At 35.3% G+C, this 251,518-nt stretch overlaps 2 protein-coding genes across 2 annotated transcripts; one reads left to right on the forward strand and one right to left on the reverse strand.

Moving 5' to 3' along the window:
• The first annotated feature begins 7,516 nt into the window (after positions 1 to 7,516).
• On the forward strand, positions 7,517 to 36,775 carry LOC150099924 (ras-like protein family member 12). Its single transcript, XM_090403004.1, has 5 exons — positions 7,517 to 7,900; positions 24,832 to 24,888; positions 29,856 to 29,929; positions 35,770 to 35,954; positions 36,119 to 36,775. The coding sequence occupies exons 1-5, from the start codon at positions 7,738 to 7,740 to the stop codon at positions 36,471 to 36,473; spliced, it is 834 nt and encodes a 277-aa protein (XP_090259130.1). The 5' UTR covers positions 7,517 to 7,737; the 3' UTR covers positions 36,474 to 36,775.
• A 21,216-nt stretch (positions 36,776 to 57,991) lies between these two features.
• Positions 57,992 to 232,085, reverse strand: LOC150099925 (zinc finger RNA-binding protein-like). Its single transcript, XM_090403122.1, has 22 exons — positions 231,992 to 232,085; positions 199,977 to 200,154; positions 175,481 to 175,559; positions 168,597 to 168,794; positions 156,320 to 156,567; positions 144,678 to 144,854; positions 141,546 to 141,636; positions 137,926 to 137,994; positions 129,376 to 129,423; positions 127,939 to 128,078; positions 119,518 to 119,660; positions 116,323 to 116,506; positions 107,248 to 107,405; positions 106,484 to 106,549; positions 105,964 to 106,156; positions 99,990 to 100,224; positions 98,735 to 98,820; positions 75,357 to 75,452; positions 72,027 to 72,138; positions 65,862 to 65,959; positions 62,668 to 62,809; positions 57,992 to 59,314 (listed from the first exon to the last, which is right to left on the reverse strand). Exons 1-22 carry the CDS (start codon positions 232,069 to 232,071, stop codon positions 59,205 to 59,207), a joined length of 2,931 nt encoding a protein of 976 aa, XP_090259248.1. The 5' UTR covers positions 232,072 to 232,085; the 3' UTR covers positions 57,992 to 59,204.
• Positions 232,086 to 251,518: the final 19,433 nt, after the last annotated feature.

Consider the following 251,518-nt stretch of genomic DNA (forward strand, 5'->3'; position numbering starts at 1 on the left):
ATGAAACTCATGTACCATCTCGAGCTTCACTTCTAGATAATTTCGGCCAATTTTGATGATTTATTGGCTGCTGACTGAAGGATTATATCCGAAGCACATAACTGTCCCGCTAATGTGCAGGAGTGGGCGGATTTGAATGCTCTAGATATATATATATACACACACACACACACACACACACACACACACACACACACACACACACACACACACACACACACACACACACACACACCCATCCATGTAGTAGCCTGAACCTCACCAAGATTGATTTACTCCTAGTTAAGGCTGCATATCGTACAGCTTGGTTACATGAAAATTCATCGAAAAGGCGATTCATCGAATGAACAATTCGTCGAAAATGCAATTCATCGAATGAACAATTCGTCGAAAATGCAATTCATCGAATGAACAATTCGTCGAAAATGCAATTCATCGAATGAACAATTCGTCGAAAATGCAATTCATCTAAAAAACAATTCGTCGAAAATGCAATTCATCGAATGAACAATTCATCGAAAAGGCGATTCATCGAATGAACAATTCGTCGAAAATGCAATTCATCGAAAAAACAATTCGACGAAAATGCAATTCATCGAATGAACAATTCGTCGAAAATGCAATTCATCGAAAAAACAATTCGTCGAAAATGCAATTCATCGAATGAACAATTCGTCGAAAATGCAATTCATCGAAAAAACAATTCGTCGAAAATGCAATTCATCGAATGAACAATTCGTCGAAAATGCAATTCATCGAAAAAACAATTCGTCGAAAATGCAATTCATCGAATGAACAATTCATCGAAAAGGCGATTCATCGAATGAACAATTCGTCGAAAATGCAATTCATCGAAAAAACAATTCGTCGAAAATGCAATTCATCGAAAAAACAATTCACCGAAAATTTTAAATTTTCGATAATGTTATGGTAAAAGTGATCCATTTAGAACAAAAACTGAACCCCGCAGACAGCTTCTTGTACCGACAACTTCTACTAATTCTGCTAAGTCAGAGAGTTTTTGTAATACATCATTTGGACACGTGATTTCTTTGTTGCCCTGAATATAGCGGAACTGAAAACTGGAAAGGTTCGGCATTTTCTTGTAAAAGTTTCAAATAGCGAATCAGAGTAAACTTCATCCCATAATAATTGCTGTATTGAAGTTGCTTATCACTGCTAGCAACAATAATCATAATAACGGAGCCTGCGTAGTTCAGTCAGTATAAACGAAGCCGTTTAGTTAGAAAGACCTGGGTGGTTGGTCCCATTTCGACGCGCATAATTTTGATCGGTCCTGTTCAGCTAAAGGTAAGTTAGCAGGCATAATACGGAGATGGCTTTTCCTCCCGAAAAAGGCAAATCAGTCCCATGAACAGACATGAAACAGTTATCGGACAAGAAAGATTATAACAAACCATGTTATTCTATAATTTTTCCCTATTAAAGTAGCATTGCTTTCTCACTCTGCACGGTTCAGTATTTGTTCTAAATGGATCAATTTTTTCATAACATTTTAGAAATTTCAAAATTTTCGATGAATTGTTCATTCGATGAACTCTCTGGATACCGTACAACTTATCTTGACTCTCTTAAGAAGAGATGCAGTATCTTCTTCTTGCGATAGCATAATCAACGTACATAGCTTTCGATATCTACAGTCATCCCCCTATAAAATGTTGGTCGCTAGACAGTCACAACAACATTTTATAGATTAGTTTTGCTCCTCCTCTCTTCCGATCGTACATTGAAATAATCAAGATAGAACCTGGTCGCAACTAAGATTTTAAGCCAGAAATTACGATCAGAACACAATGCTATGGACTCATGTAAAAAAGATTTGTTTAGTGAAATTTCTTGAAGTTCTGTGTCTTATGTCATTTTAAACAATATGAACTATTGTTTAAAATGTAATGAGAAGCATTTACACAGTCCAACACAAGTTTTGCTGACTTTTATATGAGACTTGTTTTTTACTAATTTGGGTGCGCTGATTTCAAATATCAAACCCATTTTTCTCTATCACGTCAGGTTTTTCCTCTATGGCATTTTCTTTTTGCTAATTTGTAAGTTTTTGATATTTTTAAGGAGGCAGTACTATTTAGAGGATCAAAAAAAAAATCGATTTTTTAATATTATTTTCTGAAAGTATGTACTTTTAAAAATCTGTTCCTAACTTTTTATCAAGACATTCGAAAAATTCCCGAAGATATAGCCTATTATTCAAAGCGGTGCACAGATCAGAATCGGAGCGCTCACCTCTCTCGCTCGAAATTGACACAATTTCGAGTAGTAGACATGATGTATTTTATTCACTGCCGACTAACATGCAATTAACAAGACAAAAAAAACCAGAGACTTTATTGTAACATTATAAGCGCTCATCATACTTTCACGATCGATTAACGATTGACTGATTTCGATCGTTCTTTGTCCGCTATGACGCATATAGCATTCATTTGTTTTAGGCAGTTGTCATCGCCTACTTTTCATCACCTAAATGTATCAGGTTGGTTATCGGCCTCTCTCGCATTCAAAGCTCCAGTACGTGCCGTTGCAGGTTCTTACGCATTTATTCGTTTACTAACAAGCGAGAGCAATAAGATATATCTTAACCTTATCCTAAGATAGGCTATATCCCTAAGATATAGCCTATCTTAGGGAATTTTTCGAATTTCTTGATAAAAAGTTAGGAACAGATTTTTAAAAGTACATACTTTCAGAAAATAATATTAAAAAATCGATTTTTTTGATCCTCTAAATAGTACTGCCTCCTTAAAATTATCAAAAACTTACAAATTAGCAAAAAGAAAATGCCATAGAGGAAAAACCTGACGTGATAGAGAAAAATGGATTTGATATTTGAAATCAGCGCACCCAAATTAGTAAAAAACAAGTGTCGGATCATAATCAGGAGAAAAAAATTTTTTTTTGTTGGCCAGTGTTATACGCGTATTTCAAATTATTTTTTAGTGTGCGACTACAGACGCGAAACCCTCGACACTTCTGCGCATGTCAGAAGAAGACGAATCCATTCCGATAATAGGGTAATCAATGCATTTCATGCGATGAATGTTTATTATTATAGGTCGGTAAATTAGCTTTTCTTTTATGAAAATTCTAGTTTTTAAAGTGGGAACTATTTTGTTTGTACAATAGTTGAAAACTTTTACGTATAAAGCACGTGATTTCGAGTGTTAGTGACGAATTCGTACATCGCCTTATTCTTTTTTCCCCTTGAACATGAATTGACTTTTCTTGGCAAGTTGCAAGTTGTCTTGGATTTGTGGACGGACAGTAAATGAAATGTAGAAATTAATTCATTTGGCTTTATCAGACAAATGTGATTCGTTTGGAAATCAAGATCGACCAATACGAACATTAATTGTAATAAAACTACTTTTGCAACTGCATTTCTAGATTGGCAGCATTAAAAGACTGATTCACTTAATTTATTTTTAAAAAAATAATAAATTCTTATAAAAGATGGCTGTGCAGCCTAGCCTAATGAAACTTTTCCGCCTATCAACCAGTTTCTGCAACCCACAAATCTTCAACCTGTTCTCATAAGGTTCATTCCATAGACCTGCTATTATCTTGGTCACTCGCCTCTGGATCCTCTCCACCTCCTCCCCATCAAGAAGAAACCTAGGTGACCAAATCTGGGCACAGTAGGTTTCTTCTGTTAGCACAGTATTTTGCTAACAGAAAAGCAAGAAAAATAACATTTTAGAATGTTGAAGTTAAAGTTTTACTTCAAAAATAAACATAGCGCTTTAATTTATTTCCCTACACGTCGTTTTGACTCTTTTGTAGTATTTTTGATGTGTGGTGAGACGGGCGGAAAACTCAGGGACCACTCCTGGTGGCAAAAGCTCTAGCTACGCCACTGGCTAACTCGCATCACCTTCATTTGAAAAAGTTTATACAAAGATATCAATCGTTGTAACAACAATAATCCACAAACACAGAGATGCTATTATATTCAAATACAGACCTGTGTTATTTTCTGTTTGTAAAAAAGTTATGAAACTAGGACTCTGCTAAATCTAAAAATGCTTCGTAGTGAGTGCTGCCATCTATCGCGAAATGAAAACACTATTCTCAGATCGCTCAATCACCTGTATGTAATACATCATTGAATAGTAGTTGATAATTTATGGATGAGTCTTATAAATTACTCAAAGTAACTCATCAACAGACAGACAGCTTAGAGTGAATGGAGAAACATCGTCCTCTAAAATAATAACACGACAGTCTAATAATTATATACAATATATAAAACCACCAGTTATAAAAATATATAAAAGATAATTAAAAAAATAAATAAAACTACCAGACTATGGTACGGCAAATGGAAAAGAACCAACTCACCTCCACCTGGCCACTGGTCAAATATCTTCGAAACACTCATTCCTATGCCAACGGAAACTGAGACACACTAATGCAACGCTTCAAACAAATACTAGAAAATTGGCCGAAGTACAAACTACCGCATCTATTCAAATAGCTCCAGCATGCTCTGGCATGCAGTAAAAATTCTAACTCCTCCAAAAAAATTCATCAGAAACAATCGGAAATCTGCTTATGTATTCATATGGAATAAAATCAACTGGCTTTTATGTACTCAGCTCTACCTCTTCAGAAGGGAAGGCAGGGCTTAGTATCGGTTGACTACAAGATAACCATTCGTACTATGATCTTCCTTAAGCAACGTCACGAAAACCTGCATAAGCAGATCATAGAACACATCTTCTCTTCTTCAACCGAAGATCTTTCTATTGTTTTTAAGAATGACAGTAGTCCATGTGCAGATATATCTATCTTTTACAGCGATTCTCTTAAAAGGTGGAAAAGCCTAGACCTAAGACACACGGTGAAAGCCGCCCTCTTCCACAACAGCATCGAGAAGAAGTCCTACCACATACCACAAAGAGGAAGTTGTTCTTTCCTGCATAGGGTTGGCACGGCATGAGAGAGCTGTAGGAGACGTCTTATCCACAAACCTCAAATGGAGCTTCTCCCCTCCTAGCAACACTACAATATGAGAATCTCACTGAACAGACAGCCATTATCAAATCTGTGCTTCCGATGACCATGCGAGAAATCACATTTTGCAGGCCATCAACGAGACTTGATGACTACACATGTCTTGCAAACCATTAGTATTACTACCACTATGGTGGCACATCCTAATCCAACGGACTCAGCAAATAGCTTCACCAGAGAACCCTTCATCATCTTAGCAAACGCTCTTTAAGTGGGATTAACCGGAGTAGAGCCACTAAATCCAACGTGAACATACAATGGAGGATGTGGCACAATGCACTCCTTATCCCTGCCAAACTACATAAATTTAACGGATTTACAAGAAAATTTTCTCTTCTGCTATAGAACCGGAACAGTCTCCCAGGTTTACTTGGTGTGCCCTTAACAGCCAATGATCGATATTCTCGGGAAACTGTAGTCCTGACTTGCTGCCAGCCACATTCTAAAGAACATGTCAACTTTGTACTGAGAGCTAAGAAACCACTGTCTGCAACCATCTCCTCATCACTGTGTTAGCAATGATATGCAACTTTTATCTTCAGCACAACACCTTCCCAGAGAGAGGCAACTGACAGCCTACTTTCAGTCTTCAAACAAAAGGTGAGAACAGTTTTCTCAATGAGCATCTCCGTCACAGGGAGAACAACATTCTTAATCTCTTCTACCAGGACTGGAAAGAATTTCTGGTTGAGCAGGGTAACAGAATTACAGTCCACTTTTCAAGCTAGCAGCAGCATTCCCCCCTCAAAAAAAGAGATCTTCCTGCTTGTATAATATGGACTAGCATACACCTTCTGTCCAAAAAAGAAACCGAACTTTTCGAAAATAGAAGAAACTAGCGGCGCCACCTGTTGAATCTTTTTATTGTTGAAAGCTGCAGCCTCCATTAGTGTTGTGTCAACTGTTTATGACATTTGTTACATTAGAAGCCGAGTTATAGTGCCAAAAGTGACAGTGTATTTTAACACGGTCGGTCGTCACGACCGTACGCGACGAATTCTCGCTATCAATCGCTTCAAAACTTCGAGATAACACTCACCATTGACCGTTTGGACAGGCGGAACGAATTCTTTGTGGATAATGCCCTTGGAATCGTAGAAACAAATCAGCATTGTCTTTACTTTTGATTTCTCCAAGCGACTGTTTTTCGGATGTCCCTCTTCTGGTGGTCTCCATTCAGCATTCTGGGGGATTTGTTTCGGGCTCATAATCTTCATCAGTAACGATCGTTTCAAGGAAGTTTGAGTCCTTACGAGCGGTTTTAATGAGGTCCTTGCAGTGTTCAATTCGAAACATTGTTTTGATCGTCGGTCAACTTGTGGGGAACAAATCGCGAATTCAATTTACAAAGGCCCAAACTCTCGGTCAAAATGTTGTTCGCAGTTGATTTTGGAATCCCCAATTCATCTTCAATCAATCTCATGGACGATTTCGGGTTTTCTTTGATGAAATCACGCACTTTTTGGATGGTAACTTCGCTCATTCCAGTTTTTGGACGGCCCGGTTTTCGTTGTCCTCAAGTGTCTCACGACCACTTTGAAATCGCTTAAACTACTCGTAAACTTGAGTACGGGATAAGCATTCATCACCATATGCATTTTGAAGCATTTGATGCGTTTCGGTAAAACTTTTACCAAGTTTAACAAAAAAGTGAATCGCAGCTTTCTGTTTGAAACTCATTTTCCGACCGTTCGTCAAAACACACTGTCACTCTTAGCACTATAACTCGGCTTCTAATGAAACAAATGTCATAAACAGTTGACACAAAATGAAGGTTGCCGCTTTCGACAACAAAATGGTACAAGAGATGGCGCCACTAGTTTCTTCTATTTGCGAAAAGTTCGGTTTCTTTTTGGACAGGGGATATATATTTTAAAAACTGAACAATGACCCTAAAACGGACTTTTTTTTTCAATAGTGTAATTAATTAATCTCAGCAATCAATGAGTATGTCAATTCTCTTGCTGAATTCAGAGAAATCCTTATAATTTAATGCCTGTTGATCTTTTGTGTCAGAGAGGGAAAAACACAGAGAGAGAGAGAGAGAGAGAGAGAGAGAGAGAGAGAGAGAGAGAGAGAGAGAGAGACTGTTTTCTTTATAATATTTCTTCAAACCAGTAACATTTACTTATTTATTAACTAACCTTTAGAAAACGAATATCGCTTACCTTAAATCGTTATTGACAAGAAATCAATCGTTACAAGGAAGCAAATAACGTGCTAAACGTTATCTGAAGAAAAACCCAATGGAATGTTTATTTTTTAACTCATCTGGGAAATATCCCAATCCTTCCACAGGAATGTTCGCCAATAACTATCAAAACATTCCTCTTCCGAGTTCTTCAGTTCGTATATAACCCCAAACATTTTCCGTCTCTCTCTCTCTCTCTCTCTCTCTCTGTCTCTCATTAGCCATTTAGCCTCCCAAGTGTTTGACGTCATCTGAATATAAATAGCCACATGTGATTCCAAACCTTCCCTTGTGCTTCTGTATTCCTCGGTAAGCTACGAAGTCTTTCAGTGCACCCATCGCTTATGAGTGTGTGTGTGTGTTCCGTTTTTCTCTTTCGATGTCCACGGTTTTGACTTCTGCAGATCGCGTACGGTGAGCCCTACTGCGAACCTTTCCCCTCCTCACGAAAAACTTATTTGTGTGTTTAAAGGAGTGGAACGCAAAGTCTCTTTTCGATGACATTGGGATCCGGTATCGAGAACTGTGGAGCTACGGCCTCGGCTATCGGAATTCCCATCCGGAGGTTGACAGCGGGACAGAGTCTGGCCAATTCTCATGCTTCATCTCTGCCCGAGATCAACGTAGCCCTGGTGGGAAGTTTAGGCGTTGGAAAGTCAGGTAAGTGAACACTATCGAAATTATTATTCTCTATATTGCTTCACATGCGCCTGACGAATTTTATCTTAATCACACTGAGTGTACTCTTTCTTTCTTTCTTTTTTTTTGTATATGTGGGTGCGCGCGCGTGTACGTGCGTCTTTATCAGCAGATAACAAACAGGACAACTGCATAAGGCATTTAAAAAAATAAAAAAAAAATTAAATACTCAAATAGAACAGCCTTCCTATCAGAGGCGCGGCGACAATGTCATTCATCGAAGTCAGAGGACAAGTCTGCTCATCCTACGCTATGTGTGTTCTTTTTTTTTCAGTAAAAAAAAAAAAAAAACTTTAATAATAATAAAGAACCAAATAATTTTTTTTTTGCTGTCGACGTATGTATCCATTGTCAATATTATATTTTGATTTTTTTCTAGTACTGAATATGCTCTATGACTTTACTGTCCAACCTACGACATACTTGACTGATATTCACTTGATCCAAAACAAGAAACGTTGAACTATAAAGTGGTAGATGCATTCAATACCAAAAGCAGCAGGATAGGAAAATAAAAATAATCATAAAATAAGTTAACTTTAGACAAGGGCAGCCCAAGCTCAGTAACAATGTTTCCCTTCAGCTTCGAAGACCAGAGTTCAACTTCCGCCTAGGAGGAGAAGAATTGTTATAAGGGCTTTTCAACTGAAGGATGAGTTAGCCAGTCTCATGCAGAGGAGGTGGACTTTGCTTATGGCAACGCGAGTTCTTCATCGCGCAAACCAGATAAACCATAACAGACTATGCAAACTGAACTTATTTCTAAGAAATAAACTAAAACTCTTGACAACTGCTGTATTCATTTTACACAAAAAGCTATATTCATTTTTTTTCAAGACATTTATTTATGCTATAAATTTAGTAATAAATCATTACATAAACAAATCACAATGTGTGTGCATATGAAAGATATTCATGCTGCCAACGCGTGCATCATTGGCGCCAGCGATTCTCAGCACGTGATTCTCTAAGTTCTCAGCTAACGCCTTTTTATTCCCATATAGAGAGTAGGCGAGGCCATTTTAGCCTTATCTAACTTTTGGAGACTGAGTGGGCAGTTCAATCTCCACTGGCACCCCATCAGAGATAGCTAGCCCAAGGCTATCACTAATTAAGCGGCACGCAGTGAAGAGAGCCAGCTCAACAAGTGTCGCCATCTCGTGGTCCCTAACACTCGATGTCTGAAATAATGTGGGTTCTACGGTCGATTTTCTTGAGTTTACGGGAGAAAAAAACTAATTCTAGATTCTCTAAATTATGTCCTGATAATTGATTATAACAGGTAATTACATGTTTCTTTGAAAAACATGACTATGCAATTACGTGTTTCGGTCTGTATTATATTCAACTGACATTTTTTTTTTTTGCTGGTAATCACAAATGCTGGTCTCTTCCTGGTTGTTCTTACTGTATCCCAGTCATTTTTCTCCATGTATGCTTGTGAATGATGTATGACGTTAGGAGGCGTGGCTTTACGTGACGTCATTGCTATATACTGTCCGGAAAAACATCTGAAAATTGAACTTATGAACTATTATTGAACTGAAGGAGTCTCAAAATGAATGAAACTTTTCAGCTGAAGGATGTTATTTGTAGAAGCGTCAGTTAGAAGAAAAACAGTACTTTGTGGAAGTTTTTGAAATGCTATTTTGGTCTCAATGATTGTTTAAATAAAACTAGTCAATGCCTCACTATATTACTGTACAGTACTTGGTTTTGAAGTTACTGCTGCAATTGTTGATAAACTATTTACAACATACAAACACGCATGCAAAAAAAAAATAATAAATAATAAATAATAACAATAAAATAAAAACGCAAATTGAAACTCCCACGTAATTGCATACTGAGGTAACAAGAGTTTCCTTCTTAAGTATTAATATTGTTTATGGTAGTCACTTTATTCATCTTTGTTTTGCTCTATTTGTTTATTCATAGTTCTTTAAAAATATGATATCACCGGTTTTCTCATTTTACCATTAGTACTGTCCTTCTTCCATCAGTTACTTAAGATTGACCCAAAATAAAAATAAAAACTGAACCTGCAATTCGACATTCAACTACTCGTTCGCCTTCAACAATCTCCCTTCCTAATAACAATTTCAGTGGAGTTGTTCGGCTCCGTGTACACCTTCATTACCAAAACTAATTTCTCCTTGTCTTTACATCCGACTATATTTGCAGATCAGAATCTTGTCTCTACGAATCCTGATTCTATTTAAAACTTAATGTCCAGAAAGAGTTGAAAAGAAGAAGAAGAAAAAAAGAGGGGAAGATATAGAAGATAAAGGATTTTACGATGAGAAAGTATTTTAATCAAAAAATCATTGGGGAGGAAACTGTACATCCACCTTGCCAAATACACAAAGAAGACTTCAATGTTGAAATTGTTGAGATTGCTAGTCTAGACATGTTGCCTTGGATACGCCAGAGACAAAGTCTGTACTTTTCTGAAGATTTTCTCTTTGTGTGAGACAATCCATACTAGTGACCTTCGATTGGACGAAAGACTCCAAGTTGCACAATAGATGACCTCAACATACATTTCTGTATTTGGGAAGCATTGCAGGGAGACCAAACAGTTGCTAATTAGATGGTAGATTTCTTTTCTTTTTTGAAAGGGAAAAAGGAATGAATAAAGCAAATTTTCAAGATACTGAAGATATTGTCAGCAGCAAATTGTCATGGTGGCCACCTTAAGATGTAGGACCTCCTTTCTGCGATGATGGAAACAATCTTACGGGGCATACTTTCCATAAACCTACAATAGCGGTTAATATGCATTTTGGACCATTCTTCTGTAGACATGTAATTAGGTCCTGGATTGTTATGTCCTGAGGCTTTGGTTCATCCCCCAGATGTTCAATAGGCCAATCAAGCGTAGTGACGTACATGTCCATAAACCACGCAGTTAAAGTAAGAGCCTCACGATGCATTGTCTTGCTGAAAGAGACAATGGTCAGTTCTGTAGAAACACCAACAAAGTAGGAAGCATCGCATTGTTCAGAATATTCAGATAACTCTCAGAGTTTAATGTTCGTGGCCACAAACAGAGGTCCAAGGCCAAATCAGGACCATGGCATCACACCGCTACCTTCGAATTTCATATTTGGGGTTACTTGGGGTAAAAGACGTTCACCGGGCATCCGCCACACTCGTCGATCTGTTCTGTAGAGGGTGTAGAGTGGTTCGTCGCTGCATAACATATAGCTTTCCAAGCTTTCACGTGCCACTGTATAGGCTCTTGGCACCACTGAAGACGAAGATGCATGTTGGTTCGGGTAATGTGGGGCTTGCATATTGCGGCGTACCATAGAAACCCATGCTGTGAACCTCCGTTCTGAATGGTATTGTGCAGATTCGTGTTCTAGTCTATGCTCAGAACTCCGCATTCAACGCGTCGGTAATGATAATATGTAACAAATGATAATATGTAAAACCCACCGACAATGGCGGTTTTTCCATATCATTCGTATCACCTTATGGTCATGTTCGGTGAGTCTTCCGCTGGGGTAGCACTTGCAGTTGACTCCCTGCACTTCCATCTCAGTATGGTATCACTGATTGTTGACCTCGGATGGCCCAATTGGTCAACATTTTGCCGAACAGATAGGCTTGCAACATGGCATCTTATCACAACGCCTCCTTCAAACTCCATCAGGTCTCTTCTCGTAACCATTTCATCCGGACACAGATGCACCGATTTGGGAGCATCATATTCCTCCGATGTATACATGCTAGAAACACGTGGCTCGTTATATGGCATCAACGGTGTCCGTTGATTCTTTTTCAAGCAGTGTAGTAGGAAAGGTTAAAGTTGTGTGAAGGCTAAGGAGTTGTTGACGATCACGGGTCTTAACACAAATGTTTGGTCACCCTAGATAGCATTGAGACCAATGACTTTTTGTATCTCCGTGTCTCAAAATTTTTGTGCTCAAATTTTTCCTTGAAGAGTTTGAGGAAACTGAAATGGTCTAATTTGTCTTCTGAGGGATGTTGCTGGAGAACTGTTTCTTTTAAGATGGGTGGCGTTCATGGTTTTTAACGAGTGATAAGAAAAGGTTTAGAATCACAGCGGAAGCAACAACGAAGGCTATAAAGTCAATGATTTATGCCTTAATTGCGTGTGTGTGTGTGTGTGTGTGTGTGTGTGTGTGTGTGTGTGTGTGTGTGTGTGTGTGTGTGTGTGTGCGCGCTCAGTTTATTAGATTCAAAACCTAGGTTTCCTGGAGAAATCATCCTGTCACTTCTTATGAAGTCTTCAATTGAGAGGAGCATCTGGATTCGAACCCAGGTCTTTTCAAACAAGGCATCGTTGTTATCGACTGAGAACAAGAAATAACTGTTATTTACACAAAAGGAAAAAAAAAATTTTCGTTTTCTTAATCGATTTGGATTTGATGTTTGACAGTAACAACAGCATGCTTTACTGTTGTTACTGTCTTCACACGTTTTATTGGAGAATCGCTACATAGGGGGAAAAGAGAAAAAGAATTCGAACAAATTGAAGAGAGAAGTCTCATCAAAAGAATGTTGGGAGAGAGTAGAGGTGAGATTATTTGAAATCCCGGTGAGTACACAGGATGTCTGGTTAAAATTGTGATTGCAGTAAATACTTCAAGATCCTTTCCGCCTGGATTGGTGGAAGTGAAGAAAAGTGTATCCGTGAAATTTCGAAGATAAGATCTGAGAGGAATGATTTAACTGTTTGGACTGCACAAGATCACCATTTAAGGGAAAGAAATTATAAAAGTGTGGTGAGTAAATAACATCTCTACTCTGCTGGTCGGTAATGATTCTTGTGAATTTCTTCAGGTGACAGATAATTTTTATCTCCTGGTTTTATTAGCGTCCAACGGATGGGAGGGTCATAAAAATTAATATAAGAGTTTTTTTTTATCAAAAAAGAGCCAAAAGGCTTCACTTCGGCGATGCAAAATTATATATAAATGAAGTGAATATTAAATCCAGCATTATTTCAAAGCCGAATACAGAAACTAAAAGTTGCGTACGAAATTTGACCAGAAAGCTTAAACACTCGCCAGACATTTAAGAGTGGTTTGTTAAAGTAGCAATGGGTACAATAAATGGTCAGCACAGAATGTAAGGAAAGTCTGAACACAAATAATACTTTAAAGAGATGAAAGACAAGACAGTGGTTGTTCAGGAAGCTGACAAATAGACTTAATCAGGAAAAGTAGGCATAATTTATGGGGATTAAAAGGAAAAAGAAAGCTTCTTGGTATTTGATGTAATCCACCTATTTATGCGAACGGGGTAAGGCTATTTTTTTTTTTTGTTTCTATTCGTAAGGTTTTTTTTCCGTTTTGTCATTTTTAATAACAAAATATGAAGATTGAAAGAGGTTAAACTTGTTGCCCACATAATGCATAAAAGAAAACACGCAGGTGCTTAACTAGAGTCTGATACACAGATGTGTAATCAGTCTCATATGAAGATGGGAAGTTCCCTCCCTCCCTCCCTCCCCAAACAGAAAACCTCTCCAGAAGAATCCATGCAAATAAACACATAATACACATCGATTACCAATTGTAGAAAGCAACTCCAAGTCTCTAGTAAGTTTTGCGGTGATCTCACACCGAATGAAGAAACTCATCTCCCATTCCAAAACATACATCAGGGCAAGTTTACGGAACTACCGTAATGACTTAAACTTGAGTGCGAAATGCGGGATCCCCATCCCATGGGAAGAAAACGAAAGCGGGCTCTTCAGTATTAATTATTCCATTCTCCATATAAATGAACCAACCTTTTTAATGTAAACAGATACTGCTATTTATTTGCATGCTCGCTTTAAATATTTTCCTCCCAACTGACATATTTTCAAAAACGTATTCCGAAAGCGGCAACGATGTCAGATGGGTGTGCGAAGAAGTGAACAAAAGAATGCAGGAACACCAGAGATATAAAGAGCAGACAGGACTAACAGCGCTAAGAGATCTGAGGGAATTTCATTCTCTGGATCTTTTGCGCGTGTTTTTGCATTATTTAAAGGAAAAGATGCAAAAGCAACAGCGATGTAAGACCAAAGTTTTCAAAACTGTCAAATCCACAAATCTGTTTAAGTTTCAATAAAGTAATAACATCATCCCGACCGCAGGTGACTTTGTAGGCATTGGCCACAAAGTATTCGTGGTGAGATTTTTACAGGGTAGTTCACCATTGCTTTCCCCAACCCCCAAGTTTATATAATGATTAATCTTTGCATAGTTTATAAAAAAAAAAGGATTTTTTTTCTTCAAATGTGTATAAAATCAATTTTTCTTTATTCTGTTACATTTTCGCGAAAATATATTGCACGCCAATCCGTTACGCACTGATGCATGTGGAAGTTGCCAATTCCTCATCTGCCAATGATGTCGAAATGAGCGAGCTTCCATTTACATTGGCATAATAAATCCTGGCACACTCCACGGTAATAAAGCCGTTACTGACACAGTAATAAAGAGGTGTTATTTATAGATCTGATTCGCCCTTTTAAAATTAAAATTGACAACATTTGATACTGTTTGTTGTTACTTCTTTCAATGAATGTACCCTACGTTGAACGACTTGCCGTTCACACGTGGTCTATACACATAAAACAAATAAATTTACTCTTAGAGTCGATGGTACATCTGTATATTGTCAATGGCACATGGAAAATTCATTAGATTCTAAAAAAAAATATGTTACACGACGTCATATCAGCCACCTATCCGTTCTGGACACTAAAGCTCCTGGAATCAACTGCGAATAAAATATCCTAATGAAAATGTAAAGATACCTCTTCAGCAAGAAACTTGGAGGAAGACTCAGAAGGTTAACAACAAATGACCAAAGGAAGTTGGGAAGAAACCCGTTTACTCTCTTGTGGAAAATATCATTCAAGAATCTACAGTGGTTCAGGATAGTTGTGGTAGCAGCTCAGAGAAGTTAAAACACAAGTCTGTTTCTTTTGAAGATTTCTTTTTATTAAACCAAACATCAACCATTGCAATGAACAGCGCAGTCTACACTGGATTACGTGAGGTGCATTGTAAGTGGCCTGTAGGGTACTGTAAGTCAATATTATACAGCTGCTAATCAAGCTATATCCTTTTATGATCAATTTAACAAGGTCTTTCTGAAGCATAGGGTGCTAGAGAAACACTTTATGCTTGAGTGCATCATCCCAACTGCAAAGTTTAGTGGGAGAGGTGCAAATTTTCAAGATAGTGTATAAACGAAATTATCCTATATAGTTATGCAGATGGTTCAAAGTTTTAGATTAATACTATTGACAGATTGTTAGTGGTTGATTTTCGGGCCTTTACATATTATTTTAGGGCAAAATCAAAAGATCTTGCACAAGGATGATGGGTGATTTGCGCGCAAGTCACCCATCATCCTTGTGGGTGACTTGCGCGCATCCATGCCTATTAACTAACTGATGCAATTTCAAGCGCAAATTATTTTAACGAATTGCCGTGAACTTTGAAGCGGTAATTTGCGTAATTCCCAAGATATATTCATTTGACAAGATGCCATGAAGAAACGAAAGCATTTCGCCAACTATAAATTGCCGTTTGCGACTAAAAGGACATCGCATTGGAGTTGTTTATTTACACATTCATCCCCCCCCAACGCCAGACTCTGCGACAAGCCGGTTGGGGTTTCCTACAGTCGCATAATCATAGCGGATCCTGCACCAAGCAGAATAAAAGCACTATAAAGAGGAAGAAGAAGAAAATTTACACATTTGTGGCTGCAATTTAAATCAACTGGACGTGCAAAAGTAGATACAGCCTATCCGATAGTTCCACCACAGTAAATAAATAAATACCAAAAATATGAAATTAATAAAAATAGAAAAAAGTTTAGCCCACTAATATACGTGGGTGGGGGCTTAATTTAAAAAGAAAAAAAAAAGTACAGCTCTCGATGCTGGTCCACTCACATACAGGGAAAGCAAGTTTTGACTTGCTCGGTCTCTGACCTCGTCTGTTGCTGCTCGCTATTCTCTAGTTTCTTATCTACCATCTCCCTCTCTCTCTCTCTCTCTATCTCTCTCTCTCTTATTTCCTTATCCTATGTGTGATACAAGTAAATATCGTCATTTATCAGAACAGATAATTACATTTATCCTTCTATTTATTTCAGTAGAGTTCAGAAAGTGAAGTACTGACTGCTACTCTCTCAGGTAGAACACAGCAACCGATACATCATAATACTTTATCTTCTTCTTCGGCACTACAGCCTCAGGTAGGACCTTGGCATCCCATCTTTGAGTTTCATAACCCATTACGAGGTGGGGTCGTTACCCCCCACGCTCAAATATCTGTAATTGTCTGTGAAGCGTTGTGTTCTTAAGACCAATTTGCCTGATTTGCGGGAGGAAAAACCTCAGATAAACTGGGGAGAAACACCCTGCAGTCCACGCCCAAAAAGGCTAACTTGGCTATGGCTGAGAAAAATCCATAGCTCCTCACGTCAGCGACGAGAATCGAACGCAGGGCACTCCTTTCCCAGGCATTATGGTCGCGAAGCGCGTAACCATTCGGACTCATAATACTTAGGGTTACCAAGTAATTTTATAAGCTTGGTTATTTAACTCCTAATCCCAAGTATGCAAACAATTAAGTTTGCGCCTGAAACATAGTTCAAGTCTAAAGATATTACAACACCAGGGCAACTCATTGTAAAGGTGGGTAAAGTTCTGATCACTGTTCTTATTATTTTCCCATAATATAAAGCACATCTCACTAAAAGGTGTATACTGCAATACATTATGGGTGGGGTCACTACCCAAAACGGTTTCAACCTTTTTTGATGTCTCCTCAGTGAGTAGCTAGACCCTAAATACCAAGGTTGACAATTGACATTTATGTCTTTAGGGGTGAAGCAAGATGCTTTTCATATTCCCCGCTATCTGTTTTGGTTACAGTGAGGGTAAAAGTTATGAGCAGTTTGCTCGCCCTGAATGGGCATGGAGATTATGCATCGCTATGGGATGCTAATATAGCTTTTTATTTGAATATGTCCGTTGGATCGTATGCTGCAGCTTGCTGAACCAAATCGTTGGGATGTGTGGACGTCTTTAGGGAAAACTTGGTTGCTAAGAATTGTTGAAATCAGAAAATATAGGGAATATTTGTGTCTCTGTGGAGTTGATTGTGTCTAACATACCACGGGGCATTCAGAATCATTCTCAAGCACTTGTTCTGCACTCGCTGTATTTTGATAATGGTAGCATTAGAGGTGTGTGGCTCCAGGCCGGAGAGGCATAGGTGATTATAGGACGAATTATAATCTGGTATAATTGCAATTTGATTCTGTTGCTGAGCTTGCTATTGCTATTAAGTAGCGGATGGATCTGAGCTATGTCTCTTTAGATGCCTTTGTGCACGGAGACTTGGTGTGCTGATTGAAAGATAGCTTTTTGTCGAGAATTACACCCAGGTAATTTGTTTCTGTCTGCTAGGGAATTTTAGTACTGAATAGCAACACATCTCCTACAGGAGACATTGGCCTTTTTGAGAAAAGAACGGCTGAGCTTTTCTGGGCGTTGACTTCCAATCTCCATTTGGAGAACCAACCCTCCAGCTTTAGAAGGTTTTCTTGAAGCTTTCTGGTAATGAAATGGGGTCTGAGAGATCTGGTTAGTATCGCCGTATCGTCCGCATACAGGGCCAAAATGGAAGTCATTGGATTGTTTGGGATGTCTGACATGTATACAGAAAACAGCAATGGAGCCAATAGAGATCCCCGCGGCACTCCAGCAAAGATGTGGCGCTGGGAGGATGTAGAACCGTTGACTTTTACTTGCATTGATCTATTCTGAAGATATGAATGGATTAAATGAACCATTTTTAGTGAAGTACCGGCTGAGATAAGTTTGTGCAGGAGTCCAAAATGCCAGATTTTGTCAAATGCTTTGGATAAGTCTAGGAAAACAGCGCCTGTGCACTGGTGCCAGTTGTAGCTGGTGATGTATTCGACAATTCTGTGGATTTGCTGGGTAGTACTATGGTGTTACCTAAAACTGTTCTTTAGGGAGGATGTTTAGGTCATTTACTGAGGTTCAGAGTCGTGAGAGGATGACCTTCTCTGCCTGGCTTATGTATAGGAATTACGTCAGCCAGTTTCCAGGTGGAAGGAAAATAGTAAAATCTTAAAATTGCATTTATTATACCGGTCAGGTGCACTGCTGCTTTTCGGGACAGAAGTTTAATCACCCGATTAGTAATGCCATCTGGCCCAGGAGCTTTTTTGTTCTTTAATTTTTTATTAATGTCATATAACTCAGCAGGTGATGTTGGTGCAATATGGTCAGTGCTGGTGATAGGAAGTTTGAGTGAGTGTCTGACCTTGCTGTGAATCTTATATATGTGGTCAAAGTCAAGGTTTCCATACGAAGGCCTGCATTGCTCCTCTAAGTTGTATGCTATAACTTCTGCTTTGTCTACATCTGTGTGAGCAAGGCCCTGGTCAGAGAATACTGGGGGAAGGGATCTGTCTTTGTTTTTGATATTTTTCAGTAGTCCCCAGATGAAGTGATCAGTAGGTGAAATGGAGGATAACTTTTCACCCCATACTTGGTCTCTATGAGCTTTGAGTGCATCTCTTACTGTCCCATTTAATCTGTTTAGATTTATTTTATCTTGTGGTGCATACGTGTTCCGGAATCTTTTCCTAGCTCTGTTTTTGTCTCTAATCAAGTTCATGATGTCTTCAGGCAAACGATCTGGCTTGCAGGCAGATTTGTGGGAGGAAGCTACCTTTATAGCAGAATTAATTTGTTGTGTGAGATTTGTAACTGCAGTTTCTACTTCTTCTTTTGTGCGTATGTGAGGAACAGGTCCAATATAATCCTTGAGTGCTGCTGACAGTCTTTCCCATGCAATGCAGGAGTGAGGAGGACACAGGTATTCTTTATTTCCCAGCTGTAGTAGAATTGGATTGTGATCGGATGATAGTTCATCCATAGATATGATGCTGTACTGAAGTTTAATATCCTGCAGGAAGCTATATCCAGGATGTCAGCAGTGCCGAACGTACTGAGATGAGTTGGTTCGGTGGGGCCTACCACAACAGCGTTGGTTGATCCTAAGTAATTGGAAAGGATGCAACCGTTCTTGTTTGTGGTTGTACAATTCCACGCAGGATGCTTGGAATTCAGATCCCCGGCAATAATGGTGGGCTCTCTGATGCATAAGATGGCATTTAGGTCAGAGTGAAGTAGATATTTTTGGGGAGGATTGTAAGCTGAGTAGATTTTCAGTTTGCCAATGGAGCTGGTGACTACTTTCACTCCTGTGATCTCAAGGTTAGTGGTTGAAGGATTGCTCACAGAGTGGTGCTTAATGTAGTTTTTAATGAAGATGGCAGTGCCGCCGCCTCTATAGAGTAGTCTGTCATTTCTGTATAGGCGATAACCCCTTATGGTAGGATTGTCTGAGGGTCTAGTGGTTGAAGGATTGCTCACAGAGTGGTGCTTAATGTAGTTTTTAATGAAGATGGCAGTGCCGCCGCCTCTATAGAGTAGTCTGTCATTTCTGTATAGGCGATAACCCCTTATGGTAGGATTGTCTGAGGGTCTTAAATGAGTTTCACTGATTAAAATAACATCTGGTTGATACCTATATGTGAAATCTCGGAGTTCCAGAATTTTGTTTTTGAGGCCATTTGCGTTCCAAGCAACTGTCTGAAGAGATGCTGGAGTGAGTTTGTTACTATTCATTTATGAGAGCTGTGAGGATGACCTGTGTTTCAAAGAAATCTTTTAGTGGAGGTTTCAGTAGGGTTTGATAGGCTGAAATTTTGTAGCATGTTTGCTAGTGAGGCCGTAATAACAGCTGTCAGGTTTTTAGGTGCTGTTGGTTGATTTTGTTCTGGAATTGGTCTAATTGTACGGGTCACATCGGCATAACTTCTTGTTTGCTTTTGGGTGTCTCTATTATTGGAGGTCTCCGACTGTGGCCGCTGAGTCTCCGGTTTTGATGTCTGGGCCTCTGGTGTTCTTGTGCTGTAGGAGGAGGGCTGTTTGACTGCCTCCATCCGTCTATTCTTTGGGTGCTGAGTAGATCCTTTGTAGTTCGCAGGATGAGGGCCACTGCAGTTGGCACATTTGGCTGAGGTGGTCCTCGGCTTTGTGCAGGTATTGGTTGGGTGGCTGTCTCCACATTTTAAACAACTACAGTATATATATATATATATATATACATATATATATATATATATATATACAGTATATATATATATTAATTTATTTTAATATAATTTTTAATATATATATATATATATACATATATATATTAAAAATTATTAATTAAATTATTAAAAAATTAAAAATATATATTCAAAAAAACTACTTAACTTGCTATTGTCTTCATTTATTTGTGAACGCGCGCATTTGGCATTTATTTGTATTTATTGTACATGGCGAAATGTACAATAAATACAATGGATTGCCATAGTAAAGTGTGGAAACAAATATTTGTACAATTATTTGCAAATAATAAAAAAAAAACACCGCTAACTCCTTTGAATCCCTTACAAGGAGTAAGGGATTCTTGTGTAGAGGCTTAAGTGCTGTGAGGACATTATGTTGGAGGTTTAATGGATTTTTTACAACACTCAAAAAGAATTAAAATAGAATTTAATACTTCCTATATTTCGTCCTAGTCACTAGGACATCTACGGGGATTACAAAGACAATTAATGTAACATGCACACAAAAACTTACAATACTAAGCCCAACCACGTGGGTGACAATAAAGTCCTATCTAGGTGGAGCGCCCTCTAAGGGCAGTAGTAGGTGGCCTGGAATGTAAGGTGAGACCTCTGGTGATGACTGTTTCCCAAATCTTCGGAAGCTTAATGCAACCGTATTTGTTAAGATTTAGTTGGTTTCTGAGAGCTGCTGCTGCTGCTTCTAAGAAAAGTCTCTCTTTCTTGAATTTGCTGTGGTGGAGCATGGTGGTTTTCTTCCATGATACTCTGTGGGTGGTGTCCAAAACATGGTCAGCCAAGCCTGAATGGCCATAGTTGTGTTTAACGATGTACGACTTGTGTTCCTCCAGGCGGATGGATGCTGATCTGCCTGTCTGTCCAAAGTACGCAAGCTTACAGGAACAGGGTACTTTGTAAACTCCAGGCAGAGAGAGAGGAGGGAGCTGATCTTTCGTAAAACGGATAAGGGTAGCCAGTTTGCGGTGGGGCTTATATGCTGTGTGTAGGTTATACTTTTTTAGTATCTTGGCTATTTTTTCCGAAGTGCCACGGATGTAGGGTATGGTGATGGCATTTTTAAATTCTTGCTGAAGAGAGGGACGGGGAATGGGGGAGGAATTGATTATTTTTTTGATGCTGTGTTCGCTGTAGCCATTGGAGAGGAAAGTTCTGTGTATGTGGTTAAGCTCAGTAGTGAGGGCGGTTCCACTGGAACAAAGATTGTGGGCTCTCTTGGTAAGGGTTTTAATGATGCCATATTGTTGTGAGGGGTGGTGGTGGGAGAGTTTGTGAATGTATCTGCCTGTGTGTGTGGGTTTTCTGTATACAGTGAAGGCAAGTGTATCATTAGGCAGGCGCGTGACTAAGGTGTCTAGGAAGGGTAAACAATTGTTCTTTTCCTTTTCCATAGTAAACTGGATTCTTGGATGTAGGCTATTGAGATGACTGAGGAAGGAGTCTAACGTGTCTGGGCCATGAGGCCAAATAGAGAACACATCATCTACATATCTTAGCCAGATAGAAGGTTTGAGTGGGGCTGAGTCTATGGCTCGTTTTTCGAAATCTTCCATATAGAAATTGGCAAGGGGGGGTGAGAGGGGGGAGCCCATGGCGGTTCCCTCTATCTGCTTGTAGATTTTGTTATTCCAAGCGAAATACCCAGAGTTGATGGCGAAGGAAAAGAGATCTAAGATGTCAGAGGGAAAAACGTTTTCTAAGAGAGATAAAGTGTCAGTTAAGGGAATATTGGTAAACAAGGAGGAGATATCAAAGCTTACTAATATGTCTGTATTATTCAAGGTTAAATTTTCTGTGAGGGCTTTAAAGTGGGTCGAGTTTTTTATATAGGAAGCTGAATTTCCGGTGAGGGGGGGACAGAGAGTTGGCCAGCTGTTTAGACAGTCTGTAACAAGGTGCATTGGTGGCATCTACTATAGGCCTGAGTGGGGAATTAGGTTTGTGGATTTTTGGTAAACCGTATATTCGGGGGGGACGGGAGCGGAAAGGTTTAAGTTTTTTCGTGACGTCGGGGGGCCAGGAGGTTACTTTTTTAAGTAACATTTTTAATTTCTTAACTTGCGTTTTTGTGGGGTCGTGTTCTAGCGGGATGTAGGTAGCGCGATCGCGGAGGATAATGTTCATTTTACGATTGTATTCGCTGGTATTAAGGATTTGGGAAACAGTCATCACCAGAGGTCCCACCTTACATTCCAGGCCACCTACTACTGCCCTTAGAGGGCGCTCCACCTAGATAGGACTTTATTGTCACCCACGTGGTTGGGCTTAGTATTGTAAGTTTTTGTGTGCTTGTTACATTAATTGTCTTTGTAATCCCCGTAGATGTCCTAGTGACTAGGACGAAATATAGGAAGTATTAAATTCTATTTTAATTCTTTTTGAGTGTTGTAAAAAATCCATTAAACCTCCAACATAATAATAAGGAGTAAGGGAGGCCGTTTTAGCAATAACTTTTTGGAGACTGAGGGGACAGTTCAATCTCCACCGAAGGCCAATTAGATACAGCTGGTCCAAGACTATCACTGCCAATATCCGGCATCCGGTGAAGAGAGACGGCTGACAAGTGCCGCCATCTCGTGGTACAAACATATATATTTATTATCTGAGATAGTGTGGATTCTACGGTCGATTTTCTTAAGTTTCCGGGATCAAAAAACCGCTTGCCTGTGCCAGAGATTGACTAACTAGGAACCGGTCGAAGAAAGGCTTAGAAAATGTTCCTCTAGTCGGCGAGTAGATTTGAAACTTAGTCTTCCTTCTGGTGGTCAAGCACAGTGGAGTGCAAACGCCACTTCCACTAAGCTACACAGGCCATTTTTTTTTTTCCAAATATAAATAAGTTCATATTCCCTTCATTTGAATATTTCACAAGAAGGGTGGAATTAAGCTCCCTTTTAAGAAGAACGAAATGTAGATGGAGTCATTTGAGTTTTTTAATTCTTAATTTCTCCCTTTGAAATACTTGTGATACACTCACATTGAAATGAGCCTTTGACTTTATCTAGAAGAGAGGTCTACTTACCAAACTACCAGCTTAAGATCTGCCTTCATCATCTTGCAACCGGCAAAATTTTACCTCAACCATAAAAAAAGTTTTTTTTTTATTTACATATTTTCTTGAATTCAGAGACGTCGTATACCATAAGAACGGTCCTATCCAAGGCTCTAGACTTTCATCCTCATTTCTTATATACGTTAATGACTTTCTCTCACTAACCTCAAATCATGTCCATAGTTTACCGATGCAAACACGCTCCATTTCACTGCTTCATTTTCAGTAAACTTTGTAATACTCAAGCGATTCAAGCTTCAAGATGTACAACAACCAATTTCCTAAACACCGATTTCTTGCAGTCCTGCAATGGGGTGAGGATAATCAAGTGAGCTTCAATGCCACCTAAACAGTCCTATTTTATTGCTCATTTTCCCTTACCTTTAATAATGCTCAGATCTCTGTGTAACATTAGATTTATTTTCTTGAGCTGATTGTATAACATTTTAGCCAAAGTTTCTGAAAACTTGGTGTAATTTTCTGTTCAAATCACTACTTTTCACCATGTACAATAAATGCCAAATCCGCCCGACCTTAGAATACTGTTCTCACATTTGGAGTGGTGGAGACTTAATGCTTGCACTATCCAGAAGAGGGAAATGTACTTAACAGACGATCTCTCTCTCCTCAATTATAATTTTATATTTTTAAAAATAATTTAAGTTATTTTTATTATAATTTCAATGTGTTAAGCAGCAGAATCGTGTTTAGTTTTGTTGGAGGAACGAAAGTGCAATGGACGTCAAACACTACTGAGAAGCTTCAGTTTAAACGATTGTTTCGATGCCTTTATTGGTGGAACTTTTCATATTCTTATTTTCCCAGAAATTTGAAATTGATATTGGAAATACAATGCGATTCTTATACTCGATATACAAAAACTTTTAGTTTTAAAACTCTTAAGGAACAAATATATTCATAAATGAGTTTATGAGCTCATATGAATAAAATCAAATTTTTCCGTTTCCTAAATTAAAACATTTATTAAAAGGACGGATTTCAGAATGTCTCGATTTTACGGATTAGATCGTCTGCCTCCGGCACCGTCCATGAAAATGACTTAAATTTTTTAGATGTCCCTTTTGGTTTGTAGTTTACTGATAGCTGCACACAAATTCACAAATTATATACACAAATTCAAACAATGAATGTTTTCAAAGTTACGGAAAAGTTTCAAAGTTTTGAGCATGCGCTAAGCCAGTTGAATAAAAATATTGGTCTGCAGAACAAAACTGTAGTCAGTAATTTTATAACACAATTTACTGATATATTTATTTTTAAATATTTATTTTATCCTTGTTACTACTAATATAAAGAGCACAATAAAATTTTAGTAAAGTATATTCCTTTATTTGTTCAGACTGGATTATTATTATTATTATTAGTTAAGTTTGGAAACATTTGAAACGCACTTCTAAGTATTTTTAAATATTTTGACAAGGAATTCTAACCTCATAACTTTTACTGAATAGAAACATCGCTTTCACATAATGGTGTATCACGAAGTAGCGCTTTAACTCTGAAGGAGTGACTAACTGCCTCGAGATTATTCATGCTTTTCAGCTAACTACTTTCTTTTTTTCTTTTTTTTTGTTTTGTTTCTCTACAGCTCTGACAGTGAAGTATATCACCCGTCGCTTCATCAGCGAGTACGATCCAGAACTAGGTGAGTACTGAGGTCAAGTACCCCACTAATCCTTTTGACCCTTGGGGTTGGGTATTTTTAGATAATTATTGCAACCGCAAGTGAGCTCTCTCTTTCTCTCTCTCTCTCCGCCCGTGTGGATTGTTTGCTCAGAGAACGCCAATGGAATTTTCTAATAAGGCGCGCGCGCTCTTTGCTCCCACGGCATGCGTCTGGTATATTTCGCCCTCATCTAGACCTCGCGAAACAAATGGTGTCACGCGAATTTGGGAACAGTTTGGCATCTCTGTAGTCACCTATATTTTCAACGAGATTTGTGACGATGGGGGATAAATCAATCGGCACTCTCATCTAATTTAGATGCCACAGCACTTCTTACCTTCTGTTTGGGTTATCGGAGGAATGAGTTCGAGAATACTGTCACACATTGATTATGTGAGGCTAACGTAGAACACTGTGTAACAGACGGCCTAGTTTAGGCATGGGTTGATCACCAGAAGGCTTATTTTTGTGTGAAACAACAGAAATAAGAAACCTCGTTTTTTTTTTTTTTTTTTTTTAGGGGGAAACTTTAGTTTATTTTTGCTTAGTTAAGAAGTGCATTTTATGTTCTTCTTGAACAAGATTCATCTCCGAGCAGGCAATTCATACCCATGAAATAACTCATGTTCTGAAGAAGCTGGAGACAGCGTAGTGATGAGAGAAAAAGGCCTTCCTTTAACGCATAGGAATCCTACACATACACACACGGAGGATGTTATAAATATAGGAAGCCGTGGGTGTGTTTCACTCGCTAATCACCGCAGTGTTCTCTCTCTAGCACCTCATTTCTCTGAATGGTGATGATCGTTTGTATGTTCCGTGGTCACTACCCGAGTCTAAGTGCATACTTTTGGTTCTTAACGCTATTTAGACTCGTTAATTATCAAATACAATTTCCGTTTTGATGATGAATCTTGGTTGGAATGGCCTTGGTTCGAACCCCGTCTGTCAGGGGATACAACAGTCGGTGAGTTCGCCGTTCTCATTCAGCAAAAAAGGCTATAATACAGTTGACAGACGTGATATGCTATGCAAATAGGACTGGCCGCCCTATCGGGGCATTAAGTTTTGAAGAAACACAATTTACGAGCGAATAAAAAAAAAGATAAAAAATAAATAAAAAACTTTTTAAACTACGTTTATCTGTGAGACAAATTTTTTCAGGGTTTCCTAGTATATGTACCCTGAAGTTGTGCTCTCCACAGACTAAAATAACTTTGTAGTGCGTTTGTGTCGCGCACAGAATCTCCTCCTCCACACTCGGTTTCAACAGTTCATCAAGTAGCCCCCCTCTCCTCCCCTCCTCGTGCACAGAGATTAAGAGGTAAAAATAAACACACCACGGAGGAACACAAGTTACGCCACGTGAGGAATGACCTTGGAGCGGCCGCCAGACCGAGTTATTTCGTACTCTTCAGTGATCCTGATTGTAAGTTGGCATTGAATGATTCAGGTAAGCACGAGCTCAGTGTTATCCCCCCCCCTCAGGCCGCCTCACTTTTTAAGAATTGAAAAATATTTGAAGTAGAAAAGGAAATTTTTTTTTTTTAGTCTCTACGTACGGCGTACCACAACAACATGACGCAACAAGGTCAGCGCTATCAAGTATTCCTTTGACGTCATTTCCTGTGTGGAAGGGTTTCAATGCTTGAATACCACACTGATGTAAGCGGCATATGCAAAAGATTTCTTAATGATTCATAAATCGCTGTTGTACCACAGGTGGCAAAACAGAATCATTTACTGTAATACTTAAATAACTTTTTGGCCAAAGGTTATTATGGTAACACAGCCTCGCCTGAAAAAACACCGCTTCGAGTTACTTGTAATGTCGTGTTCTACATCCCACCTTTGCTAATTTCAAGACGGTTTAAACAAACTTTCAGAATTCTATTCAACTCCAGCTGGAGAGACAGAGAGAGAAAGAAAGAGAGAGCAGGGAGAACAATCGTGTACATCGCTATATCTCTTTCCTCAACAGACAACGAAGTACTATCCAGAATAAATGCTAATTTATTCTGGATGATTTCGTAGTCTGATGTGTGTGTAATTTCAGCTCTTAATTCTATGGAGGGAAAAAATACGGAGCCATACATGTTAGTTTTTTTTTTAATTTTTTTAATTGCAGAATATTATGCAATACTGGATTGAGAGGAGCAAAAAATGCATACCGAGTTTCTTGAAGAAAAATAAGTATTGTATGTATCTAGTTATTGTTTTGTTATTGTATCATGAACTGCTTCTAAGTTTTCCTATGGTTTAAACAAGTCCATCAACAACCCACAAGGATCCTTGTTTTCATTTATGCCCATCCGAGAAACGTTTTTTTTTTTACTTCTTGGCACACCAAAGAAACCTGTCTGACTTTCTGATAATTATAATGTAATTTAATAATTTTTCCCCACTGAATAATAATTGCAATAAATGTATCTCGTAAGCAAAAAGGCTGCTAATACTTGGGACGTCTGAGATGTAAATGTTGAAGAGTAGTGACGATAGAAGGGAGCCTTGCGGGCACCTGCTGTGATTCTTCTTGCAGAAGATCTGAGGCCACGCAGTTTGACTTGAAATTTTCGGTCTGTCAGATAAGATTCTATGATTTTGGTGAGGTTTAGTGAGTATTTTGCAGTTACTAGTTCGTGGATGAGGCCTTTGTGCCACACTTTATCGAAGGCTTTCGCCACGTCCAGGAAGATTGCACTTGTGTGTTGTTTCCAGTTGAATCCGGTAGTTATGAATTCTATAAGTCTGTGAACCTGTTGAGTTGTGCAGTGGCCTGTGCGCAATCCAAATTATTCTTTTGGGATTAGGTCTAGTTTGTTCGTTTCGTCTTGTAGGCGTTTTAATATTACTTTTTCTGCAATTTTCCCCAGGCCTGACAAGAGGCTGATAGGTCTGTAATTCTGGGGAATTGAGGTGCTTTCCCTGGTTTGCGGATGAAGATTATGTCTGCCTGCTTCCAGCGAGTGGGGAAATAGTTGAGTCTTAGCATCGCATTGACGATAGCCACTAGATGTATTATTGTTTTGTGAGGAAGTGCTTTTATGATTTTGTCTGAAATCTGATCATGACCTGGTGCTTTTCTGTTGTTGAGATTCTTGATGATTTGGTATATTTCCTTTGGCGTAGTATAGCTTGCGTTGTCTCGCAAGCTATACTACCCCAAAATACTGTGCACTCCATGGGATGATGGAGTGCACAGCGTATGCCTGTGGATTTTTTCAATGAACAATCGTTACCACAATTGTTAATGTCAAATTGTAATATTACGATACAAAAGAATTAAAAAAAGGTATTTACTACGTTTAAAAATTTTATAAAATATTTTAAATTATTTAGAATATCGAGAAATCATTTTGAACTCAAATATAAGTTACGCTATTATTTCTAACAAAAATGAAACAAAGTTTGGCCGCATGAGGTGATGCGTGCACAAACATTCATACGGAGGTATGAGGTTTTTTTTCACCAAGAAACTCGGTTCTCCCCCTCCCCCCAGAACAGGCAAACCGACCCCGTGAACACACACGGATTACAATCAGAAATACCTAAGTCCAGTCATAAGCCTGAGTCGTCAGCTATGCCGGTCCAGAGCCGGGATAAAATTAGGGAAGGGGGGGGGGGGGCGTGGAATTGAGATGGTGCCGTACTTCCCTGTAAAAAGGGCCTCACGGCCGTTTTTACACGGGCTTACTTATCATCATACGTTAAATAATAAGTGCACAAACACTGAATCAATTTAAGACGAAGTATGATAAACGTCATCTCTGTTTGAATGCATCTTACTATGCCTCCCTTGAGTCTTTACTCCAGGAGGGTTTTGTATAATAATAATTACGCGCTAAACTGTATAATTTTATATTCTTATTTGTGTTTAGAATAAAACTTATTTGTGTATATATAAAAGAGAATAATAAAATATATAATGAATGTTATTTTCGCAATTCCAACAATGAGGTAGAAACAAAACGGATTTTTTTTTTCTAAATTAAAAAAAAAAAAAAAAAAAAAAAAAAAACCTCTTACTCTTGAGTGACTTATTCGGATTTTCGATAGTTAGCCTTGAGTTGTGAAGAAACAATCTTTACATCTCCTCTCTTCTTTCTTTCTGAATACATGTAGAGCGTCCCGAGTCGAGAATAACAGGTTCTGGCCGGGAAAATGGAACTCACCTCAGCTGTTCAAACTTCCTATTTCTGTCTGTATATTTATAGCGTTCCTTCTAAGTTCTGCAACTCCTTCGTCTGTTTTTCCCGTAGTCTTCCTTCCCTTTTCTTCCCTCCCTGATCCGGTGGCATTTGTTTTGCTGCGAGCTGTAAGCGACTCCGTCCAACACCTGTTCCTAATGAGAATGATAACCGTACTTGCCGCTTTATTTTCTGCACTTCCAACTTAATGCCTTTCACAGAGAAACTGGTGAAAAATAACTGTTTTATTGCTTTTTTCGCAACTTCTTATTTTCCTTCTGGATGGGGGCTTATTCATGTTCGGTGTCTAGGATATTTCTAAAAGTTGTCGAGTTATCTCCATCTAGGTTTAAATCAGATTATATAAAATAATTCAGTCCAATTAGAAACGATAAAATTATACGTTACAAATGACAATAAATAAATTATTAGCATATGAGGAAACAAGTATGAAAAGGGCCCAAGATAATCATAAACACGTATGGAAAAGGAGCATAAAAAAGGTATGATGTTCAATTGAACATCATACCTTTTTTTGACTTATTCTCTACAGATATGATTTTGTTGTCTAATTTTGCCATCAAAGAGATTTTGTTGAAAACAAAACTGAAATCGCTAGATAAATTTTAAGAGGTCCTAAATACCAAATTTCATTAAATTCTGTCAATCCACAATTTTGCATTTTTAAAGCAAGCAATGATTGTTGTTTCCTAGTTATCTGTAACAAATAATCATTTTTTTTTTCTTCTCGTTCCTCAGAAGACACGTACAGCAAGATAGAAATGGTTGACCAACAGGAAGTTATACTCCGAATCATGGACACGTGCGACAAGGTGAGTACTTCGCATCTGTCTGAGATGTCCTCTTTCCCCCGCAAATGCTGTGCGTGAATTCGCGTCAACTGTTTCGCGGACGTGCTGTCTCTGTTGTGCAAGCAAATTCTGCCAAAAGTGCTCCACCCACCACCACATTCATTTATTTCGCAATCAGACTAACTAGCGTAAATAAAGTTTATAATGTGATCGAAGTATTATTAAAAATAAAAATAGTAAAAAACAAAACAAAAACAGTTGTTTGTTGTTGACTGGTTTATACTGAAATCACGAATAGAGAACTTAATGGTTTCACGCTACTTCCGATACTCCAATTATAAACTATGAAAGTGAACATTAATTCAGTGATGATACTTTTATCAGTGGTATTAAGATAGTAGGTGGCTTTTAATGATTTAAAACACTCGTGAATTTTCAAGATCGTTTTGCTGACCATTACACAGATATCAATAATGTAAAACCCCCGTTTCTAGATGAGCACACCCTTCAACCTTTGTATGATAGCGACGACTTCTATCAAGTTAATATCGGTAATCCAGATAAAGCACATAGTTCAGAAAAGATACACTATTGAGGAAACAGACTACAATTTACTAACCAGTTATTATTATTATTTTAATTTTAGCAATTCCACCGAAGAAAGGTAATAAACGTATAGCATATTAGTACTGGCGAAGTGCTAACACTTGGTAATCACAAACGAAACTTTTTTTCAGTGCTACCTCAGATTTTCAAATAAGAAGGACGGAGTCACATCGGGAGATGAAAATCATCTATCTAAAGAAATTACACATACATGTTAGAGTGGATTTGAACCAGAGCCTATAAGAGGGGAGGCGCTATCCTCGTTTATTTAGACTGCAAAACTTTATTTAAATGTGATAACTGGTTGGAATTATAGCTGAAGTCACTGAAAGTACGAGGCCAGCATATGTTTAAATTGCGTGCTTTTCCAGTGATGAAGAACTTTTCCACAACCGTATGAGACCGGCCAACTCACCTTCAGCTGAAAAGTCCTTAGAAATGTTGTTCTCGTCCTACACGGAAGAACTGGCGTTTGTGGAAACAAATGATGCGACATCTATCCTCGCGACTGCTCTACGGAGGCACCGTGAAAACGGGATCAAGGATTAGAGTTAGTTTGAAAATACGATATAGACCATTGCTTAATCATCTCTTTAATCTCTTAGTTTCATGTGATCTTCGAGGATTGTTTGTTTTTTGTAGAAAAAAAAATCTTCAAACTTCCTAAGACTGGTTAACTGAGCCTGTGCTGAAAAATGTTTCCATTTCTCCATTCTCATTATACAATTTTTCGCACGAAAATTCTAGCGACATATTTTTTATTCTGATTATAAAAAAATAGACAAAAGAAAACGGAGTTTTTAGGTAAGTATCTATGAGATTCGTGTTGCCCTGACGCCATGTCTGTGCTCATAAAAACTTTTCACTTCGAAGGAACTGATTCTGATGAAATATATTTGCAATCTTAAAAAAATAATAATAATGATATGCCGAGCCAGTCAATTGTGGTTTAAATTGGACCATTTGAAGATGGGAGAAAAAAATCAAAATTCAAAATTATCCATACTAACAAAGCAACACGAAATTTAGTAAAATTTATTATTTAGGATCTGTACCGCAATTACAATATACAAATACACTATAGAACCCTGAATGACAAATTGAGAAGGGAAACAGAGAGAAGTAGAGAGGATTGGCTTAAAAAACAATGTGAAGAAATGAAAAATTATGAGAGAGTGGGAAGGTATGATCTTTTGTATGAAAATCAAAGAAGCATAAATCACAAGAGAAATGGATTTCGAGCTAGAGGCATAGAAAATAAGAATGGAGAAATCATAACTGAAGAAGATAAAATCCTAATGAGATGGAAGGAATACATTGGAGATCTATATGACACGGAAAATAGACCAAATGAGTTGTCATTAGAAGACATAAAGAAGATAAATGAAGATGATCTAGGCCCAGAGATTTTGAAGACAGAAGTAGAAATGGCCATTAAAGAACTAAAATGTGGAAAGGCAGAAGGAATAGATGAAATACCTGCAGAATTCCTGAAACAACTTCAGAAGAAAGGAACTGAAGAAATAACCAAAATAATAAATTTAATTTATAACAAAGGAGAATTATCAAAATATTTTATGATCTTAATATTTATACCTATGCCAAAGAAAAGTAATGCAGTGAACTGCAAGGATTTTAGAACAATAAGTCTCATTTCCCATAGATCAAAAATACTTATGAGAATCTTAACACGAAGAATTGCATCTAAGGTGGAAGAATTTCTTGGAGAAGATCAGTTTGGTTTCAGGAAGGAACAAGAGATGCGATTGGACTGTTACGAATAGTAAGTGAAAGAAGTCTGGAAGTGAATAAAGAAGTTAATATCTGTTATGTAGATTTTGAAAAAGGTTTTTACTTTGTAAAATGGGATAAGATGGTGAAAGTAATGGAAAAGATTGGTATAGATTGGAAAGACAGAAGGCTAATCATATCACTATATATATGGGACAAACGGCGGTGAGAGATAACAAGGCTGTTATCTCTGTCACCAATTTTGTTTAACATGTATTCCGAAGCAACGTTAAAAGAAGCACTGGAGAATTCGGAGGAAGGAATAAAGATTGGAGGTAGACAGATATTTGCAATAAGATATGCAGAACAAGGCATTATTATCAAATACTGAAACAGGACCACAACGTCTGTTGAACAGATTACTGAAATCCTGTATTAAATATGGAATGAAAATTAACATAAGAAAAACAAAGGTAATGAAAATAGCAGGGGGGGGCAAATATGGATATCAGAATAAATGGGGGAAAATTGAATCAAGTAAAGATATTTAAATATCTAGGAAGAGTGATTAGTAGAAGATGTAAAAGTGACATAAAAGCAAGAATAGCGATGGGAAGAGATGCCTTTAATAGAAAATGGAATTTATTCAGAAGTAAAATGGATAGAAACCTAAAGAAAAGACTAATAAAATGTTATGTGTGGAGTGTTGCCCTCTATGCATCTGAAATTTGGACATTGAAGAAAGAAGAAATTAAGATTTTGGAAAGCTTTGAAATGTGGATTTGGAGGAGGATGGAAAAAATCAAATGGACAGATAAAATAATTAATGAAGAGGTCTTAAAAAGAGTAGAAGAAGAAGAAAGAAGTCTGTAAGGAGGATAAAAAGAAGCAAGGGAAACCGGATCGGACATATTCTGAGAGGGAATGGAATCATCAGAGATGCAATCGAAGGAAAAATAGACTTGAAAAAGACCCAGAGAAAGAGTAAGGAAAACAATGTTAGGTGACATGCTGAATGGAGACAGGTACACAACCTTAAAAGAGAAGGTTCTGAACAGAAGAGAGTGGAAGGAAAGTTTTTGCTACTAAGAGAAGAACCTGCTCATTTGTAGAATAAGCAGGTTCTTCTTATTAAAATGTTTGATTTAAATGAAAACATTGAGGATCAAAAGCAATCAAAATGGCTCAACTGTTGAATAATGATAACGACACTCCACAAAAAAGTTACTGCGTCAAACTTTTTTTAACGATTTCTCCGAACATTTGCATATTTGTTGTAATTAGAATCTACTTCAAAATATCCAATTTCTCTCAGCTGTCGCGTAATAAATAAATAAAGTAAAATAAAAAAAAAAATAGCAGAGTAAATTAACGAACTAATTAGGATCTCCATTAATGTTGCCGACAGACTGACCCTAAAGGCGGCCAGGTTATGTAATCGCACAACGCGCAGAGAACATCCATCCATACACGATAATTAAAGCAAATAGTTGTGCCTAAAGCATAACAGCGTGCGTCCAATGTTTCATTAATTTTAGATTATCCCTTGAAATTTAATTATTTAGCAGTTTCCTGTCAAACTAGTTCTCTGAAAACTATTTAAATTTTTTTAAAATAGTTTTGAGTTTCAGAGCTGCAATCGAGTGATCGTGCAGCTCTGAAACTTATTGTAGTTTGGCAAACATAATAGAACTACGGAAGTTTTGACATAATGGTAGAATGTGGCTCCTCGGACTCTCTCTACGATCTCTTCGTCCAAAGGTCACAACTCATAATAACTGTCCTCTTCCCTGCACTTCCAGGTTCCGGTTTAGTGATGTACGTACCTGAAATCTAGTAGTGAAATTCGCAAAACTGCAGGGGGTTCGGGAAACATGTCGGCCTTCAACTTGGATTTAAAAAAAATAAAAAAAAAACCTCTCGTAACCAATTCATTACTGAATTCACAAACTCAGCGCACCGCTGGGGGTGTCTTTAAGGGAAATTAAAGCACCCCAACCCGTGTGTGGAATTGCTCGACTACTTGGCAGCCTCCAAATATACATTTTATTTAAAAGCCGCGCAGTTGATTGAGATGAAAGAAAGGGCTGTTCGCACGCACGCGGGTGGCACACTTAGTCCGACAGTCGTTAGTGTAACGTCTGTAAGGAGCGTTGAAATTTACGCCCCCGAACTAAAGAATGCGGGAAGTGGTGGCCACTAATGGGCATCTCATTAAAAACGAGAACACAGAAGAAAAAATAAAATAAAATAAAAATAACAATAATAAAAATAAAAATAAAAAAACGGCGACGTCAGGCGAACGTGATTTGTTTAAACCTGTCGCCGTACAGTAACGGAATGATTAATCGGTGCTGTTGAAACTCAAGTACTTACATCTCGTGTAGTTACGCAACTCCTCCACTTCTTTCACGGCAGTTTTGCTGCTGGAATGGCTTCAATATTTCGACTGGTGTTTTCATTTTGCTCATCATCTGGTTTTAACACGGTATCTCCCATCTCTGCCCCGTTGGGTCCCTGTTTATTTAGACGTATTTTAACAAGACCGAGGGATACATCGCTCTTCTAAATTTCTCATTTGCGCACAACGTGGTATTCTTTGCGATGCGTAGTTCCGCTACTACAGGTTCACTCGTAGAACAAGTTATGGCAGAACTGTCAGACAGCGTTGGCACGTAGCAATCCATTGACAACAAAACTTGTAAATGCATTATTTAGGGTATTATATTATATATATATAGAAACTTGCACAGCTTTTCTAAAAGTGGATATTACAGTTCACGTAATGCGGCTTTAGAATGAAGAATTTTATCTCGAATCTCTCATTAAAAATGGCAAATCCTAAAGTAAACATTCAGTATGTATATAAAAGCAGACGATGAGAACTGCTACAAGCGCAATACATCATAGCTTCCTCACTAGCGCCATCTCAATCTTGTAAACAATAAATAAATTACTAAACAGGAATAAACATATTTCAGCATTGGAGCTTTGTATAAAGTGGTTGAGCAAAACTGAAGTCCGTCATAAATATCAGTAAATATCTTCAATAGGAAAATTCGTTTGGTGCCATCCACAAATAAAAATGTGCAGTTAATCGGAAAAGAGATTAATTCAAAAAAGAAAAAATATATTGCCTATAAATATATTATCTATAGAATGATAAGAATGACAACAATCGAATCGGTTTTAGTTCAAGCATGCTTTATCATTCCTATTATATTAAACAAGCAATACCAATTAGGGCAGAATTGATCAGGATGAAAAAATAAAATTAAATTAAACTGCAGTATGTAGATTTTATAATATGAGATTGAGTTTTCAACATGTTTGCTGAGATATCAACATAGCCATGGCTAATATCAACATGACTATATTGATATTAGCCATGATTTTTGAACGTTGATATAGATTTTTCCATCATGTAAATTATGCAACATTTTATGGTTAAACAGTGTGAAATGCTTACTTGATATTTTATTAAATTTTGACGAGTATTTTTTTTTGTTTGTTTGTTTTTGTAGGAAGGAAAGGATCCAGATCGTTATTTGAAATGGGCAGATGCCATCATTGTAGTGTACAGCATCACCAATCGAGTCAGCTTCGAACAAGCACAGCAGTACCTGGAGATGATAGCCCAACACGACAGGGCCGCAGCAGAATGCCCTGTGGTGCTGCTAGGAAACAAAGTAGATATGGAACGATACAGGTGAGTGAAATGATGACACCATCATTTGACAAGTAAAACGAGATAATAAAACGTTTTTTTATTACGTTGTGCTACATATGTTGAAAAAGACATTATCTTTAGTGAAAACTGGAGGTGAATTTCGCAAATGTTTATGATCTAATATTTTCTTCTTCTCTGTATAGGCAGGTCAGCAAGTTAGAAGGCACATCATGCGCTACAAAATACGAAGCAAATTTCTTTGAGACAACAGCTGCAGAAGAATACGAAGAAGTTGAAAAGGTATTCCAGGAAGTTGCTCGACTTGTACTCCGTGAGCAAGACAGATATCTTCCCCTTAAACCTCTTTTTATCAGCGAAGACAAGGTAACAACTAATACTAATAGATTAAATCAAAGACCTCATAAAGTCAATATAGCTCCTTCGAGGACTGGAACATTACCCAGAGAGAGAAAAATGGATGATAAGACATTGGCTCTGGCGGAACGTAATCCTAAGTTCAGACTCTTCAACAGAGGCTTCAAAATATTCCAGTCTTAAATTGATCACAAATGGTCATTCGAAGAGCCGTAGCCTGTATATGGGTCCATATGAGTGTTGTAGTTGGAGTGTCTCTGACTGACCCGACATCTCGAGCATCAACCAAATGAAAATAGGACTCAGGGGAGAAGGGATTCAGGTTTCAATCTATTGGCAGTTGAACCCGGGATTTGTAGGCGCGTCATGTGTGGAGTAGTTTTGAATCAGTTGTCCAAGATGAGAAAACAGTATCTTCAATGTGTAAATACTTCTTGTCATGCATTAATAAAAGTATATTTGGAAAATAAAAGTTCTTTTCGTAATATATAGTTACTAACTGGAGCATTCCAAACATTTCATCTGCATAAGTCACAATGGGTTTAAACATGTCATAACTTTTTTTTTTATTCTAATGAAAGACAGAACCCGAAGATCCGTTATTATGAAAAACCACGTCACATAAATGCGTTTCTACTTAATGTTCTATGACAGCTCTTAATGTTTATGGCTGTGGCGGCCTAATTTCTGCACGAATGTTTTCTCCTTCGGCTGTTGAAGTTTTTTCTGGGCTTATTCGCATACACCATTTTCTTCAGGTAACCCTATAGAAAGAAGGTGAGAGCTGTCAGATCTGAAGAACGTGATGGCTAGTTAATTGTAGATCTCAATATTATTTGCTCGTCAAAAATGTGCCTTAGGAATTCCATTGTAGTTCTAGAGGTGTGGCAGTGAAAAAATCTCCAAAATAAAATTTAAAAAGAATCTCCAGGTTCTGTATTTCATTACAAAAAGAAAAACAATAATAATAATAATAATCTTCTTCTTCTTCTGCAGCTTCTCCCACTTAAGTGGGGTCACTGTTTGTTATGAGTCTCCTCCACACCTTCCTGTCTTGAGCTGTCACCACATCCAAGTTCTTCATCTTCAAGTCCTCTTCTACCAGCTCCCTCCATCTCTTCTTTGGCCGCCCACGCTTCCGCCTTCCTTGCACATCCATCTGCATGACCCTTCTTCCTACATATTCGTCCTCCCTCCTCATCACATGACCAAACCATCTCAACCTTGCCTCCTGTATTTTCGCTTCTAAGTTCGTAACTTTCACTGTTCCCCTGACATAGTCATTTCTCAGATGATCCTTTCTGGTCACACCGCACATCCACCTAAGCATTCTCATCTCTGCTACTTCCATCCTGCTAATGTTATTTTTCCTCAGGGCCACAGTTTCTATAGCATATGTCATAGCTGGCCTCACTACTGTCCTATAAATTTTGCCTTTCAGATTGATCGGCACCCTCTTATCGCATAACACTCCAGCCATCTCCCTCCAGTTCCTCCAACCTGCTTGTATCCTGCATCCCACTTCCTTCTCAGCTCCTCCATCTTCTTCCACTGTTGAACCTAAGTATCTAAAGTCTCTCACCTTCCTGATGACATTTCCTTCCAGCTCCAGATCTGTCTCCTGGCCACCGCCCACTGCGCAACACATATACTCTGTCTTACTTCTGCTCAGTCTCATACCTCTCTCTTCCAGTACTTTTCTCCATCTTTCCAGTTTAGTTTCCGCTTCTTCTCTTGAATCTACACACAGCAAGATGTCATCTGCATACAACATTGTCCATGGTGCATCTTCTCTCACCTCCTCTGTTACCACCTCCATCACAATATTAAACAGAAACGGACTTAATGCTGACCCTTGATGCAAGCCAACTGTTACTTGAAAACTTTCTGTCTGTCCCAAACAGGTCCGAACACTTGTCTTCACATTTCTGTACATTTCCTGCACCAACCTGACATATTTCTCCGGCACCTTCTTCTCCCTCAGACACCTCCAGACTTCTTGCCTTGGCACTCTATCGTATGCTTTCTCCAGATCAATAAATACCAGATGTAGCTCCCTTTGTTTCTCTCGATATTTTTCCATCATCTGTCGTAACCCAAAGATAGCATCTGTTGTTGATCTACCAGACATGAAGCCAAATTGTTCCTTTGCAATCTCCACCTCCTCCCTCAATCTACCATCAAGAACCCTTTCTAGGATCTTCATTTTGTGGGACATCAACTTTATTCCTCTGTAATTTTTACAGTCTTGTGCATCCACTTTACCCTTGTAGATGGGAACAAGAGTACTCTCCCTCCATTCCTCGGGTATATTTTCCTGTTGGCAAACTTTCATGAACAGGTCCCACAGCAGGTCAATTCCCTCTTCCCCCAGTGCCTTCCATGCCTCCACTGGAATTCTGTCGGGGCCCACATAATAATAATAATAATAATAATAATAATAATAATAATAAAAAGTATAATTAATAAGTATTAAATGTTTAAACCCTTCGTGACTTATGGTCCATCTTGTATTACGAGAAGTAAGAATCTTTTTATAGCCAATCATAAACACGACACGTTTCATAATTACATTCTTGTAATGCTGGCCGCACATTAGTACTCGAAGCTAGAGCCATTTTTCGCATACGCACCATTGGCATGTTTTTGCACTTAACATGGTCTAATTCAAACACAAAGAAAGTGACTGAACAAATTTTACTAGTTTCTAAGTAGTAAATATCAGTAAATTCTGCCAAACCAGCGTAGAACTTAATACTATCATTTTTGATCCTTAAAATTAAAACTGAACTGAAACCTTTACAATTTCAATTTTATCAGCTTACATCCAGGTCTGTGTAGCGCTGTGGAAATGATTGCATCCATGGTGCTGGGCCGCCCAAAGAAAGCGTTGTAAGTTCGATTCTGGTTGCCAACTTGAGGAACTTTTCTCTTCTAGACCTGTTCTCACATTTATTCGATCTTTGCTAAGGGCAAGAGGATTTTTCTCCTGAAAATTCGACGTAAAGTTTACACTATTTCAGACGGTATATTGTGCTGGGGACCATGAGATGGCGGCACTTATCTGCCATACTCTCTTCACCGTTTAAAATTAATGATAATCTAACTAGCTATCTCTGATCTGACGAGTGGAGAGTATCATCCCCTTGTCTCTAAAAGTTAGATAGGGCTCAAACAGCATTAAGAGAATTAAATTTTATTATTTTACATCCAACCAGAACAAAGTTATATACGAGTATGTAGTTTTATAAAAATCCAAAATATCTTCCTAAATTTTTTTCTCCTAAAATAATTCAATAAAACTGAAAATTAAAATATCCCCCCCACACACACACAAAAAAAAAAATCCAGTTAGCCAGAGCCGAGAAACGAATGTTGCGTTTCTACGGAACTGACCCTCTTTCAGCAAAACTATGCACCGTGTCATAAAGCTGCTGCTGCAACTGCGTACTTTGTGGACATGAACGTCACCACAGAGCCCTGATCTCAACCCTATTGAACATCTGTGGGATGAACTGGAGCGTCGAGTTAAGTCAAGGGACGTCTGCCCATAACAGTCCAGGACCTCATTACATGCCTATGGGAAGAATGGTCCAAAATTCACATTAACCGCTATCGTACGTTTGTGGAAAGTGTGCCCCGTAAGACTACAATCATCGCAGAAAGGAGGTCCTACATCTTAAGGTGGGCACCATAACAGTTTGTTGCTCACACTACGGTGACTGTTGACTTCTTTCCAAAGCGGTGTATATGAAACTAGCTCTTCAAAATATTATAAATTCATAAGCATTTGTGAACCTATAGCATACCACTAAGATGCAAACATTAATCAGGAACTCATCTCCAAGATCTAAACTTTTATTCACTGCAGAATAATAATTAAAAAATACATCTATGCGGTGAAATTCAAACTCACAACTTGTCTGCAATTAAAATGTATATGTTGATCCAGTATTCTGTACATCATTATTCGTTGCTTCGTAGTAGGGTACTCCTCCGATCCAATGATATGAAAATTTCCGATGCAAGATCAGAGCTGTGCAATAAGCAAATTTACTACATTTACAAATATAGGCAACAGCTGATCGAGCATGCTACAGCATGCTCGATCAGCATTCCCACTTGTTCCAGTTAAAATCCAAAGCAGGGTAGCTCACCCTTATAATCCCAAATCATTGCGATGATTTTCTTTACTGATAAGTTTACTGTGAATTTTTTGACAGTAGGTGTTTCCAAGCCATGGTCATCTCGCAACTGGTGGTATGCCCATATGTTGGTGTGGACATGTACGTGATGGTATCCCGTGTTAATAAGGAAAGTGAAGCAAACACTTTTTGAAATTACTATATGTCACACTTCCAAGGGCTGACGAGGGAATGCTCCACGCCACAACACACCGTCTTCACTAATTAATTCACCAGCTACACACAACGGCATTTACCAGCCACCACCGATCGTTTTTTTTTGGGGGGGGGGGGGGAAGGGGTCTGCAAATCACCATTTCCCTACTATTAGATTAAAAATGACAAAGTTGAAATCCTGTCGTGACGAGAGGGATTTCCAATAGAAGTGTAACGTACTGCCGTTCTTTCAGTTACAGTAAGGAGGCGCTTAAAGCACATTCGTAAATTTTGTTTAGAGACTACAAGATGGCAGCAGATGTTTGCCATCCTCTCTTCATTAGATGCAGTTCAAAATCAGTTTGGTCAAAGATGGAGACTGATCCACTCCTATCTCCAAAAGTTAGCGGATTTTTTTTATTTTCGTTATCACCGTACAGACATCAGACAGTCCAAGTGAAACCTTCGAACTGAAACAACTTCAAAGCTCTTTGAAGGAAAAGTGGTAGACAGCAGCAGTAACTTTCTTATCGATGAGAAGTAACTGCGATAAATTCTTCTCAATTTTGTCGAAAAAAATCTTTTTCTTGCTTTCATGTTCAATGTCTTCGCGGATACAATATATATACACTACCAATCATGCTAGAACAGGAGTAGAACATGGACTGAGATGAGAATGTGCGTTTTTCTATTACTTTGCAAGCGTATCTTTGTGGCCATTTAATGCCCCCCCCCCCCCTCCCAGCACCATCACAAGGGCTTTCGTCATGTGAGTTGACAAATACTGCGAATAACCAAAATCTCAAGAAATTAGATAATTGTTGCTTTGTGCTGATACAAAATTAATGTTTAAGAAAAATAATTACCACTCTCCCATATTTGCTTGTTACTGTCACATGCCACACCACTCATTATCCTAAAAATAATAATAAAATAAATAACAATCTAACGCTTTTTTTAAAAAAAATGAAGTTTCAATTTTTGAAAGGCATTTTCTGCCGAAGGGATAAATATATAAAAATGCTTTACAGCCTCCTGTCAAGAGAATTTCCCATAAAAGTTTAATTTGAGCCACGAGAACTTTTATTAGCATCAAAATCTGCGAATTTTAATTTTTGTTTTCCCAATTTTGAGAATTTTTCACACACACAAAATAACTTGATCAAGGTGATTTAGGGCACGTATGTTCCACTACACGTATACACAAAACTTGTGGTTTCATCCTATGGCCTACAGGGTAGAGTATAAAATGGGAGGGGGAGGTTTCTTATTTGCATCTGAAATACAAATAAAAAATCAGATGTACACACACAAACATTAACACGGCGAGGAGAAAAAACAAACAAACAAACTACAAATAAGTTCCGATTAATTTGAAAACCTTTCAAAATTGCAAGTTCTGTATAACCGGTTGAATAAAAATGGCGGCATAATAGGATTATACTTGGGTGGAGGAGGAGTAGAGAAATTAAAATATTTCCTTCCATTTAAATGGAAGGAAATATTTTAATTTTGATAGTTATTAGGATAACCAAATAACTATCAAAATGTTTCATAAGAATCTCATCCATACTGCTGAGTGTAATAGAATCAGCTCACTGCTAGCTCAATACGTGTTAAGGATCATCCCACATTAACAAGTTTTCTCCCTAAAATGCCGTTTATAACTCCCATCCCAGCTTTTGTCGTAAAGTGGGCTTAAAACCATTCCTGCCACTCAGCAATTCAATCCTCAATTCAAAACATTACAAATGATTTATGTATTATATTGATCAAAAGAACACGTTCCTAGTTGTGCAGATGTTTATTATGATTATTTAATAAAATACATAAAAAGTCAAATTTGAGAAGTTTTGGGTTACCCTTGTATATCTCCAGGTATTTCGTTTTCACCTAAACGAAAGTTTAGGTGAACGAAATACGAAACGGTGAATTCACTTTTCATCAAATGAAGAAACTCTGGTGTATGAAGAGGCGGTATTAGAGCTGTTGTACAAACTGATGGGGATATCAGCACAGATGCTAAAAGAGTGTTCAGCTGAAAAGTTGATTATAAAAAGGAGGATGTTATTTGGTATGGTGACTCTATCATGAAACAAGCCACTATTGATGAGCAGGTTAAAACGTTAAGTTTCCCCAGAGCAAAAATTAAAAACATAACGCAAGCAATTATTATTATTATTGGCACCTCCAGGTAGTCCTAGGACTCATCTTGGGAGGACAAACTACTCTATTTCGCTAAATACATCTCATCCTCTCAACTACTACTTAATTCTCCAACTACCAAAACTATCAATCGCCCATCATCATCGCCACTACTAGTATTTTTTTCTCTGTAAATTGCGTGAGTCCTAAAGGCCGATTTGTCCATACGCGGGATGAAAAACCCGAGTTTCAGGGATTAAAAAAATCCTGCTTCCACCGTATGAGATCGGCTAACTCACCTTCAACTGAAAAAGCCCATATAAAGATTACCCTCGTCAGACGAAGATCGAATCCAGGTCTTTTCCAATCGAAGGGAGCAATGTTCCGCTATTATTCCAATTGCGCTATGGCGGCTTATTAATTAAAAAACAGAAAAAGCAAAAGAGGTTGTAATTCTTGTGAGTACCAATGATTTAACTACCGATAAATTCAGTATGAGAGATGATATGAAAAGATTGTTGGAAGGAGTGAGAAAAATAAAATCATTAGTATAATACGATATGATGGAAATGAATTACGAAGCAGGACTATGATGCTAAATGATTTAATGTGTAGAAGGAATGGATGCAAGTATTTGGATGTGTGGTGTGAGTTTCAGGGAAGATTGAATTTTTATATGAGGGACGGCCTACACTTGAATGCGTTTGGCATCAGGAGTCTTGAAAAATTACTAATAGATATAAGACTGAAATCAAGAAAACTGAATTCTGATGGAACTGTGAGAATCTTTGTGTAAGAGTAACAATGTTAGATAACTGTGTTAATGATGGGAATGGTTATTATTATGTAAATGATCATGAAGAGAGAACGATTCTGTGTTCGTCCAGTTTGGATCAAGCATGTGTAACGATGTCTTGATAAGTAAGGAATTAGATAAGAACAGAGATCTGCAAGTTGCCAAACTGTCATGCAGACCGCAGACAAGTGCATACAAAAGAGCATGAAGATAGTTATGTCTGTACACGAATGCTAAGAGTATCAGAAACAAGAGGAGGTTGTTGCCTTGTATATTCGGACCTCATATTGAAGGCATTAGTGAAACCTGGTTATCAGAACAGACATATTAACTGGTATCGAGTGCAAAGGATAGAGTACTTTTACTAAGGATAGGAAAGAAGCGAACGTACTGAATTTGATATGATTCGAATCCAGTTATAGTTGGGACCTATGGGTGCAATACTAGTAAGCTTTTCATGTGGCAGTGAGTTTGAAGCCATCTGGTGTGAGGTGGAGTCTAACTAGTGACTAAGAAATGCATCACCAAATAAATATGGGTACAAAAAGAGTAATCATAATGGAGAACCTTAATTACCAAAACATTGGGTAGCTATTAAATCGCATGAGAAGAACGAAACAATTTATTGAGCTGTTGCGAGACAATTTCAAACAGCATGACACAGGGAACTCGTTGTCAGACTATTAGATCTGATTATAGTGGCAGAGGTTTCAGAATTAGTAACTATTCTGCCTCCGATTGGTGAGTGATCAAACGGAACTCACTTGGGAAGTGATTAAGTTTATGAATGTTGCATTCAGAAAAGGCTGAACTACACAGCAGGAAATTATGACCAACTGATGAGTATATGGAGTTCAGTGGAATGGGATCGGTTGCTGGATGGGAAGCATATCAGAACTCGAAGTCAGTGTCAGATTTGATTATCAGAAGGCGTTTTAGTTAAAGATGTAACTATTCTGCCTCCGGTTGGTGAGAGTGATCATGCGATACTCACGAAGTGACTAAGTTAATGAATGTTCCATTCAGGAAAGGTTACATGCTGAACCACAAACCAGGAAATCATGACCACCTGAGGGGTATGCCGGTTCTGTACTATGGTATGAGTTATTGGATGTCAACAGTGCGTGGGAAGTGTTCAAAAAACACTTAAATGATGCATTATCAGAATATGTCCCTAGAGTTAAATGGATGTGTAATCTAATTAAGCAAGAGATTCATAAGAAAACGATGTGGAAGGAATATTGTGTGCATAACGATGATGCCAGTTATAATTATCAGCAGCAGGCTAGAAGAGTCACAAGTGTTGCACGGAAAGCTAAGTCCAAGTATGAAAAGAAACTATCTCTGAGTTAAAGACAACCCAAAATAATTCTGTCATTAGGCTGCAAATAAAAGGTATGAATTTGAAAGAATAATTGTACTAAATGCAGATAGTATGTGGGTTACTGATGCAGGTGTGATGTTCAACTAATGAGCAGCCATTTTGTTAAAAGCTCCCAATTTGGTATAAGTTCATCACTGCTACCTATTTCACTTTTCACTGAATGAAGAAACTCTGGTGTATGAAGAGGAGGTATTAAAGCTGTTGTACAAACTGATAGGATATCAGCACAGATGCTAAAAGAGTATTCAGTTGAACTGGCCATTCTTTTACCAGACTGTTTAATATGAGTTTCAGAACAGGAAGATTCCATTGGAGTGGAAAGAATGTATGTATCAAACTATTGAGTAATCAGTATACCAGGAGTGGTGATTTTTTGGAATTTTGGTTAGAGCTCACATTCTAAAATGGCTTGAGAGAGAATATACTTTGCAACAAACAGCATGGATTTACTAAAGGAAGGTCATGTTTTAGTAAGTTGCTCACATTCTATCATAATCTTACCACTAAGTTAGATGCATGGAAGACTTCCATAAATTGGATTGGATTATAAACTATTTGCACGAATAAGAGGATGTCTGACGCATATCAAAATTAAAAAGTTGTATATATGAAGGGGGTGGTTGGAATCTGCAAGATTTAAGGTAACTAGTGGTGTGCCTCAAGAATCATTCCTTGGATTTTTTTTGTTATTCAACCTACAAATTAATGACATTGGGAAGGATTTGACAGGCGAACATACAGCAATTTGCTGATGATGCAAAGATAGGTAGGGTAATCAGGAATGTTGCTGATATGCAGTACTTGAACAGGCTGTCATTTCAATGTTCGGTCATGCACCTTGGGGTGATTAGATATCCAATGTCGTATTACATTGGTGGGATTATACTTGAACTGATTGAGGTTAGGGATCTTCGACGTTTAGTAGATAAGATGTTGAAGTTCAAGGGTCATATACGAGAGTGGGCTGAAAAGTTCTCTGCCTCGACCAGAGATGGCAACACTATCGTCAAGGATTTTTTTTTTTCAAAGTTGGTACATCTGTCATAAGTACCCATTCGAAATTGGAACGAATTAAACAAGCAGTATGACGGTGTGAATAGTATGGTCACCCTTGATGCGTTCCTGAATCCCTCGAGATCTCTTAATATTCTAGTTACTTTTTAAATCTAATAGTTGTGGCAGGACTGGAAAATATTTCTGCAATGTTCAAATACCTCACTTTTGAAGAGTATATCACAATATTGTGGTTTCTGCCATTAATCTGGGTAACATTATTCAGTATTTACACAACATAATGAAAGTGGCAAAGTTATACCATTTGTATTTTCCTTGTGTTTGGCTGTAACAATTTGTTAAGGATAGGGTATCTTGCACATTTTCTATAGCAGTCTGCTTATTTCTCTTGTTGGATGAAAATTCTTTTCACCTGCATATGAGACTAGCAAACTCACCTCCAGCTGAAAGGTCCTTAAAGATTTATGTCACAAACGAGATTCGAATAATTTTTTTTTCAACACTTTTTGTATTGTATCACTTTCACACACAGCTTCCTGAATTAGATTTACAATATGTAAAAACATATTTGTTGGTAACTAAACAGCAATCAGGTAATGAGCCAGAATAGCCTGTTTTCTGAATAAGTGCATGCTGTTAAACTTGAATAAAAATAGTTATCATGTATATATAGCTTTATTTTTTAATCAAGTCTACAATTAAATTCATCTTTTCTGAAGACTGGTAATTTTTTCTCCTGCTCCAAGGATCAGGCTGAAAACCACAAACTGTGGCAACTGAGTTAGAAAACTCAATTCTAAAATGACTCAAAATCTGTCAATGAAATTCTTTTCAAGGTTGACGCTTAGATCCCTATAATCAGAGGATACTTGAAGATAAAGACTTCCATGTTTTTCAAAATGTAGAGGTAGCACCATAGATGAAAAATTGGTCTGAACTTGAACATATTGTCAATGGCCCGTTATAATATAATACCGAAGACTTACACATACCATGTTATATAATGTAATGCTTCAAATTCAAATTTAATGTAAATTACTAGAACAATTAATAATGTACAATGTCATGAAAATGCTTATCCTCTAAAGCGAGGGTGGCCAAACTTTTAGACGTTAGGGCTACTTACCTGGTGAAAATATCTCTGCGGGCGACTATAGATGCGATTGAAAATTGTGGAATATTTTCGAGATTTTTAAAAGTTTATAAGGCAATAAAATAACAAAAAAAAAGAAAGAAAATTTATTGTTCATAACTTTATTTAAAAAAATAATAAAAAATACAAAAAAACTAAATAAAATTATACAAATAAAATTTAATATTTTAATTTAATTGAACGATACCTGACATTGAATCGATGCAGCTAAGCCATCATAATCTGGATTGTACGAACTTAAAATCTTCGTAAACATGCAGATGTTGATCACTTACTGCGATCTATGCATCGTCTTAATAGCATTCATACATGAGAATGCCGATTCGCAAAAATAATTTTATCCAAAAAATGCATTAAAATAAGCGGCGATTCTCCAAATATTTGGATATTTACTTTAGTGGATCAACTTCCAAAAATTATTATTTGAAGCAATTGATTTGAGGTGGATATCGCATTTCATATTTATAATTTCATCTTCCAAATCTACTGTGTCGAGAAAAAATTCAATTTTGAAGCTGTATTCTCAACATTAATATTTTCATTGAAGGGATATGATAAAAAAAAGGTAGCGATATCGAGTTTACTTATTCTTACAAATCTTACCTCAAAGTCGTTCATTGTCTTATGCTTTCAGCGTGTTTATTGAAGGTGACGTTTTGTATATCCCTTGACTGGTCGGCCAAATTTTTAAAATGTTTCAATTCGCACCGCTTTAATTGTATTTTTAAAATATATATTGAAATGATATTTAGGAGCTTATCATGTCAATGATTGTTTTATTTTTCCCTTGTAATTCTAAGTTTAGGTTATTTAGTTTTTCTGTAATGTCACAGAAAAGGCGAGGCCAAGTAGCCATTCTTTATCATTTAATTCTGGATGTGAATGATGTTTTTCAAAAACGAATTTGTGGAAGAAGTTCTCTGAATCTTGCTAAAAATGTGGCGGGGCTTAACCATCTTATGTCAGTATGTAACAATACTTCACTATGCTCATTCTCGCATTCTTTTAGCGAAGCCCGAAATTGACGACGCAGTAAGCTATTGGAACTTATTGAATTAACAATTTTGAAAGCAACATTCATAACATGATTGAATTTCAGTACTTTTGAACACAAGGCCTGCTGATGGATGATAGTCCACAAAACTTGGTATGTCTTCATTGTTTTTTTACAGTGACGAAACCGATTTTATTACCTACCGTTGTAGGCGCTCCATTCATAGTTATTGACACTAACTTATGAATTGGAAAACTTGTACGTACAATGTAATTCTTAAATAAATCAGATATCTTTACCTCTTGTTCGTCCTTGAATTGGAATAATGGTCGATAATTCTTGGGGCAGACATATCCTCAAAAACCATTCGAATAAAAATACATAATTGTGCAGTACCAGCGTAAGCAGTAGATTCGTCACTGTAGTGACAAAAAATTCCACTTGTTTATGTTTTCATGCAGAATCTCTTCAAGATTCTGACTGGTTTCTTCTGCTCTACGCATGATTGTGTTTCGTGATAATGACATATTGTTAATAGCAGTTATTTCTGATTTATTCTTAAAATTTTGAAATAATTTCACCAACTTTGATGAAGGCTTCTTTCCATATTCTCCATCTTGAAACGGCTTATTACGTTTAATTAAAGTTTCAGCAACTTTGAATGACGCAATTGTAGCAGCCTTTGCGCCTGTATTGTACTTGACGAAAATATTTTGTTGTGCTGTCAGTAGGCTTAATTTGCTGTACCTTTGCTTAAGGCAGTGCCCTGTGGATAATCTTCTTCGTAGTTTTTATGAACAGTTCAATAGTGTCTTTTAACGTTTGCTTTTTTCAGTAAAGCCACACTCGCGTTGCAAATTATACATATACGCATTTGTCTTTCATCATAATAAAGAAAAAAAATCTTCCCATTCTTTGACAGTGATTTTTTTTTTCCACACTTGTTCTTGGCTCACTTATCATTTTTTTTAATATTTAATACTAATTGCATTCACTTGCTTAATTTAAAATAATACACGCTAAAGATCGATAAACGGAAAACGATTTCATGGGATTACTCGGTACTAAAATACTGGATAATTGGGGCACTTTGGCTGCAAGAGTCTTGATCAAGAACAATACACAGGTGGACTGTCACGTGCCAGTGTACACGTCGTCAAACGTGTTACCATTGAGACGTTCAGAACCGTCAAGCGAATGTTTCTGGACGAAGCGAATCATGTGACTGCTATAAAGAGATGGCTTCGTTGTTAACCGCTAAATTATAAACTTTACATCAGATTAGAAATAAATTAGTTTGACAATTTTTTTATCAATTAATAATTCTGATTATCATTTATCTATTCATTCGTTTAATTTGCTACATTCAGGTGCCTTGCGGTCGACGTCTTGTATGGAAGAGCGTTTTCATTTTAAGGATCCAACTGTGCACCATATTCACTTGCTGCCCCATTCAAGCACAAAAAGGTTTTCAAAAACTTTCCAGGGTTGTCGTCATAGGTAAGATTGGCTAGTTCTGATATGGATCAATAGACAGAAATGACCATCTTTAGTATTTTTTTAATGACTAATTTTGCTTTTGGATTTGGCTGAATAGTTTTTTTTTTTTTTTTTTTGTTGTTGTTCCATGCTGTAGGACACATACTAAATGGGCATAAACAATTATTAGGATAATCAAGGAGGAATGAATGTTAACACAGAACACAATGATGGTGTGAGGGGCCCTCAGGACTAGAAGATTCACTGTCCAAGCAACGTTTCTATCTTATAAACCTCTCCCTCCTCTGGTGTAAAAACCAATTTTTGTAACCAACAAACCTTCAATTTACCATAATAAATAGAACACCAAAGTCAAAGAACTCCCTTGTGCCAACTTGTTTTCCAACATCCAAATGATTCTGTGCTATTTTGTTCACTATTGCAATGTTCTCTGAACTTCAAATTCTTGTCTGTTTTGTATATCATTTATCGTTGGCTTTATCAATTTCTAGCAGTACGGTCACACCTTATTTTAATTGATAAATTTAATTTTAAAAAGTTATCCGGTGGTCTTCTTATGATAATTCTTTTCTACATAGCCAGTTCCATATGTTATTAAAAAGTTTCCAGCATCCATCTTTTTCATGAAGATTTGGTAAGAGCTTCATAAGAAAAAGCAGACACAATGCATACTATTTTGGCTGTTGCTCATACTTGATACACATCACTTAATGAAGGAGATAAACTGGATATCAAAGTGAGAGATAATAATCTCAGATCGACTTTGTACAAATGAAGTTATATACACTTATATAAATCTATCTAGTGCTTCTTAACTGCTATAACAAATTTAGTATTATTAAAAACAGCAATGCTAGCACAAATCAGAATAGGGAAATGTGCAACGAGACATTATCATTGTGTTCACCACAGGTTCTAAGAAAACATGGAGAAATTTTTGGGATCATTAGAGAAAGTAGCCATCAAAGTGAAAGTTGGCCATGCTTGGCTATTTAAGCAGCAGAACAGGAAAAGTTAAGAAAAATTGTGGAAGAGAAGCTTGGGGAAAAAGCTGGATCCACACCAAACAGAGGTTGTCAAGATCAGATTTTCCCTTTCAGAGTTTAGAAATCATGATCTGCATTTAAGTTTTGCAGTTCTGGAAAAAGCATGCCAAAGTGTAAATGAGACATTCATTAGATCTACCAATATATAGTCAATATTTGAGTTGAAAGTCAGCAGGTAAAATTGAAAGTAGTTACAGAAGATATTTTAAGGATACTTGTGACATAAAGCACATAAACAAAAGAAAGATATTTAATTAGCCAAATATTTCGGTCTGATAATTGCAGACCATCGTCAGTGGCACTACAAGAACGTGTGTTGTGCGTGTGTGTGTGGGGGGGGGGGGGGTGTCGTAACATAAAAACTATTAGTTTGGGCATCTGAGGTAGAGTGCAGCTGTTGAGATCACTAGCTGAAGTGCCATTAGGAATAGTCTGGTTTGATTGATTATATAGGTGGTGGTGCATATCATTCATATTTTGCTGTTAAGACTAAATATTGGGAAAAGTGGATAAACTAATTTTTAAAGGGACCGGATGAGGAGAACGTCTAAAAATGATAACTGGTTGTTTTCTTCCCATTTCCATAGTAAACTTTACACGATGTAAGGATAAGGAATTGATACTGTTTAAAAAAGAAGGTAAGAAGTCTTTGTTGTGAGGCCATATAGTAAAGATGTCATCTATATATCTTACCGAAAAGGATGGTTGAGGGAAAATAGATGAGAACTTTTTCTAGATGTTCTAAATAAAAGTTGGCTAAAGCAGGAGAAAGAGGACGTCCCTTCTTAGTTTACAGGAAACCAACGTTCACAGGTCGTTATATTCTTAAAGAATCAGCCCATCATCCTTGTCAAAAAACAGGAATCATAAAATGTCTAATCAGAAGAGCTAAAACTAGTCTATTTCTAATTTTCTACTATCCAACAGCACATGAAACTCAATGGCTTTTCCGAAAAGAGTACACATCTTCTCGATTCTTATAATCCACCACTAAACAACAAAGATTCAATACGAGTTCCAATTCCATTCTCCGGGATTTAAGAACCTATCTCAAGAAATATGAGTTAACAGCTACGTATTCACCTATTAACAAATTATCTTTCCATTTTCCTTCTCCTAAAGACAAACGCTCAACTATGTCTCTTCCTGGAGTTTATCAAATTCCCTGCAACTGTGATCTCTCCCATTTTGGACAAACTGGACGCTCTCTTGAAAAAAGAATCCAAGAACATCAATCCTCCATCACAACAAACCTGAAAAATCTGGATTGGCTAAGCATGGGATTGAAATTAACATCCTTTGGTCAAAATCTTGCCTCTTACATAGATCCCGGTATAAATTTGAACGTTTATTCAAAGAAAGCGTAGAGGCATTACTCCATCCTAACCTGAATCGGAATGACTGTATATCTGTATCAAAAATCTGGGAGTCTAATCAGGATAACTCATATTAATTAATAATAATATGAATTAATATCTTTATTTCAATCATGTCTCTGCTTAACATCACGTGGCTTGTTCTATTTATAAACGATCTGTTGTTAGTATTCCACCTTGTATTTTTTAAAACTATTCTTGTAGTGCCAATGAAGATGGTCTGCAATTTTCAGACTGAAATATTTGGCTAATTAAATATCTGTGTTTACGTGCTTATATTATTCAGTTACAGATGGTTTGATGGTAAATTAGGTGTGGGACAAATATGCACATTATGAAGGAAAGTGATTAAACTCAATATCAAAATTCGAGATACTAATATCAGCTCTTTACTTGATGCAGCTGATATACACCTAAATAAATCCAGTACAAGGTTGCAGGATTCCCCAACTAACTGCTATAATATATCTGGTACAGGTAGGTATTCAAAAATCCGGCAACCTCCAGACCTGAAGGGCGCCGGATTTCGGATGGTTATATATGCTGTATATTTTTTTTTAACAGAAAATGACTGCCTGTACAGTCCTTTAAAGAAAGAAAATTAAACACTAAATGAAAAGCTTATGAAATTTTAATGTTCACCAACTAAATATAACGGTTCTATAGAATTTCAGTTCAACTGAATTTTTTTTCCTCAGAATTTTAATTAATAAAATGTTGATGGTAGTGACAGCACATCTGGTTGACTTGAAGTTAATGGCAGTGGATTATCACGTGTTGACACCCCATGAAACTGTAAGCCATATCGTGACTTGAAACGATGCGGCCAACCTTCTGAATATTCACTTGTGTTGCAATCCCAGTTCTTCATGAAACATTTTGGCTTGTTCCTTTAATAAATCACCAGAAATTTTCACACCTTCACTTACACGAAAATTAAACCAGGTTATGAGAACTTGGTCCAATTCCGAACTTTTTCCCTCCATCAGACTTCCTTACAAACATTTGCTTTTTTAATACACTGTCAGAAAAGAACTTGAACAGTTTTTTTTTTAAATCATACACTGATGAAGGACCAATGTCGTATGTTTCACAAATGGTTCGCACAGACACGCCACTATCAAGTTTTTTTAGCACTTCCACTCCGATCGACAACGCACGATGTTTACGTTTTACGCCACCTCTTTTCTGGGCTGAATCCATAATGGGGCTATACAGCAGCAAATAAATAATAAAATGAGAAGGAATAAACAGGTTATCGCAATGCTTATCGATTACAGCGCCATCAAAACTAAACAGTGGCGCGACAACACGGTAAATTTGAAAATGCGCGCTCCGAAATCCATGCCAGAGATCTGAAGGAACCGGATTATCGGAAATAGGCACAAACATTCACATCCTGAATGGAAAACCTGAGGTGCAACATTTTAGGGCACAATTTTTTGAAGATGGCAAATTAAATACGGAAATAAAGAATGGAATTAGTAAAGATAGTATGGTAGGAAGTCAGCTGAATAAATTTATACAGAATAAGAAAGAAATTATTCAAAACACCAAATTAGCAGTATAAAAGTGTTCACAAACCAATTTTAACTTATGGATCTGGGTTAGAAATAAACACTTGATCAAATACTGGAGACCACAGATATGAGACTTCTAAGAAACATTAGGGGGAGTAAACAGATATATAAGCATACTATGCCTACACACATGAAACTGTCACATTACAGGTGTTGAAATCTTTACTGTTATCTATATGGATTATATTATTATAGTGACAATATACCTGATATAAAAACTGGAGATGTTAACCACAAATCTTTGTCATAAAATAGTCAAAATTACTCCTCATGAAAACTTTGACTGGGAGAATTAAAAAATTTCAACTATTTAAGCACATTTTTTTTAGTGAGGACCAATTAAATATGAAAATAGACAAAGCTGCCATCATAAGGAGCCGAGTAAATTTATGCGGAATACTATATTAACCATACCATAATTAGTTAAGATTGTATCTTAACTTATGGATCTGTGGGTCAGGTCAGAAATAAAAGACCAGTAGAATCTGCTTATTGTGATCAGATTATAAAACCAGTGTCCCAAAACACACCATTTCTATCTATTATAATCAAAGTTCCTGATAATGTTATCAAAATCCTCAAATGTTTAGCCTTTTACATTTCAGAATTAAGAACTTTTAAAGATTAATCAGGAGAAAATTTAAACCGAACATTTGTAGAAATCCAACTTTTGTGTTAATCCCCTTTTAATTTCATTCTTCTGTAAATCTTATATCTTCCAGGCAAATGCAGGTGGGCATTAATACAGTCGGATTGTGATTTTTCAAGTTTATTTTCATGCTCTTTCAGTAAGTGAATTTAACTTTAAATGCTAGTTAGAACACCCTTAGCATTAGCAAGTAAAAAATGTAAAGATTTATCTTTTCCAGAAAAGCAAAGAATTTTGGAGTGCTAATAAGCTGTCCAAAATGATTCTGTGTAGTGTGACTGTATATTTAAAAATTTCACAACTTGCATAAGATCTTAAAAAAAAAAAAAATTCAAACTTCAGCTCTTATTAATGAGAACATGGATTGGAAGACAAGAGAGCCCGATCCGGTAAGGATACTCTTGTTGAATTAGCATTAAAATTTAGTAATGTTCATGAAAAGAATGACTAAATTAATGCACCTTTGATGCATTAAAAAACAACTTGCAATACAATGGGCAAAAAAAATCAACTGATGGATAGTTTAATAGGGTGGGGAAAAAAAATTGTATACTAGCATATTCAAGGTGAATAAAAAAGTGCAGTTTTTTTTTATATCAGCTGATGCGTGGATTAAGACCGAGTGGCCAAAAATTGCTGAATATTCTCCCAGGGATATTTACAATGCAATGCTATTTTGTGATGCCTGAGCATACTTGTTTAAAAATGAAAGTAATAAAGGATTTAAATCTTCAAAACAGCAAGTGCCAGTTCTTTGTGCTAATATGAAAGGTAAGAAACGAGAGCAAACGTAAAAATCCCGTGTTTTAAAGGTGTCAAAAGCTTGCCTGTTGACTACTATTATGCTCGGATGACTAATGGCATTTTCAACAATTGGTTAGTTAAGTGGGATCTTAAAGCGAAAAATTGTCTTGTTAGTAGACAACTGCACTGCACACACAAACAATTTATCATTAAAGAACATCCAAGTAATTTTTTTGCTTTCGAACACTACACTTTAATTCAATAACGTGACCAAGGCATCATATGAGTTTTTAAAGCTTATTATCGCAGGGAAGTTTGTGCAAGAAAAAGACCAATCTGATGCAATTGCAAAAAATATTTCCCTTCTTGATGCATTGCATTTCGTAGCAATGTCTTGGAAGGTCTGAGAGAAGACTATTGAAAACTAATTCCAAAAAGGAACAAACTCTGAAACCCTTTCCAATGAATTTGAATAACTTACAAATGAAATTTTTAATAAAATCCCAGATGGTAAGTCGAAATTGGTTGGATATTGATAAGATTTAAGTGGTGGTTACAATGACAGTGTCAAAAGTTGCTTCCAATGAGAACTTTAAACTAGCAGAAGAAACTGAACATAATAAAAGTATAGAAGAACAAATTTTAGAAGCTCCTCCAATCAATGCCCAGATGCAAGAAGCTCTACGAATATTTCGTCAGAGTGTGCAACATAGAGCAAAAAAACTTCAAAAGGCCTAAAAGAAGACCTTGGTCTTCTTTTAGGCCTTTTTAAGAGCTACCCATGCTAGATATTAAAAAAATAACAGATCTGGGGAAAAAAAATTGTTGATGGGAAGCTAGTGATGAGTTACTCTTTATGCAGTACTATAATAGTATAATTTGCACACTTTGAAGATTCACATCAAGAAATAAGTTAATGTCTGCATGGTACAACAGTACATTATCGCTGTCATTATTAATGAAAGAATCATACTTTTCCAAATAGTCCCCCATCCTTTTTTATTTTCACAATACAGAAATCTTATATCTTGCCTGAGATGAGAAGCAAATAAGGAATCTCCTGTCAACATCCAAAAGTCTTCAATTTTTATAAGAACAATTTTCATTTTTTGAAATATACAAAATATTATTTACTTTAGTTTTTCTGCTGTTGCCTTTTATTCGACTTCTTGACATGGCCTTTTGCTTCAACAAAATTAATATTGGTTAAGCTATGTCTTTTGAGTATATTTCAAAATACAACAACTGAATGCCATGTAGCTAATTTCTACCACAACACAATTGATGTCTCCAGCTCTGATGAAATACAAACATATTTCACTTGCTTGAAGAATTAAACGAATACACTACTGAAGTTTGCCTTCATATAAAAGTAGGTGATTTGAATAATTTTAATGCAAGTAATTTCTTATTGGGCAGAAATCATATAGCCATTGAAAGTTTTGTTTAATTTATTAAACAAAAATTTCAATGGCTTCATTGAAACCATTTGTCATGTAGATTGATTTGATGTAATGTAATTCTTTACATTACATCAAATCTATAGAACAATTCATGGGCACATTAAGGTTTTGATGGGCCCAATTTTTTGACAAAGCCTTTCACAACTAGAGGTTTCTCTTTTCCACTCAAGAAATTATCTAAATTCAATTATTCTAGTTGAGGGAAATCTTGTCATATCAGAAAAATATCCACCTGTCTTCATCAAAATACAAGCTTCAACCAGATCCCTTGCTCTTGTCTTAAAAATCTGCCTGTCGATCATGAGGAACAAAAATTTTATATAAAGCATCTTGAGTCTGCCTTGCTGAACATTCTCTTTTGAGTAGTCTTCTGGAATAAGGAATATTACACTACATAAGAGCAGATTACTTTTTCAACCAGCTAACCTTTCCTATTTTTTATTTATTTTCTAAATTTGGAATTCATTGACTGCTTGTTACCTTAAAGCTGTTTTAGAATACATCATGAATAAATCTGTTTTAGAATCTTTGTTAATTGTATATTAATGTTCCATTTTTTGGTGCTAATGAAGATGCTTAGGTGAAAATTCTACCATTAAGAATTACTCTACATAACTGTTTATTTATTTTTTTTTTTATTTCTAATATTATGCTTATTCACGTTCTTCCAATTATAAAACAGGCTCTGGACATAAAAGTGGGAGACAAGGGCTCAACAGATATGTGTATTAGGTATGAAGAATATAAGGGATCACTGAAGGTGGTATATTCAATGTGCTATTTCACTGGATGAAATGGTAACTATGGAGCCTAAAGATAATGTGACTATTACATTTGGTTTTCAGCAGTTTGTAACACAATGAAATATCCAAACATTCCCCCAGTCACCAGTACACTAAGACAACTTATAATCATATGAACTTATGCTATAAGTGAACCTTTTTTCTTTTCTTTATATGACATGCTCAGGGATTGTTTTATTTGGCTTTGATAGGTCGACAATTGTTGATCAATGACCATCACAGCCAATTAAATTTATTAAAACCTTAATGCTATGATAATAATCATGTCTAGGCTGTATATCTTAATTGATTTTTATACTCTACTGAAATATATCCTTCTGGGATATTTGCCTTGTTACTCAAGACACTTTTAAAATGCTTTCAAATCTCGCTTGTGAAATGAAAGTCATTCCATCATACTAGACCAGCTAACTACTTATAAAAGGTTCCCCAAATCCTAGAATTTTATCTCAAGAACTACAAATTGAAGGGCAGATAGTCCTCTCGGCATAACTATGCCATGGAAATGAACATTGAGAAGACAAAATGACCAATCAGAAAATGTGCAAAGTAATAGATATATGAGATAGCATTAACTATTCTATCACAGCATACTTAGGTTTCTATAAAAGCAGTTTAAAATCCTAAATGATCATTTTTACTGTGTGAACAGTAAAAATGATCATTTAGGATTTTAAACATATTATGACTGTTCAAACAAAGTACTGCAATGTCTGCAATTTGCATTTGGTTTTATTAAAAAGCTTGGGTTGCTAGGAAATAAAATATGTAAATATAAATAATTTTAGAAAACACAAACATCAGTTTACATTGTACATGACATTTACGAGTAGAACTAAAACTGCATCTCCACAGAAGCATGCAAGGAATGACATGTGTGGCTGCTTTGGCAAGCCAGCAGTATTAAATTTGCCAATACTATAAAAAAAAATACCTTCAAGGAAAACTAAAAAAAGATGATATAGGGTTATTTGTTGTGCATGGAGGTTTGATTCTGACCTGATAATGAAGTGCCAAGGAAAGAACCATTATATATAATGGCCATTAATAAATGCTACGTTTAATTATTCAACCATTTTGGCAATGATAAATCATTCTTGCTTAACACAACAGTATAACATATTTTTTAGCAGCAAATGATTAGCAATAACACTGCCAGTGTTTCATAATTTCCAATACCCTAAACTGATTCAGAGATGATGAATATGGTACCCCTGGTTTTCAAAGTTTCATTCCACTGGGAGTGGGCCAATAAAAGTAGTTTGTATCATAAGAAACTTTCACAAGCACATCATTATCACATGCTTCAAGTCATTCTCGTCACCTCTGCATGTTAATAACATGAGCCTCGATTCATCACATCTCTGAGAATCTGAAACAATAGGGCATAACATCAAAATTTATAATCAATTACAATTACATTAACCCTGAGATACAGAAATTAATTTGAGAGATACATTACACAACAGAGCAGGGGAAAAAAAAAAGGTTGGTTCTCATTTTAATGACATTCACTCATACAAGTGCTAAAAAAAAAAAAAAAATAAAAAAAAAAAAATAAAAAAAAAAATAAAAAAAAAAAAATTCACGTGTACGTTCACACGAGAGAAACAAAACTTAACAGTGCATATAAACCAATGAACTAGGGTGATATTTTTTAAAATGATAATGAATAACCAGGCTGCAAAAATATGCACAGGAACAATTACAATATAAGCAAATACATGTGTATGTGTAGTTTAACAGCATATCATTTATGCAGTATCAGTTGAAATGCTACTTACAATATTTTTGTTTTCTTTGAAATTGTCAAAGACTACAAGATGTAAAAGAGTGACGCTGAAAACTGATAATTGTCAATAGGCTACTTGTAAGCACAAAATGATAATGAATATCACAACAAAATGACATTTAAGATATAGACACATTAAGCTTTTTCAGTCTTTATTCTGGCATTGGCATCTGTTACTTCTGTTGTTTCTGATACTTCCATCTTCACTTCAGCTTCATCTTTTTTGTCTTTCTTTCCATCTCCTCCTGCATTATTTAAAAAAAAAAAAATAATAATTAATAGCAAGATAACAGGCACATCTAACACACAAAAAAAAAAAAAAAAAAAAAAAAAAACCCTCACCAATTTTGGTAAATAAACTACCTATTTAGAAACATCTCTTAATAAGTTAAAGCTGAAGAATATCTCTTTCCATTTCAAAAATGTCTTGCTGCTAATAACCTGTCCTCTTCCAATTTTAGCTCAACAAACTATTGTTTACAATTCCTACATGCCACTGAAAATCACTTAAAGTTATGAAAAAACCTTTAATGCTATAAATGAAAACTCATTTCAAATTACCGTATATTCCTGCGTACAAGTCGACCTGTGTATAAGTCGATATTGGACTTTGAGTTTATATAGTATACTCGTCGTATAAGTCAACCCGAAAAATTTCTTTAAAAATAAAAATTATGAGTTTTTAAGTAAAATTTTTATATGGGCATCAACCACTAGGATCATAACTGCTTTTTTAGTCCTTCCATTCTTTGTTATAGCAAAAGATATAAAATACCTAGCTGACAAAAGAAATTTTATTTCGTATTGACCAGTTGACCAATAGTGAACTGAAGTGCAATGGCTCCTTTTAAAAGAATGAAATATGATGCGAGTTTTAAGTGCAAAGTGATTAAATTTGCAAAAGAAAATACTGTGTTGTTGCATGTCAGTTTTGAGCAAACGAAAAATTAGTTTGCGATCGGAGAAAAAAAAACAAACTTGAATAATGAAAATGCCAAAAAATAAGTGCGCATTATGGAAAGGAATTTGTAAGTGGCATATTCTGGAAAATAATGTTGCGGATTGGGTTCGGGAAAATCGCCAAAATGGACTCATAATGAGAAATAATATTCGTTTATTTGCTTTGAAGTGGGGCAAAGCAAATAAAAAGGAAAACTTCAAAACTACAGCGAGTTGGTGTAGCCGGTTTATGGAAAGGAAAAATTTAGTGCTTAGACTAAAAACGAAAATCGCACAGAAGCTGCCAAAGGATTTGGATGATAAGTTATTAAGTTTTCAATAACTAGTAACTAGTTACCAAAGACGCATGTGTGAATGGGTAGCGAAAGCATGGGATGAAATAAAACCAGATAGAGTAACAAAATCTTTTAAAAAATGTGCTATATCTAATAAATTAGATTACTCGGAAGATGATTTTGTTTACAATGATGACGAAATCGATGCTAAATCTGATGGAGAAAACGAATACAATTTATATGACGATATACCGGAAGAAATTACAGAACCAAGAGTGCAATGAACTTTTCATACATTCAGACAGTGAAAATTAAATTTTAATTATGTAGTTACCTACCTATTTTCTTTTGTAAATAAATAATTATATAACATGTAAATAATTTTTTCTGTAAATAAAGTTGATATAAGTTGAAATATTTCTATTTATTTATCCTTTTTGTATATTGCTAATAAATTTAACAGAGTATGATATGTACTAGTTTTTTTCTTGAAAAGCAATCAATTTTTGACCTCGCGTATAAGTCAACCTAAAAAAAATCAGTACTTTTTTTCAATGCTGAAAAGTCGACTTATATGCCAGAATATACGGTACATGCAATAACTGCATCCTAAATATGTTATTCTATATACTCCTTCTCTCCGTAGTCCTAAATGGACCGTTGGGTCATTCATGGCTGGTAGGTGATATTCTTTGTTAGCCTCCTCCAATCATCTCGGTCTCTTGTTCTTGATGTCAGTTGAGAAAGGGGGGAATTTGTCCATTTTAATCAAGGTCGGCCTCTAACCCTTGGTCCCAGAACGATTCCTTCTAGCGCTTGCTCTGGAATGCCATTAGCCCTCTCCACATGTCCGAACTATTTCATCTGTCTTCTTCTGATGACTGTCAGAATATTTTCCCTTCTTCTCCTGTCTATTGAATCAATCAGTTTTCGGACATTTTCGTTGGTTTCGTGAGCAGCATAGGGAATTCTCAAGTCTTCTGCAAGTTTTCATTTCAAAAGACAGGAGTTTCCTCTCATCTTCCCTCAATAAAGTCCAGCCTCACAACCATACAAGATAAAATTCACCAAGGTGTCAATTAGATACCAGAAGTTGTAAAATAAATCTAGAGCCAGATACTTTTTTTAGAAGCAGTCTCAGTGCTTATGCACAGTTCTAAAATATAATAAAGCAATGCAAAAAAGTAAATAAAATGGATTTTAGAACCAATGAAAAAAAAAAAAAAAAAAAAACCAGGATTTCTTTTATCAAAATATTCTCTTGTTCAAGTAATATTAAAATTTCATTAAAAAGTTGCTTTCTTCTTCATGTAGAAATATAAATAGTATGGTGCATCCTCCTCTCCTCAATGAGAGGGTGCACCATTCCATCTTCTCTGTTGGCAGCTCCTTTGGTCCCAGCAGTCACATGATTTTATATCATCAAACCGTGTCTTTTTTTTTTTTTTTTTTTAACCTCTTGATCCTATTCGCATAATCTTTCCTTCTAAAGCTGCTAGTGTCCTCTGTCCTGCTGATCCCCCTCAATACATGTCCTGCCAGTCTCATGTTTCTCTGAATCATTTCTGCAATAAAGATTTCTATGTTTTCATTCTCTGTAGTACCTCTGCATTTATCACATGCTCTGTCCATGAAATTTCCAACTCTTCTGTAGCACCACATTTCAAAGGCCACTATCTGTTGTCTTACTCTCTTCTCGAATACCCAGGTCTCACTTCTATATGTGAAAACTGGCCAAACTAATATTTTTATCATTCTCTTCTTTGTCTGTATACCCACAGAACTTCTGAGCAGATCTTTATTTTACCAGAGGGCATCTTTAGCTACGACAGTTCTTATTTTTATTTCTTTATCTTGTTTTCCATCTGCAGTAAAATAGGTACCTAAATATTTGTATTCTGCTGTATGCTCAGTTTTTATATTGTTTATGAATATTTTGCTTGGATCTATTTTTCTTTTGAGATTTTCATAAATTTGGTCTTTTATGCATTTAAATGCAGGCCAAAATCTTTACCTTCAATTAGTAGGTGCAGTAATTTGCTTAATTTGTGTTTTCTGTAATTAGAATGGTATCATCAGCATATCTAAGATTGTTGTATAACATTGATACTGATTCCTATATTTTGTTTTTCAATCTTTTTCATCACTGTCTCATTGTAAATATTCAATAGATTTGGTGAAAGGATGCGCTGTCTAACTCCTCCTCTTTTTATTTTCACTTCAGAAGTCTCAGAGTTAAACAGCTGCATTTTCTGCTTGGAGTAAATCATTTTTATAAGTTTATGTACATGATCCTTTAAGTCTAATTTTTCTAGAATATTAAACAGTTTTAAAGCTTTGCTTTAAATATCAACAAATCATACCTTCGGAATCATTTCCTTCTCCTGTACTATTATCACGACGCCGCTTACGAGGGAACTGTCCTCTCACAAATTTAGGTGGGGGTAGAGGATCCATACCCAGTACTCTGTGAATTTGGCGGAATGCAATAAGTCGTAAAGCATGCTAAAAATAAATGAATGTTTAGAATAAGTCAAAATCCATTAATTTCTCATAAATGTAATTCTAATGAATGAAAAAGACTAAATTATTATTCGAAAAAAAAAAAAAAAAAAAGTGAAAACAAAGAACCTAACCATGGGGGAGACAATTTAACTGGATAGTCATTGAAAGAAACTGGTTGCAAGGATAAAAAATAATAACAATTCTGTGATGAACACAAGAAGTTTAAAGAAGCAATTGTGAAAAATAAAGAATGAGAGTTCCTAGTAAGTAAATCAACAGATGCTTTGTGAGAAAAATGCTCAGTGTTTCCATGACTTTCATATAGCCTATAAAAAAAGTCACAGAAACACAAACATGAATGTGGCAAATATTCTGAAGGCTATTGGTGAAACTTCAGAATGGAGAAAGAGTACTTAAAAGGTGTCGGAGATCATATTCGACCAGAAATGCTCAAATATTTACAGTGTATAATTCAGATCAGACATGGGATCAAAATCCCAGATGACTGGAAATAGAGTTCCCAAAAAGAAAATAAAACAATGTGGGAACTATAAAGAAATTTTCCTTTGCAATTCCAGGTACAATTTATACAAGTATATTTCAATAAGGGGATATTAAATCCCACGTTGTTTTAAAACCGAATAAGAAACTCGGAGATTGAAATCAGAGAGTTTCATGCTGAATATAGTAAACTATAAAAATATCGGCGAACACTAGCGTGAGCTAATGCAAGTAGTCCTAGTACGTAATACAATACCGGGCAACTCGTTGCAAAGGTGAGTAAAGTTCTGATCGCTATTCTTTGGTATTTTCCATAATGTAAAAACACTTCATAGGAAATGTATGCTGTTATTACATTATGGTAGGAGGTCACTACCCAGACTGGTTTCAGCCTTTTTTGAGGCTTCATCAGTGAGCAGCTAGACCAAATAATGCAAGTAGTCCTAGTACGTAGTACTAGGACTACTTGCATTAGCAAGTACATTAGCTCACGCTAGTATTCGCCGATATTTTTAGTTTACTATATTCGGCATGAAACTCTGATTCCAATCTCTGAGTTTCTTATTCGGTTTTAAAACAATGTGGGATTTAATATCCCCTTAATTGAAATAGTGTTTATATCGCCGAAATGAAGTCTGTTGGCTCTTTATATTTAAGCATACAAGTATATTTTTCTCAGCTTCTCAAAAAATAGGAGAGCAAATTTGGTCATTCAAGTCACAAATATGGGTTGATCTCAAGATCAAATTTTCACTTTATGACATATAGTTGAAAAATCAATGGAATAAGGATATGCAAGTTTTGTAGATTTGGAAAAAAAAACTTTTCAAAATGAAACAATTATATAGAGTAAATAAAACAGTACAGAGAGCAATGCACAGTCTATATGTCTTCTCACCAAGTTAGGTTGTAAGTCACTAGTTAGAATTGAAGGAAATACAGGAAGATGATTCAATGTAAAATCAGGTATAAAATAAGGATGCACACTATGTTCTCTTATTCAATATCCATATTGATCGCATTATGAAAGAAAGTGGTGTTAAACCTGATATAAGAATTGGAAATATCAAATTTAGCTCTTTCTTGATGCAGGTGATGTACTCCTAAACACATCCAGTGCACGTCAGTGGATTCTTTAAATGAATAACAGCTGTAACAAATTTGGCATGAGAATCAGAATAAAAAGAACAAACTATGAAAATAGACAGGAATGTGGAAAACTTCAACTGGATTTCCAAGAACTTACAAAAGCCAGCCCATTATAAATTTATTATTATTCATAAATTTTGATATATTAAGAGAAATATTAAGGAATAAGGGATAAATTAGCCAAACAGTAAACTGTAAGATATCTGCTATTGGTTTCAGCAATAGCAGATATCCTACAGAATTCTAAAGAATAGGAAGTTGATATATGGAGAAAAAAAAACAAAAAAAAAACAGCTATTATTGAAACAAAATAGGTGCTGAAAGTTAGAAGTTTAGAGGAGAGAATTAGTTTGAAGGTTTCTTAATTCACAAAAGCTGGAACAGAGCATTGTGAGAGAAACAGTCTATTTAATGATGGCCAATTTAGAAAGAAAAAAAAATAAAATAAAACAGGTAAGTTTTAGTTTTATTATATATGAAAACATTTTACTAAATGTAAAATGATTATGCATTATTTCTTGTATTATAATTAAATGCTGTAAATTCGAAAGTGGTGAACTTTTTCTTACTCAAAAAAGGTTTTGCACATTTTGGCTTTCAAAGAAAATATAATTAATTCAAAGTATGAATTAATTATATTTCACTGCCCACTGTTGAGAGAGGAAGAAACTATGCTTGGCAAGTTTGAAGTTCAATGCCTTTGCATGCTTCTCATCAAATTCTCTGATGTTGAAAAGATCTGTACACAGCACTTCCAAGATATGAACATTTTGCACACACTGTTACACCCACACAATACCATACTTTATATTAATTTGTTTGTAAACAAAAATGTTATTCGATTGCTTTGTCTCTCCATATAAAGTCAACTTATTTTTATAATAATATTTTATTATAACCCAGATCCAAATCTGTACAATTAACTGAAAAGAAAAAGCTAAAAAACCACTCTGGTATACTACAGATGAATAAGGCTATTAAAGAGTATTCAAATACAGAATGTTTTAACTTATGAACTTGAGTGGTTTAGAAATTAAACAGTTGATCAAGGATTAGAAACCAAAGATATGAATTCAAGAAAAATAAAGGAAGTGAACAAATGACATCAGTAGCAGAATCATATTAAAAATAAGATATTTGCAACTTTACATATTCCTAATTCTCACAATGTTATCACATCTAATCTAAAGCTATTTAAGCTAGTTTTCACTAAGAAACCTGGAAATTTTCTGCAGTGAGAGTTGACTGCATGTTCTTACATAATCAACTTACACTAGCAAATTCATAGGGACCACAGGAATGATTTCTTATAGGAAACAACTTGTGCTTATTGGGGGATTATGAAAGTCAACTGTAATTGATAGAAGATAATTGTACACCTGGTTAGAACTAAGAACATTACCTGTGCACTGGCAGTTATGTCTTCTCTCTCCTGGTTTGTTAAACTTACAGCTGCATCCATAGGATCCTTCTCACATGGATCAAGAAGACCAGGTCCACCTAAAAAAAAAAAATTCACATTGATAAGAAGTATTTAAAAAAAAAAGCATTTCTAAATGTGTTAAACTGTTGTGATTTCCCAAATCTTGTTATCAAGTCTCAAATGAAAATTATCAGTGCACATTTTTTTTTTTTTTTGCAAATTAAAAACTTCACATAATATAAAACACTGAAGCTAATATAAAGTATGAAAAATAACCACCTTTCTGTTTAATGTAATTTTCATGACTGCATCCTCCACCATTTGGTTGGACAGCCTTAGTTTTGAATGATATCTGACACAAACCTTTTATGCAAAATCCTTTCTTTTATTGCAAAACAAACTAGCCAAAAAACACAATAGATACAATATACTGTCTTCACAGTCTTAGTTGTTTAGGCCCTAATTACAAACAACTCCACCCTATTCTTGTAGCTTTCAAAGAATTAATATACCTCCCATGTTTGCCTGTCATGGCTAAGTAATTTGGCTTCTAAGAAACCCAATATTGCTTATGACAGAGATGATTAATCTTACACTGTTTTCTGTAGATGTGTTTTCCTGTAAGTTTGTTGTTTTGCAAGATGGAAAAAAGCCGAGTTTCCAGAGGGATCTGCTGCCTCTGTACACGATTGGTTGAATCCACTTCAGCTGAAAATCCCTGACAATAGTTTTTTGCATCCTAGATGGGATTTGACTGAAGTCTTTCCAAAAAAAAGGTTTGGAAAGTAATGCTGCACATTAAATGCTTATTTGGCTTAGAAATAGCATGTTATATTTTCATCAACTAGGACTCCAAGTTAGAGTGTGTACATATTAATGATAACAAGGAAGGAGGAAGAGTAACTAAGCTACTGTAGAATACCCGATCTTTGAGGAGAGGCTTGACCTAGGGCAGGGGTCAGCAACCTTTTTGGATTGAAGAGCCATTTTTAAAATTATCTGTTTTAAAAATAATTTAGTGATGAGCAACCAATGGTCTGCGGGTTGCATGTGGCCCTCTCAGGTTTTTTGTAAGGTCCACGGTGTTTGTTTTGTATGGCAGAATTAGTATATTTTAATTAAAAATCTATTTTATGAATCTTCATTTTTACATGTAGATTTATTTGTGCAGGTTAAAAAATTAAAGTATATCTAAATAATGGAAAATAAATTAATATTTTCTTATCAAAGAAAAAGAAAATATTCTTTATGCGGATCGAACTGAGTATTTCATTTACCATTTAATTGCTCATCACTGCTTTAAATTTAGAAACTACATTGAAAAATATTATAATTAAATTATTTTTTTTGCAGTAACACGTTATCGTACTTGTAAAACAAGTACGAAGGGGTGGCATGTCAAACGAAATTATATGATATTTTTAAATATTAAATAGTAAAACAAAGATTTGCTCCTACTTACAAAAATATATGTATAAAATCCAATAACATACCTATTTCTTTAATTTTTTTTTTAAATTTAAAATATCTTCTTAGTGCGAATTTTGCTGTTGAACTACTTGGGATAGTTTTTCGATATGCGGCAGATCCGCTAATTTTCATTTTCAAACATGACGAAAGACTCATGTTGTTTAGTAGGTTTCTCAACTTACTTTTAATAAAATTCATATTAGAAAATATTTGCTCACAGAAATCGTCGATCCGAAAATCGATAAAAGTCCAAACGCGTATGTTTTTAACTGAATTTAAGTGTCTGGTAAACAATTCCACGTGTCAAATACAATCCAATCTTGCTTTTAAGATCTTCTATTTCAGATCATTTGTGTTGTATTGCAAGGGTACATTTTTATCTTTCCAACCATCCAAGTCAGCCTTTAAGAGTTCTAAATTCTGAATTCCACAAATCCTGGGTTTTCAGGTCCTCTAACTGAAGTTGAAATGCAGCCTCATCAATTCCAGCAGGTAAAAAATTTAATTCGGCAGGATTAATTTCAAGTGGTCGATAAAAATGACATAGTTGCCTTGTTCTTTCTAAATTCCTCAAATCTCCCATTAAATGCAGATAGCATATTTACCACAATTTGTTTGAAAAAGGTTAAATTTATGGAATTATTATCAGCTTGTTATTGTTGATATTTCTTCAACGTAGGAAAACGTACTAATGTGCCTTTCTGTAAGTCCGTTGCAAACAAAAATGGGAAGTCATATCCACCATAAAGTAGAATGTAAAGAAGGATTATCGCGTATGATTTCAAAGAATTCAAACATGAAAGTATTCAATTTTTCGGCACTGCATGTACTATTTTCAATTGTAAAATATCCTTGACTTAATGTAAAATGTCCTTGATTAAATGTAAAATGCCCTTAATTTATTGCAAATGCTAAATTTAGTTTCTAATTTAATAAATAACATTAATTTTGCATTATTCAAATATAGATTATTTAATAACGAAAAGAGCTGCTGGTTGCCGACCCCTGACCTAGAGTATAACATTCTCTTTGCTTTGTCAGTCCTACTTTGAAGAAATGCAAGAATGAATTAGTCCTAGAAATGGGAATATCCTTTGAAGGTTTGTTTAAAGTTTAATAAGTTTATTCAGTATTGTTCAGATCTGGTATAATAATCTCCTATATAAATCAAGCTTAGAATTGTTTACTGGAAAGGGGAAAGCTGTTCTGATGAAGTTGCTTTACTTCTCCCTTTTTACCTCTTTTACCTTGCGGTGTTGAGGATTTTCTATTCATGTAACCACAACTGTACACAAGGATAAGGTGATTAGCCCTGTGCCTCCTGGTCTATCCTATGTCTGAAAAAGAATTCAGTTCTCAGGGCCAGTTTGCCTGCTTGCGGGATGAAAAACCCTGCAGTCCACACCCACTGAGAAAGATTCTAAGTTCCTCACGTAGCATTTTCAGGATGTCTATTTTGAACACCAGTCATTAACATCATGTATACATGATAAGAAGCCAGACTCTGACATTATTATTCTTCACCACAAGCGACTGAAGAGAAAATGGTGGAAAAAATTGGTCAACCACTGCCAAGAACAGAGAAAGGTGGAAGGAACTGGAGGCCTTCGTCCAACAGTAGACAGAAAATGGCTGATAAGAAGACACACAAACAAAATTTGATGCTGTTGAAGATAGCTTTGTGACACTTTTAGATAAGGATGTCTAAACAATGGGCAAGATGCAACTTGCTAGGACCCCCCCCCCCCTCAAATATATAAAGAATGGGTTAAAAATAAAATTTTTAAACGAACAACATGCATTTTAATATCAACAACCATAAACTGTTTAATAATAGTTTTAATGGCACTGGCCAACTCCAAATTGTTCCCTTTGCCCAATTCAGAGCAAATGGTTTTTCTCATGCAAGACTGAACAAATCTAAAATAGTATGTAAGGCAATCATTTCTGAAATTACAGTTAGCCAAATAAGCATATCAAAAATTCATTTTGATATCTTTACAAATTCACATGGAGAGAAGAGGCAAGGAATAAGAAAAGTCTCATTGACTCATTTTGATATCTTTACAAATTCACATGGAGAGAAGAGGCAAGGAATAAGAAAAGTCTCATTGACTATGTTATTGTTGATAGTGATGTTTTCTCCCCGGTGCAAGACACCAGAGTGTACAGAGGATTTGAAATTGGAAGTGATCACTATTTAGTCTTGAGCAGGATAAAATTGAATTTCATATTGAAAAGAATAACATGTAAGAAAGTTTTAAAGCAAATAAAAGTTGAGCAGCTCTCAGATGTAAACTGTAGACTAAAATACAGAAATATTATTGAAAAGAAAATGAAAGAGTTTGAGAACAGGAATCAAACCTTGGAGATTCAGTGGCAAACTCTGAAGGAAACATTGATTGATTCTGCCAGAGAGGCATGTGGTGAGGTTGTGTGCAAAGATAAAATAATCAGAACTCCCTGGTGGACACAGGAAGTTAAAGAGGCAGTGAAGGAAAAGAAGAAAGCATATCAAAAGTTCCTGGCAAATAAGTCAGCTTTTACTCTTACAGAATACAGAGACAAATGTAAGAAAGCTAAACAGTGTGTAAAACTAGCTAAACAAAAGTCATGGGAGGACTTTGGCAAGAATATAGAAAATAAATATCAAGAAGGTGGCAAAATATTCTGGAGGTTGTTGAAGAAGCTTAGGAATGGAGGAAAGAGTGCTGTAAAAGGAATTAGAGATGATAAAGGTGAAATGAAAACAGGAGAAAAAGATATCCTTGAAGTATGGAGTAATTACTTTGAAAAACTGCTAAATGAAACAAGCAGTGATGACAGCACAGTGATAAAAAACACTGACCAGGCATGCAGTCAGGAATACATATCCATACTTGAAGTAGAAAAAGCCATCAAAGGCTTGAAATGTGGAAAGGCAGCAGGAGTAGATGATATTCGACCAGAAATGCTGAAGTATGGTGGTATAAGAGTCTTACAGTGGCTGCACTGCATAGTTCAGAAAGCCTGGACAGAGGGACGAATTCCCGATGATTGGAGTAGAGCTCTCATAGTACCCATATATAAAAAGGGAAATAAAACTGAATGTGAGAATTACAGAGGTATTTCCCTACTGAGTGTTCCTGGCAAGATCTATGCAAGTATACTTGAGAAACGGTTGAGAAGAATTGTGGAAGAAAAGCTTGGTGAAGAACAAGCTGGATTCAGGCCAAATAGAGGCTGTCAGGATCAGATCTTCACTTTACGACAAATAGTCGAGAAAGCATGGGAATATAACAAAGATCTGTATTTAAGTTTTGTCGATTTGGAAAAGGCATATGACAAGGTGCCAAGAGAGAAGCTATTCAATACTCTGCAGTTATATGGTGTCAATGGGGCATTATATCAAGCAATACTTAGTCTTTATTTGAGTTGTGAGTCAGCAGTTAGAATTGAAGTACAGGAAGATGGTTTAATGTTAAATCTGGTGTGAGACAAGGATGTACATTATCCCCTCTGTTATTCATTATCTATATGGATCACATTATGAAGGAATGTGGTATTAAACCTGATATCAAAATTGGAGATGTTAATGTCAGCTCTTTGCTTTATGCGGATGATGTTATACTTCTAAATAAATCCGCTACAAGTCTGCAAGATTCTCTGACTAAATTGAATAGCTGTTGTAATAGATATGGTATGAAGGTCAGCAATAAAAAGACAAAGACAATGAAAATAGGCAGAATCATTGAAAATGTCAACTGTGTTGTGAATGGAGAACCTGTGGAACAAGTAAAACATTTCAGCTACTTAGGCACAATTTTTACTGAAGATGGTAAACTAAATATAGAAATAGACAACAGAATCAGCAAAGCTGGTATGGTGGGAAGTCAAATGAATAAATTCATATGGAATAAGAAAGAAATTAGTCGGAACACTAAATTAGCTGTATACAAGACTGTGTTCAAACCAATTTTAACTTATGGATCTGAGAGCTGGGTCAGAAGTAAAACACTTGACCAAAGACTAGAGACCGCAGATATGAGAGTCCTGAGAAAGATTAGAGGCGTGAACAGATGGCATCAATGGCAATATCATATTAAAAATGAGGATATTAGGAAAGAACTTGACATTGTCAGCATCCAGGAATGCGTTAGCAGAGCTAATCTCAGATGGTATGGTCACTTAAATAGAATGGGAGAGGAAAGATTAGCAAAACAAGTGTTCTCTGCCAGGTTGGCAGGAAAACGACCCAGAGGAAGACCAAGATATAGGTGGATTGATACGGTACAAAGTGCCTTAGACGATAGAAATATAAGATCTGATAATGTTGGAGTCTTGACAAGTAACAGACTGATTTGGAGGAAAATTGTAGATAGGAAGTTAGTAATGATGTAATTTTTTCATGTAGTACTGTCATATCCTGTACACCCCTTGAGGGTACATGGCAGGAATTTGATGATGATGATGATCTTTACTTATCAATCCCAGAATGCTCTCTCTCCATTTAAATGAATTTTTATTGCCAGGTTTCTTTGACTACTTATTTTGAGTACAGTAGACATGCTCATACTCAGAACAAAACAAAATGATTTATTCTGAAAATGCACAAAATATTCACCTAGAGCAAAAGGTTTATACCAGAGTGAATTACAGTGTTTACTAGTGTGTTTTTAAATAAGTTATCCTTACCTGGTAATAATATACCAGAAGCTAGTGCTTCCAATACACGACGAAGTGCATCTCCGGGACTGAGAGGCTGCCCACTGCTGCTGATTACTTTTTCAACTAAGAGCTCCATGGCCTGAAAAAAAGTGATTTAAATATAAAGAAACTTTACTAAAAGGGGACAGAGGGTGTTAACTGCAAATTTGATGATTGTTTCCCTCATAACACAAAATAAGGAAAATTAAGCTTCCTTTAAGTAGTTTATACAAACAATGAATAATTAACCAGGTTTGACTCAGATTTTTTATTGTTACTTTGACATCATCAGCAAGATATGTAATACAAACATTTCCAACAGCCACTATTTCTAAATTGAAAAATACTGGATTGATAATGTAAATAACGTAGCATTAAGCACATCTTGTATAGTTTATACATTGTGTAAACAATATGACTGCTGGCATAAGACAGGTCATGAACGCCCTTTGAAGAGACTCCTTAAACAATCTGATGAGAGAGAAACCATACTGTATGATGTTCTGCAAGGTTGTGTGCTATGAGTCTGCTTCTTTCTTCTCGTTTTCAACACTATCAATGTATTCTTTTTTATTTTATGGGTTTTGAAACCTTTCCCACTTTGATGCACATACACCTTTCCACAAGAAAAAGGGATCTTTCATTTACCCAAGATGTTTGTGGAATGGAAGTCTTTAGGGAAACAGGAAACTTTGTAAAGTTTAATCAAGAAAAATAGCCCAATTATTAAAATCAATCAACCCATAATGGCTTTCAAAACCACTAGGGTATTTTATCTAGAAAACCATTTAATTCTTCATTAGCATAACAGCAAACACATTATTATTAAAAGAGATCTCCAGGAAGTCAGGGATTTATTAAGGGAGATCACATACTACCAGCCATCATATTTGTTCTTGAATTCATTCACACTACTTGCACACAACACCAATGGTAATCTATTCCAATCGCACAAAACTATTACAGAAAAATCTAATCTCACTCCTTGTTAAAACATTCATTCTCTACTCCTAATTGCTCTCTTGTCCTTTCTCCACCCTCCATAAATTGAAATCCTGTATGACCCTTTCAGAAGTTTGTAAGTCTCAATCATATCACCCCGTCTCCTGTTTGCTAGTATTTGCAGTCTATAACTTGTCGATATGTCTTCATTATTCCACAATCCTGATATAATTTCCAACACTTTCCTTTGTACTCTCTGCACTATATCAGATCCACCATGGAAAAAAAGGAGACCAGACTTGCACACAGTAGTCCAAGGGAGGTCTTATCAAGGCCCTGTAAAGGGGCAAAATGACACCCATATATTTACATGTGATCGTTCATTTCAGCATTGCAATTATCTTTTGAGTGGTATTTGCAATCTTTGCTGCATGGCCCCTGAACTTCAACTTCCAATCTACTAACACTCCAAGATCCCTAGCATAATCCCACTAATGTAATACGACACTGGATATCTAATCATGCCAAAGTGAATGACTTTACATTTACTGACATCCATTTTCCCATGCCCACAATTCCAGTCTATTCAAATCATTTTGCAAGTACTGTATATCAGCAACATTCCTGATTACCCTACTTATCTTTGCATTATCAGCAAATAGCTATATGTCACTTGTCAAATCTCTCCCAATATTATTAATGTATAGATTGAATAACAGTGGACCAAGCACTGATCCTTATGGTTTAAGGTAACCACTGGTTACCTTAAATCTTGCAGACTCACACCACCCCCGTAGACCACTTTGTGCTATTCTGTCAGTCAGCCATCCTCTTATCCACGCTAATATATTCTCTAATTCATGCAACAGTCTAGCATGCTGTATTCTGTCAAAAGACTTTAGCAAAATCCCCAAAGTATCATGGTGTATCCATTCCTCCAGTTGCTAAAACATGATCTTCCTTTCCTTAGTAAACCCATGCTGTTCACTGCAAAGCAGATTCTCTGTCAACCCATTTCTGAATTTGAGCACTGACCAAGTTTTCCAAAAATCTTCATCATCACTCCTCAGATATTGATTAGTCAACAATTGGAAACTGTTGTCTTTGCACCACCCTTGCAATGGGATTACCATACATTCTTTCCATTCCTGCAGAATCTTCCCTGTTCTGAGACTCAAAGTATAACCTGGTCAAAGGAATAGCCAGTTCAGCTGGACACTGTTTCAGCATACATGCTGATATATATTCAGTCCCTACAGCAAAATTCTTATTCATTTTGCCTTTCAACTATTTGTTTACAATTGTATTAATAACTTTGTCCCCTGTTCCCACATCCCAATAGTAAGATGTGATTAGCAGAGAGCAACAGAACTCTTGTTTGGTTCTTGTGTGTTTCATGATGTGATGAGATACTCATTACAAAATATTAGTAGTTTACATTAAGTTCTTTACTTGGAAGTGAAAAAGGTACAACTCAGCTGATCCAGATGAGAGCTTCAGAAGATTGAAATGACCTGACAAATAATAATGCAATTTCTGAGAAAGATTGAAGAACTATTCGTAATTGTTCATAGGGTGTGCTTCATTACAATATGAAGCACACCCCAGAAGATATGAGTTGAAGAACACGACAATAATTCAGGCATGTTTAAGCAATGTCACTACAATGCATCAATCCTCTTTGATCTTCGTCTTTCAAATATCTGTTTGCATGCTAGCCTCTGCCATTCTACTTAGAATGAGAAAGGCCAGCAAAACAAGTGGTGTAATGTAAAAGTCAAGATCAAAGAAGAGCAAGGTGCACATTTAGGGAGTATTCATGTATTTATCACTAACTTGGAAGACAAACGTAAAGCGCCAACAATATTGAAGACTAACAAATGTGATTAATTTGGAAGACAACAAGTGACACTAAGTAATCATGGAGTTTATTATGCATAGTAATAAACTCCATGTTTATTACTCTTAGCAAACTAGTCGGCATGTTCCTTTAAGACAAGCATACTCACAGAATAACTTCTTTCATTTGTGTATCTGATGAACTAATTCTTTATTTATGCCATTCATGCATGTATGACTGCTAAAAAAAGTTATTAAATACATGTATCTACAAGTGGAGGAAAAAAAGGCGGTGGTTCACTATACGACGAAATTTGCAATATGACAGCAGCCTGGAACCTGAATGTGTTCTGTGCCTGTCCAAATAAGAAAATGGCATATCACTACATTATCAAAATACTCTAGATGAGAGATGGTAGCAACTTGATAAGAAACTGTCGCAATTATTAAACTATTAATGCATCAACTTATAATGCAAAACAGTTTTCTAAATTAACATTCAATGAAGAAGCTTAAATAAGAGTTGTAATAACTTACCCAGCTACTCAAACGACCCCATGTAGGCACACGTTGACAGAGGTCTCTCAAAATACGAATCACCATGACACAAGATTGAAGACTGCTTGCTCTAGCCTAATGGTTACAATATATTTATTAAAAATGGGTCAAAATTGAGCTGAAATTTCATGTCATCTAAAAATAGTTGATATTAAAAAAATTATGTACATGTCAAATCTTTCACCGTGTAACATTTAGATTTTGAAGTTTTATTAAATGATGTCAAGTTACTAATTGCATCTTTTTTTGCAAATCACACACTCCCTGATAAATTTTTCACAAAAATGTAATAATCTGCAGGGACAAAGATTTTTTTAACGCCTGAGAGAAAAATCTGTGTATATATTCCAATTATACAACCCCTGCTGTATCAAAAAGCCAAACTACCACACTGGAATAGTTAGCATTAACAAAGGCTTGTATAACTTAATTAAAAGTCTGCCATAAAAAAGGAATGGGCCTAGTTACAGACTGCAATTACCATTGTGTCTATGTATGCAATATCCAAAGTGCTTTTCATCTGAATACAGTAAGAAAAAGTTAAAATACTGCTAACCAAATACATCTACATTATTATATAAGAGCAATCTCTGCCAGTCAATTCACATTTTACATGAGAATTTGCTTTAACTTATAGCAAATCATTAAAAATTCCTCCAGTGTATTTGAAATGGATTATGCATGTTATATGGCAGCATTTTCCCTTCAAGAAAAAATACAGAAGTCCATTATAACAAGGGTTTGTACAGTCAGAAACGCCATAATCAATTAAATGCTAAAATTAAATGAAAGCTATATTAATATCGGTATGTAAGTCAACTACTTAGAAAATTAAACATAGAAATTAAAACTTACATAAAATAAATTTAATAGTTGTAAAATCATCCTTAAAATCTAGACCTCCTAAGACATCACTTGAATTCCACTCCCTTATATTAAAGGGATTTTGGACTGTATAGTCGTTCTAAAACTAACATCCTTTCGTTCTGTCAGGAAGACAGGGTTTCTCTACTCAATCTACTAGATTCTGTGCCTTGCGGTTTGTCTTACTTTGGAAAACCTGGTAATCCGCAGCTATCCATCATGCGGGACATAAATCTTACATCCTTTACCATAAAGCAGACCAGTCTGGCCTAGTGGGACATGCTCGAAAAAACAGTTTTATTTTTGGAAGAAAACCAAGATTTTACATAGAAGCCTGATTCCTCATAGTATGCTTACATAAAGAGCTATGAGACCTTTCTACAATGACTGAACTTAAACAGATCTGATGGCATTTGGTTATCCCCTTCACTGAAAATATTAGTACATAATTTTTATGCAAATTCCTAATGGTGCTATTGCAATTTTTTAAAAAAAAATAACTGGGGATTTTACTGACTGACTGTTGTCCTATTAATGCTATAGTGGTGCTTTTTGAAAATGATTCTTTAATTGTAATTTTATATTGCATTCTGTTTTCAATGTATGTACTGAGGATGCCCATGATACATAGGCAATGATTTTACAACAATTAAAATTTCATGTAAGTTTTAGTTTCCATATTTAATTTTTCTAAATAAAAACTATTCCAAAATCAAAGAGCTAATAAATTTTAGTAATTTCACACTACTATTTACACAGCAGTTTCATTAAATGGTGTTTTCAGTATACTGACAATTTACAGTGAACTAACAAAATTATTCATGCAAGATTAAAAGGAATTTATACTTAGAATGTGTTAGTGTGAGAAATAGAAGAAACACAGGATACTTTGTAATGTGGAGAAAACATGAATGATTTCACCCTGCACAACGATATGGAAATGATCTGGCAAACATGCAATTTATAGGCAACCAATTCATCATTATCTACATTGGTGTAATACTATGAAAAGAAAGTGCTTGTACCAAAATTCATGAAATAGTTCATCCAGATCGTAACCAAATATTTCTGTGTTTAACATTATCAGTGACTGTCAAAACTTCTTATAAAAACAGGATTTCACTGCATTACAAAATATTATCTATTCCTAGATTCCTATTACTTGTATGAGATTATAGGTTTGAGAGAAGGGGAAGCATTTTCCTTTTTTATAAAAGAAACATATTATGAAAGTTAGTCAGGGGAAAGAACTACCCAAACCAAGAATCTTACAAATTAGAGTTGTGGCAATTCTAATAATGTAACAGTCAAATAAAACTTGCTGTTAAAACTAGAGATGAAGAATAATAATAATATATATATATATATATATATATATATATATATCAATCTCACATTACCTATATAAAATGCAACGATATTTAATAATGAAGATGTAGAATCTCAATTTTTTAACATGCTCGTTTTTTTTTTCTTTTCATTTAGAGAGTTAAAACTTAAATTTCTGTTAGATTTATTATATACTGGCATTAATATATATATCAAACAATCCTATCATTTAACATTTATCAGTGCAGCATGTTTGTAGTGCACAGTCAGGACTTGACTAATTGCTCTTGCAATAAGAATTTTCAGTTAAGTTAAAAAAAAAAAAAAATCAGAAAGCTTGCAGTTTTATTTATATAATGTCAGTGCTCTTCAAAAGTTGTAAACACTATGGTATGTTTACCATACTTATTGCATTTATTGGGGGTCATTACAAATGGCATTTGTCAATTACACTGATGACCAATGAGAGGCTATATAGGAAACACACATCATTTTATCTTTAGAGTGCTCATTAATACTATTCTGAGGTAACTAATTAATCGTGACACAGCAATCTAAAATACATAGAACAGGCAGCAAAGATATTTAAGCTTATTTCTTACTAAGTAATGGAAGGTGGTAGAATCTGTCCTAATAGTGGATAAAGTTGAGCATGAAGTATTATATCCTTAAAATAGTTCCTTATATTGATTCTAACCTAAATGATTTTTGAATGTTTTCAGCGTTGCTGTTGTGTCATATGACATCACTCGTCATGTTCATCTGCAAAGTTTCAGAGCCAATCAGAATTCAGTTTTTCAATGTTTTTTTTATTGAGTTTTTATTATATGAATATTTTTGATGTTTATAACAGCAAAGAAGAAATTGTTTAATTTTTTCCATAGAAGTGACAAGCTAGGGAAAATTTGTAGCACTTATAAAATGCCCAAATTGTTTCTTCACAGATTGATAAACATACCAATATATAAGTAAACATATCTGCATTAATACCGGTAGTTAAGCAAGGTTAAAGTTAGTCATAATATTAACAAAGCTTATAAAAATTGACCAGATCAAGAATTAAATATGACTATGATATATTAGGCAACTGGAGAAGATTACACCTATGCCGGCATCTGGTTAACGACATATTTGCCTGATTAGTGAGCAAGCATAAAAACTTTTGAAGCCCAACAACTGCTAAAATCTCAAAATAAAGATGGTAGAGAAACAGATATATGTCTTATTGACTTTGGAAAAGTTTGAAACAACTGAAATTTTTATGCATGTTTCATCTTCTATTGTAAACTACTAGGAGAATAAAGAAGTTACTGCAGTTGTGATATATTATTATTATTATTATTATTACGTGACACCTCCAGGGAGGGCTTACTCTACAACTCTGTCTCCACCGCGCAATCCACCACTAGTATTTTCACAGATAATCACAGACATCCATGCCCACGACAGGATTTGAACCTGCAGCCTTTTGGCCGGAGAGCAGATAAGCTAACCACTCAGCCAGCTAGGCGAGCAATATTGAAGCAAAATAATTTATTTCTAAAAAAAAAGTTATTATAACAATCTAATATGTACTTTGTGATGTAAAATTTGAACAGTGTTTTTCCTATTATTCATTATCTGAAGCTGAAGTAATAAAAAAAAATCGAGATTCTATTGTAATTATTAACAAAATATTAAATTAAATGTACAAGGAATGTAGCAGTCTGCTATCTGCAAATTAATCTCTAAAAAGTTAAATAGTCTACACAGTTATGGTTCACTTTTTCACGCACAAAATGAATTTTGTCTTGGGTACCTGTTATCAAGATATATATGCATATATGCCAAAACAAACCAAGCTTTATTATCAATAAGAAAGCAGCAGATATATTACCACTTGCATAAATATATAACCCAGAAAGAACAGTGCCTTCAGCAAATAAAGCTATAATGGAGCAAACTATCATTCTAAAATAATTACAGAACTATCTCAAGCAATTCAAAGATAGCTTATTTAGTTTAGTTATGTGTGTCCAAAGTGATCACAGAAAAACAACTATTGGCTAGGAAGTTCCTGACATGAACCTCCACACAAATACACTCAATGCATTGCATAACTATAGGACAACAGATTTTGAAGTTAATTGTACTTTTAACCTCAAACAAATATTCGATGAGATCTGGTTAATTAGAGCTTATTGAGACCAAATTCATGAAAATTCGTCAAAATGCTTGCAAAATTCAGGAAACAAACTTAGATTAAGATGTATTTTCTTGCAGAACTCTGCTGATGAAGTAATTAGGAATACTATCAATATTCTGTCACATGTCTCTAGTCCACAGGCATTCTCACACAGGGTATTAAAGATTACTTAAAGAATTCAGAGTATTCCTAGAAACAACTCTTTCCAATTTCCACCTGATGATGTACTACATTCATAATCATCATTCAATCGCTTGTCACTGAGTATGACTGTATAATACTGGCAAGTCTACATATGTATGATTAAGCCGATTCAACATGACTTCTGTCATGTACTTCCAAGAAACCCTGATGGTTGAGGATCACTGTCCATGCAAATATGCTCTTTTTCTTATTCTCTCTACTGTCATGCAGTCACAAAGAATGCAACTTGAAAATATTTACAAAGTTTTACACTCAAATTATCCACAAAATACTAGAGATAAATAGTGGAATAATCGTTTTTTTTTTTTTTGATATTTATTTAAAGCATATGTTTCCAATTCTGCAGATTAACACTACAGTGGCACAAAATATTATCTTTGCCACAGCAAAAGTAGAATTTAAGAAAGGAAGTGAAAGATTTGAGTAACAGGAGTATCCAAATTTGCATGTATTTTTACACCAACTTTTGGAAACCCATAGTTCAGATCCATTATGCACATACAATACTAATCAAATGTAAATCTGGGTTGGAATTTACTAGTAGCCTTTAACAGTACCACTCATATGCATTGCAACTGATTACATTTGCATGCAGGTTACCCAGAAAACATTGTTATTGATAAAAGTACAATCAGCATTCTCCAAATGAAGACAAATAATTTTGAAGTAATGCATGTTCAAAACTTGATAGGTGCTCAGACAGCATCTGTCCCAGAATATAGAAACTGTACTAAACTTGTACAGTTTTTCCAAATACAAAAATCTTATCAAAAATTCATATCATATCCTTTTTTCTCATGAATTAGCTAGTTCTATTTACATAACTTCCTAATAACAGATAACATGACCCCACAAAAGTGAATTATATGGATAAATATTGTTAATGCTAGTCATTAAGCAATCATCTAAGTTTTTACACAACTTATTTTTCATGCCTGCTGTTCTTAAATGCATAATTAATAATATGTGTCATCTATGGAATTGCACACAATTTTTCTTGCTTCAGGTCACAATACTTGGTTAATGCATAATATAAAACCCCAATTGTAGTAGTGGTATGCCAAACGTAGATCTTAGAAATTACAATTTCGAAATAAGGAACAACCCATAAAATGCTTCGTTATAACTGTCATAAGTGAAAAATTAATGAATTATCTGTGATTAGCAAGAAAAAATCAATAAATTGAACTCAAGTATTGTCTTTTATCTTAATATTTCAAACTGTGGAGGCATTTACCCCATTAGTACAGAGAAGCGCATAAAAACATAAAGCTTTAATCCTGTATATGCAGATATACTATAAATAAAATCCAATAATTAAAAAAATGTAGAGAAATGAAAGTAAACAGATCACATAGCTTCACTGTCAAATCAACAAATTATACTACATATGTCGATATATTTCAGTTCCATAACACTTTGCAGTGTCCTGGTCAATACATATGATGGCATTTTTCGTGTGCGCGCACGCATATAGCTATTCATATGCTAAAGTGTGAATTTAATAATCTCTCTACTGTAGATTATGGTGTGAGACAACAAGATGTATTGTCTTCAAATTTCCAGAACTCCAAGGACTACTTATGTATCTCCCCCGACAACTAAACAGGCAAACTGAAAATTCAAATACAATGCAACTTAATAAGTAAACACTGCATATTTTGCTTGTCTGAAAGATACAAGCCAAAAATATTTTGAAACTGTTTATTGACAAGTAACTTGTCAATAAGCAGAACTGCAGACATTTTCAGAATGACTTAATATGGCAAAAATAACTTTTACTCGCACAACAAATAACACAAATGCTTCCAAATTCAATGTATAAAAGTTGTTATAATAAAAGAACATATATACCCGGCATTTACTGTAAGGGAAAAAAAAAAAATATATATATATATATATATATATATATAATCATACTGTTTCAGTGTGAAACATTACTTTTAAATATAGGGGTTTATATTTAAAAAAGCCAAAATAGATCAGGTCCAAGGCACCATAATTCATAAGCACTCAAAACAAATGTTTTATGATTTTCAATCATAAATCATAAAAATGTGAAACCAAGATTGAATTATTGCTTCTATTAATTGGGTTTTATTGGTGGGTTGCTTCTGACTAACAAGTTTCTTTAGTCAGCTCCAAAGATTTTCGATTGGGTTAAGGTCTGAGCTATTCCCAGGCCATTCCAGCAGTGGAATATGATTATCTTGAAACCACTTTTTGCACACAGCAGCAACATGAACATGGAGCTGAATCCTGTTGATATAAAAAAGCTTCATTATTTTGAAAAAGATCACGTGCAAAAGGCTCCAGTACTTCATTTATGTATTTTTGGGCATTTATATTTCCATTAATTACGCAAATTCTGCCCATACCTTTCGATGTCATACAACCCCAGATCATTACACCAAGCAAGTGTTTCATGGTAGGTGTAATGCAATCAGGATGCAAATCTCCGATTCTTCTCCTTACGTATTTTATGCCATTACTACCAAACAGGGAGATTTTGGTCTCATCTCCAAATAACAGTCCCGTTGCTCTGCTGTCTAGTTAACATGGGTTTTAGCCCAGTTTAATCTTTTCAACCTTTTTTGAGAGAGAAAAATGGCTTTTTTTTTTGTGGAATTCTAGCATTTAGACCAAATTCCCGCAACCTGCGCTGAACAGTCCCTGTACTCGACTTCACATTGTACTGCGCCATTTCATCTTGTATATACCCAGATGATTTTCTTCTGTCACGAAGGCACAGTCTCCAATTCTTCTATCATCAGTTGCTGTTGTGTACCTTTTCCTGCCTTTACCAGTCTCGTTTTGTAATGACTGAGTCTCCTTATACCTCTTCAAAAATTTATAAATGCTATCTTTGGTTAAGTTTCCACCAATTTTTTTTTCTAATTTCTTCAAAAAACCCAACTTGATAGCAATCTCATAACACGCTGCCAAATGTCCTCTCAGCTCCAATACATGACATCAATAGCTTAATTCTAATGTGACCTTACTGGCTCATTGTCAAAACAAGATGCCACTTGATTACACTCATGCTCACTGGCTACATTCAAATGAAAGAAAGCTAGCTACTTCATATCAACCTAAGCAAGTTGTGCTTCTTTTTTCTGGTTATTTGGCTATAACGTTTCATAGAATACAGATAACTGAACAAACTTTGTTGCATTACATTCTTGATTAAATTATCTTTCCCTTGATATATAATTTTATGGTATTACACAAAAAAAAAATGTGTTATGAGCCAAACCTCAAAAATACACTTTTTTCAAAAGGTGTATTTCCACAATTCTTCTGCAATTTTGGCTACTTCCTGTACTTCCTTCAATTCTAACTGCTGACTTAAAACTCAAATAAAGACTAAGTATCGTCTGATATAATGCCCCATTGACACCATATAACTGTAGCATATTGAATGGCTTCTCTCTTGGCACCGTGTCATATGCCTTTCCCAAATCGACAAAACTTAAATACAGATCTTTGTTATATTCCCATGATTTCTCCACTATTTATCGTAAAGTGAAGATCTGATCCTGACAGCCTCTATTTGACCTGAATCCAGCTTGTACTTCAAGCTTTTCTTCCACAATTCTTCTCAACCATTTCTCAAGTATACTTGCATATATCTTACCAGGAACACTCAGTAGGGAAATACCTCTGTAATTCTCACATTCAGTTTTATTTCCATTTTTATATGGGTACTGTGAGAGCTCTACTCCAATCATCGGGAATTCGTCCCTCTGTCCAGGCCTTCAGAACTATGCAGTGCAGCCACTGCAAGACGTATACCACCATACTTCAGCATTTCTGGTCGAATGTCATCTACTCCTGCTGCCTTTCCACATTTCAAGCCTTTGATGGCTTTTTCTACTTAAGTATATATATATTCCTGATTGCATGTCTGTTGAGTGTTTTTTTTACCACTGTGCTGTGATCACTGCTTGTTTCATTTAGCAATTTTTCGAAGTAATTACTCCATATATCCAGGATATCTTTTACATCAGTTTTCATGTCAACTTGTCAACTATCATCTCTGATTCCTTTTACAGCACTCTTTCCTCCATTTCTAAGCTTCTTTAACAACCTCCAGAATATCTTACTACCTTCTTGATATTTATTTTCTATGTTCTTGCCAAAGTCCTCCCATGACCTTTGTTTAGCTAGTTATACACAGACTTTAGCTTTCTTACATTTTTTCCTATATTCTCTAAGAGCAAAAGCTGACTGTAGATAATATACCAAAAAATTTCAAAGATTGTTTCAAATAATCTTTGCCTGAAGTGCGGCGAGTGCAGCGTCCCAGAAGTGTCAATGAACCTATTGCCGGCGTAAAGAGGGAGAAAAAAACCTGACACAGAAGAAAAGGGAAGAGAAGTCCAGTTCGAAGCCAAGTGCACAGTGGATAGCAGCTATAAAGTAAAGTGAGTTGATCCGTTTGTTCAATTTTCTTGAGCTTTTAAGAGAACTTATTAGTGGACTGTAAAATAGAGGCTGATCTAAATAGGCATATTTAACAGTTGAAGATTATGAAGTAATTAATTGTCGGGAATTTGTAGTTAAAATAAGTCATAGTGTAACTGTTTGCTGAAACTTAGCTATAGAATATTCCAAGCATAGAAAGGAGAGAGCAATTGTGTGCAAAAGATATTGTCTAAGTGTTCGATGAATAAGAGTTAACAATTAAGCAATAAGTACCATTGCTGAGTATAAATGATTTACTCCAACATTATCATATCTTATATTTCTATCGCCTAAGGCACTTTGTACTGTATCAATCCACCTATATCTTGGTTTTCCTCTGGGTCGTTTTCCTGCCAACCTGGCAGAGAACACTTGTTTTGCTAATCTTTCCTATCCCATTCTATTTAAGTGACCATACTACCTGAGATTAGCTCTGCTAACGCATTCCTGGATGCTGACAATGTCAAGTTCTTTCCTAATATACTCATTTCTAATATGATATTGCCATTGATGCCATCTGTTCACACCTCTAATCTTTCTCAGGACTCTCATATCTGTGGTCTCAGGTCTTTGGTCAAGTGTTTTACTTCTGACCCAGCTCTCAGACCCATAAGTTAAAACTGGTTTGAACACTGTCATGTATACAGCTAATTTAGTGTTCCGACTAATTTCTCTCTTATTCCATATGAATTTATTCAATTGACTTCCCACCATACCAGCTTTGCTGATTCTGTTGTCTATTTCTATATTTAGTTTACCATCTTCAGTAAAAATTGTGCCTAAGTAGCTGAAATGTTTTACTTGTTCCACAGGTTCTCCATTCACAACACAGTTGACATTTTCAATGATTCTGCCTATTTTCATGGTCTTTGTCTTTTTATTGCCGACCTTCATACCATATCTATTACAACAGCTATTCAATTTAGTCAGAGAATCTTGCAGACTTGTAGCGGATTTATTTAGAAGTATAACATCATCCGCATAAAGCAAAGAGCTGACATTAACATCTCCAATTTTGATATCAGGTTTAATACCACTTTCCTTCATAATGTGATGCATACAGATAATGAATAACAGCGGGGATAATGTACATCCTTGTCTCACACCAGATTTAACATTAAACCATCTTCCTATACTTCCTTCAATTCTAACTGCTGACTCAACTCAAATAAAGACTAAGTATTGCTTGATATAATGCCCCATTGACACCATATAACTGCAGCGCTTTGAATAGCTTCTCTGTTGGCACCTTGTCATATGCCTTTTCCAAATCAACAAAACTTAAATACAGATCTTTGTTATATTCCCATGCTTTCTCGACTATTTGTCGTAAAGAGAAGATCTGATCCTGACAGCCTCTATTTGCCTGAATCCATCTTGTTCTTCACCAATTTTTTCTTCCACAATTCTTCTCAACCGTTTATCAAGTATACTTGCATAGATCTTGCCAGGAACACTCAGTAGGGAAATACCTCTGTAATTCTCACATTCAGTTTTATTTCCCTTTTTATATATGGGTACTATGAGAGCTCTACTCCAATCATCGGGAATTCGTCCCTCTGTCCAGGCTTTCTCAACTATGCAGTGCAGCCACTGTAAGACTTTTATACCACCATACTTCATCATTTCTGGTCGAATATCATCTACTTCTGCTGCCTTTCCACATTTCAAGCCTTTGATGCTTTTTCTACTTCAAGTATGGATATGTATTCCTGACTGCATGCCTGGTCAGTATTTTTTTATCACTGTGCTGTCATCATTGCTTGTTTCATTTAGCAGTTTTTCAAAGTAATTACTCCATACTTCAAGGATTTCTTTTTCTCCTGTTTTCAAGTCACCTTTATCATCTCTAACTCCTTTTACAGCACTCTTTCCTCCATTCCTAAGCTTCTTCAACAACCTCCAGAATATTTTGCCACCTTCTTGATATTTATTTTTTATATTCTTGGCGAAGTCCTCCCATGACTTTTGTTTAGCTAGTTTTACACACTGTTTAGCTTTCTTACATTTGTCTCTGTATTCTGTAAGAGTAAAAGCTGACTTATTTGCCAGGAACTTTTGATATGCTTTCTTCTTTTCCTTCACTGCCTCTTTAACTTCCTGTGTCTACCAGGAAGTTCTGATTTTTTTATCCTTGCACACAACCTCACCACATGCCTCTCTGGCAGAATCAATGTTTTCTTCAGTTTGCCACTGAATCTCCAAGGTTTGATTCCTGTTCTTAAACTCTTTCATTTTCTTTTCAATAATCTTTCTGTATTTTAGTCTACAGTTCACATCTGAGAGCTGCTCAACTTTTATTTGCTTTAAAACTTTCTTACATGTTATTCTTTTCAACATGAAATTCAATTTTATCCTGCTCAAGACTAAATAGTGATCACTTCCAATTTCAAATCCTCTGTACACTCTGGTGTCCTGCACCAGGGAGAAAACATCACTATCAACAATAACATAGTCAATGAGACTTTTCTTATTCCTAGCCTCTTCTCTCCATGTGAATTTGTGCACATTTTTATGTTGGAACATGGTGTCAGTAATAACCAGTCCATGTCCTGAGCAGAAATCCAACAGATATTTGCCATTATTATTAGCTTTGCTCTTTTCTCCAAATTTTCCCAAAATATTTTTGTATGTCTCACAATCATTTCCTACTCTGCTATTTAGATCCCCAACAAGGACCAACTTTTCATTTTTCATTGTGTCAGTTGCTTTTTCTAAAGCCTCAAAAAATTCCTCCACTTCTACCTTAGTAGAACCTTCTGTGGGACCATAGGCACAAATAAGTCTCATTGTCCAGTTCCCCATTCTCATATTTGCCCACATTACTCTACTTGAGACTGACTGCCATTCAAGAAGATTAGCCTCATATTTTGTGTTGAATACTATGGCTACTCCTTCTTTTCCTTGATTGTCATTGCCTGAATATAACATTTTGTATTTATTGCTCAGAAAGATCTCACCAGTTTTGGTCTTTTTTATTTCAGTCACCCCTATTATGTCAATCTGGTACTTATCTAATTCCTCAGCTAGCTCCATTTCTTTGCCATTCAGGCTTCTTACGTTGATAGTACCGATCTTTAACTCTGGTGATGTTGAGTTGGGGTTTGTTTTCAGATTTGTTCCAGTAGCTGACTTTTCGCTGTTCGCCCTGGTTCCCTGGCGAAAACAACGGGGGCCTTGTTTAACCAGGCGACGCCCCAGCCGGCATGAAATTTTGTCATGTTGTACCATCATTTTTTTTATTTTGGTTTAACCAATAAGAATACAATTTGGTCGGCTAAATCCCAAATTGCCAGCCCATCCTCGTTCGTTCAGTATCAAAGTAGATACCCAACAGGTTGCACCACGAGAAGGTGAGGATTGGACATTAGGTCAGAAGCCCTGGTCAGTTCTCCGCATTCCTTTAAAGGCTATGTGGAGGTCTCCTCTCAGTTATACAGCTTTGACCCTTAAGCATCCCATGCAGGAACTTAACTAATTTATTTATGCAGATTTGAATTGGGATGTTTTTTTTTTCTATTACTGAAAATGCAGTGTAAATTTGTCTTATGTGAATTAAATTTTGTTGTTTAAATATTAAATAAGTGTCGCCTGATTCTTAATTATTTGATGCACTGTTCCGAAAAAATATTAGAGCCTACTAGCGGGAACCCAAGAGAAAGGATAGTAAAGAATAGATAGTAGACCACGACTGCAGATACTAATTAAAATAGAGATATTATGAGGATAAATAGAAAACTACTGGATGCGTGTTACACTACATCAGTCGCGCAGTTTTTAAACAAATAAATTTTCGAAGAATAAGAAGGCAAGTGTGGAAGACAGTTAAGCGTAAGGAGATATATACGAGATTAAAGAGAGATAAGGAAAGCGAATTAATGTATAAGAAAAAAGAGATGTATAAAAGATATATACTGTAGGCGCAGTTCCGACAGGATTAAACCCACCACGATATTACAGCAGAGCCATATTAAAAGTGAAGATATTAGGAAGGAACTTGACATTATTAGCATTTAGAAATTTGTGAAACCTAGATGGATTGATAGAGTAACAAGTAATTTAAAAGATTGAAATATAAGATCTGGTGACACTAAGTCCTGACAGATAAGATTCTATCATGTAATACTATCATTATATCATAACACCCTTGAGGATGCATATCAGGATTTCAATTACAAATGAAAGAAAATGAAAAAATTTATGAAATAAATACATAGATGCAAAGTTCTGTTTACAAATAATGACTAGACGTTGGTTAGGTCATAGCTTGGTATGAGACCATCCTCCTACCTACTGGAAGACAAACAGCTTTTGGTAATTAGCAGGTAGGAGAAACTGTAATTATTAGTTTCAAACAATACAGTTCCTCCCTCAATGCAAATGCTGAAACCACAGCTGACAAACAGAGAAGGCTTTCAAACCAAGCTTGAGGTTAAATATTCTCCTCATTCTACGATGATCCACCTAAAAGTTATTACAGTGAAAAAAATCAGATACGTGCAGACAGGATGTGTTCCAATGGCAAGCTCTCCATATATTGCAAAACACATCCTTATATCTCAGTTAGGTAGTTATTTAGATACTGATAATTACAGATTTCAGGCTTTTTTTTTTAAATCACAATTCCACTTACAGAGGTTCATAACTTATTACAGCAGCACTGCAGGTGTATAAAGTGGAGAAAACTTCAATAATCTTTAGCTATGTTAAATTCCATCCCAAACTTTGTTAATCGTAACTCGAAAAGCCAGAAACACAGCCTGCTATTTTAGATGACACATTTTTCACTGATCATAACTGATTTCAGAAATATAATTTTATTAAACTAACTAAATATCTTCAAGGGAATCTGAGTTAGCACATTTCCAGAGCAGATATGAAATATAAAGAACTTCTGTTGTGAGCTGCTGGCTTATTTCTGCACTTTTATTTCAACAACATATATCAACTGGATATTTCATATTGGAGACATTTTTCACTGATCATAACAGTAACTAAGATCAGAAATTTAAATCATTATTTATTAAATCAACTCAATATTTTCAAGCCAAAGTCTCACTGCATTTCCACAGAAAAAACAAAATGAAGATTTAGTTTCTGTAATGAGTCGCTGGCTTAATTCTGCACTCTTATTTCATCAATACATCATTAATGTCACTAATCAAAATTAGTGACACATTATTCAGATTTTCAATAAACTAACAAATTTGACATTTTTATTCACATAAAAAAATCTTGCTCCACTAGAAATGTATCACAAATAAAACTGAAGGGACAATTATTAACTCAGTTTCAACAGTATTAACCAGTGAAAGAAATGCAATGTACAAATTTTTTTTTTTGTTATTTTTCATTATATAAATAAACTTAGGTATATACATATATATTTAAAGTCATTAATTTAAGTGTTGCTATAAGAGTAAATATTAATTTTCATTAAACTTGATTTTTCAGATTGGATTATTCATGTTTTTCAGGTGCTCGCACTGCTGATTCATCTTTACATGATGAACTTACATGCATGTATGCTATATCCATTTATTCCAGGTGCTTAGTGCCATTTAGCTATTACTCCATTAATTACTTTAATTCTATTTATAAGAGAATTAAATTTGTTGAAAATCAGAAAGCATATCAAAGTGTCATATCAACTCATTTCAACTTTTCCTGATATTCCAGTATCAATAATAACTGTCACTTCAATTACCACATCAATATTACAGTAATTTTTCCAAGCAGAAATTCCATTTACTCAATATTTTGCTGCTAATGTCTCCTTAGCAGCCAGATGCTGATATATGAGTAAGTAATGAAACATCTAAAAGTCAAAAACCACACTTAGTTTGATAGTAACACGAAATAAAACTGATAATGTTCACCAATAATGGTTCAGCATTGACATTCCTTTCCCATCGCATTAAAAAAAAGTTAGATAGGCATTTAAGTGGTACATGTTAATACATGCTTATAACAATATTTTTCAGTATAAATTTGAATGATTTGACAGCAATAAATATTAACAGACTTCCATTGAGTCAAGACTCATCACAGGAAGTACACCGTTACATACAAAGTCCATCAAACAATGCTTAAAACTCATTTAATGTATATGCAATTCATTCCATTCACCAACTACACTCCATGCAAAGAACCTGTTCCTTACTGTCCCTGCTTACAACACTCATTATACAACTTTCAAGGATGTTCCCTTGTTCACACCCCATTCTATGAAAAATTTCCGTCTTATGCCACAACAATCCAGTAACAACCCTTTACCAACTTAATGTCTCAATCATATCCTCTCTCTTCCTCCTATTCACAAGGGTTTGCAAATTGCATTCCCTAAATCAGTCTCCATATCCCACAAGATTAGTTACCACCTTAGTCTTCTCTGGACTCTTTTCCAATATCTCTTCATCACCATGAAGCACTAGGGTACCAAGTCTGTGCACAATAATTCATACAAGACTTGACCAAAGCCGTATACAATGGAACCAAATCCTCCTTATTTTTGTCCGTCATCTGTATCATTGCCATAATCTGTTGTGACGACTTCACAACTTTTGCAATGTGACGTCTGAATTTAAGATCCTTGTCCACCACAAGGTCTGTTGTCTTATCAACTTCCTCTAAAATTTTCCCACTAAGTGTATACTTTGCACCCCATTGTTGCCTACCAAATTTCAGAACCTTACACTTTGCAACACCCAACTAACAGTTCCATACTGTTGCCCACTGATGCAATCTATTCAAGTTGTCACGTAAGGGCACTTCAACTTGTTTCATCACCACTCTACCCAGTTTTGCAATGTCTGCAAATAGTTCTATATTACCAGTTAAACCTAATCCAATATCGTTAATATACATTTAAATTAAATAACAATGGCCCAAGACAGACCCCTCTGACACATGACAAGTGACTTTCCTCTTCTGGGATATGGAACCCCTATACATAACTCGCTGATTCCTATAAGAGAGCAAGTTGCTATCAACTCACTAATCTATCATCCAATTCCATCAATCAGTCTTTGCAAAATCTCAGTATACCACTATATATGCATCTCCCTTGTCCAATACATTTGTCACCCTGTTATAGTACATAAGCAAGTTGGTAAAACACAAACTCCCTTGTTGGCAAGCATAAAGAACATCACTGTTATCAATCCACTTTTGTATCCAATCTCTCACTAACCTTAACTACAATTCCAGATATATAGATCAGGTTACAATTTGTAGCCTTACCACCTTTGTGCAGTAGAACAATTTACCTTTCTTCCACTTCTTTGCGGCTTATGATGCTGCAAGACTCTTGTTAAACAGGTAGACCAAGGCTGATACAAACTCCCTGGAACATTCTCCCTAAGATATGGTGATATGTCACTAAGTCCTATTACCTTATTAACATCTAGCTTACTTAATCATATACCGATTGCTCATTCACCCATAAGTCTTCTCCCGTTTCACTCTCTACATTTGAGTTTCCAATTTCACACTGAGGATGAAGCACCCTGCTCACTGAATACCTTGACTACATCCTCTGCAGCACTTACCGAGCTTCTACTTTCATCCATTAACATATTTCATGCTTAATCCCCTCATTCATCCATTTGACCTTCAGAATACGTTCATCCATTTGACCTTCAGAATACGTTCATCCATTGATGCTGTTAAGTATTTTTTGTCAGTTCCCAAGCAAAATTTCCTTTCTGCTCAATTCATAATCAACAGCCTTGTAATTCTGCATATATCCTTTCCTCACAGTATTCTTATGGCTAGCCTCAACCAGGTGATTACTTCATAATTGCTCAACAACTGGAGGGAAGTGCAAAACTCCACTCACAATTAATTATATCTGATCAAATGGTCAGATCTAAAACTCTTGATACTCTCCTTCACATACCAACTAAGATAGTTATCCCTCCAGTACCCAAAATTCATTTCCTTAATCCCCAAATACTCTCTTCGTTGCAATCTATATTGCCAAAATTAAAATCACCCTTCCCCTGGTCATAAAATTTTCCTGCTACTCAGACTGCTTATTTATTTCTTCATCACCTCTCAACCACATTCTCTGGCCTATAGCAACATCCAACATCTCTTCCCTTCAACTCCATCATACATCACAATGCCTCTTTCATGTTTGCCTATGTGGACATAATTTTCCTGCTATCATCAATAGCATTCCTCTACCTTTTTTTTTTTTTGTCCTTTAGCTTCCCCAAAACACTGTCTCCTTCGATTCCTATTCAATCAGGATATCATCTTCATTCATTCAACCATGTTTGACTTATTTCTAACAATTTTTGGGTGAATAAACTCAATCAGTGTGTAAATAAACAAGCAGGTCATTTTTGGGCATATAACCAATCATATCCAAGCCACTTGTTTTATTACTCCACTACACCTCTAGTTGTCCAATCACCGTTATCATCGCTTACACAACATATCTACCAGTTTCAACTACCCCACTCATATCCTGATTCATTCCATTCCTATGCTGATCATCCTCATATACACATTCACTACTTCCAACACCCACTCTCTCTATGTCTCCCTGTTCCCTTTTGAATTCTGTTCTATTTCATCTCTCATTGCACATACCAGTCACTGAATTAGAAACTTTTATTTAATATAGTGCTGGACCTCCTTTAGCTTGAATTACATCACATATGCGGTTTGGCATAGATTCCATGAGGTGTTGTCCAAATCTGAACCAGTCCTGTAACTGGTTCAGATTTGGAGGAAGAGGACTTTGTTCCTGGATCTGTTTTTCTAACGTGCCCCATATAATCTCAATGAGGTTCAGATCTGGGTTTTGTGATGGAATTTGCTATCATGCTTGCTGAACAATTCTTGCATGATGGACAGTAGCACTCTCATGTACTGAATAAAAAGTCAACATTGCAGGACAGGCATGACCAGCAACAATGTTCAGATAGTCCTTGGAGGACACCCAACCTTCTAGCAATATCAGGGGACCTGTTCTGTACTAAGAGAACATGCCTCACACCACCTCCAGAACTGAGTTGCATTTACAGGAAAGTTGAGTTCATTGTTATATGGGATTTCAACCAAACTCTGCTGTAGATGAACTTTCCATCTTCACAGAAATCGGTGATTTCTGTATGAGCATGCCAATACCGATCCTCTTCAATTCCCTGCACATAGTTCTGTGAGATATTGGTCGGAAACAGCATTCATTAAATGCTTTGGTCAATTGCTGTACAGAGGAAATTTTGTTTGTCCATACAACCCTTCTCAGATGACAACGATCTTATTCTGATAGAACATCTTAAGGCCACAGCTACATCTCTTACAGGTAATGTGGGATATTTTTCCTCTGATTAAACACCCAAGATATCTCACCTTTTGAGAAACCAGTTAGCTCTGTGGTTTTCAAAATCATGGCTCCAGCCAGAGGCACCCTTAAGTCCTTATCGAACTCCAAAAGATCGTTTATTTTTCCCACTGTGATCAACACTATTGATCATTACTGACAAGAAGCATTCTTAAATAGGTGCCTAAAACATATGGTGATGCAAGTATATATATGATGTGTAAGTGATGTTTATTACATACATCTACAGAAATGTTTCTAATTTGGTGGCTGGTATACATATTATTTCCATTTCGAGCACTTCAGTCCCTTCTGGGTCACTCTTGATCTTTCACTTCACCTCTTATTTCTGATCTCTTGCTTGCACCACACACACTGCACTTCCACCTAGCAACAATTTTTTTCCTGTGCACTCACTCCAAAGTCATCCAAATACAGTATGTAATAAATGAAATCTGCACTTTGCCTTTGAAATTTCCTGAGCATGCCAAAACTACGATAAACAAATGCTTTGAGATTTCCTTTTTATCATTTTTGTTAAGAAAGACTGTGCTAATTATAGGATACTTTGGAATTATTTTAATTTTGGAATGGATTAGTTTAATAGTCCATTCAAAAATCAAATCCACTGATAGAAGTTACAAAATAATATACTACTTAATTATTTCATTCCTTTGCTATGTAGCAAAGTAATGAATGACTTTAGTATATTATTTAGGATGTGCTGTTCACTTCCTAAATGTATTAGCCTTTGCGTTGATATGAGACTTAATTCAGATGCAAGTTATGAACAGACAGGCATCCTAAACATAAAGGAATGCAACAAATATAGAAAAGTAACAGTGTACAAAAGAACTGCTACAAACATCTATTAAACATCTGCTATTCTAGCAAAAAAAAAAAAAAATAAATAAAAATATTACTGTACAGTGAAACTGAACTTAAGGGATGAGTTATGTAAGACAAGATCATAAGATCCCTGAGTAATAATCTGCATTCCAGAATCTCATCTTTGTAGTTTGAAATTATTTCACAGTGGACTTCATACACAGGAGTTATTAAATAGTCTGCAGTATTTACAGATCCAAAGCCCATCCAAATATGCTTTCAGACATAACTTTAGGATGAGGCGATTAAATCTTATGCTCTTTAGTTTGCAGGATAATAAATCCAAGTTTACGGGATCTTTCCCTTTGCCCAGTTGATTTTCTATGTCAATTCTTGACATTTTCCAGCTAATTCAAATCTTAAAACACTGACTGATAACAAAATTATTCCCTCTCTTTCCATGCCAAGGCTCCATATCAAAGGTGGATTTCTCTCTTTCTATAGTCTGGTCCCAATCGGTGATGGCTAGCACTGCGATGAAGAATCAAAAACATAAATGGTAAAAAGATTTGATAAATTGTGTAGATAGCAGCTGCTCTTAATTTAAAATATGCATTTATCTTTGCACATCTTAAAATGACAGATGATTTTTTATCAGTGCTTGAAACCATCTTTAATGCTGAATGGCACCAGAGAAGCCTTCAAATTATATATAAATGGCTAACAATGTTTCATAATTTTCATGCAGATGACAAATCACAAACAAATTGGGGCAAGGTTTCCTTTAGTGACTTCCTTTTGCAAATAATGCACTGTTTATTTTATGACAATTCTGCCTGCTTATTACAAACAAGCCTTTCTAAAAAAGTTGCAGATGTATAATGAGATTGGGCTAAATAATCAAGGGAATCGTGCTCTAGAAACCAAATATGATAAAACTTTCAGGCCATTTCAATCTCCAATAAGCAGGGTGGGGCCTCACAGAATGAAATGAAAATTGTTCATGACCTGAAAACATCTAAAAAAAATAATAATAAATAAATTAAAAAGTCTATATAACGAGGTCTGTACCCACAGCCTGCATTGCTAAAACAGTTCTGTAAAACAACTTAGAATTTCAGTTACTGATTAGATTATCCAAACCAACCTTACTCAAGATGGTTTAGCTTGCATACTCTTGTTTAAAAAAAAAAAAAACTATTTTCCTCAGGCAAAAGACTTTTAAATTCAACTTTTAATTTTTAAACATTTCTGCATTACCAGATTATTTTAAAGTCAGTGTTTTCTCTCAATTTTAATTACTTCATGATTTTTTCCTAGATTTTTCAATCCTAAACTTTCGAAATCAGTGTATGCATCATTACAAGGATGTATAGTACACCCAGCTTGTATAAAATGATGCAAGTCACAGTTTATGACAAAAAAAAAAAAGTAACCTAGAAGCTTAGATAATATTTTCAATTTCAATTATTAAGCTACAAATGATAAGCTGATTTGTTTTACAGTTGTTTTCTCAAAAACAGTACACAGGGCTAATGGTATGGGGTTTTTACAACCCAAACTAATGAGCCAACTTGGCCAGTGGCTTTATGAGTGCAAAAATATATTCAAAGCAACTGAATTTAGAGTTGATAGAATTCAAAATAAAACAGAACACTATGACCAAGAAGTAATAAACAAGAAGGAACAATTATACTCAATACATTTTTGATGAAAAATTCTGTGTAAATTAGCCAAATGCTTTACTTGCCAAAATTACTATACACGGTTCCAACAATCTTGAAAAAAATTAAACTTTAACAGCTTGATAAAATTCCGCATGTTTTATCTTTCAAATTAAAGATTTTTATTTATTTATTTATTTTTTAAGCAGTCAATAAGATTATTAAAATAGACAAATGGTATGTGGTGCAATGCTGGAGGTAAACTAAAACACGGAATATGACTGACACAATTATTGTTATTAAATTAATCATATCCGCAATGTAATGAAATAATCAGAACACTGAATTATAGATTACATGCAACACTTCAGGTACTATAAGGATCATCTGGGATAATTTTTTGCCCATGATATTTGTGGTAATATGCAATTATACATATTTAAGCATAACGTTTAAACAGAAAGTAATACAGAAGAATGTGTGTGTGTGCATTAGTTAGCACAAAAAAGTAAATTTTTTCAAAAGGACCATACTAAATTGTTATATAGGCATTAATCAACTGTCAGCCCATCTAGCATATTAATTGTATTCAATAGATATTCTCCTCATCAGGATACATTCAGAAGTAACATATATGATTCAGTTGCTGGAATTTTGATATTTTAACTTAAAAAAAAAAAAGTTCTACAGGTAATGAGCCATTGCTCTGCAAAGAGGAATTCCTTTATGTTACAGGACGAGTAGAATGTCTACTTTTTATGGGGGGGTGGTTTAAAATTACACTTGATCTCAACATTCTCAATGCCAAACAACATAAAACTAAGGTACCTGACTAAACAAGTAGTAATCAGACAGTATGAGGTGTGGACTCTATGGCAGGTCAGGAAAAAACTATCTTGCACACAAAGCTATAGAACACAGAGAACTGGAAGGAGCAACCACTTTTGATTAATACACCATCCTGGAACCAACTGAACATGATTCTCAAATTTGCACTTGACATTATGTTGTTTTTAATCCACCTATTAATAGAATTGTCCCTTACTCAAGTTGACTATTGAAACAGATCTACTTTTCAAGAAATGTTACTTTGTTCTAGCAAATCAATGGTGGAATATCAAGAAAAGACCTTTCCGAGAAGGTGAATATGATATCAGCAGTTTCTGTTCAATATGCAAAGTCATATTGGTCTTTAAAAACTCTTTAGAAACATGTGAAAAGGAAAATATAAATGATTTAGAAAAGTTTTTGATACCCCTTGTGGTAAATCATTCAGTGTGGAAATTGAACAAAACTATCCAAATACAGATTTCAACTTGAGTCTGAAGTCAATCTACCAGACCAAAACATTTTTTCAGACTTACGTTATTATTCATTACTGAAATAAATTCCAACACTAATAAAATTTCTTGCTAAACTAAAGCATATCCATATTAATCAGTGCTGTTATGCTCAAAAGTTTGAACATTTTTCCTACCTGCTTTGAGCAGCATTTTTTAAAAATTATTATTCATTATTATTATTATTTTATCTGACTCCTACCCATAAAAGGTTGATTTGTAAATCCATAGTACATTTATACCATGCATGGGTTAGGACTCCCCCCCCCACACACACCAATTTCTTTTATTTTTTTACCTGGTCCAGAAACCTTGTTCTGGAGACCAAACAGACCTTTTTCAAGACATTTCAGGCCTCCAACAAGTAGCACACTGGGAAATGAAATTCATCTCTGACCTAAAGAAAATCTTATACATCTATACCCATGTCAGGATTTGAATCTGCAGTGGATATATTAACCACTAGGCCAGCCAGGGTGGCAAATTGGTTTAAAAGTAGATTTCAGCACATTTTAAGTGTCACCTGAAGAAAAATTTATACAAACCTCAGAAATGGTTTCTTGGGACGCTTAAAATAACTGCTCTAATCCTAATCTTGCATGATGATTCCACCTCCCCTCCCATTTTAATTTACAAATTTGCATAACCAAAGAGATGTGTAAAAGGCACAAGCATTAGCACCACAGAATAAATGGAATAAAATGCTAAGATAGTAATCCAATGTAAAAATCATCTGCATTTATATTCTGTATTTCTTAAAAAGAATGATTTAGATTGTAAACAATTTTTAAAAAGCCATTTTAAAGTCAAATCTCATTAAATCATAAACTTTCCAGCCTCATGTGCGGCAAATTACAAAATTTTTGCAACACGTAAAACTGCAATTAAACAAATAATTATACCCCTGTTAACAAACACCATCCACACGATATACAAGCACACAATAACTATTAAAAGAATGAGTAAATAAATATATAAATAAGTAAATAAATGTATAGCCCACACTTCTACAGTCAACCAGAGAGCTGATACTCACAAACTATTATCTGCAAGTAAAGCAACTGGCTGACATGGTAGGGCAAAGGGCTAGAACAAAGTAGCACACAGACATAAGGCTGAAAAGTAAGAAAAGTGCAAACCTGGAACCACTTGGCATGACGTAAGGCGGCCAAGGCCTCCAGGCATTTCTGCCTGTCCAGAACATCCGGTGGGTCTTTAACAGTCTCTAGAAACCAGACAGCAGAAGACGGTCATTATCAATGGGGGAAATTAACACAGGAATGGGTGTTTGACCTGAAGGGGGTACACCAGTGTGCTCACTTAAACATTAATACATAATTAAATAAAATTAGGAGGGAGGGAGAAGAAAATAAAAACCTTTATGAGAAAATAAAACAAAATAAATATATTATTCTAAAATAATAATAAAAATAAATAAAATGCCTATTGAAACTCCTTAAATCAAAATTTTGCAATTTAAACAGAAATAATTGTAAATCAATTAAAATTACTTAACTTTTACAATATTAGATAAGTAAAATTTACCTATTTAATAAATCTTGTGCTAATGACTAAAAAACAAATTAGTAACTTAATCATTTAAAAGAAAATTACATGAAGGGTTAAGTGAAAAAAAAAAAAAAGAAGAAAAAAAAAAAGAAAGAAAGAAAAGTTTATGCAGTTTAAGATAAACATCAATATAGCATAATAATGGGAATAATTATAATAAATAATTATATTTATTATAATTATTCCTTAAAGCACACACTGACAACCCCCAAAATGATCAAAAATCCATCCAGGTCAATCCCATTCAGGTCAGTACTCTCCCCTCTTGGAGATGGTACCTAGAAGTCTGTTCAATTAGACTAAAAATATACAAAAAATTATAAAAAACAGTATAGTTACTGCAGTTTCCATGCTACTGCATCATTAATTTCTTTAATTTTTAATATATTATAATTTACTTTATATTAACACAAAAAGAGCACTTGGTTAATACTTAAGAGCTTTTAAATGCAATGCTCTTTTTGTGACTGGGAGGGAAAGCATTTAGCGAGGTGCTAACTATGCTTTATGTTTTTATGAAGAGGGGAAAGTGAGTTATGAGAGAGAAAACTGCAGGGGCCCCACAGCTTATGCCATGTGAGGGATACAGAGCATTGCTAAAAGTGAATATCCCCCATTATATTAAAAAGTTAAATTATAAATTATATTTAAAGGAAGTTAAATAATTAAAATTAAGAATATACTACTACAATAATAAAATAGCAACAAGTAGCAATTGTGCTGAATGTATCCCCCTGGTTAGCCCAAAAAGGCCCCTGGCTTACTCCCTCCTACCAAGTCCAATAAACCCCAACAAAAAATTCTTGGCCTCTAATGGGCCCCTACCAGCAGGAGCAGTTGGAGCAGTTGAAGTAGGCGAGGTCGTGGTAGTGGTAGCACTGCTACTGGTAGTACTAGAAGTAGGGGTAGATGCAGTTCCCTCTGGAACATTTGATTCTCTCATGACTGGAGATGTAAGTGTAACAGTGACTGTTATCTTTGGTTCTGCAAGGGAATTCACTGTGATGGCAGCTTCCTCTACACAACGGTGAACTTCATATTTATCTTCTGTAGAAACTGCCTATAGAGGTGGGCATAAAGAGATGAGAAGGGAGAAAAACAATTAAAATTTATAAATATAAAATTTTACATTTAAACTATAAATATTAAAATATTAAATTTCTCCATGCTATGAGTCAACTTGAAATTAACTCATACTTAAGTTTAGATGGCCAAGATGAAACTATATATTCATACTGACCAGATGTAGTAAACACATTTTCAGAATAAGTTTGGAAACTTAAAATAAAATACAATTATTAAATATTTAAAAATTACCTTTTCTAAATAACTTATAACAGCAATGAAAATTCAACTATCAGAAAAAGCAATTTAGCCTGTTTCAATTTACTTTGTGTTACTTGCATGTTTTCAATATTCAAATATTTTATAATGAGTGGAAGCTTTCATTTACAAGTGAAACAATCTTATTTCCTCAGCCTAACATCATATTTTTCACTCCTTTTCCCACTTCTTTCTAGAAATCACACCCATTTTAATACAACTCTAATCATGCTTCCTGGTATCTCACTTCCATCAACCAAACAAAATCAGTAGACCACTGGATGTGTGAAAAACCTCTCCCAAATTACTAAGGTACAGATTATTGAATTTCAGCAAACTATCCTGCTCAAAAATCATATGCAGCACATCCTAATGAATCAAATGAACACATTTAAACTTTCAAATGCCAGCATTTAGTCATTTCTTAATTGCAAATATAAATCCCTATTCAAGCAACCTCAATATGTTTTCCGAGCATTAAAAACTGGTTGAAATCTAAAATCATCTAGTTTACTGACATTTTTAATCTATCCTATCCTTCTCATCTGTCCATTAGGACGGGTAGTCACTTCTAATGAAGGGCTTACAACGAATTAATGCAGCCAGCATGTCACTCCTCTGCTGCATCCCCTAAGGGCAATATTCATGACTGTAATCCATGCGAGTTCATGGGCCTCATTTGCCTGTTCTGGGGAATGAAAAATCCGAGTTTCTGGGTGAAAAAACCACCTACCTCCATATGAGAACAGCTAACTCACCTTTCATCGAGATAATGGTTCCTAACACACTGACTGAAATCGAACCCAGATCTTTCCGACCAAAGGGCTTTGTCTACATTGAGCTACAGAGGCTCTGGCATTTTTAATGGTTACTGGTATTGTTCTTGCTTGCTTGTTCTTTTGGTAATGGTCAGACAAGAACTTATATATTCACAAATAAAACATACTGTTATTAAGTAGCTACTTCCAAATTAGAGCTGCCATTGTGTTTCCTCAGAAATTGGTTCAAGTTTAAATATTTTAATAAGAAAATTATTTCATCTAAAAAAAAGTTAACTATTAACAAATAATGGATATTCAAACAATTATCTCTTATGTTAGATCAATTGTTTTAGAGGTGACCCACAGGAGTAGGAAATTTTTACCTTGTTCTTCTTACTTTACAGCCAGATTTTGTAGACATGTATTTTTACTTGCTTATAAAGGAAGTTATACTTGATAAGCAATTACACTTAGATAAAGGATGTTGACTTCACATCAGGCCTACTATCCCATAATGCACAGCAACACATATGCATCTGAAAGGGTGTGTGGTGCTTTAAAGGTTGATGTAAAAGCAACCCTGCACACTTTGCTTACACTTGGATAGAATTATTATTATTATTATTACGTGACACCTCCAGGGACTCATCGAGGGAGAGTGTGCGCCAACAGCATTGAGCGATTATCCCCTTCCAACTACCAACCATGCTTAACTTTTTGAGTGAGCCATTAGTAGCAGAGGCTCTACCAATCAACCAACCTTTGCTATTCAACAATAATCAAGTATTATACTTAAATATAAAGAGCTAATAAGCTCCATTTCGGCGATATAAACATTATTTAAATTAAGGGGATATTAAATCCCACATTGTTTTAAAACCGAATAAGAAACTCAAAGATTGGAATCAGAGAGTTACTAGGGTCACTTGCATTAGCTCACGCTAGTGGTCGCCAATACTTTATAGTTCACTATATTCGGCATGAAACTCTCTAATTTCAATCTTTGAGTTTCTTATTCGGTATTAAAACAATGTGGGATTTAATATCCCCTTAATTTAAATAAATCAAGTATTATGGTTCAAAATGCACAGAAGCTGGCAGGAGACCCTAAATTGTGCAGGAAAAATCCACCTCCATATTTCTTTGAAAAATGCTTGAGACATTTTACACAGAAAGGCAAACTACTTGCTATCGTTACAGTTTAATTAGGCTGGATTTCTTCAGATAGATACTGCATTTCACCTAATCACTTGAATGAATAGGATGAATGGATTTTTCTGGATGTTGAGCCAAACAATAACATTCAAAATTTTATAAAACTAGTTAAATTATGCAAATGCAAAAGAGGTGATCCCCTCTCCTCATTTAAATTGTAATTTCTCACAGTATCTCATAGGAACAGTGTTGGAAATCAGAAAAGAAACTCAGAAGAAGAAGACATAGCACTAAAATTGGGAAATGCACTTTACTGGAAATGACCAGATGATGTCAAGCAGAGAGGAATAGTTTTTTCATACACATAAGTATAGCAAACAACGTAACTTAAAAATGTGCTGGAATATTAGATCAAGTAGCATATATCATAGCGCAAACATCAGAACAGAAAACCATTAAAATAATACAAATATATGCACCAACCAGTATTTATGAAGATGAAGTAGAAGAATTCTATGGCAGTGTCCAATATAATACAGCAGGATCCCACACAACGGTGTTGGGACACTTTAATGTGTGACCAGGAAAAAATAAAAATCAACTTAAAGAGCAGTATTCACATTCACAGGGTGGATGACAGCATTATAATGTGGAGACGGAGGGTGCTTAATTTTGTGGTGTGCTTCCTAAAGAAGCCTAAGGATACTATTACTAGCTTCTGATCAATAATTGTTGTCCGCATTAACCTGTACTCACTAGGACTCCAAACATTGTCATATATTTTGGTTTTCTAAGACACTTGTTTTGCTGAAACTCCATCAATCTACTAGAATTTCAGATAACCCTTCCTACTCTCCTAATATCCTTGATTTTTTATAAACAGTTCTTCCAGATACACTACAGAGGTGACCTCTCTAATCAGTAACTCAGATGACTTGAGTTACTAACTTTCCTCTCATAGAATGCTCACCCTCCAGCCACTGCAGCATCCTTTGGCACAAAAAAACAGAGTAGGATGATCTGTGGAACATCCAGGTGCCTTGCAAGAACCTAGCTTTGCTTCATATTCAGCTTAGGTTGAAACATGCAATAAATGCAAACCAAAATCTGACTTCATAAAGGCCAAAAGCAAACACCCACCTTCTATCCAAATGAAAGCTGTGCCTTTTAGTTGCTTTTGGCATCCTCTCTTGAGAATGATTTGCCACCAATGCAAGAGTGCCTCAGGGCTGTTCTATTAACAAACCTCTGTTTATGCATCAACAACCTACTCTTGATCACCATTAATCATACCCACAGCATTCCTAATGACAGCATATTTCATTTATCCTACTCATTCAATAAACCATGTAATGGTCAGTCATTCCAAACTTCACATTCACCTACACTAGTAATTATTTGAAAATAATGAATAGCATGGAACATGCTATCTATGATCTTTCACCCCAAATGACTAATAATGTTCTTCTGTATGTGGTTGGTATAGCCAAGAATAACATTCTGCATAAAGAAATTTGGAAATAAACAAAAGCAGGTAAAGAAAATGCAACTGTTATTATGGATCAAACAGATTACAAGAGAAAAATAAGTCATCTAGACTAATTTTATTATCTGCTTAAGGACCCATTTTATTATCGGATTACAGATTGGGATCCTACAAAATCCCAAAATAAAAGTGTATACATTTATAAGTAATATCTTGGCCAAAAGATTTACAAAAACATAAACCTTATGTCAAATGATCTCAGATATGGGGTTTTCAAAATTCACAAACCTAATACATCGAATAGTAGACAGTCCTACCTACATATTGGCCAAATATTTATTCAAATCATTTCCTCCCCACATAGCAACTCTCCCTCATCTGTTAAAAATTCTCTGCATTTTAAAACATTAATAAAAATTTTAACCTTCAGTTTCTGACATCACTATCAATTTTGATATTACTTCACTGTTCATTAATATATGTTTGACAGAGCCCCTTGACCATAAGCATTAGCTGAGCTAATCTCAGGTGGTATGGTCACTTAAACAGAACGGGTGAGGAAAGATTACCAAAACAAGTGTTCTCTGCCAGGTCGGCAGGAAAATGACCCAGAGGAAGACCAAGATATAGGTGGATTGATACGGTACAAAGTGCCTTAGACGATAGAAATATAAGATCTGATAACGTTGGAGTCTTGACAAGTAACAGACTGATTTGTAGGAAAATTGTAGATAGGAAGTTAGCAATGATGTAAATTTTTCATGCAGTACTATCATATCCTGTACATCCCTTCAGGGTACGTGGCAGGAATTTGATGATGATGACCTGCACCTTTCCATATGTGATATTTAATAGAATGGCGCAAGCTGCTAAACTTTGACCAGTTTTGCTTCAGGTTATTGGTATGTTCCTATTCATTAATACTGTTCATCTCTGCTGAGTTCATCTAGGTCAGCAATTTTCAACCAGTGTGCCGTGAGGTCTTCAAGTGTACTGTGAGATTTATGAAAACAAATTAATTGAAAGAAATAATGTCGTAATTTGCACATTTATTTATTAGTGTCTGGTCACCCAACTTCTTGTGTGTGTAAATCAATCAAAATAATTTAGCACACCTAGACTAATTTTATTAATTAGTCTAGGTGTGCTGTATTATGGAAAAGGTTGAAAATCACTGATGTAGGTCATTTAAATATCTCCTCACATTGGTGTCAGAAACAAAATTTGCATTGAAAAATTGCTGTGTGCATCACTATATTGGTAACTTGACAAGTTAATTAAAAAAAAATTGCCGATAAGAAGCTTGTGATAACGAAAACAATTTTGTCTTGAGCCATATATATTCCTTCATATTCTTGAGAATGGAAGAAAACAACAAACTGATTAGTCTAAAATGTATTTCATTTAGTAAAATTTGCTCTGTATTTTGATATAAGTGTGGATTATGAATATTTTTTATCTAGACTATCGTCCTAGAGTGTGTAGTATATTATCAAATAGGTTTTGAAAATTTTTTTAATTTTTTTAAAAAGAAATGCACTTCACTGTTTTCCTTAAAACTGAGAGTTAATTTGTTTTGCTATTAGCAACACTCCAATTAATAAAAATTACAACTGTGATAAAAGGATAAAAAGTCACAACCGGATGTTCTTGTTATACTGAGTTAGGCATTACCAGGAACTCTTGCAAATGCATGTATGGGGGCAGTCTTTTTTTTTTTTTTTTGACAATTCTGTACAGCAATATTTTAAAAGTAAATGCCCTGCCTCGTGAATATTTAAATTAAAAATATGGCAATAAGATGCAACTCAATATTATTCATACAAAAACACAGTAACTGGAAAAATCCTATTTTCCAATGCAGTTAAAAATGGGAGCAAACAAAATCATGAGATGCCTAGTATGCATATGCTACTTATCACACTTCTAAAAAAAGTAAACAATAAAAGTGGACTAAAATTTATCAAGTAGAAACAACAGTGTGTTATCACTGCATATTATACTATCCTTGACATTTAAGAAATAACTTGCTAACTTATTTTTGCTCATTCAAATGAATAAATGCACAACTTACAGCTAACTGTTTTGGAAGATTATCGGCAACTCTCTCTAAAAGGGTACGGGTCGGCTTCTCAGAACACATCACTACCAACTGTACTGATAAATCACCAGTGAGAAGAAGTCCCTTTGCTAATACTCCTACACGCATTACCCCTTTCAGAACTCTGTGAGGCTGGGTAGAGCTCTGGCTATCCTCTATATCAGCACTTAAAAATAAAAATTAAACATTAAAAATAAGCATGCAATATATAAATGCAAAAATTAAAATACTATCTTCAACCAGAGTACTAAATAAAATTATATAAGATTTATGGTTATAAAATTTGAAATTAGACAATAGTATTCTGTTCTAAGTAGCAATGGTATGGAGTTACCATCATATTTTGCAAAATGATAGCCAAACTATTACTGGTTCCTGACTCTTTACACTTTGCATAATAATAAAAAAAAATTAACTTTAGATTTTGACACATATCCAAATTGCTATTGAATTTGCTTAATGTTTTTACTGTAGTGGGTTAATATTAACTTACCCTTGTTCTTTCACATCTCCCTTAGCCTTTTCTTCCTTTTCTTTTTGTTCTTGTTTGGGCATGTCACTATAACAATTACATTAATCATGATTTACAATTTACATAATTTGCACAAGAGATGCAAGATATGTAAAAAAAAAATAAAATAAAATAATAAAAAAAAAAATAAACTGAAAAAAGAACATGTTAAAGATAATTACAAAGAGAAAGAGATGAAACCTAAGAAAAACATGAATATTTCGTAAAGATTAAGAAATATTTAATTATTCTTAAAATTGCATTCAACATGCATTAATATTTTACCCTTGAAAACTGAACTACTTTCATTTAAAACATTGCTCTGAAATTTAGGATACGTTTGATAAAAATAAATAGTGACTAGATTTCTGTTCATGACATGGCTCATATAATTTACACATTTCTATGCGATTTTTCCACTAATTCATGTGGACAGGTAATTAATGCACAGCTTCTGTGGTAATAGGTCTGCATTATCTTGTGAACAAGCATAAACTTTCACAATCAGTCAGCAAATACACATTGATCACAAGAAGCAGTTGGTGTACAAGAATAGCGAAAAATTTGAGGTCAAAGCACTCTTCCTCAGATTATTTCCAAATGGAAATAGTACAATGTGGAATTTAATAATATTGCTCAATAACAAACTTCTAAGGTTTCGTGTCAGTATCACATAATGACAATCAATAGCATTATCTTTCTGTGAATCTGCCATTAAGTTTTTACTACCAAATTCCTTTACTTACCTTTCAGTAAGAAAATCAGAGACTAGCTTCAAAGCTTTTTCTGTGTTTGTAATTATCTTCTGAACAGCATTCAATTCCTCCTCTTTGGGATAAATCTGTGTATGTTTGGCTACTACATGACGATCATCTACAGAATCAGGGCGTCTCATATTGTGACCCTTCATTTGAAGAGGAAAAAAAAAAAAAAAAAAAAAAAAAAACCATTACTCATATATCTATCACTAAAAAAAACCTAATAAATTATTTAAAGAACACACACACACAATTCTCTTTTTGCAGGTGAATTTAGGTGAGTGGGATTGTAGCCAGTCTTTACCAAGTTATTTGGAATTTTTTAAACTGAAAATAATAATGTATATAAATATTATTATTCAAATTATTCTGATTGGGTGCTTAAGGGTCAAAGCTGTATAACTGAGAGAAGACCTCCACATAGCCTCTAAAGGAATGCGGAGAACCGACCAGGGCGAACAGCGAAAAGTCAGCTAGTGCAACAAATCTGAAAACAAACTCAACATCACCAGAGGTAAAGATCGGTACTATCAACACAAGAAGCCTGAATGACAAAGAAATGGAGCTACCGGAGGAATTGGATAAGTACCAGGTCGACGTAATAGGGTTGACTGAAACAAAAAAGACAAAAACTGGTGAGATCTTTCTGAGCAATAAATACAAAATGTTATATTCAGGAAATGAAGGAGTAGCCATAGCATTCAACACAAAATATGAGGCTAATCTTCTTGAATGGCAGGCAGTCTCAAGTTCAGTGATGTGGGCAAATATGTGAATGGGGAATTGGACAATGAATTAGCGTGCTGCATTGCATTATATAAATGCAATACAGCACGTTAAAGGTTACAGCTTATGTTTCGGCAGAGATGAATAGTTAATAATTGGAATTGTTCAATTAACGCTTTAGATTACGAAACAAATACACTGTGATTTAATGCAGTGCCAGAATTATCAAGTTTGACCAAGCGCAACCAGTCTCGCTGATATTCGTTTGCACTTGTGATTGTATGTGACAAGTCATTCTGACACTGCTTGGTTGGGTAGTGCATCGTATGCTTGCGTGCATTATTTCTGTTAGATACGAAACTTTTATTATTGGTGCGTGTTCGCAGTGAGGATGAACTATTTTTTGCAAATCTTCTTTTATTCTGTCAAAATGACATATATTTATTTATTATAGATACAAGGCTGAATTATGACAAATGTGACTGTTGAAAATATGAAAAGAATTATATTTTTTCGATTATCATTACATGAAACAAATACACTGCGAGATCTAATGCAGTGTCAGAATTATTGCGTTTGACGAAATGCAGCCAGACTTGCCGATATTCATTTGCGCTTGTGATTGCATTACAAGGTCATTACGACACTACTTGGTTGGACAGTGTATCGTATGATTGCGCTCGTTATTTCTGTGAGATATGAAACTTTTATTTTTGGTGTTTGTTCGTGATGAAGGTGAAATATTTTTTTCATCATCATCAAATACCTGCCATGTACCCTCAAAGAAGAAAGCATATCAAAAGTTCCTGGCAAATAAGTCTGCTTGTGCACTTAGAGAATACAGAGACAAATGTAAGAAAGCTAAACACTGTGTAAAACTAGCTAAATAAAAGTCATGGGAAGACTTTGGCAAGAACATAAAAAACATGAAAATGGGAGAAAAATATCCTTGAAGTATGGAGTAATTACTTTGAAAAACTTCTAAATGAAACAAGCAGTGATGACAGCACAGTGGTAAAAAATACTGACCAGGCATGCAGTCAAGAATACATATCCATACGTAGAAAAAGCCATCAAAGGCTTGAAATGTGGAAATGCAGCAAGAGTAGATGATATTCGACCAGACATGCTGAAGTAATGGTATATGAATCTTACAGTGGCTGCACTGCAGTTCAGAAAGCCTGGACAGAGGGACAATTCCCGATGATTGGAGTAGAGCTCTCATAATACCCATATATAAAAAGGGAAATAAAACTGAATGTGAGAATTACAGAGGTATTTCCCTACCGAGTGTTCCTGGCAAGATTTATGCCAGTATACTTGAGAAACGGTTAAAAAGAAAAGCTTGGTGAAGAACAAGCTAGATTCAGGCAAAATAGAGGCTGTCAGGATCAGATCTTCACTTTACAACAAATAGTTCAGACATGATATCAGAATTGGAGGTGTTAATGTCAGCTCTTTGCTTTACGAAGATGATGTTATACTTCTAAATAAATCCGCTACAAGTTTGCAAGATTCCCTGACTAAATTGAATAACTGTTGTAATAGATATGGTAATAAAAAAGACAACTGTGTTTTGAATGGAGAACCTGTGGAACAAGTATAACATTTCAGCTACTTAGGCACGATTTTTACTGAAGATGGTAAATTAAATATAGAAATAGACAATAGAATCAGCAAAGCTGGTATGGTGGGAAGTCAACTGAATAAATTCATATGGAATAAGAGAGAAAATAGTTGGAACACTAAATTAGCTGTATACAAGACAGTGTTCAAACCAGTTTTAACTTATGGATCTGAGAGCTGGGTCAGAAGTAAAACACTTGACCAAAGACTAGAGACCGCAGATATGAGAGTCCTGAACAGATGGCATCAATGGCAATATCATATTAAAAACACTGATATTAGGAAAGAACTTGACATTGTCAGCATCCAGGAATGCATTAGCAGAACTAATCTCAGGTGGTGTGGTCATTTAAACAGAATGGGCAAGGAAACATTAGCAAAACAAGTGTTCTCTGCCAGGTTGGCAGGAAAATGACCTAGAGGAAGACCAAGATATAGGTGGATTGATACGGTACAAAGTGCCTTAGACGATAGAAATATAAGATCTGATAATGTTGGAGTCTTGACAAGTAAGAGACTGATTTGGAGGAAAATTGTAGAAAGGAAGTTAGTAATGATGTAAATTTTTCACGTAATACTATCATATCCTATACACCTCTTGAGGGTACATGATGATGATGATTATTTTCTTATGATTTTAAATATTGTCATAAAGGAATACTACGGGGAGAGGTGTGCAAAAATTTATAAATAATATCCATGTAATATGTTATTTTCAAAGCAGTGGAAAGGCATAAATCTGTGCATTATCTGCATATAAAAACTATTGCCTTTGGTTCCCTTACAGTAGGCGAGGCTGTTTTAGTGATATCTAACTTTTTGGGGACTGAGGGGATAGTTCAATCTCCCCTGGACACAAATTAGAGATAGCTGTCCCAAGAATATCACTAACAATATCCAGCATTTGGTGAAGAAATGGCTGACAAGTGCTGCCATCTTCGGGTCCCTAATCATCCTAACACTATTTATTGTCTGAGATAGTATAGGTTCTACAGTCGACTTTCTTGAGTTTATGGGAGGAAAAAACTGGTTTACGCATGCCAGAAATTGACTAACTCAGACACCAGTTGAAGAAAGGCTTAAAAAAAGTTCCTTCAGTCGGTTTTCCTCCAGGCAGTCAATTGCAGATGCCACTTTCATTGAGCTACACAGGCTCCCTAAATGATCTATATTTATGGGTACTAATTCCTCATCAATTAATTTAGCCTGCATGGACATCAAGAATAACACAAGTGCATATTTGTAAATGTAATTAACAGAAATGGCAGAACATCTTGAATATTAAGATGTTCCATACGTACAGAGCATACTTTTGTGAAAGTGGAAGTGTATGCATATATGCATACATATCTGACACCCATTTGGAAACTATATACACTCAAAGAAGAGTAAACCAATTATACTATTTTACCAGGTCATGGGATAATCCCACACCTTAGCATCAAAATAAATGACAGCAATATGTAAAATTTTGGGCTTATGATATAGGTCACGTTTTCTTGAAAGCATTCTGGTGAGGTATGTCATCCTGATAAGCTTTCAGTACTAGTATGCTACTGTGAAGAATGAAGCAAATTCTTGATGACTCTGGAAATGCCAAAGAAACATAAGCCTATAGGTGATATGATCAGTAAGGCTTAACATACTGAGTGAAATGTGTTGATGTTTTCTGAGAAAGCTAGTTACATTATCTTACTGTTGACCTTATAACAAATATACATTGACTGCCATGAGCTATGATAAACAGAACTTGCAATATAAAGCAGACCCAGTTTGGAAATCAATCTCTGGAGTGAAAAGTTAATGATGCTGGATACAGTTCTAGTCTGATGAATGTGTATGGCATAAAGAGGATGGCCAGAAAACACTTTAGTGTCTTGTTCAGGAAGTCTGGAACAATAACAGGCCACTTCTCTTTGCAATTTTATGGTACTGACTTTTACACCTCCAACAATGATTATAAAGAATAACATGAAAACACTGCAGTGACTAGCAGGAAGTCACGACATGAACCAGGGAAGCAAAAGGTGATACAACAGATGCATACAATAGCAAAATATCCTACAACAGACTAGGGAAAGTTCTTGTGTAAGATCTATAGAAACAATGCTATTTAAGTATACAAACAGTAAAAGCTCACAACCTTCACAATGAAATGAATGTTGTTGCAAATGCCATCACAATCAGCTGCCAAACGAATAATAAACTGACTATAGAAGGAAAATTACAGGAAATAAAGGAAAGTCATAAATAAATAAAATGGTAAGAAATCATACATAAAGTGCAAAAATGACATGATGAAGTACAAAAGGCACAAGAACAGTATATATATATATATATATATATATATATAAATCAATATTTGAATTTTGAAATGTTACATTAGCTTAAATCCATGTCACTGAAATCTTCAGAATGATCCAAATACATGTAAAGTGCACATTAAAATCAAAAATTTATTAAACCATAAATTTTTATTCAGAAATTTATAATTATTTTTACTGTAGGGATAAATATTTCAAACACGTAATAAGGTACTTTAATTCACAGTACTAAGAGAACAGTATCGATTTATGCAAATTGAATATCAAATGGGTCTGTCTAATTAGGTAGCTGCCACAGCAGCTGTGTTGATAAGTCCATATCCCAGGCTGACTAATGTTGATAGTCTGGGTGGGGTACACTCTCTTCAATGAACAGGTTCTGGGTTTCAAATCCTATCATAGTTATGATGTTTAAGATCGTCTTTTGATGTTCATTGCCTTGTGTAAAATTACTGCCATGCTTATTGAAGATTAGTTTATTATTTTAACTCCAAACAATGTATTATGTAAGAATTAGGAAAGTCTTAGCCTACCTACAGTACAAATGTACATAGTTCTACAATCTTTAATGTGTGGGAGTTACATAAGTAATAAATAAAAACTTCTGTCCCCCGTTCCATGTAAATGGAGGTGACCAATTATAAAGTTGATTGAAGGTTGAAGTCTTTACAGCTCTTCTGGTTCTTATTTATGTCTTCCAATAATTGTTTGTATTGGTGCTTTTTCATGTCATTTTGTGTGCTTTAAATATGGTTCCTGCCAATTCCTCTGTTTCATAGAAATAGAGTGGAAAGGGTCAGTCTTTTTCATCCAAATTAGCTACAGTGAACATTATGTTATGCTATAACAAAATTTGCCTCTGATCCTTGTGGCTCAATATATTGAGTATCTACAGTATAAAAACTGAAGATATTATGGATCTTAAAGAACTGTGAAAGAATGCTAAATGAATAGTGGTAAAATATATACTCATTAGGAATGCAATGAGGTGTATACATCAAATACTTGAGGTGGGGGAGAAAAAAAAAAGCCACCAAAAACCTGCAACGTGAAAGACAGAAGAATCAGGTGATATTTAACCAGAAATACCTAAATATGGAAGTATAAAAGTTTTACAGCGGCTGCACTGTATAACTCAGAAGCCAAGTTCAAACTGCAGATGACTGGAGTAGTACTCTCATAGTATCCATGTATAAAATGTAAATACATGAATTATACTCAGGTATGCAAGTAAGACTTATACAGTTGAAACAACTGTATCAACAAAAAAATGTGGAAGAGAACACATTTCGTAAATTTGACTTGCAAAACAGTGTGTGTGTGTGTGTGTTGCAGAAGTTAGAATTGCAGAATTTGCAGAAAGATGGTTTTTGATGTAAAATAATGTGCAAGACTGCAGTACACATTTTGTAGGAACATGGCAGCATTAACTCTGTTGGAAGTTTTTCCACTTGGTTATACTATAAATTAAAGATAGCAAGAAATTATATACTGTGTTTAATTCTCCAAGAGTAAGCAAACAAAGCTTGTGCCTGAAGTATTTTCAGGACTGGAGCAACTCATATATAGAAGCTAATGACTCCAACATCACTTGCCTTAGTATCCCAAAATGCAAAGCACATACTTACAGGTATGTATAATGCTATGCATTATGGGAAAGGTCTCATCCCACTGATGAGACCCCAGTAAAGGTCGAAACCGGTCTGGGTAGTGACCCTTCCCATAATGCATAGCAGTATGCATACCTGTAAGTATGTGCTTTGCATTTTGGGATACTAAGGCAAGTGGGGTAAAGTCATTAGCTTCTACATACGAGTTGCCCCAGTCCTGAAAAATACTTCAGGTGCAAGCTTTGTTTGTTTACACTTGGATAAAGGATTAAACCAAGTATATAATTTTTTGCTATCTTTAATTTAGGCATTAACCCGATATACTTTAGGCAGATTTCATACTCTTAAATTTAGTACAATACCAGAGGATTCAAATTTGACATGGAAATCAGTAATAGACTATGAACAAGAAGATAAAAAACATAAGCACCATCCTGAATGAGAACCAATCCTAATAAAATATTTATAAAATCCTAGTAAGATATGCAAGAATTTTTAAGAAGAATAAGCAAAGCTCATAGGGCAGGAACTAAATAAATTTCCTGAAAATATAACAAATAGGATTGCCTATTTTCTGTCAACTAAATGAATTTATATGAAATAAGAAAAATTATTCATAACAGTTCTGAGAAAAATTAAGAGTAATTTTAAATCAAAATTAAATAGATGGATCAAGTTTAGAATTGTATTAAAAATGAAGATATTATGAGGATACAACTTGACAACAGATAGCATTTTAGCAATACTTGTGCACAGCTAACTTCAGGTGGTATGGTAACTTAAACATAATGGGAAAGTGAAATTAGCAAAATGGGTAATTGGTGCCAGGAAAACCTCAGGAAGATCAAAATATAAGAAATGACAATATTGTAGTCCTGATAAGAAAATGGAGGAAAATCGTTGACAGGAAGTTAGAAATAAACTTTTCACACCCTATTACAGTGCCGTAGGTAGAGCTTTTGCCACTCCTCTCAATACACACCAAAAATACTACAAAAAATTAAAACGACATATAGGGAAATAAATTAAAACACTATGTTTATTTTTTAAGTAAAACTTTAATCCCAACATTCTAAAATGTTATTTTTCTTGCTTTTCTGTTAGCAAAATCGATGACATTGTCGAAGTCTATTTCATCACTCAGTTGCTGTTCTATAGACAGTACGGCAAGATTTCTTAAATGCAAAATGCTGTCTGGGGCAGACCCCAGAGTGAAAAGGTTTGATATCAAAAAGAAATTCTTGTTCAAATAAATTAATAGTATCTGCCAAAGGAATGTTTGTGAAAAAATACTATGAATAAAAAAATTAAAAAAAAAAAAAAAAAAAACCTCAAGGTTGTAGATTGCTTTTTTTTTTTTTTTTTTTTTTTAATCTACAAAGTTCTTGATGGCTAGTATTCAGCTATAACTAATCTCTAGATCTAAAGTTGCTCAAGGGTCAAAGCCAAATAACTGGGAGGAGACCTCTATATTACCTTTCAGAACTAACTAGGGCTTCTGACCTAATGTCCAATACTTAAATTCAGATGGTGAGCCCAGTAAGTAGGTATCTACTTACTGGGGTTACCATCTGAAAAAGCTATCTACTAGGTACTGAACAAACGAGGATGGGCAGGCAATTTGGCACAGAAACCAACTTGTACTCTCTATTGGCTTAAACCACAAATGTATATGATGGTACAATATGAGATTTCAGGCCACTGGGGCATCGCCCAGTTAAACAAGACCAGGGCCTAGATTGATTTGGTCAGAAATGCCTTAGAAGCACAAAATGGTAGATACAACAATATTGGAGTGCTCACAAATAGTAATTGATTTGGAGGAAAATTTTTGATAGGAGATTAATAATAATATAAACTTAATCATGTAGTACTATCATAGTAACCTGAACACCCCTTGTGCATACATATCAGGAAACTGATAATGAGATCGAAAAATATCACTCAGGAAGATTTCTACCTAATGACAAGCTTTCTTCACACAACACTTTCTAAGTGTCTACTAGATATGCAGTCATCCATCATGAAGAACATAAATCTTGAACCTGAGCAGTCTGGGTAGAAAAACGTGCCACTGACTAAGCATTATTTTGTGGAAGAAAGCCAAACTTTTACCTAAAATTAGATTTCTTAGAGAATGGTTACATAAGGATGGTTGCAAGGCATTGCTACACCAACCGAAGTTGATCTGATAGTCCTCGGTTATCTCCTTTATATGCAAATTTCAGATATTGTAATTTTCTTTAATAATTAGGAATTTACTGATATCTGTTGTCTTATTGATACTGTAGTGGTACTTCTTGAAATTGACTCTTTCATTGTAATTTTGTGTTCCATTGTTACTAATGATGCCTTTGACTCTTAGGAAAATGACTTGTTCTTTTTGTTCGAAACAGAGATCTAAATAGAGATGTTTCTCTAGAGATCAAAAAGAGAAAGTTCTTTTTGATTTCTAGGTCAAGGTTTATGAATTAACATGCAATCTATCCCACAAGTACTAACGTACAATACTAATATTGCAGGAATTAAAGCTGTGACTAACATACAATAGATTAAAATACGTTAAGTAGATAGGATTTACATTTAAAAAAGCATGCAAACACATGTGCTTTATCCATTCATAATCAATTAAACAACAAAAGGTGCAACAAGATAGAATTACAAGTGTGAAAATCTTATAATCTTACATACAAGCGGTGAAATAGTAATGGCCTACAAGGACAGTTTTTCCAATAAGCATCATAGAAGTTAAATAGAGTAATATACTCATAAATTACCATTGGTGGACCTACAGGTCCAGGTCCTCCCATGGGCATCATATAAGGACGAGGAGGAGGTGGAGGTAAAGGAGCAGCCATACGCATATCACGGCCATAGCGTCGATGCCATTCATAATATTCTAACTCTTCTTCATATCTTCTTCTTTCTTCCCAGTACATTCTCTCTTCTTCCTCCATCATTCTTTAAAAAATTATATCATTGAATAAGATTTTAAAAAGCAGGGCAACAATACTATTTTTAATATACTAAATTTAATTTCATATACTAAACTCTTTTTAATATTGTTAAAATATCACATCTAAACAAGATTAGGCACAAAGAAATTCTAGTTTCCCATTTTTATCTCACATTACATATCTCTTTTCTCATGCTAAGGTAAAATATGGATAAATACAATATACCGCCCAACCAAAGAAACTTGCTAGTTATCTGAAATCCAGGCTTATACTGAAAACATGGTACTACACCATTGTTTTTGATTTCTGTTCTGGGATCGCTTTTATTTATGTGTGTGATGATAGTTCAGTGTTTATGAGGAGGTAATGAGTTGATTGCTGATGCTAAATTATGAAGAGCTATTTCAGAATGCTCTGCCATGTTACAGAACTTCACTCCAAGAAGTGGTTGTTCAGAATGTTGCTGATTGAGGGCTGAAGTTCAATAGGCATGGAAACACGAAAGTTTTGAAGGTTATACAGAAATGTGCCACCATAATGAGGTATAAGAACCAAAAAGCTACCTCTGGAATATAAATCGTGAAGTACGGAACTGAAAAATATTTTTGAATGACAAGATGTTGAATGAATGCAAAGCATTACAAGTGGGTGGTGAATGCTCCTATGCTAAATACTGAAGCAATGTATGGAAAAACTTTTATTGGGATTATATTGATCAAGTGTATATAATAAACAACTAAGTTATACCAACTAGTTTCGTCAACTAAGTCTGTTGGCATCTTCAGGGTACATAACTGATGTAAGGCACTAAAAAGTAAAAAACTGTTACAAGCTAAAATCAACTGATTCCAATTATATTAAACAAAGAACAGAGCACGTACAATACATTCATAGAGCGTGGATGATCTCACTTGTTGTTATATACATTATACATTTTTTTTAAATGTATAATGTATATTTGGCCTGTTCAGCCTCGTGCAGTGAATCGTTTGAATCTGCCAAGATCTAGAAATAACATCAATTATATATATTGGAAAATTTTTTTTTCTTTCCCTCATTCATTTATAAGCTATTCATTTCCATCTCTTGAAATAACTTGCTGGTTTCCCATTACATATCATCACTAATGCTAAAATCTATATCATTTTTGAGCTCAATAAAAAAAAAAATCAAATAAGTTATATATGTACAGCAGTTATATTTGCTATTTAGTCTAAACCCTAACATGAAAGTGTTAGCCAGCTTTTATTCAGTCTTCAATCAGCACATCACCTCATAATATGACAATTCTCAAATGAATCAGAATATAAACTGAATTACCCTAATAATGCAACAGCATTTAATCAGCCAAGAAATCAATTTACAATACAACTGGATAACTGTGGTCAATGAATCTGCACAACACCAAAATGAAGAGGATTAAATGTAATTTTCTGAAATCAATGGTAAATTGCCTAACAAATGAGTCCCACCACCCCAGTTATGCAAGTATGTGTTGCTGCCATCTGCCAGTGATTCTGGAGAGGCTTTTCCTTCCCTTTCAAGCCACAGAGTAGAATACTTTTGGAACTTCATTAACCACTTAGTTCTTTCAAAATGGTAAAGAAATTATAAATTTTGTGAATGAATATACTGTACAGCATCTGTGACATTACTTTAATACATGCCAATCAAGTGGATCAATTAAGATGACATCCAAAATCAGTTTACTCTTCATTGAGAGAAAGGATATAGTAATAGAATCAGACCTAGCAAGCTTAGATCTTACCATCATATTCACAAATGCTTCCATTTACTTCCATCTAGAATCTACTTTGAGATCCCAATTTAGAATCAGCAAGCAACTCAATATCTCCTCACAAACACTGAACTATCAATTAAACACGTATATAAATGACAGTGATCCCAGAACATTTTATTTATTTAGCGTATGATGTGCAGGTCTCTGTATACACAAATTTCATAAAACAACATAAAAACAATCATAAAAATCATATTAAAAGGGATACACTAGGTTGAGATGATTAAAATACCAGAACAGAAGCCATTGGTATCCCACTAGTTACCTTTCCCCTTCAAGACATTGCACTCTATAAACAACTATTCCTCTGACTAAGCTACCAACTGGATATCCCTATCTTACTCAGTTTCACTATGTAGCATTTTATCAACTACTTTTGCAAAGGTTCAAAAAATTAATATATATGCATCTTCATTAAATAAACCCATTTTCATTCTTTTGAATGCAAACAATGGTGTGTTACCATATTTTCAGTATAATCTTAGACCTCAGATAACTGACAAGTTTCGTTGGTTGGGCAGTCGATTGGCCAAGTGGTTAGCATACCTTTTCTCCAACAACACGCTGCAAGTTCGAATCCCACCGTTATGGATGTTTGTGATTGTCTTTAGGTGGGTGATGAATGTCCTCGGCTCATGTGAGACCACTGCTCTACTTATTGAATACCTGAAGTAGCTTGAAAAAGTTCCATGTTTGGTCTCTAGAACAGAGTTTCTGGATTATGTAAAAAAAAAAAAAAAAAAAGTGTTGCAATGCTCTCCTCCCAGCAAAATAAAGCATGTCACTTTCATGGCTCATAAATCCCTTCAAAGATGATATTTAACTTACTGAGTATTTAAAAAAAAAAAAACAGTTAAAGGTGAAACTACAGGCAGCCCCTGGGTTATGGACGAAATATGTTCCTGAGAACGTCTTTAGGTCGGATTTGTATGTAACTTGGTTCTGTGATGAACAGTACATATACGGTAATAATAACAACAACAATAATACTATAATGGCTCATATGTGGCAATAATATACAGTATAATAATAATAATAATAATATCCCTGCACTTTAATAATAAGTTACAGAAACTACTGTGCTCTCAGAAACTATTGTCCATAACCCAGGGATTGCCTGTAGTCAGATTTGTGGTTTATCAGAAAATCTCTGATGGGCCTCTCATTAATAAATACTAAATAATACAATAGAGCATACCAACAAAAGAACCAACCTCATTTCTTCTCTCCAACGTTCTTCCTCTCGGCGCTTCCAATATTCTTCCATAATCTGCTGTCGCCTTAGACGTTCTTCCTGTAACTTTCTTTGTCGTAAACTTGGTTTGATATCCACTACAAGATCTGGATTAACTTTTTTCTATAAAATATTTTTCAATACATCAATATAAAAAGGCAATTTGTTTATACAAGAACTTTTCCTGCTATAAAATTATTTAAAACTTTAATATCTTTTTTAAAAGTTTCAACTCTCAAGAGAAAAATTTCAAATGTTTTAATTTACGAAAATCAATATCAATCACATAAGCCTAGATAACAGACCACTGCATCAAATTTAAACAATTTAATGTTTTTGAAAATATTTGAGAAAATTTACATGTGAATGTTTGAAAATCTTAGATGTTCAATGAGGAGAGAGAGAGAGAGAAAAAAAAAAAGAGAAAAAAAAAAAAAAACGAATCAGCAGGGAAGATATATGGCGAAGTTGTTCACTAGATTAGCTGAGTCTTTAGTAGAAGTAGAAAACAATGCGAAGCTTATAATACAACTTTGTTAAATCCAATTATTTTAATTTGAATCAAAGAAATCATGTATGGTGAGCAGACAATTTAAACAAGGTAATATAACAATGGATTTCAAAAGTTGTGAGCCACGCATTAGCAATGGTACATTGTGAGATGTGATAAAAAATAAAAGTTTCTCGAAGATGGACTGTTAAAATCAGATGAAAATAACTCATTGTTGAGTTTTTATTTATCTTAGAGAAATCAAAACCTCAGTAGATTCAAGAAGCAGTTCTGGAAAAAAGTAAACAATGAGTAATACTTCATCTCACTCACAGCTGAGTAAACAAGGAACACCACTAAACATTAAAGTTCCAAGAGAACCAGGTCAGGTATAATATAAAAAAATAAATAATATGTTTTTCCTGCTTCCATTGCAGGGTCCACGTGTTACAGAGATATGACTTTTGTTAGTACAATTCCCAGCAGGCCTATCGCCGAGGCGGAAATGTATTTTTTGACTGTAGCAGAGTGTTCATGACGTGGTTTGCAGGATGAAAAAACTCCTGCTGTCCACATCCAAGACCGGCTAACTTGGCTATGGCTGGGAAAGATCCTTAAGCTCCCCATGTCGCCGATGGAATTGAACCTAGGACACTCCTTTCCCCAGGATTATGTGGTTGTGCAGTGCATAGCCACTAGGTTAACTGCATGGACTCAACAAAATCGATTCATATTTTATTTAATTCTTCTGAAAGAAGAAGAAAGTCAAAGGAACAAACTGTACGTGCTCCGTGTACATGACTTTTGACAATAACTGTTTCGCTTGATATCATATCAAGTGATGTAAAGCTCGGGCAGATACACCTGCCAGTGAAGGAAAGCGTTCTGTAGATGGAAAATTCCAATAGTGCCTGTAGTTAAGGGATTATGAGTGTATCAAAGGGAGTGCCATTATTCATATTCAATAGTGAACTCAATTCACTTTATTCTGTCCAAAAACTGAAGTAATTCTTTTTCAGTGGCACTAGACTGCACATATTGAAATATAGCCAGATACAGGTCTGAAGAAAAATGGTGTTAAAAAGTTGGCTTTCCTGATGCTAATCAGCCAGAGTAGGTGAGATAGAAGGAACAGCCATGGGCATCCTATTTGCTGATATAATTTGTTCTACCATGTGAAATATCTTGCATTGTTCTGTATTCTACAAACAGTCCAGGATCTCATTACATACATAGCAAAGCATGAGGTTTGGCACGCATGTGACAGGTTCCTGAATTGTAGTGAGGCAGGTGATCCCCATGACCTCACCAGCCACTGTAATTCATTCCAGATATTCAACAGGGTTGAGGATTAGGGCTCTATGGAGACCAGTGTGGTGATGCCCATGTACACAAACCATGCAGTTACAGCAGCAGCCTTGTGACATGGTGCATTGTCTTGCTGAAAGAGAGAATGATCAGTTCGGTAAAAACATCACAAAGTAGGAAGCATTCAATTATACAGAATGTTCAGATACCTCTCGGAGTTCAAATTCATGGCACCACAAAGATCTGAGGTCAAACCAAGAAAAACGCGACTATACCATCACACAGCCACCTATAAATTGCATAGTTGGGTTTACACACTCTGTAAGAGACATTCACTGGGCATCCGTGATACCTGTCCATCTGCTCGGTAGAGTGTAGCATGATTAGTCTATCCATGACACAGCTAGAAGCATCAAATTCTAGTCACTGAAAAACAGAAGAACAATGGCATCCACCAGTGCTTGATTTCCTTAGAAGTAATTTTTCAGTTCTCTTTTTGTATAAATATTTAGTAAATAAACTTACTTTAGAGTAATCCGATTGCTACAGAATAGACATATATTTTGTGTCAAATAATATTGCATTTATTATAATAAATGCATGTGTAATATTTGAAATGCGGGGTGCTTAAGGGTCAAAGCTGTATAACTGAGAGGAGACCTCCACATAGCCTTTAAAGGAATGCGGAGAACCGACCAGGGCTTCTGACCTAATGTCCAATCCTCACCTTCTCGTGGTGCACCCTGTTGGGTATCTACTTTGATACTGAACGAACGAGGATGGGCTGGCAATTTGGGATTTAGCCGACCAAATTGTATTCTTATTGGTTAAACCAAAATAAAAAATGATGGTACAACATGACAAAATTTCACGCCGGCTGGGGCGTCGCCCGGTTAAACAAGGCCCCCGTTGTTTTCGCCAGGGAACCAGGGCGAACAGCGAAAAGTCAGCTACTGGAACAAATCTGAAAACAAACCCCAACTCAACATCACCAGAGTTAAAGATCGGTACTATCAACGTAAGAAGCCTGAATGGCAAAGAAATGGAGCTAGCTGAGGAATTAGATAAGTACCAGATCGACATAATAGGGGTGACTGAAACAAAAAAGACCAAAACTGGTGAGATCTTTCTGAGCAATAAATACAAAATGTTATATTCAGGCAATAACAATCAAGGAAAAGAAGGAGTAGCCATAGTATTCAACACAAAATACGAGGCTAATCTTCTTGAATGGCAGTCAGTCTCAAGTAGAGTAATGTGGGCAAATATGAGAATGGGGAACTGGACAATGAGACTTATTTGTGCCTATGGTCCCACAGAAGGTTCTACTAAGGTAGAAGTGGAGGAATTTTTTGAGGCTTTAGAAAAAGCAACTGACACAATGAAAAAGGAAAAGTTGGTCCTTGTTGGGGATCTAAATAGTAGAGTAGGAAATGATTGTGAGACATACAAAAATATTTTGGGAAAATTTGGAGAAAAGAGCAAAGCTAATAATAATGACAAATATCTGTTGGATTTCTGCTCAGGACATGGACTGGTTATTACTAACACCATGTTCCAACATAAAAATGTGCACAAATTCACATGGAGAGAAGAGGCTAGGAATAAGAAAAGTCTCATTGACTATGTTATTGTTGATAGTGATGTTTTCTCCCTGGTGCAGGACACCAGAGTGTACAGAGGATTTGAAATTGGAAGTGATCACTATTTAGTCTTGAGCAGGATAAAATTGAATTTCATATTGAAAAGAATAACATGTAAGAAAGTTTTAAAGCGAATAAAAGTTGAGCAGCTCTCAGATGTAAACTGTAGACTAAAATACAGAAATATTATTGAAAAGAAAATGAAAGAGTTTGAGAACAGGAATCAAACCTTGGAGATTCAGTGGCAAACTCTGAAGGAAACATTGATTGATTCTGCCAGAGAGGCATGTGGTGAGGTTGTGTGCAAAGATAAAAAAATCAGAACTCCCTGGTGGACACAGGAAGTTAAAGAGGCAGTGAAGGAAAAGAAGAAAGCATATCAAAAGTTCCTGGCAAATAAGTCAGCTTTTACTCTTACAAAATACAGAGACAAATGTAAGAAAGCTAAACAGTGTGTAAAACTAGCTAAACAAAAGTCATGGGAGGACTTTGGCAAGAATATAGAAATTTGTTGTTTTAAGGATACTTGCGACATAAGACTGAATGATATAATCACGTAATCACAAGAAAGATATTTATTTAACCAAATATTTCGGTCTGGAAATAGCAGACCATCGTCGGTGGTATTACAATAACAGTTTAAAAAATATACAAGCTAGAATACTAACAATAGATCGTTGAAATTAGAACGTTTCATACTTAGTGATATAACATCACGCGGCATGTTCTAATTTCAACGATCTATTGTTAGTATTCTAGCTTGTATATTTTTTAAACTGTTCTTGTAATACCACCGACGATGGTCTGCTATTTCCAGACCGAAATATTTGGTTAAATAAATATCTTTCTTGTGATTACGTGATTATATCATTCAAGAATATAGAAAATAAATATCAAGAAGGTGGCAAAATATTCTGGAAGTTGTTGAAGAAGCTTAGGAATGGAGGAAAGAGTGCTGTAAAAGGAATTAGAGATGATAAAGGTGAAATGAAAACATGAGAAAAAGATATCCTTGAAGTATGGAGTAATTACTTTGAAAAACTGCTAAATGAAACAAGCAGTGATGACAGCACAGTGATAAATAACACTGACCAGGCATGCAGTCAGGAATACATATCCATACTTGAAGTAGAAAAAGCCATCAAAGGCTTGAAATGTGGAAAGGCAGCAGGAGTAGATGATATTCGACCAGAAATGCTGAAGTATGGTGGTATAAGAGTCTTACAGTGGCTGCACTGCATAGTTCAGAAAGCCTGGACAGAGGGACGAATTCCCGATGATTGGAGTAGAGCTCTCATAGTACCCATATATAAAAAGGGAAATAAAACTGAATGTGAGAATTACAGAGGTATTTCCCTACTGAGTGTTCCTGGCAAGATCTATGCAAGTATACTTGAGAAACGGTTGAGAAGAATTGTGGAAGAAAAGCTTGGTGAAAAACAAGCTGGATTCAGGCCAAATAGAGGCTGTCAGGATCAGATCTTCACTTTACGACAAATAGTCGAGAAAGCATGGGAATATAACAAAGATCTGTATTTAAGTTTTGTCGATTTGGAAAAGGCATATGACAAGGTGCCAAGAGAGAAGCTATTCAATACGCTGCAGTTATATGGTGTCAATGGGGCATTATATCAAGCAATACTTAGTCTTTATTTGAGTTGTGAGTCAGCAGTTAGAATTGAAGGAAGTACAGGAAGATGGTTTAATGTTAAATCTGGTGTGAGACAAGGATGTACATTATCCCCTCTGTTATTCATTATCTATATGGATCACATTATGAAGGAATGTGGTATTAAACCTGATATCAAAATTGGAGATGTTAATGTCAGCTCTTTGCTTTATGCGGATGATGTTATACTTCTAAATAAATCCGCTACAAGTCTGCAAGATTCTCTGACTAAATTGAATAGCTGTTGTAATAGATATGGTATGAAGGTCAGCAATAAAAAGACAAAGACCATGAAAATAGGCAGAATCATTGAAAATGTCAACTGTGTTGTGAATGGAGAACCTGTGGAACAAGTAAAACATTTCAGCTACTTAGGCACAATTTTTACTGAAGATGGTAAACTAAATATAGAAATAGACAACAGAATCAGCAAAGCTGGTATCGTGGGAAGTCAATTGAATAAATTCATATGGAATAAGAAAGAAATTAGTCGGAACACTAAATTAGCTATATACAAGACTGTGTTCAAACCAATTTTAACTTATGGATCTGAGAGCTGGGTCAGAAGTAAAACACTTGACCAAAGACTAGAGACCGCAGATATGAGAGTCCTGAGAAAGATTAGAGGCGTGAACAGATGGCATCAATGGCAATATCATATTAAAAATGAGCATATTAGGAAAGAACTTGACATTGTCAGCATCCAGGAATGAGTTAGCGAGCTAATCTCAGATGGTATGGTCACTTAAATAGAATGGGAGAGGAATGATTAGCAAAACAAGTGTTCTCTGCCAGGTTGGCAGGAAAACGACCCAGAGGAAGACCAAGATATAGGTGGATTGATACGGTACAAAGTGCCTTAGACGATAGAAATATAAGATCTGATAATGTTGGAGTCTTGACAAGTAACAGACTGATTTGGAGGAAAATTGTAGATAGGAAGTTAGTAATGATGTAATTTTTTCATGTAGTACTGTCATATCCTGTACACCCCTTGAGGGTACATGGCAGGAATTTGATGATGATGATGATGATATTTGAAATGCAATGAATATTTTATTTCACAAATTATAAACTGCATTTTCTTTAATAACACCTGACATAACCAGCATGTCAATCACACAAAGAGATGACTCTGGATACTCTTGTACCTCCTATCTACACTGATTAGAAGTTTGAGTCTTCCTCAGTGGCACATGGAGACATATATACAGTATTAGGGCAGTTGACAAGGTCACCAGTGAAAGGATATTTTACCAATTACTAAAAATTGTCATACCATAAAAGGCACTAAAAACCAGCCATGATGCTGCACTCTCATCTTGTATATAGAAGGAAAAAAAAAAAAAAAAAAACATTAATTTTATTTCTTAATATTAATAACTATTAATACAATTATAATGATCTACTGGAACACACATGTTAAACCCTATCCAAAAAAAATTAAAATTTGGCTGCATTTAAATGCCTGTTAATCTTTGATTTATGAGAAAGACAGACATACTGTAGATCAAAGTGCAGAACACCGATTCGTCTTTCAAATCTGTTAATTCCATCCATAAAAGGCTGCACATTTACAGTACATTAGTACAAGTGGTGATATAAGAATTAAATAATTCAGGAACCATGTAATCTAAACCAACCAAGCTATTTTAAACCTGGTTTTACCCCATTTCCCAAGTAAGCAAACAGACAAATAAGTCAAGTCTGCGCCTGCACGTAGCGTAAGTACATGTGACCTGCAAAGTAGTGCTAGTCTAGGCAACTCGTGGTAAAGGTGGAATAAGCTCCGATCACTATTCTTAATATTTACCCTTAATGTAAAGCCCATCTCCTTGAGGAGATGTATGATGCTATGCATTAAAGGCAAGGGGCCACTACCCAGACCGGTTTCGACCTTTATTGGGGTCTCATCAGTGGTAGCCAGTCTTAGAAATACCAAGGTTAAGTAATACAGAGCTTATGAGTATTTTACCAACACAAGTTACCATAAGGTGCTTTGACCTTATTAAATAAAAATCTCAGGATGAGAGATAGATGTAGAAAGTTTTTTACCTTGGGTATAATATATGTTAAAGATGCCAAGCTATTTTAAACCTGGCTTTACTCCATTTCCCAAGTAAGCAAACAGACAAATAAATCAAGTTTGCACCTGCACGTAGTGCAAGTCTAGGCAACTCGTGGTAAAAGTGGAATAGCTCTGATCACACCCAAGGTAAAAAACTTTCTGCATCTATCTCTCATCCTGAGATTTTATTTAATAAGGTCAAAGCACCTTATGGTAACTTGTGTTGGTAAAATACTTATAAGCTCTGTATTACTTAACCTTGGTATTTCTAACCCTGACTACCACTGATGAGACCTCAATAAAGGTCAAAACCGGTCTAGGTAGTGGCCCCTTGCATTTAATGCATAGCATCATACATCTCCCCAAGGAGATGTATGATGCTATGCATTAAGAATAGTGATCAGAGCTTATTTCACCTTTACCACGAGTTGCCTAGACTTGCACTACTTTGCGGGTCACCTGTACTTGCGCTACGTGCAGGCGCAAACTTGATGTATTTGTCTGTTTGCTTACTTGGGAAATGGAGTAAAACCAGGTTTAAAATAGCTTGGCATCTTTAACATATATTATACCTAAGGTAAAAAACTTTCTATAAGTACAATGGTGGTTTCATCACATCAGGTAATTAATTAAAACTCCCACCATTTAAAGATTTTTTACACACAATTATTAGGATTTGAACCTACATTCAATTAGCTGAAGATGGATACAATATCCACTGGTCTGTGTGATAAGATTCTTTACATATATAAAGTGCCTGACAATATATAAATATCTCATATTCTTTATGGTGCTTCCCACATATTGTTATCGGTGGAATAGATGAGATTCCCACAAGTGTTTGATTATTAGTATTTCATTTTACTAGGGAAGATCTTCTCAAATGCCTTTAAGAAGTATCAGTTCATTTAAAATAAAATGAACTGATATGTAGTCATATGGGAATATAACTGGTATTGGATAGAATTTGAAGAAATTATAAGCTAATGGAAGTTGAGCAAGAATGATTTTGCATGTCAGCCATGTATAATTCTGGATATTGGAAATCTAAATACTAATTCAATAACCATATGCAATAGTCAACCCACAGAGACAACTCCCTTTCCACTCAAAGTTTTGACTATGCAAGTGGTAATGAATTAATTGAAGCATATGAAATTAGTTTTGAGAAATTAAATTTATGCTACTGTATTCTTTGAAGATGATGCAAAATGTAGTCTTACTTTATACTGTAGCCTATGTCTCCGGCCTTTCATGTGCATTTCTTTTGCATTAGGATCATTGAAACGGCATTCACATAATTTACACTGGAAGCTGATAACCTTTCCATCATCATTCTTAATTTCTTCAATATAATCTTGACCTGAAATTCAAGAAATCATATCATTCAATTATAAAATGTTTTCATATCACCTCTTAAAGCATTTACATGTATGAATATATAACAGCAAATACATTAAACTACAAACTAAGGGGTTAAAAAATTTCATAGAAAATTTGTATGCCTTCATGAATCAATTTAAAATCTGAAGTTTGAGCAGAAAAGCTACTCATTAGGATGTTCCATTATTTATTAAAAGCTCCTATCCCCTAACCCTTATAAGTACTAGCTACATATGAAAACCATTTTAGATCAAAGCCATTTAGTTGCGATTGTCACCAAGCCCATTACATATAAAAAAAAATATGCAAAATTACAGGAAATTATTTATACACAAAGCTTAAGAAGTCATTTCATTTCAATAAAAAAAAAATTACCGTATTTCCATTATCACTTCAGATATCAGAAATTAAAGTTTAACACAGAGTTGTAACTTATAGTGTAAAAGTAACTTTTCCAATTTTTTTTAACTCTATAAAGAAACATTATCAGTTTATTTTATATTATTTACACAGAAACAAGAAACGGAAAATCACCCGAAGAAGAAAAGTTAGGTTCAGAATTATGTAAATATGGCGGAATAAGGGCCAAAGAAAGACTCCTATTATTTTTAAATAAAACCTATTCAACTAGTAACCCACCAATAGAATAGAAAAAAACAATTGTGATCCCTATCTTTAAAAATTATAGAGGTATAAGTATTCTAAATTCCTGTTACAAAATACATAACACAAATTTTAAATAACAAACTAATAAAATATTCTGAAAACAATTTTAGAAACACACAATGGATTTAGAAAAAGATGATCATGTATAGACCTGGCCTAAAATTAATAATATAAAAAAGGAGAGAATGCAATTTAGAAATGCATATTACATTTATTGACAAAGTTAAAAGAAACATTAAACATATTAAAAGAAAGACAAATACCAAATAATATTCTAAAAGCTCATAAGAAAGATTATGGTAATTGGACCACATGTTTATTAAGATAAATAATAATAATAATAATAAAAAAAAAAACCCGACAAGTTTCGCAAGTCGTTTCACTTACATCTTCAGGGGGTTAAAGGTAACTAAAAGTTTAAACACAAGAAATGAGAATTACTCAAAATAGTTCATTCTAAGCAGTTGTGGCCGTCTAACTGTTCATCAAATTAAATATCCGAATGCAGATTCAGTGCAATGCTAAGTTTGACCAATGCTGGATGCTGTCACGTTCTGTTGTTCACGTTTTTACAAGTTTTTACTTATTAAAAATTTAAAAATATAACTCACCTACAGGCTGGATTTCCTTTTCATCTAACTTTGGTGTTTCAGATTTTCCTGTTTAAATAACATTTAAAGTGAGGGAAAATTTGCTAAAAATTAGGAAGATCAAAAATAATCCTTGACAAAATTATAATTTTATTTTTATTAAACAATCTGCTCATTATAGACATGAATGTAACATGCAAAACATTTATACGTTTATCCTTGTCACAAATTTAAAAGCTATATTTAGCTTTTACTTCCCTTGTGGCAGTAAAAATCAAAAAAATTCATAAAATATGACTGAACAATCAACATGAAAGACCACTTCCAGCTACAAGAATTTCAAAAATAACTCAGAGCTGATATTTTTGGGTATCTAAATTATGTGGGCGATTTATCTGCAATTAAAATAATGATCATATTTTTGTGAGACAATTCTTTTAATTATAAAAACAGTATCATTCCTATCAATTATCTTTAGTAATTAGTTTAGACTATGAAGAACAAAAAGAAAATTTTAATAAACAACTAACAGTTTCAAATAAGAAATCTCACTAATTTTTCTAGCAGGTTTTCGGTTAAGGAATGCGGAAGTAGGGATATGCTAAAGCAGAAAAATTCATATCATGAATTTTTCTGAATACAATACTGAATGAATATAAGAACAGAAGAGCGTCAAATATCTACACAATCAACAATTTAAATATGTTAAGCTCAAATCAGTGGTCATTAATAGAATCACTGATAAATTTATTGGAGCCTTTTGAGGAAATTAACAAATCCATGAGATAAAGCTTTAATTTCCAAAACACTATCAATTAGACTGCAAATGTATTTATCTAAATATGATAACACTTTTTTTGGAGTTAGAACAATGAAAAAATTCCGTGAAGAAATTAGCAGATTTGATAATTATTGAAATATTGATCATTTTTATGAAAACTAAATAAAATAAACACAGTGGTACCTTGGATTGCGAGTGTTTTGCAAGAGACGAGCAAAAATTTTTAATAAATTTTAACTATATAAACGAGCGAGGTCTTGCAATACGAGTATTACCTATAAGCTTTGTCTGCCGAGCATCACGTGATCACAAGCCACTCAGGATTGTTGGTAATCGTCTCGCATGCTCGGTCTCAGTTGGCATACCTCATTCGTGTAGTCAACATTAGTGCTAGCGTTGTGACCACGTGCGTGTGCATAAAGCATTTTTTTATTTTGTGTCCAAATGTGGTGTCTGTTCTTTATTAACTGTACTGCGACAATGGCTCCAATGAAGAAAAGGGTTGAAAAGGAAGGCGGTAAGAAGAAGGAGATGATTACAGTGGACGTTAAGAAGGAAATCGTCAGGAAGCACAAACAAGGTATGCAAGTGGCCCCATCGCAAGATTTTATAATGTCTACGTCAACGATTTGCACAGTATTAAAGAAGAAACGAGAGTATCAAAGCAATGGCTACGTGTTCTGGAGGATGTAGAAAAGTTGTTTTTGGTGTGGATAAACGAGAAGCAACTAGCAGGTGATACTGTGACCGAGAACTTGATCTGTGAGAAGGCAAAGGCCTTGTACGTCGACCTCATAAGTAAACTGCCAGGTACGTCTACAGAAAACTAAAAATTTTGTAGAAAAGCACCACCCGAGTAAGGCTGTGGCAGTGCGAGCGATGAATCTGTTTAACGACAATGCAATGTCATATTTCCGTGAAATCCTCAAAAGGAGGCAAAAGCAAGTGTCATTGGATAGGTTCCTTGTTAAAGTCACACAAAAAGAAAAAGAGCCAACAGATAGCAGTGATTCCATTAGTGACAATGAAGGTCGTCCTACCCAATACAATTACTGTAATATGTAATTGTAATGTTATTAATAAATTCAATTACTTTATGTATACAGTATTACATTTAAATACATAATAAAAATATAAAAAGGTATACATATACTGTATAAGGTATACGAAGGTATGTGTATTTTGTATTAATCATTTTTATATGAATATTTTTGAGTTTTGTAATGAATCACCTGAGTTTCCATTATTTCTTATGGGGAAATTCGCTTTGATATACGAGTGCTTTGGATTACAAGCACGTTTCCGGAACGAATTATGCTCTCAAACCAAGGTACCACTGTATATTAGATTCCAAGATTACCGATATATACATCCAAACATGTTTCAGGTTACTATGGCAGCACTACATGATTATTAATCTCTGATGAAAAATTTTCTTCCAAATAAATCTATTACTTGTGAGCACTCCACTATTGTCATATCTGACATTTTGTGCATCTAAAGCACTTTTGATTGAATCAATCCACATATACTTTGGTCTTCCTCTGGGTCTCTTTCCTGCCATCTTTGCATCAAACACCAGTTTTGTTAACCTTTCCACTCCCAATCTGTTTAAGTGACATCACCTTAGATTAGCTCTGCATATTCTTAAAGGCTAACAATGTCAAGTTCCTTTCTAATATCATTAATATGATTCTGCCATTGGTTCCCTCTCCTAATTTTTCTCAGAACCCTCATATCTATGGTCTCTAGTCTTTGATCGAGTGCTTAATTTGTAACCCAACTCTCAGATCCATAACTTAAAACTAGTTAGAACACTGTCTTGTATATTGCGTTTGGTGTTTGGGCTAATTTCCGTCTTATTCCATATAAATTTATTCAACTGGCTACCCATAGCCTAGTTTATTATGTTCTCTATTTCCAGATTTAACTTGCCATCTTCACTAAAAACTACTTAAATAGCTGAAATATTTTACTTGTTATAGGCTCTCCATTCAGAATGCAGTTGATGTATTCAATATTTCTGCCTATTTTCATAATTTTGGTCTTTTTATTGCTGATTTTCATGCCAAATTTGTTTCAACTTTATTCAACAGTTGTAGTAACTGTTATACAACAGTAACAGTTGGAGAATCCTCGAACTTACACTAGATGTAGTTAGGAGTATAACATCTGCATAAAGCGAAGATCTAAGTTTGTCATCTCCAAGTCTAATATGAGAACTAATGCCACATTCTTTTATAACATGATCCATATAGATGAATAGAGTGGAAATAATGTGCATCCTTGTATTACACCTGATTTTACATCAAACTATCTTTCTGTATTTCCTTCAATTCTAACTGCTGACTTACAACTTAAACACATACTATGTATTATCGGTCTATATAATGCTCCATTTACCCCATATAACTGTACTGTTTTGAAAAACTTCCCTGGGCACCTTGTCATATGCCTTTTGCAGATCTACAAAACTTTAGTACAGATCATAGATTGCCAATCTGTTGTGGGTGCCATGACTGTGAATGAGTTCAAAACAAAGTATGATAGATAATGCACACATGTTGTATAGTGCCTGAAATTATGTTTAAGGCTTCCCTCAATGAGTCTAAGGACTCCATGGAGTAGCCCATAACAATAATAACATTTTTTTTATACACACATATTCATAAGAATATAATAATTTTATTACTGCAAATATTGTAACTAGAAACTAACTGATCATCAGCATAATCACAAGGTGAAGCTACAACAAAGAATGTTCTTAATCCTATTTACAGAGCTGAGCCATGTGCTCGATGCACACCTAGTGCATGGTTACAATAAAATAAGATTATGATTAAGGCTAAATTTAAAATTAAGTGATTTGAAATAAAATTAATTTTAATTAGATAATAAAATGACAGCATTATTTCAAATTAAATTTAAAATAAAAATTTTTTTAAAAAATAGCCCGGCCTACCCATTTCCCCTGGTGTTTACCAAGTTCATTATAAGTCTCCACTCACACTCTGTACAAACAATGTTCTTTTGGAGAGAGAGAGAGAGAGGGAAAAAAAAGAATACCAATCTTACATTAACAATAAACCTGAAAAAAAAAAAATGACCTTGCTCAGCATGGAGTAGCCACTGACCACGATATCCTATGGTTCAATACCTGCCTTTTACAGTGCAGGTTTAGGTTTGAGCAGTTATTTAAAGAGTGCTGGAGGACTTCTACACTGCAATTTAAATCGCAATGAATGTCCTCTCTATTTCCAAGATTTGGAAGAATAACATCCTCATAAATGACAAGCAATAATGTGCATTCCTTCAATTTTAATTAATTATTCATTTTTTTAAAATTTAATTTAATGCTACGTCATTTCATTATCTAATTAATATTAATTGTATATAATTTAATTTTAAATCAGGGCCTTAATCTTATTTTACTGTAACCAGCTGCTAGGTGGAATCCAGCTTGTGATTATGCCCAGTTAGGTTCTGGTTGAAATATTCACAATAATAAACTTACTATATTCTTGTGAATACATGTGTGTATCTTGATAGTCTATATTTGGCCTGAACCCAGCTTGTTCTTCCCCAAGTTTCCCTTTCTTAACCTCTTTTTGAAGTATGCTTCTATAAATCTTAAATCTCATATTCAGCTCTACCCCCTCCCCCCATATATATATATATATATATATATATATATATATATATACACACAGTCTGCCAGTTTGTCCCAATTATTTGGTAAAAATTTAAAAGTGCAGAACATACATGCAGTACAAAAAATGCAGCCTCGGAAAATGGCGATTAGGCAACACAAATACCCCACTTTGACTCTAGAGTATGTATGCTGCGTCGCAAGTCATTGTTGAGCATGTGCAATCTTAGTTGAGTTTAGATTGCAAGTCCGTGTTTCTTTTCGACATGTTCTGATTTTTTTAACTTCATTAAATTAATTTAACCCCAAAATGTCAAAAAGAAACTGCGTGTTTACGGATGAATTTAAAAAGGATTATCCGTTTCTGAAAAACGTTTGTGGTCATATTGAAAAAGTGAAATGTGGTGAAAAATACTCTTCAGAATTTTCTGTGGATCATGGCGGGCATTCGGACATAAAAAATCACTTGACATGTACAAAACATAAGGCTAGTCTAGCAGCAGCAGGAACTTCCTCAAAGATATTATCATATTTTAAAGGTGCCAATCCAAGTGACAAAGAATTTTTAATAGCTGCTAAAGAAGCAACTTTTGCATTTCATGTTGCTATTAACAATCTCAGCTTTAAGTCTGCCGATTGTTCATCTAAATTGATATCAAAGCTTAGATTGGGTAGAACAAAATGTGAAGCTGTCACTGTTGATGTGATTGAGCCACTGTTGTTTCAGCAACTTTGTGAAAATTTAAACAAAACAAATTTTGTGACTATATCAATTGATTCTTCCAACAGGAAAGAAATTAAAACTGTACCATGTGTTGTGCGGTATTTTGCACCAGATTGTGAAGTAAAAGTTAAACTTTTAGACTTTCAATCAGTTCTGGGTGAAACTGCAGAAATACTGATAAACCATTTAATGTCAGTTTTGAAAACTCATAATATAACAAAAAAAATTATTGGATTTTGTGGAGATAACTGCAATACCAATTTTGGAGGTGTAAAACGGAGAGGAGAAAACAATATTTACAGTCAATTGAAGAAGGAACTAGGAAGAAATATTGTGGGCATTGGTTGCAGTGCTCACATCATTCACAACTGTCTTCAAACTGCAGTTGATATTCTACCTATTGAAATAGAAGCTTTAGTAGTCAAAATTTATAAATATTTCAACATTTACACGGTTCGAGTCACTCAACTAAAAGCATTCTGTGAATTTGTAGATGTAGAGTATTAAAAGGTTCTTCAACATGGCAACACCAGTTTTCTTTCGCTACTTTCAGCTATTGACAGAATACTTTATTTCACAAAAACACTGTCCGGTGATGATAAAACAGTTCTTTGATAATGATTGTGGTGCAATGTATTTGTGGTTTGTGCAAGGGCAACTCAAATTGTTTGACAAATCTATCTTGATTATGGAAAGTACAAAAGCGAGTGCAACAGATATTGTCATTTAACTTAGAAAATTAAAAACAAATCTTGAGAAAAGGCATGATAATAAATTTATACCTTAAGAAGCAAAAAAGCTTTTTAGAATACTGGAAAATAATGAAGTATTAATATTAATACAATACTACAAGAGTTTACAAAATTTTATGACCGATGTCTTTCTTACATTGTGCTTTGGGAAAACAGTTTTGGTGGAGCAGAATCTTTTACTTGGATACACAACAATGAACTTTGTCGGAAATTGAAGCTTCAGGTGAAAAAAATTAATCAAACTCTTGCAAATAATGCAATAAACATGGATGAACTATTTGATGAAAGTGGCGATTGCAAAAGCTTTTTGGTCGGCAAACTATGACATTTTGAAAAATACAAGTTGCGAAGAAAAATGGATACAACTATTCAGTCATTTCATTGCCCAATCTTGTCCAAATTATAGAATACATTTTCAGCCTGCCAGGCACATCTTCATCTGTTGAAAGGATATTCTCAATAATGAATAACATATGGCCTGAAGAAAGAGCTAGAATGGCTGAATCAACAGTAAAAGGTGTATTGCACTGCAAACTTAATAGTGAACTAAATTGTAGGGAATTTTTCGACGTGATTAAAAATAAAGAATTTTTAAAGAAAGTTTACGCTAGTGATAAACATTAATAACTTTTTAATAATAAGTTATGTTCAGTTAAGAGTAATTAAAAATTATTACTACGAAATGTTTTTTGTTAACCACTCCGTTATTTAGCCTTTTGAATAATAAGTACTTAGCGTAGAAGGCGTTACTTTCTGTTTTGAGCAAACTCTCAAAAATGTCCCGGTTTGATAAAAAAAAATTTTACGGTAAGTCTATATATATAGATGGGAACTACTACAGCTTTACTCCAATCATCAAGAATTCGACCTTCTGACCAGGCCCCTCTGAATTATGCAGTGTAGCCTTTCCAACTTTTATACTTCCATATTTAAACATTTCTGGTTGAATATCATCTAGTCCAGTTGCCTTTCCACATTTCAAGTTTTTGACCTCTTCTACCTCAAGTATTGATAAAAATGCAAAGAGGAATGCAATCCTCTTTGCATTCCTCATTTTGTATGATTTGCAGAATCATACAAAAATGTTTTTGTATGATTCTGCCACTGCTTGGGTTGTTCAAGTCTTTCAGGGTAATTCCCCCAGAATGTAGGATATCCTTATCTTCAGTTTTCATGTCACCTTTATCATCTTTGATTCCTTTTACAGTATTCTTTCCTCCATTTCTGCAGAACATTCTGCCACCTTCCTGAAATTTTTAATTTTTGTTTAGCTATTTTTACACATGACTTAAATTATTTAAGCAATTTACATACAACGTATACTGGAATATTAATTAAAAGAAAGCGTGCACGTGTCATATTTGTATGTTCCCATGAAGATGGCAATGTGACATTGTCGAAATATAGGAAGTATTTATTAAAGATTCTTTTAATTAATATTCCAGTATACGTTGTAAATTCCTTATATAATTTAATAGTCACGTAGCCGATGCATAAGCCTTTCTACAAGAATTATTTTTACACACAACTTAGCTCTGTTACATTTTTCTCTATATTCTTTTATGACACCTGTCAAATTACTTGAAAGGAACTTTTGGCATGCGTCCTTCTTTTCCATAACTACTTCTTTAACTTGTGTCCACTATGGAGTTTTTATTTTTCTATCCTTACAGACAACTTTACCACATACCTCCCTAGCTGAACTGATTAATGTTTTCTTCAGAGACTGCAAGGTTTTGGTTCTTGTTTTTCAATTTGTTTCATTTTTAATTCAATAAATTTGTAGATTCGAGTCTATACTTTACCTGTAAAAGCTACAACTTTCTTTTAATTCTTGCATTTTGAACAATGACATAGACAATGAGGCATTTATTTCTTGTGTCCTTTTTCCATGTGAACTTCAGCACATCTTTATGTTGGAACATGGTGTTAGTAATGACTAGTCAGTATCCTGAGCAGAAGTCCAGTAAATACCATGATCATTAGATCTGCCCCTTTCTCCAAATTTCCCCAAAACATATAGTGAATTCCATTCACTATATGTCTGGTCGGATTCATTTTTAATCAGATTTATAAGTCACATAAATATCCAATAATTTAAAGTTGTGGTATTATGGGCGGTGCAATAATATGAACAATGAATTACATGTTATCCTATAAACTCTAGTTAAGCATGCGAGAACTTATGAAGGGCTTTTTTTTTGGGGGGGGGGGGGGTATTTGGAGATGATAAAAGTTTCTGTATGTACCATTAGCCAATGTATAAAAACATGCCAGCATGCCCTAAGCTGGACTATATGATATTCTGGTTGAATATCATATAGTCTAGCTTCAAAATTAAGCATGCCAAAGCCAGATGTGAAACGTGCAAAACACACCCCAGCAACAAATGTAAAAAAATAGACATGTATATTTTTTGTTTAAAACATTGTTTGCGAAATTTAAACCAGAATTCTAAAATTTTAATTCAGTATTCAGCTAAATCACGCTTCAGTGCATCCCTATATAGAAGAATACCTACTAATCAAATCTATGTCATCTCTTCTAATACACAGTATCAGAAACTGAAGCATAAAACTTACTATGAATGAATTTAACATTAAAACAAAAATATCATGCATACTTAAAAATAAATAAATAAAAAAATTAAAAAAAAACTACATACCGTCATCCTTATTTTCTTCGGCCTTATTCTCATCTGTCTTGGATTGATTTCCATTCACTTTGCCACCAGCTGTATGAATATATAAATGAATAAATTCTTAATGCTTAAATTCATAACAAATGTTAGTAGCAATCTGCAGGAATAACATTTTTTGTTATTAAGAGCATACACTTATAACTACTGCACAGCTACCATCTTATTTAGTACTTACATTACCTAAATGTATCATCATCAGTTTCCTGATATGTGCCCTCAAGGGGTGTGACTCATTTATAGATTACTGTTTTAGATGCAGTTCTCCAAACAAAGTAATTTGCTTTTTATTTTCCATTTATGCATTGGTTCTATGGCCTGTTAACATTCAAGTTACACAATTTGAGAGGACAGTTATCCTATCAATTAAATAATCATTTCTATCATCTCTGCTTTGTATGTCAAATTGTGGTTTCTAGCTGATCTTGAATGAGAGGAAGCTGTCACCTTAAACAGTGATTAACTTGCCTTCGGTAACTTAACAAGTCCAAGTCCTTCATATTCTACATGGGATTCATGCTTATTTTTCTACCTGCACCACGGAGCTGCTGAACAAAATAATTATATATTTTCAATGACGAAAAGAAAGGTTCAGACTTCACAATATGCTGAGGCATAATTTCAGCTGCATAAATTTATCAAAGCTCTTCTGACAGTTACAGGCAACTCCTTTATCCATACCCATCCATTACAGGCAAAATTGTGATCAAAATGCAATGTGAAGTGTGCAAATATTGAAAACACAGATTAAGAGTAAACCATCAAATTATATCCATGCAATATAATAAGCAAATCAACTTAGTGGCTGTCAAATTCAGTTAAGAAATGAACTTAAGTTTCTGCATTCATCTTTTGTTCCTTATACAGTGTACAGAAATGAACATAAAAAAGAAAAAGGAACACACTGCTTTTCATATAGCACAAGGTTTTACTGCTGCAGGAGGAGGAAACCTGTTATTACCATCGCATAAGTAACGATAAGTGAGAAACAGAGTTTAAGTTTGAAACTGAACAATTCACAGATGGTACTGGTTGTTTGTTTTTACAAGCACAAAGCAAAGTGAATAACTGATAAAAAACTAAGTAGAACATTGCCCACAAATGTACAAGGCAAAATGAATGTATCTGAGAAAACACGAGCAAATTTGTGAGAGAGGAACTCTCTCTCCTTTATAGCGTCAAGCATTTCTATACTTTTCAGTGTATCACCCAAATGTAAGATAACAGTATTCTAAAGTTGTACAGCCTTCATAGCTGAATCAGAAATAACACTACTCTTTGGATTAAAAGGAATGTCTCATCTAGAATTCTGAGTTCTTGATCTTGAACTGAAGCTAGTCTTAAGTGGAGAAAGATGGATTTTTACTGCTGGCAACCACATTTCTCCTCCCACAAGCAGAATCACTACAACTGGCTACTCTTAAGATGATGCCTGGATACCCTAGTCATAAAAATTCAATGCATCCCTAAGTGGAAGAGATAACAGAAATAGTATGCACGCTTTTCAGTTTATTTAGTTTGAATATATTGCATTTTCATAAAAATATAATGCACTCCTGTTTACCATTTAATTTGAATTAAATCAAAATTGTTGATAATGTAGCTACTGAACTTCCTGGTTCATTGTTGTCCACTGGCTGATCAAATGTTGATCTCAATCAGAATTTAACTACTTTGTTTGAACTGAATGGCTGTTAATTTTCAAAAAAAAAAAAAAAAAGATATAGCTGAAAATTCAATTAATGTTCTAAACTGGGAGTGATAGCTAGTCCAATCAAATAATAAAAAAAAAAATGAACTGAAAAATTTATCATATACTTTAATTCAAACATAAAATGGGGAGAACAATGTTAAAAAAAATCAGACTACAAATAATATCACAGAAATATGCAGCATATTAAGTTGGATAAAGTGTTTTCACTTCTAAAAGTTACAATCTAACAAAGCAACATTAACTAGCTTTCTAATATCCATAATCATCAAATTGCTGACATGTACAGGATATAATAGTACTTCATGAAAAATTTACCTCATTACAAACTTCCTATCTACAATTTTCCTCCAAATCAGTCTGTTACTTGTCAAGACTCCAACATCATCAGATCTTATATTTCTATCATCCAAGGCACTTTGTACCACATCAATCTACCTATATCTTTGTCTTCCTCTGGGTCGTTTTCCTGCTAACCTGGCAGAGAACACTTGTTTTGCTAATCTCCCCTCGCCCATTCTGTTTAAGTGACCATAGCACCTGAGATTAGCTCTGCTAACACATTCCTGGATGCTGACAATGTTAAGTTCTTTCCTAATATCCTCGTTTTTAATATGATATTGCCATTGATGCCATCATGCTGTGTGCAGAATCAAGAAGAAGTGGCAGCCAAACTGGACAGTTGGAGGAAAGTACTGGAAGAGAGAGGTATGAGACTAAGCAGATGTAAGACCGAGTATATGTGTTGCAAAGTGGGTGGCAGCCAGGAGACAGATTTGGGAGCTGGAAGGAAATGTCATCAGGAAGGTCAGTGACTTTAGATTAGGTTCAACAATGAAAGATGATGGTGAGGCTGAGAAGGAAGTGGAATGCAGGATACAAACAGGATGAAGGAACTGGAGAGGGAGATGGCTGGAGTGCTATGTGATAAGAGGGTGCCAATCAAACTGAAAGGCAAAATCTACAGGACAATACTGAGACCAGCTATGACGTATGGTTTGGAAAATGTGACCCTGAGGAAAAATAACATCAGCAGGATGGAGGTAGCGGAGATGAGAATGCTTATGTGGATGTGCGGTGTGACCAGAAAGGATCATCTGAGAAATGACTATATAAGGGGAATGGTGAAAGTTACGAACTTGGGAGCAAAGATATAGGAGGCAAGGTTGAGATGGTTTGGTCATGTGATGATGAGGGAGGAAGAGTATGTGGGAAGAAAGGTCATGCAGATGGCCAAAGAAGATGGTGGAGGAGGACTTGAGGATGAAGAACTTGGATGTGGCTACAGCCCAAGACAGGAAGTTGTGGAGGAGACTCACTGCTGCAGAAGAAGATTGATGCCATCTGTTCACACCTCTAATCTTTCTCAGGACTCTCATATCTGCAGTCTCTAATCTTTGGTCAAGTGTTTTACTTCTAACCCAGCTCTCAGATCCATAAGTTAAAACTGGTTTGAACACAGTCTTGTATACAGCTAATTTAGTGTTACAACTAATTTCTCTCTTATTCCATATGCATTTATTCAATTGACTTCCTACAATACCAGCTTTGTTGATTCTGTTGTCTATTTCCATATTTAATTTACCATCTTCACTAAAAATCCATCATGAAAATGGAAATTAAGAATTTTATTGATATTAGATATTTGGAAGGCTTTGATGTTACTTCAGTTTTATATATATTTTTAAGTGGAAAGCATGCAATTTAACAAACAAGTTTCAAAGACAAACCATCTTTCAAAAGCATACAGTTATCTTATCCAGATCCAGATATCTGCTCAAATGTATCATAATGTACATTTTGTAGCTATCAACATAAAGAAAGTTTAACTTTATGCAAAATACTCTAAGAAATGCATATTAAATAACAGATTTACCTGATGAAGTGTTGGTGGCAGAAGCTGTAGATATCACTTGTGGTTCTGTTGAAGGAATAGGCTTTCCGAGTTTTGTGTGCAGCTTGACAACCTGCAAAAGAAATTTTAGTCCTAATATATTAATAAAAGCATAATGAAAATATATAAGAGAATATGTTCATAAAATGAATTTTAACAACCAACAAAAACTGTCCTTTATTATTTTTATAAGAACAACAATATAATTTTTCATGCTGCAAAACAAGGAAATAAAAATGACATTCTAGATATTTGAAATTATAGATATTCTTTAAGCCTTATCTCATTTTGAAAAATGTGATAATTACAGTGGCAAAAAATACACATGAGGAAAACAGTAATCATACATTTCAATACTAAATGAAAGAAACAGCTTTTTGAAACCTGAAATGTGGAAAGGCAACTGGAGAAGATTTGACCAAAAATACTCAAATATGGAATTTAAAATTTTTATGGTGACTGCAGGCACTGAATAATTCAAAGCCTAGTCATAAGATTGAATTCTAGATGAGTTGTGCTCTCATAATAACCATCTATTAAAACAAAGGTAATAAAACAATTCGAGAATTACCAATCTTATAATGGCAACAGTAAATCTGAAAAATTGGGCCTGGTAGATTTTTCAGATTCAAGGTTTTTGAAAACACAGATTGAATTTTTCTTTGAGGTATTCATTGTTAACTAGAAGTTAATGAACTTTGGATATGTTATGAGAACAGATGACTGAGTTGTTTTTCTACTGAATGTTCTATATAAAATTGAAAGCATACTGAATTTAAAAAATAAACTGAAAAGCACCTTTGGAAAGAACATGGCTTAAGCCAACTAGGGTTGTCAGTCTGATTTTCGCTTTTATGAAAATATAAGAAGCAACTATATTGAAGCTCTGCAGATGTGGAAAAGGTGCCAAGAGCACCTAAATGGAATAACACAGAATGATACATTAGTGAATACTTAATGTCACAAATGCACAGAGAAAATTAATGTACAGGAACACAGTTTGATTAAAAAATGAAGTTTTACTTTATTAAATTATAAGATTTTTATGTTTTCTGCAACTTTTAGTCTTAATAAATAAATATACAATCAAAGTACCCCTATTCAAAGCATTTTGTAGAGAGAAACAGTAGACAAAATACCAAACTAAGTATACCCTAGCAGACAATGAAAAAAAATTAGTTCAAAAAATAACCAGAGAATTTACCAAAACTAAGTCAAAATAATGTCAAGAATCTACAACGTATCTTGTTGTTTTGCTGTCCCTTGAAGCTCTTTGAAAGAATTCTCCTTAGAGCATCCCCGATAGAACAAGCTGGCTTCAGGCTGGGAAGAAGTTACTATGACCAGCCCCTGGCAACCCAGATTGAAGCAGGCTTCCCAAAGAAACTTAAATCCAAAGTCACTTTCATCAACCTAACATCCATATTGATGGAAAAAAGAGCAGGCCCAGATTCCTGGAAAACTTGATGGTATAACCCACTCATCAACGGCATGTTTTATGATAGTCACCACAACAAATAACATAATTTTTACCTTACTTACCTGATTTGTTTCTTATTTTACTGCTTAATTTTCTTTTTCCTCCATATGTTCATCCAAATGCCTCAACTTTCTGTAATTCTGCATAGCCTGCTTTAATTTCACTATTTTGGAGGTTAACTCATTTTAATAACCTCCTTAGCAGGCAAGGCTTCTTGTTCTAGATTTCACTGCTTTTCTTAGCATTGTGTTTCTTGTGCATTTTTGGTGCCATTTTGAACTATATTTACTACAACAGGAAAATCTAACTAATATGATATAAAACACTAATTTTCTAAGGGAAAAACACAACAAAACAGATAAAAACCACCATATAATCAGTTAAAATCATTTCAAATTTATGATACTCAGATGTTAAGATACAAGTGTACAATTAAAAAAACAAATTTACTTAGTCCCTACAAGTTCTGCCACCCAACAAGAATGCCACTGTTCATTTTAGACGCTATATTCTTAAAAATTACAAAATGCCTATAAATTATCAATTCCTAATATATATATATGCTCGAGGGATGGGTACATGGATATTATATCCTGTTTTATATATATATAACAACTGTTTTATTTCTAAACCCAACTCTCATATCTAAGTTAAAATTACTTTGAGCAGTCTCTCATATATGGCTAGCTGTGTAATTTCAAATAAATGTATTCAAATAGATAACTAGCTCTCATACCAGCTTCGCTTCCATATTTCATCAGCAAAAATTGTGCATAAACAGCTTTTACTAAAATTTGTTAAAGTCCTGAGGAGTTGAGTTTAATATATTAGGTTTAATGCAACTTTCATTCAGAATGTGATCTGTAAAGATGGAGAAACCTTACACCTGATTTAACATTCTACTATCTTTCTTGTACATGAATTCTCACTGGCAACTTAAATCTTTTCCAGACATACAAAACTACAATACAGATAGAAACTATAACTAGCAGTCTGCTAGTTTTAGTAAGAGTTATAGCTTAGGAGTTTGCAGAACAGCTGACTATATTACTGACTGCATTTCTCTTGAATATAATCCGATTATTTTTCTGCTAAACAGATTTTGAAAGTAATGATTCCAAACTTCCAGGACACCTCAATCTTCAGTTAGTATATCCTTTTATCTCTGACCTTTTCCATTTCTAAGCTTTTTCAACAGCCTCCACAATTTTATAACCATATTTTTCTATCTTTCCAGCTTTCCCATGATTTTTGTTGCCATAAAGTTGGAAGCAGAGTTGTGCTTCCAACTATTTGAAGGTCCTTTTTCTTGTATCAGTAAAGAGGTCTGTGCAGGAATGGTTTAATGTGATGGCACTGAACTTTACTGACCTGCATGACAAGAATGGAAGGGAATTACTGATGCAATGTACTAAAATCAAGCAGAAAGGCCAGTATAGCAGCAAAAGGTAGACGGACTACACATTAAAGTGAGCATTGGGGATGGGAAGGTATCTACATATTTTTGTCAGATAGTGTATATTAGTTTGCTTTTTTCAAAAATTCCCACACATAGCTACATTTGGAATTCATTTTATTCTCTGCAAAATGATATCATATATAATAAAAAAGCTTCAACTAAAAAAATCACTTGCCTTCTGGTGTTTGGCACCTCGAATATGAGCAGCATAAGCATCAGATCCGGTGCAAGTAACATCACAAAGCTCACAACGAAGTGAAGTACCTCCACGAACATTTTGTGCTGCATTTCCAGCTTTCAAAGCAGCTTCTTTTTTCTTGTGTTTTTGCCCTTCGAGATGTTCTCTATATGTCTGGGAGAAAGTATAATGGAAAATGAGAATTCATATATTTTGAATGTTCTCTAAATTAATATAATTATAAAATAATAAATATTTAAATAGGCAGGTATTCAACAGTAAATTTATTAATTTATTAACAAAATTTGTCCACATTTTGAAACTTCAAACCAGCAAATAATGAGCAAATAGGAAATATTTTTTCACTTTTAATGAAAAAATAAGTTAATAAAGGGCTGTCGCAATGGAAGATTGAATGATAAAATCAATCAGCAAAGCATAACAATTGCTTTTCATTATACCAAAGTGTCATAATAAACAAAACTATCGAAGTAAAGGCTACATGATCGAAAAGGCAAATCAGCCACGAGATTGTGCCAAATCAATTAGGACTGCGAGGCATCACGTCTTATTAACATGTTCGCTGCCACGCTACTTCGGCATAGTCTGTTCCCGTATGCCAAGCAATTTCACTTCAAGGTCAGTACGGTAATCTCGTTGCCGGCGGTAAGCGTCATACGAGTATACTCGTAGTTGGCAGCGAACGTGTTAAACCAATGTTAAATGTTCTACCATTCATATTGAAAGCTTATAAATTAAAACACATGCCGAATAACAATAGCTATATAGACAGGATTTCAGCAGCTGTATCAGTAACATCAGAAATTTATATATAACACATTACTAAAGAAACATAACATTAAAGCAGTGTTAACAAAATTTAAGTGAATGTTAAATTAGTCTTAGTTATTAAATATGTGAAAACCAGTTCATATGCTCTTGTTTCAAACACACTAAAATGAGAATTACAATTGGCAGTGCTACTAAATGACTATAAAGAAAACCCAAGAATAAAATTCAATCTCTTCGAACTATGACCTCTAGAATTAAAAAGAAATCCAATTAATTTTTAAAAAAGACGACATTAATGTTATATAAATGCCACTGACAACAGACAACAATGTATATAGGCAGCATTCTGACATGTACAATTAACTATTTTCAATCCTACAGGATTTTTTCTATTGTTTTCAGTTCTTACTGGCAAAAAAATAAATATATTTAAAAAAAATCACTTATTTGATGTGCTTCTATAATTGAGCAAAATTTAAGATGTAGTTCCTATGTGAATGTCAAAGGTTCTCCTGTATTATCAAATATTTCAGTCATAATTGAAATAGTTATACCTCGGTTTCAAACAAGTCTATACTATACCACTGAAACTGCTCAACTTACAACTTTTATACATATTTTTTTTTTCTTTTCATTACAAAGTATATTTTCGATCCTGTTCAATACTAAATAATGATCATTTCCTACTTGAAATCCCTAGTATGTATCTCACACCAGCATGAAGATACCAACTACAGGTATCCCTCGATTAACGCTGTTAATTAATCCCTCGATGTTACCCCATATATCAAAATCGTGTTAATCAAATCTAATAATAAATGGTAAAAATTACAATTCGTCCATGATCGATTACTGTATTAATAATTTGCTTTATATGGTATTCTTTTAGGTAAGATAAAAAATGAATGCAAAGTAAATGTTTAATAAATACTTGTACCTACATTATTTACTGCAATTATTTTATCAAAAGAAGTTATCAAGGGTCGTTTGAACAGTTTTAGTTTTTTTTTTTTTTTTTTATCGGCATAAATTCTACAATAACAAGCAAAATGACTCTCCAGACCTTGGCAAACAAGCAATAAAATAAAGAAAAAAACACTGCAAATATAATACATGATGGTACAAATTAAGTGGATATTGAATCCAACATTATTTCATAGCTCAATATATAGAAATTAGGGTCAAAGCTGTATAACTGAGAGGAGACCTCCACATAGCCTTCAAAGGAATTCAGAGAACCAACCAGGGCTTCTGACCTAATGTCCAATCCTCACCTTCTCGTGATGCACCCTGTTGGGTATCTACTTGGATACTGAACGAACGAGGATGGGTCAGCAATTTGGGATTTAGCCGACCAAATTGTATTTTTATTGGCTTAAACCAAAATACAAAATGATGGTACAACATGACAAAATTTCATGCCGGCTGGGGCTTCGCCCGGTTAAACAAGTCCCCCCGTTGTTTTCGCCTGGGAACCAGGGCGAACAGCGAAAAGTCAGTTACAGGAACAAATCTGAAAACAAACCCCAACTCAACATCACCAGAGTTAAAGATCAGTACTATCAACATAAGAAGCCTGAATTGCAAAGAAATGGAGATAGCTAAGGAATTAGATCGACATAATAGGGGTGACTGAAACAAAAAACACAAAAACTGGTGAGATCTTTCTGAGCAATAAATACAAAATGTTATATTCAGATAATGACAATCAAGGAAAAGAAGGAGTAGCCATAGTATTCAACACAAAATATGAGGCTAATCTTCTTGAATGGCAGTCAGTCTCAAGTAGAGTAATGTGGGCAAATATGAGAATGGAGAACTGGACAATGAGACTTATTTGTGCCTATGGTCCCACAGAAGGTTCTAGTAAGGTAGAATTGGAGGAATTTTTTGAGGCTTTAGAAAAAGCAACTGACACAATGAAAAATGAAAAGTTGGTCCTTGTTGGGGATCTAAATAGTAGAGTAGGAAATGATTGTGAGACATACAAAAATATTTTGGGAAAATTTGGAGAAAAGAGCAAAGCTAATAATAATGGCAAATATCTGTTGGATTTCTGCTCAGGACATGGACTGGTTATTACTAACACAATGTTCCAACATACAAATGTGCACAAATTCACATGGAGAGAAGAGGCTAGGAATAAGAAAAGTCTCATTGACTGTTATTGTTGATAGTGATGTTTTCTCCCTGGTGCAGGACACCAGAGTGTACAGAGGATTTGAAATTGGAAGTGATCACTATTTAGTCTTGAGCAGGATAAAATTGAATTTCATATTGAAAAGAATAACATGTAAGGAAGTTTTAAAGCAAATAAAAGTTGAGCAGCTCTCAGATGTGAACTATAGACTAAAATACACAAAATTATTGAAGAAAAAATGAAAGAGTTTGAGAACAGGAATCAAACCTTGGAGATTCAGTGGCAAACTCTGAAGAAAACATTGATTCTGCCAGAGACATGTGGTGAGGTTGTCTGCAAGGATAGAAAAATCAGAACTCCCTGGTGGACAGAGGAAGTTAAAGAGGCAGTGAAGAAAAGAAGAAAGCATATCAAAAGTTCCTGTCAAATAAGTCGGCTTATGCTCTTAGAAAATACAGAGACAAATGCAAGAATGCTAAACACTGTCTAAAACTAGCTAAACAAAAGTCATGGGAGGATTTTGGCAAGAACATAGAAAATAAATATCAAGAAGGTGGTAAGATATTCTGGAGATTGTTGAAGAAGCTTAGGAATGGAGGAAAGAGTGCCATAAAAGGAGTTAGAGATGATAAAGGTGAAATGAAAACGGAAGAAAAAGATATCCTTGAAGCATGGAGTAATTACATTGAAAGGCTGTTAAATGAAACAAGCAGTGATGACAGCACAGTGGTAAAAAACACTGACCAGGCATGCAGTCAAGAATACATATCCATAGTTGAAGTAGAAAAAGCCATCAAAGGCTTGAAATGAGGAAAGGCAGCAGGAGTAGATGATATTCAACCAGAAATGCTGAATATTGTGGTATAAGAGTCTTATACCACCCTACTTCAGAAAGCTGAAGTAGGGTGGTATAAGATAGTCTTTCTGGTACTAATAGAGTCTTTCTGAACTATGCAGTGGCTGCACTGCATAGTTCAGAAAGCCTGGACAGAGGGACGAATTCCCGATGATTGCAGTAGAGCTCTCATAGTATCCATAAATAAAAAGGGAAATAAAACTGAATGTGAGAATTACAGAGGTATTTCCCTACTGAGTGTTCCTGGCAAGATCTATGCATATACTTGATAAACGGTTGAGAAGAACTGTGGAAGAAAAAATTGGTGAAGAACAAGCTGGATTCAGGCCAAATAGAGGCTGTCAGGATCAGATTTTCACTTTACGACAAATAGTCGAGAAAGCATGGGAATATAACAAAGATCTGTATTTAAGTTTTGTCGATTTGGAAAAGGCATATGACAAGATGCCAAGAGAGAGAGAAGCTATTCAATACGCTGCAGTTATATGGTGTCAATGGGGCATTATATCAAGCAATACTTTGTCTTTATTTGAGTTGTAAGTCAGCAGTTAGAATTGAAGGAAGTACAGGAGGATGGTTTAATGTTAAATCTGGTGTGAGACAAGGATGTACATTATCCCCTCTGTTATTCATTATCTATATGGATCACATTATGAAGGAATGTGGTATTAACCCTGATATCAAAATTGGAGATGTTAATGTCAGCTCTTTGCTTTATGTGGATGATGTTATACTTCTAAATAAATCCGCTACAAGTCTGCAAGATTCTCTGACTAAATTGAATAGCTGTTGTAATAGATATGGTATGAAGGTCAGCAATAAAAAGACAAAGACAATGAAAATAGGCAGAATCATTGAAAATGTCAACTGTGTTGTGAATGGAGAACCTGTGGAACAAGTAAAACATTTCAGCTACTTAGGCACGATTTTTACTGATGATGGTAAATTAAATATAGAAATAGACAACAGAATCAGCAAAGCTGGTATGGTGGGAAGTCAATTGAATAAATTCATATAGAATAAGAAATAAATTAGTCAGAACACTAAATTAGCTGTATACAAGACAGTGTTCAAACCAGTTTTAACTTATGGATCTGAGAGCTGAGTCAGAAGTAAAACACTTGACCAAAGACTAGAGACCACAGATATGAGGGTCCTGAGAAAAATTAGAGGCATGACCAGATGGCATCAATGGCAATATCATATTAAAAATGAGGATATTAGGAAAGAACTTGACATTGTCAGCATCCAGGAATGCGTTAGCAGAGCTAATCTCAGATGGTATGGTCACTTAAATAGAATGGGAGAGGAATGATTAGCAAAACAAGTGTTCTCTGCCAGGTTGGCAGGAAAACGACCCAGAGGAAGACCAAGATATAGGTGGATTGATACGGTACAAAGTGCCTTAGACGATAGAAATATAAGATCTGATAATATTGGCGTCTTGACAAGTAACAGACTGATTTGGAGGAAAATTGTAGATAGGAAGTTAGTAATGATGTAATTTTTTCATGTAGTACTGTCATATCCTGTACACCCCTTGAAGGTACATGGCAGGAATTTGATGATGATGATGATGAACTGATACTATGTGGAAGATATCTTGAATTCTACTCTTGAGTTGGAGTGTGTTCCAGTAGCTAACTTTTCACTGGTCCCCTGATGAAAATAAAACTCAGATAAACCAAAGAACATACAAAACCAAAATACAAGGCAATGGTGATGCGTGGCACATGTCAGCTGTCTTAAACTTCCAATAATCACTTAATGACTAATCACTTAATAATCAATAATGACTTCCAATAATCACTTCTAAACTATCCAGAGGATAGTTTAGAAGTGATTATTGGAAGTTTAAGTCTACTATGTTCAGAATCCTGATTAAAAATTTTTAGGTGTCATTTAAGACAATCTGGTTTCTTATAAGTAAGCCACATGAATGAATGATTGATTAGAACTGTTGTGGATGCATGATGTGCAAATCCATGTTTTTTTGAAGGGAAAAGGATTATCTAGTGTCATAAACATGCTCTGTTTTTCTTACTTAAAAAATTCTGCTTGTCAAATCTATGTAGGACAGACTAGAAAAACAGGATGCAGTCGTGTGAAAATTAAAGACTCATATAAGCTACTCTCTACTCTGATGATACTATAACTTGAGTGGGACAGCAATCCTGAGAAAGAGATTTGATATATAGAATGGAAACTGTCTCTGAATTGAATGTCAGGTCTCTGGAAGGGCACATAAGGACAAACTGGAAGAGATTGAAGTGCTCCTTTTAACTTTTGTCTGCGTCTTTAAAAACAGATTGTTTTTCAGGGTGTAATTTATGCGGTTTTTTTTTTTTTTTTTTTTTTTTTGGGAGAGATGAAGCAACAAACCATGATGACAGCATCCAGTATGCATGGGTTTACAGAAGATGCCCAATGGAATGTTACTTTTTTTTTTTTTTTTTGAATACGAGAACTCTCTTCATAAACAAGAACATAAATATGTAGTGAACCAACCTCGAGTATGCAAAGATATCCAGAATTATAAGGATGTCAAGATGGTGAGATGGAAAATATGCACAAAAAAGGTAGAATTATTGATGTAAGAGCCTACTTTAGTTTTCCCAGAAAGATAATGCAAAAACATCTCAGAAGAATGCCAATGCCAGTCTTGGATAAATCAATATAAACTTGGAGCTAGATGATCGTGCCTTAGTTTCCATTAATTAAACTTAGCTTAACACAATTAATTAATCCATCAGTTAATGCACACTAAGCAAAATGACATTAAGCAATAAGAATAATTATGATTTGTCCAACGGTTAGCATAATTCTGTAAAAAATTAGTGTCATTTATAGTGAAAAATTTATGAGAATAAAATCAAAGTTCATAAAAATAGATTGCTTAACTTTTTATCATCATCAAATTCCTGCCATGTACCCTCAAGGGGTGTACAGGATATGACAGTACTACATGAAAAAATTACATCATTACTAACTTCCTATCTACAATTTTCCTCCAAATCAGTCTGTTACTTGCCAAGACGCCAATATTATCAGATCTTATATTTCTATCGTCTAAGGCACTTTGTACCGTATCAATCCACCTATATCTTGGTCTTCCTCTGGGTCGTTTTCCTGGCAGAGAACACTTGTTTTGCTAATCTTTCCTCTCCCATTCTATTTAAGTGACCATACCATCTGAGATTAGCTATGCTAACGCATTCCTGGATGCTGACAATGTCAAGTTCTTTCCTAATATCCTCATTTTTAATATGATATTGCCATTGATGCCATCTGTTCACGCCTCTAATCTTTCTCAGGACTCTCATATCTGCGGTCTCTAGTCTTTGGTCAAGTGTTTTACTTCTGACCCAGCTCTCAGATCCATAAGTTAAAATTGGTTTGAACACAGTCTTGTATACAGCTAATTTAGTGTTCCGACTAATTTCTTTCTTATTCCATATGAATTTATTCAATTGACTTCCCACCATACCAGCTTTGCTGATTCTGTTGTCTATTTCTATATTTAGTTTACCATCTTCAGTAAAAATTGTGCCTAAGTAGCTGAAATGTTTTACTTGTTCCACAGGTTCTCCATTCACAACACAGTTGACATTTTCAATGATTCTGCCTATTTTCATTGTCTTTGTCTTTTTATTGCTGACCTTCATACCATATCTATTACAACAGCTATTCAATTTAGTCAGAGAATCTTGCAGACTTGTAGCGGGTTTATTTAGAAGTATAACATCATCCGCATAAAGCAAAGAGCTGACATTAACATCTCCAATTTTGATATCAGGTTTAATACCACATTCCTTCATAATGTGATCCATATAGATAATGAATAACAGAGGGGATAATGTACATCCTTGTCTCACACCAGATTTAACATTAAACCATCTTCCTGTACTTCCTTCAATTCTAACTGCTGACTCACAACTCAAATAAAGACTAAGTATTGCTTGATATAATGCCCCATTGACACCATATAACTGCAGCGTATTGAATAGCTTCTCTCTTGGCACCTTGTCATATGCCTTTTCCAAATCGACAAAACTTAAATACAGATCTTTGTTATATTCCCATGCTTTCTCGACTATTTGTCGTAAAGTGAAGATCTGATCCTGACAGCCTCTATTTGGCCTGAATCCAGCTTGTACTTCACCAAGCTTTTCTTCCACAATTCTTCTCAACCGTTTCTCAAGTATACTTGCATAGATCTTGCCAGGAACACTCAGTAGGGAAATACCTCTGTAATTCTCACATTCAGTTTTATTTCCCTTTTTATATATGGGTACTATGAGAGCTCTACTCCAATCATCGGGAATTCGTCCCTCTGTCCAGGCTTTCTGAACTATGCAGTGCAGCCACTGTAAGACTCTTATACCACCATACTTCAGGATTTCTGGTCGAATATCATCTACTCCTGCTGCCTTTCCACATTTCAAGCCTTTGATGGCTTTTTCTACTTCAACTATGGATATGTATTCCTGACTGCATGCCTGGTCAGTGTTTTTTATCACTGTGCTGTGATCACTGCTTGTTTCATTTAGCAGTTTTTCAAAGTAATTACTCCATACTTCAAGGATATCTTTTTCTCCTGTTTTCATTTCACCTTTATCATCTCTAATTCCTTTTACAGCACTCTTTCCTCCATTCCCAAGCTTCTTCAACAATCTCCAGAATATCTTACCACCTTCTTGATATTTATTTTCTATGTTCTTGCCAAAATCCTCCCATGACTTTTGTTTAGCTAGTTTTAGACAGTGTTTAGCATTCTTGCATTTGTCTCTGTATTTTCTAAGAGCATAAGCTGACTTATTTGACAGGAACTTTTGATATGCTTTCTTCTTTTCTTCACTGCCTCTTTAACTTCCTGTGTCCACCAGGGAGTTCTGATTTTTCTATCCTTGCAGACAACCTCACCACATGCCTCTCTGGCAGAATCAATCAATGTTTCCTTCAGAGTTTGCCACTGAATCTCCAAGGTTTGATTCCAGTTCTCAAACTCTTTCATTTTCTTTTCAATAATATTTCTGTATTTTAGTCTATAGTTTACAACTGAGAGCTGCTCAACTTTTATTCGCTTTAAAACTGCCTTACATATTATTCTTTTCAATATGAAATTCAATTTTATCCTGCTCAAGACTAAATAGTGATCACTTCCAATTTCAAATCCTCTGTGCACTCTGGTGTCCTGCACCAGGGAGAAAACATCACTATCAACAATAACATAGTCAATGAGACTTTTCTTATTCCTAGCCTCTTCTCTCCATGTGAATTTGTGCACATTTTTATGTTGGAACATGGTGTTAGTAATAACCAGTCCATGTCCTGAGCAGAAATCCAACAGATATTTGCCATTATTATTAGCTTTGCTCTTTTCTTCAAATTTTCCCAAATTATTTTTGTATGTCTCACAATCATTTCCTACTCTACTATTTAGATCCCCAACAAGGACCAACTTTTCCTTTTTATTGTGTCAGTTGCTTTTTCTAAAGCCTCAAAAAATTCCTCCACTTCTACCTTAGTAGAACCTTCTGTGGGACCATAGGCACAAATAAGTCTCATTGTCCAGTTCCCCATTCTCATATTTGCCCACATTACTCTACTTGAGACTGACTGCCATTCAAGAAGATTAGCCTCATATTTTGTGTTGAATACTATGGCTACTCCTTTTCCTTGATTGTTATTGCCTGAATATAACATTTTGTATTTATTGCTGAGAAAGATCTCACCAATTTTGGTCTTTTTTGTTTCAGTCACCCGTATTATGTCGATCTGGTACTTATCTTATTCCTTAGCTAGCTCCATTTCTTTGCCATTCAGGCTTCTTATGTTGATAGTACCGATCTCTAACTCTGGCGATGTTGAGTTGGGGTTTGTTTTCAGATTTGTTCCAGTAGCTGACTTTTCGCTGTTCGCCCTGGTTCCCTGGCGAAAACAACGGGGGCCTTGTTTAACCGGGCGACGCCCCAGCCGGCATGAAATTTTGTCATGTTGTACCATCATTTTTTATTTTGGTTTAACCAATAAGAATACAATTTGGTCGGCTAAATCCCAAATTGCCAGCCCATCCTCGTTCGTTCAGTATCAAAGTAGATACCCAACAGGGTGCACCACGAGAAGGTGAGGATTGGACATTAGGTCAGAAGCCCTGGTCGGTTCTCCGCATTCCTTTAAAGGCTATGTGGAGGTCTCCTCTCAGTTTTTTTATTTAATGTCTAAACATTTGATTGAGCTATTTTTTTTTTTACAAAAAAAAAAAAGTAAAGATGTCTGAATAGTGCTCAACTTTTTCATCTTGTCATGCAATTGCTTTATCAAGATTTTGGAGGACTTTGAAGATTCATTCAATATCAGGATCAACATCAAATTTTTTTTACCATGCTCAGCGTGACTGAAAACTAGCTTAAGTTTATTTGCGGTTAGTTTCTTTGTCAAAACATTCTCTTGTTTGCACTCCTTATCTTTTTCTTCTTCATATGCATGCTGTTCTTCTAGAACATCAGTTCCTAACCGGTGGTACACGAAAAATAATCAAAGAAACACGAAAAGTAATGGCAGGAAACAATTATCATCATCAAATTCCTGCCATGTACCCTCAAGGGGTGTACAGGATATGACAGTACTACATGAAAAAATTACATCATTACTAACTTCCTATCTACAATTTTCCTCCAAATCAGTCTGTTACTTGTCAAGACTCCAACATTATCAGATCTTATATTTCTATCGTCTAAGGCACTTTGTACCGTATCAATCCACCTATATCTTGGTCTTCCTCTGGGTGGTTTTCCTGCCAACCTGGCAGAGAACACTTGTTTTGCTAATCAAGTAAAAAGGAAACAAGTAAAGTAAACAGAATGCAAAACGTTAGTTATTGAACAATAAATGTTAAGTTTGAATCACTGCTATTTTAAAAACAAGGGGAACAATTTATAGCAATGGGTTTAAAATTGGTACACAAGTGGAAAAAGGTTGCGAACCACTGTTTTAGAGATTTAGATACCTCATAGGTATCTAAATTAAAGCAAAATGAAGGAAATGTGATTGAGCAAGAGAACAGAGTTTGCACATGCACTTACAATGATAGCGTTGAGTCAACTGCCGAGTCTCGCCCACTGGCTGCTATATTGACAAGTTTCGCTGCTCACTGCAGATTGGCAACAAAAAATTTTGCATAACATAAAAAAATCGCATTAGCTGATTAATCAACTTAAAAGCAGGAAATAGTATCATTTCACTCAATCGCACTAACTGATTATCACTTATATTGAATTCACATTAAGTGAGGTTTTCCTGTACTTCATTTTCATCACCCGGCTAACACAATGTTAATCACAATGACAGAAATTCTGAAAATGGGCAAAACAAAATTCAAACTCCTGTATAAAGCTCACACATGCTGGATTTGTATTCATACATTAACATATATAAATTTTGGGTTTCACAAAAAATTCGTCATTAGCCTCTTCTATCATATACCAAAGAGACTGACCTAAAACTCATATCTCTACTTAAAATACTTTTTTATCCAATGAGGAAAAGGACAATGTATGCAAAATCATTCAGCCAGTCATTTCATGTTGCTGTAAAACTTAAATTGGGTGGTGAGCAGTCATGAAAGGTTAATTTATTATTACGAAACTAATCAGACTATGAACAAAAATACACAATGCATCTTTGAGGTCATTTGTCTCAAACATTAACAGTTTGCCTAGTTATTAAATGATTGCCCTTTTCAGAGATCTGTACCAACAACTGGCATTTTATCATTACTATTATACAATAAAATATGTAACTATAAGCATTCAAATATTTTTTTTTTATCTGATGACAAAGAAAACCTACCTGTGGCCCAGCACAACTGATCTTGCACACTTCGCAATAATGTAGCTGTTGCGGTTTTGGTGGTTGTTTAGGCTTTTGCATTTTGATTGGTCCTTTCTTGTAAGCAATCCAAGAATTAGTATGAACTTTAGGTGTGGAAATAGAAGTGGTTGTAGTACCTGACTGTGCAGTTGGTGCTGCGGGAACCACTGCAACTCCTGCAGATGCAGGTTGAGCAGCTACGGAAGGCTGCTGAACATACATTGATGCTACAAAAAAAGTAAAACCAATCAAAATTCTAAAAAGCACATCACCCTGCCCCCAATCAGAATAAAATTTTAATAAACTATTCAACAGAATCCCACACTACTTTTTTTTTTATCAACAATAAAGAGAAAAAATCTTTCTGCAAACCCACTGAAACCTCTGAATAGTCAGCTGATTATATTTAAACAACTCATTACAAAGAGTAAAAATTAATTTTCCACATTCAATACAGCATTTATACATATTGAAATATTTGAATCTTTGTCACAGAAGACTAATAAATTGAATAACCAAGAGGCAACAAGCTAAACAGTTCGTTATAATCTTTACTTGCACTGTCTCAAAATTTTAGATATCTTAAAACAAAATAAAACCAACTGTTTTCTGTTAAAACAGTTGGTTTAAAATATTTTCTGCTAAGACTCTCCCTCCTCCTATAATTTTTATACTTTAAATCACAGGGGAGGAAATAATCTACATAATTCACTAAAGTTAAAAGCTGCAGACATTAACTAGAATAAATAGTAGTTTCCAACCTGTGGAACATACTCAGTAAGAGTTAGCATGTTTGATAATTGGGAGTATGGAAACTTTTAACTAATAACATAATATATACTAAATATGGCCAACACTCACCATAGTAAATACTAAGAAACTCAGTATAGCTAATTACAGAAGTCCTTACAAGTCTGAGCGAGAAAGTGTTCTAAAGGAAATTCCCTATAACCAATTCCTGTGGTCTAACAATCTGGTTTCTATAAGTAGGAGAAGGATTATATATGTTACCGCTAAAGTGCGAAAACCGTTAATGTGCACATTACCTAGGAATCAAGAGTTTTCCGCGTTTTACCTAGGTAATGTGCACATTAACGGCTTCCGTATCGTTAAAGTTCAAAAGTTTGTTTCTTTCATTTCCTTTCCCTACTCCTTCCCCCCTCTCCCTCCACTTTTAGTTTGGTTTTTTAATAAGTAAACATAATTTTATCATATGTTTTTTTTCCCAATTGTAATAATATTTTAAACCGTTTGATTCCTTGTATTATATTAATTGATTGATGATTGATTCTATCAACTAATTTGTTGATTGTTTGGTTGTATTAACTTGATTCTTTAGATATCAAAAAAGAAATAAATAACATTATCTTAATTTAAACATACAGAAACGTTGCTGTTGTTCCAGCAAAGATCTTATTTTCACTTTAACGAGTGCCTAGTAAGTAACGTGCAGATTACCTAGGTAATTTGAGAAATGAAACAATTTTCCACACATTAACGGATCACGGTAGTTAATCTGCACAATAACTGATTTCTGCACTTTAGCGGTAACATATATACTGTTCAAGATCACAAATGTTAATGCCAAGCCCAGAAGACTCAAAAATTTCCTGTGGTATCAACTGGATTTTTTTTTTTTTTTTTTTTTTTTTTTTTTTAAATTCTATTCAAAATTGCATGTGATAGTATAATCAGAAAAGCATTTCATGATACCATAGGGGAAATCTCACTAACATTAATTTCATAAAACAAGCAGTGAAGGAGGTCTAATAGACTGATAACATAAAATATTTCAAAACAATCTGAAATTAAAAGAAAAAAGGATGTGGCAAAGAAATTAACTTGAATGGTTAGTATGTGTTATGACTTGAGAAAAAATCAGAAACAGGTTCTATACAAGTCATCGCTTATGCACATGATACTGATATAACAAATTGGATGAAGCAAATTCACACCTTCACTAGTATTTTAAGAATAGCAAGAAGTGTAGAATTAGTGAGGAAAATTGTGATGGAAACAGAATGGGCTAAAACCTTATAATAGGGATATATTCATACTATACAGTTTTAACCTATAAATTACATCTCTTTATTAAACGACAAAAAATGTGAAACTATGAACTACTGCTGACACTCTTACTACATGGCCCAATGAACAATCTAAGTATGAATTCAGCCACAACTCAAAGTTCAGAGAAACATACACCATCTTTCTAAGAATGATTTAAAAATGAAAGCACATATCTCAGTAAGATTTGCATTTAGAACAAATATTTATTAAATTGATTTATTTCTAGAACACTTGTATATTATTTACAGTATTATGCATCTTTTTTTTTATTTTATTTAAAATAATTGACATATAATTTGTTTATGTGGAACTGGCAAATTCAATACAATACAAAGCTGGCAATTATGACAAACTTAGGCGGTAGCTTACATTATCATGGCATAAGGAGTTATATGGAATGAATATCATTAGTGTATGGGAAGTGGTCAGGTATATCAGTTAGCTTTATATCCTCAGTTTATCCCCTAGCATACCCTGGGTATGCTAGGGGATAAATTGAGAAGAAATTAAGTGGGTAAGTAGCAATATAAAATGGAGCTGAAAAAAAAAAAAAAAAAAAATATATATATATATATATATTTTGACAATTCATTTTAACTCGGTTGGAATATTATAAAATAAGTTTAATGACTATTACCGAGAGAAAAGATGGCAAGATATATTTAACAAGATACTACTAGTTTACTAGTTTCGTTACAAGAACATCATCAGGTATCATACTCAAAGAAGTATATAAAAAACTACAGAGACTTAACATTGTACTAACAGAACAAGTGAAAAACAGTAGCATGTTTGAAAAAATGCAAGTATGAGTTCCATACAAACGAATACTACGCACTGTCGCGAGTGCGCCAGTACTGAACAGAAGCAACGTGTGCGTCCGAGAGATTGTAACTTAGGCTGTTATTGATATGAGAGGAATCTAGAGAAATTTCTCTTGATTCAACAATCTTTCTTTCTAGTTCATCATAGCACACGTGGATATTAGCAGTTTGAGTCCAGTTTACAATGTGCTGGCGGCCTTCGTCTGAGTTAGCAGAAAAGAGAACGTGGCTAGAGAGAGCGCTAGCTCTAGTCCTGTTATAGGAGATATCTCTACGGTGTTCATCCAAACGTAGAAGGATGGATTTAGCAGTCTGTCCATAATATGGCTTTCCGCAATCACATAAAATCTTGTAGACTCCTGGAAACTGAGTAGGAAGATGTTTCTGTTTATATTTGCAAAGTAATGAACGAAGTTTTGGAAGCGTAGTGTAGCACGTTTTGAAGTTAAATTTCTTGAGAATCTTTGCCAGTTTTGGTGAAAGAGAGCTGATGTAAGGTAAGGAGATGAAGGCTCTAGGGGGGAGGGGTATCTTCAGCAGTAGTTGAGTGCCTGGGGGAAAGAAATTTGTCAATCTTCTTTGGAGAGAAGCCATTGTTGATAAACGTTTTTTTAAGAAAACTGAGTTCATTTATAATTTCTGTTTCTTCTGTAAGTAATGATTTGGCTCGGTGGGCTAAAGTGGAAATAATACCACATTTTTGTGGGGGATAATGATGGGAGGAAGCATGAAGGTATCTGTCAGTATGAGTAGGCTTTCTAAAAATTGAGATTTTAATGTTCTCAGCACATCTGGTAAGTTTGAGGTCTAAAAAGGGGAGACAGTCATCCGATTCCAGTTCGAGGGTGAAAGAGATTTTTTCGTGGCATTTGTTTAGGTGGTCTAAAAATAAATAGAGGTTATTGACGCCGTCTTCCCAGATGAGGAAAATATCATCAATATATCAGAACCAGACTTTTGGTTTAAAGTGAAAGGAGTTAATAGCTTTTCCTTCAAATTCGTTGAGAAATATATCCGCAAGAATCGGAGAGAGTGGGCTGCCCATAGCCAGACCTGAGTTTTGTAAGTAGATCTTGTTGTCATATTTGAAGTATCCTGACTTTATGCAATGGGAGAGAAGAGCAAAGAGTTTTTTTGATAATTTATTCTTGAGAAGATCGAGGACTTCTTGAGCAGGAACATTTGTAAAGAGAGAAACAATATCAAAACTGGCCATTAAATCTGTTTTTTTAAGTTTGATGTCCAAACAAAATCTGCAGAGTAATATGTGAAGAAGAAATTCCAGAAAGATTTCTTAGAAAACTCGCTAGAAATTTGGAGAGATTATAAGTGGGAGAGTGTATGCCCTCAACTATAGGTCTGAGTGGGCAGTTATTTTTGTGAATCTTGGCGAGACCATACAGTCGAGGTATCAAGGGATGAAGCGACCGAAGAGAAAGACGAATGTTTTTTTGTAACTCTAAGGTGGTTTTTAATAAATTATTAGTTCTATTATGTAGTTCCATCGTAGGGTCATTAGCAATTTCTGAGTAGGTATCACTATTTAAAAGTTCCAAGATTTTATTGTGGTAATCAGACTTGTTTAAGATGACAGTTGCATTCCCTTTGTCTGCGGGAATGATAACTATGTTACTATTATCTTTTAAGGACTTGATAGCTTTCCTTTCAGAGTAAGAAAGGTTGTCAGGTGGAGGTCTAGCTTTGTTAATACAGAAAATTGCTTCCATACGGAGGTTAGCGTCTTTGTTTGGTAATAAAGAAGCTGCCTTTTCTATCTTTGTTAAGAGAAGTTCTCTAGGGATGGATGTAGGAGCAGTGACAAAGTTGAGACCTTTAGCAAGTATGCTTTCTTCTGCCAAAGATAATTGATGGGAAGACTTGTTGATGACAACTTTTTTTAGAAAGGTAGAGTCAAAATGAGAAGTTTGGCTATCTTGATTATATTTAAGAGAATCAAATTTTCTAATGAGTTTTATTTTGTTTAAATTCTGTATTTTAGAAGCCTTAAGAGTGCTAATTTCTTTTAAATGGTTCCAAGATGAACTATCTAGAGAATGAGAAAAACATGTTTCGTGATAGGTCTTCTTGGAAAAATAAGCAGCAAGACAACGTTTGGTATCACAAATGCGTTCCGATAAAAGATCTAGTTTTGCCTTCCTATAAATTCTTTCTGCTCTAGCAGATTTTATCGATTCTTTAAAATTAAGGAAACGTGGAATAATAGAATTGCACTTACATCTTTTAAGAAATACAAGTCTGTTGATGTACAATCCAATCGCTCTGAGATTTTTCTGATATTCTTTGACCAGTGAATTTAATTCCTCATCATCAGGAAAGTAGATATTTTGACAATTCATTTTAACTCGGTTGGAATATTATAAAATAAGTTTAATGACTATTACCGAGAGAAAAGATGGCAAGATATATTTAACAAGATACTACTAGTTTACTAGTTTCGTTACAAGAACATCATCAGGTATCACACTCAAAGAAGTATATAAAAAACTACAGAGACTTAACATTGTACTAACAGAACAAGTGAAAAACAGTAGCATGTTTGAAAAAATGCAAGTATGAGTTCCATACAAACGAATACTACGTGCTGTCGCGAGTGCGCCAGTACTGAACCTCTATTTATTTTTAGACCACCTAAACAAATGCCACGAAAAAATCTCTTGCACCCTTGAACTGGAATCGGATGACTGTCTTCCCTTTTTAGACCTCAAACTTACCAGATGTGCTGAGAACATTAAAATCTCAATTTTCAGAAAGCCTACTCATACTGACAGATACCTTCATGCTTCCTCCCATCATTATCCCCCACAAAAATGTGGTATTATTTCCACTTTAGCCCACCGAGCCAAATCATTACTTACAGAAGAAACAGAAATTATAAATGAACTCAGTTTTCTTAAAAAAACGTTTATCAACAATGGCTTCTCTCCAAAGAAGATTGACAAATTTCTTTCCCCCAGGCACTCAACTACTGCTGAAGATACCCCTCCCCCCTAGAGCCTTCATCTCCTTACCTTACATCAGCTCTCTTTCACCAAAACTGGCAAAGATTCTCAAGAAATTTAACTTCAAAACGTGCTACACCACGCTTCCAAAACTTCGTTCATTACTTTGCAAATATAAACAGAAACATCTTCCTACTCAGTTTCCAGGAGTCTACAAGATTTTATGTGATTGCGGAAAGCCATATTATGGACAGACTGCTAAATCCATCCTTCTACGTTTGGATGAACACCGTAGAGATATCTCCTATAACAGGACTAGAGCTAGCGCTCTCTCTAGCCGCGTTCTCTTTTCTGCTAACTCAGGCGAAGGCCGCCAGCACATTGTAAACTGGAAAGAAAGATTGTTGAATCAAGAGAAATTTCTCTAGATTCCTCTCATATCAATAACAGCCTAAGTTACAATCTCTCGGACGCACACGTTGCTTCTGTTCAGTACTGGCGCACTCGCGACAGCGCGTAGTATTCGTTTGTATGGAACTCATACTTGCATTTTTTCAAACATGCTACTGTTTTTCACTTGTTCTGTTAGTACAATGTTAAGTCTGTAGTTTTTTATATACTTCTTTGAGTATGATACCTGATGATGTTCTTGTAACGAAACTAGTAAACTAGTAGTATCTTGTTAAATATATCTTGCCATCTTTTCTCTCGGTAATAGGAGAATTCATTTTTACTCGGTAGGAATATTATAAAATAAGTTTAATGACTATTACCGAGAAAAAAGATGGCAAGATATATTTAACAAGATACTACTAGTTTACTTAGTTTCGTTACAAGAACATCATCAGGTATCATACTCAAAGAAATATATAAAAAATTACAGAGACTTAAAATTGTATTAACAGAACAAGTGAAAAACAGTAGCATGTTTGAAAAAATGCAAGTATGAGTTCCATACAAACGAATACTACGCGCTGTCGGAGTGCGCCAGTACTGAACAGAAGCAACGTGTGCGTCCGAGAGATTGTAACTCAGGCTGTTGTTGATATGAGAGGAATCTAGAGAAATTTCTCTTGATTCAACAATCTTTCTTTCGAGTTCATCAAAGCACACATGGATATTAGTAGTTTGAGTCCAGTTTACAATGTGCTGGCGCCCTTTGCCATGCTTCCTCCCATCATTATCTTCCACAAAAATGTGGTATTTTTTCCACTTTAGCCCACCGAGCCAAATCATTACTTACCGAAGAAACAGAAATTATAAATGAACTCAGTTTTCTTAAAAAAACGTTTATTAACAATGGCTTCTCTCCAAAGAAGAGTGACAAATTTCTTTCCCCCAGGCACTCAACTACTGCTGAAGATCCCCCTCCCCCAAGAGCCTTCATCTCCTTGCCTTACATCAGCTCTCTTTCACCAAAACTGGCAAAGATTCTCAAGAAATTTAACTTCAAAACGTGCTACACTACGATTCCAAAACTTCGTTCATTACTTTGCAAACATAAACAGAAACATCTTCCTACTCAGTTTCCAGGAGTCTACAAGATTTTGTGTGATTGCGGAAAGCCTTATTATGGACAGACTGCCAAATCCATCCTTCTACGTTTGGATGAACACCGTAGAGATATCTCCTATAACAGGACTAGAGCTCTCTCTAGCCACGTTCTCTTTTCTGCTAACTCAGACGAAGGCCGCCAGCACATTGTAAACTGGACCCAAACTACTAATATCCATGTGTGCTACGATGAACTCGAAAGAAAGATTTCTTCTCTGCTGTTTAGATCTACAAGGACCACTTTTTACATTTTTTGTATGTCTGCTGCCTGTTCTAATGACTCAAAAAATTCCTTCCTTTCCTTGATTATTATTGCCTGAAAATAACATCCTATGTTTATTATTTAGCAAGATCTCACCTGGTTTTGTCTTCTTTGTCTTAGTAATGTCAATTGTCCACATGGTATTTTCCAATTCTTCTGTTGATGTTGGGTTAATCCTTCATGAAGGTGTTGAGTTGGAGCCTCTTCCAGTAGCGGACTTTTCACTGTTCGCTCTGGTTCCCTGACGAAAACAGCAGGGCCGTGTTTAACCAAGCAATGCCCCAGCCAGAATTATATTTCATCATGCCATGCCATGATGAAATATAATTTCATTTGTGGTTAAAGTCAATAGAGAGTACAATTTGGTTGGCTAAGTCCCAAATTGCCAGTCCATCCTTGTTCATTCAGTACTCAGTAGATCCTACTATCAGGGCGCACCATGGCAAGTTGAGGAGTGAACATTAGGTCAGAAGCCCCAGGCAGAGTGAATGTAATCCCCAGAACTGACTGGGGATTACATTCACAGTTCGATCTCATTTACATTCCCAAGTGAATATAATCCCGGTATTTCTCTAATTTGCAGATCTTCCCATAATATGAAAAATCACAAAAGTAGGACAATATATTCCTGTATTGGATACAGAAAAACGATCTTTAAAAAACATGAGTTTTTAGAGGCACCTGTAACACAGCCAAAAAGATGAACATGTGAACATTAGTTTATTAATAAATTTCTATCTGAAACTTATAGATCAGTGAAATTAAATCAACAAAGGTAGAATAATAGCAATGAATTTCAAAAGATATGAGCCAAGTACTAGTGGTATAGTGACAGTAGATATAGCATTCATGTTTCAGTAAGGAAATACCGTGAGTAGACATTAATTAAAATTATAATAATTGAATTAACTCACGTAAAATATTATTTATTAATAGAATTTTCACCTGAGTATCACAGCCATCTTCAGTACATGTAAAAAGCTAATTAAACAATAACTGACAATTTCAAAAGGTGCCACCTTTTGAAATTGTAGCTAATGTAATATAACTAAAAAAGTCATCATTAAATTTCCTAACTTATTAAAATAAATAAATAAAATAAAATAGATAAATGAATTATATATATATATACAAGTTAGGAAAGATTAGTTGATTTAAAAAGTACTATCTCCCATTGTGTAGAATGAATAGAGCAATTACTTTACTTACAATTATGAAACTAACACTTAACATCTGTACTTCTATATGAATACATATGAATAAGACAAGTTATGACACTACACAAAAGTAAGCAAAATCTAACTGCTTTGTTAATTGTTTACACTAGCCTGACCTGTTGTGAAAAAAAAATATAAAATTAAATAAATTCTTTTTTTTTTTTATCCATAATAATATAAAGATGATAAAAAAAAAAATATAGTTGAACTACATCACCTACAGCAAAACCTAATGTTGGGTCTGCTGCGGCATGGGAGTCAATAACGGACAACAGAATCTTCTAATCTGAGACCTGTTACTTTAAATTCAAGTGCTGAAGTGCTACATCAGCTTGACTTGAACGAGAATGACCGTTTCCTTACTGAAAATTTGGGTGGATAAATATGATTTATATTAATAGTAAACAAAATTTTTTAAAAATCATATTTAGTCAGTCTACTGTACTATAACTACTCTAGCATGTTATTCATATCTTTTGAAATCTGTTATGGTTATTCTACAATTTTCAACAGTCAGTTTACTGAAGAGGATTGACAACTTCCAGATTGAAATACAGTCATACCCAGACTTACGTGGTTTCTTATATGTATGTATTACCGTCCCGCTTCACCACTAGACGTATCTTTCAGGTGCCAACCACATTCGCCAGCGTCGCACATGCTGTGAACAAGCACTCACGTGTTTCGCATGGTATCCATTCATACACGATTTTTATAGTCTACAAACCTTGCGATTGTTTAATCTCATGTTCTTGATACAAATTTTATTACATAAAAAATAATAATGTTGTCCAAAATAAACAAGTCCGATTCTTCTACAGCTAGCAAGAAAAGAAAAACATTGATTTTGGAAACAAAACTCAACATTATTTAGGATTTTGAAGGCAGAATAAAAATTTGTGAGCTAGCAAAGAAGTTCGATCTACAGTAATCCACAGTAAGAACAATCATAAAAGAAAGGTTTACAGATTTTGCAGGACATAGATTCTAATGAGGAACAAATTGTAGCCACGAGGCAAGGAATAAAAAAATCATTGGCTTGCTATGAAGAAATTTTGCGTGACAAGAAAAAGACATTATGCCGTCAGACGAATCTATTAGATTTTATGCAACCATTGACATCGAAATAACTTTCTTTTTTTTTATGTACGAAAAACTACAATTATGATATTTCTTAAAAAATATAGGTGTTTTTGTAAACTTTTGGTCCCAATTGTATGTTTGTATATATATAAATTACATGCAAAATTATACCCCAAGTTACGCGCTTTTTGTTGGTCCCACCTACTGCGTAACTTCGGGGTTTAACTGTATTTGGTTTCATTAATAATCTTTTCTTGCCACTGGAAAAATTACAAATGTGAGGGTCAAGCAATTTGGTCTACAAGAAGCATACTTCCATAGCAATGCCACCTATAAAAAAAATAAATTATAAATCTGCAAAACATTAATATAAGTGGACTGAGGGTCAGACTTGAGAACCCAGCTGCAGAAACCAAACAAGAAAAATTTCCAAGTAGCTCCAGGCTTTCAAATAAGGATGATGATCTCATACCAGCCAATGAAAATCATCATCTATATTCACTGACCTGCCTAACAGAGAGCTGATAAATCCAATTCAATCCAAATGAGATGGTCATTAAAAGATGCAAGCATATCTATGGGCTTAATGGGATAAGCAATTCATGCCATACTAAAATTACAAGTATCACAAATGACAATGAGTTTCTGACATTTGGTAAAAATTACAAGGGTTCAAGACAGTTGGAGGAGGAAGAGGATAGATTTAAAAGAGAATAAGAGATACTGTGTTTTCACATTGGATAAGAAGAATAAGAGATACTGTGTTTTCATATTGGATAGGAAAGGTACTGCTGATAGCAGAACTGCAACAAGAGCAGAATTTTGGAAAAGGTGGAGGTAAGGGAAGGCCACTTTATTACACTGCAAGTACAAGTACGAAAGATTATTCCTTGAATCAGCCTGAACTCTGAAAAACCTCCCAAACCTCAACAAATTTGGGTGAATGAGACTGCCCCAATGTAACACTGCTGAAATATAGTTTTTGAAATGTGTTGTAATAATGTTTGAAATATATGTTGTCATTTCCTAAAAAATTAGAAGTTGAACATGAAGATGGTAACATGATTAAGAGGGTGAATGATACATGACATAGGACTTTGTATTTGGACCAGTGCTTTTTTACTTTGTAAATTCAATTATACTCAAAATGATTTGAAAAGGGAAAAGAATATGTATATCTGGCTTACTGCAAAGCTTACAAAAGTGATGTACAGAGTTACTGCATGATTTAAATAGACTAGAAGTTATAGACAAAGAATAATGGTTGCCAGTGCAATATGGAAAAACGTAAAGTTATGCATTTGGAGATGAAAAGCTATGCATTACAGATAGAAATTGGTACTGGATAGTAATTTGATGACACTAGAGATTTAGGGTTGGAGAAAGAAAATAAAGTTCAGAGGACATATTGCAAAAGCATGTAAACCAGTTCATAGGAGTTAATGGATATTAACCTCTCTACTGGCCATGGCAGATGAAATAGTGAGATCAAATCACACTTCTTATCCATGTTACAGAATCATATCCAGATTTTGCTAGACGTCTATTTTCTCTCTTTGTAAGAGTTTACAAATTTCCATTTTCTTAGTTATAAGGAGGTGGTGAAGAGAACTAGAGATGAATGACCAAAATGGCTATTCTACTCTGGTGGTGTTTCTCACCACAAAATTTGTGGTGTGTTCTGAAAGGACAGAACTGATGGTATGTAGATTACAAATTAGGGATCACTGGAGCTTGGGCAGTCATTGCCCTTTGATTGGAAAGATCTATTTACCTGATTAAAGCCTATGTTTTTCAAACCTAAATTTAATAACACAACCTCTGCAGCTTATATTTTTAAACTAGTTACAACTCAATGTGAAATAATCTTTCACATATTACTAAAGGGTCCAAGAAATTCAATTACTTCAACTAAAATAAACAATACATCGTTCTAACTAAATTTGGAAGTCATTTCTCACATCAACTAAGACTATCCTAAAATTTACTCCAACTGAATAGTGTGTATGTGTGTGGGAAGGGGGGAGGATTTGAAGCATTCTTCACAGACCCCTCTTAAACTTGCATTGTTCAAATGATTTCTACCAAATTTGGAATGAATGTTTCTTACACTGATAGATTATTTAAAATTCAGTTTACTTTTACTTTGTTGCACAATGATGAAAATTCATTATGCATAATGAAAAACAAGTTCCTAAATTAACACTTAGGTTATTACTGCAAAAAAATTTATGCACTGAACAGGAATAAATTAAGGAATCATTGTATACTTGAAAACCAACTTACCAGCATAAGTAGTGGTAGCTGCACTGCTATATGAACTGCTATAGCTTGTTGTTGAACCACCAGTAGCACTTCCACTAGAATACATATACGAAGATGTTCCTGACTGTGCACCTGTAGTCTGAGCTTTCGGTGTGGTAGTCTGACGAGTTGATGCATAGCCAACATTAGAGGGTGATGAATATGATTGTTTACTTGCAACTGAAAAGAAAATGCTTGCTTCAACAGTATGAAGGAAATAAAGCATTTATAAGAATGCAAACTCTTGCAAAACAAATTGCATCAAAATGCAAATTTGTGATTACATTCATCATCATCAAATTCCTGCCATGTACCCTCAAGGGGTGTACAGGATATGATAGTACTACATGAAAAATTTACATCCTTACTAACTTCCTATCTACAATTTTCATCCAAATCAGTCTGTTACTTGTCAAGACTAACATTATCAGATCTTATATTTCTATCATCTAAGGCACTTTTCACCATATCAATCCACCTATATCTTGGTGAAAAGTCCCCTGGGTCGTTTTCCTGCCAACCAGGCAGAAAACACTTGTTTTGCTAATCTTTCCTCGCCCATTCTGTTTAAGCGACCAAACCACCTAAGATTAGCTCTGCTAATGCATTTGTGGATGCTGACAATGTCAAGTTCTTTGCTAATATCCTTGTTTTTAATACGATATTGCCATTGATGCCATGTGTTCGTGCTCCTAATCTTTCTCGGGACTCTCATATCTGCATTCTATAGTCAAGTGTTTTACTTTTGACCCAGCTCTCAGATCCATAAGTTAAAACTGGTTTGAACACTGTCTTGTATACAGCTAATTTAGTGTTCCGACTAATTTCTCTCTTATTCCATATGAATTTATTCAATTGTCTTCCTACCATACCAGCTTTATTGATTCTGTTGTCTATTTTCATATTTAATTTACCATCTTCACTAAAAATCGTGCCTAAGTAGCTGAAATGTTTTACTTGTTCCACAGGTTCTCCATTCACAACGAGTTGACATTTTCAATGCTTCTGCCTATTTTCATTATCTTTGTCTTGTTATTGCTGACCTTCATACCATATCTATTACAACAGTTATTCAATTTAGTCAGGGAATCTCTTGCAGACTTGTAGCGGATTTATTTAGAATTATAACATCATCTGCATAAAGCAAAGAGCTGACATTAACATCTCCGATTTTGATATAACGTTTCATACCACTTTCTTTCATAATGTGATCCATATAAATAATGAATAACACAGAGGATAATGTACATCCTTGTCTGACACCAGATTTAACATTAAACCATCTTCCTGTACTCCAATTCTTACTGCTGACTTACAACTCAAATAAAGACTAAGTATTGCTTCATATAATGCCCCATTGACACCATATACCTGTAGCGTATTGAATAGCTTCTCTCGGCACCTTGTCATATGCGTTTTCCAAATCGACAAAACTTAAATACAGATCTTTGTTATATTCCCATGCTTTCTGAACTATTTGTCGTAAAGAAGATCTGATCCTGACAGCCTCTATTTGATCTGAATCCAGCTTGTTCCTCACCAAGCTTCTCTTCCACAATCCTTCTCAACCGTTTCTCAAGTATACTTGCATAAATCTTACCAGGAAACACTGAGTAGAGAAATACCTCTGTAATTCTCACAATCAGTTATATTTCCCTTTTTATATATGGGTACTATGAGAGCTCTACTCTAATCATCGGGAATTCGTCTCCCTCTGTCCAGGACATCTGAACTATGCAATGGAGCCACTGTATGACTCCATACTTCAGCATTTCATTACATTCATAAAGAATCAAATCACACAACTTTACATATATTACTAGTGAGACTAGTTCATGGAGCAAATAATATCCATTAATTAAAATACAGAATTGATGAACACTGATAATCATGATATTAAAAAAAAGTTGGTTGGTTGAAAAACAAATGTTATATTCACAATGCATAAATTCTTAATTAAGCCAATAACCAAGAAAGACCCCACTTCCAAGTGGATCTTATTTAAAGCTAACTTCTAATCCATAAAATTACTTTCATTACATCTACTTCTGCACTTCCAAACATCTTTCCTCATAGCCAAATATTCTTAAAGCCTACATACATCCAATTGATCAAGAAAAATATCAATGTTTAAAGCATTTAGTGATAAGTTTGACATCCTTGTGTGTGTGTGTAGTTAATAAAAAAAAAAACATCTTTAATATATATATAAAGATAAATATAATAATATAAATATTTTATAAAATAAATATAAATTTATTTCAAATGATATTATCTGTGTAAAGAGGATTGGATATAATATGATTGATTTTGATCAAGTTTTCTTAATGATATTATATATAAGAATAAGAAAACCTGATCAAAATCAATGATATTACATCCAATTCTTTACAGTTTGGCACAAAAATATCAAGAAAACACAAATTATCAAATGAATTATCAGTTGTGAATGTACTGAACAAATAAAACATTAATTAAAAAACAATTTTTAGTGAATGAATTATCAATTTCCTGATTTGTACTGTAAAAGGGTGTTCACAAGGCTTTTATGATAGCACTACATGATCAAATTTGTATTATTTGAATGACAATTATCAATTTGCTGATATGTACCATAAAGGGGTGTTCAAGCTATTATGACAACACTACATGATCAAATTTACATTAGTATTATGTATTTCCTATCAACAACTTTCATCCAAATTAGTCTATTACTTGCTAGCACTCCAATACTGTTATATTTAATATGTTATATTAAATTAATTCTTCTAAGGTACTCCTAAATGAATCTCACTTCTGTCTTAATAATGCCAATTATGTCCACTTCTTCTATAAGCTTGATTTCCTTGCAATCAATACTCCTTATACTAATTTTTCCTATCTTCAATTCTTATGACATGGGGTTTGTTCTTTTCCTTCTAGATGTTGGGTTTTTCTTTTTCTGATTGTTTGGAGCTTCTTCCAGTAGTTGACTTTTCACTGCTAGACTTGGTTCCCTGACAAAAACAGTGTGGGCCTTGTTTAACTAGGTGATGCCCCAGCCAGCATGAGATCTCATCCTGCTATACTCATGTATTTGTAGTTTAAGCAAACAGAGAAGGCAATTTCGTCAGCTAAGTCCCAAATTGCAAGCCCATCATCATTCGCTTAGTACCCAGTGGATAATATTAATGTGGTATACCATGTGAAGGTGATCTGGATGTCTCATCCCAGTTATTTGGCTTTGACCTTTAGTTTGTCACTAAGGGTCAAAGTATATATATAATGCGTAGTAATACATAATGTATAGTGTGAACAGTTAAATGAAACAGAGAAATGAGCCCAAACTTACCATTAACAGTATTCAAACTTTTGTTTAGAAATTTTATTTCTAAACAAAAGTTTAGAAATAAAATATATAAAAGTTCTTAGAGAAATCCATAGTGGATAGTCAATTTTGATGACAGCATGTTAATAATGTTTATAATACAGTATGATCACTTAGAATAAAACATGTAAAAAAGTAGTTTAAAACAAAAATAGGAAAGTAAAAATCCACTCTTAAAAAGAAAACAAATTACCATGTGTTTTCTTTTTAAGTTCCTTCAAAGAACTTATATAAACATTTTTTTTAAGTTCCTTAAAAAAAAATTTTTGAAATAAATGAAGTTACTTGAGTAAGTAGAGGTATAGCTAGAGTGGCGAGCTCATGAGTAAGTTGCACATTAATCTGGCTGTAGCAGTGAGTACACACACACAGCTCATCTACTGTTCGACCCAACACTATTTCACATGTATCTGTTTTGGGTTGGCTATCTGCTGGGTGTTACAGTTTCTCTCCTCAAACTACCTATCCCCCCGACCTCTCCAATACACACAAATTTAGTAATATTGTTTAACACACACACACACAAAAAAGTTAGAAATTTCGAAAATTATGTTTGTGCTGCTATTTTCCATGAATTACCATGTGTTTTCTTTTTAAATATATGTTTGTATAACTTGAGTCTCAGCTTAAGATCTCACATGCATGGAAAGAATGTATAATAGTTCCATTGTACAAGAGTGGTGGTGGTGAAGATTTTAGAAAAGCTGGTAAGAATTCGCACAACACAAAACTGGGTTGACAGATAAGCTATACTTTGCAAAAAACAGCATGAATTTACTAAAGAGAGATTATGTTTTAACAATTTCCTCATAATTTGTAATAATAATTACAAAGGAATTGGATCAATGCAATGGATACACTATGATACTGTTAGACACTGATAAAGCATTTGATAGGATACCACATGAAAAGCTGTTGCATAGCCTAGAGGACTGGAATGAATATGGAACTGGAATATATAGTCATATCCCCGAAGTTACATGGTAGGTGGGACCAACAAAAAAGTGCATAAGTCGAATTCGCGTAACTCGGGATATAATTTTGCATGTAATTTATATATATACAAAATATTAGTTAATTGGGACCAAAGGTTTACAAAAACACCTATTTTTTTAAGAAATATAATCATAATTGTAGTTTTTCATACATAAAAAAAAAGAAAGTTATTTCGATGTCGACGGTTTCATAAAATCTAATAGATTTGTCTGACGGAGTAATGTCTTTTTCTTGTCACGCAAAATTTCTTCATAGCAAGCCAATGATTTTTTTATTCCTTGCCTTGTGGCTACAATTCATTCCTCGTTAGAATCTGTGTCCTCCAAAACCTGTAAACCTTTCTTAATTAAGCTGAGACTTTCTGTTAATTTTGCAATTGTCATGTGCTTTTCTGGAAGAACTGGATCTGAGGTTTCGGTGTCTTCAGTAACGCTTTGCTCACACATCTCTATGAGCTCATCGATTGTAAGTTCCTTGTTATGCGAGTCTAACAGCTCGTTGACATCTTCACTTTCTAAATCTAATTGCCTTGCAAGGTTGCCAACTTCTTCTATTGCCTCAGCAACTTGATCAGTTTCTGGCAACATTTCCGTTTCGCTATTAAAAAAGGATGGACAAAGTTTTTTTTGGGAAATTTCACCCCAAGAATCTCCGATAATCCTTACAGCATCTAAAACGTTAAACTGTTTCCAAAACTCTTTAACAGACAGTTGCTCATTTTGCCTCAAAGCTTCATTCAGACTTGCAAATGAATGCAGTGCGTTGTACGCTTTGAATGTTTTGATAACTCCTTGGTCCATTGGGTGAAGTAAGCTGGTTGTATTTGGAGGCAAGAAAACAACTTTTACACGTGGATCAAATCAATTAAAGTTGCAGGAGGGTGACCAGGTACATTATCAATAAGGAGCATAACTTGAAATGGAATTTTTTAAAACTGGCAATAACATTCAACTTCATGTACGAAGTGGTGATCAAGCCAGTCTTCAAAAATAGAAGCTGTCACCCAAGCTTTAGAATTAGACTTCCAAATCACTGGCAAGCCAGCTTTAGATTTATTTTTTAGAGCTCTTGGATTACTGACGAATGCGGCCAGCGCCGGAAAGATACTAGTGGTGAGGTGTGAAGTGGGACGGGAATATGTATAAGAAACCGCGTAACTCCAGATATGACTGTACTCTATTAACTTGGATAAGTGGGTGGCTGATGGATATCAGAAAGTAGTATATGTTGGGTGTGATTCTACCAGATTTAAGGTGATCGGTGGTGTTCTCCAGGGATGGATCTAACAGATGTTTAATTGTTTCTTGATGATGCAAAGACAGGCAAGCAGGGCAATCAGGGATGCTACTGATACTGATACACACACAACATTTAGAATAATTTAAACAGTGGGTAATGGATAATGGCTGTCAATCCAATGTTAGTGTATTATCCCATTTTGGCATGATGAGATTTCCAATGGCATATTATAATGATGGGATTATCTTACCAGAAATTGAGTCCAAAAGTTACATTGCAAACAACTCACAGGATAATGTAAGGAAATTATTTTGCCCCTTTACAAGGCCTTGATACAACTGCATCAGTAATACAGTGCACATATTTAGTATCCTGGTTTCGGAGATAAAGTAGCAGAAAGGGTACAGTGAAGAGTAACAAAGATGATATCAAGATTAAGGAATGTAGATTACGAGGACAGATTTAGAGTATGAGTATGAATGTGTGTGTGTGTGTGTGTGTGTGTGTGTATACTATACTCTAATACCCTCATATATATATATATATATATATATATATATATATATGAGGGTATTAGAGTATAGTATATTTCTGGTCTGATTGGTCAAGTAGTATCTGCTCTGCAGCCAAAAGGCTGTGGGTTCGAATCCATGCGTTGGCATGGATGTTCGTGATTGCCTGTGGAAATACTAGTGGCGGTGGTGGTGGTGAAGGGCAGTAGATGGCATTGGTGTAGTTACTGTTAGTTGTAGTTGGAGGATTTCAGTGGTGGAGACAGTTGTAGAGTAGGTGCCCTCCCTCGATGACTCTTTGGACTCCATGGAGGTGTCACAATAATAATATGCACTGTAGACATTGGCAAACAGGAGAAAGGGAAAGTTTTATGGTAGAGGTTTATAAACTTCTGAAAGGTGTTATAGGATATCATGTGATGAACTTTTTGTTATATGATAGGAAAAGGGGACATCTGCAGAAGTTAAGTTTGTGTGCAGTTAAAAAATATGCAAGAGCTAATTTTTCTGTCAGAGCAGTGAGTGCATTGTGTTGAATGAGTTTAAGCAAAGATATGATAGCTGGAGTAGGTGATCTGCAGTCGCCCTCAATGAGTCATCAACTCCCTCCAGGTCTCAGGTAATCTGGTCTCTGGCAATGTTCGATGAATGTTATAAATTTTATACTTGAAACATTTATATATGATCATACATTATAATGCTTACAAAACCAAAGTTCTCAGACAATAAAAATGAAAAGTATTTCTTCCTACCTGTTTGATAGTGAGGGGTGTCAGTACTAGAGTATGCTACTTGAGAAGGATAATATGTTTGGGCCTTTTCATAAGGTGCCTGCATAGATCAAAATCATGTAATGTTTAGCTTTCTGTATATTACAAATAAAAACCTAAACACTATGATATATAAAAACTAAATACAATGCAATAACTCACTTTAGAAAAGTAAAATATTTAGGCAAATATTTTGCATATAAAAATGTTATACAGGAAATCAGACAATGTTGAAATGAAAAATGATAAATTTTGATTTATGCAAATATGATAAAAATAAGGGATTCTCTTCCTATATGTTAGATAGTGAGGTGTGAATACTCAGCAGAATAACTTATTCAACATTCAAAAATTCTAAATATACATGTGGTTGGTTTTAGGGTAGACAACACTCCTGTCATTCTGCTAACCAAATTAGAGGACTTGAAAGTCTCAAAAAGTAGAAACCAAACAGACAAATTGAAAATGAATCCTGGACAGAAAAAACCTGAACCAGGGGGGGGGGGGAAAAAGCATGCACAAAACATCAAAATTTTAATGTAAAACATTAGAAGATTAAATCTAATAATCAATGGCAAAAATTATAATTCACCCATTATTGATTATTGCATTAATAATTCGTTTTATATGGTGCTCTTTTAGGAAAGATAAAAAATGAATGCAAAGTAAATGTTTAATAAATGCATGTACCTACATTACTTACTGCAATTTTTTTATCAAAAGAAGTTATCAAGAGTCGTTTGAAGAGTTTTAGTTTTTTTCTTATTGGCATAAATTCTACGATAACAAGCAAATTGAATCTCTAGATCTCGGTATTTCATTGCTTGTTTACCATGTAAAACAAGCAATGAAAAAAAAATACATAATGGTACAAATAAAAGGGATATTGAATCCAACATTATTTCATAGCCAAATATATAGAAACTAAAATTTTCAGCAGATGCAAGCATAATCAACCTTATGGGCAACTCGTAGTAAAGGTTGATTAAGCTCCAGATCACTTCCTTAGTATTTTCCATAATGTAAAGCACATCTCCTAGAGGAGATGTATGGCTCTCTATTTCAGTAATACATGATTTATTTATTTTCAGTTACAATCTAGAAATTATTGAACAAAGAATAAAAAACAACTAAACCATACTATACTGACATCGGAGGTCGCGGTATCTCTCAGATACAATTTACTGTCAAATATCACAACCCTTCACATAACGTGTTAAACCAAACTGACAGCAATAAACAGTGTGGAATATCACTCGTAGCATATGAATGCACAGCTACTTATCACCTCCAAGCTATACACTGAAATGTGTAAGAATATTTATATTAAACATTTTGCATGTATCTGTCAGATCAGTTGCGAGCTCCTCAGGGTTAAAGGCACGTTAATCAAAACTCTCGCCGCGTATATCAAGGGACTGCTGCAATCAATTTCGCAGCATTAATCAAATCCCGCATTAAGCAAGGGATACCTGTACTACATGAAGAATTTACATCATTGCTAACTTCCTATCTACAATTTTCCTCCAAATCAGTCTGTTACTTGTAAAGACACCCATATTATCAGATCTTATATTTCTATCATCTAAGGCACTTTGTACCGTATCAATCCACCTATATCTTGGTCGTCCTCTGTGTCGTTTTCCTGCCAACCAGGCAGAGAACAGTTGTTTTGCCCTCGCACATTCTGTTTAAGTGACCATACCACCTAAGATTAGCTCTGATAATGCATTCGTGGATGCTGACAATGTCAAGTTCTTTCCTAATGTCCTTGTTTTTAATATGATATTGCCATTGATGTCATCTGTTCACGCCTCTAATCTTTCTCAGGACTCTCATATCTGCGGTTATCTAGTCTTTGGTCGTGTTTTACTTCTGACCCAACTCTCAGATCCAGAAGTTAAAACTGATTTGGACACTGCCTTGTATACAGCTAATTTAGTGTTCAGACTAATTTCTCTCCATTTTTTTATATTCCATGATATATATATATATATATAAAAAAAAAAGCTATGATAACAGAAACAAAAAAGAAAAATTAATAACAAAACAGATTTAACGAATTTTTATACTAATAAATACATATATAAGTTAAGAATTTATTTATTATCATGTCTCATTCTAAACAAACCAAGTTTGTGCATGAAATAACTTTATGACTGGGCAACTTATATTTAGAGAGCGACTCGACATCACTTGCCTTAATACCCCATAAACCAAGTTTGTGCATGAAGTAACTTTACGACTGGGCAACTTGTATTTAGAGACTGACTCCACATCACTTGCCTTAATACCCTATAATGCAAAGCACATATACTTACAGACATGTATAATGCTATGCATTGTGGGAAGGACCACTACCCAGAGACCAGTTTTGAGTTTCGACATTTGAGGTGAAAAAGTAAAGTGGTGCTCATCATAGGCCTAGAGTGGTTAGTATAGGGGTGGAAGAGACCTGTTAGTATTAGGAGAAATAAGAGACAAGGCCTAGGTTCTTTTATATCATCATATATAGCCAAAGGTAATCGGTTTTTCTTTTTCACTAATCTCAAATAGATGAACAATCGAAAGACCAACAGAAACTAAAGTGCAAAGATGACTGATACCCAGGTGGTTAGCCTTCTTTGCCTGGGATTGCTCTCCACTCTGCAAAGACCACATTGAATTAAGAGGATGGAACTATTTAAAAAAACCTCTCATAGCAAGAACACACAGAATTTTATCTCCTAGTGAATATTGCATAATGTGAGTGTTCTACACCATCTAGTCAAAAATTTAATATCTCCTAGAACGCTTCTTTCTAAATACAAAAATCGTCTGACTGAACAATAAAATTTCCACAATACAATATTATAAAGCATTTGGATGTCACATTGCTGGTTTTCAAATCCATGTTCCTTTCTAACCTTCCATAAATGTTATTTTAATTCATTAATTATAAAAATCAAAATTCTCATTTCTATTGCCGACAGGTGGTGGGTACTGCAAAAAATAACCTGTTCTGTTGTAATAGAATGCAAACACATGACATAATGTGTTCCAAATATGCAGGACAAGAGGGCAGCTGTAGAATGCATGTTGTACTGTTTCCAATTGATCACAGATTGGATCTCCGGTGCTAAAGTACCTCCATTTCATGGTATTGACTGGAAGGCATCTATGTGCAATTCTCCAAGCAAAATCCCTTCTGTTAGAGTATCCTTGGAACTTAATAAATTATGAAACAAAGTATTGTTGTCAGTAACCAAATGTGAAAGTTTGTGATGAAAATTCTTTATATCAAATTTTAACTTTGTTTAATAGAAAGAATGTCAATGCCAGAGTGTTGTATTTAGGAACAATCTCAGTTTTTGGGCCTTTATAATCATTTACTCCAAAACAGGGGGAAGATGAAAACTCAGGTTTGCACATGTGATTAATCAGGCCTGCAATATTTTATGGATTTTTGAAGCTATATTGCTTAAATAGTATGATTGACTGGAAGCCCAAATCCTCCATGCTTCTTTGATAGTTGAAATTCCCTTTTAACTTCTTGGTATCGGCTGGGCTAAAATAATTGCTGTTCTTCAGCTTCTATGATGCCTATAATATTTTTTATATAAAATTGAGCAGGAAAGATTATGGATTTGAATACTATAGCTTTAGAAGAAAAGGAAAGTGGCCCTATTTTTCAGTCTTCTAAGGTTTCAAAGCTCTTGTATAAGTTCTTAAACTGGTAATATAAAGATGAAGAACTGCAATTCCAATTATAATGAGGGGTTCATCCAAAAAGAATACTTCGAAGATCCCACTTTCCAAAAACTTTAAATTTTGTCTTGTCTGCATTAGTAGTTAAATCCACTGATCTTGCTAAAGATTTCCAAAATATCAAAAAAGATATATATGGAATCATTATCCTTCAAAGTGTCCACTACATCATCGGCATATGCTAATACCTTATTTTCCTTCAGTTGAAGGAAACGTTATTCCTCACACAGCACATGTATTGTCAACTTCCTGTAAGAAAGTTTCAAGTACAATGCAAAGAGCAGTGGACTAAGAGGGAAATCTTGCTTGACTCCTTTTTGAATTTTGAGTGGGTCTGACAGGAACCTATTAACTAGGAGGTTGGTAGTTGAATTGGCACAGGCTCCTATGATAACAGATAGCAGCTTTTTCCTTACACCAATTTGCTGGATGATGTGGAACAGAAAGGGATGCCAGACATTATCAAATGCTTGAGTAAGGTCTACTGAAAGCACTGCCATCAATTGCTTTTTTATATTAACTAAGCGGATTAGGTCACGTAGCAGAAATAGATTAAATTCTACTGCTCGGCTTGGAACTCCATACAGCTGTGTGCTTTTAATTATGTATCTCATTCCCACTTTGAGTCTGTTATTGATAATGCAGAAAAATATCATGTAGTCAGTATTAGATAGAGAGTCTAATCTTTATAGGTCTGCAGTTGCTGATTAAGGTGTGATCTCTATTACGTTTTGGAATGAGGATGGTATGACTACAAATTCACTTGGTATGTGTCCTGATGAGAGAAAAGAATTAAATGGTATAACTAGAATGGGAAGAATAAAATCCCAGGCCTCGCAGTAAAGTTCTATCCCTAAACCATCAGGTCCTGGGGATTTTCTTGTCTGGCATTCTTTATAGACTGTGTAACTTCAGATGCTGTAATGGGTCTGTCAAGCCCATCTTGGATATGAACAGGAAAGCCATTAATGTTCCAATTTCCAACAGCACTATTGTTTTCAAACAGATTTTTGTAGAGTGTTTGAAAGGATATCTTGGGTGGTGAACCTGTCTTCACCATCAATGCAGATTTGAGTGATAGTTCTTTCTTTGTTGAATTTAGTGAATTGTCTACTGAAAAATGCAGATGAAGGGCTATCTGCTAAGTGCTGCTGTATTCTTAAAATTCCTTTCTTCTACTTGCTTCTGCCTTTCTACTTCTATCTCTATGTTAATGTTTCTAAAGATGTTGTTACTTTCTATACCAGTGATGGTGAACCTATGACATGCATGTCAGCACTGACACACCTTGGATGTTGAAAACTATTGGTATTCTGATGAAAAAATTGCGATAAATCGTGTAAGATCGCAAGAAACAGATAGATTTAACGAAAATATTTTCGATTACAACTGATGGCACGCCTAATATGGTTGGTCGTAATGTCGGTTTTACGGCCAACCATATTAGGCGTGCCATCAGTTGTAATCGAAAATATTTTCATTTGTTTCCCTTGTAATATACATCAGGAGACACACACTGTGTGCGAAATCAGGCTTAAAGGATTTGGATGATGTGATGAGAATTGTTACAAAGGTAACTAATTTTATTGCTGCCAGGGCTTTAAACAAACAAGAATTTAATTCACTTTTAAGCAAAGTTGAATTAGTGTGCAATGGTCTATTAATGTATAATAATATTCGATGGTTGAGTCATGGCCAAGTACTTGAATGGTTTGTTGAATGTTTAAATGAAATTAAATTATATTTAAATACGAAGGGCATAGAGCACGAATTTTCTCAGTTTAACGATTCTGCTTGGCTTAGTAAGCTGATGTTTTTCACAGATTTTTCATTGCACCTGAATGAACTTAATATACAATTGCAACGTTTCGGAAAATCTGTCGATGTTATGTTTGACACGATCAAGAGCTTTGAGAATAAACTCAAAATATTTCAATGTGATTTCCCAAGAGTGAAAAAAAAATTTTTTTTAATGAAACCAGCCCCAAAAATTGTGAACATATCAACCAATCTATCAGAGTTCTCAAGTCAGTAACTGAGCAGTTTCTTCTAGATTTGAGCAATTTCGAATGTTGGAACAAACAATCCAATTCATAAAGTATCCTGATGAAACAGAATTCATGGATCTTAAATTAGATGGCTTTGAGTGGTTGGATTTAAAAGATCTAGAAATGCAACTAGCCAACTTCCAGTGTAATCCTATCTGGAAAAGAAAGTTTATTGCTCTTAGAAATGAATTAGAAGAACTTGAGCGGGACCGTCTGCATGATACCATGTGTAAAAAATTCAGAGAATGAAATTCTAAGCGCATGGAATAGCCTTCTCGAAAACTTTCATGCTCTTAAAATCTTTGCTAAAGCTCTTCTAACAATTTTCTCTTCTACCTACTCTTGTGAAACTATTTTCTGCCTTAAATAATATCAAATCGAAAGGGAGAAATAGATTGAGCAATGATTTGAGTGCTGCTTGTGTAGCATTAAAATGTACAGACTACAGGCCTTTTCTGTTCCTGAGTACTGGTAGAAAGTTTCTATAGAGAAACTTTCTACCAGTACTCAGGAACATAAAAGTCATTAAATGTAATTGTATAATATGAATTCATAGATTTTATATCAATGTCCTAGTAAATAAATAGCCTAATATGATATGTATAAGTCACCATCTATGATTATGTAGTTAAACTTATAATGCATGTATGCAAGTGGCACATCAACGTCAATATTTAAAAAAAAAAAAAAAAAAAAAAAAATGTTTGACACACCTGGATAAAAAGGTTCACCATCACTGTTCTATACCGTTACAATGGTTTGTTATGAACCAGCTTCTCTCTTTATACAAGTCTTTCAACTTTTTTCTTTTGAGGAAAGTCTGTTCCTTTCCCCATATTCTATTTTACTGCTCGTTTGAATTTTAACCATATATCCCACTTCCAGGTAACATTATTTTAATCTGAACACAGGGTCTAGAATTTGGTGGAAGTCTCCATGATCCAGAACTGATCTCTACTTGTACAAATGGAACTTAAGTAAAACTGGATTATCATCTGATGTTGATGACAAGATGTTTTTATCTGAATTATTCCATTTGTCTATTTGACCTTCACTGTGGTATCAGTGGGAGCATACCTCATGGTGATACCAAGGTAATGCAGAAATCATATTTCCATATACAAGTAGCCAAAAGGTGTCACACTCTTCAACAATAAGCTGCTGGTTCGAATAGAACCGTGGATTGCTTATCATTGTCTTTATATGGCAATGAATATTGTGTTGTCCAATATGGGACCCCAACCCTGCTCACTAGAGGAGTGAATGGTTAAAAAAGTTCCATGAATAGTCTCTAGAGCAAGGTTTCAAAGACTAAAAATAAATTCGTAAAAACAGAAAAAAGATCCTTAGCTTACAGTAGAAATATACCATTCTAATGATCGAAAATACAACAATCAACTAAAAATACTGGATGAAAGAATAACAGAAGTAAAATTAAAAACATAGGGGAAATATTACAGTATTGTTCATTGTGTTCATAATGTTAATTTATGCTTCCAAAAAAATGAAGAATTGGAGGAATTTTGCACAACTTAGTAAATAACACAAAAATGATTATTGTAGTTATATTAGATAATAGAAATATGCGAGAATAGGTAACAAACCAATAAGACTATATAGGAAATAATGGTGTACCACATCAAAATAAGAATGGACAAGGATTGACTTTGCCCAATTGAATAATTTGAAAATAGCAAATTCCTTTTAGAGACATAAAAAAGACAGATACATGGGAAGTATAAGAGCTGTCAGAGTTTACAGAAGCTTAGATTAGATACTGATCATTATGGCAGGAAAGAGACCCAGAGGAAGTCCAAAGTCTAGGTGGATTAATTCGGTCATAAGTACCTTAGAAGTGCAAAATGTTAGAAATGACAATATTGGAGTGTTCACAAGTAATAAATTGATTTGGAGGAAAATTGTTGATAGGAGATTAACAATAATGTAAATTTAATCATGTAGTGCTGTTGTAGTAACCTGAACATCCCTTATAAATACATATCAGGAAATTGATGACAATGTTATAAGACCAAAACTTTGGCATCACACTCAGCCTATGTTGCAGCAAATGAAAAAATAAGTAAAATAAATAAATCCAATTTTCATTGAAAGGGCTAAATTTTGACTCAAACATGCCTCTTGTTCTAATGGCAGTCAAGCCTTCTGGTTACTAACAAAGGCTAGTGAGAACAATTTTGTTCACCCACACTTCTACTGCTCTCACATCCAGATGGTGCTATAACATAATGTTGTCTTTGGAGACGTTATCTAATAGCATCACTTTTCCAATTCCTGCATCAATGACCATAGCAGAGTACTTTCACTCTCTAAGAACTGCTGAACTCCATATCATTTTTCTCTGCCAGAAAGAATAACTTGATATAAAGCATCTGGTCCTGAAGGAATACCACCTGTCGTGCTAAAAACTAGTGCTTGGGAATTAATGCTATTCTGTATTGCCTCTTCAATCTTTCCTATTCAACTGACATATGACATACTGCATGAAAATAAGCCTACATTTTGTTCATTTCCAAATCTCTAAAATTATTAAGAATGTGGTAAGAGCCAACTTTAACACCACCTTGAAGCTAACCAGCTATTACTAAAAATATGGATTCTACCACTGTTAATCCACAGCTGATTTTCTAGTATTCATCAACTTTTGAAGAAACTAGTGGTCACTTTCAATTTCTCTTGGACATCTATAATTGGGTCTGGAACAGAGATGTGCCTAGAAAACTACCATACTATGGTCTGCCTTCAACCTTCGGCAACTGATCAGCTTCCTCTCTGATTACTACCTGTCATGGTAAATGATTTCCTCTCCTCTGATTTAACCACCAATGCAGGGGTTCTCCAGGTAGTGTAGAAGTTGGCTGTTATCACCTTCTCCACAGTTTTAGAGATTTGAAAATGAGACAATTTGTTAGCTCACTTTTATCACCCTTGTTTGGACGGAGAAAAATGTAGGCAAAACATAGGGTACTCCAGAACTCCATCCTCACCCACTTTGTTAGTGAGAACAAGTATAAATAACCTTCTCTCACTGGCATAAGATTCTATACACAGCAATGCAGATGACTTCATTTTCATATTACAAATCTAGTAGTGCTTAATCATTAGATGTCTCAAGATTCTGCATAACAAATGACAAATTATTATCTCTCCATTCTTGAATGGGGTGAGGACAACCTTGTGTACTTCAATGCTACTAAAATAAAATCCTTTGTAATTTCCCACAGGAAAGCCACATCACTTTTCCTAATAATACTCATATCAAAACACAAATCATCTCTCTTCTTGGATTGACCTGGTTCTACTGCTTTTCCTGGTACAAATGCATCTCAGTCCCACTTCTGTAGCTGCTAAAAACAGTCCACACATCAAATACTGTTAACATATTTAGGAAAGAAGTCTCACAAGCACTGCTTGATGCTATTCTGAAGAGCGATCAGATTACTCCATTTTCTCTCTTACAGACATTGTTTCTGCCTTATGCCTGTTCTACTGGTTTCATACTGCATTAGCCTCCCTCTTATCATATATCTACTTTCTTAAACTGTAAGAACAAAAGCAGCTGGTGATCAGTTAACATCCATTTACCATTCACATTCAAACCAATCTGCTCACATTCCACCCATATTTGTCCTCTGAAACAGAGCTCATCATTATATCTTCCCCAAAGACAAACCTTCAACTATTCAAAAAACATGTCAACAAATTTCTTCTTTTTTTTTTTTCTTTCATATTATCCACACCTGTCACTGATGTGCCATAGCTCTTTGCATCCTTTTGTGTTAAGTCAGATATAAAGAAAAGTTTAATGATGCTTGTATTTACCTGAAGCATTGGCTGCTCTTTCCTGTGAGACATGTTGCAATAGTTAATATCAACCTCCCCCCACACCTAAAAAAAACCCATACCTGATTGCAATTATGGTGGAGGCAATTGAGACCACAAGACCAATATGTATGTGCTATCAACTGAGTAAACAAACAGTTTTAATGGATTATGAGTAGTAGTCATCTTTATAAACTTTCACAGCTTACACGTGTAAAAAAAAAAAAAATATATATATATATATATAGAATATATTTGGCATAACGCACCGGAACGGTGTCCCAGCACCTATTTTTTTTTTTACAGTTTTTTTAAATTTTTCAAAAGTAATTTTTTAAATAATGTTCACGCGTACATAACACGCATGTGCACGCCATTAGCATCTACATTTGTGGCTGTATGGACATGTGATTGACAACATGCGAAAGATTTTTGGTAAAAGACTTATTTATCTAAAAAATATCTTTAATGAATTGATGTAGATTTAATGTCATTATTTTCATATCTTTTTTTTTTTTGTGTAAAAGTCTGACCCTAAGTTTGAAAATGAAAAAGATTTCCATTACTTCTCAACCACTGGTCCCATTAATAAAAAGCCAAGAATAATAACACACTACGTCAAAAAATATGGAAATAATGGTGCCAGTTGATGTTTTTGAATCATCTCAAGCTAATCTTGAGGAGCAAGGCCAAACTGAAAATGACTGGCTGAATTGATGGACATCAGATTCAAAAAAAAAAAAAAAATTAAAAAAAAGATTTTTTGCTTGAAAAATGAATGGATGTATATTTGCAAAAAGAAACTTGGTTGTACACTTTGCAGAAAAGTTAGAACTCTTGGAATTGAAACAAAGATGGGAATGAAAATTTCCAAAGAATGGGCCAACACCGAGATTACATATTCTGACAAAGATACGAAGCTACAGATGAGATTACTTCGAAAAAAAATTTTCCATCACAGAGAAACTGCTGCACACAAAGCAGAGTTAAAAATTGTTTTTGAAGCCGAAAAAAAGACCCTTGAAAATGTTTTTTTTTTTAAATGATCTCTTGAAAAAGAAATAACTGCAAAAAGTTTTCGAACTGCATATAAAGTAGCAAAGGAAAACCAATCATTCCATAATTTTGAAAGTGAAATTGATCTGCAAGAATTATATGGAATTGAAAATGGGTCATATTCTTCATTCAACAAATGCATGTATTAATATTGTGAATCATGTAAGTGAAGGAATGAGAAAACGTGTTTAAAGAAATCGTACAATCCAAAAATATAATTTCATTGACAATTGAAGAATCAACAAGAATAAGCAATAAAACCACTCTCATAGTGTATATTCGATGCTGTATCGAAGGTGTTGGAATTAATTCACCAATAAATTTATTTTTGGACTTGATCGAACTTGAAAACTTGATTCCTTACTCCAATGTCTTAACTATTATGGGATGACAGAAGATTATTTTAAAAAAAATATTTAGTTTCTCTAGCATGTGATGGTGCTGCTGTAATGTTAGGGTGTAAAAGTGGAGTGAAAAAATTGCTGTCAGAAAAATTTCCTTTTATTAGTTTGCTATTTTGCTAATCACAGACTAGAATTATCAGTAAGTGATGCTGTAAAGGAAATTTCAGGAATCAATAGATTCAAATCATTTATTGATAAACTTTATGTCATATACCATGCTTTGCCAAAAAAACAGTAGAGAGTTGCATTTATCTGCAGAATCACTTGAGGTTGAGCTGCCGAAAAGTGGAAGAATTTTAAGTACTCAATGGGTGTACCCAAAGGGGTGCTTAAGGGTCAAAGCTGTATAACTGAGAGGAGACCTCCACATAGCCTTTAAAGGAATGCGGAGAACCGACCAGGGCTTCTGACCTAATGTCCAATCCTCACCTTCTCGTGGTGCACCCTGTTGGGTATCTACTTTGATACTGAACGAACGAGGATGGGCTGGCAATTTGGGATTTAGCCGACCAAATTGTATTCTTATTGGTTAAACCAAAATAAAAAATGATGGTACAACATGACAAAATTTCATGCCGGCTGGGGCGTCGCCCGGTTAAACAAGGCCCCCGTTGTTTTCGCCAGGGAACCAGGGCGAACAGCGAAAAGTCAGCTACTGGAACAAATCTGAAAACAAACCCCAACTCAACATCACCAGAGTTAAAGATCGGTACTATCAACGTAAGAAGTCTGAATGGCAAAGAAATGGAGCTAGCTGAGGAATTAGATAAGTACCAGATCGACATAATAGGGGTGACTGAAACAAAAAAGACCAAAACTGGTGAGATCTTTCTGAGCAATAAATACAAAATGTTATATTCAGGCAATAACAATCAAGGAAAAGAAGGAGTAGCCATAGTATTCAACACAAAATACGAGGCTAATCTTCTTGAATGGCAGTCAGTCTCAAGTAGAGTGATGTGGGCAAATATGAGAATGGGGAACTGGACAATGAGACTTATTTGTGCCTATGGTCCCACAGAAGGTTCTACTAAGGTAGAAGTGGAGGAATTTTTTGAGGCTTTAGAAAAAGCAACTGACACAATGAAAAAGGAAAAGTTGGTCCTTGTTGGGGATCTAAATAGTAGAGTAGGAAATGATTGTGAGACATACAAAAATATTTTGGGAAAATTTGGAGAAAAGAGCAAAGCTAATAATAATGGCAAATATCTGTTGGATTTCTGCTCAGGACATGGACTGGTTATTACTAACACCATGTTCCAACATAAAAATGTGCACAAATTCACATGGAGAGAAGAGTCTAGGAATAAGAAAAGTCTCATTGACTATGTTATTGTTGATAGTGATGTTTTCTCCCTGGTGCAGGACACCAGAGTGTACAGAGGATTTGAAATTGGAAGTGATCACTATTTAGTCTTGAGCAGGATAAAATTGAATTTCATATTGAAAAGAATAACATGTAAGAAAGTTTTAAAGCAAATAAAAGTTGAGCAGCTCTCAGATGTAAACTGTAGACTAAAATACAGAAATATTATTGAAAAGAAAATTAAAGAGTTTGAGAACAGGAATCAAACCTTGGAGATTCAGTGGCAAACTCTGAAGGAAACATTGATTGATTCTGCCAGAGAGGCATGTGGTGAGGTTGTGTGCAAAGATAAAAAAATCAGAACTCCCTGGTGGACACAGGAAGTTAAAGAGGCAGTGAAGGAAAAGAAGAAAGCATACCAAAAGTTCCTGTCAAATAAGTCAGCTTTTACTCTTACAGAATACAGAGACAAATGTAAGAAAGCTAAACAGTGTGTAAAACTAGCTAAACAAAAGTCATGGGAGGACTTTGGCAAGAATATAGAAAATAAATATCAAGAAGGTGGCAAAATATTCTGGAGGTTGTTGAAGAAGCTTAGGAATGGAGGAAAGAGTGCTGTAAAAGGAATTAGAGATGATAAAGGTGAAATGAAAACAGGAGTAAAAGATATCCTTGAAGTATGGAGTAATTACTTTGAAAAACTGCTAAATGAAACAAGCAGTGATGACAGCACAGTGATAAAAAACACTGACCAGGCATGCAGTCAGGAATACATATCCATAGTTGAAGTAGAAAAAGCCATCAAAGGCTTGAAATGTGGAAAGGCAGCAGGAGTAGATGATATTCGACCAGAAATGCTGAAGTATGGTGGTATAAGTGTCTTACAGTGGCTGCACTGCATAGTTCAGAAAGCCTGGACAGAGGGACGAATTCCCGATGATTGGAGTAGAGCTCTCATAGTACCCATATATAAAAAGGGAAATAAAACTGAATGTGAGAATTACAGAGGTATTTCCCTACTGAGTGTTCCTGGCAAGATCTATGCAAGTATACTCGAGAAACGGTTGAGAAGAATTGTGGAAGAAAAGCTTGGTGAAGAACAAGCTGGATTCAGGCCAAATAGAGGCTGTCAGGATCAGATCTTCACTTTACGACAAATAGTCGAAAAAGCGTGGGAATATAACAAAGATCTGTATTTAAGTTTTGTCGATTTGGAAAAGGCATATGACAAGGTGCCAAGAGAGAAGCTATTCAATACGCTGCAGTTATATGGTGTCAATGGGGCATTATATCAAGCAATACTTAGTCTTTATTTGAGTTGTGAGTCAGCAGTTAGAATTGAAGGAAGTACAGGAAGATGGTTTAATGTTAAATCTGGTGTGAGACAAGGATGTACATTATCCCCTCTGTTATTCATTATCTATATGGATCACATTATGAAGGAATGTGGTATTAAACCTGATATCAAAATTGGAGATGTTAATGTCAGCTCTTTGCTTTATGCGGATGATGTTATACTTCTAAATAAATCCGCTACAAGTCTGCAAGATTCTCTGACTAAATTGAATAGCTGTTGTAATAGATATGGTATGAAGGTCAGCAATAAAAAGACAAAGACAATGAAAATAGGCAGAATCATTGAAAATGTCAACTGTGTTGTGAATGGAGAACCTGTGGAACAAGTAAAACATTTCAGCTACTTAGGCACAATTTTTACTGAAGATGGTAAACTAAATATAGAAATAGACAACAGAATCAGCAAAGCTGGTATCGTGGGAAGTCAATTGAATAAATTCATATGGAATAAGAAAGAAATTAGTCGGAACACTAAATTAGCTGTATACAAGACTGTGTTCAAACCAATTTTAACTTATGGATCTGAGAGCTGGGTCAGAAGTAAAACACTTGACCAAAGACTAGAGACCGCAGATATGAGAGTCCTGAGAAAGATTAGAGGCGTGAACAGATGGCATCAATGGCAATATCATATTAAAAATGAGGATATTAGGAAAGAACTTGACATTGTCAACATCCAGGAATGCGTTAGCAGAGCTAATCTCAGATGGTATGGTCACTTAAATAGAATGGGAGAGGAAAGATTAGCAAAACAAGTGTTCTCTGCCAGGTTGGCAGGAAAACGACCCAAAGGAAGACCAAGATATAGGTGGATTGATACGGTACAAAGTGCCTTAGACGATAGAAATATAAGATCTGATAATGTTGGAGTCTTGACAAGTAACAGACTGATTTGGAGGAAAATTGTAGATAGGAAGTTAGTAATGATGTAATTTTTTCATGTAGTACTGTCATATCCTGTACACCCCTTGAGGGTACATGGCAGGAATTTGATGATGATGGGTGTCATCAAGTTTCTGTTCAGTTTTAGCTGTATGGAATAATTTTGAATCTCTAGTGCATCATTTTTAAGATGTGATGCATGATCCTAGGAGAGATAAAAATGTTAAATGTACTTATGATGGCTTAAGAAGAAAAATAACATCTACAGACATTTTATTAGATCTAGGATTGATGTGTGACGCTCTCCAAGAATTGTCTGAATTAAGTTTGGACTTGCAAGACAGTGGCAAGAACCTTTACAAGGTAAATCAAAAAATAAATGCACTTATATACAAGTTTTTGAAGAAAGAAGACAGAATTTTAGATGTTCTGCAGCTGCTGTATGTGATCTGTGCTTTTGTGGAGTTTTACTTCACGAGAAAGCTCCAAAAAATAATCCTCCTATTGACCCGAAAACATTTTATACCAAATTGAAAGAGTTGGCTTGATAGAGAAGATGTTGAACTAGCACTTTGGGCTCACGTGCTTGACAAAAACATTAGCCTGAAGATATTGATGCTCAGCTAACATTTGGAAGCGGCAGAAATTAGAAATTTATCAATCCGACTGCAACTTAATGAAAAAGAAATGATTCGTGGATTCTGTGAATACATTCTCGATAAGACATACCCAGAAAAACTATTGCGTTTGTTACATACTCTGAATACCATTCCTATTTCATCAAGTGAATGTGAATGCAATTTTCGCAAATGAATTTAATTATCACCCCAACAAGAGCTTCATTGAAGAATAAAACAGTTTCGGCACTTTTATTCATCAAACTCGTTGGACCACCTTTAAGACTTTTCGATCCTTCAAAGTATATTGATCTGGTTACTTAGAGGACAACATTCGGCCTTAGATACTAAGAGCAAAGAAAGAAGTCGAGACGATTTGTTCGACGAGAATTGGAAAAACGTTGGAAAACACTATGAACTTCTCTTAAATTATAATGTTTTTACAAATTTACTTTTGCTTTTATATTTGGTCTTTGGTTGTATATTATAATTTGTTTGTTTAATTTTACATTAGATCATGTCTAAAATAAAAAAATACTGAAGATAAATTATATTTAATTCATTTATGCGATTCTGTGACAGCAAAAGCTTCTTTATATTTCATTTAAATTAAGATTTGAATATCGTTTTCTTTAATAAAAAGCTTAACAAGATGCGAGTTCCGGCACCTTTTTTATAGAAAATAAAGCACTACACACACACACACACACACACACATAAGGGGGGCTCTGCCCCCTAATGCCTACAGCACCCCCACCCCCATATTCCGGATTGGTAGGCCAGTTCTCCTTGAATTCTGATGACTTGACACTCAGGGTAGCCAGTGTCAATTCTTCAAAAGCCCCCTCCCGTTCAGGACTGGTAGGCCGGTTCTCCTTGAATTCCAATGACTCAATGCTCAGGGTAGCTTCAAGACGTTTCAAATAACTTGACAAAAATGTTACAGCCTACATCCATTTCAAGCCGACGTCACATCCGTTGCCAATTTCAGCTTATCATTTTATAGTATAGAGTAGATATAAAGGATATCAGATAAAATAAACAGAAACAACATCAATGCCACCTTTATCAATCCTGCCAAATTAAAGAATTTATCCAACTTTTTCATAATCTCCTTCCTTCCCTGGCCTATCCTGGAATATACTGTATTCAATGTACCTCTAACCTGCCATATATAGATGAAACTGGATGCACAATCCTATTTTTTACATGGCCAGAGAACAAATTTAAATTATCTTTTAATGCAGCAAAAATGGCCTAGGCATTAACTAGTAAATTTGTCCTTTCTGATAAGTTCCTTTCCAGATAGGATTGTGCACCCAGTTTCATCTATATATGGCAAGTTAGAGGTACATTGAATACAGTATACTCCAGGATGGGCCAGGGAAGGAAGGAGATCTATGGAAAAGTTGAATAAATTCTTTAATTTGGCAGGATGTTTAAAGGCGGCATTAATGTTGTATCTGTTTAGTGCTGTTTATTTTATCTGCTATCCCTTTATATATATATATATGGTAAATCTGGCCTTTTTGATCATACTCTGGATACTCTACACAGAATTGACTGAAAAGGTACTGTTCATCAAATTACAACCAAAACTTGGTATGAGCACAAATTTAAGAAGGCTTGTGAAATTCTAATCGGCTACCCTAATCTCAAAAATAACGATCATCTAAAACTAGAAACAATATAAATGACACATGCTATCCACATAAGCTTTTGTTCTAAGAGGTCATTATAAATTTTAATTAGGACAGTAGCACTCCAGGTTCTCAGCCTTAATATAACAATTGATAAATTATTGATTAGATCACTTTTGCTATAATAAAAGAACATGAATTTATTTTCTGGCCATGTAAAATATAGGATATAGCTCTGATGTAGATTTTAAAAAAAAATAAAAAATAAAAAAACTAAGTGAGGTTAGTAGAATTACAGCTGATCAAATTAATGTCTCTTTCGCTTACCATTTGAATTGTAATGTCGTTTGCGAATGTATGTATATACACACACGTGATCCAGATGACCGTATCATGAAAGAGGAAATGTTGGGAATTCAAAGTCATTATTCTTAACACAGTAGTAGTCTCCGTAATTTTGTCAAAATGAATGCTGATCAACATGTAACTTTAAAACAAAAAAGTAAATACTTAGTATGTCAGCATTCATTGAATACTTTTTATGGGCACTTCAACTTCGAAGTTCTAGATTGAAAATGGGAAAGATCACTTCGGGAAAGAAACAGAATTTATACACTTACTGGGAGATAATTACTTGAAGCAAGAGGTTACAGAAGGGACTCAGGATACAAGTTTGGAACATGATATAGGATCAGAAGATCCTATTACTAAGGTGGCTACATCGCCTCTGATTCAGGAAAGTGATCATGTGGTCTTGACTTAGGAAGTACCAAAACATGGAAATTCCAGTTAAGAAGGGGATATATGTGAAACTACAAGGTAGGTGATTATTATACAGTTAGGAAGCAACTTCAAGTATACATCGACAAAGATCTGCAAGGGAAGGGAGAAAGCATTGTATATATCCAAGGTCAAGAGTTGGATGAATAGTATCATTAAGCATGAGCTGCAAACAAAAGCTGTGAATGATATATACTGCTCAAAACAATTAGGGGATATTCTTGTTGTATAAGGAGAAAGTGGCCAACTAACTCATGAACAGCACAAGGATCGGGCAAGAGAGATACCAGCATGATAAGGAAGACAAAAACACTTATGAGGAGAAATTAGCCAAAAAATAGTTTTTTTAGTTATGTGACAAGTAGGATGAAGAATGACTATGGAAGGATAACTTTAATGAGTGCAGATGGAAGAGATAACAGAGGCAGACAAAATTGTTGACTACTGAGTGACCACCATTTTGAAAGAATATACACCCTGTCCAAAAAGAAACCGAACTTTTAGAAAATAGAAGAAACGAGTGGCGCCACCTGTTGTTCATTAGAAGCTGAGTTATACTGCCAAGAGTGACAGTGTGTTCTGATGAAAGGTCAGAAAATGAGTTTCAAACGGAGAGCTGCGGTTGACTTTTGTATTAAACTTGGTAAAAGCTTTACCGAAACGCAAATGCTTTAAAAAAGCATACGGTGATGAATGCTTATCCCGTACTCAAGTTTAAGCGATTTCAAAGTGGTCGTGAGACGCTTGAGGACTATGAAAATTGTGCCGTCCAAAAAACTGGACTGAACGAAGTTAACATCCAAAAAGTGTGTGATTTCAAAGAAAACCCGAAATTGTCTGTGAGATTGACTGAAGATGAATTGGGGATTCCAAAAAACTGTGCACACATTTTGACCGAGAGTTTGGGCCTTCGTAAATTGAAGTCGCAATTTGTTCCCCACAAGTCGACTGACAACCAAAAAAGGTATCGAATTGAACACAGCAAGGACCTCATTAAAACCGCTCGTAAGGACTCAAACTTCCTTGAAGCGATTGTTATTGGTGACAAAACGTGGCGTTTTGAGTATGAGTCCGAAACAAAGCACCAGAGTGCTGAGTGGAGACCACTACAAGAGAATGGTATCCGTTTTGAGTATGAGTCCGAAACAAAGCATCAGAGTGCTGAGTGGAGACCACTAGAAGAGAATGGCATCCGAAAAAAAAAAGTCGCTTGGAGAAGTCAAAAGTAAAGACAACAGTGATTTGTTTCTACGATTCCAAGGACATTATCCACAAAGAATTCGTTCAGCCTGGTGAAACAGTCAATTGTGAGTTTTATCTCGAAATTCTGAAGTGATTGATAGCAAGAATTCATCGCGTACGGCATGAATATCGTGATGACCGACCGTTCATCAAAATACAGTGTCACTCTTGGCACTATAACTCGGTTTCTAACGAAACAAATGTCATAAACAGTTGACAACACTAATGAAGGTTGCCGCTTTCAACAACAAAAAGATACAAAACAGGTGGGGCCACTAGTTTCTTCTATTTTCGACAGAGGTTTCTTATTATCCAAATGAAAATACTGTTGATACATTTGAGAACAGAAACTGAAGAATTGTAGGCACTTAGTATATTGCAGAATCTGATACAAGAATGTGCATGAAAACTGGCGATGCTTTTGAATAGCTTTTAAGTCTTTTATCTTTTGAATAGCTTTTATCAGCTCTGGCAAAGACTAAGAGAGTGAAAAGAGGATCCACGCCTGTGATAGCAAAATATAGACCAGTCAGTATCTAAGGAGTGGTGATTAAAGTAATAGAAAAGTTGGTCACAAAGAGAATTCAGGGATGGGTGAATAAGGATATGATACTGTGTGTTGAGGCTAAGTGCTGTGAGGACATGTTGTTGGAGGTTTAATGGAATATTTACAGCACTGGAAAAGGATTAAAACTAATTTTAATCTTCCAATATTTTGCTCAGTCACCGAGACATCTTCAGGGAATACAAATAACTCTTGTAACAAACACTCGAATACAACACAATACTAAGTGAACAGATGGTGACTAAAGTCCTATCTAGGTCGTGCACCCTTTATGGTGTCTGTAGGTGGCCTAGGACGTAAAGTGAGATCTCTGATAATTAATGTTTCCTGAATTTTCGGAAGTTTTATGCAACCGTATTTATTTAAATTCGGCTGATTTCTGAGTGCTGCCACAAATTCTAAAAACTGTCTTTCTTTGTTGAATTTGCTATGGTGGAGCATGGTACTTTATATACTCCAGGCACTGAGAGGGGAGCTGATCTTTGGAAGAACAGATAAGGGTAGCAAGATTACGGTGGGGTTGAAACGCTGTTTGGAGGTTGTACTTTTTTTAAGGATCTGGATATTTTTTCTGATGTGTCACAGATGTAGGGTAAGGTGATGGCATTTCTGGAGATAGCCAGGGGAATGGGGGGAAGAGAACTGATTCTTTTAATTCTGTAATCACTGTCGCCATTGGAAAGGAAGGTTCCACTGGAACAAAGATTGTGGGAGAGTTTGTGAATGTATCTCGAGTAGGTTTTTTATATACAGTGAAGAAAAGGTCACCATTAAGAAGGCGTGTTACTAAGGAAGGGTGAATTATTATTACTTTTTTCCCCATTGTAAACTGGATTCTTGGATGTAGGCTCTTGAGGTGGCTGAGGAAGGAGTCTTAAAAAAAGACTTAGTGTCTAAGCCATGAGGCCAAATAGAGAACACATCAACTATATATCTAAGCCAGATAGAAGCTTTGAGAGAGGTGGAGTCTATGGCTCGTTTTTCAAAATTTCCATTAAAAATTGGCAGGGGGGAGGGGGATCCACACATACATGCACTGTACATTTCGTTCCTCCAAGAAAAATAACCAGAATTGATGGCAAAGGAAGAGATCTAGAATATCAGAATGAAAAACATTTTTTAAGAGTGTTAAGGTGTCATTTAAGGGAATATTGGTAAACAGTGAGGTGATGTCAAAGCTTATCAATAAATCTAGGTGCCACCTAGATAAGACTTTAGTCACCCACGTCTCAGTATTGTGTTGCATTCGAGTGTGTATTACAAGAGTTATTTGTAATCCCTGAAGATGTCTCAGTGACATACGAAATATTGGAAGCATTAAAATTAGTTTTTATCCTTTCCCAGTGCTGTAAATATTCCATTAAACCTCCAACATGAATATCATAATACTATGAGTGTCAGCATGGCTTTGTGAAGGGTAGGCCATGCCTTAGTAATCTACTAACTTTTTGTAATACAATGACAACTAAGTTGGATAAAAGGAATGGCCACACAATGATACTACTGGATTTTGCAAAGGTGTCTGACAGAATACCAAATGGAAAGCTGGTACACAAACTGCAACAAATGGGGATGGATAAAAGGGAACCTAATTGACATGAATACAGTTACAACTTGAAAACCGATTTGCCTTCATACATGCCCGAAGTCTGTTAGGCAAAACATAGATGCCGGCATGCACAACATCCAATGGAAATGCTGCCACTGCTCACTCCAAATCTCCTTCAGAATGGTGATGTTGGGGTGTCATTTCTTGCAGGCTACTCTCTCTCAAGCTCCAGCAATTTAAAGTCAACAGACTCAAATCAGGACTTCCAGACAGCTAATCAGATGGTGATATGTGGTCGGGCACATTTGCCTCCAACCACTGTAGTATGGTCCTTGCTTACCATGAAACAAGGTGTTTTTCAAGGAAACATGGATACCCCCCCCCTCCCAGATGTCACTCTTCCCCCACCACCACCAAACCATCACTGATGTGTGGTGATGACCTCTGAATCCTAGGTGCTATGGCAAATGATGATATGCAACCATCTGGGTTGCATATCATCATTTGTTTGCCAAAATAATCAGGTTGCATACACCTGATTCTTTTGGCAGTTAAATGACTTTTCAAATCTTCTCATCTGTGAAGAGGATATCTCTGTGTCTGTTGTTTGCATACTGACAGAAGTGCCTTTGATTTTATTACCCTGTGCTGCATAAGTTGTGGTGTTAGGAAGTGTCCAGTAAAATGACAATAGGCTCTCACCCCCAGGTCATCAGTTAACACATGTGACATTGTCCTCTACAAAATGTTCATCTATTATGACACTTTCTGCATTCTCACAAGATTAAGGCAGAGGTGTGCCTTCACAGTTCCCAGAAGCTGTTGCATCCGAATGTGCAGATAACCTGTTCTTTGGCAGTCCAATATGTTATCTTCTGCATCATTATAACAGTTAATAGTCCAATAAAAAAAAAAAAAAAACTACTCATCTCAAGCATTTTTAACATGTGGCTGCATTCCAACCCTGTGAAGTGGTATTCCAGCTATATGGTTCTCATAATATCTCTACTGCCTGTTAATCTGTAGAGCTAGATAACTCACTCTCCCTGCTGTTAAACATATGATGTTGACTGTGCAGTGTCACTAATGGAAACAGGCTCGTGCAATTCTGTGGGCAGCATGGGGGGGGGGGGGTGCAGAAGTTATAACAGTATTTATGGCAAGACTGTATACAGGAGCAGAATGCAGGTAACTAGTGATGCTGTAGGGTTCTGTCTTTGGACCAGTGCAGTTTAATTCGTACATAAATGATATAAGAAATAATTTGAAGAGAGATATTCAGTTGTTTGCTGATGGTGCAAAGTTCAGTAAAGTAATAGTTAATCGAGGTGATGTAGGAAGCATGCAGGATGATTTAAATAGGCTGACTGTATGGGCAAAACAATGGATGTCAATTTAATGAGGAAAAGTGTAAAGTTATATACAGATAACCCTCGTATAACGCGGATGTTAGGTTCCATAGAAATGGCGTGTTATGCAAGACTAAGATCACATAGAAAAAGTAGGGAGTTAAGTTATGAAATCATTTTTTTAATTATATAAACAACAATGACATATCCAACAAAAAAATATTTTTATTTAATTTCATGTAATTCATGGAAGTTAAGAAAACAAACTAGAAACAAATACATAGTATAAACTTATAAAATTACAAATTGTATCTAAACTTCGTGAAATCTCTTGGGACGTTATTTGTATAATTCTCGTTGCATACTTCGACTGGTTGAATTACTAAGAAGTCATTAATAAGATCTTGCTTACCACTATGCTGCAATTTTTTTAATAAGTTCACAATATGGAGCTAAACAAATATCCAACTTTCTCGTGAAGAGTGCTCCATCGAGGGATCATTATCTGAAAAATAACTTCCTAACTTTCTTGCCAAGCTCGATCCTTCTGCTAATTTCTTTAAACTGAATTCTTTAACGGATTCATCGCAATCAGAATCTTCAGCAGAATTTTCCCCACCATTTGATTCGACATCATTTATTAATTGTACCAGTTCCTTCTCATTTAAATCTGTTTCCCATTAATTAATTCACTAATTTTGTTTTCAATCATATTGCAAAATTTTGCCACTCACAAGTGGCCATTACTATAAAAATAAATTTTTACATAAAAAAGCATTACATATTGTATGTAACTCACCAGAAAATGAAGTGCGCAGCTTTGAGATTAACACACTTATGATGTTTAATGCACTTTCCTGGCAGAAAACGAAGACAACAATATTGACATGCATGCATGCTAAAGGGTATTTTCCACAATATAAATTTGCTACTTTATAAACTACATGCACGATATGGGCAGACGCAAATTTAACGAAGATAAAATTTGATTTTTAAGTCACACGGTGAAAAATATATGAAAAGATAAAGGATTACTACAATTTGTAGACCTAGGATTAGGTCTAAAGGATTACTACAATTTGTAGACCGCATTATATCGAAACTGCATTGTATAAGTACTGCGTTATACGAGGGTTACCTGTATTTTGGGATACAAAGATTAAAAACTGTGTATCATACACTGAAGGAACCATATACCAGGAAAGAGATGAAGCCAAAAATTTGGGTGTAGTAATAGTAGATGGAGTTGAAGTTTAGTGGATATATTGCTGAAGTAGCCAGGATAGATCACAGGTTTACTTGGTTATTGAAGAACACAATAACAAGCAGAGATAGGAAGTTCTTCTTTATAAAATATGACCACATCTGGATTACTGTTCTCAGGTCTAGTCATCTGGATTTCTTGGGGATGAGGAAGTGGTGGAGAGGATCCAGAGGCAAGTGACCAAGATGGTGAGTGGTCCGTGAAATGCTTCCTATGAGTATAGATTGAGGGTGTGTGGACTACAGAAGTTGGTTGGTTAGCAAAAGAGGGTATATAATAAAAACATTAAAGTTACTGAAAGGCTTTTATAAGATGGATGCAAGAGAAAATGTTTCAGAACTTGGCTAGATGGGTCAGAACAAGGTCACACCTGCAACTTAGGACAGTGTGGTTAGCTAGGGTGTGAGGAGTAGATTTTTTGCTTGGAGAGTGCTGAATGAATGGAATAGGTTGCCTGAATCAGTTGTGAGTGCTTTGTCAGTTAATGGTTTCAAGGAGAGGTATGATAGATATTGTATTGCATTGATAGTTTGGACCTCCCACAATGAGTCTCAAGGCTCCATGGAGGTGTCTGTGCAATAATAATATCAAACCACTGCTATTCTTTTAGATTTTCAAAATTTTCTATAAAACTATGCATATGGATACCAAACCACTAACACAGATAAAATAAATAGCTAAGAGTTAAATAAATATTTAAATTTTAATAATTATTTAAAATATACTAAACACAATTTAGTAAAGAGCTTGAGAACCACGGATTTACAAAATCCTTAATATATTATATAAACTGCAAGAAATGCATTGAGAAGATCATATATAAAAACTGTTACCTGCTGCCTTGATGCATAGGGATATGTTGTGCTTGTATGAGCTGCAGGCTGATAGGTTTCATAGGTAGCTTGACTTGCCCTTGGTGCTGCTGCAGCAGCATATGGCTGTGCAGTATGTTGAACAGCATAACTTGCAGTAGCCTGTCCTGTGGGATAGCTTGCTGCTGTTGGTGCAGTACTGTAACAAAAAGATACTTAATACTATTTGTATTTTACAAATCTTATTATCCATGTTATTAAATTTTTCTGGATAAGTTGGATTAATCCAAAAATTCTTGAAAAATCACAGAAAACAATTCCCAATAACAGGAGGCCATTCCTTTATGCAAGATGACCATTCCCATCAAATTAAGGAAGAAATAAACAAAATTACCTTTTTCTATTATCTGAAAATTAATTGCACAAAATGGCAACAAAATTTTGAAATCAATATTGCTTCATTTTTATATAAATATTAAATTTGTCAGTCTGGTTAACAGCATATTCACTATTTAATCGATAGGACTGGTGCAAATCCCACATTGGTACGGATGTTTGTAAGTGTCTAAATGATAGATGAGTTTCATTGCAAACTGTGAGATTGCCATCATGCTTGGTAGATGAAGATTGAAATCGTTCACTAATTAATCTCTAGATAGTTAAAATATAAATGTTTCCAGATTATCCATCTCAAAACTAAACATTTGAACCTTACAAGATAGTTTATCCCAAATATACAATGCTTTCTAGTTGCTTTGATTTTTTTTTTTTTTTTTTCCCAACAGTTAAAATGAAATAGGGCTGGGCATGTTAGCCCAGATCAAAAATGAACAGCTTCATTTGGAAATCTAGAGAAAGAGAATGGATAGAAGACTGATAAGTTTAGCATTTAAATAAATTAATCCAGAAGTCAAATTATAACAGGACAATATCTTTGTTGCTCAAAGTTGTCAGGTAGAGATGAATCTTCCCATCCCATACAAAAAAGTGTGAATATATAAAGTTCTGCTATTAAAATTCAGATGAATTATAATTTGTATAACAAGAAATCACAATTAAACTGACAACCATATTTTGAATACATCCAAACTGGATGTATTCATATTTAAAAATTTTAAATAAGTCAACTGAGAAATATTTAATATATAACTAATATGTTTAAGAAAATGCCTTGTGATATGTCCATCCATTCCCCACCCCTCAAAAAATACCACTTTCCAAATCTCTTGCAAAGTATAGCATGATTTAAGGAAAACCTAAAATTATTGTAGATTACAGTTCTTTACAATGTTAAAGTGCTAATCTCACGTCATATCACCAGAACAGGATAAGACTTTGGGTGTACATCTGTCAGTCACCCCTGCTAGTTCGTGAATTTTGTCTGGCAATTTTCAGCATAATCTTTATTTTGAAAAATAAGACAGGACACAAAGATGGTGAGATGAAAAAATTGTGCAGCAAGAAACAGATGAGGCCATGGATTTCGGGCGACAGCAGACAAGTTTGGAAGGCATTACACAAGTGGGCAAAGAGCACCTTGATAATGAAAAACATAAGTAAGGATAAAAATAATTATCCCTCTTTATAAGGTTTGATAACCATCTCAATTCTGCTCAGATTGTCACCATTTTTAGGATCAAATTCTTCCTATAGACAGACTAAAGGCAGAAGATAGTAAATATGATAAACAATCTGCTAAAGAAGTTTTATAGAAGCAGTGCAGGAAAAATCTGTTTCACATGTGTTCTTTCTACAGGTATTTTCATGTAGTGGTCCATAGAACCTAAATGTAAAAACCATTCATCCACTTTCTGTTAGGCATGTTAAAACAAGAGAAGCAACTGCCCAACATCCCTATTCATTAAAACTGCTTATCTTCTTTCTCTTGTATTCTACCTACCAAAATCCTCTGGAACAGCCCTCCTTGTGGAAGGTTGTTAATTCACCAAGATAAATCTATGTTCTGAGATAATCAATATTGTAAACATGATGAACTTAGCTATATTTGGATCAACAAAATTAAACATTTTCAGATTATACTATCATAATATCCTGTATATTCCCCTCGCCCTCAAGGATACATATCAGGAATTTGATAATAAATACGTATATTCTATTTTGCCTACATCTCTCTCTGTGTGTGTGTGTGTGTGTGTGTCAGTGTTCCCAGAAGTGGTCAAGTCATAAGTTTAATGCTATGACCAGTTTTTATCATAACCACTAGTGTTGAAGTTAGTCTGAAGCATGAAAAAATACACCTCTGAATCAAAAAATTAGAATAATCACAGAAAATGTGTTGAAAGATTTGCAATTCTAATTTATTGCATAGAAAATAATTATTACCAAATATGAATTAGCATAATCTAAATCTACGTACTTTATAGATTATATAAACATGCAAAAATTAAATATAAATTATAAGAAAACTTATTTGAAAACATTCACAACATTAGAATAATTTTTAACATGGTTCAAAATATTAGAATATTCCAAATTTTTCCAATTGGTTTTGAGGAGAGCATAGAGAAGCACATATTTCAGTAGCTGCGAGGATGACTTGTGTGTGAAGAATTGCTTGTGCATGGATTTCAGTTAATCATTTGCTAAACATGGTTAGAACAAGTGATATATCTGAAGCTAAGTTTCATATGGTGTGTCTACACAAAGACCAAACTCAACATAGCTATGGAATTAAATTTTCTTAAGCAAGCACAAATAGACAAGATATTCTAATAACCAGAGTTTAAAATAATCCAGATGAGAGGAGAGAATGAAGAATATTACAAAGAAAACCGCTTTAGAAGTATAAGGTATTTTCACAGGAGATGGAAAGAACTAGGTGTGAATGTGTCTAAATCTACAACGTTGAGACGACTTCACGAATTAGGTTTTAAATTGCATGTGCCTAAGACGAAACCGCTTATGACTTCCAAGCAAAAGTTAAAGTGTGATGGTGTAAACAAAGATTGTTGTGAGATCAAGAGGACTGGAAAAAGATACTTTTTAGGTAAATGAAAGGATGTTTATGTTCCTCATGTTCATCAAGGGATACATGTCTACCATCTTAAGCAAGAAGCATTTGGTAATGAATGCATGAAATGTTTGTTGAAATTTGCAACCTGTCATGGTATGGGCTTGTATGACTGCAGATGATCCAGGTAGGCTGTGTATTGTGTACAAAAGAGTCAATTCCAATTCTTGAGCACTTTGTGTTACTAGCATCGATAGATTTATGCGATGATCATTTCCTTTTTCAGCAAGATTCAGCTTCTTGTCACACTTCCGAGACCACTACTAGATGGCTTAAAGAAAGGAAAATCAATATAATTCCTTGGCCAGCAAACTCACCAGATTTACTGCCCACTGAGAATTTGTGGGGAATTACTAAGAAACATCTCCTCAAGAAGACGTTTCTTAGTTTCTTGCCCCAAGAGACAAAAATGAACTTGTTTCTAGTCTGCAGACCATATGGGCATGTTTTGATATTTGGTATTAAACCTGATATTAAAATTGGACATCAAATGGCATCAGTGGCAATATCACATTAAAAACAAGGATATTAGGAAAGAACTTGAGATTGTTAGCATCCAGGAAATGTGTTAGCAGAGATAATCTCAGATGGTATGGTCACTTAAACAGAATGGGAGGAGAGATTAGCAAAACAAGTGTTCTCTACCAGGTTGGCATGAAAACAATCCAGAGGGAAAACCAAGATATAGGTGGATTGATATGGTAAAAAGTGCCTTAGAAGATAGAAATATAAGATCTGACAATGTTGGATTCTCGACAGGTAGCAGATTGATTTGGAGGAAAATTGTAGATAGGAAGTTAGTAATGATGTAAAATTTTTCACGTAGTACTATCATATCCTGTACATCCCTTGAGGATACATGTCAGGAATTTGATGATGATTTATGAGATATATTTTAATTTAAATTTACAGCAGAATTTTAGTTCTCAAACATACTACTGTATGCATAGAGGGACACCACCTTTACTGCTCTCCCCAGTTTTGCATCATCAGGAAACAACTGAATACCCCCCACCCCTTAAATTTTTCCCTGTCATTGATATACAAATTAAAGAGTAGTGGCCCTAGTACCAAACCTTGAAGTACTCTACTAGTCACCATCATTCTCCTAGACTCCAATCCATCATATACTCTGGTGTCTTTCTGTCAGCCCCCCTCCCCTCTTCAGTTTTTGTAACAGTTTTCCATGTGGTATTCTGTGAAATGCCTTGGCAAAGTTGAGCAGTATCATGGTGTAGCCATTACCTTTATCCAATTCTGCTGTTACTTTATTATAAAATGTGAATAAATTATCAAGACAGGACGTATCCTTTACAAAGCCATGCTACCCACTGTAGAGAAGTATTGCATCCCTACCCACCCACTATTGTATTTTACCTTTCACCAACTTTTCCAATACTTTAACCACTCCCAATATATAAATTGGTCTAGTTTGCTACCTCTGTCTTGGAGCCACCTTTTTCTACTCCCTTGGAACTCTGCCAGAGCTGAGACTTAGATTGAACAACTTCGTCATAGGCAATTGCAAATTCTCTTGAAAGTTCATGCAGTAGACGGGATAAGCCATCCAATAACACTACAGTGTTCACATTCATATTTTTTAATATGCTGAACACCTCCTGTTCATACTTATTCAATGTTGATATGACACCTGTCTCTCAATCCAGCCTTATAGGTGAACATAAACCCCTTCCTCAGAGAGAGCTCCATGTGTTTGGCAACTTCCCATAACAAGACAGCATGGTCATTCTCCCCAAATGGAGAATGACCTTGGTTATTGATATATATTCTGATGCTATTATCAGATCCAACACCCTCAAACCCCTTCTCCCTCGATAACTTGTTTCATGTAATTATCCCTTAACTATATAAATCCAATTTCCATAATTGTTCGGCATACACTCATTGTGCTAATCTGCCAATACATGTGCCCAACAATGTATTTTGGCCATCAGCCTCTATCTCACACCAGACAGCCTCAAATAAACCATCTACTCCAGACCTAAAATCCTGAAACTTTAATTTTGTTGGCCATAATTCTGCAGCTATTGTTACAATACATACTGTTCTATTCCCTGTATTCTCCCTGAAAATGCAATACCTTTTTTACATTCTCAGTCAACCAGGTCTCACTGATGCCTATAATTTTTGGACAAATCGAGCTTATCGATGCCAAAAACTTCTCATCTTTATTCCTGATACTTTTTACATTTGTGTACATGCATTTCAACATCCTTTTGTACCCATAGTTACCCATGTGTAATGTCATTACCAACTAATTTAAATTAGAGACCTGTGAAATCCTGTTCAGCGTGCCATAATCATTACTGTTCCCATCCTTGATTATCAAATGGCTGGCCAGATACATGCTTGATTTCATCCTCCCTAATATTAGACTTTGCATACATTTTTTTTTTTTTTTTTTTTAATCAAACCGGGACATTTTTGAGAGTTTGCTCAAAACAGAAAGTAACGCCTTCTACGCTAAGTACTAATGATTCTAAAGGCTAAATAACAGTGGTTAACGAAAAACAACATTTCGTAGTAATAATTTTAATTACTCTTAACTGAACATAACTTATTATTAAAAAGTTATTAATATTTATCACTAGTGTGAACTTTCTTTAAAAATTCTTGGTTATTTTTAATCACGTCGAAAAATTCACTACAATTTACTTCACTATTAAGTTTGCAGCGCAATACAGCTTTTACTGTTGATTCAGCAATTCTACCTCTTTCTTCAGGCCATATGTTATTCATTATTGAGAATACCCTTTCAACAGGTGAAGGCAGGCTGAAAAAAACGTATTCTATAATTTGGACAAGATTGGGGAATAAAATGTTCTTTTCTTTGAAATGACTGAATAGTTGTATCCATTTTTCTTTGCAACTTGTATTTTTCAAAATGTCATAGTTTGCCGACCAAAAAGCTTTTCCAATCACCACTTCATCCATGTTTATTGCATTATTTGCAAGTTTCATTAATTTTTTTTCACCTGAAGCTTCAAATTCCAACCAAATTAATTCATTGTTGTTTATCCAAGTAAAAGATTCTGCTCCACCAAAACTGTTTTCCCAAAGCTCAATGTAAGAAAGACATCGGTCAAAAAATTTTGTAAACTCTTATAGTATTGTATTAATAATTCCATTATTTTCCAGTATTCTAAAAAGTTTTTCCTTCTTGAGGTAAATTATCATACCTTTCTTCAAGATTTGTTTTTAATTTTCTAAGTTAAATGACAATATCTGTTGCACATCATATCTTTTGTACTTTCCATAATCAATATAGATTTGTTAAACAATTTGAATTGCCCGCGCACAAACCACAAATACATTGCACCACAATCATTATCAAAGAACTGTTTTATCATCACCGGACAGTGTTCTTGTGAAATATAATATGATTTCAGTCCCTCATAGGGTTTCAAGTATTCTGTCAATAGCCAGAAGTAGTGAAAGAAAACTGGTGTTGCCATGTTCAAGAACCTTTTAATACTCTACATCTACAAATTCACAGAACGCTTTTAGTTGAGTGACTCGAACCGTGTAAATGTTGAAATATTTATAAATTTTGACTACTAAAGCTTCTATTTCAATAGGTAGAATATCAACTGCAGTTTGAAGACAGTTGTGAATGATGTGAGCACCGCAACCAATGCCCACAATATTTCTTCCTAGTTCCTTCTTCAATTGACTGTAAATATTGTTTTCTCCTCTCCGTTTTACACCTCCAAAATTGGTATTGCAGTTATCTCCACAAAATCCAATAATTTTTTTTGTTATATTATGAGTTTTCAAAACTGACATTAAATGGTTTATCAGTATTTCTGCAGTTTCACCCGGAACTGATTGAAAGTCTAAAAGTTTAACTTTTACTCCACAATCTGGTGCAAAATACCGCACAACACATGGTACAGTTTTAATTTCTTTCCTGTTGGAAGAATCAATTGATATCGTCACAAAATTTGTTTTGTTTAAATCTTCACAAAGTTGCTGAAACAACAGTGGCTCAATCACATTAACAATGACAGCTTCACATTTTGTTCTACCCAGTCTAAACTTTGTTTCAAAGAGCTTTGATATCAATTTAGATGAACAATCGGCAGACTTAAAGCTGAGATTGTGAATAGCAACATGAAATGCAAAAGTTGCTTCTTTAGCAGCTATTAAAAATTCTTTGTCACTTGAATCGGCACCTTTAAAATATGACAATATCTTAGAGGAAATTCCTGCCACTGCTAGACTAGCCTTAATGTTTCGTACATCTCAAGTGATTATTTTTATGTCCGAATGCCCACGATGAGCCACAGAAAATTCCGAAGAGTACTGTTCGCATTTCACTTTGTCAATATGACTACAAACGTTTTTCAAAAACAGATAATCCTTTAATTCATCCATAAACACAGTTTCTTTTTGGAATTTTGGGGTTACATTAATTTAATGAAGTAAAAAAAAATCACAAACAACACGCTGAAAAGAAACAGACTCGCAATCAAAACTCAACTAAGATTGTGCATGGCCAACAATGACTTGCGACGCAACGTACAGGCCAGAGTCAAAGTAGGGTATTCGTGTTGCCTAATCGCCATTTTCCGAGGCTGCACTTTTTGTACTACATGTATATTCTGCACTTTTAAATTTTTACCAAATAACCTGGACAAAATGACAAACTGGCCGGGATTACCTTCTAACCGGGACGCATGGTAAGCCTACCTAATATCTCTAGTTTTACCTGTTTTTGCACTACCACACTATCACTAAACAACTTTCTCCCAAACCATTTAAAATGTGGTCTGCTGGGCAGATATAAATCCTTTTGTCCATCAAATTCACTCTATACATTAATTAACTGTACACCATTCCTCCTGCAGAATCTTCTCATTTGCAATCATGGCCTTTCTTCTCAGTTCTGTCCTATCATACCAAGGCAGCAGACTCACAATCTTTACTTTCTTGATCTTAACAAGTCTCATATCTTCTCTCATTGCATATTTCTTACCTTTCAAATAATTTGTGCCAGCCAATACAATCAACTTGTTCGCTCTGCATCACTAATATCCTTTATCTTCACATCTGGAAAACATGCTTTCGTCACTTTCTCATTAAGCACTCTTATCATCGAATCCCCATACAATACTATCTCTTTTCTCCCAGTCTCTCACACTTTTATGCTTTTCCCATTCACTCTTTCATTCTGCATTCTTCTGTACCACATGCCAATCATTTCTCCAACCACCCGACTTCACGTTTTGTCCTCGAATTAGTCTGCACTAGCATATCATCATCCACTTCCTTCAAACTCTCATTCGTATTTCATGCACCATCACTCACTGCTTCCACTACATTCTCCATAACCTCTTGATAATCCTGCTTTGTACTTATTATCAGTCACTTCATTCTTTTGTGACTTGCATTTCTCATATTCTCTTACAAAACATTTCTGACAAATATTTTCTCCATTCTCACTCTCTCATACTACAAACCATTTACTCTCAGCAATAAATACATTAAACACATGATACATTGCACTAAATTTATACAGTAATATAGTCTGATCAACTTCTTGTGTATGGGCTCAACATTAAAAAAAAAAAAAATACACGTTGATCAGTCAACATCAATGTGAAAAGAATATCACTTAATAATAGTTGCTAAACAATATGACAACTAGTCAAAAATAAACAAAATGCCAAATATATAACAATTTCACTAATATCTACTAAAAAATAAGCTGAGCAAAATGTGCTGCATATGCTACTAAGGATGATGCTAGTTCCCCAGTCACAATCACAAAACAACACTTTTTCCAAACATCTTACTCCAAAACCATTTAAATATTGTCCACCAGGCATATATAAATCCTTTCTTACATTACATCTGCAATCAACTCTATGGAAAATCAAGATTAGCAGACCGTGCTCTGGATACTCCATAAAGGATTAGATGGAGAAAAACATCGATATTACATAGAAGTTGTTATAGGTCTGAGAGACTATTTTTATATTTTTAAAATCAGCATTAATTCTCGTGAAAAGGCTTAGACGTCGGTTATGCATTTTTCACTAAATAATTTAAGGAAATTACAACGTCAACTAGGATATACATTATCAACTAGGTCTGTAACAAGAAGTTAAAATTATTATTAATAATAAATTACAAAAATCCTAAAAAAAACATGACTTATCTTCTTGTTACAGACCATATAAAAATTTTATACGACATCTCGTGCACTGTAGCGGAGAAAGAATTTAAAAAAGTACGAGATCAACATAAAAAAATTTGAAAATTTAAAAAAGAAACCGATCTCGAAACCACAACTTCCTACCGAAACGGTAGTCAACCTTTCGTCAGTGTGAAACCTGAAACACTCGACGCCCTCACACGTGGCCACAACTTCGCCATTGTGCCCAGAAGAATACCTGCTGAAGATATTATGATACAAATTGAATGCAGGATATGACACCTTCCAAACCACATCGCCAATGATATTAGACTGGAAGTGGCTTGTGTTCTGACCAAAGCTAAACCACCAAAAGCCAACATGCCCAGTAAGGAAATTAAATCTACTAGAATTAAAGAAAAACAAGAAAATAATAATCACCAAAGTTGATAAAGGGAACGCCACAGTATTGCTTAACCAAAAGAATTACACAGGTAAGTTGAAAGCTCTATTGTTAGATCGGGCTACTTACCTCCCTATCAGGTACAATCCCACCAACTCACAAATTAGAAAACTCCACGGGCTCCTTAAGGTCACTTCTTGGCCTGTGGAAATCACTAACAAATTAAAACCATTTAACTCCATACCCCCCCCCTCGTATTTATGGACTCCCAAAAATACATAAGGAAAATGTGCCATTATGTCCCATAGTGGATGGCATTGATTCCCCCACATACAAACTAAAACATTTGGCCAAAGCTCTCTCACACTATACTGGCAACACACCTTCAACACACAAAAAACTCTGTCCACTTCAAAGCCAGCATAGAAAACCTTACACTCAAACACACTGACATAATGGTCAGTTTTGATGTCGTCTCCTTATTCACAAATGTCCCACTCAAAGAATCCTTAGAGTTAATCCAAGCTAAATTTCCTCCTGATATCACAGCCCTATTTCAGTTCACAATGAACTCAGGCTATTTTGTTTGGCAAGGAAACTTCTACAAACAAATGGAGGGGACAGCCATGGGTTCTCCACTCTCCCTACCCTTGACCAACTTTTATATGGAGACTTGAAAAGAAAGCCTTAAACTCTTCCCCACCAAAACCAACCATTTGGCTTCGCTATGTTGATGATGTGTTCGCTATTTGGCCACATGGCTCCGATGCACTCCTCTCCTTCCTAACACACTTAAACAACCAACACCCCAGAATCAAATTCATCCTGGAAGAAGGAAAAAACAACTGCCTTCCTTTCTTAGACACACTAGTCACCCACCAGCCTGATGGAATCTTGGTTTTCTCAGTCTATAGAAAACCCACCCATACAGGCAGATACATTCACCAACAATCCCACCACCCCTCCTTGCAACAATATGGAGTCATCAAGACACTACACAACAGGGCTAAACGTATCTGCTCAAATGGCAATGCCCTAACCACAGAACTAAACCACATTCTCAATACTCTCTCAGCCAATGGCTACCCCCCCCCCAAAAAAAAAACATTGAAACCAGTAACCCCCCCACACACAACAAGGATTACTCTAAATCCATCACCATACCCTATATCTGAGGCACCTCGGAAAAAATTACGAAAATCCTAAAAAAAAACATGACTTAACTTCTTGTTATAGACCATATAAAAAATTGGCATCCCTTATCTGCTCTACTAAAGACCCCCCCCCAAAGACTTACCTGGTGTATACCAGGTCCCTTGCAGCTGTAAGCTGTCCTACTTTGGCCAAATAGGCAGGACAGCAAATATCAGAATTTCAGAACACAAGGACTACATCTGGTTTCACCAATACAGCCACTCTGGTCTTGCTGACCATGCGCTGGATACCTGCCATAGAATACAGTGGAAAAAAGCCATGATAATACACCGTAGTAAATACAAATATGAAAGGCTTTTCATGGAATCAGCTTCAGCCCTAAGAAACAATCCAAACCTCAACAAATTTGGCTGCATGAGACTGCCTCAAATTTGGGAAATCAGAAGACCTTCAGCCCAATCTCCCAAGAATACCAACATTGCCCGCTAGGGGGCACCATCAGGACTTCAGGAGAAATAATAGCTTCCTGCTTTTTCTTCCCCACTTACTGTTTGTTGTGCCTGCATGCACGTGTCTTGTTCTCAATTTTCTTGAAAATGGCAACGTGACGTTGCCGAACTATTGAAGTATATTAAAATTTATTTTAATGTATATCCTAGTTGACGTTGTAATTTCCTTAAATTATTTAGTAAAAAATCAGCATTAGCTGTAGCATATCAACAAGTATGGGTATTAATTTGCCAAATATATGGGAAACCATCATTTTGAACCTGATATCTACAAATTAACTTGAGGTCATCTGGTCCATAGAGTGATGCAATATAAAGACATTCAGTTACAATTATGATTCTCCTGATTCTGATTCAGTGGGGGGTAGAGGGAGAGAGAAAAAATGATTGTGGAATATCTTTACTCGAATATAACTTGCCCTTGCGTAAATCTCGCACCCCTGATTTTACTTTATGAAAAAAGGTGTCATTTATACCTCGCACACACAAAAAAAGTTTATAACTAAGAAATAGATAGTGAATGTTATGGTGGTTTCAGATATTTTGGAATTCGGTTGAAGAGAATCAGCATTTCAACTCAACAATCGTCAGCTTGCCTTTGTTGTTGAGTCACAGGATCTTTTGTTAATACCTCACCAATCATTTTGAAGCATGGTTTCTACCAGCCTACCTTTGATGTCTGTTTTGCACTCTGCTTTCACTTCTCATTATTAAATTATCACTAATTACTGATCATTTTTGCCTGAAATATTGAGAAAGGTTCAAGTTATAAACTCAAAGATCATGATTCTGAAATGATAAAAGGGCAAGCAATAATGAAACTGTTTATTTTAATTACAGAAGGCTGTTGCTGAAGATATAAATATATCGCATAAATAATGTTGATAATTAAAATTTAAATGCATTCATTTTATAAACATGAGCAATTATAAATATAAATTATAATGAATACTGAGGATTTAATTATGTCAATTTATTTTTTTTCTGAAAAACGTTACTTTCAAAAATCCTTGCACCACAATTTTTTAACTTTAAATTTGGGGGAAAAAGTGAGAGTTATATTCGAGTAAATACGATACTGATTATGTAAACAGATCAAAAATTTGTGAACTGCAGAACACAAGCAAACATGGAAAAAGGGAAGTGTTATGATTGAGACTCACAAACTTCTGAAAGGATCATGAAGGATTTCAGTAGATGGAATTTTTCATTTTATGGGGGTTAGGGATTGGACATCCTTTGAACTTGAGAATGAATTACGTCATGAAGAGGGTGATTGCTAGATTTTTCTCAGTGGATGCATGAATGGAATTCTTGCCAATGGATGTTGTGTGTGTGAGTAGTGTGAATGAATTCAAGAACAAGTATGATACCTGGTGCAGATAGTATGTAGCCACACTTTTGGAGACTGAGTGGGCAGTTCAATCTCCACTGGCACCAATCAGAGATAGATGGCCCAAGGCTATCACTAATTAAGCGGTACACAGTGAAGAGAGACGGCTCAAATGTGCTGCCATCTCGTGGTCCCTGACACAATATATTTAATGTCTGAAATTATGTGGGTTCTATGGTCGATTTTCTTAAGTTTACAGGACGAAAAACCTGAGTTTCCGGGAGGAAAAACCAGCTTGCCCGTGCCAGAGATCGACTAACTTTCCATGTTCCAAGCCTTTCCATGCGTATCCTAATCTGATTTTCCAGAAGTGAAACCATCACTATGTACAGATTGAGTTTTTTAATCCGAAGTGCATAATTATATTTTGCTACACTGAAAGCAAAACCATTATCCTTTGCTCACATCAGAAGGTATCCTAAAGGTTTTATATCTCTTACTATCCCCCTCAACTTAGTATCATCAGCAAACATTAAATATCCATCTTTCAACCACTTCCAATATTATTAATACAAATTAAACAGCAATGGACTAAGAATAAGCTTTAAGCATACTATCAGTCACTTGTATCTTTAATTCTACTTCACCATACAACTCTGATGTCTGACAACCATCCTTCTATCCATTCACAAATTCCACACCCATTCTCTCCAGTTTACTTAACAGATTATAAAGTGGCAGCCTGCTGAATGCTTTAGCAACGTTCAAGAAAACAACAGCACAGGCATTGCCTTGATCCAAATCTACCATCACTATCATAAAAACAGAGTAAATTGCTAAGACAAGACTTTCTCTTGGCAAAACCATGCTGCTCTCTAAAATATGTTCTCATACACCCATTCTTGAATTCTGACTTGCTATCTTTTCCAAAAACTGTAATCACCTCTTCTGAGATAGTAAGGTCTGTAATTTTCAATCTTTGTTTTGGATCTACCTTTAAGCATTGGTACTATTTAACCCTCCTTCAACTCTCTTGGGATTCTGCCAGGGCTGAGTCAAACTGCATGGTCAAGGGTAAGGCCAATTCCCTTACACATTCACACAACACACTAAGCAACTCCAGTTATCTCCACGTGGATGTTGCTGAGCAAGTATCATCTTTATTCTTGGTTTAACCCTTAGTACTTCATACATAAACAAAGTCTGCACGTGAAGTTTGTTTGTACTTGGATAAAGGATTAAACTAAGAATTTCTTGGCATCTTTCATTTATAATATAACAAAACAAAAAAACTTGACATCAACTGGGTTTATGTTGGTTGAAGTAAATTTGATACTAAGCAAAAAATATCGACAAGTTTCGCCAACTTAACTGCTTGGCTTCTTCAGAGTAAATAAAATAGATACAAAACACTAAAACTGTTCATGGAGGAATGAACCGAATACAGTTGTATTTTTTACAAATACAGAAGAACGCGTACATCACACGCATGGAGTGTGTATGATGTCAACTGTTATGTAGAAAAGTTCTGTAATTGGCAGCGAGATTTAACTCTGGCATGCTTAGAGATCTTATGAAGGGCTTCCAAATACCAGCCAGAATTAATCCTTGGTTTCTATTGAGGTTATGTTTAGAACAGATTACTGTTATGGCTTCTTTTATGATTCGGGAGTGGAAATCTTCCTCTAAATAGGGCATGGAGCTTTTGTCCCATTCTATGGTATGGTTTGCCCTTGAGAAATGATGTGCTAACCCCGAATTGTCTTCTCTGTTGTTGTTTACATCTCCTACGTTTTTTTTTTCCCCCCTGATTTCCAAACTTCTAGGTCTGACCAATATAGTTTAAACCGCATGAACAGGGGATGTTATAGACACGAGCATATTTAAAGAAAGCATGACTGTCTTTCGAAGATCTTAAAAATTGGCAGATAGTCTTTAAAGGTTTAAAACTCGCCCGTATTTCATGTGGCTTGAGGAGTGTAGCAATCTTTATGGAAACTGTTCCAGCATAAAGAATGGCAATGGTGGATTTATAACGTATTTCTTCAGACTGTTGTTGTGGGGTGGTCACAGAAAAGTATCTTATGGATCAGTTTTTTTAGGTAACCATTGTCTATGAGGATTTTTGATGTTTTTTACTTAGTATCAAATAAATTACTTCGACCAATATAAACCCAGTTGATGTCAATCTTTTCCATAAAAGCAACTTAAATTTTAATAAGGTGATACTTTTTCATTATTGTATATCACTTCTGACTTACTTTAACCTTGGTCTCTCTTCTGGGTCTGGCTCCCACTGATGAGACCTCAATAAAGATCAAAACCAGACTAGGTAATGGCCCTTGCATTATGGGATAACTAAGTCAATCAATATGAAGTCATCTGTTTCTACATACAAGTAGCCTAGTCGTTCATGTGCAAACTTTGTTTACTTACACTTGAATAAAGGATAAAACAAGAATATAATTTCTTGAGATAAATTTCACTTGGCATCAAGTGAAAAAAAACTTTCTACATTCTTCAGTTTTGAGAATAGCCAAAAGTTGTAAAGGCAAAGTTCTTGTGAATACAGAGGTTAGTCCAATTTTGCAAGTGATATTTAAGCAGAAACCTGCAGTCATTTATCACATCATGCAAAGGAACACTGATAGATGATTCAATTCTAATCTGTCAAAATCTTCACTGCTTCTACATATAAATTTAACTCTTCTACCACTAATATCATTGGTAAGACTGTCTTTCAAAACTTCACGTTCAATGTTTTTGAGGTCACCCAGTTCTTTCATTGCTTCTTTCTTCCTGTCCCTCTTTAAAACCTCTTAAGCCACTCAAATACACGATTTTTTCATGACATCATCGCCATAAACCACTTTTAACACTGTTAATACAGTATACTATTCTAAATTCCATTTACTCATTTTTCCACTGAAAGCAACAAATACACATGCAAACTTTACCACAAACATTTCCAAACATGCAGTCACACAGTTCTGCCCAACTCACTATAACAATGAGCCCATTTCCATCAATAGTCTAATACTGATAGTAGCAATTCTTGCATCTTGTAATATCCAACCCATTCAAATTCAAAATTTGATTGATTTCATTTAGCATTCTTTTCTGCATCTCCCCTCCCCATTCTCGCAATAACTCCTGGCTTTGAATATTCCCACACTTACTGAACAAATTTCTCCAGCGACCTAATTTCTAAATCATTCATGTGCAATCCAGTAATATTCAGAAATTCACTTTTCTCAATGCTTTGCATTGACTAATTTAACTACTCAATGCAATGCATTTCTCAATTTGTTCCTATCAAAAACAGCAACACATGAACACTCACTATTTTTTTCACTTCCTCCAGTAACTCTTCCATATCTTCTCTCATTCCATACACTGCCTTTTAAATTATCAAATTCCTGACATGTACCCTCAAGGAGTGTACAGGATATGATAGTGCTATATGAAAAATTTACATCATTACTAACTTCCTATCTACAAATTTCCTCCAAATCAGTCTGTTACTTGTCAAGACTCCAACATTATCAGATCTTATATTTCTATCGTCTAAGGCACTTCGTACCGTATCAATCCACCTATATCTTGGTCTTCCTCTGGGTCATTTTCCTGCCAACCTGGTAGAGAACACTTGTTTTGCTAATCTTTCCTCTCTCCCATTCTGTTTAAGTGACCATACCACCTGAGATTAGCTCTGCTAACGAAATTACTGAATGCTAACAATCTCAAGTTCTTTCCTAATATCCGTTTTTAATATGATATTGCCATTGATGCCATCTCTTCACGCCTATAATCTTTCTCAGGACTCTCATATCTGCAGTCTATAGTCTTTGGTAAAGTGTTTTACTTCTGACCCAGCTCTCAGATCCATAAGTTAAAAATTAAACACTGTCTTGTATACAGCTAATTTAGTGTTTCGACTAATTTCTTTCTTATTCCATATGAATTTAATTCAGTTGACTTCCTATTTTTTCCTAGAAGATGACTCAACTGGAGCCTGATTTCTTTAACTAATTTTTGTTTAACATCAGCAATAACTTACATAAATTCTTTAAATTTTTATGTCAGTTTGATACTGTTCTGATACTCATACTATAAGTTTTTGAAGTTAATAAATGTATTACTGAATTTATCTGCAACTACCACAGGCCAAGAGGTAACCTTTTAAAACTATGTATCCGCAACCCCCCCCATCTCCTCCCCACCTCAAAGCAGAGATTACTCAAAATCTATCACCATTCCATATATCTGGGGCACATCTGAAAAATTAAAAATCCTAAGGAAACCTCACAACCAGTTACAGACTACATAAGTTGACATCTCTTATCTGCTCCAACCACATCTCCGAGACCTACCAGGACCTTTGCAGTTGCAAACTGTCAATGGCCATACAAGCAAGACAGCCAATACCAGGATACTCGAACAAGGACTATTTCCTTGTTTCAATTTCTATTGTTTTTGTGAAGATAGTAAATTAAATATGGAAATAGACAACTATTTCTGTTGTCTATTTCCATATTTAATTTACTATCTTCACAAAAATCATGGCTAAGTAGGTGAAATGTTTTACTTGTTCCACAGGTTCGTTATTCACAACACAGTTGACATTTTCAACGATTCTACCTATTTTCACTGTCTTTGTCTTTTTATTGCTGACCTCCATACCATATCTATTAGAACAGTTATTCAATTTAGTCAGGGAATCTTAACAATATCAATTCTGATATCATGTTCAATAATACCACTTTCCTTTATAATGTGATCCATATAGATAATGAATAACAGAGGGATTAATGTACATCCTTGTTTCACACCAGATTTAATATTAAACCATCTTCCAGTACTTCCTTCAATTCTAACTGCTGACTTACAACTCAAATAAAGATTAAGTATTGCTTCATATAATGCCCCATTGACACCATATACCTGTAGCATATTGAATAGCTTCTCTCTTGGCACTTTATCATATGCCTTTTTCAGATCGACAAAACTTAAATACAGATCATTGTTATATTCCCATGCTTTCTCAACTATTTGTCGTAAAGTGAAGATCTGATCCTGACAGCCTCTATTTGGCCTGTATCCAGCTTGTTCTTCACCAAGCTTTTCTTCCACAATTCTTCTCAACCATTTCTCAAGTATACTTACATAGATCTTGGCAGGAACACTCAGTAGGGAAATACCTCTATAATTCTCGCATTGTTTTATTTCCCTTTTTATATATGGGTACTATTAGAGCTCTATTTCAAATCATCAGGAATTCGTCCCTCTGTCCAGGCCTTCTGAACTATGCAGTGCAGGTACTGTAAGACTTTTATAACACCATACGTCAGCATTTCTGGTTGAATATCATCTACTCCTGCTGCCTTTCCACATTTCAAGCCTTTGATGGCTTTTTCTACTTCAACTATGGATATGTATTCCTGACTCTATGCCTGTTAAGTGTTACCACTGTGCTATCACTGCTTGTTTCATTTAGCAATTTTTTGAAGTAATTACTCCATACTTCAAGGATATCTTTTTCTCCCATTTTCATTTCACCTTTATCATCTCTAACTCTTTTACAGCATTCTTTCCTCCATTTCTAAGCTTCTTCAACAACCTCCAGAATATCTTACCACCTTCTTGATATGTATTTTTTCTCATCATCATGCTTATCAAGGATTTAGGCCTAGCATGGCCTGTTCCAGCCTTAGAAGTCATCGTTGAATCGTTTAAGAGGATGTCCTGGTTTTCTTTTCCCTAATGGCTTATACTTGGCTTGTTTTTTTACAAAGATTACTAAAACAAGCCTTAAAAAAGGCTTGTTTTAGTAATCTTTGTTTTCATTCTTTGAACATATTCCATCCATTTATGTTTATATTTTTTAATTTTTTCTATTACTGGTGCTTGATATAATTCTTTCATAATTTCTTCGTTTCTTTTGTGATCAAATAGGGTATACTTTCCAGTTTTTCTCATAAACTTCATTTCTGCTGTTGTTAATCTTTGTTTGTCTTTTTGTTTTATTATCCACATTTCGCTTCCATACATTAAGACTGGTAGGGCTAATGTATTGTGTAATTTTAGTCTGGTTTGTTTTTGAACTAGGTTTGGTTTAAATATAGAGTTAATTATCCTTGTTGTTTTTAAATATTTTGCAATTTTTACATTTATATCTTTTTCATTTTCATATGTGATCATACATCCTGGGTAGTTAAATGAATTCACCTGTTCTAAGATCCTGTTATCTATTACTATTTTAGTTCTTGCTGGATCTTGTCATTTAGATCTAAAATAGCTTTCAGTAAGTTATCTTCAGAATTTGTAATTATTTGGTCGTCGGCAAAAAGGAGTGTTTAAGTTCACTGTAGGAGAAAGTTTAAATGCTGTGATGTATTTTTTATGTTCTTGCCAAAATCCTCCCATGACTTTTGTATAGCTAGTTTTACACACTGTTTAGCTTTCTTACATTTGTCTCTGTATTCTCTAAGAGCATAAGTTGACTTATTTGCCAGGAACTTTTGATATGCTTTCTTCTTTTCCTTCACTGCCTCTTTAATTTCCTGTGTCCACCATGGAGTTCTGATTTTTCTATCCTTACAGACAACCTCACCACATGCCTCTCTGGCTGAATCAATCAGTGTTTTCTTCGAGGCTTACCACTGAATCTTCAAGGTTTGGTTCCTGTTCTCAAACTCTTTCATTTTTTCTTTAATAATCTTTGTGTATTTTAGTCTACAGTTCACATCTGAGAGCTGCTCAACTTTTATTCACTCTAAAACTTTTTTACATGTCATTCTTTTCAATATGAAATTCAATTTTATCCTGCTCAATACTAAATAGTGATCATTTCCAATTTCAAATCCTCTGTACACTTCTGGTGTCCTGCACCAGGGAGAAAACATCACTAACAACAATAAACATAGTCAATGAGACTTTTCGTATTCCTTGCCTCTTCTCTTCATGTGAATTTGTGCACATTTTTATGTTGGAACACTCGTTATTAAGAGTAATAGATGAGAGTGTAACTAAATCGTACTTACCGGGTGCGAAATTTAAGGATGTAAGCGAGAGTATTAGAGTGCAAAAACAAAGGGTGAAAGAATTAACAATTGTGACAGGTACGAATGAATTGAAAGGTGATAAATTTTTTATGAGAGAAGACTTGAAAGTATTGTTAAAGGTAGCGAAAGAAAAGAGTGACAGAGTTAGAATGGTGAGTCTGTTACCACGGTATGACAGAGAGGAGTTTAGAAGGAGGGCCATAATCGCAAATGACATTATGCGCAGGTTATGCGGACGGTGTGGTGTGGAATTCGTGGACATGTGGAATGAGTTTGATGGGCGAAAGGACTTATACAAGATGGATGGCCTGCATTTGAATGGACTTGGTGTGCGGAGACTGGAAAAAGTGTTGCTGAATGAAGTGAAAATGGATGTGCAGAACCAGTGAAACTAGAACTACCAAGGAGGGGGGGGAAGTGGATATCCAGACATCAGTGAGACAGTTGAGTGTAAAAATGTATATAATGTACCTGAGCCAGCACTAAGGACAAAAAATGGGAATGGGACATTTAGAATAACTCATCAAGATAGGGGTGGGACAAAGGGATCACTGCAATTCATGTATACTAATGCCAGGAGTATTAGGAACAAGAAGGAAGAATTTTTGGCCTTGATTGGCTCTTCCTGGCCACAGGTTATTGGCATTAGTGAAACATGGCTGACAGAAGATGATATAGTTAGTGGGATAAAATGTGTAGGTTATAGTATGTTTAGGAGGGACAGAGAGAATAAAATTGGGGGAGGGGTGTTATTGCTGATAGCTGATGAACTGCAGCCAAGGAGAATTGAAGTATTGCAGGATAGTGAAAGGAGCTCATTTGAGGCTATTTGGTATGAGATTGACACTGGCAGAATAAAATATACAGTTGGGTGCTGCTATAGACCAGGTGATGGAATAGATGGTGGAGATGGTATGCATAAACAAATTGATGAAATGAGTGGAAGGAGGGTAATTATTATGGGGGATTTCAACTATGGTAACATTGATTGGAAGGAAATGGATTTTATTCAATTATTAAGGGATAACTATCTGAAACAGCATGTAATTGAAAATACTAGGGGTGTGAGAGTGCTTGACCTGGTAATAGTATCTGAGAATTTGACTGTAATGAATATGACCATGTTGCCACCTATTGGTGAGAGTGATCATAAGGTCTTGACCTGGGAGGTGGCTAAAGGTGTGCAATTTGTGATTAAGACAGGGTATATGTGGAATTACCATGCTGGCAAGTATGACAAGCTTAGGGGATTGCTTGGATCAGTGCCATGGCATGTACAACTGCAAGGGCTGGACGTCGATAGAGCATGGGAAGTAGTCAAAGAGCATTTACAGGAGGTTATGGCTGATTGTATACCTAAGGTCCGAATAGTGAAACAAGGAGGGGTTAAATGGATGAATAACACCATTAAGCTTGAGCTGCAAAAAAAGAAAACTGTGGAGGCACACGAACGGTATAAAGTGCAGGCCAGAAGGGTAACGAGTGTGGTAAAAAAAGCAAAAGTGGTTTATGAAAGGAATCAGCTATGCAAGCTAAAGAGAATCCCAAACAGTTCTTTCAATATGCTGCAAGCAAGAAAAAAACTGTACATGGCAAAAAGATTTTAAGGAATGACGATGGTAAAGAGTTCACTGAACCAGTCGATATAGTAAAGTTACTGAGCGCGCACTTTGCAAAAGTATATCATCCAGGTGGTAACGTTGAAAAAATGAAGGAACCATTAGTTTATACGGGAATTGTGATGAATGAAGTGGAGGTGAATAGTCTATTACAGAACCTTAATGTGAATACATTTGTGGGATTGGATGGTATACCGGCACGGGTCTTGCATGAAGCGGCTAATGAATTATCAGTGCCCTTGACCATGTTGTTTAATCTGAGTGTCGGGTCTGGCTTAGTCCCGAAGGTGTGGAAAGAGGGGAAAATAGTTTCACTGCATAAAGGAGGATCCAAGACTATGGTTGCAAATTACCGACCGATCAGCATATCAGGAGTCGTTGTCAAGGTCTTGGAGAAAGTAGTCAAGGGAAAAATACAGGAATGGATGGATGAAAATGAGATACTGTACAGAGGACAGCATGGCTTTGTGAAGGGTAGATCATGCCTCAGTAACTTGCTCAAGTTTTATAACAAGGTGACGGCTGAACTGGATAAGGGAAATGGATTTACAGTGATACTGGTGGACCTGGCAAAGGCGTTTGACAGGATACCACATGGAATTCTAATCCGTAAACTACAACATATGGGAATGGATATAGGGTTGGTGAGATGGATAGCTGGGTGGTTGATGGAGAGATATCAAAGAGTAGTTTATTCAGGAGTAGAGTCCAAAAGACGCCTGTGACTAGTGGTGTGCCATAGGGTTCTGTTCTTGGACCACTGCTGTTTAATCTGTTCATTAACGATATAGGGAAGGGTCTAAGTGGGACAGTTCATTTGTTCGCTGATGATGCAAAGTTGGGTAGGGCGATAGTGAACGCAGAAGATGTCAAAGTCTTGCAAGATGACTTAGATAGATTGGAGTTCTGGACTAAGGAGAATGGATGTCAATTTAATGTGACAAAATGTAAGGTTATGCATTTCGGAGTGAAAAGATTAGCAGCAGTATATCACATTGGTGGAACTGTACTCCAAGAGATTGATGAGGCCAGGGACTTGGTTGTGTTGGTGGATAGGGAGATGAAGTTTAGGGGGCACATTGCAAAAGTAGCTAAATCAGCTCATCAACTCACTTGGTTGTTGAAAAATACCTTGACGAGCAGAGACAAGCAAGTTATTGTACCTCTGTACCGACCCCTGATAAGACCTCATTTCGACTACTGTGCCCAGATTTGGTCACCTCGGTTCCTTCTTGATGGGGAGGAGGTGGAGAGGATCCAGAAGCGAGTGACTAAGATGATAGCAGGTCTATGGAATGAACCATATGAGAACAGGTTGAAGATTTGTGGGTGCAGAAACTAGTTGATAGGCGGAAGAGGGGAGATATGATTGAGACATTCAAATTGCTAAAAGGATTCTATAGGATTAATTCAGATGATATTTTTGAGATCAGGACTGGTGGTGGGAGAACTAGGGGACACCCATGGAAGCTGGGCAAGAGCGTGGTTAGCAGGGGTGTTAGAGCTGGGTTCTTTACTTTTAGAGCGGTAAATGAGTGGAATAAGCTGCCAGAGTCTGTTGTGGGTGCTATGACAGTGAGCGAGTTCAAGGCAAGGTATGATAGATAATGTGAGAATGTTGAACAGTTGTGTGAACATGATGTTTAGGGACTCTCTCGATGAGTCTAAGGACTCCTGGAGTAGCCCGTAGTAATAATAATAATAACATGGTGTTAGTAATAACCAGTCCATGTCCTGAGCAGAAATCCAACAGATATTTGCCATTATTATTAGCTTTGCTCTTTTCTCCAAATTTTCCCAAAATATTTTTGTATGTCTAACAAAAATTTTAAATTATTCATGTGTCAAAACAATTAACTCTGTCTCTATCTTCTAACAGCCTAACATTTGTAATTTTTCCATCTGGAAAACAATTTCATGCTCTTGCAAAGCACACCTATTATTACAATCACCATACAACTGCTCTTGCTTTCTTTACACTATCATCCAGGGTTCCAGAAATACCACTCAAATCTAATAATCACAAATATATTATATATATCATGCCCATAGTACAAATTTTGATAAAAACACATACACCTTTTAATGTCAGTAACAAAAAGAACATCTTTAATAGTTTAAAACAGTGAAATTCAAATTATGTGCAATAATTTGTAATATCAGACATATTTCTCATTGCTTTTGCCACTAGTCTATTGTTTTTCTCCAGCATGTTGAAACTTTTGTTCCAAAGGCCTGTTAACCTATTACTGAATATTTTAATAAAAACTGATATTTTTTCTTGATCATCAACTTACCAGACACTAAATAATTGCACAAATTAATAAGTGTAACGTAAATAAACTTATTTTTCATGTTCACCGAAAGTGAAATATTTCCTGTTACGCACACCAAACAAGTCAGTTCAAACAAGACTGACGACTAGACGTGGGCGTGCCACGTGATAGGAGGTGTATAATCGGCTGGTAGAAATAGTGGGGGAAATGGTTCGCCTGCATGTAAAGGAAATGTATGCAACACGGCTATATGTAGTAATCACTTTCATTGGCAAACATTTGGCTGGGCCGCAAAAATATTCGTCGCGGGCCACATGATGCCCGCGAGTTTAACACCCATGGTGTAAAGGTTCCGGAGTGGTTTCAACCTTGGAATCTCTAAATATCCAGGAGCTAGATCCAAGGATATGCTGAAACTAATTCAACTGATTTTGCTCAGTGTTACCACAAGTATCCAATCTTGGTAGTGACTTACCATAATGCATGACAATATACTCATCCTGAAGCAATGTTCCTAAATTCGTTCACAATCATAGTACTCATCATAATCCTAACTATCTGAGAAAGAATCCAAGAGAAAATTCTGTCTTGCTGAAATTTTGTGCTTGCATTTTGGCAGGCACAATACATATTGTAATGGTTCTTTAATTTTTAACAAATCTAGGTGTGTGGGGGGGGCAATGCGTTTGTTTTAGGATATTAGAAAACAAAGGAAAATGTTATATTTGGTTGGTATGATTGAACTACTCAAAAGTGTAAATATATGAACCATCATTAATAAGCCATGTGAAAAGGTGTTATGTAAAGAAAAGAACCTGTGTAAGTAGAAATATTTTCATTCCTGGAAAACAAATTATTAATGATTAGCATTTGTAATATGTCCTGTAAGTTGCTAGATAAAGCAAATAGCATGTGATCCTGTAAATTCTTGACATACATAAGTGAATTTATGATGGCATAATTAAAACATTTGTTTGCAAAGTATAAATAACTAACTAACCAATAATAAACAGCTGCTATATACATTTGGTAGGTCAGTAAATAACTACAGGGAGGGGCTAACCAAAGAATTAATGATGTTGATCACGTGATTCATTTATGCATGGCAGGAAAACATTATCCACTTTCAGGAATCCTACTTTTTTTTTTTTTTTCAGTGGTTCTTCTGCATCTCACATATGTTGGTACTTTGTTATAGATGAACAAAATGAATTGTTGGAAAGTTTTTCACAATATAAGAACATTTTTATTCCAGTCTTCAGAAACAACAGATTTAGCAAAACAGGCATAGATAGTTTTGCTACATCTATTGTTTCTGAAGAATGGAATAAAAATGTTCTTATATTATAAAAACTTTCCAACCTTAACAAATGGTTGGAAATACTGCAGCAGGAAGAAAAACAAGTAACTTTGCTTATCACTAAATACAGTACACATAGACTAACATCTGTGCTATTATTTAGCAATAATCAGTGTAATTAGAGACAACTGGAGACACTCATAATGGAAAAACACTCCCTTTCCACAGACCATGCATGTAAATAAAACATTTATTGTAGCACTAAACATAGCTAACAAATCTGTCCTAACATCCTCTTTCAAATTTCAGTTCTAGTCATTACATACAGAAAGCACTCAATGTAAAACCAGAGAGTGAGCGCATGTGTGTGTGTATACACATACACAACCACAATATGGAAAAAATATATTGCTACAGAAACCTCAACCATTGTTGGAAACCGACCAACACACAACCGAGAGAGAGAGAAGTAGTGGAGAAAATGAAGCAAGCCAGTGAAAGTCCCATTGGGAAAGCTGAGGCAGAAAATTCCAAGAAAGAAACCTCTTCAGCCCAAAACTTTTAACCAAAATTGGATGTGGAATATTAGGACTTTGTACGAAAGTGGAAAAGCTAACTCACTAACCAGAGAAATGGACAGATACAAAATAGAAATACTAGGTCTAAACGAGACAAGATGGAATGGTAGCAGAGAAATCCAACTAACAACAAACAAATACATTTTATATTCTGGAAACCAGAATGAAGATGACACACATAGCAAAGGTGTATTTTTTATGCTGACAACAGATGCTAGAAGAGCACTAACTGAATGGAAACAAGTTTCTGAAAGAATCATCAAAACTAGATTTAAAACTAAATACAGAAATGTAACTATAATAAACTATAATAAAATATATATGGACCAACAAACAATGCAAAAACAGAAGAGAAAGAAGACTTCTATGATATGTTTCAAAAAGAAGTAAATGAAGTAAAAAGTAAAGATATGCTTTTAATTATATGTGACATGAATGCAAAACTAGGAGATAGTAACGTGGGATATGAACGAATAATGGGAAAAGAAGGTTTAGGAAACTAACGAAAATGGGGAAATCCTAAGACTGCTGCACTTTCAATGATATGATCATAGGAGGAACCTTATTTAAACATAGACATCCATAAACAGACTTGGATATCACCCGATAAGAAATCCAAAAACCAAATAGACCATATTTTAATAAACAGACCCTGGAGAACCTCTTTGATGGATGTGAGAGTTTGGAGAGGTGCAGATGCCTTTACAGACCACTTATTGATTGCAAAAATAATAAATGAAACTAAGGAAAATATTTTAAGGCAAGAACCAAAGAATTAAATACAATATATCCAAACTGAAAAAGGACACAAAAGACAAATATAAAGTAACATTAAGGAATAAATATGGACACCTTGTAGAACAACATAAGGAAATAGACATTGAAGAGAACTGGGAAAAAATAAAGCATATATTTAATAGTACTGCTGAAAAAGTTCTGGGAAGGCAGAGTAGGAATCACAAACAATGGATCTCTGAAGAAACCATCAAATTATGTGAATAAAGGAAAGCTTTATGGAATACACTTCTGCAAAGTACAGAAGAAAACAAAAGAAATAGGATAAATGAAAGATACAGGCTAAAAAACGGACAGGTAAAAAAAGAAATGTTTTCCTGGAGGAAATGTGTAAAGAAGCTGAAGAAGCAGCAAGTAAATTTGATCCAAAGAGGTTGTTTGAGATAACCAGAAAGTTAGCTGGGAAGAGTTTTAAAAGAGAAAGGCCTGTAAAAAATAAACAAGAAAAGTTACAAATGAAGCAGACATAGAAAAAAAGATAGGTAGAACATTTCCAAGAAATTTTAAATGGAGAAATAGAAAACCTAGAACAAGAAATACCAGAAACACCAGAAGAAGAAATACTTAAAATAAATACAGGAACTATAACTAAACTAGAAATAACTCGGGCAGTAAAAAAAAACAATAAAGCAGCTGGGAGTGACAATATATAGGCTGAACTACTTAACACGTTCGCTGCCAACTACGAGTATACTCGTAGTGGGTAAACCTGCTTCACAAGCCAGCTACGAGTATACTCGTATGACGCTTACCGCCGGGAACGAGATTATTGTAGTGACCTTGAAGAAATGAAAATGCTTGGCTTGTGGGGCTAGCATCAAAACTGTGAATTCTCATAGACCGTATATGCTCTGTACAAGCCAACTATGAGTATACTCGTAGGACGCTTACCTCCGGTAACGAGATTATCGTACTGACCTCGAAGAAGTGAAATTGCTCGGCGTAGGGGAACAGACCATGCTGAAGTAGCGTGGCAGCGAACGTGTTAAAGTAGATACAAACGCTACTGTTGAAATGCTACACCTGCTATTTAATCAAATATGGGAAAAGGAGGAATGGCCAGAAGACTGGAATATAGGACTCCTGGTGAAACTGCTAAAAAAGGGAGAAGAAAAAAATGTTTAACTTTTTGATTAATATTTTACATGCAACTGCTGTAATAATTCCCTTTCCAATAATTTATAACTTTTCATAGGGTAACATGCAAAAAATAATTTTATGTAAAGTTCCACAATCAAAAAGTTTAAAAACATTACCCTAAAGGATATGTGCTGTGCACTATGGGATACTAAGGTAATTTTACGGGATGTGAATTATCTCAATATACAAACAGGCTGGTCAGAAGATACTTTATAAGCCTGTGTAGAATAAGAACAGAAATATAATTTATTGTCAAATACTTTCTGAACCAAGAAAAGAAAAACTTAACTATACTGGTTTGGCTGCAGTTGCGATTATTTAAGCATATACAGCTCACCTGTCCTTTATTTCTCCACAGTGATTTACTTGGTCTAGGCCTGGTGTTGGTTTTCTCTCCAGGTATTTTCCTCTCAGGAACAAAACAACCTCAAACACATCTTGGGATATGTGCTATTGCTATCCTAAACAGATTTCTCTGCAGGCATTGTCTCTGAAATTATTGGTCAAGACAACTAGTCTAAAGACTGGTATAACTATCTTCTGTTCATATTGTGTCCCATATGCTTGTTTAGCAATAGCAACACCCTACCACTTCAGTACAAGACAAATTAACTCAACCTTTAAAGATTCTTTTGTATCTAAGTGGGATCTTAAACTATCTTCTCAATCAAAGGCATCATCAATACTGAGCAAGCTATGGGGTTAAGTCTTATAGTGGAAGGCTGCCAAATATATTCCTATGTGCATGTTTTTTCCATATTAGTCATTTTTATTACACTGATGAATCATGTTATCCTAAATGGTGGCTTGCACAGTTCCTGTTTTAAAGAAATGAAAGGCTATTGTATTTAACCCAGAATTACTTATCTGAGACTGAAGGCATCACTACTACTGTTATTACTTGTTGGTTTTGTTTTATATTTTCATGTCAGTTTTGGCTTTGATTCATATTTGATAAACAGAATCCCATTTGAAATACAACTCGCATGACAAAACCAAAAATATTCTTCAGTATTCCATTTTATAAAGCATTATATAACAAGTTACTGTACTTGTTTTTCAAGTCATATAGCTAATAATACTTTTTCAACCCATTTCATTGAATAAAGCTTTCCACCTTATACTCAGATGTTTTAAGAAAGATGAATATTTAAAAACACTAACAACTACCATATTTGTGAACCACAAAAACTTGTTTAAAAGTATCTGCTAATATAACTTGTACTACAACAAGTGATCAAAAACAGCCCAATATCATTTGAGGGAAGTTTTATGATGCAGGTTTAGGTATCGGCTTGTTTGAGTATTTCCTTTTAGCTGCATGTATAATTAGAGGTGGAATTTTTCTCCAGCAAATCTACTAAAGAAATGAATCAGTAATCCACATTTGCATAAATATAAAGGCAACATCTGATTCAGAGCCTCCCATAGCTCAATTGGTTTCAATGAAGTCCTATGGTTGAGAAAAAAACCCAAATACACTCTAGAATGCAAGAACCTTTATTTTCAATTGGAAATTAGCTGGTCTCATATACAGGTGATAGGGTTTCTTCCCAGAAATACTGCTTTTTCATCCCACAAAGCACACACAACCGACTATTACATAACACATTCAAGGACTCATGAGAGAGCACACTACTCAACTCCGCTATTTAATCCTCCAACTGCACACAATGACAACTATCATCAACAAATATCTATGCCCACCGCAACTGTTCACATAGGATTGACCACCCTATCAAAGCATCAGTTAGGTCTCAATCTCAAATAAGCCAAATTACTTGGCCTTGATAAGCCATGGAGCCTAACATGCAAGAAACAGTGGGAAAACTGATTCAATACCATTCAATTATAAGCATAATACAAATTGACCGAGTGATGATTTTTGAAAAGTAACAAAAAAGCAGATCATACAGAGCAGGAAATTATATTCTTGTTTTCATCCTTTATTCGGGCATAAAGAATTAGGTAAAGGATAAAAACAAGAATTTGCCTAGTATTATAACAAGGGGGCAACTACAAAAGCTGATGGAATTACAATGTAAGTTACTATATCTCTACCAATGTTTTACATAAAAATACTGCAGGAATATTGAGCTGCAAACATTTCTGCCTAGTCTCTGATGAGAACCAACGTCAAGGAAACAAAAAGCAAATTATTGTTATTGGAATGTTATTGTTATAAGTTGTGCAATGATAAAGTAACTCAACTGCTGCACTCTCATAAGTCGCTTTTAAAACTTATTTGAACTTATCAGATTCTTTTGATTCACTACTACTAAGCAATTGCTTTGTGTCACTCTGACCTACTACCCAATAATGGGCTAAGATTTTTTTTTTTTAACATTTAATTTTTTTTATAATCTGGAAACCTCACTCAAGCCACTTCAGGCCTCTCATAAAAGGGGCATTGGTCTCAATGAAATTCATTTCCCATCGAAAGATAATTTCAATCAATGCCCATGGTCGGATTCAAACCCACAGCCTGTTAATACTTTTGTACTACTTTTATTTCAATAACCATTTGACCCAATGAGACTGATAATGCTAATACTATCGCTAATATTAAACATATAAGTAATGTGAGATTTTATTGAAACTGTCAAACCCACCAACAAAGTTATAAATATAGAATCATTTGAGGACTATAAAAGTAGGGCTGAATGGTCTCACATGGACAAGGAAAGCTAACTATCACAAACAATTTATAAAAATTCATGCTACAGTGGAATTTAAACCTGTAGCCCACATTACAGAAATACCATCTGCTTTGCCAGCCAACATATCAGCTATTGAAGGAAGATCGATGTGACATTAAATTCACTATGACAAGTATACTTGCATTCGAAGAATTTTTAACTATTTCCCTCTCTCTTCACTGAGAACAGAAGTGAGAGAGGGAGAGAGAGAGAAAGCAAGAGGAGAAATTCACATCCTGAAAATTTACTATTACTACCCCAAGACCTCATGGAGTCAAAGACTCATCAGGGAGATGAGTCATTACACTTTATATAATTTCATAAAAAGGTTCAGTACAGAGTTCAACACAAATCTACTAAATTAATAATTAAAATGATATATTACTAATGTTTAGGTTGCATGAGGTCATGAAACATTAGGTCAACTATCCTTATGTGGAAACTGTGGCAAGGGTTTACGGGGTGGGGTTGACTTAATTGTCTTTGTTACTTTGGGATATTGTCAATTGTTCCGAGTCAAAAAGGGATAAAAATGTTGCATTTACTAAGGGAAGATCGTGTTTGAGTAATTTGCTCACATTGTTAGACAAATAATAGTGGTTCTAAATTTCAACCCACAAGCTGTGCATCTGAATGCACTGGCATAGATGTTTGTGAATGTCTTTGGATGGTAGATGATTTTCCCATTGACTGCTCAAGCAGAGAAAACTCCACTACTCTGCTTGAGGTGGCTTGAAAATATATCATGTTTGTCCTCCAGAGTGGAAGCTGACTATCTAACCCTTGGCCCACTCATGTTGTAAATGTGGGATAAGCTTTAGGATAACTTTTGGATTATCTGAATCTCATCCCAACCACAGTACAAAGCTTTCTGCCTCTTTTGACATGACAGTCATGCAAACTATGATATACTCCATTGGACTATCACCTTCCTAATCCAATAATTTTCACTGACCAACATGTGCCAAAATGAAGTTCACTGTGTATTATATTCTTGATTCACTATTATTATTCGTGACACCTCCAATCCTTAATCCTTGGTTTTCAAATGCAAAATATAACATCAGCAATGCTATAAATAAACTGTGCAGCTAAGTAGTTTTATATTCAGATTGCCCAATAAAAGATGGAAGTAAACGAAATTCCGATATTAAAATATAATGAAGTTAAAAGGTGCCATTTCACAATTCAAGCCTAAATATCAAATCCGTGTTTAATTTGGGATAAAAACTGTTACAACATTATGATATCTTGACTCCATGGAGTGTTTGTAATAATAATAATACTGACAGAGTGAAGTTCACTAATACATAGCTGTACTATATAAATTGTAAGCTTATTTCAGTACTCACAACTGTTTCTTGGAAATGCTCAAGAATTTGTGCTGGTGAATTGAAAACAATGGCAGAAATTAGAGCTGAAATCAGCACTAATTTATGAATTTACAAGTTAGAATGCTGCTTCTTACTCAAAACAGCGATTTCGCAATAACCAGAACCTCTGTAATTGAAAACGATACAAAGCGCGTATCTTAATAAAACAACACTTATCAAGGAAAATAATTCAAAAGATCAGAATTATATCAAAAATGTTCACATTACAAACGACTTGAAAGTAAAAATCCTTCTAAAATCAGAATTAAAATTTCGATTATACGAGATCACTATAAAATCTCAAATAATACTAGTTATAAGCAAAAATTAATACAAATGCCACTCTTAAAATACAGATATTACAAACACAAAACAGTCCCAGAAATTCTTTTGTTCGAAGGCCTAATCGTAAAAACCAATCGTCTGCACAAAGACGAAGTCCAAAATGCAGTAGAGACGCCATAACGCAATTTGCCGGCAAAGGTTGCGACGGAGATTTCTAAGAATATATTTAACATTATTACATTTCCTGTCGAGATTTCATTCATAATCACAATTAAAACATATAACATAATGTACAAATAAACGATATTTTACTTACCCGTACTGGGTTCCTCCTGTAGTAAACCCAAAATAATTATTAGCAGCCATCTTCCAATTCGAAGTGGATACTATGAACATAGACAAGAAAGATGACGACAGCGTTACCTCTACGGAAGCTGAAAGCGGCGAAGTTAATTTAGCCCACGAGGTGCAAATCCCTCATAATGTTTATTTATTTCAAAATATAGTGGATATAATAAATAATATAGATAGATGTATAACATTAAGAATTGTTATTAAAAATCCCAACAGAAATATCGAAAAAGAGATTTAGTCATCATCTAACTAAGCTAAAATAGTAAATAAATAATATATCTTTCAAAAAGTTTATTCTTTTGCTTATTTAGAATGCATGACTTCATAGAATGGTGAAAATAATAATAATAATAAAAAAAATCAGCTAATCAGCTAAAGTGAAAATAATATAATTAAGAAAATTACAACATACCTAAAAATAACAGGAATAATAGATTCTATGCTTAAACCAAACCTGGTGCAAGCACAAACTATATTAAAAGTTTATAATGCATTAACTGAACTAAGATTAATATATGGAAGATAAATCTGACCAGAATGCAAGCATATAAACAAATATTAATAAATGTGAAATAATGAAAGTTGTTGTTGTGAATCTTCCTCTTCTTCTTCTTATTATTATTATTACATGAACTCTATTAGAGTCAAAGAGTAGTGGGGGGAGAGACAAAAAAAAAAAAAGAGGTTTACATATTATATGCAATAACGTATATTGTGGTACATACATATGAGAAATACAGCAATATCTATCATGTTTTATGAGTTAATGGAGAAAATAAAGTAATATAAATGCTGTTGAATACCCAAAACCAAAGAAATCCTGAATACAAGCCAGCTGAAAGAGATGACATGGTTTAAACGAGCTAATTGATAGCTTATGAAAACAGAACAAGCATAATAATTATATTTCCTTGAATTGAATAACAAGAATAATGATGATGATGATAATAATAACAATAATCATAAAAAAACTAATTTTTTTTTTCTCAAAAATGTTCAGAATTTCTGTGCGGATTACAAGTTTTCCCCTTCATAATAATCAAAATATAAATGTTCTTATAAATATAAATCACAATATAAATAATATTTTTAATTGCTTTTTATAAAAATCACAAGATTCAGTGCAGCTAGGTGGAAGTGACATTTGCATCCATAGCGGAAGCCTGCAAGAATAAAGACTAAAGTTCAGTCTACTTGCGACTACAGGAAAAACATTTTCTGAGCAGTTCTTCGACCGGTTCCCGACATAATCGATGTTTGGCACCGCTAGTGAGTTTTCTACGAGTTACTTTAGTTTTTCGTCATAAATTCAAGAAAATCGACCGTAGAATCCACACTATTTGACATATTGTATTAGGGACCAAGAGGTGGTGACCCTTGTCTGCCGTCTCTTTACCGGATGTGGCTTAAAATTAGTGATAGCCTTGGACCACCTACCTCTGATTGGCTATTGATGGAAATTGAACTTCCCCACAGTAGTATCCAAAAGCTAACTAAAGTTAAAAAAATAAAGCGATCTCGGCTCTACCTTATAAGAGAATAAAAGGCCTTTGTGGATAAAATCCATACACATATGAGAGCCTGCAAAACCTTTAATAGGACACTGTGGTGGCAATAGTAGGTACTTAAGAAGGAAGAGAAACTTCTTATAGTTTTTGGATTGCTGAAGATGGCAAACCTTAAGAAAACCTGAGTTGAGAAGTTACAATGCTCAGAAATATGTTTCGAGCTCGACTGTGAACAGACGTTGCCACCAGTTACTATTTCACTGAAACCAGTTCAGCAATATAGGGCTCATAAAAATTCTAATGAATTTCAGATAATATTATTACAAAAGACTCATGCAAACTAGCCTTCAAAACTATTTACATTTGCAACAGACAAACATTTCAAACACAAAAATTACTAGAACATTAAATAGACATCCATCAATCGATGAGTTGTTTCTGCGAAAATACATCTTTCACATTTCATAAAGGATTTTTATTTATTTATTTCGTATGGTGATTCAACGGCCTTGAGTCCCTATAACGGTGGGGTTTGGCACCACTGTAATGCCCCTCATTTTTATCCGCACTTGGGACCGGCATAGCTGATACTTCAGACCTATGGCTGGAGGAATCGTCTTGGTATTCTTGACTATATGAATGTGTGTTTGCGGGATGAAAAACCCCAGCTAAACTGGGGGAAAAACCCTGTTGTCTGCGCCCAAGACCGGCTAACTTGGTTAGACCGAGGAAGTTCTTTAAGCTCTCTCTCGTCGCCGAAGGAATCGAACCTAGGACACTCCTTCCCCAGGCATATGGTTGCGAAGTACTCATACATGATGAATTCGGTTAAGCCAAACCTTAGACATTGATGAAAAAAAGGATGAAAAACCCCAGCTAAACTGGGGGGGGAAACCCTGTTGTCTGCGCCCAAGATCGGCTAACTTGGTTAGACCGAGGAAGATCTTTAAGCTCCTCTCGTCGCCGAAGGAATCGAACCTAGGACACTCCTTCCCCAGGCATATGGTTGCGAAGTACTCATACGTGATGAATTCGGTTAAGACAAACCTTAGACACAATACTCATAAATGATACATGCTGTGGTATCGACAGTTGGTAATATTAAACTCTGTGTAAATGTAAGTGTAAGTGGTGAAAAGTGTAAATTGGTTTTCTTCGTCCTTTTTTCTAGGCTTTCTTCCTGAGTTATCCGATGTTTGGCACGGGCAAGTAGGATCTTTTCGTTCGGGAACCTCTTTTGATTCTTTCAGATCATTGTTTTATTTATAACAAGATTAATCACTGAAATGCTTATTAAAGTAAAAACAGAATCTCAACTTTAGTTTAATCAAGTTCTATTCCTTATTGACATTGCAAACAAGTCACAACACCATGATGGACTATGCAAGTAAATGCCAAATAGAAAAATGAAACATATAATAATCTAAAATAAATCATCTAACGCCTTTTATTCCTTTTTAACGATAAGTAGGTCGTTTACTCTATCTAGCTTTTGGAGACTGAGTGGGCAGTTTAATCTCCACCAGTAGCCAATCAGAGATAGCGGGACCATGACGGTCACTAATTATAAGCGGCCACCGATGGAAAGACGCGCAAACAAGTGTTGCTATCGCTTGGCACTTAACCTTAAGAATATGTTACTGTCTGAAATAATGTGGGTTCTACAGTCGATTTTCTTGAGTTTAAGGGATGAAAAAGCCGAAATTCCAGGAGAAAAAACTGCATGCCTGTGCCAGAGATCGACTAATTCAGGAACCGATCGAAGAAAGGCTTAGAAGGTCCTCCAGTCGGCGGCTAGACTTGAACTTCAAGTCTATCTTCGGGCGCCCTAGCGCAGAGGATATAAATGTCACTTCCACTTAGTTACACAGGCCTTAATATAAAATATTATAGACAAAATATATCATCTTCCATCTTATTGTACAATAGAGAAAATGCTATATTTTTATTATTTCTGTATTCCATCAACAGATTTTAAAGTCAAAGAGTAACAAGAAACATGAAACAGCATAATGAAATCTTTGATTAAAGATGAGTTCAATTGGGACCTTATCCAAGTGCCTAGAGTTCGACTAGATATCGTTGTAAAATGTGAGATGTCCGAAAAAGTGCCGTTCCTGGAGTTCAGATAATGTTATATCTAGGAGGCTCATCTTTTCCAGCTATTTCATAAACGCTGTTGATATTGTTCCTGGTGCTCCAATAACAGTTGGAACTACAGTTGCTTTTTTGTTCCAATGTTGAATTTCATTGCTCCAGATCCTATACTTGGTCAATTTTTCATGCTCATTTTATTTTACTGCTATCCCCTGATATTGTCACATCAGTAAACGTCACACATATTGTTCAACTACAGTGATGTCTAGCATATTACGTTCAAGATGGCTATCTGTCTGAATTTTAACACCCAAAATATCTTGCATTTTCATTATCAATAACTTTTCCATGTGTGCGTTCCCAAGGAGATTTATAGGTTGGGAAACTATATTTATAGAAAAGCTGTGGTGTATAACTTTTGCAACCCAATCATGCCTTTGTTTATACTATAGTCTGTATGAGTAATCTTGCTGCAAGTACTAATGAGATGGTCCACTGTCTTTTCTTTATCTCAGCATAGTTGGCACTTGTTATCGTGACGGATCTTTTCAATATACACCTTTATTGCATTCGTTTGTAGTGCTTCTTCTTGAGCAGCAAGTATCAGGCCTGCTGTCTCTTTCTCATATTGCCGTGCTGATGCGATTGCCAAGTTGAGAGATTGTCCATTTTTCCTTCAATAACTTTCAAATATTGAACATGGAGTGGTTACTTTTCCAACATTCTCAATTTCTTTAGCTTGCAGAGTCGCTTTCACATTTACACAGCATTTCGTACAACACTTGTAACACTTCTGGCCTTCATCTTATAATTTTCATAACTCATATCCTTATTCACACAGTAACCCTTCTACATAATCTTTTTCTTACGAATCTCTTCTTAATAAGAGAACACATCAATTTCACTCCTGCCCTATTTATTCTTCGAACTGTAGTGACACCCTTTACCATTTCAGTATTTTTAAGTGCTTCCCATGCACGCTATCCTTACCTATCCAACAACTGATACCAAGGCTCAGAACCCAGCCTACTCTTCATCTGGCCATAATTTCTACTTTGTATTTCAGCATGTAAATTTTTTGAAATGCAACATCCATAAATATAGTCGTCTCCCCATCATTACAGTATGATCACTGCACCAGCCTGAATAGTTTTACGTCTGTCTCTGAAACTCCCCTCTGACAATATTATCAGAATCTAATACTCTTTCACCTCGAGTTCTTTCTGTCACAATTGGTTTTAGGAAGTTGGGTTGCAGTAGCTAAATAACTTCAATTTTATTATACCTACAAGACTTTACTACCACCCAATCATTGTTCGGGTAATTAAAGTCCCCAATATTATGATTACTCGTTTCGCATCCATTAATTTTATTTAGTAATGCATTTGTTTCTCACTAGCAACCGATCCACTAAGTCTGTAACAATATTCCACTATGCTTTTGATCTTTTTTGACTCCACTTGACACCATATGGCTTCAAACTCACTGCTACATGGAAAGTTATTACTGGTATCGCAGTCGTATACCTCAACTCCAACTGGATTTAAGTCATACAATTCGCCCCTATCCTATCCGTCCTAAAAAGAACTGCATCTCAATATGCTCGTTACAGGTTAGTATGTTTCCCTTTGATATTCAGTCCTCACTAACGCCTACAGTCCGAGATTCTAATTCACGCAGGCAAAAAAACTTAGCGCTTAGGTAACTTATTGTGTAGAGACATAATAAGTTACCTGCATGTGTTTTGTTTACTCTTCTCTGTACTCTGTGTGATGGCTCATTGGCAACTTGAAAATCTATGTTCTTATCTAGTGCCTTACACTTGCAGACATCATTGAAGATGCTTGATAAGTCCAAACCGGACGAATGCAAAATCGTGCGGTCCTTGTGCTAATGCTTCTCGTTATTCACACAGTTACATAACATTGTTGCCCTTATACACAGACTCTCACCATTCCTCTCATCATATTTTAGTTTCCCTGACTCTCTGCTAGATCTCACATCAATTAATAATTTCTCAGGACTTCTGACGCATTCAAAATCAAACACATTAAAGTGTAGTTCATTCCTCTTATAGATACCCATTTCCCCATCAAACTGACTCCACACATCCAAAAACTCGCTTACGTTCCTTCTATTCACCCTATGTATATGAAATATGTATCATAGCTATACAATTAATAGATTATAGACAGTACATCATTGCCGACGACTCTATATTACCTCTTGATTAAGACAAAAAAAAACCTGTATACATGTGAGCAATTTGCATCAGTTATGTGAACGGAACAAATCACTTTGTTGCAAAATATTCTTTCACCGTTAGTCGATTTCTGACATGGGCAAGCGTGTTTTTTTCTCCCGGGTTTGTCATCCCGTAAACTCAGGAAAATCGACCGTGGAGCCCATTATTTCAGACAGTAACATATTCTGTTAAAGTTAGGTAAAGAGATGACAGCATCTGTTTGCGATCTCTTCATTGGTGGCTGCGTATAATTAGTGATAAACACGGGCCAGCTATCTCTATTTTGCTACCGATAGAGATTGGACTGCTCACTCAGTCTCCAAAAGTAAGATAGCCTTTAAATCGTCTCGCCTACTACCTATAGGGGAATAAAAGGCATTAGGTTATTATTATTAACATTTTTCTAAAATACCCTAGATTTATTTGTATGATATAAAACTACACAGTATACATATGTGCTCCAACTGACGGTTGCAGATATTCGCCAAGGAATTGAAAATCACTTATTAAATCCCTTGAACATTAATAAATATTCTAACTGTTGTTAAACATTCCACGAGTTTTTTGATAGCTTATTGATACTGTATAATATTCTGAAATTTTTCGCCGTAAAGAATTTTTTAGCGTAATAAAAGAGGTTTTTATAGTCCTTAAAGATCAACCAGACGGGCGGATCGTCATAGTGAAATTCCACATGACTGTGTGGCGTCTTTTACGACAACATCTACATTTAAGGATCTACAATCTACTCTTGTACAACATTTGAAGAAAGACGATAAAAAGATACTCCAGGATTTCTGTACGGAAATGATCAGTAGGATAGAACAAAATGGGGACTTTTTGGACACGATCGTTTTCAGTGACGAGTGTAGTTTTCCCGTAAGTGGGCAAATAAAAATTCACAACCGAAGAATTTGGGAAAGCGAAAATCCACACGCCATCGTAGAACATGTTCGCAGCATCTCGTAGGCTAACGTACTTTTTTGTTTTCGCCATAAGCAAGAAGAAAGTTAGTGATGATGTGTATTTTGATATTCTACAAGGGTACGTAATACTACAAATAGACAACGACGACTACGACGGACACTTACATTTCCAGCAAGACGGAACACCTCCTCATTTCCTGACAGACGTTAGTTCGTACCTCGAAACCCGTCTTCCAGGCAGATGGATTAATAGTGAGGCGCCAGTAGCATGGCCACTGCGTTCCCCCGACGTTACACAGTTAGATTTTTTCTGATTGGGCTTTGCGAAAGATCGAGTGTTTGTACCACCACTACCAGCCTATTTCGATGACCTACGTTCCAGAATTACTGATTGAAGTTACGCCAGATATCTTCCACCGTATGTGGCAGGAAACTGATTACAGATAGGAAATCTGTAGAATTACTAGAGACAGTCATATCGAACTTTTACTGTCAATGTTGAAACTTCAAGTATTTCGCTACATTTTTACGTCAAGGAAAATTGTTCATCTATTGCTATTTACCCTCTATTGTTATTCAAATTTATATACCCTGTTGTAATACCCTGTATTTTTAATCATAATAACTTTCGAAAGAAATGATAACAATGATTTATTTTCACCGCAGTTCAAGCCGGGTTGGAAGTTGGAGTTTTGATTTCCAGTCATCTGTATGCATTGAACTTTTCCGTCAGACACCTTGGGTCGACGTTGAAAACAAAGGTTTAGAGAATAATCTGAGGTTCTGAGTGAAACGAGGAATTAAGACATTCATTTTAACGAGAACTGTTTTGTTATTCAGTGAGTGGAGCAGTTTTTAGTTCTGAAGAGTGAAATCATATCATTCATTTAGTACCTAAGAACATGCGACAAAATGGATCGATGTATATTACGTAGACAATGAGATTTGGTCGTGGGTATCATTAGTTACCAAGAGGAGAGGTGACATCTGCAGTATATTATTATTATTATTATTATTATTATTATTATTATTACAATACACATCCAGGGTGTCAGTGACTCATCGAAGAAGGCAACGTGTCAAGCGTTCCCATGAATTCATTTGCACAATCTGCACTCTCTAACGTCCAAAGGCAAGCCATTCCAAAAATTTAGTTCTCATCCCTTTCTTGACTGCATTCACGGCCATCTCTCATGAATGCCTTCTCTTCCTCATCCTATCCTACATAAAATGGAAAATTCAATCTACTGGTATGTTGTATGACTCTTTCAGAATGGTCATCATATCACTTCTTTTTTCTCCTCTCTGCAGCAAACGCTTTCTCATCATAATCTGCATTCAACAGTGTCATCTTATCATCGTTAGCATATCATCTTTAGCACTCTTCTTTTCACCTTCTCCACTGTCTTTACATTACCTCGGAAAATAAGAGACCAGATCTTCTCACAATAGTCTAGATGAGGTCGTAAGAAAGCCTTATAAAAAGGAAAAATGACTTCCTAATTCTAACACAGTTTCGTTTCTGCATTGAAATTATCCTCTAAGTTGTATTCGTAATCGTTGCTATATATCCCTGAAGTTTAACTTCCTGTCTACTAACATTCCAAGATCCCTAGCTCACTACGTTTCTTCTAACATTATTCTGTCATTATAATACGCTATCGGATATCCTATTAAACTATTAATAGGATATCCAATTCAAATCATTTTGCAAGTACTGTATGTCAGTTACAATACTATTTACCCTGATTGGCATTGCCTCATTTGTAAATAGCTGTACGTCCTCCTGTGAAATCGTTTCCAATGTCATTAATTTGAAGATTGAATAACAATAGCCCAAGGTCTGATCCCTGAGTCACACCACTAGTCACTTCAAATGTTATAGCTAACATCTGCCGAAATACCACTTTTTGCTTTTGTCAGTCAACAATCTTCTTATTCAAATTTGTAGTTTTAATCCAATCCTTCAACTAATATAACAGTCTTCCATACTGATGCCTGTCGAATGCATTAGCAATGTTCAAAAGTAGCATGGTATATTCCTTCTCCTTATCAAACTCAATATTCCCATTATTATAAAATATGAGAAAATTACTCAAACATGAACTTTCCTTAGTAAACTTGTTCACTGCAAACTATGGATTCTCTATCAAGTCAATTTTGTATGGAATGTCTTACAATTTTTCAAAAATATTCATCACCCCCATCCAAAGATACTGATAATCTCATAGTTAGACACATTTTTGCATAACCCATGTACAAGATATTATCTTACATTATTTCCACTGATGTGGAATCTTCCCTTTTGCTGAGACAAATTATACAACCAGGACATAGAACCAACCAGATTAGTTGAGCATTCTTTTACCATTCCGTGCTGATATCCCATCAGTTCCGATTTCCGAATTAATATATAGTTCCTGCAACAGTTCTAGAATCTCCTCCTCTCTTCATACACTGAGTTTCTTCCAGTGTAGGAAGAGCTTTATGCTGTATGTTGCATATACCGAGCTAATAGCTTTTGAGAAAAATGGGCATTCATGTGGTTGAATAATCTATTCTGCATCCGCAATCAGCATACTATTAGAATTGTACCGGATATGCTAACCACTCGGGCAACCAAGCCGGCTATTTTTGAATACATAAATCTTTGTTTAACCATAAATTATAGAATGAGGGTGAGAGCTAAGTTGCCTGTTAGAGTACCAAGCGATTGCACACAGTCAGAATGACCAAGAGAAAGTGCCATACCTTGTGGCGGATGGGTCTGTATGTACACCCTTGATGAGTCACTGACTTCCTAAAGATCCCTACTACTACTACTACTACTAATAATAATAATAAGCCGGCTATTTTTGAATACATAAATCTTTGTTTAACCATAAATTATAGAATGAGGGTGAGAGCTAAGTTGCCTGTTAGAGTACCAAGCGATTGCACACAGTCAGAATGACCAAGAGAAAGTGCCATACCTTGTGGCGGATGGGTCTGTATGTACACCCTTGATGAGTCACTGACTTCCTAAAGATCCCTACTACTACTACTACTACTACTACTACTACTACTACTACTACTACTAATAATAATAATAATAATAAGATGGTGGCCTGAAAAGTTCTCGGCCTAACAATGAAAAAACGAATTTATAATTTCAAAGTTATTTTTATTTTTCAACAGAAATCTCCCTTAAGACTAATAATTTATTCAAGCGATGCTCCAGCGCCATTATCCTGTCCCTGTTGCGATTCTCAGTAAGATCTGCAAAATACCTCTCTACAGCTGCAATCACCTGCTAATTCGAAGAAAAACGCTGACCAGCAATGAAGAGTTTTAGCTTTGGGAAGACATAGAAGTCAAAGGGAGCCAAATCTGGGGAATAGGGTGGATGTTCCAACAATTCATAATGCTGAGCTCTTAATTTTCTCATTGCCAAAACACCTTTGTGGGCAAGTGCATTGTCCTGATGAAAGATGATTTTTTCTTCTTGAAACCGGGTCTTATCTCACGAATTTTTCGTCTAGTCTGGTTAAAAGATCGGAATAATATTACCCGGTTATTGTTTTACCCTTTTCAAGATAATTAATAAACAAAATGCCTTTAACATTTTGTTGAACTTGTAAAACAAAATGGTAAAGCCCAAAACACCGATGCCATGACCTTTCGTGCTGATGGAACCGACTTTGTCTTCTTTGGCACTGAACAAACCGGCTTCTGACTGTTTTGACCGCTATTTTGATTCTGGTGTGTAATGGTGAATCCAAGTCTCATCCATAGTAATAAATAGACGCATAAAATCAGTTTTATTCTTGTTAAAACGCTCCAAGCATTGTTCAGAGATCTTCATGCGAATGCGATTTTGATCTGCGCGGCACCCACCTCGCGCAAAGCTTTTTCATTTGCAATTCTTCATGCAAAATATATCCTATACGTTCTTTTGAACTGCCTATATAGTCTCATCAATTTCACGCACTTTGACTCGCCGTTCATCCAATACATATCGTGCACTGATCAATGATTTCTGGTGTTGTTACACTTTTTGAACGTTCTTCGCGTGGATCATCTTCAAGGCTGGTATGGCCAGGTTTAAACTCGGCAGCCCATTTCTTAATTGTCGAAAACGAAGGAGAAGAGTGCCCATAAACTTTTATTAACTTCGAATGAATTTCTTTTGGCGTTAAACCTTCTTTTACAAAGAATTTTATAACCGCACGATACTCAGTTTTATCCATTTCAAGGGATACAGACAGCACGTTTGCGTCAAAGCTCTATAAAACAAACTACTTGATCGAATGACCTGCAATTTCATATGATGCTTATGAGGGATGTACCAACTTAGAAAAAAAATCCTGCCGATAGTGTTGCCATCTATGGTCAAGGCCGAGAACCTTTCAGATCACACTTCATAATAATAGGGTTTTCTCGCAGAAACTAAGATTCTTATCCCACAATTGAAGAAAATCGACCATACAACTCACACTGACTTGAATCGGACATATAACATTCTTAACATTCTTTCTTTCGGTAATCTCACGTGCACACTGGGCAGTGAATTAGAAACCTTGACGCAGATGTACACTATCTACCAATCATTGTCCGAACACTTTAGCGATTTGCAATTGATACCAGCATGGGAACCGTTAACATCGGGTATGTCCACCTTTGATCACTTCCTGCACCCTTTCCACCAATGTGCGGCAGACATCAGGTGGAATATGTCTCTATTTCTCCATCAAAGCAGCACTCAGATCAGCATCTGATTGAGGACTTGCTGCTCTGGAGTTCAATTTCTTCTCCAATTTCCCACAGGTGCTCGATAGGGTTGAGGTCAGGACTCTGCACAGGCCAGGGCAGTCAGTTAACACCCATCTCTTCATATCATTTCATAACAGATGTAGCTTTGTGGCATGGGGCATTGTCGTCTTGATAGTGACACGGGTCCATTCCATAAAAACTGGAATGGACCCGTTTATCCAGAATGTCAAGGTACTGAGGAGCTGCCTTCATGGAACCACGGACAACGATCACTGATCCCACTCCAAGCCAGCTGAATGCACCTCACACCATTACTCTTCCACCCTAAATTTTACTCTGGGTACAACACACTGTGGCAACAAGCGTTCACCAAGCTGCCTCCGTAGCCACACTCTGGCATTGCTGCAGAGTACCGTTTCCCACTGGTCAAATGTCTGGTTCACACGCCCTTTGCACCATGACAGAGGAGCCGACTTGTTCGTTTTGTAACGTTCGGCTTGTGTGCCACTGCTTTTCTATGGAAACCCAGTAAATGGAGTCTCTCTGTATAGTATTAGTGCTCAGCTTTGTGTTACTGACACTATGGAACTCATCATAGATGGTTTGTAGCGATTGTACCGGTTTTTGCGTTCGATCCGTTTTAACACCCTCCTGGTCCCGTGAGTCATTTTAGGCAGTAGCCCTGGCTGTTTTCCTGCACTAGTGATGACATAACGTCTCCATTTATTGATCACATCGCCAACACCGTTGAGTTTCGATGCTCCAGTTGAGCGGCAATGGCACTTATGGACATGCCACCAATATGACAGTCCACGATTACACCTCTCTCTAAGTCACTGAGTTCCAGTGGAGGCTGGTGGCTTAAAATCGTGGGGTGCTGCAACTTTTGAAATATACGTGTACATAGTGTATACGTGTTGGATAAAATATCAACATTATGGTAAACATTAAAAAAATGAAGCATGAAAAAATATTGTTTATTATCGATAAAATTATACAGTTTAGTATAATTCAAAATTACTTAAAAATAAAACCCATTATCATAACCCCAATAATGTTCTAAAATAAAAACTATAACAAATGTTATCTCTTTAATTGTAATGTCCAAATATTTAAAGAGACGGAGTAAACACGATAAGCACTACGAACACTCTACTACTGGCGCAAACTGCATATAAACAACAGCGGAACTGCGCGATGGACAGTGCCGTATTACGCCAATAGCTCGCATTTCACTATGACGTGCATATGCTTGCGCGCGTAGCAATATGACACTGTGGTAAACACAGTGCCGCAAGCGTCCTTCTTGGATGGATTTTTATTATTTTTTTATACAAAATATGAGAATTGTATAGGATTGTTGATGATAAAATTAAATATTACAAGCAAATATAAATAAATTAATAAATATATTTATATATCGAGTAAAATTGGGAATGCTGCAGTTCCGCAGTGCCTATGCACGAGCTTCCCCTGCTGAGTTGATGTAGTGTTGACATACCACCTGTATTGAACTGCTACGATGAAATACTGCTTCCTATTATCTGTACACTGGTTTTTATGTTATTAACAAACCTGTCATGCACCCGCCATGTGTTCTAGTCAACTATTTAAGAATGTTGCTGTCAGGGTGCCCTCCTGCTGGAGCTATGATTTTGAAAATAGCAGTGCTGACTGGTTTCTCAAAAGTGAAATATCCTGGGTGTTTAATCAGTGGAAAAATAATTCACATTGCATATCTAAGAGGCGTAACTGTGATCCTAAGGCATCTGTCAGGGACGAGATCGCAGTCTTCTAAGATATGTACCGACGAGCAGAACTTTCTGAGTACAGCAACTGTGCGAAGCATTTGATGAAAGCTGTTCCTGACCCATATCGCGCCGAACTATGCACAGGAAATTGAGGAGAATCGGTATTGGCAGTCGCATGCCTATACGGAAACCACTGATGAACAACTACCTCAAAATGATATATTAGATTCAAGTCAGTTATATGAGGAATTTATCAAAATGATTAAATATGCAGACAGCAAATCGCAATATTAGAAAAGTGTTACTGTGAAAAAGGACGTTCACACACGTTGGATAACAGATGAACTAAAAAATATGATAAGGACAAAAGAAAAGCTCTACTATTAGCATAGGAAGAATCCATACAATCTAATGTTTGAACATGACTATAAAAATTTCGCTAAACGCTTAAAGGAAAAAAATAAAGCACGCAAAAGAAAATTATCACTTAACGAAATTTCTGTCTTGTATGAATGATAAAAGTAAAGAATGGTGGTTGGTTAATATGATAATAGGAAACACAAAGAGCAGAAAACTCGCGACCTCCCAGAGGGCAATGACGTCACCGTTGTACTTAACGAAATGAACAACACATTATTCGAGTACTATAGTAGTATATAGTATTATATCGGATTAAAAAAAGAAGGAGAAAAAAAATGGTATATAACCATATAAATGCTGAAAAACTAAATATTATCATTAAACATAAGTTAAAGTTATTTACACATATTATTAATAAATCTTTTGAACAAGGAAAATTTATAGAACACTTAAAGATTGCTTCAGTTGTACCGCTATTTAAAAGAGGTAACAGAAATTATATCAAAACAGACTCCTTTTAGATGTCACGAATAATAATAATAATAATAATAATAATAATAATAATAATAATAATAATAATAATAATAATAATAATAATAATAATAATAATAATAATAATAATATCTATACTATCCACAATCTCAAAGGTTATAGAAATCCTAATTAAAAAAAAAAAAAAAAAAAAGATTAAATTGCTATCTAAATATCATATCCTTTTATACATCTAATCAATACAGGCTTAGATCCAAATACAATATCGTAAAAAGCGCTAATTAAGCTCCATAAAATAGTTCATTGTGGAATAAATAAACAATATATACACGCAGAACGATACTGACTTGATGGGTGAAGCATAAATGCTTTTCATATTTCCCCTTCATCTGAAAAGGAAAGTTCTTTGAGTAGAGAATTATCGAGCTGTAAGCTCTCCCTGAAAAGGCAGTGAGATTAACTGTGTTCAGCTGAGCATAGAATTGATTTGGGTCTCTTGTATTTGAAGAAATCTGCTTCATTATAGTCTGAAGCTTGCTTGATCAGTGGGTTCGGATGATTAATTGTGTTGATGAAGAACTTTTCAGCTAGGTTGTGAAAGTGATGTAGGGAATGTTGACTTCTCTGTGAATCTGGGAGTTTCCGATAAACCACGGGGCATTCAATCTCATTCTCAGACATTTGTTCTGCATTTTCTGCAGCTTTTGAATATTTGTGTTCCAGGTATGACTCCATGCAGAAGATGCGTAAATGATGACTGGGCGTATTACCATTTTGTATATGAGCAGTTTGTTCTGAGTATCGAATTTACTTTTTCTGTTGATCATGGGGTAGAGCTGCGCTATTACTTTGGATGTCTTTGAACTATGTGTTCTATATGATTGGTGAATTCTAATTTTTTTTTATCGAGAATTACGCAGAGATATTTGACTGTATTCTGCCATGGGCTTTAACTCCTAGTAAATGTATATCTTCCTTGATTTTAGGCTTTTTTCTAGTGAACAGTATGGTTGAACTCTTCTGTGGGTTGGCTTGGATTCTCCAGTCCATCAACCATTTCTCTAGTGTGTGAATACTGTTTTGGAGCCTTTTGATAGCTAGTTTGGGGCTGAAAGATCATGCTAATAATGCAGTATCATCTGCATATAATGCAGTGATTGTTGAGCTTGGGTTTTGAGGGATATCAGCAATATAGATAGAAAACAGCAAGGGGGCCAAGAGTGAGTCCTGCGGCACTCCCTCCAGAATCTTGCGCCTGGTTAACACAGCTTCATTTATTTTGACTTGCATATATCTGTCACTGAGGTATGAGTGAATTATTTTAATTAGATTAGTAGGCATATTGAATGTGATGAGCTTGTAGAGAAGACCCTGATGCCACACCTTATCAAAAGCCTTTGCAGCATCTAAAGAGAATGCAGCCATATAAAGGTTCCGGTTGAAGCCGTTGGAGATGAATTCGATCAGCCTGTGGATCTGCTGAATGGTGGAGTGGTTTTTTCTAAATCCAAATTGCTCATTTGGGATTATGCCTAGTTTTTCCGTTTGTGATTGAAATCTTGTAAGGATTACTTTTTCTGCGATCTTTCCAAGGTTATACAGAAGACTGATAGGTGTGTAGTTTTCAGGGAGTTGGGTGTTTTTTCCAATCTTTTTGATTGGCGTGACATCTGCTATCTTCCATGTTAAGGGTAATGTCATACTTGAGTCTGAGGATGGCATTAATTATGTTGACTAGATGTACAATGGCTTTTCTGGGGAGTAGTTTGATTATTTTGTTTGTAATTCCATCTGAACCTGGAGCTTTATTATTGTTCAGGTGGGTTATGATATTTATAACTTCTGTTGGAGAAGTGGGTGTGAGAGGTTCTAGGTCATCTTTTTGTTGTGTTATGGCCTGCCTGACTCGGTGGTGAATCTTGTAGATGAGATTGATGTTCAAATTTTCATAAGAGGGGTTGCATTGAGTTTCCAAGCTGTCTGCCAGAGCCTCTGCCTTTTCCTCATCAGTATGAGCTATTCCCTTCGTGGTCTGAATTGGGAGTAAAAGTTGCCTTTTAGTGCGGAAGGTTCTCAGGAACTTCCAAATGGAGTTATCTCTGGGTTTAATTTCGTTAGCTTAGATTCCCATTTCTTGGTTTCGATGTTTTTGGAGGGTTTCTCGGACTTGTCTGTTTAATTTATTCAAATTTGTTTTATCCTGAGGGGCTCTTGTGTTATGGTACCTCTTTCTGGTTTTGTTTTTCAGCCTGATTAAATCCATGATTTCCTCGGGAATCCGACCACTTGGGTGAAAGACTGTAGTTTGGGTAATGGACTTAATTGGTTTTTTGATTTGACTGGTAAGGTTGTTTGCAGCCAATTTTATCTCCTCTTTAGTGTGAATAGCAGGGACTGGGCCAATGTGATCAGCTAGGATTCTGGAGAGTTTATCCCAAGATATCAAAGAGTGGGGAGGGGAGAATTGTTCTTGTGTACCAAGTTGAAGCAGAATAGGGTTATGATGGGACGAAAGTTCATTTATTGTTTCCAGCTGATATTGGTAACTGATGTTTTTGAGGATGACTATGTCAAGTACATCTGAACTTCCAGCTGAGCTGTGATGGGTGGGCTCCGTGGGTCCGGTTACAACAATAGAATGTTGTGTTGAGTAATGATTTAGAGTTCGACCTTTGTCATTGATTGTGGAGCTATGCCAGGCTGTATGTTTGGCGTTAAAGTCACCAGCCATGATGATGGTGTCTGTGAAGCCGAGAATGGTGTCCATGTCAGATACCAGTAATGGAATGCAGTGTGAATTATATACAGCATAGATTTTGATACTGCCAGCATTGTTGGTATGAACTTCAATGCCTGTTATCTCTAGGTTCTTGATTTGTGGATTGGTCAGAACATTGTGGCTTAGGTAATTTTTAATGTATATGGCTATTCCTACTCTGCTGCTGCTGGTGAGTTTATCTGTTTTGTACATAATAAAGTTCCACAATTTGGGGTTATTAGCTGACCTGAGATGTGTTTCATTATTAGATTAGGATTGTGTTCAATCACAGACACAATCCTGACCAATATTAGGTCAGGATTGTGTCTGTGAGTGAACTCTTTCAGTTCTAGGATTTTGTTATTCAGTCCATTGGTGTTCCATGCAGTGATCATGGGTGAATTAGGATGGAATTTTCTTTTATTCATTATTGAGGGCCATCAGAATTGAGTGGGTACATTGTAGGAATCTTTTCGTGGAGGATGGAGAAGGATTTGTCATACTTAATTCTTATAACATGGTAGCTGGTGAGGCGGTTAGTACTGATGTTAGATTTGAGTTTGTTTGGTCATGAGATCAAACAAACTTCCAACACATTTCAGCAATTCTCAAGACAGCCGTGCAAGTCGCGCCCCGATCCAAATTATATCCAGCTTGACTACTCAGGAAAGGAAACAGACCATCGGTTATTTGGGTGTGTAATGCATCCCTTGTAGTTGGTGGGGGTGAGGTCCTCCGAAGTTGGCGCATTTAGCTGGTGTGGATCTTGGCTTTGTACACATGACGGTCTGGTGGTCCTTGCCGCATTTTAAACACCTGTAATTTTCCTTGCAAAGTTTTTGGGCATGGCCAAACCTTTGGCACCTATGGCACTGCCGAGCTGACGACTTTTTTCCTTAGTGGAAATTCTGAGGCCACAGATCGTTGTCAGTTCATATATCTCTTTCTGTATCTTATCAATTTCTACGAGTACCAGTGGCATTGGCCGTTTATCTGCCCTGAGCATCCTGCTCACTTTCACTGGTGTTAGGCTCCGACTCATAAGGTCAGCAGTGATTTCTTCACAGGTGACACCTTCGGTTTCCTCTCGAAGTACTACTTTGAGATTCTTTTCACTGGGTAAAGCAAAAGTGTGATATGGAAGACTTTTGTTATCCATTAATCTTGTCAACTGTCTGTAGTCAGTGACTGAGGCTGGCTGGATTTTGACTCCTTCATCTTGATTTTTAGCCCAGGAATATGAGATTTTGTTCCCTAAGGGCTGATGTGACAGTGATCCATTTGTCCTTGTCCCTTAGTATAACAGGTGGAACCTTTTCGGTGTTCCTCGGGACATCTGATGGTGGTATGTCTTCATCCATCTAGTCTTCTATAGTACTTGTTCTTTTGTTAGAGTGCTTTCCCTGCGAGTTGTTTTGACAGGGGGATTATGGTAACATAGCAGCAATGAGTTCATCTTATGAAATCTCATTCTTCTCCTCCTCTCCATCCTGATCATTAGAGTGAATGTATTGTTTTATAAATCCTGGCTAGTCTATATTCTAGCTTGCCTATTATGAGTTTCAGTACCTCTAGGGACTGCTCCTTATTAAGGATCTGGATCTGTTCTTTGATGTTTTCCATGTCAAAGTGGCGATTTACTGCCAGCAGAAATTGGTTGAGAGCAGTATAAATAATCCCGCAGGGCTAGGGGCCTTCCAGCAAAGTATCCTGTAGACCTAGATGGACTACTAGCAATATATAATCCCGCAGGGCTTGAAGCCTGCCAGCAAGTGTCCTGTAGACTGAGTTGGTCTGCTAGCAAATTAAGACTTGTTGCAACCTACTAATTGGAGAAAAGGAGTATCAATATCTCACTTGCCCACAGTTTAGAAACCTACCTCCCTATAAAACCTTAAATCCACCATTGGTTCTCATTGCGGGTGGGGCCTGCCGGTCATTTGACCTCTAGCATGTTTCGTGCAGAAGGGGAGATAGTAGGAATCAAACTGTGTCAGCGCCAATGCAATGTGAAATTACTGAGAAACCTTGTATGCAATGTAATCAGGCTCAGTCTAAAATAACTCATCAAAAGCCAAAAGCAGAATCATTCCTCCTATTAGGGCGATGGTCCAGAAAACAACAACAAAAACCCAACAGCTGTTTTTCTATATCTATCTATCTATATATTTATATATATATATATATATATATATATATATATATATATATATATATATATATATATATATATATATATATATATATATATATATATATATATATACTGTATCTAAGATTTTTCGACTGTGTTCATCATGACCTACTACTGAAAACGTCTACAAAATGTCTCAAGACTGGTTCAGATCCTATCTGAATAATAGAAAACAATATACCGGCTACGGCACATTTGACAGTGCAACAAAACTTATAAAATGCGGAGTCCCGCCAGGTTCCGTGCTAGGACCCATCCTATTTTTAATATAGGTTAATGATCTGTGTAAATACAAACTTTTTTTGGCAAAATGATATCGTTCGCTGACTATACGGCATTAGTATACCTGGAAACGACCCTTGAGGACCTAGAAAGTCGGATTAACCATGATATGTTGAAATTAAAT

The sequence above is a fragment of the Typopeltis vanoorti genome, chromosome 13, assembly GCF_054136105.1.
Source record: "Typopeltis vanoorti isolate ZY-2024b chromosome 13, IOZ_Tvanoo_1.0, whole genome shotgun sequence".
In the NCBI taxonomy this organism is placed as follows: domain Eukaryota; kingdom Metazoa; phylum Arthropoda; class Arachnida; order Uropygi; family Thelyphonidae; genus Typopeltis; species Typopeltis vanoorti.

Excerpts from the sequence above, each read along its gene's own strand:
- LOC150099924 (XM_090403004.1), top strand. The coding sequence starts at position 7,738 with ATGACATTGGGATCCGGTATCGAGAACTGTGGAGCTACGGCCTCGGCT. Across the intron at positions 24,889-29,855 it reads CGAGTACGATCCAGAACTAG|AAGACACGTACAGCAAGATA; the intron begins GTGAGTACTGAG and ends CTCGTTCCTCAG. Across the intron at positions 29,930-35,769 it reads TCATGGACACGTGCGACAAG|GAAGGAAAGGATCCAGATCG; the intron begins GTGAGTACTTCG and ends TTGTTTTTGTAG.
- LOC150099925 (XM_090403122.1), bottom strand. The coding sequence starts at position 232,071 with ATGTTCATAGTATCCACTTCGAATTGGAAGATGGCTGCTAATAATTAT. Across the intron at positions 100,225-105,963 it reads ATCTTCCAAAACAGTTAGCT|GCAGTTTCTACAGAAGATAA; the intron begins GTAAGTTGTGCA and ends CCACCTCTATAG. Across the intron at positions 62,810-65,861 it reads ACATAACTGCCAGTGCACAG|CATGCTTTACGACTTATTGC; the intron begins GTAATGTTCTTA and ends ATTTATTTTTAG.